Source organism: Bubalus kerabau, chromosome 10, assembly GCF_029407905.1.
Source record: "Bubalus kerabau isolate K-KA32 ecotype Philippines breed swamp buffalo chromosome 10, PCC_UOA_SB_1v2, whole genome shotgun sequence".
In the NCBI taxonomy this organism is placed as follows: Eukaryota; Metazoa; Chordata; class Mammalia; order Artiodactyla; family Bovidae; genus Bubalus; species Bubalus kerabau.
In genome coordinates this window covers 65,367,816-65,575,441 of record NC_073633.1, presented here as the reverse complement: position 1 = coordinate 65,575,441, position 207,626 = coordinate 65,367,816, and the positions used below count along the sequence as shown (strand labels likewise).

Below are 207,626 nucleotides of genomic sequence, written 5' to 3'. Positions count from 1 at the left end.
TTGCCTATCTGAAATTCAAATTTAATAGGGCCTCCTGTAATATTAGTTGCTAAATCTGACAACCTTACCATGTCTAAATGTTAGTGGGAGTGTTCCTTTAGTTGCTAGGGTTAATGAGTGGTAAACATCATTACTGATTTCCCCAGACTCTGAATTTTTCAAGTTCAAATCAGGTCACTATCTCTCAGTTTCTTCCCTTGCTGCTTGCTAACATCACTGAAGATTTTATTTACATGATGATAGTGTATAGACAAAATAGTAGCATACACCACAACAAAAAATAAACAAGCAAAAAACCCAAAAGTGTAGACTATATTACCCTGGAAGATTCCATTCTCATATATCCTGCATTCTTATATATTTTATACTGATGGTCCAAAGTATCTTTTATCCATGAGTGAACAAATACAGAAGTTTTTCCTGTGGTCATGTGTGGATGTGAGAGTTGGACTGTGAAGAAGGCTGAGTGCCGAAGAATTGATGCTTTTGAAGTGTGGTGTTGGAGAAGACTCTTGAGAGTCCCTTGGAGTGCAAGGAGATCCAACCAGTCCATTCTGAAGGAGATTAGCCCTGGGATTTCTTTGGAAGGAATGATGCTAAAGCTGAAACTCCAGTTCTTTGGCCACCTCATGTGAAGAGTTGACTCATTGGAAAAGACTGTGATGCTGGGAGGGATTGGGGGCAGGAGGAGAAGGGGACGACAGAGGATGAGATGGCTGGATGGCATCACTGACTCGATGGATGTGAGTCTGAGTGAACTCCGGGAGTTGCTGATGGACAGGGAGGCCTGGCGTGCTGCAATTCATGGGGTCGCAAAGAGTCAGACACAACTGAGCGACTGATCTGATCTGATCTGAATACCTTTATGTTAGTGATTCAGTTAGCTATTTCATTTTCCAACTCAGTACATTATAATGAATAAATATTTGAAGGATTTAACAAATATTAGTTGGTTCTGGACATAATTTGCTAAGTCATTTTTGTTATTTATCTAAATAGAGTACATTTCCACATATTGCCACTATTAGGCATCTTTACTTAAAACAAAAATGAATTTCAAATGCCTGATGAAGAAATAGTGGTCTAATCCACAAAATCATCAAAATAAATGAGTTAGCATGAGGGATTAAAAACAATTCAGTGACTCAGACTTTGTGACTAACTCTGCATCCAAACAGGTAACCAAAAAATGACCTCTCGTGCAGCTTTTTGAAAATGATTCAGTGATATTCTTGTTTCTCATAAGAAATAAAGGTTTAGCAATGTGCAGTTCAGTTCAGTTGCTCAGTTAGGTCCAATTCTTTGTGACCCCATGGGCTGTGGCATGCCAGGCTTCCCTGTCCATCACCAACTCGTGGAGCTTGCTCAAACTCATGTCCATCGACTCAGTGATGCCATTCAACCATCTCATCCTCTGTTATTCCCTTCTCCTCCTGCCTTCAGTAATTCTAAGCATCAGGGTCTTTTCCAATGAGTCAGTTCTTCGCATCAGGTGGCCAACGTATTGGAGTTTCAGCTTAAGCATCAGTACCAGAGAATCCTTATCAGACGCTATGTTGATAGCTGAAATTGGCACTAACTGTGAAAGTGCTGCACTCAATATGACAGCAAATTTGGAAAACTCAGCAGGGGCCACAGGACTCAAAAAAGTCAGTTTTCATTCCAATCCCAAAGAAAGGCAATGCCAAAGAATGCTCAAACTACCGCAGAATTGCACTCATCTCACACGCTAGTAAAGTAATGCTCAAAATTCTCCAAGCCAGGCTTCAGCAATATGTGAACCGTGAACTTCCAGATGTTCAAGCTGGATTTAGAAAAGGCAGAAGAACCAGAGATTAAATTGCCAACATCCACTGGATCATTGAGAAAGCAAGAGAGTTCCAGAAAAACATCTACTTCTGCTTTATCGACTATGCCAAAGCCTTTGACTGTGTAGATCACAATAAACTGTGGAAAATTCTGAAAGAGATGGGAATACCAGACCACCTGATCTGCCTCTTGAGAAATCTGTATGCAGGTCAGGAAGCAAGAATTAGAACTGGACATGGAACAACAGACTGGTTCCAAATAGGAAAAGGAGTACATCAAGGCTGTATATTGTCACCCTGTTTATTTAACTTATATGCAGAGTACATCATGAGAAACGCTGGGCTGGATGAAACACAAGCTGGAATCAAGATTGCCAGAAGAAATATCAATAACCTCAGATACGCAGATGACATCACCCTTATGACAAAGTGAAGAAGAACTAAAGAGCCTCTTGATGAACATGAAAGAGGAGAGTGAAAAAGTTGGCTTAAATCTCAACATCAGAAAACTAAGATCATGGCATCAGGTACCATCACTGCATGGCAAGTAGATGGGGACACATTGGAAACAGTGGCTGACTTTATTTTTGGGGGCTCCAAAATCACTGTAGATGGTGACTGCAGCCATGAAATTAAAAGACGCTTACTCCTTGGAAGGAAAGTTATGACCAACCTAGATAGCATATTAAAAAGCGGAGACATTACTTTGTCAACAAAGGTCCATCTAGTCAAGGCTATGGTTTTTCCAGTAGTCATGTATGGATGTGAGAATTGGACTATAAGGAAAGCTGAGTGGTGAAGAATGGATGCTATTGAACTGTGGTGTTGGAGAAGACTTTTGAGAGTCCCTTGGACTGCAAGGAGATCCAACCAGTCCACCCTAAAGGAGATCAGTCCTGGGTGTTCATTGGAAGGAGTGATGTTGAAGATGCAACTCCAATACTTTGGCCACCTGATGTGAAGCACTGGCTAATGAAAAGACCCTGATGGAAAAGACCCTGATGGAGAAGGAGGAGAAGGAGACGACAGAAGATGAGATTGTTGGATGGCATCACCAACTCAGTGTACATGAGTTTGGGTAAATTCTGGAATTGGTGATGGACAGGGAGCCCTGGCATGCTGTGGTTTATGGGGTCGCAAAGAGTCAGACACGACTGAGTGACTGTACTGGATGGAGCTGATGAAACAGAAACAGACTCACAAATTTATAGAACAGATTTGTGGTTGCCAAAGGAAAGTTGGGAGAGGGAAGAATTGGGGGTTTGGGACTAGTAGATGCAAACTATTATATGTCTGATGTATAAACAACAGAGTCCTACTATATAGCTCAGGGAACTATATTCAATATCCTGTGGTAAACCAAAATGGAAACAAATATAAAGAAGAATGTATACACACACACATACACAGATATATCTTTTGTATATATTTTTGTATATATTTTTTATTGTATAAGTTTTATATATATATAACTAAATCAATTTGCTGTACAGGAGAAACTGACAAAACATTGTAAATCAATTATACTTCAATTTTAAAAATATAGAAGGGAAAAAAAATAAGAAAAAAACCCCCAAAACTGCATGCTCTGGACATGATAGAATTGATGTGATTAGGTGTCAATTTCACAAACTGCCTTTAGAGAACCTTAGCACAATTAGACAAAATTAATGTTTGTGAACACCTGCCGGGGTCCAGCCCCGTGGATCCAGGGAATTCGAAGCGGGGACGGCGTCGGCGAGGATCAGGAAACAATTGCTTAATTAAACGTTAATTAAGGATATAAAGAGTGGTTAAATAAGGATAGCTCAGTGACGAAATTCAGTGGAGAAAAGAGGCTGAAATAAGGATAGCTCAGTGACGAAATTCAGTGGAGAAAAGAGGCTGAATAATTCAGCCAGAAGGTGAGAGAAAGAACGACACGGGGAGACCAAGTTTCGGTGAACAGGGCTGGGACTTTATTTTCCAAAGTAGTTTTTATACCTTAAGTTATGCATAGAGGATAATGGGGAAAGGGGTAGAGTCATGCAGCAAGCCAGGCTTTCTTTCTGCAAACTTATCATATGCAAAAGTTTAGGTGATTTGCATCATCTTCTGGCCCAGAGGCCTGTTAACATTTTAAGAAACTTATTTTTCTCTATAGGTGATTATTCTAAAGTCAGGCACCACCCTCCAAAAGCATTAGATAAAGTTTCATTCCTACAGAGCAAAGGAGTGGTGGGCTATAACAAGAAAAAGAATTAACTCAAGGGTCCCGGGTTACAAACATCAAAGCTACTACTTACACCAATTATATTAATCAATACACTGCCAGGGACACAGCAGGTAAGGGGTATGGAGACTTAGCAGCAAACATTGGCCCAACAAGTGAAAAACCCTTCACCAATACAATTTCTAATCAATCTTTTAACTGCTCAAAGGAATCTGTATTTAGACAGTTTAGAACATCTCATGCCTCTCACAGTTGGGAGGCTCTGAGCAATCACATGTGGCCGGAAAAACCTATTCAGGCAGGCTAGAGGACTTCCAAAGGAGTTTGTAGGTTGAAACACTATCACACCCAGGAACTTTATTAACTGGAGCTGTAAGTTAACTCTTTTTTCAGAGAGAGGTAATAGGGGACAGCCCCCTGTAAAGTCAGAGGTGTAGGTGAGAGCACAAAGCAGAAAGTAGGCAGACTCTGGTTTTGGGGGTAGATGCTTGAGAATTTCCAGGGGGACTCTTGAGGCTTGATCCGGCCGTTGCGTATGCCAAGTCTCCTTCCTCATGACCTTTGCCATGGGCGGAGCTCGCTCCCGGCAAACAACAATTATCTTTGTGTATCATCAGGAGTAAGTGGTGTGTTTACTCACACACTGGACTACCTAAAATGAAGTTGTTCAATGAACTTGTGAGTTGCCTCCAATGGTGAAGTGGCTGTGATGTGTGGTAAAGTAATGACCTTGGATCCATTATTTATAGATAGTGTGTCTTTGTACAGACATAATCTAGTGTCAGGGATTCCTAGGTAACTGAAATCTTAGACAGTCATTTGAGGATTTCTCCAAGGATGGTTCTGTTCACCAAATGAAACATATCTGAAAATCTGTTTTCTACCCTAAGTCATTCATAGTCACTCAACAGTAATCAGTGATGATTCTTCGTCTTTTTCCTCAGTCTTGGTACTTCTTGCCCTCTTTGCACCTTTTGGCACTCTTGAAAGCCACCTTAATCCTTAAAATATTTTCCTCCTGGCTTCTACAATACTCAGCTATCCTGATTTTTTTCCGACCATGCCTCTTCTGATTTTTATTTCTTTAGTCTAAAAATGTAAACAAGAAAATGGTGCCCACTCTCACCACTACTATTCAACATAGTTTTGGAAGTTTTGGCCACAGCAATCAGAGCAGAAAAAGAAATAAAAGGAATCCAGATTGGTACAGAAGAAGTAAAACTCTCACTGTTTGCAGATGACTTGATCCTCTACATAGGAAACCCTAAAGACTCCACCAGAAAATTACTAGAGCTAATCAATGAAAATAGTAAAGTTGCAGGATATAAAATTAACACACAGAAATCCCTTGCATTCCTATATACTAAGAATGAGAAAACAGAAAGAGAAATTAAGGAAACAATTCCATTCACCATTGCAATGAAAAGAATAAAATATTTAGGAATAAAGCTACCTAAAGAAACTAAAGACCTATATATAGATAACTATAAAACACTGATGAAGGGTATCAAAGAGGACACAAATAGATGGAGAATATACCATGTCCATGGATTGGAAGAATCAATATTGTGAAGATGAGTATACTACCCAAAGCAATCTATAGATTCAGTGCAATCTCTATCAAGCTACCAACAGTATTTTTCACAGTACTAGAACAAATAATTTCATTATTTGTATGGAAATACTGAAAACCTTGAATAGCCAAAGCAATCTTGAGAAAGAAGAATGGAACTGGAGGAATCAACCTGCTTGACTTCAGGCTCTACTACAAAGCTGCAGTCATCAAGACAGTATGGTACTGGCACAAAGACAGAAATATAGATCAGTGGAACAAAATAGAAAGCCCAGAGACAAATCCATGCACCTATGGACACCTTATTTTTGACAAGGAGGCAAGAATATACAATGGAGAAAAGACAATCTCTTTAACAAGTGGTGCTGGAAAAACTGGTCAACCACTTGTAAAAGAATGAAACCAGAACACTTTCTAACACCATACACAAAAATAAACTCAAAGTGGATTAAAGATCTAAATGTAAGACCAGAAACTATGAAACTCCTGGAGGAGAACATAGGCAAAACACTCTCTGACATAAATCACAGCAGGATCCTCTGTGACCCACCTCCCAGAGTAATGGAAATAAAAGCAAAAATAAACAAATGGGACCTAATTAAACTTTAAAGCTTTTGCACAACATAGGAAACTATCAGCAAGGTGAAAAGACAGCCTTCAGAATGGGAGAAAATAATAGCAAACAACGCAACTGACAAAGAATTAATCTCAAAAATATACAAGCAACTCCTGCAGCTCAATTCCAGAAAAATAAATAAATGACCCAATCAAAAAATGGGCCAGACGTTTCCCCAAAGAAGACATACAGATGGCTAATAAACACATGAAAAGATGCTCAACATCACTCATTATCAGAGAAATGCAAATCAAAACCACAATGAGGCACCATCTCATGCCAGTCAGAATGGCCGCTGTTCAAAAGTCTACAAACAATAAATGCTGGAGAGGGTGTGGAGAAAAGGGAACCCTCTTACACTGTTGGTGGGAATGCAAACTAGTACAGCCACAATGGAGAACAGTGGAGATTTCTTAAGAAACTGGAAATAGAACTGCCATATGACCCAGCAATCCCACTGCTGGGCATACACACCAAGGAAACCAGAATTGAAAGAGACATGTGTACCCCAAAGTTCATCACAGCACTGTTTATAATAGCCAGGACATGGAAGCAACCTAGATGTCTATCAGCAGACAAATGGATAAGAAAGCTGTGGTACATATACATAATGGAATATTACTCAGCCATTAAAAAGAATACATTTGAATCAGTTCTAATGAGGTGGATGAAACTGGAACCTATTATACCGAGTGAAGTAAGCCAGAAAGAAAAACACCAATACAGTATACTAATGCATATATATGGAATTTAGAAAGATGGTAACGATAACCCTACATGCAAGACAACAAAAGAGACACAGATGTATAGAACAGTCTTTTGGACTCTGTAAGAGAAGGCGAGGGTGGGATGATTTGAGAGAATAGTGTTGAAACATGTATATTATCATATGTGAAGCAGATCACCAGTCCAGGTTTGATACATGAGATAGGGTGCTCAGGGCTGGTGCACTGGGATGACCCAGAGGGATGGGATGGGGAGGGAGGTGGGAGGAGGGCTTAGGATGGGGAACACATGTACACCCATGGATGATTCATGTAGAAAAATATGTAGGTGCTTTACCTACTTTGATTCTTGGAATTCTGTTTTTCCTTCTCCTTCTCTTCTTTTTGCTCCCCTTGAGTGGATAAATGATTCCATAGCAATATTTTAAGCCCTGCCTCTATCTCAAGATTCAGTTATGAATTTCTCTCTGTCTGCTGCCTATTTCCACAAAGATGCCACAATCATTACTTGAAACTTAATATCCTATGTCCAAAGTCAATAACTGTAATATCAGTCCTAAGAATGGATTATCCATTCTCTGCTTATGATACACTCATGTTTCAGGTGTACAGATGTTTGATTAATGAGCAAGTCACTTGGAAGGCAGACAGTAATAGAGTCTGCACTTTTGCATAATTTTTATTTATTATTCAAAATTTCTATCATCAGTACTGTCAATTTTCTCCAAAAGAATATTCAACCTAAGAAATAACTGCAAAAATGATTCCTAAGAAAATATACCTGTATTTTTTCCTTCAAGGGGAAAATGGTAAATCAGGAAAAATAACGTGTAAAATTCTGTGCTCTTAATTTGACAATAGTATGTTTATATACTTATTTTTTTTTTGCAAGTAATTTTCACTGTCAGGATTTCTGAGTTTACCATGTCCTATTCTTAAGTATTAGCATTTTGGTTTCCAAGATCTTTAATCAATTTTATAAATCATAGTTTTCTTAATGTAAGGATCTTAAGGATTCAGGTTTACAAAAATTTTAAATAATACATTTCCTTGGCTCTACACTCACTAAAAATAATCAGACTCTCTCATTAGTTTTGTCCCTGGTTACTTAACAATATCTTCCAAAGCTACTGAAAGGAGAGAAATGCTTCTGCTGCTGGTAGAATGTGAGTGGTCAGTTCTATTGTTCTTTAGGCCCATGAATGTCATATGTGTAAATAAAACACAATTGGCTGAACCTTCACATTCCATCAGTTACACCTCACCCATGAAATGATTCAGATTGTGTTTATTCAACTGCAACTATTTTCCGCACTCAGTGTAGAAAATCAGTCTGGCCAGTTGTTGGGCTGCAATTAGATAGAAAGGTCATGGAAGTCTACAGAAAGCAGCTAGGAAGAAGCAAGTTCTTCCTGGAATCCTGAAGACTTGTGTCTTTAGCTAGTTCCGCAGAGTAAAGCAAGGAATTTAGCAAATTAATGGTTTCAGCATTACCAATATAAAAGTCTTAAAATGGTAAGCAAAGATGCCAGGTAATTGTTGAAGGTGATTATAGGCCTGATCCAGAAAAAACTATTTTTCCTCCTTTAACAAAATTTTTTTTACTCCTGTTTTCCCCCTAATAATAAAAACAAAGGGGTCCAAAACATGCCAAAGAGTGATGAATGCAAGCAGATGATGCCATTTATAGATCATTTAATGTTTGTGTGGTCGTTCTGCCTTAATAATATTCAGATGCTCAACCACTTTCGTTTTTTCTCCAGATTTTAAAAATACAGGAGAGATGTGAGAAGCCATTAGGAAATATATCTAATGTCAGAATTTAAGACAGCTACATTTGCTTTGTTCTCTCTCCCTCTTTTATTTGGTCTTAGGACTTTTTTGAAATTTGCATAAAACAAATATTTTACAGTTGGGAAAAAATTTTACTAGTTTTTCTGTGCAAATTGCCAGAAACCCTTGGCTAGGCAAATTGCTCAACCAAATGCAGCAGTATAGAGTGGTGCAGAATGTGACTTACCATGAGAAAAGGTCATCTACATTGTCTATGGTTTTGAATACTGCCTGAAATGGAGATTCGGTTTGTTTGTTTTTGCAATTCTGGATTCATATTTTATTTTTAGTCTTGGAAAGCATTCAGGGTGGGGAATTTTCTTACTTTCACTTGATAACACTCATGGCCATTTTACTAAAAAACATTCCTACTGGACCATCTGAAGCAAATCCATCAATCAGTTCAGTTCAGCTCAGTCACTCAGTCTGACTCTTTGCAGTCCCATGGACTGCAGCACGCCAGGCCTCCCTGTCCATCACCAACTCCCAGAATTTACCCAAACTCATGTACATTGAGTCAGTGATGCCATCCAACAATCTCATCCTGTTGTCCCCTTCTCCTCCTGCCTCCAATCTTGCCCAGCATCAGGGTCTTTTCAATGAGTCAGCTCTTCGCATCAGGTGGCCAAAGTATTGGAGTTTCAGCTTCAACATCACTCCTTCCAATGAACACCCAGGACTGATCTCCTTTAGGGTGGACTAGTTGGATCTCCTTGCAGTCCAAGGGACTCTCAGGAGTCGTCTCCAACACCACAGTTCAAAAGCATCCATTCTTCGCCACTCAGCTTTCTTTATAGTCCAACTCTCACATCCATACATGACTACTGGAAAAACCATAGCCTTGACTAGATGGACCTTTGTTGGCAAAGTAATGTCTCTGCTTTTGAATATGCTGTCTAGGTTGGTCATAACTTTCCTTCCAAGGAGTAAGCGTCTTTTAATTTCATGGCTGCAATCAACATCTACAGTGATTTTGGAGCCCCCCAAAATAAAATCAGCCACTGTTTCCAATGTGTCCCCATCTATTTGCCATGAAGTGATGGGATCGGATGCCATGATCTTAGTTTTTTTAATGTTGAGATTTAAGCCAACTTTTTCACTCTCCTCTTCATGTTTATCAAGAGGCCCTTTAGTTCTTCTTTACTTTCTGTCATAAGGGTGGTGTCATCTGCATATCTGAGGTTATTGATATTTCTCCTGGCAATCTTGATTACAGCTTGTGTTTAATCCAACCCAGCGTTTCTCATGAATGTACTCTGCATATAAGTTAAATAAGCAAGGTGACAGTATACAGCTGAAGTACTCCTTTTCCTATTTAGAACCAGTGTGTTGTTACATGTCTAGTTCTAACTGTTGCTTCCTGACCTGCATACAGATTTCTCAAGAGGCAGGTCAGGTGGTCTGGTATTCCCATCTCTTTCAAAATTTTCCACAGTTTATTGTGATCCACACAGTCAAGGCTTTCACTTAGTCAATAAAGCAGAAGTAGATGTTTTTCTGGAACTCTCTTGCTTTCTCAATGATCCAGCAGATGTTGGCAATTTGATCTCTGGTTCCTCTGCCTTTTCTAAAACCAGCTTGAACATCTGGAAGTTCACAGTTCACATATTCCTGAAGCCTGGCTAGGAGAAAATTTTGAGCATTACTTTACTAGCGTGTGAGATGAGTGCAATTCTGCAGTAGTTTGAGCATTCTTTGACATTGCCTTTCTTTGGGATTGGAATGAAAACTTTTCCAGTCCTGCGGCTACTGCTGAGTTTTCCAAATTTGCTGGCATATTGAGTGCAGCACTTTTACAGTGTGATCTTTTAGGATTTGAAATAGCTCAACTGGAATTCCATCACCTCCACTAGCTTTGTTCATAGTGATGCTTTCTAAGGCCCACTTGACTTCACATTCCACAATGTATGGCTAGAGGTGAGTGATCACACCATCATGATTATCTTGGTCGTGAAGATCTTTTTTGTATAGTTCTGTGTATTCTTGCCACCTCTTCTTAATATCTTCTGCTTCTGTTAGGTCCATACCATTTCTGTCCTTTATTGAGCCCGTCTTTGCATGAAGTGTTCCCTTGGTATCTCTAATTTTCTTGAAGAGATCTCTAGTCTTTCCCATTCTATTGTTTTCTTCTATTTCTTTAGGTAGGTCCGTTTGTATCGTATTTTAGATTCCACATATAAGTGATATCATGTGGTATTTGTCTTTCTGTTTCTGACTTCATTTAGTATGATAATCTCTATGTACATCCATGTTGCTGCAAATGGCATTATTTCATTCTCTTTTACAGCACAGTAGTATTCCATTATATATATGTACCACATCTTTACCATTCATCTTTCAATAGACATTCAAGTTTTTTCCATGTCTTGGCAGTTATAAATTGTGCAGCTACAAAACATAGGGTTGCATGTATCTTTTTGAACTGTAGTTTTGTCTTGATATATAACCAGGAGTGGGATTGCTGGATTGCATGGTAACTCTATTTTTAGTTTTTTGAGGAACCTCCATACTGGTGTGCATAGAGGCTGTTCCAACTTACATTCATACCAACAGTGTAAGAGAGTTCCCTTTTGTCTCCACACCCTCTCCAGCATTTGTTATTTGTAGACCTTTCAATAATGGCCATTCTGACCAGTGCAAGGTACCTCATTGTAGCTTTTGTTTTCATTTCTCTTATAATTAGTGATGTTGAGCATCTTTTCATGTCCCTGTTGGCCATCTGTATGTCTTCTTTGGAGAAATGTCTATTTAGTTCTTCTCCCCATTTTTTGATAGAATTGTTTTTCTGTTGTTGAGTTGTATGAGCTGTTTGTATATTTTGGAAATTATGCCCTACTTTGTTGCATCATTTTCAAATTATTTTCTCCCAGTCAGGGTTGTCTTTTTGCATTTTTATTGTTTCCCTTGCTGTACAGAAGCTTGTAAGTTTGATTGGGTCCCATTTTTTATTTTTGTTTGTATTTCTATTGCCTTGAGAGATTGGCCTAAGAAAATATTGATATAATTTATGCCAGAGAATGTTTTGCCTATGCTTTCTGTTAGGAGCTTTATGATGTCACTTTTTTTTTTATTAATATTTAAGTCTTTAAGCCATTTTGAGTTTATTTTTGTGTATGGTGTTGGAGGTGTGTTCTATCTTCATTGATTAGCACACAGCTGTCCAACTTTCCTAACACCAATTGTGGAAGAGACTGTCTTTTTTCCTTTGTGTCTTCTTGCCTCCTTTATTGACAATTAATTGACTGTAAGTGTGTGAGTTTATGTCTGGGGTCTCTATTCTGTTCCGTTGATCATCTGTCTGTTTTTTGTGCCAGTATCACACTGCTTTGATTACTGTGGCCTTGTAGTATTGTCTGAAGTCTGGGTTGGTTATGCTTCCTTCTTTTGTTCTTTTTCCTATGGATAGCTTTGGCAATTATGGATCTTTTATGGTTCCATATAAATTTTAGGATTATTTGTTCTAGTTCTGTGAAAAGTGTCATGGGTAATTTGACACTATTAGTCTTTCAGTTGTGTCTGACTCTTTGCGAACCCATGGACTGTAGCCTGTTAGGCTCCTCTCTATTCATGAGATTCTCTAAGCAAGAATACTGGAGTGGGTTACCATTCCCTTCTCCAGGAGATCTTCCTGGCCCAGGGATTGAGCCTAGGTCTCCTACATTGCAGGCAGATTCTTTACCATCTGAGCCACCAGGGAAGCTGGATTGAATTAAATCTGCAGGGCCATAAGTTTTTAAAGTTTATTATAGATAATAGGAACTTAAAATGACAGAAGTGTTACATCTAATCCACAAAACAATCATGGCATGACTATGTCCCAGGCCTTTATATGGCTTTCTATTCCTGGTTAGAAGCATCCTTGGTAAACACTTATTGAGTATCTACTATGTGATGGCAACCCTGAGAATTAATTTATCCCACTTTTAAAATTAAGCCACAAAACAGCCTAAAAGATATTGCCCAAGATCACCTGATAGAGAGTGATGAATGAAATAGAAACTTGTATAAGGTATAGAGCTGAATGTAGGAATGTACAACTATCTTAAGTAATAGAACAGGGAAGACCTCTTAAGGTTGGGGATATTTGATCTAGGTTTTGAGGGACAATGAAAGGCATTTATAGTCAGTAGAAGAGGGAGAAGGCATTGTTGTACAAAGGCATAGACTTATCCTACCCTCTAGATGGACCCTTGGCATTTAGTTTGAAGGACTTAGGGTAGCATATAGGGAAGGGGTGTCACTTGTCTGAGGGCTTTCCTGTTTGGAACCAGGTGGAAGAAAACCAGACCAGAAAATATTAAGGAGAGTCTGAGTAAAAGTAAATCATAATGGGAAAATATGGGTAAAACATGATGACAATCAAGGAGTCTGGATAAGAGGCAAACTTGGATAGTTCCCTGAGCTAAAGAAATAGCTGTCAGGGGTCCTTATAGAGGTTTTGGATGCTACCTAAATAGTAGCTCTTGAGGGAACTGACCCATTTTGGACAGGGATCAGGGTATGAATAACCTAGCAACCTTACTGAACTGCAGACATTGTTACTGGAGAATAAAAAAAAAAATAAGAACATGGTTTGATGGAGTCAAGCCATGAAGGACTTCAGGTGCTATACCAAAGAGCTTGGGCTTTCTTATGTAAGAATTTAGGAGCCAGTGAAGCAGGGGTGGGAGAGAGAGTTAAGAAGGGGGATGATAAGATTGCGATTTAGAAATTTCACTTCAGTGGCTATACAGAGGGAGACTAGAAACTGGAAATAGTTGAGACTAGTTTGGAGGCAGTTAGAATTGTCCAGAGGAGAGATGTTGTTAGCCTAAAATAAGGCAGTAGTTGTGGCAATGGTGATGGAAAAGAGAGAATGCTCTTGAGAGATATTTGGAAGATCATAATCAAAGTGAGGATAGGTACAAAGTGTAAGAGACTCTTGATAGGTATGAAGAGCCAGGGAAAATGAAAAACTGAAAAGTCCTATTGGATTTCTGGTTTGGGTAGTGATGATGCCACTAACTGAAGTAGAAACTCTAATAAGAAGCACACATCTTGCAGAGAAAACGCTGGGCATCTATGACATCCTGGTGATTCTGGTTTGTGTGCAGTTTGATATATCTGTAATGAGTCCTGAGGAAAAGATGAAATTGAATTTATAGACTATTTTTTCAATTTTACAGAATTTATTCTAGTCACTTTTATATATAGGATCTTTTAGATCTTTTAGATATATCTATATCTAAAAGATCTAAAAGATCCTATATTTATATATGTATAGAATCTAAAAGAAAAATTTACTTCACTCTTTCCAAGGATAATAATATAGTATTTTAATACTAACCTATGTGTTGGTATTGGAAGGACTATTTTGAGTAGCTTGGCATACCTGTCATTCTGTTATGGGTACAGCCTGTACTTGGAGAGAGATACCCCTAATATAATCTACATACTTAGCCAAAAACTTAGGAGTGTTTGTCTGCAGTGGTTTTCTGACTTCCTGAGTTGTGAACTTCTGGGAGAAATTAAGGGAGAACTCACTGCGCTCCAGGACAATGGGCAGACTATTGAACGAGCCCTTACATCATGAAAATTTAATTAGAGAAAACTGTATGCACCTTGAAGAGCTAGGAGTCACAGAATGAATTCAGACACACTCCCAGAGGACTCAGCACATGAAAGAACATTTACTCACATATAAAACAACTTGTCTTTCCCTGTCCCATCTTCTAGTTGCATGACAGGATAATATGTCAAGACTCACCTATTTGTTGAAAAATGTTTTATTTCCCTCCTCTCCTGAGGCAAGAATATTAAGGAATGGAATTCAACAACTGCCAAACATTTGAAATTTGCTTCAAAAATTTGTTTTATCTTGTACCCATTTTTAAACCTTGGCAAGTGGGAAAAAATAAAACTAACAATAAGCAACAGACAAAAACCCTGGCACAATAGTGTATCATAGACCTGACTTGCTTCTTTTAAATATTTCAGGATTATTTCAACTGACAGCAATGGAAGTTGAGTCTGAAAGTTTGGGCATAATTTTGGCTGAGGTTAGTTCTCTTAGGCAGATATTATTTTCATTGCCTTTTCTTAAGTGAATTAAAGTAAAATCTTTTAAATGTTTATTTATTTGAAATTTTTGTCACAGTGATCCTAACTTGGTGACCTTTGGGTTGTAACTGTTGCTCAAAATGTGCCCAATAAAATCCAAAATGTCTTTACCTTTGCAATGGGATTTGAGGGGAGGAAAAAAAGAACTACATATGCCTGAACTTCCATGAAAAAATATGTATAAATATACAGCTCTCAGTTGTTTACCCCATGTTAGGGGTCTGATTTAGGGGCAGCAGGAGTACGGTACCCATGTCCCACCAGTTTCCTTGGTATGCCACTGTTTTCAGCCTCCACAGAAACCATCAAGTCCCCAAGAAGCTTTCAGACCGCCGTTGACATAGACACTTATCCCAGTTACTAGGGCTCTAGAAATGATTGGCTTCAGTCAACAGTTATTCATTGTGACTTAGGCCTGAACAAAGTATTGAGCAGAAGGATCTCAGACTCAACATATCAAAAGCTGAACATATAGCTCTATACTTGTCCAGAAGAAATCTGTTCCTCCTTGTGTTTTTCCAGTCTCTGTAAATGGTGTCACCGCCTACCTAGTTATCCAAGCCATGGAATGAACTCCTACTCTGAGTTATAAAAAGTAACATGGTATATCGGTTAAGGGGAAAGATGCTGGAACCAAACTGCCTGAATTTAAATCCTGGATTTATCATTTATTAGCTGTGTGACTTTGAACAAAATTCTTAGCCTTTCAGTGCCTTGGTCTCCTCAGTCAAAAAAAGGGGGATGGTAATAACAGTACGTACTTCATAGGGATGCTATATGAGTTATAAATATTAAGAGGGTGAGTTAATAGTTATAACATACTTGGACCAGGGCTTAATAAACAAATACTATGCAAATATTTGTTACATAAATTTAAATACATGTTATCCTCACTACCTTACCAATCACCTGGACTTTTTTAAAATTTATTTTTAATTGGGGGAAAATTCTTGCCGTGAGAATCCCAGGGATGGGGGAGCCTGGCGGGCTGCCGTCTATGGGGTTGCACAGAGTCGGACACGACTGAAGTGACTTAGCAGCAGCAGGGGGAAAATTGCTTTACAATGTTATGTTGGTTTCTGCCATACAACGACACAAATTAGCCATAATTATACATATATCACCTCCCTCTTGGCTCTTTATATACAGGCTTATAACTGGTTCTTCTGTCTTCATTCTTGTTCCTCACAATTTGTCCTTCATACTGTGACATGAAACCTTTCAGAGTTTCCTTCAGTGAGCTACATATAGGATAAAGTTCAATTCAGCCTCATCTCCTCCTACTTTTCTTCATGGTACCTCATGACCTGACATAATTTCATGTAAAGTTTTTTCCTTTTTCCTGGATGGTGCTTCAGCTGTTTTCTACCTACTCAAGTTCTGTCATTTTCATTGAACAAGGTTCAAACAGTCTTCGACATAATAGACCAATTCCCCTCATCTAATCCAACAGTCCAGTTCAGTTCAGTCGCTCAGTCCTGTCCAACTCTGCGACCCCATGGACTGCAGCACACCAGCCTTCCCTATCCTTCACCATCTCCCAGAGTTTGCTCAAACTCATGTCCATTAAGTCGGTGATGCCGTCCAACCACCTCATCCTTTGTCATCCTCTTCTCTTCCTGCCTTCAATCTTTCCCAGAATCAGGGTCTTTTCCAATGAGTCAGTTCTTCACATCAGATGGCCAAAGTATCGGAGTTTCAGCTTCAACATCAGTTCTTCCAATGAATATTCAGGACTGATTTCCTTTAGGATTGACTGGTTTGATCCCCTTCCAGTCAGAGACTCTCAAGAGTCTTCTCCAACACCACAGTTCAAAAGCATCCATTCTTTGCCACTCAGCTTTCTTTATAGTCCAACTCTCACATCCATACATGACTACTGGAAAAACCATAGGTTTGGCTAGATGGGCCTTTCTTGGCAAAGTAATGTCTAAATATGCTGTCTAGGTTGGTCATAGCTTTTCTTCCAAGGAACAAAGAGTCTTTTAATTTCATGGCTGCAGTCACCATCTTCAGTGATTTTGGAGCCCAAGAAAATTAAATCTGTCACTGTTTCCTTTGTTTCCCCATCTATTTGCTATGAAGTGATGGGACTGGTGATCCCATTCTGTGCCATAATCTTAGTTTTTTATGATGCTGAGTTTTAAGCCAGCGTTTTCACTCTCCTGTTTCACTTTCATCAAGAGGCTCTTTAGTTCTTCTTCACTTTCTACCTTAAGGGTGGTGTCATCTGCCTATCTGAGGTTATTGATATTTCTCCCAGCAATCTTGATTCTAGCTTGTGCTTCATCCAGTCCAGCATTTTGCATGATGTACTCTGCATGTAAGTTAAATAAACAGGGTGACAATATACAGCTAGATATTCCCTTCTCTGTGCTCTCATGGCACTTGGTACACTGTGTGTCAAATATCCAACTGTGCTGCAAATATCCAACTGTATTTCTCTTTTCTGCCAGGTTAGAGCTTCTCTAGTAACAAGTTCAGAGTTTGTCTCACATTTGGGGCCAAGACATGGTAGATAAAGCACTCAGAATTACCTCCGTCTCTCCAAGGAGTCTAATGTTGTACATTTTTGAGACAGAATGACAGAGAAGTATGTATAATACATGATGAAACCATGCAGGAATTTTTTCATACTTAAGGTTAAAGTCTAAACTATGAATTTAGGTGAGCTGTTTAAGTACAGATTTGACTAATGATCAACTAAAAACAAAATGAAACTGGCAATATTATTTTATTACAAAACTGACAAATATTTTCTTTTTCAGTGATTAATATTGTCACTTTCTGACTAGCAAGTAATGACCTTAATAGCTATTTTTATGAAATATGTTAACTGTTACTTGCTAAAGATTATTCAGCTCTTAAACTGTACCTGGAATGTACTAAGTATGTAACATGAATCTACATGTAGAATCATGTAGATATTTCTATAAAATATAATAATTTGAACAGTATTAGTTATAAAGAGTGAATCTAAGGCTAAAGCTATGTGACGAAATGCTCACATATATTATGAGGGAGCAGTGAAAATATTCATAGAAATAATTTATATTTCTATTAATTAGAAAAAAAGGATGCCACATATTTTAAAGACTGCCTCTGTTCTTCCTTGACTGAAGCCAGTCATCAGGGAGTCAGAATGGCCTGTCTCTCTTCCACAAAGGAAAGGTTTAGAGTAGATAATACATAAATAACTTACCAAACCTTCCCTCTGGCCACATAACATCAGTAAGAGAAAAACTACACCTGTAACACTAGGGTATATGTATTATATGATGATGTATATTTAGAAATATGAGATTCATTAAGTATGTATAAGCTAAAATGTTAATGTTTTTCTAAACAACTCCTCTTCCCCTGTTGCAATGCTAGCCTATTGTTATTTAATAATCAATTGCAACTTCATGGTTTTTCTAAATTACTTGTTCTTTGGACAAAATCTCCCTGCCTTCCTTGCAAAGGCCCTTAGATTAAACTAGTGAAAAGTGAAAAGGTTAGTCACTTAGTAGTGTCCAATTCCTTGTGATCCCATAGACTGTAGCCTGCCAGGCTCCTCTGTCCATGGAATTCTCCAAGCAAGAATACTGGAGTGGGTAATCATTTCCTTCTCCAGGGGATCTTTGTGACCCATGGATTAAATCCCAGTCTCCTGCATTGCAGGCAGATTCTTTACCATCTGAGCCACCAGGGAAGCCTAGATTAAACTAGACTTTTCAGGAAAAAACGATTTTCTTTGGAATGTGCTCATTTGGGGCTTCCCAGGGGGCACCAGTGGTTGAGAACCCTCCTGCCAATGCAGGAGATGTAAGATATGTGGGTTCGATCTCCAGTATCCATTCGAATACTGGAATGGCAACCCACTCCAGTATTCTTCCCTGAAAAATTCCATGAGCAGAAGAGCCTGGCAGGCTTCAGTCTTTTGGAGTCTTTGGGTCTGCAAAGAGTTGGACACACTGAGTGTGCACACACATGCAAAGGACTAGAAAATTTCTGTGTTGTTTTGCAGCTGAAAACATATGATTTCCAATATAGCTACTTTGATTTTTTTTCTCAGTGTTCTGCTACTTAATCTGTGCACTGGCATCTAAATTCATATACTTTCCAGTCATTCTGAGCAGTTAAGAAATTGTTATCCAAAACTTCTCTTTTCTTGCATGTAAATATTATTGAAGCATATCTATTTGTCTCCCAGTCCAGCTGGAATGTTTTTATTTCTTTGGAACTTACTTCAGCTCCAACACTTGCCCATTTCTCTGGAATGAATGAACTATTGCAGAGATGCCAACTTACCCTTTCTCTTACCACACTTCCTCAGAATTAGTATTTCCTTTTGTATGTCTTGACTATTTTCCTAGATTATCTGAGTGTTACCAGTTGTACCCAAGTAGACTATTTCTTACCTGTGTACCAATTACAAAGTGAAAATAAAGCGTTGACTGCCCAGTCTCTACCAGATGAATTTCCTAATTTTTATCAATTTATTTATTCACACTTTTTCTTGAATATCAAAACCCAATGAATGAAAAAGTAATATCTGTATATTTGTTAAAAATTGGATATTTGATTCAGTCAAACCTAAGTAGTTATGCATTCACATGGCATCTGAAAAGACGAGCACAACCATCATCTCACTCTCAGTTTCCGTGTTATTGTTTCTCTAATGATCCAATCAAATCCCTTAATCACACTCATCCTTTGGCTTAAGGTGAAGCTACTCTTTGCCTGGAGAAATAGTTTTTAATCAATTCAAGATGCAGCTGGAATAAATGCTACTGGCTTGAGTAGCCATTGTTCTTGGCAAATCTCTCCAAGCAATAAACAATGAACACCACACCCTCATGAGAAAGGGAGTGACGGATGAGGATAGTCATTGTCCTCATTTTATATTGCTAAATATTATTATGGTCTATTTATATCCTGTGGGGACTGACATGTAGGATACTTGATACAAAGCAATGCAGAACAATAAGTGATTGTGAGTCACTAAAGACAAGTATTCTAAGTTTAACAAGCTCTGAATTCAGTCATGAAACTAATGCTCATTGCAGAATCCATTAAAAAAAATAGAAAACTTTATCAATAAGCCAATAGGAGGAAAAATTTAGTCAAGGATTGAGCATATAGATCCATGTAGTGTTTATTTGGAAAAAGAACAAAGTGTGTGCAAGCTTCGAAACATTCATCGCTTATACAAAACCACTTACACATAGCAATGAGTGCCTCAATTGTGTTTTCATTTGAACATTAAATAGGATTTCAATAAATGATGCCTTTTATAGTTACTCATTTTTAAAATATTTTTAAAACAGAATTTCATGTTTCTTATATTAAAATTGATATTTGTGCTTTAGTGATGTGGAAAATCTAATTCCAAAACCTCAAACACTACAGGGATTTGAACTTTGGATCTTATGCCTTAAATTCAGAGAATTTTCTTGTAGCATTGAGTATCCTCCTTATTAATCAATTCAGACTTAAGTATATGAGTTGAACATCTTTCAAGCTCTTCCTGTGGATAGTCAATGTTTTACTGTTGTAAGGCATAGAGACTGAGAAGATAGTGAGCTATGATTTTCAGGATTAGTCAGGTCTAGATTACACTCATCCTCTGAAGAAGTGACCATTGTATACATAGAATATGGCCTTCATCCACTGGCCTCAACCAATGCAAGAAAATCTTATGAGAGGTATCATATTCATGGAGGCAATTCAGCATAATGGTTAAAAACACAGGCTCTCGATTCAGAGACCCCAGGGTAGGAGTCTTAGCTCCACTGCTTACAAACTGTGTGACTTCTGAAAATTTACTTAATCTCAGTTTGCACACAGTTATAGAAGTGGTACCTATCTGACAGAGTTACCAGGAGGATTAAGTAGGGTGATGCACATAAAGTGCTTGACACAGGGCCTGAAACTTACTCAATATATTATATATAGTCAACCCTCACTATTTGTGGAGTTAGTCTTGTGAACTTACCTACTTGCAGACATTATTTTTAACCACAAAATCAATACCCAGGGCACTTGCACAGTCATTCACAGACATGTTCATGGCAGAGAAAAATTTGTCACCCAATGGGTATGTTCCCTGATGAGGTAGAGTAAAGCAACACTCTGCCTTCTTACTTCACCTCTCATACCATGAACAAGTCTATTTAAGATGATTTTTTTCCCACACTGTTGTGCTTTTTCTTGGCAATTTCTCTATTAAAATGGCTTGTCTAAGGGATCAGAGAGAGGGTGGGGAATTTTAATTAGTGCCCTTCCTTCTAGATCTCAAACTCAAACTGCTACTTATTGATGGAATATTCCCTTTTATTTTCAGGGCCCTTATCCAGGGTGTTTTTTGTTTTATTCTGTTTGTTCTCAGTTACAACCTTTGGGCACTCTATGGGAAGCCTCTGGGAACCACATGTAAGCCAGAGTTATGAATGGGTTCAGTTTCTTGTGTCCATACATGCTTTTGAGTCTACACTTCTTTATTTGATGATAAGACAAATCTGAATTAAGACTGATTTTATTTTACTACATGACAGAATTGCTTACATTCCAAATGCTCCTGGTTTATCACATACAGTTAAAAGCCTGGAACTTATCATGTTAGCACTGTTATACATTTTCCCTTTGTCTAGAATGCTTTCCTCTCTTTTTGGGAAATTGCACAGCCTTCCAGTTTTAAACTCAACTTAAGTGTCATCATTTTAGAGAGACCTTCCCTAACCACCTTATCCAAAGTAAATGCCCCAATATTGTCTATCATGGCAACCTGCAATTTTCTTCATGTTTATCACTGTAATTGTTTTTTATCTGACACGTGCTTATTATGTGGCTTCTATCCCAGCATCTAAGTTTCATACAGGAAAAAACTTGAGCTCTTTTGCTTATTGTTTCTCCTTATTGTCTAGGCTTTTGATTAGTGCAATAACCAGTGAATGAATGGATCTTATTGCATTTTGTCAGTTTGAATCTTTATATATTTATTTTCTACAAAATAGTTCATTATTTGAGATGAACTGCATTCCATTTTTAAGCTATCATTCTCAGCATCATCCAGCAAAAGATAGGAGAGAGAAAATTATGCACTTTTAAAACCTGGTGCACTATGCTCATGTCCATGATATTTAATGCAGCATCTCAGATCCTAACCCAATGTCCCAAATTCATACCACACATAAAACTTCAACTAAGCTGTCATTTGTTAGCAGGCCAAGTAGTACTTGAGTTTTTGCATTGGGAAATCTAAATGCTAGACAAGTATAACTTTGAGATTTTTATCTAGGATCTAAGGTAATAATCTGTGACACAGCATTAAAAAAAACACTGCTCCAAGAAGCAGAAAACAGGTCATAATCTCTGTTCTGCTACAAAACTTGCTGCATAACTTTGGACAATGTTTTAAATCCCCATTGGCTTCCCATGTGTAAAAAATATGGATTTGGACCAGTAGACACTCCAGTTCCTTCTAACTCTCTATGGCTATAAAAGCTGAATAGAATCCATCTCCTCTTTCTTCACAGAGCCAAGACCTGCCAGGTGAGGTCTCTGACTGGAAGCACTACAAGAGACTCCTGCCAGGGTCTGCCATGTTCATGGAGCAGGACACCATTTGGAGAAGACACCTTGAAGTAAGTATCCAGTGAGGAAACAGAGAGAAAGACCAAGTTTTTGAATCTGCATAGCTTGTGCTTTCTATTTGATAGGTAGAATGCATGGGAAGCCAAATGGTAATGAGGACTGCTTAGTGTGCATGGAATTATCCCTATGGAGCAGGGGAAGAAAAGGAGTTTCTTGATAAATTGAAGGATAGTTGAATGAGAAAGTATGCTTGCTGAAAGAATTTGAGACACCCTTCCCAGCATTACCAGAATGTTGTTAACCATAATTTTAAGACTGTGATTGGCAAAAATTGCTCTCTGTGGTGATCACTGTTGAAGTTTTCTTCTGTAACTCTCTCTTCCCCTCACCCTAAGCTTACTTGAAGTATGATTGACAGATAAACATTGTATGTGCTTAGGTAGTTCAATATGATGTTTTGATATATGTATACATTGTGACATGATTACCACAATCAAGCAAATTAACATATCTATCATCTCACATAGTTACCCCTCTTTATTTTTGTGGTGAGAATACTACTGTCTTAGCAAAGTTCAAGTGTACAATATGATACATTACATTAGTATTATTTATAGTCACCATGCTGTACATTAGGTCACTAGAACTTATTCATCTTATAACTGAAAGTGCTTACCCTTTGACCAGCATCTCCTTGTTTCCTCTACCCTCCAAGCTCCTAGTGACTAGCATACTACTTTCTGTTACTATGAGTTGACTTCTTTTTTCAGAGTTCACATTTAAGTGAAATCATGCAGTATTTGTCTTTATTTGTCTTACTTATATATCACTGGGCATAATGGCCTCTGTGTTCATCCGTGTTGTGGCAAATAGCAGGATTTCCTTTCCCCATTGAATCTTCTTGGTTCCTTTGTCAAATATTAGTTGACCATTTACATGGTCCCACTGGCTATCTATTTTACATATGGCAATGCATATATTTCCATGCTACTCTCTCAATTCGTCCCACCCTCTCCTTCCACAACTGCGTCCACAGTTGAGAACTGTGTTCTGAATATTTGTGTCTCCTACAATGGAGGGATTTTAGTTCAGGAAGTTAGTTACTCAAGTGATGTCATAGCTTAAAAGCAAAACAAGGAGTAATGGTGAAGCATGGGTACTAAGTTGTGCTAAGTCACTTCAGTCGTGTCTGACTCATTGCAACCTCATGGACTGTAGCCCGCTGCACTTCTCTGTCCATGGGATTCTCCAGGCAAGAATACTGGAATGGGTTGCCATGCCCTCCTCCAGGGGAGCTTCCCAAACCAGAGACCGAACCCAAGTCTCTTATGTCTACTGCATTGACAGGAGGGTTCTTTACCACTAGCATCACCTGGGAAGCCCAATGGTGAGGCATCCCCCTCAAATTAGCAGTAGCAGGAGACTACTCTCACCAGTAGGCTAGAACTGTGCTGTCCAGCTTGGTATCCAACCACACTTTGTTTTTGAGCACTTGAAATGTGGCTGATCTGAACTATGGTATGTTCTTAATGTAAAATACATACGAGATTGTGAAGAATGAATCTGAGAAAAAGAATAAAAAATATCTCATAAATAGATTTTTTTATTGACTATACAGAGAAGTGATATGTTGAATATATTGAGTTATATATTGTATCTAAATTAATCTTACTCTTTAATTTTGACTTTTAAAATGTGGCTATTAAAAAATAAAAACTTACATATAATATTCTTACATTATATATCTGTTTGATCCTGCTGGGCTAGAGAGACAAATGTACAGGGTGGTTTTACCAAAGCTCAGAGTTCAGAACCTCAGTGGGCTAACCCATTGAGAACTAGAGGCAGGAAGGAAACAGCTGTTGCTTGAAATGCCAACTGGAGCCATATAGAAGGGGAAGAGAACCATGGCTTTACCCTGTCACTCCAATCTCCTATCAGTGCTGCTGAACCCACAAGGAAGTCACCTGGGAAGCGCCATCTCCCAGGGGACCATCTTCTTGTATTAGCGTTGAGAGGAGCAAGGGCAAGGAATGCATCTGAGGGCAGATTTATTTAGATTTCAGCCTAGTTCCAATGTGTCCTTTTTGTTCATTCATTTATTCAACAAATACTGAGTACTACTTACTACAGAGACCATTTAGAACTGTTGTCCTGAGTTCCTGATCCTTGCTGTTCAGATTGTTTGCTTGATTTGGTTCCCATTCTCTCACTGCCTAGATTGTAGTCTGGATACTTAAAGCTTCCCTGGCCTTTGATCAGATGAGTTTTCCTCTGTTACCTTCTTGGTGTTTCTTTGACAATAAGTATTTGAACTTATCTTTTTATGTTCTCTTAATTCTTGGTGCCTTGTCTTGGATTGTCATTCTATTCTTTATTCATGCAGTTCTTTATTCTTTCTTGTTTATACTGCTTATACAATCCCTGGTACCAAACAATCAGCTACTTCCCACAGGGTATGAGGACTGTAGCCAGTCTCAAACCATAAACCTGTTTCTCCTTTCTTATTTTGTGCTTCCTGCTTCCTCTCTGTAATACACCACCCCAAATGAAGCCAGTGCTGAAAAATCTAATCTCAGCACCCATGGCATGAAAAGATACCTTAAAGGAAATATGAAGATTCAGAGATGGCATGAAAAGATACCTTAAAAAAATATGAAGGTCCAGAGTCTAAGGGTGAATCTTTCTGGCCCAAAATGAATTGTCACAAAGTGTTTACCTTGGAAAGGCTTACAGTTTAGGTCTGGGAATCATCAGTTTCAGAGAAAAATACCTATTTTTATCATCAATGACCATTTATCTGGGTAAAATGGTTATTGAATGTTAGGTACTTTACTAAACAACAGAATATTAGATAAAAAGGTAAGGTACTCCTGCTACTGCTGCTTCTGCTAAGTCACTTCAGTCGTGTCCGACTCTGTGCGACCCCATAGATGGCAGCCCACCAGGCTACCCCATCCCTGGGATTCTCCAGGCAAGAACACTGGAGTGGGTTGCCATTTCCTTCTCCAATAAAATACTCCTAGAGGGTAGATATAAGAAAAGATAAGTAATCCAAGAAAACATGATAAGAAGTGGCACAAATAATGAATGTCCTGGGAGTTTAGGTGACACTTTATGTCACAGAGTGTTTCAGAAAAGAAAGGAACCTGAACTGGGCTTTGTACAAGGCAAGAATTTGATAAACAAATGGAAGGGAAAAGTTTTCCACAAAGAGAAAATTGTATACATAGTAAGAATATACAGAAGCAGGAATAAATCCACTCTCTATTAAAGTGTAGATTATTATAGGCAGGAGTCTTTCAAGTCTTTCAAGAACAGTCTTTATCTAAGTGAGACCCTGGAGCAGTATCAACTTGAGTGTAGGAGCTTATAGTGTTTATTAAGATTACAGTATGGCTGGAAAGTACAGCTTGTTAGCAGCTGGAATGGGGTTTTTTAATGGTTATTACACTCAACACTACAACATGACTTTGTTGTCGTTCAGTTACTAAATCATGTCCAACTCGTTGTGATCCCATGGACTATAGCATGCCAGGCTTCCCGGTCCTTCACTATCTCCTGGAGTTTGCTCAAACTCATGTCAATTGAGTCAATGATGTCATCCAACCATCTCACCTTCTGCTGCCCTCTTCCCCTTTTGCCTTCAATATTTCCCAGCATCAGGGTCTTTTCCAGTAAGTTGGCTCTTCATATCAGGTGACCAAAGTATTGGAGCTTCAGCTTCAGCATCAATCCTTCTAATGAATATTCAGGGTTGATTTCCTTTAGGATTGACTGGTCTGAGTCCCTTGCAGTCCAAGGGACTCTCCAGAGTCTTTTCCAGCACCACTGTTGGAAAGCATCAATTTGGCACTCAGCCACTTTTATGGTCCAACTCTCACATCCATACATGACATGACTACTGGAAGAACCATGGCTTTGACTATACAGACCTTTGTCAACAAAGTGATATCTCTGCTTTTTAATACACTATCTAGATTTGTCATAGCTTTCCTTCCGTGAAGCAAGCATCTTTTAATTTCATAGCTGCAGTCACTGTCCACAGTGATTTTGGTGCCCAAGAAAATTGTCCTTTCTTCCACTTTTCCCCCTTCTATTTGGCATGAAGTGATGGGACCAAATACCATGACCTTAGTTTTTTGATTGTTGAGTTTTAAGCCAGCTTTTTCACTCTCTTCTTTCACCCTCATCAAGAGGCTCTTTAGTTCCTCTTCACCTTCTGCCATTAGAGTGGTATCATCTGCATATCTGAGGTTATTGATATTTCTCTCAGCAATCTTGATTCCAGCTTGTGATTCATCTAGGCTTGCATTTTGCATAATGTACTCTGCATATAAATTAAGTAAGCACAGTGACAATATACAGCCTTGACATACTCCTTTCCCAATTTTGAACCAGTCCATTGTTCCATGTCCAGTTCTAACTGTTGTTTCTTGACCTGCATACAGGCTTCTAAGGAGGCAGGTAAGGTGGTCTGGTACTCCCATGTTTTAAAGAATTTTCCACAATTTGTTGTAATCAACACAGTCAAAGGCTTTAGCATAGTCAATGAAGCAGAAGTAGATGTTTTTCTGGAATTCCCTTGCTTTCTCTATGATCCAGCAAAAGTTGGCAATTTGATCTCTGGTTCCTCTGCCTTTTCTAAACCTAGCTGGTACATCTGGAAGTTCTCATTTCCATATTGTTGAAGCCTAGCTTGAAGGATTTTGAACATACCTTTGCTACCATGTGAAATGAGCACAATTATAGGGTAGTTTGGAGAAGGAAATGGCAACCCACTCCAGTGTTCTTGCCTGGAGAATCCCAGGGACGGGTGAGCCTGGTGGGCTTCTGTCAATGGAGTCGCACAGAGTTGGACACGACTGTAGTGACTTAGCAACAGCAGGACATTCTTTGGCATTGCTCTTCTTTGGGTTGGAATGAAAACAGACCTTTTCCAGTCCTGTGGCCACTGCTGAGTTTTCCAAATTTGCTGACATGTTGAGTGCAGCACTTTAACAACATCATCTTTTAACATTTTAAATAGCTCAGCTGGAATTCCATCACCTCTACTAGCTCTCATTTTATACCATAAGCTTCATAATGCCTGACATATTCACTGCTTAGTCCCAAGGAATGGCCCATTCCAGATATGCTCAGTGATTCCATGTTGCATGAATGAATACCAATAAATGGTGTAATAATGTATGAGTCCCTGAACTGAGGAGACCCACAGCAAATGTTCATTCAGTATTGCTATTCCAGCATAGAGCTTAGGGAATTAAGAATAAAATTATGCACTGTACTCCGATTATTAGCAGAAATCCCTTCAGTGACTTTGGGCAGTTTGTCCTCTGGGTCACAGTTTATAGGATTCAGAAATCCCAGTGGAGAATTTAGTCAACCTGGCATGTTATTAGGAAATGATAACATTTATAATATAATTGTCATCACCCACACCTTTGTAATAGTTTTCTTTATGGTAATACCTATTTAAGGCTGATTCCATTAGGTTCATCTGGATTGAATTAAAAGTTACATTAGATTTCATACCAGAGCTAATATTCCAGAGACCAGATCCTGCAGGCCAAGCCTAGTTCATTAAGTTCTGAAATATCAAGGCAGATAAATTATTATCACAGAAACAAGGGAACCATATCACAGAAACCAGGGAACCATAAAGATCATTGAAAGTTTCAGGTGAACAGCATTATCTAAGGAAGGATTTTAAAGAGGTCCTAGTTTATTCACTTAGACCCTGGGGAGTGTTGCTGGGTGTCAAATGTGGGGTGTATGTTAATCCAACACTCTACCATATGGAGGCCAAATGGCTGTTTGGAGTGGGCGTTGTCTCTAGAATCAGCCAGAGTTGGATTCAAAGCCTAAATTCTACACATATTACTCTATAAATTTAAACAAATGATGGGAGTAAAGATAGTGCTTACACCACAGTTGCAAGAATTCAATAAAATACTTCAAGTAAAGCCCTGGTCTATCACAGAGAAAGTGCTCAGTAAATATGAGTTGTCTGTATAAGAACACTAGAAGTGTACCTAGTACACAGTAGTCTTTAGTTTTTCAAGGAGAAACCCACCCCCCCTGCCCAACATACACACACAAAACAAACACACAAAGCTGGGAGTTCATTCAGACCAATTACATACATGTCTTGTTCCCTACTGTTGTTGTTGTTCGGTCTCTAAGTTGTGTCTAACTCTTTGCAACCCCGCGGACTACAGCACGTCAGGCTTCCTTGTCCTTCACTATCTCCCAGAGTTTGCTCAAACTCATGTCCATTGAGTCAGTGATGCTATCTAACCATCTCATCCTGTCACCCTCTTCTCTTGACCTCAATCTTTCCCAGCATCAGGGTCTTTTCCAATGAGTTGGCTCTTAGCATCAGGTGGCCAAAGGATTGGAGCTTCAGCTTCAACATCAGTTATTCCAATGAATATTCAGGGTTGATTTCCTTTAGGATTGACTAGTGTGATCTCCTTGCAGTCCAAGGGACTCTGAAGAGTCTTCTTCAGCACTGCAGTTTGAAAGCATCAATTCTCTAGGGCCCAGCCTTCTTTATGGTCCAACTCTCACATCTGTACATGACTACTGGAAAAACCATAGCTTTGACTCTGCAGACCTTTGTCGGCAAAGTGATGTCTTTGCTTTTAAATACACTGTCTAGGTTTCTTGTTTCCTATGCCTTACCCCAAAACATAATCCTTTCAACCCATTATTCACTTTGATCTTGAATTTATTTGCCTATGAATTTTTGTGTGTGTGTATCTCAGATCCCCAGATGAGTGCTTCTTGCTCTGACTCCAGCACAGCCCTGGTACTAGTTTTAGACTTCACTGGCAAGGTTTTGGCTTATGGGTCTTGCTCTCCTTAGCAGCTGACCTAAGTTTGCCTCCAGGTTCTACCTCTATCCTCCTAATGGCTCATGGTGACCTTCATATTACTGCAGAGCTAAAATATATTTTCCAGAGAGGAAACAAAGTAAATAGGCTTAAAGTGGCCTGTTGGTTGAGGATAAGAGAACAGAGTTGGAGAGAGAGTTTCCAGGGTGGAAAGGTACACAGAACATACTTCCCCTACTTTACCATTTTGTCTGGGGATTGTGACAGTTAAGATTGACCCTGGTGTCACTAAGTAGGGTTGATCAAGGAGCCACTTAATCAGAAAAGCTCTTTACCCTTAAAAATACCCTCCATTTTTCCACTTTGGGAAATGGAAAGAAAAAACTATTCCTGTGATTTCTCAAATCCCTGAAGTTTAGTTTGGGTGCAAATTTTCAAAGTGGTCTCTGCTGGAGTATTGCTTTTATAAGCTGAGAAACAGGCATTTGGCTTTAGGGAAGCCAGGAATTTGGAGGTGATCCATGATGGGCCCAGTGTCAGCTCCCAGACTTGTGATGTCCTATGGCATTTACAACTCACTGCTTTCCATTGAAACCATTGCCGCAGAAGAGGATAAGGAAAGACTGAGCCCTCCTCATCAGGGAATTGCCCTCAGCCATTGGGATACCTGCTCTGTTGTGGGAAACCCTGCAGTTTGAGCACTGGTATAGTTCAATATGGCAAGCACTGGAGGAAAGTGATGCTAATACTGATTGACTATTCCACCTCCAGTATATCATGAAAAAAATACAAGTCTGCAAATTTCTCCACCTTCCCACTAACCCCTTTCAGAGCCATTAAAAGCACTTGGGGGCCTTAAGAGCTGGTTGTCTGGCAGCTCTAGGCCCCGTCCACAGAAAGAAAGATCTTTTCCACAAACCAGTCTTCTTCCCCAGTGCTTTTGCCCAGTCCTTCTTATTCCTGCCAGGATCCTGCCTGCTCAGTTATAATATTCCAGGAGATTTTCTCTACCCAGTAACACAGTTCAGGGAGTCCCTTCTAACACAAAATGTAGTATGTCTGATGGTCTTAACATGCCTCAGGCAAAAATTAACCATGATCAGTGAGGTAGAAAATGAAATGTTACTATTTTATATTAGTGTGGTCAGGGAGGATCTCTTTGATAAGGTGAAAATTGAGCAGATAATTGATAAAAATAACCAATGAGATTTGGAAATAGTAGAGAAAGATTATTCTAGGCAGAGGGAACAGCCAGTGCAAAAGCCCTGAGGTGGCAGAGTGCTTGGCATGTGTTCAAGGGAAAGCAAGAAAGTCGGTATAGCTGGTGCACAACAAATGAGAAGACTGATGGAAGAGCTCGTGGGGAGCCAGACCACTTAAGGTCTTAGAGGCCTTACCCTGGAAAAGGCAGGAAACCACGGGAGAGTTTTGGGCAGAAGGACATGATCTGACTTTTTTTTTTTTTTTTAATTGTTGGTAAATGGTTGAGTTTTAAAATGATCACTGCCTGTTGTGTTAAGAATAGACTGTAGGAGGGCTTCCCTGGTAGCTCAGTGGTAAAGAATATGTCTGCTAATGCAGGAGGCACAGGTTCAATCCCTGGTCTGGGAAGATCTACATGCTGTGGAGCAACTAAGCCTGAGTGCCACAATTGTCAAGCCTGTGCTCTAGAGCCAGGGAACCACAACTATTGTGCCCAGACACTGCAACTACTGAAGCCTGCTGGCCCTAGAGCCCGTGCTCTTCAACAATAGAAGCCACCGAAATGAGAAGCCTGGGCAATGCAATGAAAAGTAGCCCCTTCTCGCTGCAACTAGAGAAAAGCCTGCCCAGCAACAAAGACCCAGCACAGCCATAAATAAATAAACAAATAAAATTAATAAAAAAAGAATAGATTATAGGAAAACAGGAATTAAAAAACCAAGAAAATTATTGCAGTAATCCAGGTTTGAGATTGGAGAAGGCAATGGCATCCCACTCCAGTACTCTTGCCTGGAAAATCCCATGGATGGAGGAGCCTGGAAGGCTGCAGTCCATGGGATCGCTGAGGGTCGGACACGACTGAGCAACTTCACTTTCACTTTTCACTTTCATGCATTGGAGAAGAAAATGGCAACCCACTCCAGCATTCTTGCCTGGAGAATCCCAGGGACAGGGGAGCCTGGTGGGCTGCCGTCTATGGGGTCGCACAGAGTAGGACACGACTGAAGTGACTTAGCCGCAGGTTTGAGATAATAGCTTAACCAAGATCATAGCAGTGGATGTGGATAAGAAAATTGGAACAGAATGATACTGAGAATTGGTAGTATTCTGGATATATTTTTAAGTGGAGACAATAAGATTGATGGTAGAATATGAGGCTCACAGAAAAATTAAAGAAAAGTACCACAGATGGTGACTGCAGCCATGAAATTAAAAGACGCTTACTCCTTGGAGGAAAAGTTATGACCAACCTAGACAGCATATTCAAAAGCAGAGACATTACTTTGCCAACAAAGGTCCATCTAGTCAAGGCTATGGTTTTTCCAGTGGTCATGTATGGATGTGAGAGTTGGACTGTGAAGAAGGCTGAGTGCTGAAGAATTGATGCTTTTGAACTGTGGTGTTGGAGAAGACTCTTGAGAGTCCCTTGGACTGCAAGGAGATCCAACCAGTCCATTCTGAAGACGATCAGCCCTGGGATTTCTTTGGAAGGAATGATGCTAAAGCTGAAACTCCAGTACTTTGGCCACCTCATGCGAAGAGTTGACTCATTGGAAAAGACTCTGATGCTGGGAGGAATTGGGGGCAGGAGGAGAAGGGGACGACAGAGGAAGAGATGGCTGGATGGCATCACTGACTCGATGGACGTGAGTCTGAGTGAACTCCGGGAGTTGGTGATGGACAGGGAGGCCTGGCATACTGCGATTCATGGGGTTGCAAAGAGTCGGACACGACTGAGTGACTGAACTGAACTGAACCACAATTTTTGCCCAAGCAACTGAATTTATGAATTGCTATTGGTAGAGATAAGGTTAACTGCAGGAGAATTAAAGTTGAGGGGAAAAGCAAGAGTTCTGTTTTGAGCACATTGAATTTAAATTTGTATTAAATATGTGTGGAGATTTTGAGTAGATAGAAAGGACTTCATGTTAGAATTCCAGGCTGAACTATAACTATGAGCATCAGTGGTATATAAATGGAATTTAAAGCCATGAAATTACATGAACTTGTAGATAAATAAAGACATCCAAAGATTGAGGCCTGGGGCAGGACAATGTTTAGAAATCAAGTAGATGTGGAAGAATCACCCAAAGTGACTGAGAAGAAGCAGCCAGTGATGTATGAAGAGAACTAAAAGAGAGTGATGTGACAAAGCTAAAAAAATATTCAAGAAGGAGAAAGTGGTCAACTTACTGAATGCTGCTGTTGGGTCAAGAAAGATGAGAACTGAGAAATGACCAAAGTGGAAAGTTGAAAACTGGAAGTTGTCCTACAACTGAACATTTATGTGTTTTCTCTTAAAGAAAAAAATTGGAAGATCCTAACAGAAACATGTGAGACACAAACATTTATTAATTTCCACTATAAATTTGGTGACCAAATTTCCTAAACACTAAAATTGATACAGTTGGTATAATACTGGAGTAAAATATTTGAAAATTAGATTGTTCTCTAAAACTCAAGCCATGTAGACCAAGAAATAGACCAAGAAAGAGCCCTCTGCAGAGAGACTGACTCACTTGGATGTCCCTAGAGAAAAGAATGGCTACCCACTCCAGTTTCTTGCCTGGAGGATCCCATGACAGAGGAGCCTGGTAGGCTATAGTCCATGGGGTCACAAAGAGTTGGACACGATTGAGTGACTAACACTTTAACTTTCCACCCCACTGAGAATCAGTGACTCATTCATTCACTTATTTATTTTACAAAGCACATATCTATACCTCTTTATTTCTCTATTTTCCCCCCTACCTGCCTATCTATCTAACCATCCTCTAACTACAAACCTGCTGCTGCTGCTAAGTCACTTCAGTCGTGTCCGACTCTGTGTGGCCCCAGAGACGGCAGCCCACCAGGCTCCCCCGTCCCTGGGATTCTCCAGGCAAGAACACTGGAGTGGGTTGCCATTTCCTTCTCCAAACTACAAACCTACCTATCTATAAAAGCAATGCTGCTTTAATAGAAGATAGCTTTAACACATAGAGATTTTGCTAACAAAATCAGAAGAATTTATAGCATTTTTACTCTTTAATATCTCTAAAGGCTATATAGTAACACACTTTTTTTTTTCCTGTAAGAACAAGAACTACTTTGAGAAACAACCAAAACCTATCATTAGTGATTTACGTTTCTTTGTGTACTAATATATGGATTCTTAATAGGGAAGGTCAAGGGTGAGGCATTTCAGAATGCAAGTATTACATTGCAACACTTCTCAGAATGACCAATCAGGATAATGAGGATGTGTAAAGTAGAATTTGAAGTGCCTAGAGAATATTTTGGAGAAGGAAATGGCAACCACTCCAGTATTCTTGCCTGGAGAATCCCATGGACAGAGGAGCCTGGTGGGCTGCTGTCCATAGGGTCGCACAGAGTCGGACATGACTGAAGCAACTTAGCATGCATGCATGAATTGGAGAAGGAAATGGCAACCCACTCCAGTATTCTTGCTTGCAGAATCCCAGAGTCAGAGGAGCCAGGTGGGCTGCCGTCTATGGGGTTGCACAGAGTCGGACGCGACTGAAGTGACTTAGCAGCAGCAGAGAATATTTAGGGGGAAAAATGTCAGGTAGAAGAAATAAATGGCTATATGGGTTTGTAGAACAAGCGAGAAGTCTGTTCTGGGTAAATAAGAGTGTGAGCCATCATAAGAGGGAAAATTTTGGTTATGATAGAGACATAGAGATTGTAGAGAAAGAAAGAAGAACTGAACGATTATTCTGTTAAATTTTCAGGGGGCCTCCCTCTCTTTCATAACTATGCTTAATCAACATGACAACATTGTTTTTCTTGTACATGCCCTTTTTCATTATATAATTGTAGAACTAAACTGTGAGAGAAAACAGTAAAAGCAATTCATCATCAGTCTTTACATCTCATCAAAGGAATATGCTGAGACATCTCTTGTACTCCCCGATGCCTTCTGCCCCCATCCTACTATTTTTGGATTACAGCTGTTCCAGTATCCTGTAAAAGCCTGGGCTATTTTCTTGGGGAAATTTCTGGCTAGGGATATTCAGAATAGAGTAATGCTTCTCATAAAAACAACAGAGCATGAAGTCCTAAGATGGAGTGTGTCTAGACAGTATTTAATTTGTTGTTTTCTTTCCTCTGAATCATAATATGCTTTATTTCCATATGTAAGCATTGTAAGACATGAAATGGCTCTGAAAAACACTACTACTCCTCTTTTATGAGGTTTATTACTTCTTGTTTCGAACAATGATGACATTACTTGGACTTTCTGTGGTAAAGCTGTTTGTTTTAAAAGGCAGATTTGATTCTGTAGACATTTTATTTATTTATTTATTTCTGCTATAAATTTTTTTTTAATTTTATTTTATTTTTAAACTTTACAATATTGTATTGGTTTTTGCCAACTATCGAAATGAATCTGCCACAGGTATACATGTGTTCCCCATCCTGAACCCTCCTCCCTCCTCCCTCCCCATACCATCCCTCTGGGTCATCCCAGTGCACCAGCCCCAAGCATCCAGTATCGTCCATCGAACCTGGACTGGCGGCTCGTTTCATATATGATATTATACATGTTTCAATGACATTCTCCCAAATCATCCCACCCTCTCCCTCTCCCACAGAGTCCAAAAGACTATTCTATACATCAGTGTCTCTTTTGCTGTCTCGTACACAGGGTTATTGTTACCATCTTTCTAAATTCCATATATATGCGTTAGTGTACTGTATTGGTGTTTTTCTTTCTGGCTTACTTCACTCTGTATAATAGGCTCCAGTTTCATCCACCTCATTAGAACTGATTCAAATGTATTCTTTTTAATGGCTGAGTAATACTCCATTGTATATATGTACCATAGCTTTCTTATCCATTCATCTGCTGATGGACATCTAGGTTGCTTCCATGTCCTGGCTATTATAAACAGTGCTGCGATGAACATTGGGGTACACGTGTCTCTGTAGACATTTTAAATTCAGCATGTTACATCTTCTGCTAGCATCTAATTCAGGTTTCTAAATATAGAACCATCTTTCCCTGCTCTCATTACCTCTTTTGTGATCAGGACAAGTGCCTTTGTGAGTGTGTGTAGAACACCTATGGGCCTCCCTGGTGGTTTAGATGGTAAAGAATCTGCCTGCAATGCAAGAGACCCAGATTTGATCCCTGAGTCAGGAAGATCCCCTGGAGAAAGGAATGGCTACCCACTCTAGTATTCCTTTTTTAAAATATGATTTTAATGTCTAAAGTATTTTTTGGGTACATACATTTTTAAAATTTATTCATTTTTAAGGATGACTGCTTTACAGTATTGTGTTGATTTCTGCCAAACATCAACATGAATCAGCCACAGGTATACATATATCCCCTCCCTCTTGAACCTCCCTTCCACCTCTCTCCTCATCCCACCCCTCTAAGTTGTTACAGAGCAGTCTAGTATTCTTGCCTGGAGAATTCCATGGACAGAGGAACCTGTCTGCCTACAGCCCATGGGGTGGGAAAGAGTCAGACACAACTGAGCAACCAACACTGTAGGACACCTATAGCCCAGCATCTTGTAAATCAGATACGTTTTCAGAATGAAACTGCCTGACCTAGAAAAATATTGAAAATTCGTGTCTTAGTTTTGATTTATTAGAAAATTAAAAATGTATATTTTAATACATTGAGTTGTTTAATGTGAAAGTCAACATCATTGAACAGAACTGCAGATACACACTGCCATTCAATTTTTTCTTGGTACTTCATTTCAAAATGTCTTCCTTTTATTCTTCCCCAAGAAACATATTTAAAGCTTTCTTTGTAATCAAAGCAAGGATTGTTTTTGACCAAAATGCAGATCATAAAAACAATATGAGTAATATATATAGAAGTATATTAAGAAAATGTGTGTGCTTTTATTTGTGCTGAGCTAGAAAATGCTCCAACAGTTAGAAAATCAAATCATGAATCTGAGCACCAGAAGTTCCTTTGGCATGAAGACATTCACGCAAAACAAAAGTTGGCAAAATGGTGGAAGTTGGGCAGAGAGGATAAATGGCATTTTGCAGTTGCCTTTTTAAGGCAGCCATTTTATTGTGTGGACTTTTTCACACAAACAAACCATGTGAAAATTTCAACTCCTCATATCCAGAAATATGGGGCATAATTATCCCTGTCCCATCCCTTGGCAAAGAAACTAGTAAGACACAAGATAAGTGTAAGGTAGGGTAAAGATAAGGAGACACCTAGACATCATTTGGCAGACACACTACACATAATTGAGAGACATGTATTTACTAGACTTGCTCATTTCAAAAAAGGCCATCTGTCATTCTTCATTAAAGCAACTGTCCATTCTAACAATTTACATGAATGAATGGTTCAAATGTCAAATTCTGATTTCTGTTTTAAAGCTATAGTAGCCATACTAATTTATTTTACATAATTTATTCATTTTTTGGAGCATTTCCTTTTTTTAATGGGAGTATAATTGATTTACAATGTCTTAATTTCAGGTTATAGAGCAAAGTGATTCAGTTACACATACATTTTTTTCATATAGTAATTTTTAAAAAATCAATATGTGTAGCTTCTCCTTAATGACAGCTGTTTTTTTAAAATTTAAAACTAAGGATAGACATGTATACTTTCTGTGGGTGGGCTTCCTGAAATATATAGTATTTGGGAAAAGGAGGATATTGGTGCAGTACTTTGATCTATTTATATCTCACTTTCCATGGGCTTCCCCAGTGACTCAGCAGTAAAGAATCCACCTGCAATGTGGAAGACGTGGGTTCAGGCCTTGGGTCGGGAAGATCTACTGGAGGAGAAAAATGGCAACCCACTCCAGCATTCTTGCCTGGAAAATCTCACAGATAGAGGAACCTGGTGGATTATAGTCCATGGGATCACAAAGAGTCAGACGTGACTGAGCGACTGAACAACAACATACTTCACTCTCTACAGGGAATCCTTCAGTACACAATAAAACATATATATTAATATCCTTAAAATGAAAGTCTCATAAGATTTCCTGGGGTTATTGTATTGCAAATATTTCTTGGCAATTAAGAAAAAGAGGGGAGAGGAACAAGATGACAGGAGTAGATGGACATGGAGTATATCTCTCTCCACAGATACATCAGGAATACACCTTCAAACACAGAAGTACATGCAGAACACCAGCTGAGAGTGGACAGGAGTACCTGACCAGTGGAAAAGAATATATAGACCCACACAAAACTCGGTAGGACAAAGGAACTAGGAGGAAAAACAGAAGTGTTAGTAGGACTCGACTTGCCCTTGGCTGGCAGCTGGGGGAACTGAAGCAGGGGTCCAATCCCCACATTGGGGCAATTTGTCTGAGTCAAAGGAGAAACATTTAAGGCTGAGAGTGAAACAGCTGATTTGTGGCAGCCTAAATGGAATGAGAATCAGACAGTCCTTGCTGCAGCCATACATACCCCAGACAGGGACGTAGATCCCCTGGAAGGTGCAGCGGTTGGGAGCTGGAGTTTAGGGATTTGTGGAGCAATCCCAGGGCAAGGGCTGCAGTTGACTGTGGAGAGATGGATTGAGGGGATGTAAGGGAGGAGATTGTGGTGGAAATGCATGTGGAGGAAAGCTGGGCAGCCATGGAAGCAAAGCGATACTACTGAGTCATGCATAGGGGGTGGAACCATCGCCATAACCTCTCTCCCCCTACACACCAGCATTGGCAATTGAACAGTAGAGAGGCTGGCCCATCAAACACCTGACACATTGAACTACAGAGTAGGACCCCACCCAGGGTGCTCCTTTAAGTGCCTGACGCACCAATCTACAGAGTAGGACCCCACCCAGAGTGCCCCTTTAAGTGCCTGACACACCAATCCACAGAGTAGAACTCCAGCCAGGGTGGGCCCCTCTATGTTCCAGTAACAGAGAAGGAACCCAGGCAAGGGAAACCCCTAAGTGCCTGAACAGGCAGAGCTACAGAGAAAGACTGGCCAAAGAGACCTTCTGATGGCCAGCTACAAGAGGCTCAAAAAAAGACTCTGATAGGGCCATAACTCCTGCAGCAGAGGCAGTGTGTGTCCCTGCACACTTGGCGCTGTCAGGGTCCCTGCAAGCCGAGCAACTGTGCCACCTTCATGCTCAACTCTCACTGGGGCAGAGCTGCCATAGGCAAAAAAAATCTTGTGTCTATGCATGCGGGGTCACTTCAGTAGTGTCCAACTCTTTGTGACCCTGTAGACTGTGGCCTGCCAGGCTTCTCTGTCAGGGAGGGGGTTCTCCAGGTAAGAATACTGGAGCATATTGGCCAATGCTGGTTTTCATACCCTTCTAGAGTTCTATATTTCCTTCTGCCCTAGCCGCCAACTCCCTGAGTACCTGGTGCTGCCAGAATCTCTGCGACCCAAGCAGCTGCACCACCTATGGACCTGGCCCTAACAGGGGCAAACTCAAGTCCTCCAGGGAAGCCTCAGGAGCAAACCCCAGTGGACGACCCACATGCAGAGGTGGATATAAAACCACAATTGAAACCCAGGGGCAGTGTGACTAAGGAAAAAGACGCAAAACCTTCCCACTAGCTGTACAAGCTGCAGATTAAATTCACATGATCAGCTAGGCAGACTCATGTCTATGGAATATATAAAAGGTCATTGAGAGCTCCCACAAAAGAAAACACACTGGTTCTGATAGCTGTGGATATTAGAGGCGAAAACACAGAGGAGTAGGACCAGATTAGAATCTGAGCTGCCCCTGCAGCAGGTCCAGAGGTCAGCACAGTGTTGGAGGGCATCCTCGGGAGGTGACGTGGACTGTGACTCCCAGCAAGGGAAAGGACTCTGACAGCAGTGACTCAGGAAAAACATTATTCTTATGTTTTGACTTGTCTGTAGATGTTTTTGGATTTTTTTCTTTTTTTTCCTCCCCCCCGCCCTCTGCCGCCAGTTGTAGTTGATTTTATTGGCACTATGAAATCTAATTAAGCTTTTGAGCTTTTTTTTCCCTTTTTTCCTCACTTTTTTTTATTTTTTATTTTATTTTATTTCATTTTTTATTGTTGTTATAAACCCCTGCCTCTACATCGGGCTTTTGCAGTTCTGGGGAGTTTTTCTTTTTTTCCTCTTTATTTTTTAAATTTCATTTTTAATATTTTAAACCTATTATTATTTTTCTACACTTATTCCTTTATTTGCTTTTCCCACTGTTCTTTTCCCCTTGCAGTTAATCTTTAATGTATATAAATCTTAATCTACCTCTTTTTAACTTTGCATATCTATTCTTTCTTTCCTTTCCTCTCAACATATTTGTTAGTTTTATTTTCATTGCTTTATTCCCTACTTGGCACCTTGCTTTAATTTTGTTTTTCATCTTGTGCTTTAGCTAGTTTTGTTCTGGTAGATATAATTTTTGGTTTCCTTTGATTGCTGAGTCAATCTATTGTACTTTATTTTTGTTGGACTGTTTTGATTTTGCTTATGGGTGTATGTTTATATGTGTATATTCAGTTACACTTTCTATTGTTGTTATAGACCTCTGCATCTACATTGGGCTTTTGCAGTTCTGTGGAGATTTTCTTTTTTTTCCTTTTTTCTTTCTTCTTCCATTATTTTTTCTTTTCTCTTTTTTATAATTTTAACTTTTAATTTGTTAAACCTATTATATTTTTTTACATTTATTCCTTTGTTTACTTTTCCTACTGTTCTTTTCCCCTTGCAGTTAATCTTTAATGTATATAAATCTTCTTCATCTACCTCTATTTAACTTTGTATATCTATTCTTTCTTTCTTTTCTTTCCTTCCTTTCCTCTCAACATATTTGTTAGTTATGTTTTCATTGCATTATTCCCCATGTGGCACCTTGCTTTAGTTTTGTTTTCCACTTTGTGCTTTAGTTAGTTTTGTTCTTAACTGGTAAATATAATTTTGATTTCCTTTGTTTGCTGGATTAACCTATTGTACTTTATTTTTGTTGGACTGTTTTGACTTTGCTCATGTATGTATATGTATATGTGTATATTCCATTATTTTAATTATTTGACTGATTTTGTAACTGCCATTTTTTGGGGGCTCATCTTTGGTTTCTCATTTTGGATATTTGTTTTAATCTCACTTAATGCCATAACAAACCACTTATGGAATCATCATTCCCAACTGGAGATCAAGCCCTGAGCCTTTGGAGTGGGAGCACTGACTCCAAGACCCTACACTACCAGAGAACTAATCCTAGGGAGTATCAAATAGTGAGAACTCACACCAAGGAAACCACTTGAGTACAAGACCCGGCATCACCAAACCACCAGTAGCACCCTGTGAAGCATGCCTCATCTAAACAACAAACAAAATAAAACTACAAACCCAATCATCAGCAGACAGGATTACCACCTCACTCAGCCTTGCCCATCAGAGAAAAACAAACAAACAAAAACTCAGCATTAATCTCACCCTATACAAAGCTTACACAAACCACTGGACCTTAGGAGGGCAGAAACCAAAAGGAAGAAAGAATTCAACCCTGAAGCCTGGGAAAAGGAGACCTCAAACACAATAAGTTAAAAAAAAAAAAGAATGAAAAGGCAGAGAAATACTACACAAATGAAGGAACAAACTAGAAACACAAAAGTCCAAATAAATGAAGAGGAAATAGACAAACTACCTGAAAAAGAAATCAGAATAATTATAGTAAAGATGATAAAAAAAAAAAACCTTGAAGACAAAATGGAGAAAATGCAAGAATCGATTAACAAAGGCCTGGAATAATTAAAGAATAAACATACAGAGATAAACAATACAATTACTGAAATTAAAAATACTCTAGAAGGAATTAATAGCAGAATATCTGAAGCAGAGGAATGAATCAGTAAACTGGAAGATAAAATGGTGGAAACAATTTCTGAAGAGCAGAATAAAGTAAAAAGAATGAAAAGAACTGAGGATAGTCTCAGAGACCTCTGGGACAATATCAAACAGGCCAACATTCGAATTATAGGGGTCCCAGAAGAAGAAGAGAGAAAGAAAGGGTATGAGAAAATTTTTGAAGAGATTATAGTTGAAAATTTCCCTAACATAGAAAAGGAAATAGTCAATCAGTTCCAAGAGGAGGCACAAAGAGTCCCATACAGGATAAATCCAAGGAGAAGCACACCAAGACACATACTAATCAAACTAACAAAGACTAAACACAAAGAAAGAATGTTAAAAGCAGCAAGGGAGAAGCAACAAGTAACATATAAGGGAAACCCCAAAGGCTTAACAGCTGATCTTCCAGCAGAAACTCTGAAGGCCAGAAGGGAATAACAGGATTTAAAGTACTGAAAGGGAAAAATCTACAGCCAAGATTACTATACCTGGCAAGGATTTCATTCAAAATTGATGGAGAAATAAAAAGCTTTTCAGAAAAGCAAATGTTAAGAGAATTCAGTACCACCAAACCAGCTTTACAACAAACGTTAAAGGGACTTATATAGTCAAGGAATACAAGAGAAGAAAAACATCTACAAAAATCAACCCCAAACAATTAAGAAAATGGTAATAGGAACATATATATCAACAATTACTTTAAATGTAAATGGATTAAATGTTCCAACCAAAAGACTCAGACTGGCTGAATGGATACAAAACCAAGACCCATATATATGCTGTTTACAAGAAACCCACTTCAGACCTCAAGACACATATAGACTGAAAATGAGAGGATGGAAAAATATATTCTATGCAAATGGGAATAAAAGAAATCTGGAGTAGCAATCCTCATATCAGACAGAATATATCTTAAAATAAAGAAGATTACAAGAGATAAGGAAGGACACTACATAATGATCAAGGGATCAATCCAAGAGGAAGACATAACAATTGTAAATATCTAGGCACCCAACATAAGAGCACCTCAATACACAAGACAAACAATAGCAGACATAAAAGGAGAAATTGCCAGTAACACGATAATAGTAGGAGACTTTAGCACACCACTCACACCAATGGACAGATCATCAAAACAGAAAATTAATAAGGAAACACAAGTCTTAAATGATACATTAGATGAGATGGATTTCATTGATATCTTCAGGACATTCCACCCAAATGCAGAAGAATAAACCTTCCTCTCAAGTGCACATGGGACATTCTCCAGGATAGACCACATCTTGGGTCACAAATCAAACCTCAGTAAATTTAAGAAAATTGAAATCATATCAAGCATCTTCTCTGACCACAACACTATGAGACTAAATATCAATTACAAGAAAAAAGTGTAAGAAACACAAACACATGGAGATTAAACAACAGGTTTCTAAATAACCAACAGGTTACTGAAGAAATCAAAAGGGAAATAAAAAATTTCTATAAACAAATGACAATTAAAACACAACTCAAAACCTGTGGGATACAGCAAAAGCAATTCTAAGAGGGAAGTTTAGAGCAATACAATCCTACCTCAAGAAACAAGAAAATTATCAAATAGACAACCTAACTTTACACCTAAAACTACTGGAAAAAGAAGGACAAAACACCTCCAAAATTAGTAGAAGGAAAGAAATCATAAAGATCCAAGCAGCAACAAATGAAAAAGAAATTAAAGAAACAATAGTAAAGATGAATAAAACTAGTAAAAATTAATAAAATAATAGTAAAGATTAATAAAACTATTTATTTTTTATTAATAAAACTAATAAAAGCTGGTTCTTTGAGAAGATAAACAAAATTGACAAGCCTTTAGCTAGACTCATCAAGAACAAAAGAGAGAAGAAACAAATCAACAAAATTAGAAATGAAAAAGGAGAGGTTACAACAGACAATGCAGAAATACAAGGATTATAAGAGACTATTATGATCAACTGTATGACAATAAAATGGATAACCTGGAAGAAATGGACAGATTCTTAGATAATTTAAATCTCCCAAGACTGAACCAGGAAGAAATAGAAATTATGAACAACCCAATTACAAGCACTGGAATTGAAACCATGATCAAAAAATCTCCCAAATAACAAAAGCCCAGGACCAGATGGCTTCACAGGACAATTCTGTCAAACATTTAGAGAAAAGCTAATGCCTATCCTTCTAAACTCTTTCAAAAAACTGCAGAGGATGGAACACTTCCAAACTCATTTTACGAGGCCACAATTACCCTGATACCAAAACCAGACAAAGACAACACACAAAAAGAAAACTACAGGCCAATATCACTGATGAACATAGATGCAAAAATCCTCAACAAAATTTTAGCGAACAGAATTCAGCAACACATCAAAAATCTCATACACCATGATCAGGTTGGGTTTATTCCAGGAATGCAAGGATTCTTCAATATATGCAAATCAATCAATGTGATACACTATATTAACAAATTGAAAGATAAAAACCATATGATCATCTGAATAGATGCAGAAAAAAAACCTTTGGCAAAATTCAGCACCAAATTATGATTAAAACTCTTCAAAAAATGGGCATAGAAGGAACCTTCCTCAGTATAGTAAAGGCCATATATGATAAGCCTACAACAAGCATTATTCTCAATGGTGAAAAACTGAAAGCATTCCCCCTGAGATCAGGAACAAGACAAGGAGGTCCACTTTCACCACTGTTATTCAACATAGTTCTAGAAGTCCTAGCTACAGCAATCAGAGAAGAAAAAGAAATAAAAGGAATCCAGATCAGAAAAGAAGTAAAGCTCTTACTGTTTGCAGATAACATGATACTGTACACGCTGCTAAGTCACTACAGTCGTGTCCGACTCTGTGTGACCCCATAGATGGAAGCCCACCAAGCTTCCCCGTACCTGGGATTCTGCAGGCAAGAACACTGGAGTGGGTTGTCATTTCCTTCTCCAATGCATGAAAGTGAAAAGTGAAAGGGAAGTCGCTCAGTCATGTCCAACTCTTAGCGACCCCATGGACTGCAGCCCACCAGGCTCCTCCATCCATGGGATTTTCCAGGCAAGAGTACTGGAGTGGGGTGCCATTGCCTTCTCTGTACTGTACATAGAAAACCTTAAAGATAGTATCAGAAAATTACCAGAGCTAATTTAGCAAAGTCGCAGGATACAAAATCAATACACAGAAATCACTTGCATTTCTATATAATAACAATGAAAAATCAGAAAGAGAAAATAAGGAATCAATCCCATTCACTATTGCAACAAAAAGAATTAAATATCTAGGAATAAACTTACCTAAGGTGACAAAAGAACTGTACACAGAAAATTATAAGACACTGATGAAAGAAATCAAAGATGACATGAACAGATAGAAAGATATTCCATGTTTCTGGGTAGGAAGAATCAATATTGTGAAAATGACTATACTACCAAATGCAATCTACAGATTCAATGTGATCCTTATCAAACTACCAATGGCATTTTTCACAGAACTAGAACAAAAAAGTTCACAATTCACATGGAAACACAAAAGACCCCAAATAGCCAAAGCAGTCTTGGCTGAAAGAAGAATCCAGCTGGAGGAATCAACCTTCCTGACTTCAGATTATACTACAGAGCTACAGTCATCAAGACAGTATAGTACTGGCACAAAAACAGAAATATAGACCAATGGAAAAAGATAGAAAGCCCAGAAATAAACCTAGATACCTATGGTTACCCTATTTTTGACAAAGGAGGCAAGAATATACAATGCGGCAAAGACAGCCTCTTCGATAAGTGGGTCTGGGGAAATGGGACACCTATGTGTAAAAGAATGAAATTAGAACACTTCCTAATGCCATACACAAAGATAAACTCAAAATGGATTAAAGACCTAAATGTAAAACCAGAAACTATAAAACTCTTAGAGGAAAACATAGGCAGAACACTTGATGACATAAATCAAAGCAAGATTCTCTATGACCCACCTCCTAGAGTAACGGAAATATAAACACAAGTAAACAAGTGGGACCTGATTAAACTTAAAAGCTTTTTTCACAGCAAAGGAAACTATAAGCAAGGTGAAAAGATAGCCCTCAGAATGGGAGGAAATAATAGCAAATGAAACAACTGACAAATGATTAATTTGCAAAATATACAAGTAACTCATACAACTCAATGCCAGAGAAACAAACAACCCAATCAAAAAGTGGGAAGAAGACCTAAACAGACATTTCTCCAAAAATATACAGATGACTAACAAACACATTAAAAGATGCTCAACATTGCTCATTATTAGAGAAATGCAAATCAAAACCACAAATCAAAACTCACATTGGTCAGAATGGCCATCATCAAAAAGTCTACAAACAATAAATGCTGGAGAGGGTGTGGAGAAAAGGGAATGCTCTTGCACTGTTGGTGGGAATGTAAATTGACACAGCCACTATGGAAGATGTTACGGAGATTCCTTAAAACATTAGGAATAAAACCACCATATGACCCAGCAATCCCACTCCTAGGCATGTACCCTGAAGAAACCAAAATTGTTGAAGACACATGTATCCCATTGTTCATTGCAGCACTATTTACAATATCTAGAACATGGAAGCAAGCTAGATGCCCATCGACAGATGAATGGATAAAGAAGTTGTGGTATATATACACAATGGAATATTACTCAGCCATAAAAAGGAATGCCTTTGAGTTAGTTCTGAGGTGGATGAACCTAGAACTTATTATACAGAGTGAAGTGAGTCAGAAAGAGAAAGATAAATATTGTATTCTAAAGCACATATATGGAATCTAGAAAAATGGTTCTGAAGAATTTATTTACAGAGCAGCAATGGAGAGACAGACATACAGCATAGCCTTATGGACATGGGGAGAGGGGAAGAGAGGGTGAGATGTATGGAAAGAGTAACATGGAAACTTACATTACCACATGTAAAATAGATATCCAATGAGAATTTGCTGTATGTCTCAGGAAACTCAAACATGGGCTCTGTATCAGTCTAGAGGGGTGGGATGGGAGAGGGATGGGAGAGAGATGGGAGGGAGTTCAAAAGGGAGGGGATATATGTATACCTATGGCTAATTGATGTTGAGGTTTATCAGAAAACAACAGAATTCTGTAAAGCAATTATCCTTCAATAAAAAAATTAATTGAAAAGAAAAGAAAAAGAGGGGAGAAGGTTGTGCATTAAATGCCATTTGAATACACTTTGACTTAGTGGTGGCAAATGTTTGCCTCCAGTAAATGTGTCAAAATGCCTGTGTAGTCAAAAGAGCCTTGGGAAAGTGACACCGTGAAATTTTCCTGCTTCAAATGCCAACTTAGGAATCAAAATTAATTTGGACCAATAGAACATAGATAACTTTGTTCTCTTCATTATGAGAATAGAGGTTGAAAAGTGTTTTTATTTAATTGCTTTAAAGAATGCATGATTGTGTCTTTTGGAAACTACATATCAATCTCTTTTTTTCTACTGCAGCAAAATATCATATTTTAGAATACTTGAGAAATAGTGAAATATGGTTAACTTGCTATTTTATTTTTCTGATGTTTAAGAAATTTTTTTCTGTACATGGTTGTTTTAACCTTACTTTAGGAGAAGTGGGTACAGGGAAACATTATAAATGTGTTAGTTCTTTCTCCTGGCTTAATTGAATATTTAGTAATTCAATAAATATTTATTCATCCTCTTTTTGCAAGTGACATGGGATGAAACACTTTATGTTTTTGCCCTCAAAGTTCATTGTTGACTAGGATGAGATGGGGATATGAATGTAATTATATAGTATATTAGTAAAAATTGGCTGACTGTTAAAAAATGTTAAATTTCAAGGTTTAACACAGTAAAGGTTTATTTCTTGGTTATGTTGCTGTATACTGGGGGTGCACAAAGTGGATGGTGCAAGGTCTGCACTCTGTGCAGTCATTCATATTTTTCCCATTTAGTGGCTCTGTCATCTTCTGGTCCTCAGAGAGCTCCATTGAATTTTCTACATCTGTCTAGCAGGTCAGGGAAAAAAGAACATGGGGTATTCCAAGCGAGGTTTCATGGATCAGGCTTGGAGGCGTCTTCTTTCCATATTATTTTGGTCCGAACTCAGTCATATAGCTACACCAAACTTGAGAGCTTTGATCCAGTTCATAATATTTTAAAGATATTTAAAGTGTGTTTGTGTGTGTGTGTATTTCCATATATATGTGTGTGTGTTTCCATATATGTCTCTCTGATTTTCTGGGCTTCCTGTATTGGTACACACCATCTGTATTACAAGTCTGATACTTGGTGAAGACTCCTTACAGTGTTTTCTTTTTGCAAAATAATCCCAGCAATTATTGACCATTTTCTTTTCCATCAAAATTTTTGAATCACCTTATAAAAGCTCCATGAAAGGGCTTATTGCATGAAATGTTTTGATTGAAATTGCATTTGACTATAATTTTATTAGAATTGAATTTGTATCTAATTCACCCCAGACTTTATTACATGGTAGTTGTTCAGTAAACATTTTATTGACTAAATAAAAGAAAGATGACAATTCTAAGCTTCAGGACAATGAGCCCATTATAAATATTCTGTGCTCAGAATTGCCAACCAATTTTAAAATTGAGCAAAATAAAATTTAAAATTTTACTGTTGCAGATCATCCACCATATAATGTAGTCCAAAGATATTATTTTTTCAGGGCACTGAACTTAGTGATTCAGATATTTAACTATGACAACACATTTAAGTGTCTAGTACATTAGTCTTGTTATACATGGTAACAGCAGATGGTATGTTTGAATAAGTCCCTTTTGCTACACCACCCTTCTACTTTATTAACAAAGATCATTTTAAAGTAGCATGATCTTTAAAAAAATAGCTCGCCCAGGGAAACAAAAAGTAAACATCGATGTATTATTTGTTACTTTAAAAATATTATGTAATACTTTTAAAGTTTATTAGTACTATTTATTTTTTAAATATAAATTTATTTATTTTAACTGGAGGTTAATTACTTACAATATTGTATTGGTTTTGCCATACATCAACATGAATCTGCCAATTACTACTATTTAAAATCCTTTAATTTGAGTGCTAATAGTCCCTAATCCGGAGAAGGCAATGGCACCCCACTCCACTACTCTTGCCTGGAAAATCCCATGGACGGTGGAGCCTGGTAGGCTGCAGTCCATGGGGTTGCTAGGAGTCGAAAACGACTGAGCGACTTCACTTTCACTTTTCACTTTCATGCATTGGAGAAGGCAATGGCAACCCACTCCAGTGTTCTTGCCGGGAGAGTCCTAGGGACGGGGGAGCCTGGTGGGCTGCTGTCTATGGGGTCGCACAGAGTTGGACACGACTGAAGCGACTTAGCAGCAGCAGCAGCAGTCCCTAATCAAGCTACAGCTACATTCCTATATGACTTTTTGACTGCTTGCTGAAGTTTAACAGCAGCATAACAGCAGCATTTTTACTCTTACTAAAATATGAGATTATCTTTTAAATACCAGAATATTAATATAGATCTATGGTGGTGAGCTTTTCCTAAGAGGTAAATGGACTACCAGTATGAACTAATGAGTAAACATTAGTATTATACGAAAAAAAGTTTGACACAAAGGATTTTCCAAGGAAAGGAAACACATATCAACTGGTATCTTTACCTACATAAGCATATCCTAATTGAATGATGTAATCCCAGGGCTGGAAGTTGCCTTGATAAGATTCATTACTGTTTCCTTCCTCTCTCCCTATCCCCTTTCCCCATAATGTCTCTGTTTCTAATCAGGAAGAACAAAGTTCATGGCTGAAAGGCAGTTTGGAAATCCAGATGGGCAGCAGGAAACCACAAGTCTGATTTTCTGTTTATAGGACTAGATAGAGAAGTCGACATGGTCTATTAAATTGACGAGGTCATTAATGGTTCATTCTTTCCCTGAACCCATAGAGGTGAAGGATAAAAAGATTCAGCATAGACCTAATGTGCTACAGTCACACTGCAAGTGGTGAGACACATGTACGTCCCAAGCTCATGCCAGGAAATACTAAATACCACATTTCAAGGTATCTGTGAGAAAAAGTCCCAACTCCCAGCTTCTAATTTTATTTTACAGTCATCCACTATCAGACTGTTCTATAGGACTGAAAATGACCCAGAGCTCATGCTCAAAAGCACATGTAGGGCTTGTAGACTGTAAAGCAGGCAATTTGGAGTTCTAGCAAATTGGCAGAACATAGTTCTGAAGTAAAAACCATTCATAAAACTGTTTTGAGCACTAGAAACAAACATTAGAATTATTTACCAGGTAGAATTTTGAATTCTTACCAGTCTGGCTGAAGTTCAGAAATAACAGAAATGTGTCATAACTAGAGAGCAGGTCCTTTCCTGGTGTCCTGATAACCCAGAAATTATTATATAATAATTGCACACCCTCTACTACAGCAGGGCTTAGGATGGAGGGAAAAGCTTGGACCCTGGAGTCAGAGAGTTTGGGTTGGATCCCAGTTCTTTTGTTTTACCAGCCATGTCTTGGGCCCAGGCCTTTGAAATCTCAGTTCTTCTCTCTGTAATATGGAAATAAAAGTACTGATCAGATTACTGTGCTGCTGCTGCTGCTAAGTCGCTTCAGTCGTGTCCAACTCTGTGCGACCCCATAGACAGCAGCCCACCAGGCTCCTCCGTCCCTGGGAGTCTCCAGGCAAGAACACTGGAGTGGGTTGCCATTTCCTTCTCCAATGCATGAAAGGGAAAAGTGAAAGTGAAGCCACTCAGTCATGTCCAACTCTTAGCAACCCCATGGACTGCAGCCTACCAGGCTCCTCCATCCATGGGACTTTCCCAGGCAAGAATACTGGAGTGGGTTGCCATTTCCTTCTCCAATGCATGAATGTGAAAAATCAAAGTGAAGTTTCTCAGTCATGTCCGACTCTTAGTGACCTCATGGACTGCAGCCCACCAGGCTCCTCCGTCCATGGGATTTTCCAGGCAAGAGTACTGGAGTGGGGTGCCATTGAGGAACTATCAAAAAATGCAGGCCTGGGATGGGAGAGTGAGGTACACTGAAGTACCTGGTCAAGAAATGTGAGTCCTCAGGATTAGAGAGAGGGTGGTAAAGCATAGTGGGGGTGGAGTGGGGTAGGGGAGTGACTGTGCACAAAAATGACACTTGGACTTGGAGTCATCCTTGATTCCTCTGTCTCACACCTGTAGTCAAATCACCAGCAAATATCAGTATCGAGTCAATTCTTACCAGGTACGCTGGTGTAAACCATTTTATTCTCATGTCCCAGTTACCATGGTAGCTCCCTGACTGTGCTCTGCCTACTCTTCCCTCCTACTGTTTGTTCTCTGAGTTCTCCTTGCAAAACACAATGTCAGACCATATCATTCCTTGCAAAGAACTCTCTGCTGTTGTTTAGTCGCTCAGTCATGTCCACCTCTTTTGCGACCCCATGGACTGTGGCCCACCAGGCTCCTCTGTCCATGGGATTTTCCAGGCAAGAATACTGGGGTAGGTAGCCATTCCCTTCTCCAGCCTAGGAACTGAACCTGTATTTCCTGCATTGGCAAGTGGATGCTTCACCGCTGAGCCCCCAAAGAAGCCCGGGTATAATCTTAGGCAGCTCCTTAACTCATTCTTTCCTCCTAGCAACCCATCTGACTTTTGTGAGAATTGACAAAAAGTGTCAGGCATTGCACGTAGTAGGTAGATATAAACGCTCATTAAACTAAAATGAAAGATAGCTGTTTTAAGTGGAAGGGGGTTCACAAAGTCGAAGCTCTTCTGCCTTCTGCCAAGTTTGATCTCATATGCTCTGAGTGCTGGTGTGATAGGAGGAAGGAAGATGATAATGAAAAGGCAAAATAAATGTCCCCAAGCTATTGTTGCCCATTTGTCCTTCTGAAAACTAAGAAGACACAGTGGAGCAATTCTGAGCAGCCCGGTTTTAGGATCAGATGTCTGTTTTGGGAAACCTGCTCTGATAGAGGAGTGAAAAAGAAAACCAACTAGGGAGTTGCTGCCGAGTTCTGGGTGAAAGATCATGTTCACTTGAGTCAAGGAGGTGAGAAGGGCTGGAGAGGTAGGCGAGGGTTTCTGTAGATTTTTAGGAAACAGAATCTATAGGATTTTATGGTCATTTACATATGAGGGGTAAGATAAATAAAGAGCCTAAGAGGAACTCTAAAATAGTCACTAGTAAGAGCTAGGAGTAAGAGCAGCAAGGTGGTTCCTCTGAGAAGAGGACACCGTTATTGTCACTGTCTCCCCCCACATGGTTGTTGCTTCTCAGTCCAGAAAGGGGCTTATCAGAGAAGTGAAAGCAGGTAAGGTGAACGGGAATACTGCTGAGGCTGGGTCTCAAAGGGGCAACCGTGAATGCTAAAATGAGCAACAGCATCACCTGGGAACTTGATAGAACTTGTTCCACTCAAACTTCCTGAGTTATAGTCTAGGCATGGGGCTCAGCAATCTGTGTTTCAACAGACCCTCCTGGTGCATGTTAAAATTTGAACACTGCTCTAAACAAGTCATTTTGATCCTGAAAATACGTCCATTCATCAAACCTCTGGGCAGTCAGACAAAATGGATGTATAACCAGGGGCCTCTGAAATGGGCCAGGATTCAGGCTGAAGAACAGTTAGCTAGACATTGGCAATGAGGCAAACGTTTACCTTCCTCTTCCATCTAAAGATACCACGTGAAACCTTCCAAATTCTCAAGAGAAAGGTGTCTCTGATGTATATTGTTTGCCTTTGCTGCTGCTGCTGCTAACTCGTGTCAGTCGTGTCCGACTCTGTGTGAACCCATAGACGGCAGCCCACCAGGCTCCTCCGTCCCTGGGATTCTCCAGGCAAGAACACTGGAGTGGGTTGCCATTTCCTTCTCCAGTGCATGAAAATGAAAAGTGAAAGTGAAGTTACTCAGTCGCATCCGACTCTTCTCGACCCCAGGGACTGTAGCCTACCAGGCACCTCCGTCCATGGGATATTCCAAGCAAGAGTACTGGAGTGGGTTGCCATTGCCTTCTCCTGTTTGCCTTTAGTCTTACTCAAAATAAAACATTTTCAAAAGGAAAGTAAACGTGAAGGAAAGGTGAAAATGCAGGAGCCACACATACCACTTAGCATTGCTCTTGGGAATGCCAGGCCCTGCTTCCTCACCTGGCATTTTCAGTTACCTCCCACACAGCTTGCTCCAAGGCCTGCACCCAGAATCCCCTGCAGTTTCAGAATCTATAGAGCAGGAGTGTGGATCAAATGGAGTGGCCATAAGGACACTACTCTTCTGTAGTGGACTCAGTCAACCAGGAAAGGGTTCTAGTGAGACCTGGTGAGATATTTAGAGTTCTTCAATCACTGCAGCAAGAGGATGGTCAGACCAGGAGTGAGGCACATGGGTGAAGTCAGTTCTGCATGACAAATCCCTAGAAGGGACCTCTGTGGGTGTTTCAGTGTGTACTTCCATCTCTGAGCCTCAGCTGGCTCATATTCAAAATGAAAGGTGCTGTGTGCCAAGTCACTTCATTCATGTCTAACTCTTTGCAACCCCAAGGATTGTAGCCTGCCAGGTTCCTCTGTCCGTGGGATTCTCCAGGCAAGGATACTGGAGTGGGTTACCATGCCCTCCTCCTGGGGATCTTCCTGACCCAGGGACCAAACCTGCATCTCTTATCTCCTGCATTGGCAGGTGAGTTCTTTACCATTGGTGCTACATGAGAGTGAAAGGTGGTGGTGGTTTAGTCACTAAGTCATGTCCAACTCTTGCAACCCCATGGACTGTAGCCCACCAGGCTTCTCTGTCCACGGGATTTCCTAGGCAAGAATACTGGAGTGGGTTGTCATTTCCTCCTCCGGGGGATCTTTCCAACCCAGCGATCGAACCCATGTCTCCTTCATTGGCAGACAGATTCCTTACTGCTGAGCCACCTGGGAAGCCTCTAAATGAAAGAGTGGGACTAAATGGCACACCCAGTATTTTAATTTTTACTTGTCCTTTCATACCCCAGAAGTCTTGATCCTAGAGATGATATCAATTTAGTTTTTGTAGCACGAGAGAGTAATATTCACGAAACTCTCTATTATTTCCTATTTGAGGGAAGGGATGTCAGGATTTTTAGGATTGAAGAGACCTTAGAGCAAGATAAATCCTGTCAAACTCATATACTCCCAGAGGATTCTGTGAACACTTTAATCCTTGTATATCTAGTGTTTAATCCTTGTACAGTGTTTTTGAGGGCGATGTCAAATTTCCATTGACAAATAGATTTGAATTATGCAGAAGAAGGAAATTTCTCCAGCATTATAAATGGTTCTGGAGCAAGATTTTTAAAATCTTTCAAGAGTCTTCAAGACACAGATAAAGGCTATGATTCTGAAAGAGCACCTCATTCTTTAATATCTTCATCTTCAAATTAAAGCACTGAATAAGTTAGGGTTTGTTTTTTTCCCCAAAGTTTTTCTTTTTATATGGTCACAGCTCAGAGTGTCCACAGTTGTAGTTTTCTTCCACACAAAATTAGTTCCTTTACTTTTACTATTTCCTTTGTCTTTCCTTTTATCATTTGAAAAAAAAAATTTTTTTTGAGCAAGACTCAAAGGCAAGTAGAATGAGCCATCTTCTTTCTCTAGAATATTTGGAAGGCTTTACTTGGCAACTTCAAGTGGAGGAGAAAGGTGAGTCTTTTCTTCATTTTGTTCTTGAATGTTCAGCCAACAATATTTTGACTTGAGTCCTGTCCCATTTCAGAGGATTATACATCTGTTTTGTCCAGCTTCCCAGAGGTTTTGTGAATGAGTGCATTTTCAAAACCAAACATAATAACAAAAGAAGAAAATTCACATAGAATGTCTTTAAAAAAGACTCTAAATTGTTTTCTTGATTTCCAATAACCATGGTACCTTTTAATCATGACTTCAGTTAAAGGTATTAATTCCTGTACTGAATGAAATACATCTCTTTCTTATTTATTCTGTTACACAAATGCTTACATAATTTTGCCTTAAACATAATGTTTTTTCTGAAAATTTATAGTAGCTGAAAGCAATTTCCAGAAAGTCAAATGATTCCTCACAACATCTCTATGCAGTATATTTGGAGAGAGGTTGGAGTAATTGTTTTTCAAACAACAGATAAATGCAAAGAAGGATGGGGTGATTAAAACTACTTAGTGAATCACTTTATATAAATTCAGAAAAATTCCATAATATTCCTATTAATAATCAAGTTCTTCATATATTTGGAAATGTTTCTTGTGTTTTGTCTTATACTCATGTCCTTTAAAAAAAAAAACAGCAATTTTATTGTCTCACAGTTATAGAGGCTTGAAATCTGAGACCGAGGTGTCGGCAGGGTTGGTTCCTCCTGAGAGTTGTGAGGAAGACTCTGTTCTAGGCCTCTCCCCTAGCTTCTAGGGTTTTTCTGGCAATCTTTGGTGTTTCTTAACTTGTAGACGGAGAAGGCAATGGCACCCCAATCCAGTGCTCTTGCCTGGAAAATCCTATGGACGGAGGAGCCGGACATGACTGAAATGACTTAGTGGCAGCTTAGCAGCAACTTGTAGAAGCATCACTGTGATCTCTGCCTTGATGTTCACATGGTGTTCTCCCTGTATGCATGTCTGCTTCCAGAATTTCCCTTTTTTATAAGGATATCAGTAATATTGCAGAGAAGGCAATGGCACCCCACTCTAGTACTGTTGCCTGGAAAATCCCATGGACAGAGGAGCCTGGTAGGCTGCAGTCCATGGGGTTGCTAAGAGTTGGACATGACTGAGCGACTTCACTTTCACTTTTCACTTTCATGCATTGGAGAAGGACATGGCAACCCACTCCAGTGTTCTTGCCTGGAGAATCCCAGGGACAGGGAGCCTGGTGGGCTGCCGTCTATGGGTTCGCACAGAGTCGGACATGACTGAAGTGACTTAGCAGCAGCAGCAGCAGTCATATTGGATTAGGACCCATCCTAAGGACCTCATTTTAACTTTATTACCTCTGTAAACAGCCTGTCTCCAAATAAGATCACATCCAAGGTACCAGGGATAGGACTTCAACACTGAATTTGAAAGGGGGTGGGGGATACAATTCAGTTCAAATACTATGTAATAAAATAATAGCAAAAATGTGTTCATTTATTATTAATAGATTCCTTTGAAAGTATTTATTGATGATTCACTGCTTACAGAGCAATATGTTTATGTGCCTTTTAAGGGGATCATTTTACTCCAGTACTTTTCTGATTCTTCCTAGCATACATCCCAAACTTACCCCATCCTATACTATCAGGAGGGAACTTCTACTCCTCTCACCCAAAAGCACAGAAGAGAGAAGAGCTAAGGGAAGTAAAAAAGTTAACAGAAGTCCAAAAAAAGTACTCCAGAATTATTTTTTTTACCTTCAGCTGTAATAAAGCAAAATGAAAAATTTCCTGAAACTGAGTCCCATTTTCTCCTGCCTCCACTTAAGCAGTGACATTTACACAAGACCCACTGTGGAATTTCTCTTTATATAATTCCTGATTCAGAAAAATTTTGGAATTAAAGACTGTATAACTTCAGAAGATCAAGGACTTGTTATAATTGAGATATCTATTGTTAAAACAGTACAAAACTCTCCTATTTAAAATAAGAGGATAAAAGATTGCTTAAGCTAGAAAGGACTCTGGAAATTCTGCTTCAGGGAACAGGTAGATTCCATCCTATGTCATTTTAACATAGTTTTTTGTTGTTGTTCTTGTTCAGGTGCTAAGTCGTGTCTGACTCTTTGAGACCCCATGGACTGCAGCACACCAGGCTCCCCTGCCCTCCACTATCTTTTGGAGTTTGCTCAGATTCATGTCCATTGAGTCAGTGATCCTATTTAACCATCTCATCCTCTGCCACCCTCTTCTTTTGCCTTCATTTTTTCCCAGCTTCAGTCTTTTTTAATGAGTTGGCTCTTGGCATCAGGTGGCCATATTGTTATTATTGCTTAAATATGCTAAGGTCAACAGATCATATGAGTGCCATTGAAAAGACACTTTGTAATATTCACAAGATTCCAATAGAAAGGGGCATGAAATGCCATGGGGGTCAAGTTAGGACTTCAGCATATGAGTTGGAAGTGCCAAAGGTGGGCACGAATGAGAAAGAGAGGGGAGAACTGGGAACAGGATATGTGGGAAGGAACAGACAAGGCAGGGTGAGCAGGTTTAGGATCCACTACTTTGAATAACTTCAGCAGAGCTGGAGCATAGGCACTATTCCTAGTTGTCTGGTACCTGGCTCTGAAGTGATGTCGGCAGGTGGAGAGTAGTGAGAGGAGAGCTTGATATAGGAAGTGGTTGTGATGTGGGCTTTAGACTGATTGCTTTGCACGTGAAAACCTTACTCCTGTGCAAGTTGTTTCGCATTTCTAGGAACTGACTGACTTTGGAAGAGGCAATCCCTTTATGGGCAGCAATGCCCCAAATATCAACATCAGAAGACATTGTTAACAGACATGTGTCATTTATAGTTGCTCAATGAGGACTTTCTAGATGGGACGTTGATAAGGATCCTGAGATCATCTATGGGCTCAGTAAAAAGGAGTGATGTTTAATTCTCATGTTTGATTCAACATGTGCACTGATACGCCATTTCTGTATTCCAAGGTTGGGCAGAATATTGTGAGGGTTATAACAGGTAGTTTCCCTTGTTTGATCTGGATGTGGTGTGCTATAAACCCACATCCCCCAAGGCTTATTGTTTCTACCTCTTGAACTCCCAAATGAAATAAGGACTTCCAACAGAATTGTCAAATACAAGTGATTCCCACGGGAGAGCACAAACTACTTAGACACATGGCTGAACTTAACTGCCCTCTCAATGCAACTGATACACAATGAAATGGCTCACAGAAAAATGGCAGACCTGAAGCAAAGGAAACCTATGAAGCAGACATAATTTATTTATTTATTTTTTTTTTTTTCAACTGATCTGATCTATCTTTATTTTTTTTTTTTTAATTTTATTTTTAAACTTTACATAACTGTATTAGTTTTGCCAAATATCAAAATGAATCCGCCACAGGTATACATGTGTTCCCCATCCTGAACCCTCCTCCCTCCTCCCTCCCCATTCCATCCCTCTGGGTCGTCCCAGTGCACCAGCCCCAAGCATCCAGTATCGTGCATCGAACCTGGACTGGCAACTCATTTCATACATGATATTTTACATGTTTCAATGCCATTCTCCCAAATCTTCCCACCCTCTCCCTCTCCCACAGAGTCCATAAGACTGTTCTATACATCAGTGTCTCTTTTGCTGTCTCGTACACAGGGTTATTGTTACCATCTTTCTAAATTCCATATATATGCGTTAGTATACTGTATTGGTGTTTTTCTTTCTGGCTTACTTCACTCTGTATAATAGGCTCCAGTTTCATCCATCTCATTAGAACTGATTCAAATGTATTCTTTTTAATGGCTGAATAATACTCCATTGTGTATATGTACCACAGCTTTCTTATCCATTCATCTGCTGATGGACATCTAGGTTGCTTCCATGTCCTGGCTATTATAAACAGTGCTGCGATGAACATTGGGGTACTCGTGTCTCTTTCCCTTCTGGTTTTCTCAGTGTGTATGCCCAGCAGTGGGATTGCTGGATCATAAGGCATGTCTATTTCCAGTTTTTTAAGGAATCTCCACACTGTTCTCCATAGTGGCTGTACAAGTTTGCATTCCCACCAACAGTGCAAGAGGGTTCCCTTTTCTCCACACCCTCTCCAGCATGTATTACTTGTAGACTTTTGGATCGCAGCCATTCTGACTGGTGTGAAATGGTACCTCATAGTGGTTTTGATTTGCATTTCTCTGATAATGAGTGATGTTGAGCATCTTTTCATGTGTTTGTTAGCCATCTGTATGTCTTCTTTGGAGAAATGTCTATTTAGTTCTTTGGCCCATTTTTTGATTGGGTCATTGATTTTTCTGGAGTTGAGCTGTAGGAGTTGCTTGTATATTCTCGAGATTAGTTGTTTGTCAGTTGCTTCATTTGCTATTATCTTCTCCCATTCTGAAGGCTGTCTTTTCACCTTGCTAATAGTTTCCTTTGATGTGCAGAAGCTTTTAAGGTTAATTAGGTCCCATTTGTTTATTTTTGCTTTTATTTCCAATATTCTGGGAGGTGGGTCATAGAGGATCCTGCTGTGATGTATGTCAGAGAGTGTTTTGCCTATGTTCTCCTCTAGGAGTTTTATAGTTTCTGGTCTTACGTTTAGATCTTTAATCCATTTTGAGTTTATTTTTGTGTATGGTGTTAGAAAGTGTTCTAGTTTCATTCTTTTACAAGTGGTTGACCAGAGTTCCCAGCACCACTTGTTAAAGAGATTGTCTTTAATCCATTGTATATTCTTGCCTCCTTTGTCAAAGATTAGGTGTCCATATGTGCGTGGATTTATCTCTGGGCTTTCTATTTTGTTCCATTGATCTATATTTCTGTCTTTGTGCCAGTACCATACTGTCTTGATAACTGTGGTTTTGTAGTAGAGCCTGAAGTCAGGTAGGTTGATTCCTCCAGTTCCATTCTTCTTTCTCAAGATCGCTTTGGCTATTCGAGGTTTTTTGTTTTTCCATACAAATTGTGAAATTATTTGTTCTAGCTCTGTGAAGAATGCTGTTGGTAGCTTGATAGGGATTGCATTGAATCTATAGATTGCTTTGGGTAGTATACTCATTTTCACTATATTGATTCTTCCAATCCATGAACATGGTATATTTCTCCATCTGTTAGTGTCCTCTTTGATTTCTTTCACCAGTGTTTTATAGTTTTCTATATATAGGTCTTTAGATTCTTTAGGTAGATATATTCCTAAGTATTTTATTCTTTCTGTTGCAATGGTGAATGGAATTGTTTCCTTAATTTCTCTTTCTGTTTTCTCATTATTAGTGTATAGGAATGCAAGGGATTTCTGTGTGTTGATTTTATATCCTGCAACTTTACTATAGTCATTGATTAGTTCTAGTAATTTTCTGGTGGAGTCTTTAGGGTTTTCTATGTAGAGGATCATGTCATCTGCAAACAGTGAGAGCTTGACTTCTTCTTTTCCAATTTTGATTCCTTTTATTTCTTTTTCTGCTCTGATTGCTGTGGCCAAAACTTCCAAAACTATGTTGAATAGTAATGGTGAAAGTGGGCACCCTTGTCTTGTTCCTGACTTTAGAGGAAATGCTTTCAATTTTTCACCATTGAGGATAATGTTTGCTGTGGGTTTGTCATATATAGCTTTGATTATGTTGAGGTATGTTCCTTCTATTCCTGCTTTCTGGAGAGTTTTTATCATAAATGGATGTTGAATTTTGTCAAAGGCTTTCTCTGCATCTATTGAGATAATCATATGGTTTTTATTTTTCAATTTGTTAATGTGGTGTATTACATTGATTGATTTGCGGATATTGAAGAATCCTTGCATCCCTGGGATAAAGCCCACTTGGTCATGGTGTATGATCTTTTTAATGTGTTGTTGGATTCTGATTGCTAGAATTTTGTTAAGGATTTTTGCATCTATGTTCATCAGTGATATTGGCCTGTAGTTTTCTTTTTTTGTGGGATCTTTGTCAGGTTTTGGTATTAGGGTGATGGTGGCCTCATAGAATGAGTTTGGAAGTTTACCATCCTCTGCAATTTTCTGGAAGAGTTTGAGCAGGATAGGTGTTAGCTCTTCTCTAAATTTTTGGTAGAATTCAGCTGTGAAGCCGTCTGGACCTGGGCTTTTGTTTGCTGGAAGATTTTTTATTACAGTTTCAATTTCCGTGCTTGTGATGGGTCTGTTAAGATTGTCTATTTCTTCCTGATCGAGTTTTGGAAAGTTGTACTTTTCTAAGAATTTGTCCATTTCTTCCTCGTTGTCCATTTTATTGGCATATAGTTGTTGATAGTAGTCTCTTATGATCCTTTGTATTTCTGTGTTGTCTGTTGTGATCTCTCCATTTTCATTTCTAATTTTATTGATTTGATTTTTCTCCCTTTGTTTCTTGATGAGACTGGCTAATGGTTTGTCAATTTTATTTATCCTTTCAAAGAACCAGCTTTTGGTTTTGTTGATTTTTGCTATGGTCTCTTTTGTTTCTTTTGCATTTATTTCTGCTCTAATTTTTAAGATTTCTTTCCTTCTACTAACCCTGGGGTTTTTCATTTCTTCCTTTTCTAGTTGCTTTAGGTGTAGAGTTAGGTGATTTATTTGACTTTTTTCTTGTTTCTTGAGGTGTGCCTGTATTTCTATGAACTTTCCCCTTAGGACTGCTTTTACCGTGTCCCACAGGTTTTGGGTTGTTGTGTTTTCATTTTCATTCGTTTCTATGCAAATTTTGATTTCTTTTTTGATTTCTTCTGTGATTTGTTGGTTATTCAGCAGCGTGTTGTTCAGCCTCCATATGTTGGATTTTTTAATAGTTTTTCTCCTGTAATTGAGATCTAATCTTACTGCATTGTGGTCAGAAAAGATGCTTGGAATGATTTCTATGTTTTTGAATTTACCAAGGCTAGCTTTATGGCCCAGGATGTGATCTATCCTGGAGAAGGTTCCATGTGCGCTTGAGAAGAAGGTGAAATTCATTGTTTTGGGATGAAATGTCCTATAGATATCAATTAGGTCTAACTGGTCTATTGTATCATTTAAAGTTTGTGTTTCCTTGTTGATTTTCTGTTTAGTTGATCTATCCATAGGTGTGAGTGGGGTATTAAAGTCTCCCACTATTATTGTGTTATTGTTAATTTCTTCTTTCATACTTGTTAGCATTTGTCTTACATACTGCGGTGCTCCCGTGTTGGGTGCATATATATTTATAATTGTTATATCTTCTTCTTGGATTGATCCTTTGATCATTATGTAGTGACCATCTTTGTCTCTTTTCACAGTCTTTGTTTTAAAGTCTATTTTATCTGATATGAGTATTGCTACTCCTGCTTTCTTTTGGTCCCTATTTGCATGGAAAATCTTTTTCCAGCCCTTCACTTTCAGTCTGTATGTGTCCCCTGTTTTGAGGTGGGTCTCTTGTAGACAACATATGCAGGGGTCTTGTTTTTGTATCCATTCAGCCAGTCTTTGTCTTTTGGTTGGGGCATTCAACCCATTTACGTTTAAGGTAATTACTGATAAGTATGACCCCGTTGCCATTTACTTTATTGTTTTGGGTTCGAATTTATACACCATTTTTGTGTTTCCTGTCTAGAGAATATCCTTTAGTATTTGTTGGAGAGCTGGTTTGGTGGTGCAGAATTCTCTCAGCTTTTGCTTGTCTGAAAAGCTTTTGATTTCTCCTTCATACTTGAATGAGATCCTTGCTGGGTACAATAATCTGGGCTGTAGGTTATTTTCTTTCATCATTTTAAGTATGTCTTGCCATTCCCTCCTGGCTTGAAGAGTTTCTATTGAAAGATCAGCTGTTATCCTTATGGGAATTCCCTTGTGTGTTATTTGTTGTTTTTCCCTTGCTGCTTTTAATATTTGTTCTTTGTGTTTGATCTTTGTTAATTTGATTACTATGTGTCTTGGGGTGTTTCGCCTTGGGTTTATCCTGTTTGGGACTCTCTGGGTTTCTTGGACTTGGGTGATTATTTCCTTCCCCATTTTAGGGAAGTTTTCAACTATTATCTCCTCAAGTATTTTCTCATGGTCTTTCTTTCTGTCTTCTTCTTCTGGGACCCCTATGATTCGAATGTTGTAGCGTTTAATATTGTCCTGGAGGTCTCTGAGATTGTCCTCATTTCTTTTAATTCGTTTTTCTTTTATCCTCTCTGATTCATTTATTTCTACCATTCTATCTTCTAATTCACTAATCCTATCTTCTGCCTCTGTTATTCTACTATTTGTTGCCTCCAGAGTGTTTTTAATTTCACTTATTGCATTATTCATTATATATTGACTCTTTTTTATTTCTTCTAAGTCCTTGTTAAACCTTTCTTGCATCTTCTCAATCCTTGCCTCCAGGCTATTTATCTGTGATTCCATTTTAATTTCAAGATTTTGGATCAATTTCACTATCATTATTCGGAATTCTTTATCAGGTAGATTCCCTATCTCTTCCTCTTTGGTTTGGTTTGGTGGGCATTTATCCTGTTCCTTTATCTGCTGGGTATTCCTCTGTCTCTTCATCTTGTTTAAATTGCTGAGTTTGGGGTGTCCTTTCTGTATTCTGGCAGTTTGTGGAGTTCTCTTTATTGTGGCGTTTCCTCGCTGTGTGTGGGTTTGTACAGGTGGCTTGTCAAGGTTTCCTGGTTAGGGAAGCTTGTGTCGATGTTCTGGTGGATGGAGCTGTATTTCTTCTCTCTGGAGTGTAATGAAATGTCCAGTAATGAGTTATGAGATGTCTATGGTTTTGGGGTGACTTTGGGCAGCCTGTATCTTGAAGCTCAGGGCTGTGTTCCTTTGTTGCTGGAGAATTTGCTTATTATGTCTTTCCCTGGAACTTGTTGGCCCTTGTGTGGTGCTTGGTTTCAGTGTCGGTATGGAGGCGTTTGATGAGCTCCTGTCAATTAATGTTCCTTGGAGTCAGGAGTTCCCTGGAGTCAGGGTTTGGACTTAAGCCTCCTACTTCCAGTTATCGGTCTTAATTTTACAGTAGTTTCAAAACTTCTCCTTCTATACAGCACCACTGATAAAACATCTACGTTAAAGATGAAAAGTTTCTCTACTGTGAGGGTCACTCAGAGAGGTTCACAGCGTTACATGGAGAAGAGAAGAGGGAGGAGGGAGTTATAGGTGACCCAAATGAGATGAGGTGGAATCAATAGTGGAGAGAGTGGGCTAGCCAGTAGTCACTTCCTTATGTGCACTCCACAACTGGACCGCTCAGAGATGTTCACGGAGTTATACAGGGAAGAGAAGAAGGAGGCAGGAGACAGAGGTGGCCAGAAGGATAAAAGGGGGAAATGAAAAGGAGGGAGACAGATCCAGCCAGTAATCAGTTCCTTAAGTGTTCTCCACCGTCTGGAACACACAGAAATTCACAGAGTTGGGTAGAGTAGAGAGGGGTTAGGGAGGAGATACAGGTGACCTGGTGGAGAAAATGGAGAGTCCAAAGGGAGAGAGAGCAGTCAAGCCAGTAATCTCGTACACTAGTGAAAAATGGGTCCTGAAGATTGGGTTCTTAAAGGTACAAAATTGGTAACAAATACATAAAAACAAAAATTAGAAATCTAGAGTAGAGTTTGGAATTTCAAAAATGCGATGTTAATGAAAAGAAGAAGGAAAAGAAAGAGAGAAAAAACGAACAAAGAAAAACAAACAAGGTCGTGAAAATTATAAAGAAACTACAGGTACAAAATTGATAACTAATACCAAAAAGCAAAAATTAAAAATCTAGAGTAGAGTTTGGAGTTTCAAAAATACAACGTTAAAAAAAAAAAAAAGAAGAAGAAGAAGAAAAATAAAGAGAGAAAACAAACAAACCAACAAAAACAATGTCACAAAAATTATAAAGAAAATACAGGTACAAAATTGATATCAAATACCAAAAAGCATAAATTAAAAATCTTGAGTAGAGTTTGGAATTGCAGATATACGATGTTATATAAAAGAAGAAGAGAAAGAAACAGAGGGGAAAAAAAAAGTCACAGAAATAATGAAAAAAACTATAGGTACAAAATTGATAACATATATCAAAAGGCTAAAATTAAAAATCTAGAGTAGAGTTTGGAATTTCAAAAATACAATGTTAAAGAAAATAAGAAAAAGAAAAAAGAAAAAAAAAAAACACGGTCAAAAAATTATAAAATATATATATGAAGTTTGCTGAAGAAGAAAAAAAAATAGGGTCTTTTTTTCTTTTTTTTTTTTTTTTGCAAAGTAATAGTTATAAAAGTGAAAATTAAAGGACAATAGAGGACTTAAAAAAAATTTTTTTTAATTAAAAAAAGAAAAAAAAGAAAGAAAGATTGATCGTAAAAATAGTAAAAATATATCTAGGTCTTTCTCTGGTTTTGTTGTGAGTATTGTGGGTTCAGTTCATTTTTGGCAGTTCCTTAGTCCGACTTATATTTCTCAAGATCTATAGGCCCCTTCCTATGTAATCCGTAGTAACCACATGGTTTTAATCTATGGCCTGTAGCTTCCAAGGCGTTTCCCTCTGTTATAGCTTCTTCTGTTTGCTGGTCTCTTCAGTGTCTGGTTCCCGCCCTGACACAAAGGGGATGGTTGAGGACACTATTTTTTTTTTTTTTTTTAGGCTCACTTGTTCAGCCGCGCTGTGGGGAGGGAGGGAGGGATGCTGCAAACAGATATCACTGGCGTGCGCTCGCAGTGCCTCAGCCACACTGGGTCTGCCCCCGCTCACGGCGCGTGTAGCCTCCCTGCCCACACTGCTTGGGCTCTAGGTTGTTCCGCCGGGAACAATCAGAGGCCGGCCCTGGGCTGAGCTCCCAGGTCCAAGCCGCTCAGGTTCAGGCACTCGGGTAGTCCTCAGAGGCGCAGACTCGGTTGGGCCTGCATTTTGTGTTCTTCCCAGATCTGAGCAGCTCAGGTGATGTGTTTGGCGGGCGCCAATGCTGCGACTTATCGCCTCCCCGCCACTCGGTTATCTGGGTGTAAAACCGGCGCACCTTCTCAGGCAGATGTTGACCATCCAGACCCCCAAGAAGTTTTAGTTAGCAAAGAAGCCTGCTTACAGTTTTATAGATAGGGTCTCTCTGGGGCTGCGATTGCCCCCTTCCGGCTCTGGCTGCCTGTCACTGGAGGGGGAAGGTCTGCAGCCGGCTATCTCTGTTCAGTCCTTTGTTCTGTGCGCGGGCCTGGCGGTGTCTTAGGTTAGGGCTGGCTTTTCGCGTGGTAGATATCCCACAGTCTGGTTTGCTAGCCCAAATTATTTCGCTCAGATAGCGCTCAGGACATTCGGCCCGATTCTTACTCTAAGGGACACAGCCCGCGCCGCACTTCCCTGCCCAGCCCCCACTTGCTAATGCCGTGTGCAGGCGTCTGCGCTGCTTCTCCGCTGGGGGAGTTCCCGTAGGGCTCGCAATCCGCGATTTTTAATTGTTTATTTTTTTTTTCCCCTCCCTTTTATGTTGCCCTCTGTGCTTCCAAAGCTCGGCACAGATTCGGCAGTGAGAGGGTTTCCTGGTGTTTGGAAACTTCTCTCTTTTTAAGACTCCCTTCCCGGGACGGAACTCCGTCCCTCCCTCTTTTGTCTCTTTTTTTGTCTTTTATATTTTTTCCTACCTCCTTTCGAAGAGTTGGGCTGCTTTTCTGGGTGCCTGATGTCCTCTGCCGGCATTCAGAAGTTGTTTTGTGGAATTTACTCGACGTTTAAATGCTCTTTTGATGAATTTGTGGGGGAGAAAGTGTTCTCCCCGTCCTACTCCTCCGCCATCTTGGCTCCTCTCCCATAATTTATTTTTAAAATAGTAAAAGTGAAAAGGTGAAAAGTGTGAAAGTGTTAGTCATTCAGTCATGTCTACTTTGTGACCCCATGGACTGTAGCCTACCAGGCTCACTTTGTCCATGGAATTCTCCAGGCAAGAATACTGGAGTGGGTTGCCGTTCCCTTCTCTGGGGGATCATTCTGACTCAGGGATTGAACCGGAGTCTCCCTCACTGCAGGCACATTATTTACCATCTGAGCCACCAGAGAAGCCCTGGTATAGTAAAACTTTCCTTTTAAAAACTCTTTCCACCCTCTTCACATCTACTTTTTGGAGCAAGTGCTTTGTGTACTTGCATTTTCACAACTAGATGCTCAGGGTTTCTAAATTTATCACTTTTCTCTGACCCTCCCTTGTTGGGTCTCACCACCTACCTCACCTTTCATTCACAGATTCAAAAAACCTATCTAAATTATGAGCTAAAAACACTAGGGTGGGAATGGCAGTGTCCATAGGCTACAGATGTTACACTGCCTGGAAGGGAACCTAATCCATTACATCCATCTACAATTAGCTAGACAACACCTTGGGTCCAAAAGAAGATACAATTTAAAGAACTGTCAAAGGAATAGGAATAGCAGACTGCAGAACTATAGGTAACGTCATGGCTGCCTGGGGTAGATTCCAGGAAGAAAGTTGTAATAGCTTCCTCAGAAGAAAATTTTGCAAAGGAGGAATGAGAAAGTGTTAGAGCAAATGTTGCCTGTTCTGCTTAAGAACAGTCCTGACTTTATGACATCTTTTCCCTGAGAAAACATGCATAGGCAAAAATAGTCAACAGCATACACCCAAGAGAATTGAACAGATAATAAAACTTTGCAAGTTCCAAAATGCTGTAATATTTAGCATCAGTAGTTAAGAATGCTCTGGATAAGTTATTGGCCTGACTGGAGAAAGAGAGTCTTGTTTTCTTGCAAATATTTTGAGGGGGTGGAAATAATGGTTCTTCTGATTTCCTTATTTTTATAGGATACTTGATTCTGTTTGAGGCTAGCTTATGAATTTGAGCTTCTTCTAATTTATAAGTGACCTTTGGATGAGTCTGTAGTTGTTCCTGGAATTTATACCACAGGGATTCCCTTTCTGTACTCTTTAGTTAATTACTCAACATATCACACATAAATGCAATGGGAAGGCACACAAACATTTAAATTACTTTCCAAAGGAAGCTTACGTTGGAAAATATTTGAACTACATCCATCTTGTGGGTTTCTTTTGTCTAATTATAGCATTTTTTCATAACTTAGCCTTCCTGATAAATTATTACTCAAAAGCATTTAAGCTTATTGTTTCTTCTTCAGAATACTGGTGGCAACCCAGTACCCATTCAAATACTGCCTCTGACTTAAGTTTCAGTAAGCCCACAGGGAAGCCTGGCCTGCAGCAGTCCATGGGGTCGCAAAAGTCAGGTGCAACTTAGCGACTGAACAACAACAACAAGCCCACCACAGTACTTAAATGCTTCATGTGAAAGGTCATCTAAGATCCCAGGTCCTGAGAGGGGAAAATTTTCTACTCTGCTAACGTTTTGGTTTCTATTCTGGATCTTCTACTATAAGATCTAGCATGGCAATTCTGTGTCCTTTCTTTTCATGGAGTATTTTGGAGATAAAAAAAATGAGGAGAAGCTGCTTCTCGAAACTATGGATGATTGTCCCCTTGGTGACCTGAATGACAAATTGTGGGTAGCGCAAGGCAATGGGAAAGTGATCTGCCTTCCAGGATGTCAGCAGATGGTCTCCTGGACTCATCATCTGTATTGCATCAAAAACACATGGAAGTTGTTTTCCACAGAGGCAGAGTTCTGCCCCAAACTTGGCACCAGGTCAGTTCCATACTGGGTAGTTACTGGAGACTTTTTTCCTTCAGTACCACTGTCATTATGCCACTTCCTTGCTCAAAAATATTCATTGGTTTGGTAGTGCTATTGTCTGGATATTGTGCCACCCCGCTCAATTCCTATGTTGAATCCTAACCTACACGGTGATGGTATTAGGAGATGGGGCCTTTAAGAGGTAATTAAGTCTCCAAGGAAGCTCCCTCATGGGTGGGATTAGCGCCCTTATAAAGAGGCCAGAGGACGCTCCCTTACCCCTTTACACTGCGTAAGAACATGAGAACATGGTCGAGAGGGCACGGGCTCTGAAACAGAATGTGGGCCCTCACCAGAACCGAACCATGCTGGCACCCTCGTCTTGGAATTCCCAGTCTTCAGAACTGTAAGAAATTAATTTCTGTTGCTTATAATTCACCCAATCTATGGTATTTTGTTATACCAAGTAAGACTGTTAGGCAGAATAATAGTCCCTAAAATATGTCCAAAAAAATACAATCTGTCCATATTCTAATCCCCAGAACCTTTCAATATATTACCTTACTTGGCAAAAGAGTCTTTGTAGATGTGATTAAAGTAAAATATCTTGAGATGGGAAGATTAATGTGAATTACCCAGGTGGACCCAATATGAGTCCTTAAAAGCAGAGAATCATTTTCAGCTGTGATGAGAGAGCAAGCGTGAGAGTAAAAGCCAAAAGGAAAGAGAAGAGAGAAGGAATGTGCTGACAAGATGAAGGGTCAGAGAGATGAGGTGGAATACAGAGAGATTTGAAGCTTGAGAGATTCTTATAGTTCTCCCAACCCACCCTGTTATCCCCACCACACTTTTTCTCACGCTGTTGCTTCTCTGCTTCTCACATCTGAATCTTCACCATCTATTGTCTGCATCCCACTCTGGAACAAAGCCAATTCTAACCCATAATATTTTCTCTGCTTTTACATTCCTGCACAACTTACTTCTGTACCACATTGTACACCTAATACAGATACTCAAACTTGCTGGTCTAAGGCTGTCTCTACATTCTTAAGAATTATTAAGGATTCCAAAAATCCTTTGCTTATGTGAATTACATATTTATTGTATTAGGAATTAAAGAAAATTTTCAAGTAATTATTTATTATTTTATTCTTAAATAACAATAATGTCTCATTCCATGCTAACATAAATAGCATATTTTAGTAAAGATAGCTTATTTTCCAAAACAAGAAAATTTAACAAATGTGGCACTCAGTTTTGCAAATCTTTGATGTTTGGCTTAATAGAAGATAGCTGGATTCTCAATCTATGTTCCATCTCTTGCTATATACTTCTTTGGTTAAAGTATTTGAAGAAAAAATCTGGCTTCAAACAGAGTGCAGTCATAAAAGGAAATTATTTTTAAAGCATTTCCAGATAATTCTGGATATTCTTCTTTGATATTACACCAAAACTCGATAAGTGGTATTAGTTTCTTAAAGGTTAATTGCAATGTAGATTCTAAAACTATATCAGTGAGTCAGTTACTACTCTGTTACTTTAAAATCCATTGATTTCCCTTGCACTTTGAGTGGAATTTTTCCCCATGCATGATTTTGGAGCATGCATGATTGATTATTTGGAAAATACTGGTTATTATAGAGTCAGGCAAACCTTATAAGCATTAACACAATTTTATGATGCAATATCAAAAATCATGTTTGTTAGAATCACCACTGATATAATCAGAAAAGTATTTATGTATTGAAAAGCTGTCAAGTTTATAGTGGTAGGTACAAGATTTTAAAAGTTCTAATATTGAAAGCTTGAATTTTATTGTCAACAAATACCGTCAGTTGTTTTCCTTGGTGTGACATGCCTCCTTCATTTTTAAAAAAATACTGCCAAATATCCAAGTCTGAAAATCCAAACAGACTGTTTGTCAGTCTTTGTTTCATGGAAAAATAGTGGCAATTCCCCACTTATAACTTAAACTGCAGTGAGGGAGGGCATTAACACCTAGTATCTTTGCCCTCAGGCTTCAAGCAAGACACAGATTTTCCTACAAATGACCATGAAATGTTTAAAGGATCTGCCCACATTCCTTCAGTTAGAGTAATCAAATCCATAGGCTTGTGCCAGCTGCAAGAGAAGCAGGCAATCTCTCGTTACTTGGTATAACAAGCTAGCAGGGAGACAGAGCTGAAGGCAAAGTCATAATGACCTTCCAGTTTTTCCTGTAGTCTCTCCTCCTAAGTGGGCTTCCACAGTGGTTCAGTGGTTAAGAATCTGCCTGCAATGCAGAAGACGCAGGAGACAGGGGTTTGATCCCTGGGTGGGGAAGATCCCCTGGAGGAGGATATAGCAATCCACTCCAGTATTCTTGCCTGGAGAATGCCATGGACAGAGGAGCCTGCCAGACTACAGTCCATAGGGTCACAAAGAGTCAGACACGACTGAAGTGACTGAGCATGCACACGCACTCCTCCGAAGTGGTACTGTTTAAAAGGTACAGGAGAGTATAGAGGGAAGGGGAAGTCTTCCCATAGGCCAAATATCTAAGGCTGAGGTGAGATGGGCCTTAAGAGCAATAGGAAAGTGAGCTCTGGAGAGCAGTTCCATTAGAACAAACTGAATTGAAGCTGTGGGCTTTCTAGCTTCATTTCCCATCTCTCCTCATTATGTTCTTTAACATAATAACCCCAAACAGCTATGTATGTGTCAGACAAGAATCAACATAAAACACAGATTAGGGAGGGGAGATAGAGAAGACAAACACAAGGAAAATAGAGAAGTAACTAAAGAAAAAGATAAATAATTCAAATCACTATAATTTTAAAGAAATTTAAAATTTAAAAAAATCTCAGATAACAAAAAGATGCTAACACAGTGAAGGATGATAAGCAAATTAATAGAGCAAGTTGGAAGAGAGAGGTAAAATATTACATTAGAGGAAAATCATAATGAAATAATAAAAGTAGAATAAGTACAATTTAAAATGAAGCTTAGAATATAAAACAGTCTATAGAAGCGTATACAGGAAAAATGCGGGGGCAGTAGATAGCTGTAACTTTCAGAGAAGACGGTAGACAGGTAGAATATACAAAATACCCCATCTTCCTAAAGAACACATACACACATACTCATGCAATCAACAAAAAGATTCAGAAAACTGCAGAAAAGAACTTTCCTAAAATAAAAATGTGAATTTGCAGGTAGAAAGAAAAGATCATGCTAGTGCCAAGAAAGAATAATACAAAAACCGCTGTGACACATCTTGATGAAGTTACTGAACTTTAAGGGTAAAGAAATAATATAGGCATCCAAGTGGAAGTTTAACATTAAAGGGGAAAATGGCGTTTTCCTCAAACTTGTCCAGAGCAGCTGTTTTGTTTTGTTTTGTTTTTTTCCCCAATATAGTTTTATTTTGTGGGGCACGGCTGTGGTGGGTCTTTCGGAGAAGGCAATGGCACCCCACTCCAGTACTCTTGCCTGGAAAATCCCATGGATGGAGGAGCCTGGTAGGCTGCAGTCCGTGAGGTCGCGAAGAGTCGGCATGACTGAGCAAATTCACTTTCCCTTTTCACTTTCATGCATTGGAGAAGGAAATGGCAACCCACTCCAGTGTTCTTGCCTGGAGAATCCCCGGGACGGGGGAGCCTGGTGGGCTGCTGTCTATGGGGTCTCACAGAGTTGGACACGACTGAAGCGACTTAGCAGCAGCAGCAGCTGGGTCTTTGTTGCTACGAGGACTCTTCTCTCGTTGTGGCAAGCAGGGGCAACTCTCTAGTTGTGGTGCTCGGGCTTCTCACTGCAATGGCTTCTCTGGTTGCGGAGCATGGACTCCAGGGCACGAGCTTCAGTCATTGTGGCACCTGGGCTCTAGAGCACTTTCCAACAATTAAATAAGTGAAATAAAAAAAAAAAAAAATTTGTGGCACAAGGACTTAGTTGCTCTGCAGCATGTGGGATCGTCCCAGATTAGGAATCAAACCTATGTCTCCAACATTGGCAGGCAGATTCTATACCACTGAGCCACTTGGAAAGCCCCACAGCAACTCTTGATACCAGAAAAATGGAACTGTTTTGACAAAATCTAAGAGAAGTATGAATTGTATGCCTAGATAAGTTGCTTTTCAAATATAAAACCAGGAGACATTCTCAAGCATACAAAAAACCCACAGACTACAGTACCCATAATTTGTTCATAAAAAAGGAAAAAACTTGAAAATGAAACCAGGGCAACTTAGATATGAATCAAAATTTAAAACTTGGGCATAAAGAAACTGTGGTTTAAAACCCAGCTGTGGTATTATACATAATAAATAGATTTAAATTTAGAATTAAGACTAAACAGTTATGAAAATATAGTTACATGAAAAAAATAGAACTGTCACAGAGCTTTAAAATGTAAAAATAATACAACTGACAAAAATCAGAAGCTAGAGAAGAGGAACATTAGAATAAACTGAAGTGTGTTTACTTTCTTATCTCTCAGGGCAAGGACTTAACAGATGAAGTTCAGTGTACTTCCTTCACAGAAAAAACAGTGCATCTGATTGTTTTCTGTAGATTCCATCAACAAATGATTGCTGAATAGTGCTTCAGAGACAGTAGGAAAACCAGTCGCCACATCTCAAAACTAAGAACAAAAATAGAAGTCTTGAAGAATAGAGACATAATTGGTCTTCATCACAGGAGAAGGATCTCTTTTGAGGCAAATATATAGCAAATAGGATTTTAATATTTTCTTCATCTAAGAACGGATAGGTGTAGGTTAAGGAAATGTTCATATCTCCTGTGGTTACTGGGTTATACAAAAGCTGTCGGCAAAATCCCCTCCCCGCCACACCCCCCCCCACCCCCGCCAAATTTTCTTCCTGATTTTGTTTATGGTTTTACAAAAACTAACCATATTGACTAGGCTAACTTTACCACTGGTGGTCATTTTTTCCTATTTAGCTGTGTTATAATTGGAGACATGAGGATGATTCATATGACCACACTTTTATGACAGCTAAAGCTGAAGATTGTACATGAGTACATGTGGTATAACTTGGCTAGAAAAATGTATAAATATAAAATTACAATGGAAGATGTAATTTCCAGTGAGTAAACAATTCTAAATAACACATACAAGGCTAAGAATGCCATACTCTGCCATATAGATAACCCAGGGGAAGAACAAATAGAAGATGGACTTGTGCTTTAGGTTAGATTTCATTTCAGAGATGTAACAGAGCTGGAAGAACCTGGCACTGGTGTCAAACCAGATCCTAAAGCCTGGCTCAGCCTCTTTCGTATTGAATATCTTTGGATTAATTAAAGTACTTCAAATCTAAAGCAATTGTCTTAAAATCTACTAAAGCAATTGTTTTCTTATTTTTATAAAATAATAGCCATAACACCACCACCTACCACAGGGTCATTGTGAAAAACGGTGAAATAACATATGTGTTGAATTTAGTTGGATATATTCTCAGTAAATGGCAGCTAGATGTGGCCAACTTAAGAAAAAAAGGTGACATGAAATGCTTACCTCTAGAAAGCGGTTGTAGAAATGTTTTTAAGTAGTTGGAGAAGACAGTCTTCTGCCTTTCATTTCACATTGCCAGATACTGTCAGCCCAACAGGCATCTTGAATTTTAACCCTAAATCCTCCATTAGTGTTCTGTATGGCCTTGGAGCCTTAGTTTCTTTGGCTCGATGACAAGTAGATCACTACCTGACAATATATTGTTAGAGCCAAAGAGATATGTAAGGAAGTGTGTGTGCATGTGTGCTCAGGTGTGTCCGATTCTTTGCGACTTCATGGACTGTAGCCTGCCAGGCTCCTCTGTCCATGAGATTTCCTGGGCAAGAATACTGGAGTGGGTTGCCATTTCCTCTTCCAGGGATCTTCCCAATCCAGGGATCGAACTCAGGTTTCCTGAGTCACCGCACTGGCAAGCAGATTCTTTAGGAAGCCCTAGGAGATGTAAGAACTCTGAAAAATATGATGTTCCATATCAAGTGAGGAGATAGCTGGTGATGTCAACAATTATGCTTTAATAGCTACACTTTCTCTTCATTACACTTTGCTATTCTTTCTCTTCAACTAAGGAGCTAAGAAACCATGTGCTCTTGGAGGGGGATATTTTTATGTCTTTGTGTTCCTTTCCCAGGGATGCCCATGAATGGAATATTCTTCTTCCTTACTGCACAAAATCCCTATTTATCCTTCAAGACTCAGCTTAAATGTCACTGTTCTCTGAAACCTGCCTTAACTGTCCCCATTACCTGTGTTCTCACAGTATACTGTCACTTTTGCAGTGTTTATTACATTGTCCGGTGTTTTTTTTTTTTTTTCCTTTTTTAAAAAATTGGGATATAGCTACTTTACAGTGTTGTGTTTCTGCTGTATGATGAGGTGAATAAGTTACATGTATACATATATCCCCTCCCTCTTGGACATCCCTTCTAACCGCCTCCCCAACCCCCCACCGCCACATCCCATCCACTTAGGTCACCACAGAGCACCGAGCTGAGCTCTCTATACTATACAGTAGATGCCCACTAGCTAACTCTACCACCAGTATGTAGCAACTAGAACATGAGTTCCTTGTAGTAGAGACACTTTCCATCACCATCACCTGACACAGTGAGTGGTTTAGAGGAGGCACTCAACAAATATTCTGGGGGGAAGGACAAAAGCTGGAAGTAGAGAGGAAACGAACAGTTCTGTCCAGTTCAGTCGCTCAGTCGTGTCTGACTCTTCACGACCCAATGAATCACAGCACGCCAGGCCTCCCTGTCCATCAGCAACTCCCAGAGTTCACTCAAAGTCATGTCCATCAAGTCGGTGATGCCATCCAGCCATCTCATCCTCTCTCGTCCCCTTCTCCTCCTGCCCCCAATCCCTCCCAGCATCAGAGTCTTTTCCAATGAGTCAACTCTTCGCATCAGGTGGCCAAAGTACTGGAGTTTCAGCTTTAGCATCATTCCTTCCAAAGAAATCCCAGGGCTGATCTCCTTCAGAATGGACTGGTTGGATCTCCTTGCAGTCCAAGGGACTCTCAAGAGTCTTCTCCAACACCACAGTTCAAAAGCATCAATTCTTTGGCGCTCAGCCTTCTTCACAGTCCAACTCTCACATCCATACATGACCACAGGAAAAACCATAGCCTTGACTAGACAGACCTTTGTTGGCAAAGTAATATCTCTGCTTTTGAATATGCTATCTAGGTTGGTCATAACTTTCCTTCCAAGGAGTAAGCATCTTTTAATTTCATGGCTGCAATCACCATCTGCAGTGATTGTGGAGCACCCAAAAATAAAGTCTGACACTGTTTCCACTGTTTCCCCATCTATTTCCCATGAAGTGATGGAACCAGATGCCATGATCTTTGTTTTCTGAATGTTGAGCTTTAAGCCAACTTTTTCACTCTCCACTTTCACTTTCATCAAGAGGCTTTTTAGTTCCTTTTCGCTTTCTGCCATAAGGGTGGTGTCATCTGCATATCTGAGGTTATTGATATTTCTCCCTGCAACCTTGATTCCAGCTTGTGCTTCTTCCAGCCCAGCGTTTCTCATGATGTACTCTGCATATAAGTTAAATAAGCAGGGTGACAAAAGCCTTGATGTACTCCTTTCCCTATTTGGAACCAGTCTGTTGTTCCATGTCCAGTTCTAACTGTTGCTTCCTGACCTGCATATAGGTTTCTCAAGAGGCAGGTCAGGTGGTCTGGTATTCCCATCTCTTTCAGAATTTTCCACAGTTTATTGTGATCCACATAGTCAAAGGCTTTGTCATAACCAATAAAGCAGAAATAGATGCTTTTCTGAAACTCTGTTGCTTTTTTGATGATCCAAAAAACGTTGGCAATTTGATCTCTGGTTCTTCTGCCTTTTCTAAAACCAGCTGGAACATCTGGAAGTTAAAGGTTCATGTATTGCTGAAGTCTGGCTTGGAGAATTTTGAGCATTACTTTACCAGCGTGTGAGATGAGGGCAGTTGTGCGGTAGTTTGAGCATTCTTTGGCATTGCCTTTCTTTGGGATTGGAATGAAAACTGACCTTTTCCAGTCCTGTGGCCCTTGCTGAGTTTTCCAAATTTGCTGGCATAGTGAGTGCAGCACTTTAATAGCATCATCTTTTAGGATTTGCAATAGCTCAACTGCAATTCCATCACCTCCACTAACTTTGTTCGTAGTGATGCTTTCTAAGGCCCACTTGACTTCACATTCCAGGATGTCTGGCTCTAGGTGAGTGATTACAACATCATGATTATCTGGGTCATGAAGCTCTTTTTGTACAGTTCTTCTGTGTATTCTTGCCACCTCTTCTTAATATCTTCTGCTTCTGTTAAGTCCATACCATTTCTGTCCTTTTTCAAGCCTATCTTTGCATGAAATGTTCCTTTGGTATCTCTGATTTTCTTGAAGAGATCTCTAGTCTTCCTCATTCCGTTGTTTTCCTCTATTTCTTTGCATTGATCGCTGAGGAAGGCTTTCTTATCTCTCCTTGCTATTCTTTGGAACTCTGCATTCAAATGGGTATATCTTTCCTTTTCTCCTTTGCTTTTTGCTTCTCTTCTTTTCACAGCTATTTGTAAGGCCTCCTCAGACAGCCATTTTGTGTTTTTTGCATTTCTTTTCCATGGGGATGGTCTTGATCCCTGTCTCCTGTACAGTGTCACGAACCTCTGTCCATAGTTTATCAGGCACTCTATCAGATCTAGTTCCTTTAATCTATTTCTAACTCCACTGTATAATCATAAGGGATTTGATTTAGGTCATACCTGAATGGTCTAGTGGTTTTCCCCACTTTCTTCAATTTAAGTCTGAATTTGGCAATAAGGAGTTCATGATCTGAGCCACAGTCAGCTCCTGGTCTTGTTTTTGCTGACTGTATAGAACTTGTCCATCTTTGGCTGCAAAGAATAGAATCAATCTGATTTCGGTGTTGACCATCTGGTGATGTCCATGTGTAGAGTCTGCTCTTGTGTTGTTGGAAGAGGGTGTTTGCTATGGCCAGTCCGTTCTCTTGGCAAAACTCTATTAGCCTTTGCCCTGCTTCATTCTGTACTCCAAGGCCAAATTTGCCTGTTACTCCAGGTATTTCTTGACTTCCTACTTTTGCATTCCAGTCCTCTATAATGAAAAGAACATCTTTTTTGAGTATTAGTTCTAAAAGGTCTTGTAGGTCTTCATAGAACTGTTCAACTTCAGCTCCTTCAGCATTACTGGTCGGGGCATAGGCTTGGATTACTGTGATATTGAATGGTTTGCCTTGGAAACGAATAGAGATCATTCTGTCGTTTTTGAGGTTGCATGCAAGTACTGCATTTCGGACTCTCTTGTTGACCATGATGGCTACTCCATTTCTTCTAAGGGATTCCTGCCCACGGTAGTAGATATAAGGGTCATCTGAGTTAAATTCACCCATTCCGTTCTATTTTAGTTTGCTGATCCTAGAATGTCAATGTTCACTCTTGCCATCTCCTGTTTGACTCCTTCCAATTTGCCTTGATTCATGGACATAACATTTCCAGATTCCTATGCAATATTGCTGTTTACAGCATCGGACCTTGCTTCTATCACCAGTCACATCCACAACTGGGTATTGTTTTTGCTTTGGCTCCATCCCTTCATTCTTTCTGGAGTTATTTCTCCACTGATCTCCAGTAGCATATTGGACACTTAGCGACCTGGAGAGTCCTCTTTCAGTATCCTATCATTTTGCCTTTTCATACTGTTCATGGGATTCTCAAGGCAAGAAGACTGAAGTGGTGTGCCATTCCCTTCTCCAGGGGACCACATTCTGACCGACCTCTCCACCATGACCTGTCCATCTTGGGTGGCCCCACATGGCATGGCTTGGTTTCATTGAGTTAGACAAGGCTGTGGTCTGTGTGATCAGATTGTCTAGTTTTCTCTGATTATGGTTTCAGTGTGTCTGCCCTCTGATGCCCTCTTGCAACACCTACCATCTTACTTGGGTTTCTCTTACCTTGGTCGTGGGGTATCTCTTCACGGCTGCTCCAGCAAAGTGCAGCCAGTGCTCCTTACCTTGGACAAGGTTGCCCCTCCTGACCTTGAAAGTGGAGTAGCTCCTCTTGGCCCACCTGCACCCATGCAGCTGCCACACCTCGGTCATGGGGTAGCTCGTCTCGGCCGCCGCCCCTAACCTCGGTCGTGGGGTAGCTCCTCTTGGCTGCCGCCCCTGACCTTGGACGTGGGATAGCTCCTCTTGGCCGCTCCTGCACTGTCGCAGCCTGGCAATCTCGGTCAACGCCTGGTTAAATGATCTTGTCCTGAAGATCCCGGAACCCCCAAGATGATAGCTTACGATGAATGGATTCAGATTGGTGATCTTCGAAGAAGATTTAGCTTTGGGACCAGGGTTGATCACTCAAGAGTTTTTGTGTAGCAGAGTTTTATTAAAATGAAAAAGGACAGAGAAAGCTTCTGACATAGACATCAGAAGGGGTACGGAGAGTGCCTCTCTGTCCTTAGCAAGGGAGTTATATATTTTTTCATTAGTTATTACAATAAATCAAAAGAATGTCTGAAGGTTGTAAAGATCTTACTAGACCCACTAATGAACAGTTACTGAATATCTAATAAGTGTCAGGCATGTACCAAACCCTTCATATACATTCTCTCATTTAATTATTATAGCACTAGCACCTTTTTATGTATCTATTCACTTAACAAATATTTCTTGAGCCCTATACTGTGCCAGGCACTGTTCTAGATGCTGGGAATATAGCTACATTTACAATCCAAGAGAGGGGAGACAGACATGTATAAATATGTCAAGTAGCGAACTATGAAGAAAAATAAAACTGGATAAGAAAATAGAGTACGGGAGTTAGGTAATGTTTTAGATTAAGGACCAAGGGAGCACTTTGTAATGAGATGACTTTTGAGCAAAGATGTGAATCAAGTAAGATGATGGACTATAGATATATCAGAATGTCCCAAAAGAGGGCCAGTAGTGCAAAGGCCCCAGACAGGAACACGTGGCATGTGTTTGAGGGCCAATGTGGAGGCCAGTGTGTCTGGAGAGGAGAGATCAAGGAGCTGAATGACTTAAGAGGTCAGAGAGAGATATCATATACCCTCATGGAAAGGCCATCAGAAAACTTTGTGATGTTATTTTCAGTGAGAGAGGACGGCATGGAAAGATTTTGACCAAAGAAGCAAGTTCTTTGAATGCTGTGGAGAATATAGACTTTGATGGAGCAAAGTGGTTGGAAGGAACCACTTACTCTTTCACTGCAATAGCTGAGGAGAATGTTGATGGAAAAGGAGACTAGAATGATAGCAGTGGAGACCAGGTACTGAATATAGTTTGCTGCTGCTGCTGCTAAGTCGCTTCAGTCGTGTCCGACTCTGTGCGACCCCATAGACGGATGCCCACCAGGCTCCCCTGTCCCTGGGACTCTCCAGGCAAGAACACTGGAGTGGGTTGCCATTTTCTTCTCCAATGCATGAAAGTGAAAAGTGAAGGGAAGTTGCTCAGTCGTGTCCGACTCGTAGCGACCCCATGGACTGCAGCCCACCAGGCTCCTCTGTCCATGGGATTTTCCAGGCAAGAATACTGGAGTGGGGTGCCATTGCCTTCTCCGGAATATAGTTTAAAGTAGAGCAAATAGATTTGCTGATGGATTGTAAGTGTGGCATGACATAAAGAGGCTTTAAGCCTGAGAAACTGAACAAACGAAAAGACTGTATACTGAAATTGGGAGGTTGTGGAAAGAATAAGTTTAGGGAACAAAATGAGTCTGTTGTATTAAATTTAGGATATCTATTATATATCCAAATGGAGTTGCTGAGTAGGCAATTTGACTTCAAAAACTAGGAATAAAACTACCATATGTATGTATTAGTCACTAAGTCATATCCAACTTTTTGTGACCCCATGGACTGTAGCCCATCAGGCTTCTCTGTCCATGGGATTCTCCAGTCAAGAGCACTGGAGTGGGTTACCATTCCCTTCTCCAGGAGTCAAAACCACCATATGACCCAACAGTTCTACTACTGGGCATATACTGTGAGGAAACCAAAATTGAAAAAGATACATGTACCCCGGTGTTTGTTGCAGCACTATTTACAATAGCTAGAAAGTGGAAGCAACCTAGATATCCATCAACAGATGAATGGATAAAGAAGTTATGGTACATATACACAATGGAATATTACTCAGCCATAAAAAGGAATGCATTTGACTCAGTTCTAATGAGGTGGATGAACCTAGAGCCTATTATACAGAGAGAAGTAAGTCAGAAAGAGAAAGACAAATATTGTATATTAACACATACATATGGAATCTAGAAAGAGGGTACTGATGGACCTATCTGCAGGGCAGCAACAGAGACACAGACATAGAGAACAGACTTGTGAACACAGAGGGGAAGGAGAGGGGAGGACAAATTGAGAGAGTAGCATTAAAACATACATTACCATGTGTAAAATTAGACAGCCAGTGGAAATTTGCTATATGATGCAAGGAGCTCGAATCTGGTGCTCTGTGACAGCCTAGAGGGGTGGTGTAGGGTGGAAGGTGGGAGGGATGTTCAAGAGGGAGGGGACATATGTATACCTATGGCTGATTTGTGTTGGTATATGGTAGAAACCAACACAATATTGTAAAGCAATTATCTTTCAATTAAAAACAAATACATTTTTTAAAAAGTTTAAAATTAATGGGAAAAGTTGTGGCTGGAGATACAGCCTTTTGAAGGTCATCAGCATAAAAATAATATTTAAAGTCATAGGAGTGGATGAGATTACCTGAAAAATCAGAATGCTGTGCTAAGTCACTTTAGTTATATCCAACTCTCTGTGACCCCATGGACTATAGCCCACCAGGCTTCTCTGTCCATGGGATTTTCTAGGCAGGAATACTGGAGTGGGTTGTCAGTTCCTCCTCCAGGGGATCATCCCAACCCAGGGATTGAACCAGTGTCTCTTAGTTCTCTTGTATTGTCAGGCAGGTTCTTTACCACTGGCACTACCTGGGAAGCCCCCAAAATCAGAATAAATAGATGAAAATTGAGGTCTGAAGACTAAGTCCTAGGTACTCCAATGATTACAAGTCGGGAAAGAGAAAAGACTTCAGCAAAAAAGGCTAGGAAAGGATGGTCACAGAGGCAAGAAAGGAAGGGGGAGTGGTAGCCCAGAAGCTAAGGAGAGGAAGTGATTCAAGAAGACAGAAATGATCAAAAGGATCAAATACTGCTCATAGGTTCAACTCTGAGGTCTCAGAATTGATTTGGTAGGTTTATTATTGCCATTGGATCTGGTTATTTTAGTAGGTGTCTTTATCCCTCTTTGACGTAATCAAACTGAAGTTCGAAGAGATTAAGCAACTTGCCCAAGTTTAAACAGTTGTGCTCTACACGAGGCACCTAGTCAAGGGTGAAACTGGAGACTGAATCCAGCTTGTATTCTGCTTGCTAAACCAAATATTCTGAAGCAGGGAAGGGTCTGACTTGGGAAAGGGGTGTTTCTTCGCACAAAGGCAGGAGAGACTTGTGTGGTAGGAGGGAGAGTGATAAGAACTTGGACAAGTCAAAAGAAAAGATAAAAAATTTTAAGTAAATCTGAGCATTGCTTGTGTATGAAGATCACCTGTAGGTATTTAAAAATGTATGGATGGCTGGGCATCACTCCAGACCTATTGTATCAGAATCTCCAAAAATGATCACCTATGTACCCTAGCATTTATAGATGGATTGCACATCCCAACATCAAAAGACCTTAAAATCTAAGATCTTACCACAGCTACATAGTATCCAGAAGACTGTGTCTCTTTAAATTTGAGTGGAACTTTCCAACACGTGCAACAGCACAAAGCAGTGAAGAGTCTGGAATGGATTTTTCTCACTCTGCTCTGAAAATCCCTACTTCTGTCCCCTCCAATATACGTGCAGCCTTAACACTGGTGGCCCCATATGCCATTCCCCTTGTGATAAGCAAAGAAGCCCCTTTCCTATGAGTCGTCTTTTTCCTTTTCCCCTCTCCCAAGGCCCTTCTTATTAGATATTTTGCTAACCCTCCCTTCACAAGATTAACCTCTTATAAAAGTGGCTCCCATATGTTATGCTAAAAGAGTACATCCTAGGGGCTTCCCTGGTGGCTCATTGGTAAAGAAAACCTGCCAGTGCAGGAGATCTGGGTTTGATCCCTGATCTGGGAAGATCCCACATACCGTGGAGCAACTAAGCTCGTGTGCCACAACCATCGGTCCTGTGCTCTAGAGCCCGGGAACTGCAGCTACTGAGCCCACACGTCCTAGAGCCCGTGCTCAGCAGAGAGAAGCCACTGCAATGAGAAGCCCGTGCACCACAACTAGTGAAAACCCACACGGCAACGAAGACCCAGTGCAGCCAAAAAAAGTAAAACAAACAAAAAAAATTAATTAAAAAAAAAAAAACTTAGATACATCCTAGCTAAAAAATGTGCCAGGTTTCAGAAGGGTTGTGTGATGGTGGGGGCTGGAGGAGAATGCGAAGACAAACTTGAACCATCATAGCCAGAATTTTCAAAGTTCCAAAAGTGAACATGTTGATAATCACTGATAAAACCTAGTTTCCCATTCCACTTTCTCTTCCCTGTGGATAAGGAACTTGAAGCCCATGAAAATTAAGTGACTTAGGAAGGTCATATAGCAAGTATAGTGGCAAGTCAAGAGTTAGAAGTCAGGAGATCCAGTGCTTAGTCTGGAACAGCGGAGGAATGGATGGTCTAGTGGGAATTTAGTATCACATTACCATGTAATTACCTAGGACACTGAAAACAATCCTAATATCTGACCCTGTCACAGAGATTCTAATATAGTAGCACGGGATTAGGCCCAAGAATCACAAAACCGTTTCTGATGCTCAGCAAGTTTCTGGGAACTAAGACAAAGTCATTAGCCATAGAAAATCTTAGGAGCTTAGAAGCCTCCAGTTGGCTCTTTTTAGGAAAGGAAAAAAAAAAAAAATCACTATAGGCCAAAGTGACATAAACGCAAATACAGATTAATAGGTATTGTGAAGGAACTCTGAGCAGAGTATAGGTAACAGAAGCAAATACCAGATTTGACCCAACCTTTTCCAGCTCAGTCTTACCTTGAAGCTTGGCTGAAGACTTTCTGGATTCTATGGGCCATCTCTATTTAGGAAACATCAAGTGAAACTGCAGGGCATAAAGGAGACGACTCCAGAGGATAGGGGAAGGACATGCAACCTTTGGCTTCTTGAGTCTCTGGCTTGTGTCTAGCTCACGTCATTAGCATGAGTTAAATTTCCTATTGTCATGGTGAGCTGAGCCTTGGACACTCTCTAGTTCTTGGGAGAGCAGTATCTCAACTAACAATAAGGGCCATGAAAGCTTAGCTGAAAGGGCAAATCAAAAGGCAGCAGTACTAGACTTTCTGCTCCTGATTTGGAAGAGAAGTATCCCTGGAAGCAGTGAATATTGAAGACCCCTTAACACAGGTTCTCTGCTTTGCTTATCACTTTCCATAGATTATGCAGCTGCTTTTTCAATTATGTTCAAAAGGCAAGCGGGGATTTAACGTGGCCAGTAATATAGATATACCGGTTCTCATGATCCCAAGGAACACTCCATTTGCTTTTCATTTAAATCAATTACTGGGCATTCCAACTTTTTAAATAGTACTCAAATCAAGGTTATTTGCATAACCTTTTTCTGTGGGGGGAACTGAGGCTTGAGACACACAAACCAGTGAGGCCCTGAGCATGGCTTTGCAGTGCAGTCAGGGGGCAGCAAGCAAGCAAAGCAAGAAAGAGAAGCCAATGCTTGAGGATACCACCCCAGTAATGGCACAGCCACTGGGCCAAAGCATTATTAGGCAACCCGCCTGGAGAAGGAAATGGCTAACCACTCCAGTATTATTGCCTGGAGAATTTCAAGGACAGAGGAGCCTGGTGGGCTACAGTTGCAAAGAGTCAGACACGACTGAGCGACTATCACATCATGACAAATATGATTGATTGGGGTCTGCCTTGTCCATTTGGAAGGTGAGAGTCATTCCTGCAGAAAGGGTATGTGTTATCCTACCACCTCCCTCCTCTCTGAAAACAACCAGCTTTTTGTCTGTATCTGAGGGTCTAATTCTGTTTTGTTTATTTTTGTTTTTTAGATCAATGAATAAGTGGTATCATATGGTATTTGTCTTTTTCTAACATTTCTCTTGGCATAAAACCTTTTAGGTCCATCCATGTTGTCACAAATGGCAAGATTTCATTCTCTTTTCTAACTAATATACCATTGTACATGTATATATATATACCACATCTTCTTTATCCTTTCATCAGTTGATAGACATTTAGGTTGCTCCCATATATTGGCTACTGTAAACAGTGCTGCAGTGAAAATTGTGGTGTACAATGTCATGAACCTCCATCCGTAGTTCTTCAGGCACTCTATCAGATCTAATCCCTTGAATCTATTTGTCACTTCCACTGTAAAATCATAAGGGATTTGTCTTAGGTCACACCTGAATGGCCTAGATGTTTTCCCTACTTTCTTCAATTTAAGTCTGAATTTTGCAATAAGGAGTTCGTGATCTGAGCCACAGTCAGCTCCTGGTCTTGTTTTTGATGACTGTATAGAACTTCTCCATCTTTGGCTGCAAAGAATAGAATCAATCTGATTTTGATATTGACCACCTGGTGATATCCATGTGTAAAGTCATCTTTTGTGTTGTTGGAAGAGGGTGTTTGCTATGTCCAGTGCATTCTCTTGGCAAACTTAGCCAGTCTTTGGCCTGCTTCATTTTGTACTCCAAGGCCAAACTTGGCTGTTACTCCAGGTATCTCTTGACCTCCTACTTTTGCATTCCAGTCCCCTGTGATGTAAAGGACATCTTTTTTTGGTGTTAGTTCTAGAAGTTCTTGTAGGTCTTCACAGAACAATTCAGCTTCAGCTTGTTTGGCATTAGTGGTTGGGGCATAGACTTGGATTATTGTGATATTGAATGGTTTACCTTGTAAACAAACAGAGATCATTCTGTCCTTTTGAGACCTCATCCAAGTACTGCATTTCGGACTCTTTTGTTGACTATGATGGCTACTCCATTTCATCTAAGGGATTCTTGCCCACAGTAGTAGATGTAATGGTCATCTGAATTAAATTCACCCATTCCAGTCCATTTTAGTTCACTGGTTCCTAAAATGTCAATGTTCACTCTTCCCATCTCTTGTTTGACCACTTCCAATTTTCTTGATTCATGGACCTAACATTCCAGGTTCCTATGCATTACTTTTTACAGCATTGGACTTTACTTTCTTCACCAGACATATCCACAACTGGGCATTGTTTCCACTTTTGCTCAGCCTCTTAATTCCTTATGTAGCCATTTCTCTACTCTTCTCCAGTAGCATATTGGGCATCTACCCACCTGGGGAGTTCATCTTTCAGTGTCATATCTTTTTGCCTTTTCATATTGTTCATGGGATTCTCAAGGCAAGAATGCTGAAGTGGTTTTCCATTCCCTTCTCCAGTGGCCCACGTGTTGTCAGAACTCTCCACTATGACCTGTCCATCTTGGGTGGCCCTAGTAGCTTGAATTCAGTAGCTTGAATTTTCACTTTGCTGATGATTTTCTTCACAGTGCGAAAGTTTTAACTAGCCCCTATTTATTTGTTTTTCTCTTGCCTGAGGAGACAGATATAGGTAAGTACTTTGCCTATGCTTCCTTCTAGGAGTTTTATGGTTTCAGATTTTACAATTAAATCTTTAATACACTTTGAGTTTAATTTTGTATATGGTATAAGAAAGTGGTTTAGTTTTATTCTTTTGCATGTAGCTGCCCAGTTTTCCCAACACAATTATTGAAGAAACTTTTTCCCCATTGTATACTCTTGCTTCCTTTGTCATAAATTAATTGACCATAGAAACATAGGTTTATGTAAGCATTCTCTGTTCTGTTTCATTGATCCATGTGTCTGGGGGCCAACACCATACTGTTTTGGTTACTGTAGCTTTGTAGTAGTTTGAAATCAGGGCCCATGATGCCTCCAGCTGTGTTCTACTTTCTCAAGATTGCTTTGGCTATTCAAGGTGAATTTTGGCTTCTCACAAATTTTAGAATTATTTTAGTTCTGTGAGGAATGCCATGAGTAATTTGGATGATAGGGATTGCATTACATATGTGGATTGCATTGGGTAATATGGGAATTATAATAATGTTAAAGAATATTAATTCTTCCAATCCATGAGTGCAATTTATCTTCCATTTCCTTTATAAATGTCCTATATGTTTCAGAATCTTTCACCTCTTTGGTTAAATTTGTTTATGATATTTTATTCTTTTTGGTGTGATTGTAAATGAGAATTTCTCTTTCTGATGGTTCACTCTTAGTGCTTAGAAATGCAGTGGATTTCTGTATGTTAATTTTGTGTCCTACAACTTTATTGAGTTTATTGTTTTGAATACTTTTCCATAATGTATTTAGAGTTTTTTGGATATAGTATACTGTCATCTGCAGAGAAGGACTGCTTTACCATCAGTTTTTCCTTTCCAATTTGGATGTCTACTATTTCCTTTTCTTAATTGTTCTGGGCAGGACTTTCAGTATTATGTTGAATAAAAGTGGCTTTGGTGGGTATTTTTGTCTTATTCCTGACCTTAGAGAAAATTCTCTCAGCTTTTCACCATTGAGTATTTTGTTAGCTGTGGGCTTGTCATGTATATTCTTTATTATGTTGAGGTATGTTCCCTCTGTATCTACTTTGTTGAGAGTTTTTATCAAACATAGATGTTAAATTTTGTCAAATGGTTTATCTGCATCTCTTCATATGATCCTGTCATATGATCTCTTCAGGAGACTGTGCATTGAAATGTATATGTATTCTGCAGCTTTTGAATGGAATATTGTGTGTGTGTGTGTGTGTGTGTCAATTAAGTCAATTTGATCTAATATGTCATTTAAGACCAGTGTTTTCTTATTAATTTTCTTTCTGGATGGTCTACTCATTGATGTAAGTGGGGTTTTAAAGTCCTCTAATAGTATTATGTTACTGTTCATTTCTCCCTTTGTCTGTTTAATATTTGCTTTATGTATTTAGGTGTTTCTGTGTTGGGTGCATAAATATATCATCCTCAGATTGACACATCAGCCATTATGTAATGCCATTTGTTGTCTTTTCAGTGTTCTTTTAAAGTCTATTTTATGTGAAATATGAGTATTTCTATGACAGCTTTATTTTTCTGTTTGCTTGGTATACCTATCTCCATCCTTTCAGTCTGTGTGTGTATTTAGATCTGAAGTGAGGCTCTGGTAGGCAGCATGCAAATGGGTATTGTTTTTGATACATTCAGCCACCCTATGTCTTTTGGTTAGAGCATGTAGTCCATTTATGTTTTGTTTAGGGTGATTATTGATAGGTATGTACTTATTACTGTTAACTATTTTCTCATTGTTTTTGTAGCTCTTCTTTGTTCCATTCTTTTTCTCTTGATCTCTTCTCTTATGGTTTGATGATTTTTTTTTGCATTATGTTTGAGTTCCTTTCACTTTATTTTTGTGTGTGTATCTATTGTAGATTTGCAGTTTATGGTTGCTGTGAGCTTCATATATATCAGTTTATTTTAAGCTGGATAGTTACTTATGTTTGAATGCATTCTGAAAGCTCTACATAGTACTCTCTGATACATTTGTTTTGATGTACAACTTTATGTGTTCCTATTTTGTGTATCCCTTAACTACGTATTGTAATTGTAGTTGATTTTACTTCTTTTGTCTTCTAACCCTCACAATATCTTTTTAAGCGGCTGATTCCCTGCCTTTACTAAATATTTATTTTTTATCAATGAGAATTTTTTCTTTCATATATTTCTCTATTTTTAATTATAGTCTTTCCTTTTCCACTTAAAGACGACCCTTGAACACTTCTTGTAAGGCCAGTTTAGTAGTAATGAACCCTTTTTGTTTTTCATTGTCTGGGACACTACCTTTCCTTCAGTTTTGAATGATAACCTTGCTGGGTTGAATACCTAGGTAGTAGGTATTTTTTCCTTTCATGACTTTAAATATATCCTGTCACTCCCTTCTGGTCTGCAAAGTTTCTGGTGAAAAACACCTGAGAGTGTAATGGGAATTTTCTTTTAAATGACTAGTTGTTTTTCTCTTCATGTCTCTAAAATTCTCTGTCTTGAAGTTTTTTCAGTTTAATTGTGGTTTGTCTTAGTTTGGAGCTCTTTGGGTTCATCTTGTTTTGGACTCTCTGTTTCTTGGACCTGGCTATCTGTTTCCTTCCTCAGGTTAAAGAAGTTTTCAGTCATCATTTCTTCAAATAAGTTTTCTTCCCCTTTCTTCTCCTCTGCGACCCTTGTAATGTGCATGCTAGTATGCTTGATGATGTCCCAGAGGTTCTTTAAACTCTCCTCATAAATTCTTTTTTGTTTTTGCTGTTCCAATTGGGTGATTTTCACTCTTCTGTCTTCCAGATTCCTGACCCATTTTTCTGTATCATCATACCTAATATCAGTTCTCTCTAGAGTATTTCTGGGCTTCCCTAGTGGCCCAGATGGTAAAGAATCTGCCTGCAATGCAGGAGACCTGGGTTCAATTGCTGGGTTGGGAAGATCGCCTGGAGGAGGGAATGGCAACTCATTCCAGTATTCTTGCCTGGAGAAGCCCCATGGACAGAGGAGCTTGGCCAGCTGCAGTCCATGGGGTCGAAAAGAGTTGGACGCCACTAAGCATAGCACATTCTTCAGCTCTGATCAATTCTTTCTTATATTCTCTACTTCTTTGTTGACATTCTCACTGTGTTTCTCTGAGTTCAGTGAGCATTTTTATGACTCACTTTAAACTTCTAATCAGTTACATTAGGGTGTTTTTCTGGGATTTTATCTTTGCTTTCATTCATCTCCTCAGTTTGTTTGACTTTGTTATCAATTAGATGAAACAGCTACCTCTTGCATTCTTGAAGGTGTGGCCTTGTGTGGAAGCATCCTCTGTGTAGACTGTGTGTGTCAGGCAACTTTGGCAGGCTTGTTGGAGCTTCAGTGGGTATAAGCCACAGGGTCCAGTCCTTCCCCACCCATTTATCAGATGCTCTAGGGTTAGTGAGTGGGTTTCTTTCATGTATAATCGAGGTGACCTTGAACGACTGTTTTTCCTATGTGCCTCAGGGCAGGTGAGTAAGTGACTGGGTTCCTTCAGACATATCCCACCCTATTGCATGTTGCTGCATCAGGAGTGGGGTGGGGTCCCTTCAATACTGTGTCTCTCTGTTTCTCCTGCCCATCTCTATGTGGTCCCTGTAAATGAAAGAGGGCTGGAACTCTCTCCAGGGTTGGAAGCACCAGAAAGCACCATAATTTGGATTCCCCTTCCACCTTTAAAGCACAGGTGAAACACATTCTCGGCACTTTAGCCCTGCCAAAGCCACCCCTTTGATTTGTACAAATTAAGCTGCACAAAAGATTTTCATTCAGCCCTCAGTTCTTCAGGAGGAATTGCTCTATATGTAGGTGTTGATTCCTTGTGTCAATAGAAGGAGATGAGTTCAGGGTCTTCCTTTGCTGTCATTTTTGCACTGGAACTCTGAATAGGTCTTAAAGAAGGATGATTTTGCTGATAGTATCTGCAACCTCCCCCACCCCACCATTGTTATCCCTAAACTTTCTATCCTCTTTCAAAATACAGTTACTCCTGGAAGATTTAGTGCATTAAGCTTGTTTGGGATTCAACTGCAATTTACTATAATTTAGTTGGTTTATACTTACGTAAGTACGGTCAAGAATGCAGGGTAAGTGTATGAGGTGCTAGGGAAGGCAATACGGGGGTCTTTCATGGCTGTGATGATGGTCTGGGTAGTGTGGAAAATCAGAGACAGCACTAGAGGCCTATTTTGGGGTGGTAAGAAGGTATTATGGGAGAAAGCTAAGGAAAGTGAGAGAATGAGCCTTATACCAGTATTTCTCAAATGTTCATACATCTACTTTAGAGTCACTTGGGGAAGCTTTATAAAGATATATAAATGCTGGGGCTCCATCCAAAGATGCTGTGGCTCAGTGAGCCTGGCCTGGGGCCCAACTAAGTTTAATAACCAGTACTGTTAGGCACTTTTTATCTACCTCATAATTTTTCACAAGGTCAACCATCTTACTGGCTTTTCTTTACAAACACTTTTCACTCAGAAGGATAGCCTGGTCTACCTCATTGATCTTCTAAGCTGAGAACAAAATAGAGCAAAAAAGCCACTTTCTTCTAGTGGCTCAGTTTCCAGCGGCTGAGACCCTGACTTTTCTTGATGCCTATAGTCCTTTAAGCCTTGTGATTCTGTTGTCTCTGAAAATACCCAAGCAAATATCCAAGGAAAGACAAATTTCAGTCTGATGCCTTCTGGTAAGGGATGTTTATGAAAGCCAATGAATGATAGGGTTTCCTTTGTTGTTGTTCAGTCACCCAGTCATGTCCTCCTCTTTGCAACCCCATGGACTGAAGCATGCCAGGTCTCCCTATCCCTCACCATCTCCCAAAGTTTTTCCAAGTTCATTTCCCTTGCATCAGTGATGCCATCCAGCCATCTCATCCTCTGATGCCCTATTCTCCTTCTGCCCTGAATCTTTCCCAGCATCTGCGTTGACTTTTCCAGTGAGCTGGCTGTTCGAATCAGGTGACCAAAATACTGCCGCTTCAGTTTCAGCATCAGTCCTTCCAAATAATATTCAGGATTGATTTCCCTTAGGATTGACTGGTTTGATCTCCTTGCTGTCCAAGGGACTTTCAGGAGTCTTCTCCAACACCACGGTCTGGAGGCGTCTATTCTTTGGGGCTCTGCCACCTTTATGGTCCAGCTCTCACTACTGTACCTGACAACTGGGAAGACCATAGCCTTGACTGTATAGACCTTTGTTGGCAGAGTAATGTTTCTGCTTTTCAACACACTGTCTAGGTTTGTCATAGCTTTCCTTCCAAGAAGCAATTGTCTTCTGATTTCATGGCTGCAGTCAACATCCGTAGTGACTGTAGAGCCCCAAAAGATGAAACCTGTCACTACTTCCACCTTTTCCCCTTCTATATACCATGAAGTAATGCAGCCAGATGCCATGATCTTAGTTTTTTTAATATTTAATTTTAAGGTGGCTCTTTCACTCTCCTCCTTCACCTTCATCAAGAGGCTCTTTATTTCCTCTTTGCTTCCTGCCATTAGAGTGGTATCATCTGCATATCTGAGGTTGTTGATGTTTCTTCCACCTATCTTGATTCCAGTTTGTAACTCATCCAGCCAAAATTTCTCATGATGTGCTCAGCGTATAGGTTAAATAAAAAGAGTGACAGCAGACAGCCTTGTTGTACTCCTTTCTCAAACCTGAACCAATCAGTTGTTCCATACAGGGTTCTAACTGCTGCTTGTTGACCTGCATACAGGTTTTTCGGAGACAGTAAAATGGTCTGGTATTCCCATCTCTTTAAGAGCTTTCCACAGTTTGTTGTGATCCACACAGTCAAAGGCTTTAGCATAGTGATTGAAACAGAGATAGATATTTTTCTGGAATTCCCTTGCTTTCTCTATGATCCAGTGAATGTTGGAAATTTGACCTCTGGTTCCTCTTCCTTTTCTAAACTCAGCTTGGACATCTGGAAGTTCTTGGTTTGCACAATACTGAAGCCTGCTGCTGCTAAGTCACTTCAGTCATGTCCGACTCTGTGTGACCCCATGGACTGCAGCCCACCAGGCTCCCCCGTCCCTGGGATTCTCCAGGCAAGAACACTGGAGTGGGTTGCCATTTCCTTCTCCAATGCATGAAAGTGAAAAGTGAAAGTGAAGTCGCTCAGTCATGTCCGACTCCTAGCGACCCCATGGACTGCAGCCCACCAGGCTCCTCCATCCATGGGGTTTTCCAGGCAAAAGTACTGGAGTGGGGTGCCATTGCCTTCTCTGATACTGAAGCCTAGCATGCAGTATTTTTAGTGTGACCTTACTAGCATGGGAGATGAGTACAGTTATCTGATGATATGAACATTCTTTAGTACTAACCCTCTTAGGAACTGGGATGAGGATTGACCTTTTCCAGTCCTGTGACCACTGCTGGGTCTTCCAGGTTTGCTAAGATGTTGAGTGCAACACTTTGATAGCATCATCCTTTAGGGTTTTGAATACTTTACTGGAATTCCATCACATCCACTAGCTTTATTGGCAGCAGTGCTTCCCAAGGCCCACTTAACTTCACATTCCAGAATGTCTGACTCTGGCTGACAGACCACACCATCGTAGTTATCTGGTTCATTAAGATCTTTTTAATATAGTTCTTCCATGTATTCTTTCCATCTCTTCTTGATCTCATCTGAGTCTATCAGGTGTCTACCATTTCTGTCCTTTATTGTGCCAATCTTTGGGTGAAATAATCCCTTGATATTTCCAATTTCCTGAAGGGATCTCTAGTCTTTCCGGTCTGTTGTTTTCCTCTAGTTTTATGCACTGTTCATTGAAGAAGGTCTTCTTGTCTCTCCATGCTATTCTTTGAAACTCTGCGTTTAGTTTGATGCACCTTTCCCTTTCTCCCTTGCTTTTCACTTCTCTTCTTTCTTCAGCTATTTGTAAAGCTTCCTCAGACAACCCCTTTGCATTCCTGCTTTTCTTTTTCTTGGGATGTTTTGTTCACTGCCTCCTGTTCAGTATTACGTACCTCCATCCGTAGTCCTTCAGGCACACTGTTTACTAGATCTAATGCCTGGAATTTGTTCGTCACCTCCACTGCATATTCATAAGGAATTTAGGTCATACCTGGCTTACCTAGTGGTGTCCCCCACTTTCTTTAGTTAAAGCCTGAATGTTGCTGTGAGAAGCTGATAATCTGAGCCACATTCAGCTCCAGGTCTTGTTTTTTCTGACTCTGTACAGCTTCTCCACCTTTGGCTACAAAGAGTAAAATCAATTTGATTTTGATATTGACCATTTGGTGATGTCCATGTGTAAAGTTATCTCTTGTGTTGTTGAAAAGGGAGTTTGCTTTTTCAACAACATAAGGAGGTTGCTTATGCCTTTTTAATTGTAGGATGTAGCTGATATCCTCGGGAGTGGGCCAGATCAACCAAGAAACCCAGCTTGAGTGTGTCTTTGTGACAACATAACCGTGTTGAATGCTTATAAAATATAGGAATGTGAGACAGAGCAACGGGGAAGATTGGTTAAGAGATGCCTCTTGTTTTTCCCCAGATACTTTGATGATACTTAATATTTTTACTGGGTTGAATCTGCTCAGTGTCTGAAGGAATTCAAATCTAAAACCATTTCCACATGTAGTTTGTATCAGACTATAATTGGTCCAATATTTGAACCAGTTTGGGTTTTCATTTAATAAGATCCTTATTCCAGATCCAAATGACTATTGAATCATTTCCAAGCTTGAATTGATTCAAACTGTGACTCTTTCTGAATGATGACGTGTTGGGTGGTTGTTTCATGGAGACCTGTGAAGCTATGTGGGAGGGCTGGGATGGGATCTTTATATATCCACCACTTGGTGGCTGATGAGTTCTGTAGTGGGACAATCCAGTGCTTCCAAGCCAGAGAACACAGAGCTATCACTGTCCACTGGGTGGGGCCTGCTCTTGCTTGTGACTCATAGTAAAATATTCTTAGGCTGGTTTGTCTCCAGACTCTCCCTCACTTTTTTCATCTATAGGAAGAGGGCAAATTCAGGTCTGGGGTTGTGTTTAAACGAAAGATAATCATGAGGAAGCTGGAATCCATATTCAAAAGTGCATACTCATTCGCTTCAGTTGTGTCCAACTCTTTGTGACCCTATGAACTGTAGCCTGCCAGGCTCCTCAGTCCATGGGATTCTCCAGGCAAGAATACTGGAGTGGGTTGCCATGCCCTCCTCCAGGGGATCTTCCCAACCCAGGGATTGAACCCACATCTCTTACATCTCCTGCACTGCCAGGTGAGTTCTTTACCACTAGGGCCACCTGGGAAGCCCATATATTCAGAAGGGTTCAGTACAGATAGAGGAGTACAGGTGATAGAGTGCTGCTCAAAGAACTCAACCAATGACTTTAACTCTATGTAAAATAGGCTGTTATCTATAGAAATAATCAATTCTCAATGACAATAGAAAAACTTTGTGGTGTATAGGATTATTTGGAATCCCAAGACTACAGGAAACTTAGAAGTATTCAAAATATTTATATATAACTTTTGTCTGACTATTACTTCCATATCAGAAGATAAAGGCCACATTCTCATGACTAGGATGTGAGTGATTCAATGGCTCAATAGCACATTAAAACTGTAGGAAGGTTAGCTGACAACTTTAGTTTCTATAAGCAATATCAATGTGAGTTGTGTGAATTCCTTAATCTAAAAGAACCAAATAGATATCATGTATTGCTTCATACATCTGTGCCCTTGTCAGGGTAATTGAAAACAGAGTTTTGGTGCATGTTTGGTAGGTTCTGATTAAAACTATAGGATCATGATCAAATAACCTTGTTTCTCTTCAAAACCATGGCCCTAGGCAGAGGTCAAAAGTGAACCAACAATGCTGTCTTAAAGTACTTCACCAACATATTTAATTCTCCTGTTCAGCCCATTTACAATTTTTTTCAAAAAGTATGTAGATTTAATGATCTGTGTAGCAGAAGTTTCCTCTGATGAGTATCTTATTTTGTTTAAACTTCTATAGACTCTTCTTGGCACTTGGCACTATTTGAAAATTCTTGGGGTACTGGTCAAGCTAAATTACAAACTCATAATATTTTCCCTTAGTTAATAAACTCTCTGAGCCAGGGAAGAATCTATCATAATTTATTTATGTCCTTTAAATGATAGGCCTCAAATCTGGTAGATTTTATTGCTGGTCTCTAAATATGTTATAGAAATCATCATTGATTCTTCATTTCCTTAAATATACTAGTCCAAATCTCAAATCACAGGGAGATCCGTAGGTCTGACTTGATAAGGCATAGAGTCAAAAGACAAGAGACTAATTCTGATATCTTTTCATCATGTTTTAATTCATTCTGAGAGTATTAAAGAAGGGCTTTGGTGGGAGAGTTTCCATGTTCCATGTTGGAATTGGTAGCATCCAAACTAAACAGGTTTCAATATTTGTGGTAGCACCTGGGGCTTTAAATTCCTTTTTATCACTGGAGTTGTGAGAGAGACTTGACATTTACTTAATTTGGCTGGCAATACTCAAAAAATAAGAACCACAGTGGATAAAATGCATGGATTTTAAAAAGTCACTCTTCTGCCCACCACCCATGGCAACAAGTTTGTTTATTTGGAAGAAGACTAAAACCTGAATTCCTACCAATAGTATGAACTGTAACAAATCTTAAAGTTGTTCTTGTGTGAGAATGCTGGAGAACACACATAGATAGGATGCTTGTCTTAGCTATTCCTTTCTCTCCTACTGAATTATTTTCTGAAGAATGAGGTTGATCCAAATTTTTCATACCTCAGTATCAACAACTGGAAAATATGGCTTACTGGGTATGATTATATAGTGTTTGAAGAAAAGGGAATTGTTCATTTATGAATAGCATGAGAAATCTGCACTAAAAATTAATCTTGCTTTACACTTGAGTAGAGTTTGGACTGCATACAAATTTAAGATATGAACACCATGATTTGCTGTGTAGATTTTTTTTGGTCCAGGTCTCCTTGTCTAATCTCTTTGGCTAGAATAAAAGTAAATCCTTAGAGGAGCCAAGCTGGGAACTCATTTTCTTCTCTTAAAGAATCAATGCTTGCAATAAGTTAATATCTACAGGGAATTTCCAAAATAATCAAGAATATACAACTGAAGTGATTGTGGTGTGGCTTTTAGAGTAAAAGCAAGACTACTTTCTTCAGAAAGGTAGTAATAATGTTTTTAGATACCAGACATTCAGTAATGAATGTTTGAGTTAAGTCTAATAAAAGCATATCCATGTAGACACCCATCCTTTCTACCCAAATTTGGAGTGGGGTTCAGAGCTCAAAACAATGTTTCTTATCTAGCTATTTCAATATTAAATCATATAAAGAATAAATTAAGAGACTGAGGTAAGAATTAAGTACTTGATAAAGAAATTGGTTGATAATCTGTATGAACTTTTTTTTTATTGGAGTTTAGTTGCTTTACAATGTTGTTAGTCTCTGCTGTATAGCAAAGTGAATCAGCTATATGTATGCGGTTGCTGCTAAGTCACTTCAGTCATGTCTGACTCTGTGTGACCCCATAGACGGCAGCCCACCAGGCTCTCCCGTCCCTGGGATTCTCCAGGCAAGAACACTGGAGTGGGTTGCCATTTCCTTTTCCAAAGCATGAAAGTGAAAACTGAAAGTGAAGTCACTCAGTCGTGTCTGACTCTGAGCGACCTCATGGACTGGAGCCTACCAGGCTCCTCCGTCCATGGGATTTTCCAGGCAAGAGTACTGGAGTGGGGTGCCATTGCCTTCTCCAGCTATATGTATACATATATTCAATTCCTTCTTTTTCAACACAAAGCATTGAGTCGAGTTCCCTGTGCTCTACAGTAGGTTCTCATTAGTTATCTATTTTATACTTAGTAGTGTATATATGTCAATTGCAATTCACTTCCACTCCCTGTCCCACCTTGGTGTCCATATGTTTCTTCTCTACATATGTGTCCCTATTTCTGCTTTGCAAATAGGTTCATCTGTACCATTTTTCTAGATTCCAAATATGTGTATCAATACATGATATTTGTTTCTGACTTATTTCACCCTGTATGACAGTCTCTAAGTCCATCCACGTCTCTGCAAATGGCAAAGTTTCATTCCTATTTATGGCTAAATAATACTCCATTTTATATATGTGCCACATCTCCTTTATCCATTCCTCTGTTGATGGACATTTAGTTTGCTTCCGTGTCCTGGCTATTGTAAATAGTGCCACAGTGAACATTGGGATGCATGTATTTTTTAAATTAATTGTTTTATTTTAATTGGAGGCTAATTACTTTACAACATCGTAGTGAGCTGCTATCAAAAAGTCTACAAACAATAAATACTGGAGAGGGTGCAGAGAAAAGGGAACCCTCTTACACTGTTGGTAGGAAGGCAAACTAGTACAGCCACTATGGAGAACAGTGTGGAGATTCCTTAAAAAACTGGAAATAGAACTGCCATACGACCCCGAAATCCCACTGCTGGGCATACACACCGAGGAAACCAGAATTGAAAGAGACACGTGTACCCCAATGTTCATCGCAGCACTGTTTACAATAGTTAGGACATGGAAGCAACCTAGATGTCCATCAGCAGACAAATGGATAAGAAAGCTGTGGTACATGTATCTTTTTAAATACATGGTTTTCTTTAAATTAATTTCTCTTGGTATATGCCCAGGAAGGGATGGTTGGATAATATAGTAGCTCTATTTTTAGTTTCTTAAGAAATCTCCACACTGTTCTCCATAGTGGATGTATCAATTTACATTTCCACCAACCAACAATTCAAGAGTGTTCCCTTTTCTCCATAACCTCTCCAGCGTTTATTGTTTGTAGATTTTTTCAGTGATGGCCATTCTGACTGGTGTGAGGTGATATGCCATTGTAGTTTTGATTTGCATTTCTCTAATAATCAGTGATGTTGAACATCTTTTCCTGTGCCTCTTGGCCATCTGTATGTCTTCTTTGGAGAAATGTCTACTTGGGTCTTTTGCCCGTTATTTAATTGGGTTGTTTGATATTGAACTGCATGAGATGTTTTGGAGATTAATCCCTCAGTCAGTTGCAAATATTCGTTTGCAAATATTTTCTCCCATTCTGAGGGTTGTCTTTTCATCTTGTTTGTTTTGCTTTGTTGTGAAAAATCTTTTAAGTTTAATTAGGTTCCATTTGTTTATTTTTGTTTTTATTTTTGTTATTCTAGGAGGTGAGTCAAAACAGGTCTTGCTGCAATTTATGTCAAAGAGTGTTCTCCCTGTGTTTTCCTCTAAGAATTTTGTAGTGTGCGACCTTACATTTAGATATTTAATCCATTTTGAGTTTATTTGTATATGATGTTAAAGGATGTTCTAATTTCATTATTTTACATGTTCAGTTCAGTTCAGTTCAGTCACTCAGTCGTGTCCGACTCTTTGTGACCCCATGAATTGCAGCACGCCAGGCCTCCCTGTCCATCACCAACTCCCGGAGTTCATTCAAACTCATGTCCATCGAGTCGGTGATGCCATCCAGCCATCTCATCTCTGTTGTCCCCTTTTCCTCCTGCCCCCAATCCCTCCCAGCATCAGAGTCTTTTCCAATGAGTCAACTCTTCGCATCAGGTGGCCAAAGTACTGGAGTTTCAGCTTTAGCATCATTCCTTCCAAAGAACACCCAGGACTGATCTTTAGAATGGACTGGTTGGATCTCCTTGCAGTCCAAGGAACTCTCAAGAGTCTTCTCCAACACCACAGTTCAAAAGCATCAATTCTTCGGCGCTCAGCTTTCTCCACAGTCCAATTTTACATGTAGCTGTCCAGTTTTCCTAGCACCACTTATTGAAGAGACCATCTTTTCTTCATTGTATATTCTTGCCTCCTTTGTCGTTGATTAGGTGACCATAAGTGTGTGAGTTTATCTCGGGGCTTTCTTCCCAGTTCCATTGATCTATATTTCTGTTTTTGTGCCAGTACCATGCTGTCTTGATTACAATAGCTTTTTAGTATAGTCTGAAGTTAGGGACCCTTATTCCTCCAGCTCCATTTTTCTTCTCAATATTGCTTTGTCTATTTGAAGTCTATTGTATTTCACTACAAACTGTAAAATGTTTTATTCTAACTCTGTGAAAAATGCCATTGGTAATTTGATAGACATTGGATTGAATCTGTAGATTGCTTTGGGTAGTATAGTCATTTTCACAATATTAATCTTCCAATCCAAGAACATGGTATATCTATCCATCTGTTTATGTCATCTTTGATTTCTTTCATCAGTATCTTTCATAGTTTTCTGCATACAGGTCTTTTGCCTCTTTAGGTAGGTTTATTCCTAGGTATTTTATTCAATCTATGTGAACTCTTAATGTAACTATGAAATTATATAAATAAGAGTACATTAGGCTCCTGATTGCATAGGTAAATTAAATGCAACAGGCTGTTCACTTGATGATTTCATAGCTATTGAAAAGCAATTAGTCAATTAAAAGAAACCCAAAAGAAATAATTTATTTAATTAGATTGAATACTTTTTTCATTATACATAGAAGTTAAGAGAAATTTGGAAAGGAGAAAGAGAATAAAAAATATCATCTTAGTTAACACAATAAACAAGAACAAAAAGAATTTTTCAAGGATCCCCAAATAGGGAATTTTAATTATTTTAAATGTATTCAAGTGTTAAAGTAATTAAACAAAGAGCTTATTAGACTAAGGTGGTTCTAATATCTTGGCAGCCTAAGTAAACAAACTGAAACCTAAGTGATAACCAATTACTGTAAGTGCCTCAAGGTTAAGAAATTGAAACTTAAGGACAATCAATCACACTGACTAGGCTTTCCCAAATAAGGCAATAGATTAAGCAGTAGCCAAGCAGATAACTTCTTTGCTTTGCTTCTGTGTCTGCTCTATAAGACTTTCTCTTAAAGTCACTCTTTAGTGACTAAACTCTTTAGCCACTGAAGAGTTCCTACTCATTTTTGGTTTGGCATTTAGCCATTTCAAATCAGTGTTTACTCAAATAAACTCCAAAACTTTAATGTACTTCAGTTTATCTTTTAACATAAGGAAAATTTCTCCATTGATGGGAACTGATTTCCAGAATTAGAATACATTTATATGAGCAAATATAGTCTGATAAACAAATATTTGCTTTAAAAATAACATGTTTAAAAGGTACTCACTCATTCAGTGTGTTGGATCCTAGTGACCAGAAAGATTTAGTATAAAAAGACTAGTCATGTAATTCTTCATGTGTTAGGCCAAAAGACTTAAGCGCTTAGGAGATATTACATTTTGCTAAGGGGGTGTCATTTCAGGGTCACTTGTGGCAAAGGATCACTAAGAAGTGGGGTACAAGGTTTAGCATCATCTCCAAGACAAAAATGCAAGGGTAGCAGTAAGACGGGATCAGAAAAATGGAAAGGCTGATGGCCAAGGAAGATCAGCAAGACCAAAACAAGATGATGATTCAACTTCAAAATTCATTAAGATATTTGGGAAAACATAACAAATACAAAAAATACAGTAATAAGGCAAGGGCTTCACAGAGTCTGAATTCAAGACAAAATAGCTGCTCAAATAAGGCAAAAACAAAAGAACTGAAAATATATAATACTAAATACAAGATCAGAAACCATGGTTGAAAGTCATTTCCTATTCCAGGGAATCTTCATGACCCAGGAATCTAATCTGTGTCTCTAGCATCTCCTGCATTGGCAGGTGGATTTTTTACAACTGCACCACCTGGGAAGTCCCTTAGAAATAAAACAGGAAATAATTACATCACAGGAAATGCAACAAGTGGCACCCTTCCATACTTAGCAAAAATGTGGACAACCAGTATGAAGCACTTCAATACTGAGAACAACTTCTATCCCCTCTCACTTCTTGGTAGAGCAGTCAGTTCCAAGGCTCAATTAATCTAGAGTCTGCAGGTTGTAGCAGATTAGTCAATTCAGAACATGAATATCTTGGCTGAATTGGGGAGTATGAAGACATGTTGGTGAGCATGCATATAGGGAATTCATTTATTAATTCACTTATTCGAAAACATTTTATATGGATATCAGTTAAAAAATGGTAGAGGAAGGGCTTCCAAAGAAACCTCTTCTCCTTAAAAGTGTAAAAAGACTGGCCAAAAGAAAAAAAAAAAAAAAAATCAAGATCAGTTTTTTTTAGAACTCTGAAAATTAATCAAAGGTTTACAGTAACCTGGGGAGCAATTATTCAAGAAAAATGGCCAAATCCTGATGATAAAAGCAAACTTTGTGGTGATCTAATGTTCCCTAGTCCACCCCAACCCTCTGCTGCTCCAATTCTGTGATAGCATTAAAATCCTACAGCCACCAATCACGGTGAAAACCAACAGTTTGGCAGCAACTGAAGAAGACAGAATGGGATTGGAACGCCTCCAGAGTTACCTTCCTGGAGAAGTTTTGACCTGTTCAGTGGTGCCATAGAAGATACCACTTCAAGGCTGTCTTTAATTGTCCTGACATAGAACTTGCTCACTGAAAACAACTTTTTCCAAGGGTGTCTGTCAAAAACAATCATAGGCAGCTATGGCTGCCTGAAGCAGTAGGTAACATTTAGAGGAGACAATAGACTATTTAGAAATTGCATTTCTGATAAAGTTCTAATATCCACACTATATAAGCAACTCATGTGCAATGTGTGTTTGTGTGCACTTGTTCATGGTGTCCAACTTTCTGTGACTCCATGGACTGTAGTCCACCAGTCTCCTCTGTCCATGCAATTTTTCAGGCAAGAATACTGGAACGGGTTACCATTTCCTACTTTAGGGGATCTTCCCAACCCAGGCATCAAATCTGTATCTCTTCTCTCTCTTGCATTGGCAGGTAGATTCTTTACCACTGTACCTCCTGGGAAGAGCTCTCAACACTAAAAAAACAACAAAATATGGGCAAACGATTTGAATCATAAGTTTTCCAAAGAAAACATGAATGGCCAATAAGCACATAACAAGATGCTCAATATTATTATTCATTCAGATCAGATCAAATAAGTCGCTCAGTCGTGTCTGACTCTTTGCGACCCCATGAATCGCAGCATGCCAGGCCTCCCTGTCCATCACCAACTCCTGGAGTTCACTCAGACTCATGTCCATCGAGTCAGTGATGCCATCCAGCCATCTCATCCTCTGTCGTCCCCTTCTCCTCTTGCCCCCAATCCCTCCCCCAGCATCAAAGTCTTTTCCAATGAGTCAACTCTTCGCATGAGGTGGTCAATGTATTATTCATTAGGTAAATTCAAATCAAAATCAAAATAAGACCCCCTTCATATCCATTAGCATTGCCATAATCAATAAGACAGACAGTAGCAAGTACTGAAGAAGATCTTAAGAAATTGGAATCCACAGCACACTATGGGTAGGAATGTAAAATGGTACAGCAACTTTGGAAAACAGTTTGGCAGTTTCTCAAAAAGTTAAACAGAGTTACCAGAAATTTCACTCCTTTGTATCTAAGAGAATTGAAACTATATATGCATATAAAAGGGGCTTCCCAGGTGGCTCAGTGGGTAAAGAATCTGCCTGCAATGCAGGAAACGTGGGTTTGATACCCCAATCCGGGTCAGGAGGATCCTCTGGAGGAGGGCATGGCAACCCACTCCAGTATTCCTGCCTGGAGAATCCCATGGACAGAAGAGCCTGGTGGGCTACAGTCCATAGTGTCACAAGGCATCAGACATGACTGAAGCAACTGAGCACACACACATGCACATGAATATAAAAACCTTTACATGAGTATCCATAATGACATTATTCATAATAGTCAAAAAGTGGAAACAATCCAAATGCCAATCAACTGATGACTATATAAACATATGCTCTGCTATGCTAAGTCACTTCAGTCGTGTCCGACTCTGTGTGACCCCAAGAGATGGCAGCACACCAGGCTCCCCTGTCCCTGGGGTTCTCCAGGCAAGAACACTGGAGTGGGTTGCCATTTCCTTCTCCAATGCATGAAAGTGAAAAGAGAAAGTGAAGTCGCTCAGTCGTGTCCAACTCCTAGCGACCCCCTGGACTGCAGCCCACCAGGCTCCTCCATCCATGGGATTTTCCAGGCAAGTGTACTGGAGTGGGGTGCCATTGCCTTCTCCGATATAAACATAGTATGCTATATTCATACCAAAGATTATTATTCACCAGTAAAAGCAATGAAATACTGGTTCATGCTACAGTATGGTAGAACCTTGAAAGTTTTATGACAAGTAAAAGAAGTCAGACAAAAAAGTCACATATTGTATGATTTCATTTATTTGAAATGTCCAGAAAAGGAAAACCCATAGAGATGCAAAACAGATCAGTGGTTGGCAGGAGCTGGAGGGAGGGTAAAATTTGGAGTGACTGCTGTTGGGTTGAGATCTCTTTTGGGGCTCATAAAATCTTATAAGATTATACAGTGAGTAATGACTATTACTTACTCAGTTGACTTGCTCAGTCGTGTCCAACCCTTTGTGACCCCATGGACTGTAGCCTAGCAGGCTCCTCTGTCCATGGAATTTTCCAGGCAAGAATACTGGAGTGGGTTGCCATTTCCTTCTCCAGGGGATCTTCCCCACCCAGGGATAGAACCCAGGTCTTCCACATTGCAGGCAGACTTTTTACCATCTGAGCCACCAGAGAAGTCAATGGCTATACAACTTTGAATTAAAAAACACTGAATTGTACACTCTAAAATGTAGGATGAGTTTAGCATTGGGTAGATTTTACCTTTAAGAAAAAACTGTACTGAGGATCTAGCAAGTATCAGTTCCTATGTTGAGCACTGAAGTTAGAAGAGTGAGGTATGCTCCAGGACCTTGTGAGAGTCTAGTGAAAAAGAAAGACATAAATACAGTTGACTCTGGCCTACTGTAAGTTGTATGTGAATTTTTGACTATGCACAGGGTTGGCACCCCTAACTCCAACACTGTCCAAGGGTCAACTATAATTTACTATAATGAAAACCTGAAAAGGGGGAAATCAGAAGAAGCATGTAATATTGTTGGGATATTAGGAAAAGCTTCACAAAGGAGGCAGCGTTTTTGAGCACTGAAGCAGCTCATCAGACAGGCAAAAGGGAGAATGAAATTCAAGGCATAGGAAAAAATTAGTCAAAGATCTAGAAACGTGGAAGAGCAGGCTCTGGCAGAAATTCAGTGCATAACACAGTGAGTTCCTACTTCTAAATTTAAGAGGCACTTTTAAAAAATGAGACCAGGCAATGAACAATCTAGCAATGTCTCACCAACTATGTCATATCCCCAAATAGAAATTCACATGACAAAAACTGTTTATACCAGTCAAGATTAGCTAAGTGTATATAAGACTTTTGTCAAAAATCACTTCTGGATGACTACCTAAATGACCAGTAAATAAATGATTCAGAGTAAATAAATGAATTTGTGGGCCTTTATATGGACTAAGAATTTGTGAAATTCAGTCCCTTGGATCTCATTAAATATAAAGCATGGGAGAGTGGCTTCAAGTTACTGTATACTTTAGATGACTTTTTATTAAAATAAGAGATAGGTTAACAATGAAAGAGAAGAATAAAAGAATATTTCAAGTATTTTTTCACATAATGAAGTAACTTTATTTATTCAGTTATTCTTTCTTTCAATGCTCATTTTGTGTTTATTTTGTGCCAGCTGGGTTAGTTGTTCTCTAGTTGTCTAAAGCTAGGTAAAAAAAAGTAAGGATGAGAAGGGTGAAGGTCATATACTTTCTTAAATGTATAAGGGTGGATACATAAGCAGCTTTAAAGGAACAATCACAAACCACAATCACAGAAAACTGATCAATTGGATTACATGGACCACAGCCTTGTCTAACTCAGTGAAACTATGAGCCATGCTGTGTAGGGCCACCCAAGACGGACCAGTCATGATGGAGAGTTCTGACAAAACATGGTCCATTGGAGAAGGGAATGGTAAACCACTTCAGTATTCTTGCCTTGAGATCCCCATGATTAGTGTAAAAAGGCAAAATGATAGGACACTGAAAGATGAACTCCCTAGGTCGGAAGGTGCCCTAAATGCTATGGTAGATCAGTGGAGAAATAACTCCAGCAAGAATGAAGAGAGGGAGCCAAAGCAAAAACAACACCCAGTTGTGGATGCAACTCATGGTGGAAGTAAAAACCAATGCTGTAAAGAGCAATATTGCACAGGAACCTGGAATGTTAGGTCCATGAATCAAGGTAAATTGAGTGATCAAACAGGAGATGGCAAGAGTGAACATCAACATTTTAGGAATCAGTGAACATTTAGGGCTGGAAGGGGTGAATTTAACTCAGGTGACCATTATATCTACTACAGTGGGCAAGAATCCCTTAGAAGAAATGGAGTAGCTGCCATAGTAAACAAGAGATCAAAATGCAGTACTTGGGTACAATCTCAAAAATAACAGAATGATCTCTGTTCATTTCTATGGCAAACCATACAATATCACAGTAATCCAAGTCTATGCCCAAAACAGTAATGCTGAAGATCCTGAAGTTGAATGGTTCTATGAAGACCTACAAGACCTTTTGGAACTAACAGCCAAAAAAGATGTCCTTTTCATTATAGGAGACTGGAATGCAAAAGTAGGAAGTCAAGAAACACCTGGAGTAACGGCAAATTTGGCCTTGGAGTACAGAATGAAGCAGGGCAAAGGCTAATAGTTTTGCCAAGAAAACACAATGGTAATAGCAAACACCCTCTTCCAACAACACAAGAGAAGACTCTATACATGAAAATCACCAGATGGTCAATACCGAAATCAGATTGGTTATATTCTCTACAGCCAAGGATGGAGAAGCTCTATACAGTCAGCAAAAACAAGACTGGGAGATGACTGTGGCTCAGATCATGAACTCGTTATTGCCAAATTCAGACTTAAATTGAAAAAAGTAGGGAAAACCACTATACCATTCAGGTATGACCTAAATCAAACCCTTTAGTATTATACAGTGGAAGTGAGAAATAGATTCAAGGGATTAGATCTCATAGACAGAATGCCTGATGAACTATGGACAGAAGATTGTGACATTGTACAGGAGGCAGGGATCAAGACCATCCCCAAGAAAAAGAAATGCAAAAAGGAAAAATGGCTGTCTGAGGAGGCCTTACAAATAGCTGTGAAAAGAAGGGAAGCAAAAAGCAAAGGGGAAAGGAAAGATATACCCATTTGAATGCAGAGTTCCAAAGAATAGCAAGGAGAGATAAGAAAGCCTTCCTCAATGATCACTGCAAAGAAATAGGTGAAAACAACAAAATGGGAAAGTCTAGAGATCTCTTCCAAGAAATTTAGAGATACCAAGGGAACATTTCATGTAAAGATGGGCACAATAAAGGACCTAAATTGTATGGACCTAACAGAAGCAGAAGATATTAAGAGGAGGTGGCAAGAATACACAGAAAAACTGTACAAAAAAGATCTTCATGACCCAGATAATCACGATGGTGTGACCACTCACCTAGAGCCAGAATGCAAAGTCAAGTGAGCCTTATGAACAAAGCTAGTAGAGGTGATGAAATTCCAGTTGAGCTATTTCAAATCCTAAAATATGATGCTATGAAAGTGCTGCACTTCATAGGCCAGTAATTTTGGAAAACTTAGCAGTGGCCACAGGACTGGGAAAGCTCAGTTTTCATTCCAATCCCAAAGAAAGGCAATGCCAAAGAATGCTCAAACTACCGCACAATTGCTCTCATCCCACATGCTAGTAAAGTAATGCTCAAAATTCTCCAAGCCAGGCTCCAACAGTACATGAACCTTGAACTTCCAGATGTTCAAGCTAGATTTAGAAAAGGCAGAGGAACCAGAGATCAAATTATCAACATCTGCTGGATCATCAAAAAAGCAACAAAGTTCTAGAAAAACATCTGCTTTATTGACTATACCAAAGGCTTTGACTGTGTGGATGACAACAAACTGTGGAAAATTCTGAAAGAGATGGGAATACCAGACCACCTGACCTGCCTCTTGAGAAATTGGTAAGCAGGTCAAGAAGCAACAGTTAGAACTGGACATGGAACAACAGACTGATTCCAAATCGGGAAAGGAGTACATCAAGGCTGTATTTTGTCACCCTGCTTATTTAACTTATATACAGAGTACATCATGAGAAATCCTGGACTGGAAGAAACACAAGCTAGAATCAAGATTGCTGGGAGAAAGATCAATAACTCAGATATGCAGATGACACCACCTTTAGGGCAGAAAGTGAAGAACTGAAGAGCCTCTTGATGAAAGTGAAAGAGGAGAGTGAAAAAGTTGGCTTAGAACTCAACATTCAGAAAACTAAGATCATGGCATCTGGTCCCATCAGTTCATGGCATGTAGATGGAGAAACACTGGAAACAGTGACAGACTTTATTTTTGGAGGCTCCAAAATCACTGCAGATGGTGATTGCAACCGTGAAGTTAAAAGACGCTTACTCCTTAGAAGAGTTATGGCCAACCTAGACAGGTTATTTAAAAGCAGAGACATTACTTTGCCAACAAAGGTCCATCTAGTCAAAGCTATGGTCTTTCCAGTGGTCATGTATGGATGTGAGAGTTGGACTATAAAGAAAGCTGAGTGGTGAAGAATGGATGCTTTTGAACTGTGGGGTTGGAGGACTCTTGAGAGTCCCTTGGACTGCAAGGAGATCCAGCCAGTCCATCCTAAAGGAAATCATCCTGAATATTCATAGGAAGGACTGATGCTGAAACTCCAATACTTTGGCCACCTGATGCAAAGAACTGACTCATTTGAAAAGCCCCTGATGCTGGGAAAGATTGAAGCTGGGACGAGAAAGGGACCACAGAGGATGAGATGGTTGGATGGCATCACCGACTCAATGGACATGAGTTTGAATAAACTCTGGGAGTTGGTGATGGACAGGGAGGCCTGGCGTGCTGCATTCCATGGGGTCACAAAGATTCAGATACAACTAAGCGACTGAATTGAAAGGAACAATAAGGCTGTGGTAGAAAGGATTAAGTACATATTCCTCAGATACAGTTAGGACAAAAACCATTCAAAGATAAAAGTTTAAATGGAGAGACTTACTTGTAAGGTTTGGATAAAGAATAATCCTAGGAATCATTTATGTTGCTGTTTAGTTCAAGCTCCGACTAGACATCAGGACCAGGGTTTTACAGAAATAACTGGACTTTCTAAACAAAATACCAAAGTTCTAAATTAGTACTTCCAGAGAGTATACACATTTACATCACTAACTATGGTAGTGTGTGCGTGCTCAGTCACTTATTCATGTCCATCTCTTTGCGACTCTGTGGACTGTAGCCCGCCAGGCTCCTCTGTCCATGGGATTTTAAAGGCAAAAATACTGGGGTGGGTTGTCATTTCCTCCTCCAGGTGATTATAACAATTATAACTTGCTTGGATAATCCCATGGGAAGAGTAGTCTGGTGGGCTACAGTCCATGTGGTCACAAAGAGTCAGTGAGATACGACTGAAGAGACGTAGGACAGACAGATGATACAAGTTGGACAGAATACCATTAGACAATAGATTGTAAAGAAAAGAGAGTGGCTAAGGCGGCCAGAATTTGAGGGGTCAAGATCTCGGAGAACAGATGCATGTATTAAGAGAGTCTCATGTTTTACACTACTCTTTCCCCTCAGGGCATTTCTGAATTCAAATCATGGGCCATGGAAACAGAACAAAGTGGTGACCTAGTGCTGTGGTAGTCTCACTGGGCCAGAGCAACAAAACATCCAGGACTTGAGTCAAGGTACTGGAGAAAAGGGAACCAAAGGAAGGTGAGTCTGACTTTCTGCGTTCAATTTTTGCTTTGGTGCATTTTTATGTCTTCTAACCTATATGTGTATGTTAGGAGACTGAAAATCAAAGCAGAAAGCTGTTGGCAAGAGGCTAAAATACTAAACAAATTTTAGTAGTTGGTGCTAAGGATATAAAAGTTGGAGTTCAGAACCTTCTGAGTAGAAAAGACCAACGAAATATCCCAAATTTCCCACTGACTTTTTTTTTCTTTTATTGAGAAATGCTTGATTTACAATATTATAAATGGTTCAGGTTTATGTAACAGTGATTCACAGTTTCAAAGGTTATACTCCACTGGTAATTATTATAAAATATTGGCTATATTCCCTGTGTTGTACAGTATATACAACTATATACAAGCTATATCCTTGTAGCTTATTTTGTACATAATGGTTTGTAACTCTAAATCCCCTACCCCTATCCTGCCCCTCCCCACCTCTCTTCCCATTGGTAACTACTGGTGTTTTTATCTTTGAGTTTCCTTTTTTCTTATATTCATTAGTTCGCTTTAGTTTTAAGATTCATATGTGATATCATATGCTATTTGTGTTTCTCTCACTAACATATTTCACTTAGCATAATGCCATCCAAATCCATCCATGTTTTTGCAAATGCCAAAATTTCAATTTTTAATGGCCAAGTAGCATCCTATTGTACATATATTCCATATATTCTTTATACGTTCACATGCTGATGGACACTTAGGTGGCTTCCATATTTTGTAAATTGTAAATCATGCTGCTATGAACATTGGAGTCCATTATCTTTTTGAATTGGTGGATTTTTTATTTTTTTATGTATACTCAGGAGTAAAATTGCTGGGTCATAAAATCCTACTGTATTTTAGCTTTTGAGACAATTTCATACTGCTTTCCACAGTGGTGGAACCAATTTACATTCCTACCAACCATGTACAAAAGTTTCCTTTTTCTATATCCTTTCCAACATTTGTTATTTGTAGACTTTGTAGGCCTATGATAGCCATTCTGACAAGTGTGAGGTGAAATCTCATTGAGGTTTTGATTTGTGTTTTTCTGATGATTAACAGTGTTGAGCATCTTTTCATGTTCCTGTTGACTATCTGTAGGTTTTCTTTGGAGAAATGTGTATTCAAGTATTCTGTGCAATTTTAAATTGGATTGTTTGATTTTTTGCTGTTAAGTTGTATAAGCTGTTATATGTATATATTCATATACATATAACATGTATATATACATGTTACTTTTGGTTTGTTCACTTTTATTGAAGTATAGTGATTTATAGTGTATTGCAGGTGTACAGGAAAGTGATATATGTGTGTGTGTGTATACCTATATATATATACACTTTTTCACATTCTTTTACCTTATAGATTATTACAAAATATTGAGTATAGCTCCCTGTGATACGCAGTAGCTAGGTCCTTGTTGGCTATGTATTTTATATATAGTAGTATTTATATGTTAGTCCCAAACTGCTAAATTTATCCCTCTCCACTTTTCCCCTTTGGTAACCATAAGTTTGTTTTCTGTGTCTATGGTTTTATTTCTGTTTTGTAAATGAGTTGATTTGTATATATTTTTTTGGATTCCATGTGTAGATGACACCATATAATAATTTGTTTTTTTTTCTGGCTTACATATCTTAGTATGATCTCTAGGTCCATCCAGTTCCTGAAAATGATGTAGTTTCATCCATTTTTATGGCTGAGTAGTATTCCATTGTGTGTGTGTGTACACATGCCACATCATCATTTTTTTTAAGCAAACTTTTTTATTGCAGTAAGTTGACATATAATATTACCTAAGTTTCACGTGTACAACGTGGTGGTGGTGGTGTTCTGTCGTGTTGGACTCTTTGCGACCCTATGAACTGGAGCCCTCCAGGCTCCTCTAGTCCATGGCGTTTCCCAGGCAAGAATACTGGAGTGGATTGCCATTTCCCACTCCAGGGGATCTTCCCAACTCAGTGATCAAACCTGAGTCTCCTGCGTCTCCTGTATTGGCAGGCAGATTCTTAAACCACTGCACCATTCATAATTTTTAAAGGTTACATTCCATTTATAGCTATTATAAAATATTGGTTGTATTTTCTATGTTCTGCAATACATCTTTGTAGTTTTTGTACTTTTTAAAATTTAATTGGAAGATAATTGCTTTACAATGTTGTGTTGGTTTCTGCCATATAAGAATGTGAATCAACTGTAAGTATACATATGTCCCCTCCCTCTTGAACCTCCCTCCCACCTCCTACCCCATCCCACCTCCCTAGGTTGTCACAGAGCACCAGGTCAATTTCCTTGTGTTGTACAGCAACTTCCCACTAGCTATCGTTTTACATATGATAATGCATAAGTTTCACTGCTGCTCTTTCAATTCATCCCACCCTCTCCTCCTGCTGTGTCCACAAGTCTGTTCTCCATGTCTACATCTCTGTTGTTGTTGTTCAATTGCTAAGTCGTGTCCAGCTCTTTGCAACCCCATGGACTGCAGCATGCCGGGCCTCCCGGTCCCTCACTTTCTCCCAGAGTTTGCCCAAGTTCATGTTCATTGAGTTGGTGATGCTATCCAACCATCTCATCCTCTGCCACTCTTTTCTCCTTTTGCCTTCAGTCTTCCCCACCATTGGGGTCCTTTCCAATGAGCTGGTTCTTCCCATCAAGTGGCCAAAGTATTGGAGCTTCAGCATGAGTCCTTCCAGTGAGTATTCAGGGTTGATTTCCTTTAGGATTGACTGATTTTCTCTCCTTGCTGTCCAAGGGACTCTCAAGAGTCTTCTCCAACACCACAGTTCAAACGCATCAATTCTTTGGTGTTCAGCCTTCTTTATGGTCCAAATCTCACATCTGTACACGAATACTGGAAAAATCATACCTTTGACTATATGCACCTTTGTTCACAAAGTAATGTCTCTGCTTTTGAATATGCTGTCTGGGTTTGTCATAGCTTTCCTTCCAAGAAGCAGGTGTCTTCTAATTTCATGGCTGCAGTCACCATTTTCAGTGATTTTGGAGCCCATGAAGAGGAAATCTGTCACTGCTTTAACTTTTTCCCCTTCTATTTGCCATGAAGTGATGGGACTGGATGCCATGATCTTGGTTTTTTTTTAATATTGAGTTTTAAGATAGCTTTTTTTTTACTCTCCTCTTTTACCTTTATCAAGAGGCTCTTTAGTTCCTCTTTGCTTTTTGCCATTAGAGTGGTATCATCTACATATCTGAGGTTATTGATATTTCTCCCTGCAATCTTGATTCCAGCTTGAAACTCATCCAGCCCAATATTTCACATGATGTACTCTGCATGGAAGTTAAATAGGGTGACAATATACAGCCTTGTTGTACTCCTTTCCCAGTTTTGAACCATCAGTTGTTCCATGTGATATTCTGAGTGTTGCTTATTGACCCACATACAAGTTTCTCAGGAGACAGATAAGATGGTACATCTCTATTCCTGCCCTGTTTATCATCAGTACTGTTTTTCTATGTTCCATACATATGTGTTAATATACAATATTTGTTTTTCTCTTTCTGACTTAATTCATTCTGTATAACAGGTATATCCACCTCAGTTCAACTGACTCAAATTCATTCCTTTTTATACCTAAGTAATAGCCCATTGTATATATTTACCACAACTTCTTTATCCATAAATCTGCCAATGGACATTTAGGTTGTTTCAATGTCCTGGCTACTGTAAATTGTGCTGCAGTGAACATTAGCATACATGTGTTTTTATGAATTATGGTTTTCTCAGGGTATATGCCCAGTAGTGGGATTGCTCTTATATATACCATATCATCTTTATCCATTCATCTTTCGATGGACACTTAGGTTGCTTCCATGCCTTGGCTATTGTAAATACTGCTGCAATGGCCATTTGGTTGCATGTACTTTTTTGAATCATTATTTTCTCCAGATATACGCCCAGAAGTGCAGGATGATATGGTATCTTTAGTTTCTTAAGGAACATCCATAATTTCCATATTGGCTGTACCAATTTATATTCCCACCAACCATGTCTGAAGAATCCTTTTCCTCCACACCCTCTCCAGCATTTATTATTTGTAGACTTTTTAAAGATTTATTTATTTTTAATTGGAAGATAATTGCTCTACAATGTTGTATTGGTTTCTGCTATACAATAACATGAATCAGCCATAGGTGTATATATGTCTCCTCCCTCTTGAACCTACCTCCCACTCTATCCCACCCCTATAGGCTGTCACAGAGCACCAGGTTGAGCTCCCTGCATCATACATCAAATTCCCACTGGCTATCTATTTTACATAGGATAATGTATATGTTTCAATGCTACTCTTTCAATTTGTTCCACCCTCTCTTTCCCCGCCATGTCCAAAAGTCTGTTCTCTATGTCTGTGTCTCTATTGCTGCCCTGCAAATAAGTTCATCAGTACCATTTTACTAGTCCATATATGTGTGTTAATATACGATATTTGTTTTTCTCTTTCTTACTCTGTATAAGTCTCTAGGTTCATCTACGTCATCAGAACTGACTCAGAAGCATTCCTTTTTATGGTTGAGTAATATTCCATCATAGATAGGTACCAAAGCTTCTTTATCCATTCATCTGTCGATGGACATTTAGGTGGTTTTCATGTCCTGGCTGTTGTAACTAGTGTTGCAATGAACATTGAACACATTCATGATACATGTGTCTTTTTGAATTATGGTTTTCTCATGCTATGTGCCCAGTAGTGGGATTTCTGGGTCATACGGAAGTTTTATTCCTAGTTTTTTTTTTTTTTTTTTTTTTTTCATGAAATCTCCATGCTGTTGTTCTCCATAATGACTGTGCAAGAGGGTTCCCATCAACTATGCAAGAGAGTTCTCTTTTCTCCACATCCTCCCCAGCATTTATTGTTTGTAGATTTTTTGATGATGGCCATTCTGACCAGAGTGAGGTGATATTTCATTGTAGTTTTGATTTGCATTTGTCTAATAATTAGCAATGTTGAGAATCTTTTCATGTGCCATTTGACCAACTGTATGTCTTCTGGAGAAATGTCTACTTAGGTCTTATACCCATTTTTTGATTGTTTTTTTTTTTTTTATATTGAACTGCATGAGCTGTTTGTAATTAAATATTTTAGAGATTAATTTGTCAGTCATATGGTTTCCAAATATTTTCTCCTTCTGTAGGTTGTCTTTTCTTTTCTTTATGGTTTCCTTTGCTGTGCAAAAGCTTTTGAGTTTAATTAGGTCTCATTTGTTTATTTCCATTACTCTAGGAGATGGATTCAAAGAGATAATGCAGCAATTTATGTCAAAAAGCATTCTGCCTATGTTTTCTCCTGAGTTTTATAGTGTCTGGTCTTACATTTTACATTTTTAATCCATTTTGAGTTTATTTCTATGTATGGTGTTAGAAAATGTTCTAACTGCATTATTTTACATTTAGTTGTCCAGTTTTCATATCACCACTTATTGAAGAGATTGTCTTTTCTCCACTGTATATTCATGCCTCCATTGTTATAGATTAATTGATTATAAGTACATGGATTTACTTATGGGATTTCTATCCTGTTCCATTGATTTATATTTGTTTCTGTGCCAGTACCATAATTTTTTGATTCCTTCAGCTTTGTAACATGATCTGAAGACTGGCAGCCTAATTACTCAAGCTCCATTTTTCTTTCTGAAGTTTTCTCTGGCTGTTTGTGTTGCCACTCAAATTTAAAATTTTGGTTCAAGTTCTGTGAAAAATGCCAATGGTAATTTGTTAGGGGTTACATAGAATCTGTAGATTGTCTTGGGTAGTATGGTCATTTTAGCAATATTAATTCTTGAAATCTATGAACACATTATATCTTTATATCTGTTTCTGCTCAATTTCTTTAATCAGTTTCTTATAACTTTCCAAGTAGAGATCTTTTTCTCAACTGAGATTTTCAAAAAAGGTATACTGTAAAACTAGTAGCAGATTAAAATAGGCCAACCTTGAGTAGATCAAGATGATCTGCCCATCAGAGACAGCCTCTTCAATAAATGGTGCTGGGAAAACTGGACAGCTACATATAAAAGAATGAAATCAGAACACTAACACCTAACACCAGAACACTAACACTAAATTCCTAACACCATATACAAAGATAAATTCAAAATGGGTTAAAGACCTAAATGTAAGACCAGAAACTATGAAACTCTTAGAGGAAAACAGGCAGAACACTCGATGACGTAAAGCAAGATCCTCTATGACCCACCTCCTCGAGTAATGGAAACAAAAGTAAACAAGTGAGACCTGATTAAACTTAAAAGCTTTTGCACAGCAAAGGAAACTATAAGCAAGGTGAAAAGACAATCCTCAGAATGGGAGAAAATAATAGCAAATGAAACAACTGACAAAGGATTAATTTCCAAAATATACAAGCAGCTCATACAACTCAATACCAGAAAACCAAACAACCCAATCAAAAAGTGGTAAAAAGACATTTCTCCAAAGAAGACATACAGATGGCTACAAACACATGAAATGATGCTCAGTATGGCTCATTATTAGAGAAATGCAAATCAAAACCACCACGAGTTATCACCTCATACCAGTCAGAATGGTCATCATCAAAAAGTCTACAAACAATAAATTCTGGAGAGGGTGTAGAAAAAAGGGAACACTCCTGCATTGTTGGTGGGAATGTAAATTGACACAGCCGGTATGGTAGATGGTATGGAGATTCCTTAAAAAACTAGGAATAAAACCACCATATGACCCAGCAATCCCATTCCAAGGCATATATCCTAAAAAAACCAAAATTGAAAAAGACACATGTATCCCATGGTTCAGTGCAGCACTATTTACAATAGCTAGAAAGTGGAAGCAAGCTAGATGTCCATTAACAGATGAATGGATAAAGAAGTTGTGGTACATATACACAATGGAATATTACTCAGCCATAAAAAGGAATGCCTTTGAGTTCTGATGAGGTTGATGAACTTAGATCCTCTTATACAGAGTGCAGTAAGTCAGAAAGAGAAAGATAAATATCATATTCTAACACATATATACAGAATCTAGAAAAATGGTACTGAAGAATTTACTTACAGGGCAGCAGTGGAGAAACAGACAATGAGAATAGACTTATGGACATGGGGAGAGGGGTGAAAGGGTGAGATGTGTGGAAAGAGTAACATGGAAACTTACATTACCATATGTAAAATAGATAACCAACAGGAATTTGCTGTATGTCTCAGGAAACTCAAACGGGGCTCTGTATCAACCTAGAGGGGTAGGATGGGGAGGCAGATGTGAGGGAGGTTCAAAAGGGAGGGTATATATGTATGCCTATGGCTCATTCATGTTGAGGTTTGACAGAAAACAACAAAATTCTGTAAAGCAATTATCTTTCGATTAAAAAAAAAATCTGCCCATATGTTATCAGCCTGCTAGAAGAAAATTAAATACTCCTTAAAAGATGATGACTAATCAGATGTCTTATAATATTTCAAACATTAGATTCAACATTCAGTTAAACTTTACTAGTTAGGAAAGTGAAAGTGTAAGTTGCTCAGTTGTGGCCAGCTCTTTGAGACCCTTTGGACTGTAGCCCAAGTTCCTCTTTCCATGTGATTCTCCAGGCAAGAATACTGGAGTCATGTCCAACACTATTACTCCATGGACTGTGACCTGCCAGGCTCCTCTGTCCTTGGGATTTCCCATCAAGCATACTGGAGTGGGTTGCAATTTCCTTCTTCAGGGTATCTTCCCAACCCAGGGATCAAACTCAGGTCTCCTGCATTAGGAGGCAGGTTCTTTACCACTGAGCCACCTGGAAAACCCATTACTAGGTGTATTAGAAAACAAAACAAAAATGTAACTTAAAAACAAATGCCTTATGATCCAGCAATCCCACTGCTGGGCATACACACTGAGAAAACCAGAAGGGAAAGAGACACGAGTACCCCAATGTTCATCGCAGCACTGTTTATAATAGCCAGGACATGGAAGCAACCTAGATGTCCATCAGCAGATGAATGGATAAGAAAGCTGTGGTACATATACACAATGGAGTATTATTCAGCCATTAAAAAGAATACATTTGAATCAGTTCTAATGAGGTGGATGAAACTGGAGCCTATTATACAGAGTGAAGTAAGCCAGAAAGAAAAACACCAATACAGTATACTAACGCATATATATGGAATTTAGAAAGATGGTAACAATAACCCTGTGTACGAGACAGCAAAAGAGACACTGATGTATAGAACAGTCTTATGGACTCTGTGGGAGAGGGAGAGGGTGGGAAGATTTGGGAGAATGGCATTGAAACATGTAAAATATCATGTATGAAACGAGTTGCCAGTCCAGGTTCGATGCACGATACTGGATGCTTGGGGCTGGTGCACTGGGACGACCCAGAGGGACGGAATGGGGAGGGAGGAGGGAAGAGGGTTCAGGATGGGGAACACATGTATACCTGTGGTGGATTCATTTTGATATTTGGCAAATCTAATACAGTTATGTAAAGTTTAAAAATAAAATAAAATTAAAAAAAAAAAAAAAAAGCAAAAAAAAAAAAAAAAAAAAAAAAACAAATGATAGAAATAAACCAACCAGTGATTTGCATATTAGAATTATCAAATATAAACACTAAAATAATTATGATTGGAATTTTTGACAAAACAAAAAGATGGAGAATTTCATTAAACTGGAATATGTGAAAAAAATTAAAGGGAAATTTTCAAACTAAAAATAATTAAGAATTTTAAAAATGGATTTAAAAACATATTAGACACACCAGAAAAGAGGATTAGTGAACTGAAAAAAAGGTCAGTAGAAAGTGTCCAAAATAAAGTCCAAAGAAGGAAAAAATATTTTAAAAATTTTTGAAGAGATAAGAGATATGTGGAATCGGATGTAAAGATTTAACATACATGTAATTGGAGGAGAGGCTGTGGAAGACGCAATACTTGAAAAGTTACTGAATGAGAATTTTCTAAAACTATCAAAAGATATCAAGTCATAAATTCAGGAAGGTCTGCAAATCTCAGGATATAGAAAGGAAATCAGGATGAAATGAAAACAGGATGAAATCAAAGAGAACCATGTCTAGGCACATCATAGTAAAATTGCAACAAAGGCAAAAGAGAAAAATCTCTTAAAAGGCAAGGAAAAAACACACTACCTTCAAAGAGGCAGCAAGACTGACAGCCGAACTCTTATAGAAGCAACAGAAACCATGAAACAATTGATTTACATCTTTGAAATAATGTAAGGAAATAAATGTGAATTTAGAATTCTGTACCTAATGAGCATATTCATCAAAAATGAAGGCAAAATAAATACTTTTTCAGACAAAAGCTTAGCATTCATCATCATTTGTCCTTCACTAAAATACTAAAGAATTTTTTACAGAAGGAAAATGATCCTTGAAAGAGGTTTAATAATGCAGAAAGGAATAATGAACAACAGAAAAAATAACTACAGTGTAAATATAAATACATATTAATTAAAACAATAATACTAATGTTTGTGGGTTTAAAAATATATATTGTATTGAAACACACAATACCAAAAGCACAAGGAGAGTTAAATGGTGTTAAGCTATTATAAACCCTTGAGGCATGCTGAGCAAAATAAATCAGACAGAGAAAGGCAAATACTAAATGATTTCACTTACATATGGAATCTAAAAAAATGTATTTACAGGGCAGCAGTGGAGAAACAGACATAGAGAATAGACTTATTGACATGGGGAGAGGGGGGAGAGGGTGAGATGTATGGAAAGAGTAACATGGAAACTTACATTACCATGTGTAAAATAGATAACCAATAGGAATTTGCTGTATGTCTCAGGAAACTGAGGCTTCCCTGGTGGCTCAGATGGTAAAGCGTCTGCCTACAATGCAGGAGACCTGGGTTCGATCCCTGAGTTGGGAAGACCCTCTGGAGAATGAAATGGCAACCCACTCCACTACTCTTGCCTGGAAAATCCCATGGATGGAGGAGCGTGGTAGTACAACCCATGGGGTCACAAAGAGTCGGACATGACTGAGTGACTTCACTTTCGCTTTCTGGAAACTGAAATGGGGCTCTGTATCAACCTAGAGGGGTAGGATGGGGAGGGAGTTTCAAAAGTGAGTGGATATATGTATGCCTATGGCTCATTCATGTTGAGGTTTGACAGAAAACAACAAAATTCTGTGAAACAATTATGCTTCAATTAAAAAATATATTTGAAAAATTTTTTTAAGTTTTGAGGGTTAAAAAAAAAAACTGAACTCATAAAACAGAACAGATTGATAGTTGCCAGAAGCAAAGAGTTCAGGGATGGGGGAAATTTGTGAAACTGGTCGAAAGGTACAAACTTCCCAGTTATAAGATAAACAATTCCAGTGACATAATATACAACATGATAAATATAGATATCAATACTGTACTGTATATTTGAACATTACTAAGGGAATAGACCTTAAAAATTCTCATCAATTGAGAAAAATTGTAATTATATGAAGCAAAGGGTATTATAATTAAACGTATAATAATTGAGATCCAAAATAAGAGTGTTGCCAACTAATAAGGAAAGAAATTGAATAATTATAAATACTTTACTATGTAGTATTACTAGACATAAAGTAAAATTTCTATACTCAACAATTCTAGAGATAAAGATTTCAAAATAGTGAATATATGTATATGGATAACTGATTCACTCTGCTGTACACCTGAAGCTAACACAACATTGTAAATCAGCTATGCTCCAATAAAATTTTTTTAAAGATTTCATTTTGACAAATTTAAAAGGAAGATTAATACTTCTAAATATTTCAGTATTAAATGTTAGAGATAATTACTATATTATATTAATAGCAATAGAGGGACATTTCATTTTAATAAAATAAAGGGAAGATATATAACCTAAATTTACATCCAACTAGTAAAATAGCCTTATTTTTAAGATTAACAGAATTAAATGGAGAAATAAATGATTCCACAGTCATGCATAGAATAACTACAGAATGTTCAGTATTTTCAAATACACATGGAAAATTTGCCAAAATGACTGTATGCTGAAAAATAAAATAGTTTCCAATAAACAATAAAGAATCGAAGTCATAAAGTTAATTTTCCTGACCACCATGGAAACAAACTAGTAATATACAGATTATTCCCAAAAGAACTAGAAAAAAAATTTTAAGAAGGACATTTAACAATATGTAGGCAAGAACTTGTTGAATAGCATTGAGAAAATGTACAAAACCTTGGCTCAGTCACCATTTTTCATTGGAAACTTTTCTGGATTTCTGTGTATGCTTTAATGAATGCATTTGTTAAGCTGGATTCTCCCGTCCTCTCAAGGACTGAGTTTTCTCCTGCACTGCAGAAAGAGAAAGCTCTTCTGACTTTCACTGCAAGTCTCCCTATTTCTTTGACTTCTTTGAAAACCTAGAAGGTTTTGTAAATTTTTAGTGTACATTTGCATGTAAAAGTAAAGAAAAAAATTCAACTGGACATTGGAAACATGTTTAATCCAGGCCGTGTTCAGTAGCAATTCAGCCCTGACCTTTTGGATAATCAGGCTGAACAAACAAACTGAAAGGAGTGGTGTGACAAATAAGATGTTCTATGAACAGATGAGCTGGTTAATGAACAAATTTAAAGTAACTATGACTGGGAAGCCTCTTTTCATGGCTCTTGCCCTTTCTGACTTAGTGAATGACAATACACAATTAGAATGCAGTGCTCTTGAATGAAAAGTCAATGAGTCAAAAACCAAATTTGATTGGATTTTGACCGACTGGACCAAAGGTGGATGGGTAGTCATCATCTTAGTGCTTCCACAGTGTCTCCATCCTTCCCTTTCTGGCCAATTCATCTTCTGTAGTAGATTGGTCATCAGGCTAAATAAAAATGTACACTTTTACTCCTATAAATTAATGGGAGTTACTCATTCACAAAGTTCAGAAAGCTTAGCATTCCTTCATGTGGACAGGGTTATCAACTCCATATGGTTGCATTCTCTTGTGCTTCATGGCTTTCTGTCTCTTCTCTTGTGTTTCCCCTGCCTAGAACCCCCTTCTTCACTTATCAGCCAAATGAGATCCAATAGGACTTCCTCTCTGAGACTCATGGTCCTTTCTGACAAAAATGAATGGCTATCTTGCCCGTGCTTTACTGTTGTTGTTTTTTTTTAAGCATGTCAGTTATAGCAGTTTTGTCCAGATGTGTTATTTATCTCTTTAAATATTTTCTTTCCCTTATATGATACCATGAACTCCACAAAATTAGGGTCCATGTTTCATTTTTTAATAGTAATATTGCGCTCTTACTATGAGCCAGGCTCATAGCATAAGCCTCACAGCAACCTTATTATAGTTATTTGTCATGCTCACTTTAAAGAAAAAGTCAGAGAGGTGAGGCAACTTGCCTGAAATCAACAACAATTTAAGTGACAGAGCAAAGAGTGAACCTCAGTTTGTCTGAATCGAGAGCCTGATTCTTATCCACATTCTTCATCTTACCAGTTTCACCTTTGAGAAAGTTCTCTGGTGCTTAATAAAGGTTTGACATTAAGGGCAAGATTCTTCCACAACTATGTAAGTGCCCCAAAGAACATGTTTGTAATAGTATGCAGGTAGAACTGATGAATGCAGAAACTATGTATCTAATAGAAATTTCTTTCTATATATGTTTAAGCCAATAAGTAAATGAGCAGATTCTCTGAATTCCAAGGATGCATTTTATTAAAGAAAGCAGAGGAACAAGTGTACTGAAACCTCAAAGGAGTGTTTGCTTACAGAGATGTTCGGGAAGAGTGACAATGCCAAGCACACAGCCACAAAGGAAGGGCCACAAAACTTCCCTCCTGAAACAGCAGACTATGAGTGAGAAGTCCGGTTGATTTAATACTGTTCTTCTCTACAAGAAAACACTTTGAGTAGGGACCAGCCTTAAGCTTCCGTAAGAAGTCACCACTTTTCTCTTCTCCAAAGTCACTTAATCAGGATAAAGTAGGTCCATGAATTCTTCAGAAATGCACAGAGAGGCGGTGCCTTAGCAGCTCAGAAACATACATCTCCCTTTAGTCTAATCATTACCTGATTGACTGCTGGGAGTTCGTGTTGTCACTGGAGACAGCAACTGGTACTCTGAGTCAATTCTCGATTCGGGCAATAGTCTCATTTGATGAGTTTTATATCTCCTTTGTGTCATTAGTTGTTTTGTTTTCTATTCTTGGAGGTCTTGCCAGTGACAGTATTGCACTGAGATACAGATATAGTGCCACTTTCCTGTGGAAAAGTGAAAGTCACTCAGTTGTGTCCAACTATTTGCAACCCCATGGACTATACAGTCCATGGAATTCTCCAGGCCAGAATACTGGAATGGGTAGCTTTTCCCTCCTCCAGGGAATGTTCCCAACCCAGGGATCAAAGCCAGGTCTCCTGCATTGCAGGCAGATTCTTTACCAGCTGAGCCACAAGGGAAGCCCATTTCCTGTAGAAGGAGGAACCAAAGCAAGTGTCAACAGCTCCTGTCAAGAAAGAGGTCAGAGTAATTGGCAGGGCTGTCTCAGATCAGTGACTTAATCCCCTCCTAGGAAGGGTGGGAATAATGAAAACAGATTTTTATGATGTTTAGATGACTATGGAGACTCACTTTAAGCCTGCACTGAGAGAGACAAATGTTGCTCTTAGAGCCTGGGAAATCATATGCAGAGGAAATTTGAGGACATTACTTTCCAGTTCTTCATTTTCCTCCTTGCCTTGCCATTTTTTTCTTCTTTCAGCCAAATATTGGGGCATTGGCTGCATTGCTCTTAAAATACACAATTCTTCTTCCTGCAATACAACCCCTGGTAAGAGAGCGAGAGAACTGATGCAGATACATACTGCTGGGTTAAAGGACAAAGAGTAGGAAAAGTAGGAGTCCTTCCCTTCACTTTTTTATTTTACTCTTTTTTCTGTGCACATTTTATCTCTGATTCAATAATCAAGTTCTCAGATACAGGCTTGGACCCCCACCCCCACCCCACCCCCATTAATTAATTAGTTTCCTGACCTCAGAGGCTGTGTTCTTCAGCTCATCAAGGACCGTGGTGTTCTCTTGCTATCTGATACTCACCATGTGTAAGCAATATTATAAAGACTCAGGGCTTTAGTCGAACCTGGGATAGTGATTATCGGGACATGTATTAACAATACAGTGGGAGGCTACTGGGTTGAGTGCTGCTTTAAGGCCAAGGAGGTGGCTGGGTCCCAGCAGCAGGTACATTTGACTTCATCCTGCCTTTAGTCTTACCCCAATCAGCATGTTATCTCAACTCTGAAGGCCCCCAGTGATGACTGCTCCTCAGTCTCCAATGGACAAGAATTGAAGAAAAATTACCTTGAGGATATCTTCCACTCTTTTACGAAGTTACCAGAGTTATTAAGTGCCCAGGGTCTGTCTGTCGGTCAGTTCTTTGGCTAAGGCTGCCTTCAAACTCTGATTCATCCTCTGCCTACCCATCCCCTGCCCCACCCTCATCACCCATCATATTTTGAAAGTTTAATCCCTCTCTCTGCTCACTGGCAGGCCTCATTCCTCTTAAGCATGGTTCTCATTTCCTTATTTTTATAAGCTGGTGACTATCCAGTTTTCTCCTAGGCTGCAATGTGCAACACAAAAACAAGTCATTTAAAATCTGCTTCATTGGGTTCAGGACCAATCTGGATACCAACTGGATAGGTCCAGGAGTTGATAACAGATACCCATCCCAAACTTGGCAGGTCTGGTGGGGGAAACTGAAGGAAAAGATGTAGTTGGAAAAGAAAAGAACCATCTGTTTGGCTATACCAGTGTCCAGGGAATTCTATATCAAATATGTTTCTTCTACTGGCTTCAAACATTGTCACAGTACACTGCTTAGCAAAGGGAAATAATATGTCTTTATATGCTAGGGGTGTGGGTGGTAAAAGATAGAGGAAGAGTATGGCCTCTGATGTTTGGAGTTCTCAGATTGAAAGTATGGACAGCTCCACCATTATTATCTCTATATCCTCAGCAACATCCCCAACCTCTGTAAGCCTCAGTTTGTCTATCAGTGAATTGAGAATCGTATTAGAATCTTCATTATAGGGTTGTTACAAAGATGAAATGAAATAAAGCATTGCAAAACATGTAAAGTACTTAGCCCATGGCAAAGTATAATGAAGACTTCTGTTAATGTGAGATAAAATTATCTTTTCATTAACAATCCTAAAGGAAATTCATTGGAAGGACTGATGTTGAAACTCCAAAGCTTTGGCCACCTGATGTAAAGAGCTGACTCACTGGAAAAGACCCTGATGCTGGGAAAGATTGAGGGCAGGAGGAGAAGGGGGCAACAGAGGATGAGATGGTTGGATGGCATCACCAAGTCAATGGACATGAATTTGAGCAAACTCTGAGAGATAGTGAAGGACAGGAAAGCTTGGTGTGCTGCAGTCCATGGGGTCGCAAAGTGTCAGACACAACTTAGCGACTGAACAACAACAGCTTTCATGAACAAAGTTCACCTGAGTCACTTATACCTGTTTATGTGTCCAGATACAGGAAGCAGTATGTCGGCTCTGACACTGGTAACTCTGGGACTCTGAGGTTCTTTGTTCCAACTGCAGCCTGCTAAGGGTTGTTAAGGAATGGGTCAATGGCTACAGAGAAGATCTCTGAACCTAAAACAACACAAAGTGTATTTGAGGATTGACTCTCTGCCTAACCTCAAGAGGACATTGTCACTGCTTATCTGAAATTTGAATCTCCCTAGAATGGGCCAGATACAGCTTTTAGTCTGAGGTTAGTGTAATGAAGGTGTAGGGTGCAGGTAATGGCCACAGAAGATGTTCTATGCCACTACCCCATCACACACACACACACACACACCCACCCACCCACACATACACACACACCCCTAAATTCAGTATAAACCCAAAGACTCTTAGAGGGCATGTCATAGAGATAAATTTATCAAACTCTGTGGATTTGAATCTGAAACTTCATCTCATCCAAGAGCCTTCTTAGCGGCTTAGGAAGCCTCTCTATGCCTCATTTTTCTCTGTATAAAATAGGAATTATAATGGTTCATTTGGAAAGTGGTTTCAATTATATAATGCATGTAACATGCTTAGTGTGCTGGGTACAGCCTTTAGTATTAGCCACTGCTTTTTGTTTTTATTTTTTAAAAAGATATCAGAAGCCAAATCTGGAGCCCCAAGGCAAACATTATTTTGATCAAAGACAAAACAATCATATTTCATTCAGGGGTTTGTTTCAAAATATCTGCCAGATATTAGCAAAAGTAAAAAGCCAAATATTCAAAAAGACTGAAAGAAAATAAACCAAAATATCCAGTAACTTTCTATTAGTGATGGGATTGTGGTAAAATGTTGTTTGTTCTCTTTATACTTTTCCTAAATTCCAAATTTTGTGCAGTGGACACATATTACTCTTATAGTCAACAAAAATCACTGGCTTTTATGAATACTCATATATGCAATTATGACAGTATGTGGACTTTAACCTCTCTCCTTAATGTCCTCATTTGACCTTATCTTTGCCAGAACCTCTAGTTAAATATGGCATCTAATGACGGAAGAATTGTTAAAAGTGTAAATGAATGTGTGCTGTATGTGCGATGTTATTGATATTCAATTTTTTTGGCTCTGTTCCATTTTTGAAAAGTTAAAATACCAAAATGTAAAAATACCCTACTCTCAAGAACAATCAAATATTAGTATTTAGTCCTTTTGGCTTTAGATACATTGTTTATCTAACTAAAGTATTTGGAATATTACAAATAAAATTCAGGTTCCCTTTGTTTTCCTCTCCAGGTTCCATCCCCTATCTATTCTCCACGGGTGGGCATTATTATGAATTTTGTGGGTACCATTTCAGTCTACATTTTTGTATTTTAATTGCATATATATGCTCTATAAATAGTAGACAATATTGTTTTATATGTTTTGTGGTGTTTATAAATTTTTCCATAGCTTATTTTAACTCAAATTATATTTTCTAGACCAGTGCTGCCCAATAAAAATATAATTGAACCACATATTAATTTAAAATTTTCTAATAACCACACCTAAAAACAAAAAGAAGCAAAATTAAATTCAGTACATATTTTATTTAACTAAATATGTCCAAAATATTATTCTTCTAATATTAGCCATATTTCAAGTGCTTATTAGCTTTATGTAGCTAGTAGCTACCATAATGGAGAGCAAAATTCTAGATCTATTTATACTGATACATATGCACTTAATTGTTGTGGAGCATCTCAGTTGATATATCCATTCACTTATTGATGCACAATTAGGTTTATTTTCCTATGGCAAATAATGTTTCCTTGATTTTTTTCTGTGTCTCCTGTTGTACACATACCAGAGTTTCTCTTAGTGAATATCATGATTGAAATAACCCATTCATAACAGTGAGCGTCTAATTGTAAGACTGTTTCCAAATTGCTGTCCATAGTGGTTATATCAGTTTAAAATCTTCACAACAGAGGCAAGAGTGCTGAGAATACTTGATCCAATATCTTCCCTGACAGACTCCCACCTCTAAATCTTATTAATTTGGCAAGTTGTTTAATCTCTCTCTCTTTATCTATGAAATGAGACTAGTAAAAATACTACCTCATTGTTAGTAGTAGTAGATAAATTAATACATAAAAAGAAAGAACTTAGAACCATGCCTGGAAAATGTTAATTCCTCAAAAAATGTAAGCTATTGTTGTCATTATTTCATTTGTTTTCTCATAACTGCTCTATGGAGTAAGCAGGATAGTCACTCTTATTACCAAGATAAGAAATTGGAAAAACCCAATCCAGGTCTGGGATTCATTAAATGATATTTAATGAGATTAAATAGCTACAAAGGACCCTGACACAACTAAGTGACTAAACAACAACAAAGATTTAGAATATTTTCCTCTTACATCCTGATGTTCAGTAAGAATTTCAGTTCTGTCTGCCACCATTATCACCAACATTGTTAACACTACCACATAATCAATACCATCATCTTACCTACTATCCCACTGAGATCAAACCTGCGTCAACTGGAATAGGTGATACTACATTGGATATTATTGACTGTGCTTCCATAAGGCCTGTGGTGGTTTAATCACTAAGTCGTGTCCGACTCTTGAGACCCCATGGACTATAACCTGCCAGGCTCTTCTGTCCATGGGACTCTCCAGGCAACAAAACTGGAGTAGGTTGCCATTTCATTCTCCAGAGGATCTTCCCAACCCAGAAATCGAACCTGGGTCTCCTGCATTGCAGGCAGATTCTTTACTGACTGAGCTACAAGGGAAGATCCATAATGGGTAATGCCTAGTGAGAGTAAATTAGAGCCTGGTATTAGTAGAGATGTCTCAAGTCTAGGCAAGAAGGACAGATACTAGGAAGGGAGAGGTTTTCTTTTTTTCTACCTTATAGTCTTCTAAAATTTCTTCTTTATTTTCACTCATTGTGTGTGAATTTTTTTGTGGGTTTGTTTTTTTGTTTTTGTTTTTTTGTACATCCAGGGGCTTTTCTGATTGGCAACTAGACCTTGAATTATACAGGGTTGGGTATCTGGATTATGTTATGTTCTTCTAAACAGTAAGTCTTATTTTAGAAGGCAGTTAGTTACTTTGGCTTGACTCAGACTCAGAACTCTGTCTTCCTTGTGGTAGATAGCAAATGACCTCCCACTCAATTTATTCAGCTCTCAGCTACTCTATATTTCAAGGCCTCTTTAGGTCTTCCCTGGCCATGTATAGTTTAGCGGTCATCCACAGTTTTTGGCAGATTTTGTATGTATATGTTCAAGGATTTCACCTTGTGCAGTTCCCTCCCTTCCAGGATAATTCCTCTAAGTTTCTGCTTTGCCAGCCCCAAACTGCATCTGATAGCTCAGATTAGTAAGACGGTGGCTTTCTGCTGCTGTATAGCTGTGTAGGCAGTAGCCTGAAAACCTTCAAATCACACTCATGGAAATTCTTCTTTCCTGTAGTTTTGATTTTGGTCACTCTCCAGTTCATATGTGTGTGTGTGTGTGTGTGTAGTCCAGATTTTGCAATTATCATCTAAGGAACAGTTCAATCCACCGAGAGTCTCCACTATTTCTGAAACTGCAACACCCTGTTAAGTATCTTTTAATTTAAAATGATTCTACCTTCCCCCATGCTATTTACCCACGGTAGAAATTGAATCTGAGTTGTAAGTACATTAAAGCATTTATAGTATTTTCTCTTCTTCTGAAAATGTTTTATTCTTTCCTTAATAAAAATTTTTAAATGGAAAGATTACTTCAGCAATGATGCTGCTTACTTCCTATTACTTGACAAAAGGAGCATGATGTTTTGTTGTTCTACTTTTAATGATATTAAGACTGATCACTGCACTTGGTTGGAGATTTTCAACCAGCCCAGGCAGAAATCAGTACCTCAAGGGGGAGTTGAAAGTAGAATGTCTCTCAGTGGGCTGAGTCATTGAAAATGCACAATTGTGGAGCAAAAGAAAAGAAAATAAATTTTGATTTGACATATTATTTTCTGGCTTTTTCTGAGAAACCTGTGAACTCAGGTCAAGTTAGAACAGAAATAAAATGATGTAATTACTAGGAAAGACCCCAGAGAGCCCTTATATAGAAGAATTGTCAGCAACATTATGGAATACTTAGAATCACTAGAGTTTCATAACAGGAACGGCCTTATTGGACCCCATATTCAGTGCCAAGAATTTCCTACAGGATATGGTTTTACTTTCCTGTGCTGCCTATTCTTTCCTTACTGGTAGGATGACATCAATAATCCCAAAGGTCCCATAGAGCTCTAATAGTCTGTGATTTATAATCACCATCCCTTCCCAACTGAGGCCATATCTTGAGTTAATAGCTGAACTAAACCAAAGCATGGATCTAGTCTTTTCTATCCAGTACTCTTTCCACAAAGGAAAAGCTAACATTTATTGAGCATGCTGAATATTGTACATGCCACATATAATTTAATCCTTACTTAGCCTATCATAAGGCAGGTAGTAACTCCCTTTTTAAAATTATGAAATTAAGGCACAGAAAGCTAAACACTTTAACAAATGCACCTCCAAAGCATATCTTTAAATTTTTAAAAAAATTTTACATTGGAGTATCATTGATTAACAACAGTGAATTAGTTTATGGTATACAGAAAGATATTCAGGTATACATATATGTGTGTATATATTTTTCAAATTCTTTCTCATTTAGATTATTACAGAATATTGAGCAGAGTTCTTTCTGCTATACAGTAAGTCCTCCTTGTTTATTTATCTTAAATATCTGTGTATGTGTCAATATCAAACTCTCAGTCTATCCCTCCCCCTACCTTTCCCTCCTAGTAATCATAAGTTCATTCTCTGTGAGTCTGTTCCTGTTTTGTAAGTAAATTCATTTGCATCATTAGTTCTAGACTCCACATATAAGCAATATGATCTGATATTTGTCTTTCTCTGACTTCTCTGATTATGGATGGAGGTTCATGACGTTGTATAGGACACAGGGATTAAGATCATCCTCAAGGAAAAAAAATGCAAAAAAGCAAAATGGATGTTTGAGGAGGCCTTACAAATAGCTGTGAAAAGAAGAGAGGCAAAAAGCAAAGGAAAAAAGGAAAGATATACACATTTGAATGCAGAATTCCAAAGAATATGAAGGAGAGATAAGAAAGCCTTTCTCAGTGATCAGTGCAAAGAAATAGAGGAAAACAATAGAATGGGATTGACTAGAGATCTCTTCAAAAAAAAATTAGAGATACCAAGAGAGCATTTCATGTAAAGATGGGCTCAATAAAAGACAGAAATGGTATGGACCTAACAGAAGCAGAAGATATTAAGAAGAGGTGGCAAGAATACACAGAAGAACTGTACAAAAAAGATCTTCACTACCCAGATAATCATAATGGTGTGATCACTCACCTAGAGCCAGACATCCTGGAATGGGAAGTCAAGAAGGCCTTAGGAAGCATCACTACGAACAAAGCTAGTGAAGGTGATGGAATTCCAGTTGAGCTATTTCAAATCCTGAAAGATGATGCTGTGAAAGTGCTGCATTCAATATGCCAGCAAATTTGGAAAACTCAGCAGTGGCCACAGGACTGGAAAAGGTCAGTTTTCATTCCAATACCAAAGAAAGGCAATGCCAAGAATGCTCAAACTACCACACAATTGCACTCATCTCACATGCTAGTAAAGTAATGCTCAAAATTCTCCAAGCCAGGCTTCAGCAATACGTGAACTGTGAACTTCCAGATGTTCAAGCTGGATTTAGAAAAGGCAGAGGAACCAGAGATCAAATTGCCACCATCTACTGGATCATAGAAAAAGCAAGAGAGTTACAGAAAAACATCTATTACTACTTTATTGACTATGCCAAAGCCTTGGACTGTGTGGACCACAACAAACTGTGGAAAATTCTGAAAGAGATGGGAATACCAGACCACCTTACCTGTCTCTTGAGAAACCTGTATGCAGGTCAGGAAGCAACAGTTAGAACTAGACATGGAACAACAGACTGGTTCCAAATGGGAAAAGGAGTATGTCAAGGCTGTTAATTGTCACCCTGCTTATTTAACTTATATGCAGAGTACATCATGAGAAACACTGGGATGGATGAAACAAGCTGGAATCAACATTGCCAGGAGAAATATCAATAATCTCAGATATGCAGATGACACCACCCTTATGGCAGAAAGTGAAGAGGAACTAAAGAGCCTCTTGATGAAAGTGAAAGTGGAGAGTGAATAAGTTGGCTTAAAGCTAAACATTCAGAAAACCAAGATCATGGCATCTGGTCCCATCACTTCATGGCAAATAGATGGAGAAACAGTGGAAACAGTGGCTGACTTTATTTTTGGGGGCTCCAAAATTACTGCAGATGGTGACTGCAGCCATGAAATTAAAAGACACTTATCCCTTGGGAGAAAAGTTTTGACCAACCTAGACAGCATATTAAAAAGCAGAGACATTACTTTGCCAACAAAGGTCCATCTAGTCAAAGCTATGGTTTTTCCAGTACTCGTGTATAGATGTGAGAGTTGGACTATAAAGAAAGCTGAGCACCTAAGGTTTGATGCTTTTGAACTGTAGTATTGGAGAAGACTCTTGAGAGTCCCTTGGACTGCAAGGAGATCCAACCAGTCCATCCTAAAGGAAATCAGTCCTGAATATTCATTGGAAGGACTGATGTTGAAGCTGAAACTCCAGTACTTTGGCCACCTGATGCTAAGAGCTGACTCATTTGATAAGACCCTGATGCTGGGAAAGATTGAAGGCAGGAGGAGAAGGGGACGACAGAGGATGAGATGGTTGGATGGGATCACTGATTCAATGCACATGAGTTTGGGTAAACTCCGGGAATTGGTGATGGACAGGGAGGCCCAGCGTGCTGCGGTCCATGGGGTCGCAAACAGTCAGACATGACTGAGTGACTGAACTGAACTGACTTATTTCATGTAGTATGATAATATCCAGATCCATCCATGTTGCTGCAAATGGCATTGTTTCATTCTTCTTAATGACCCAGTAATATTCCATTGCATATATGTACCTCTTCTTCTTTATCCATTGATCTTTTAAAGGATATTTAGATTGTTTTCATGTCTTCGCTGTTATAAACAGTGCTACAAAGCACACTGAAGTGCATGTATCCTTTCAAAACATGTTTTTCTCCAGGTATATGCCTAGGAGTGGGATTCCTTGATCATATTGTAGCCCTGTGTTTAGGTTTCTGAGGAACCTATTTTCCAAATGCTTGCACCAACTTACATTCCCACCAACAGTGTAGGGGAGTTCCTATGACTCCATACCCTCTCTAGCATTTATCTTTGTTGACTCTTTTTATGATGACTTTCCTTCATGGTGTGAAGTAATATCACATTATGGCTTTTATTTGCATTTCTGAGCATCGTTTAATGTACCTCTTGGCCATCTGTGTGTCTTCTTTGGAGAAATGTATATTTAGGTGCTGGTGGTGTTCAGTCACTCAGTCATGTCCAACGCTATGCAACCCCATGGACTACAGCACCCCAGGCTTTCCTGTGCTTTACTATCTTCCAGAGTTTGCTAAAATTCATGTCCATTGAGTCAGTGATATTGTCTAACCATATCCTCACCCTCTGCTCCTTTTGCCTGCTATCATTCCCAGTATTAGCATCAAAGTCTTTTCCAATGTGTTGGGTCTTATCAGGAAGCCAAAGTATTGGAGCTTCAGCATCAGTCCTTCAAATGAATATTCAGGGTTGATTTCATTTAGGGTTGACTGGTTTGATCTCCTTGCAGTCCAAGGGAATCTTAAGAGTCATCTTTAGTAGCACAGTTTGAAACCATCAATTCTTTGATGTTCAGCCTGCTTTGTTGCTCTTACCCTTCTCCATCAGAGGGCAGACAGACTGAAAACCACAATCACAGGAAACTAACCAATCTGATCACATGGACCACTGCCGCTGCTGCTGCTGCTAAGTCGCTTCAGTCATGTCCAACTCGGTGCGACCCAATAGACGGCAGCCCACCAGGCTCCCCCGTCCCTGGGATTCTCCAGGCAAGAACAGTGGAGTGGGTTGCCATTTCCTTCTCCAATGCATGAAAGGGAAAAGTGAAAGTGAAGTCACTCAGTCGTGTCCGACCCTCAGCGACCCCATGGACTGCAGCCTTCCAGGCTCCTCTGTCCGTGGGATTTTCCAGGCAAGAGTACTGGAGTGGGGTGCCATTGCCTTCTCCACACATGGACCACAGCCTTGTCTAACTCAATGAAACTAGGAGCCATTCCAGGCAGGGCCACCCAAGACAAATGGATTATGGTGGAGAGTTCTGACAAAACATGGGCCATTGGAGAAGGGAATGGCAAACCACTTCAGTATTCTTGCCTTGAGAACCAAATGAACAGTATGAAAAGGCAAAAATTAAGACACTGAAAGATGAACTCCCCAGGTTGGTAGGTGCCCAATATGCTACTGGAGATTAGTGGAAAAATAAGCCCAGAAAGAATGAAGAGACGGAACCAAAGCAAAAACCACACCCAGTTGTGGATGCAACTGGTGATGAAAGTAAAGCCCGATGCTGTAAAGAGAAATAGTGCATAGGAATCTGGAATGTTAGGTCCATGAATCAAGGCAAATTGGAAGTGGTCAAACAGGAGGCGGCAAGAGTAAACATCAATATTTTAGGAATCAACAAATTAAAATGGACTGGAATTGGTGTTTAACTCAGATGACCATTATATATGGAGTAGCCATCATAGTCAACAAGAGTCCAAAATGCAGTACTTGGATGCAATCTCAAAAATGACAGAATGATCTCTGTTTGTGTCTATGGCAAACCATTCAATATCACAGTAATCCAAGTCTATGCCCTGACCAGTAATGCTGAAGAAGCTGAAGTTGAATGGTTATGAAGACCTGCAAGACCTTTTAGAACTAACAACAAAAAAGATGTCCTTTTCATTATAGGGGACTGGAATGCAAAAATAGGAAGTCAAGAAATACCTGGAGTAACAGGCAAATTTGGCCTTGGAGTATGGAATGAAGCAGGGCAAAGGCTAATAGTTTTGCCAAGAGAACACACTGGTCATAGCAAACACCCTCTTCCAACAACACAAGAGAAGACTCTACACATGGACGTCACCAGATGGTCAATACTGAAATCAGATTGATAATATTCTTTGCAGCCAAAGATGGAGAAGTTCTATACAGTCAGCAAAAACAAGACTAGGAGCTGACTTTGGCTCAGATCATGAACTCCTTATTGTCAGATCCAGACTTAAATTGAAGAAAGTAGGGAAAACTGCTAGACCACTCAGGTATGACCTAAATCAAATCCCTTACAATTATACAGTGGAAGTGACAAATAGATTCAAGGGATTAGATCTGATAGACAGAGTGCCTGATGAACTATGGACAGAGGTTCATGACATTGTACAGGAGGCAGGGATCAAGACCATCCCCAAGAAAAAGAAATGTAAAAAGGCAAAATGGTTGTCTGAGGAGGCCTTACAAATAGTTATGAATAGAAGAGAAGCAAAAGGCAAAGGAGAAATGGAAAGATATAGGCATCTGAATGCAGAGTTCCAAAGAATAGCAAGGAGAGATAAGAAAGCCTTCCTCAGTGATCCATGCAAAGAAATAGAGGAAAACAATAAAATGGGAAAGTCTAGAGATCACTTCAAGAAGATTAGAATACCAAGAGAGCATTTCATGCAAAGATGAGCTCAATAAAAGACAGAAATGGTATGGACCTAACAGAAGCAGAAGATATTAAGAAGAGGTGGCAAGAATACACTGAAGAGCCATACAAAAAAAGATCTTCACGACCCAGATAATCACGATGGTGTGATCACTCACCTAGAGCCAGACATCCTGGAATGGGAAGTCAAGTAGGCCTTAGGAAGCATCACTAGGAACAAAGCTAGTGGAGGTGATAGAATTCCAGTTGAGCTATTTCATATCCTAAAAGATAATGCTGTGAAAGTGCTGCATTCAATATGCTAGCAATTTTTGAAAACTCAGCAGTGGCCGCAGGTCCGGAAAAGGTCAGCTTTCATTCCAATCACAAAGAAAGGCAATGCCAAAGAATGCTCAAGCTACTGCACAGTTGCACTCATCTCACACGCTAGTAAGTGAAGTCGCTCAGTCGTGTCCGACTCTTAGTGACCCCATGGACTGCAGCCTACCAGGCTCCTCCGTCCATGGGATTTTCCAGGCAAGAGTACTGGATTGGGGTGCCATTGCCTTCTCCATACATGCTAGTAAAGTAATGCTCAAAATTCTCCAAGCCAGGCTACAACAGTACATAAACTGTGAACTTCCAGATGTTCAAGCTGGATTTAGAAAAGGCAGAGGAACCAGAGATCAAATTGCCACCATCCACTGGATCATCGAAAAAGCAAGAGAGTTCCAGAAAAACTTCTATTACTGCTTTATTGACTATGCCAAAGCCTTTGACTGTGTGGACCACAACAAACTGTAGAAAATTCTGAAAGAGATGGGAATACCAGACCACCTTACCTGCCTCTTGAGAAATCTGTATGCAGGTCAGGAAGCAACAGTTAGAACTAGACATGGAACAACAGACTGGTTCCAAATGGGAAAAGGAGTACGTCAAGGCTGTTAATTGTCACCCTGCTTATTTAACTTATATGCAGAGTACATCATGAGAAACGCTGGGATGGATGAAGCACAAGCTGGAATCAACATTTCTGGGAGAAATATCAATAACCTCAGATATGCAGATGACACCACCCTTATGGCAGAAAGTGAAGATGAATTAAAAAGCCTCTCGATGAAAGTGAAAGAGGAGAGTGAAAAAGTTGGCTTAAAGCTCAACATTCAGAAAATGAAGATCATGGCATCTGGTCCCATCACTTCATGGCAAGTAGATGGGGAAACAATGACAGGCTTTATTTTTGGGGGCTCCAAAATTACTGCAGATGGTGACTGCAGCCCTGATATGAAAAGACGCTCTCTCCTTGGAAAAAAGTTATGACCAACCTTGAGAGCATATTAAAAAGCAGAGACATTACTTTGCCAACAAATGTCCATCTTGTCAAAGCTATGGTTTTTCCATAGTCATATATGGATGTGAGAGTTGGACTATAAAGAAAGCTGAGTGCCAAAGAATTGATGCTTTTGAACTGTGGTGTTGGAGAAGACTCTTGAGAGTCTCTTTGACTGGAAGGAGATCAAACCAGTCAATCCTAAAGGAAATCAGTCCTGAATATTCATTGGAAGAACTGATGTTGAAGCTGAAACTCTAATACTTTGCCCACCTGATGTGAAAAACTGATTCATTTGAAAAGACCCTGGTGCTGGGAAAGAATGAAAGCAGGAGGAGAAGGGGACGACAGAGGATGAGGTAGTTGAATGGCTTCACCAACTCAATGGACAAGAGTTTGAGTAAACTCTGGGAGTTGGTGATGGCCAGGCAGTTTTGGCGTGTTGCAGTCCTTGGAGTCACAACAAATGAAACACAAGTGAGCTACTGAACTGAATAGCCTGCTTTATGGTCCAACTCTCACATCTGTATATGACTGCTGGAAAAACCCATAGCTTGGACTATACAGACCTTTCTAGGTGATGTCTCTGCTTTTTAATACACTGTCTAGGTTTGTCATAGCTTCCCTTCCAAGGAGCAAGCACCTTTTAATTTCATGGCTGCAGTCACCATCAACAGTGATCTCGGAGTCCAAGAAAATGGAATCTGTCACTGTCTCCACTTTTCCCTCTTCTATTTGCCATTAACTAATGGGATTGGATGCCATGATGTTAGTTTTTTGAATGTTGAGTTTTGTTTGTTTCCAATCTTAAGATATTCCTTTAATGTATTTGAGATTAAATGCTACTTCATTAAAAATTTTATTAAATATAGAGACTCTCTCAATATAAGTCAGAATAAATTGAAGAACATAAGAATTACTTTTGAATCCCTTTAGGTCAAGTAAACAATCTATTTATAAAAACTTTGTAAGTATGTGGAAAAGTATTGGTCAGTCATGTCCGACTCTTTGTGACCCCATGGACTGTAGCCCACCATACTCCTCTGTCCATGGGGTTTCCCAGTCAAGAATACTGGAGTGGGTTTCCATTTCCTTCTCCAGTAGGCATGTGGAGTACAAGAGAAAACTTTGAATATTGCATTTACCAAAACAAAATAGTATAACTAAATTTAGTGACTGTATTTCAAATTTTTTAAATGTCAACCAAACTCATTTAAAAAGCAATTATATGCACCCATGGCTGATTCATGTTGACGGATGGCAAAAACCACCACAATATTGTAAGTAATTATCCTCCAATTAAATTAATTTTTTAAAAAGCAATCAGCTTAAATGTATAACCTTTATTGATTCTTCAAAATAAAACCATGGTGGTGTATTCTGCTTCTTAGGTAGAATAGTTTCTTTTAACAAAAAAAGTGCACATAGCGGTATAATGTCTGAAATATTAATTTTGGTAACTTACTTTATGTCACTGTTTCTGATATGTAAAATGAGCTTTCTTCTCAACTCCGTACTTGGAAAGTGTATGTCATGACTTAAAATTTTTATTTATTTGTTTGTTTTAATTGTAGGTTTGTCACTTTATAATATTACGATGGTTTTTGCCATACGTCAGTATGAATTGGCCATAGTAAAATATGGAGCGCTTCATGAATTTGTGTGTTGTCCTTGTGCAGGGGCCACGCTAATCTTTGTTTCATTCCAGTGTTAGTATGTGTGCTGCCAGAGTACTAAATGCTGTTTTAGGCCAGCTTCTTTGCTCTTCTCTTTTACCTTCATCAAGAGGCTCTTTAGTTCCTCTTCACTTTTTGCCATTAGAGTGGTATCATCTGCATATCAGAGGCTGTTGATATTTTTCCAGACAATCTTGATTCCAGCGTGTGATTCGTCCAGCCTGGCATTTTGCATGATGTACTCTGAATATAAGTTAAACAGGGTGACAATATATAGCCTAGTCTTGTGCATGTGCTGTACATGCTAAGTCGCCTCAGTCATGTCTGACTCTATGTGACCCTATAGACTGTAGGCTGCCAGGCTCCTCTGTCCATGGCATTCTCCAGGCAATACTGGAGTGGATTGCCATGGCCTCCTCCAAGGAATCGTCTTACTACTCCCCTAATTTGAACCAGTCAGTTGTTCCATATAAAATTCTAACTGTTGCTTCTTGACTGGTATACAAGTTTCTCAAGAGACAGATAAGGTGGTCTGGTATTCCCATCTCTTTCAGAATTTTCCACAGGGTGAAAATTTGTTTGTTGTGAGCCACACAGTCAGAGGCTTTAACATAGTCAATTAAGCAGAGGTAGATGTTTTTCTGGAATTTCCTTGCTCTCTCTATGGTTCAGAGTATGTTGGCAATTTGATCTCTGGTTCCTCTGCCTTTTCTAAATCCAGCTTGTACACTTGGAATTTCTTGGTTCATGTACTACTGAAGCCTGGCTTGAAGGATTTTGAGCATAATCTTACTAGTATGTGAAAGGAGCTCAACTGTACAATAGTTTGAACATTCTTTGACATTGCCCTTCTTTGGAATTGGAAAGAAAACTGCCTTTTTCCAGTTCTGTGGCTACTGCTGAGTTTTCCAAATTTGCTGACATACCGAGTGCGGCACTTTAACAGCATCATCTTTTAGGATTTGAAATAACTTAGCTGGAATTTCGTCACCTCCACTACCTTTGTTTGTAGTAATAATTTTAAGGCATAACTTGATTTCACACTTCAGGATGTCTGGCTCTAGATGAGTCACCACACCGACGTGGTTTTCCGGGTCATTAAGACCTTTTTTTGGTACAATTCTTCTGTGTATTCTTGCCACCTCTTATTAGTCTCTTTTGGTTCTGTTAGATCCTTATGGCTTCTGTCCTTTATCATGCCCATCCTTGCGTGAAATGTTCCCTTGGTATCAGCTATTTGTACATTTTATTTGTAATTGGAGATTAATTGCAAGTAGGCCACATCATTTTCAGTTTGGGGTTGCAAAAGAACCCCATTCTGTGGGTTGTCTTTACATTTTATTTAAGATTTCTCTTGTTGTACAAAAGCTTTTGAGCTTATTAGGTCCCATTTGTTTATTTTTGTTATCTTCATTACTCTAGAAGATAGACCACAAAAGATATTGCTACAATTTATGTCACACAGCCTTTTGCCTATGTTTTCCTTTAAGAGTTTTATGGTATCCATTCCTACATTTAGATGGTTAATCCATTTTGAGCTTATTTTTGTGTATGGTGCTAAGAATGTTCTAAAGTCGTTTTTTTTACTTATAGCTGTTCAGTTTTCCAAGCATTTATTGAAGAGACTGTCTTTTCTCTATTTATATTCATGCCTCATTTATCTTAGATTAATTGACTATAAGTGTATGGATTTATTTCTGGGCGTTCTTTCCTGTTCCATTGATCTATATTTCTATTTTGTGCCAGTATTGTTTTGATGGCTGTACCTTTGTAGTATTGTCTGAAGTCAAGGATCCTGATTCCTCCAGCTCCATTTTTGTTTCTCAATATTGCTTTGGCTATTTGGGGTCTTTTGTGTTTCCATACAAATTTTAACATTTTTTTGTTCCAGTTTTGTGAAAATTGCCACCGGTAATTGGTAGGGATTGTATTGAATCTGTAGATTGCCTTGGGTAGTATAGTCATTTTGACAATATTAACCCTTCCAATCCAAGAAGATAGTCTTTCCATCTTTCTGTGTCACCTTTCATTTCCTTTATTGGCATCTTAGAGCTTTTAGAGAACAGGTCTTTTGTGTCATTGGAAGTGAAAAATGAAAGTCGCTTAGTCGTGTCTGACTCTTTGTGACCCCATGGACTATACAGTCCATGGAATTCTCCAGGCCAGAATACTGGAGTGGGTAGCCGTTCCCTTCTCCAGGGGATCTTCCCAATCCAGGGATTGAACCCAGGCCTTCCTCACTGCAGGTGGATTCTTTACCAGCTGAGCCACCAGGGAGGCCTAAGAATGCTGAAGTGGGTAGCCTATCCCTTCTCCAGGGGATCTTCCCAACTGAGGAATCAAACTGGGGTCTCCAGCATTGCAGGCAGATTCTTTTCTAGCTGAGCTACTGGGGAAGCCCTTTGTGTCCTTAGGTAGGTTGATTCCTAAGTATTTTATTCATTTTGATGTGATAGTGAGTGGGATTGTTTCTTTAATTTCTCTTTCTGATCTTTCATTTTTAGCATATAAAAATGCAATGGATTTATGTGTATTAATTTTGTATCCTACAACTGTATTGAATTCATTGAGCTCTAGTACTTTTCTGGTAGCATCTTTAGGATTTTCTATGTATGGTATCATATCATTGGCAAACAGTGACAGTTTTACTACTTCTGTTCCAATTTGGATTCTTTTTCTTCTCTGATTGCTGTAGCTATGACTTGCAAACTGTGTTGAATAAGTTGTGAGCATGGACATCCTTGTCTTGCTCCTAATCCTAGAGGAAATGCTTTCAGCTTTTCACATTGAATATGATGTTAGCTGTAGGTTTTTCATATATGGGCTTTATTATGTTGAGATATGTTCCCTCCATGCCTACTTTCGGGAGAATTTTTGTCATAAACGGGTGCTGAGTTTTGTTAAAAACATTTTCTGTATCTATTGAAATGATCATATTCTTTTTATTCTTCAATTTATTGATGTGGTATATCACACTTACTGGGCCTTCCCTGGTGAGTCGCATGGTGAAGAAACTGCCTGCAATATGGGAGACCTGAGTTTGATCCCTGGGTCAGGAAGATCCCCTGGAGAAGGGAATGGCAACCCACTTCAGCATTCTTGCCTGGAGAATCCCATGGACAGAGGAGCTTGCTGGGCTACAATCCATGGGGAGTCACAGAGTCAGACACAACTGAGCAACTAACACTATCACACTGATTGATTTGCAGATTTTGAAAAATCCTTTCATCCCTGGGATAAATCCCACTTGCCTATGGGTTTTTGTTGTCACTCTTTAGTTGCTAAGTTGTGTTGACTCTTTGTGACCCCATGGACTGTAGCCCATCAGGTGAATTCTTCACCACTGAGCCACTAGGGAAGCCCCTGATCATGGGGTATGATCCTTTGAATGTATTGTTGGATTTGGTCTGCTAATATTTTGTTGAGGCTTTCTGTGTCTATGTTCATCAGTGATATTGGCTTATAATTTTCTTTTTTGTGATATCTTTGTCTGATTTTGGTATTGGGGTGATGGTGACTTCATATAATTAGTTTGGGAATGTTCTCCCTTTGCTATTTTTTGGAAATAGTTTGAGAAGGATAGGTGTTATACTTCTCTAAATGTTTGATATTAATAGAATTTGCCTGTGAAGCCATCTGGTCCTGGACTTTTGTTTGTTGGAAGATTTTCTAATTATAGTTCAATTTCAGTACTTGTAATTGGTCTGCTTATATTTTCTATTTCTTCCTGGTTCAGACTTGGAAGGGTGTATTTTTCTAGGAATGTGTTCATTTCTTCCAGGTTGTCCATTTTATTCACATACAGTTGCTTGTAGTAGTCTCTTATGATCCTTTGTATTTCTGCAATGTTAGTTGTAACTTTTTTCATTCCTAATTTTATTGATTTGAGTCCTCTCTTTTTTTTTCTTGATGAGTCTAGCTAAAGGTTTATCAGTTTTGTTCTTAAAGAACCAGCTTTTAGTTTTATTGATCTTTGCTGTTGTCCTCTTTGTTTCAGTTTCATTTATTTCTGCTTTGATCTGTCTTATTTCTTTCCTTCTACTAACTTAATGGGGGCGGTGGGGGCGGTTGTTGTTCTTTCTCTAGGTGTTTTAGGTGTCTGCTCCTTGTTAATGGATGCTATAAGAATGTCAATTAAGTTTCTGCTCTAATGTCTCATTTAAGGCCTATGTTTCCTTATTGATGTTCTGTCTGGATGATCTGTCTTTTGATGAAAGTGGGCTTTAAAGTCCCCCACTATTATTGTGTTCCTATTGATTTTTCTTCTTATGGCTATTAGTATTTGCATTATATATTGAGGTGTTCCTATGTTGCTGCTGCTGCTGCTAAGTCGCTTCAGTCATGTCTGACTCTGTGCGACCCAATAGACAGCAGCCCACCAGGCTCCCCTGTCCCTGGGATTCTCAAGGCAAGAACACTGGAGTGGGTTAGGTGCATATATATTTACAGTATTTATTTCTTCTTGGACTAATCTCATGATCATTATGTAGTGTCCTTATCTGTCTCTTGTAACAGTTTTTATTTTAAAGTCTATTTTGCCTGACATGAGTATTGCTATTCTAGCTTTCTTTTTATTTGCATTTGCATGGAATACATTTTTCCATCCCCTCACTTTCAGTCTGTATGTGTCCATGGATCTGAAGTGCGTCTCTTATAGACAGCATATATACAGGTTTTGTTGTTCTATCCATCCAGCCAGTCTTTGTCCTTTGGTTTTTGTCATGCCGATGTCACACCATTTGCCGCTCCAATGAATACTCCCCAGAACTATCGCAGCCAGTGTCTTTGTCCACAGTGAGCCACAGCCACTTCCTGCCTCTGCAGGAGGGGTATTTGACCCATTTATGTTTAAAGTAATTATTGATATGTATGTTCTTACTGCAATTTTTACAATTGTTGTGGATTTGTTTTTGTACGCCTTTTTTCTTCCCTTCCTCTTTTGTTCTGTTCTTTTGTGATCTGATGACTAATTTTAATTTTGTGGTTGATTCCTTTTCTTTTCTGTGCATGTATCTATTGTAGATTTTCAGATTGTGGTTATCATGAGGTTTTGATATAGAAGTCTATATAAACAAGATTGTTTTAAGTTCCTGGTCTTTTAATTTCAAATGCATTTCCAGTATACTATATTTGTGCTCTTCTCAAATTGCTGATTTTGATATATCTGTGTGCTGATAATTTCCTACCTTTAGTGTATGTTTTCCTTTACCATCAAGCTTTCCCATTTATAATTTTGTTGTTTCCAGTTGTAGGCTTTTTCCACCTAGAGAAGTTCCTTTAGTGTTTGTTGCAAAGCTGATCTGATGTGGTATTAAATTCTCTTAGCTTTTGCTTGACTGTAAAACTTTTGACCTCTCTATTGAATCTGAACGAGAGTTTTGCTGGGTAGAATATTCTTGGTTGTAGGTTCTTCCTTTTTATCACTTTAAATTTATCTTGACATTCTGTTCTGGCCTGCAGAGTTTCTGCTGAGAAATCAGTTGATAACCTTATAGGAGTTCCTTTGTAAATTATTTCTTGGTTTTCCTTTGTTTCTTTTAATATTTTTCTTTGTCCTTAATTTTTGTCAATTTGATTACTATGTGTCTTAGCATGTTCTGCCTTGGTTATATCATGCCTGGGTCTCTCTGTGCTTCTTAAACTTTGGTGACTCTTTCCTTCCCCATGTTAGGGAAATTTTTAGCTATTATCACTTAAAATATTGGTGCTTTTAATGTTGATCTCTTAGGCTGTCCTCATTTCTTTTCATTCTGTTTTCCTCTGTTTCATGGCAGTGATTTCCACCATTCTGTCTTCCAGCTCACTTATCCATTCTTCTGTCTCAGTTATTCTGGTGCTGATTCCTTCTAGTATATTTTTCATTTCAGTTATTGTATGTTCATCTCTGTTTGTTATTTAGCTCTTCAAGGTCTTTATTAAACATTTCTTGTAAATTTATTTTTGATCTGTGCCTCCATTATTTTTTGAGATCTTGGATCATCATTACTCTGAATTCTTTTCTGGGTAGATTTCCTATCTCTACTTCACTTAGCTGTTCTGGGATTTTATCTTGTTTTTCTTCAGAAACATGCACTGCGCTGTCTTATTTTGTCTAACTTCCTCTGGTTGCAGTTTCCTTTCCTCCAGGTGCAGTGTTGTAGTTCTTCTTGTTTCTGCTGTCTGCTCCTTGATGGATGAGGCTGTCTTAGAGGCTTGTGCAGGCTTCTTAGTGAGCAGGACTGGTTCTTGCCCACTGGTGAGTGGAGCTGGGTCTTGTCCCTCTGGTGGGCAGGGCTGTTCTCAGAAAGACTTTAAGCACTCTGTCTGCTGATAGGTGAGGCTGTGTTCCTGCCTTGTTGGTTATTTAGCCTCAAGTGTTCCAGCACTGGAGCCTATAGGCTGTTGTGTAGGACTAAGTCTGAAAGAAAGTGGTGGCCTCAAGGTGGGTTCACACCAATGAGTACTCCCCAGAACTATCACTGGCAGTGTCTTTATCCCCACAGTGAGCCACAGCCACTTCCCGCCTCTGCAGGAGACCCTCAACACTAGCAGGTAGGTCTGGCCTAATCTTTTATGAGACCATTGCTTTTTTCCCAAGGTACTGATATGAATGAGACCTTGTGTATTCCCTCCCAGAGTGGAGTTTCTGTTTCCCCGAGTTCTATGGAATTCTTGTGATCAAATCCTACTGCCCTTCAAAGCCAGATTCTTGGAGGCTCCTCCTTCCATTGCCAGACCTCCAGGCTGGGGAGAATTATCTGGGGCTCAGAGCTTTCCCTCTGTCTCATTGTGGCTTTCTCTTTGTCTTTAGGTGTCAGGTATCTTTTTTGGTAGGTTTTGGCTTTTTTTTTTTTTTTTTTGGTTGATTGTTGTTCAGTAGTTAGCTGTGATTTTGGTGTTTTCATAGTAAGAGGTAAGCTCATGTCCTTCTGCTCCATCATCTTGTCTCCCCAAGCATCTACTCTCTTTCTTCTTGGTTGGTCCTTTGTCAGCACTTGATAATAGGTCCTTGAGAACACACATTTCACATGCAAATATTCCCCCAAAATATGCACTCTGTATCCTTGGGTGCTGTGTCCTCCCAAAGCATATCTTGAGTGCTTTTATTTTTTCTACCAGTAGTATCACTATCATAACCCAAGCCTATGCCAACTCTCACCTAGATTCTTGTAATCTAACTGCTCTATTTTGTATTCAGTCTTGCCATCCCTCTCCAGTTTCTCCTCTCAGTAACCAAAGTGACCTCTTAAAAATGTAAACCAAATGATGTCACCTTTCTATTCAGACTCTCCAGTGGATTTTCATTGCACTTAGAATAAAATGTATTAATAGACTCCATACCTTGGCCTTTGAGGTCCTATGGAACCAGCCTTTATTTTTCTTTCTGATACTCTCTCTTTCCATGATGTCATAGATGATGCTTATAAAATCCCTGTCTTCATATTCCCTAAACATACTGGTTCTGCTGGGCTCCAACCCTTCACACTGCCCAGGTCTTCCTCTCCAGCATCTTCCCATCTCATTATTCAACTTTCAGCTGGAATATAACCTCAGCAGCATCCTTCCTGGCTGTGTAAGCTCAAGAACAAAGTGCCTACACAGTTATCACTATCTGAAATTTTTTTGCTATTGCTCAGTTGCTAGGTTGTGTCCAACTCCTTGCGACCCCATGTACTGTAGCCTGCCAGGCTGCTCTGTCCATGGATTCACCATATTATTATTTTTGTCTCAACCATATTATTTTTTTTGTCTTATTCACTAGAACATATACCCCATATGTTAGTCTTAAGTTTCTAAAGAAGCAAGCACCAAGGTGAGATTAGATATGCAAGGGCTTTAAGTAAGAAAAACGCCCAAGAGGGAAAATGGGAAGGGAACACAGATTTGAGAGAGTCACCAGAACCTGATTCAAGTGTGAACCTGATGGAAGGAGAGAGGGCAAGAAGGTAAGGTTGAAGTGAACTAGACTGTTGTACAGTCTAAGGAATGCTCAGTAAGGCCATTGATGAGCTCTCAAGTCATAGTTCATCATCTTAAGAATACCATGTCTCCCAAGAATGGACAGTCGCAGGCAGAGAGCAGTCCATTCAAACTGTGATCTGCAACAAAGGATGCAGTAGATTGCAGAGTACAGAATCTGTACTTTTCAGAGTATAGAGGTGCCTGGTCAATTATACTACCATATTTGGAGACCTGTAAGGCATGTTTTTATGCCTGCCACACTTTATAAGAGCAAAGACCGCATGTGCTATCCATTCTCAGAGCTTTCATGATAGCTGACACACAGAAGATATTTAAGACATACTTATGGGACAAATAAATGAATAAACGAAAGAATGAAGAATCTTGCCCAAGATCACATAGGTGGAAGAGTTGAATTTGGAAACTAGTTTCTCTAGTTACAGATAACTAAGTGCTTGTTGTTGTTGTTGTTCAGTGGGCCAGTCATGTCCAACTCTTTGTAACCCCATGGACTATAGTATGCCAGGCCTCCCTGTCCTTCACCATCTCCTAAAGTTTGCCCGAGTTCATGTCCAGTGCATCAATGATGCCATCCAGCCATCTCATCCTCTGACATCCTCTTCTCCTTCTGCCCTCGGTCTTTTCCAGCATCAGGGACTTTTCCAGTGAGTCAGCTGTTCACATCAGGTGACCAAAATACTGGAGCTTCACCTTCAGCATCAGTCCTTCCAATGAGTATTCAGGGTTGATTTCCCCTAAGACTGACCAGTTTGATCTCCTCGTCAAGTCTCTCCTTGACAAGGGGCTCTCAGGAGCCTTCTCTGGCAACACATTCAAAGGCTGTGCTACCAGTGTATACTGGTACACTTGTTATACTGTCTCTAAGACTGTTAACCAGAATAAAAGAAAATCAATTATGTACACTTGACCAGACCTTCATGAGATATTTACATCTCTTCTGAAACATTTTGTCCAAATGTTCTATCTATAAGATTTTTTTTTTGTTGGACCTGACAAAAAAACAGAAAAGATTATATCCATCATGCAAAAAAAGTGTTAAATTCCCTCCCTTATACCACGTGTGTTAGATATACCAAGTGGAATATTGTTTTCTTCAAGCGTAGTTACAAAGTGGAGGGGAGAAAAAAACAAAACAGAAGACAATGCTCTTCCAGAAAGATTAAGAGTGGGCATCAACCCTGTTACTCTCAGTAAATGTCATGTAGAGAAAAGCAATGCATTCATGTTACCACTGTGTGATATGATGATCAAAAAGTCTGGAATATTTCTATAAAGGAGTTGAATTTTATCACAAAGGACAAACATCTAACTTGACCATCTTACAAAAATGCTCAAAAACAGAAGAGACGTCTTAAAACAAGCTTCAATGCATGCAAGGCAAGAAAAATAATAGAAACCACATTAAATATTTTTAAATGTTATACTTTGAAGCTGATAGCTTGAGATCAAAGACAGTGGTAAATTGCTTATCTAAAGTATCTTCTACTCAGAAATCTGGATGGCAAAAATACACAACTTGGCTCTAGGCCTTAATCATTTTCCCTAAAACCAAAACAGAATAGTACTAGTTGTCCAGAGAGTCCAAAGCAGTAAGCAAGGGAAAGTACACTGGTGGTGTGTAAGAGAGCTTGGTTCAGTGGCTTGTATGATGCAAAAGAGCTGATTTTATAAAAATAAATCATGTTTCAAAACCCCGGAGCCTTCATTCTGTGTAGTGACTTGGAACCCAGAGAAAAAAATCTCTCTTTGATTAGCCTTGGATCTTTGTTTTGACCCAAGGATCAGAAGGGCCACAGTACTTGGAGACAGGTGAGAAGAAATGAAGTAGAGAGAGATGATTAGTCATAAAATAAGAGGTGGAATTTGTGATGGGCAGATAACTGATTTGCATAGGTAGAAATTAGGCAAGTGGGAGATGATTTAACATGGTATGAGAGGGAGAGAGGACGGCAGTCTGAATCTGATGGAGGGTTCTAGTGGAGACAAGGGTGTGAATGCTAATTTTGCACAATGCTGTTGTCTCTAATCTTGGTTTATATGCAAATTCATTGACTTCCACCTCAGAGTTACTAAATCAGGATCTCTAGGAATGGGGGCTGCAAACTTTTTTGATTTTAGGATCAACAAGTGATTCGCATGGTCATCCAAGTCTGGCTGACTGGTTCAATTTGAATTTAAGGTCTCCAGTTAGTAGGAAATTAATGTCAGCAAATTCCACTGCCAGTATAAATACAGGTAACTGAAACCAGTAAGAATATCCTTGAGCTTACTTTTTTCATTTACTTTAAGATGTGTTTCTGAAATTTGATTTCATGATGTTGCATTCCCATCTCCTTTAAGTGTTGTAAAGAGCAGTTTAGAGTCAGACTAGGGGTACCACTAAATATTTCAAAGGGATGATAAAACAGAAAAGAGATGACTATCAAGCCAAATAAATGAAACTGATTCACATTTTTAACAGTTTCATTGAAATATAATTGACATACAAGCAAATGCATATGTGAGTTTTGACATATGTCTACAGCTATAGTGGAGAAGGAAATGGCTACCCACTCCAATATTCTTGCTTGGAAGATCCAATGGACAGAGGAACCTGGCCGGCTACAGTCCCTGGAGTCATAAGAGTCAGACACAACAGTGACTAAACCACCACCACAACCACAGAACCATCTCCATAATCAAGATAATGAACGTATCTATGACCCCCCACATTTTTGTTAGGTCCCTTTGAAATCTCTTCCTTCCGACTTTCCCTATTCTTCTGTCTTGTCCACAGGCAACAACTGATCTGCTTTCTATCAATTTAGTTTTCATTTTCTAGAACTTTATGTACTTAGAATCACTGAATGATCTCTTTTGTCTGGCATCTCTTACTAAGTATAATTTTAGATTCATCTATATTCCTATTTTATCAATAGTTATTTTCTTTCTGTTTCCTAAGCAGTATGTTATTGTATGGACATTCTAGCTTGTTTATTCACCAGGTGATATGCACTGGGTTGTTTCTGGGTTGGGGCTAGATAGGTCTCTTCATGGACATGTACTTTCATTTTTCTAGGGTGAATATCTAGAACTACAACTAGATTATATGATAAGTATAACCATCACTTTTTAAGAAACTGTCAAACTATGTTCCAAAGTGATTATACCATTTTATATTCCTGCCAGCAATGTCTGAGTTCCAGTTCCTCCACAAGCCAAATATCCCTTGATCATAATAGATTATCATTTTTATATATAGCTGGATTTCATTTGCTAAAATTTTGTTTAGGATTACTACATCTGTGCTTAGGAGGAATATTGGTCTGTAGTTTTGTTTTCTCATTGTATTTGTCTGTTTTTCGTGTCAGGATAATGCTGGTCTCATAGGATGAATCAGGAAATGTTTTCTTCTATCCAATTTAATTTTCTGTAAGAGTTTGTGTAAATTTGGTATTATTTCTCCATTAAATGTTTAGTAGATTCATCCATAAAGATCATCTGTGCCTGGTATTTTCTTTGTCAGATGTTTTCTAAACTATGAATTAAATTTCTTTCATAAAACTAAAGCTACTCAGGTTATTTATTTCTTCCTGAGTAAATTTTGATAGTCTGTATCTTTTGAGGAATTTGTCAACAATGGCTTTAAAAGGCAGAAAACCGTGAAGCAGCACATTAGAAAATCTGAGATAAAATTATTTTCTATTCTTGGTCAAACAATTAAGCTTGGGCTTCCCTGGTGGCTCAGTGGTGAAGAATCCACCTGCTGGTTCAGGAGACATGGTTTTGATCCCTGATCTGGATAGTTCCCACATGCTGCAGAGCAACTAACCCTGTGCACCACAACTATTAAGCCTGTGCTCTGGAGCCTGGGCGAAGCCTGCATGCCTAGAGCCCACGCTCCGCAACTAGAGGTTAGCTCACTCTTTGTAACTACAGAATAGCCCTGGAGGCCCAGCAGAATAAAAAACAAATAATAAATAAAATTTTTACAAAACAAGCTTGAGGTAGGGTAAATATATTTCAGTCATGCAAGTTCTTACACTCCAGAAGCTACTGAGGGATATGCTCTACCATAAGAGGTTAAATCAAGAGAGGAAGACAAGATAACCCAGAAATGGGGTGTCCAACATAGGAAATGCTAGAAAACTAGTCGAAGTTAGAGCAAAAGGACTCCAGGATGAAATGAATAAACTACTCATGCTTTTGTCAGTCAGTTCATTTGCTCAGTCATGTCCGACTCTTTGCAACCCCGTGGACTGCAGCACGCCAGGCCTCCCTGCCCATCACCAACTCCCACAGGTTACTAAAACTCATGTCCATTGAGTCAGTGATGCCATCCAACCATCTCATCCTCTGTCGTTTTTTGACTCTGTCTTTTATCATGAAAAATAGAATTGAAAGAATTTTTTAGTATCTATTACTATATTGGGGAAAATTAATAAGTACATACATATGTAAAATAGCCAGTGGGAATTTGCTGTATGACTCAGGGGATGCAAAGCTGCTGCTCTGTGATAACCTAGAAGGGTAGGATGGGGAAGGAGGTGGGAGGAGGGTTCAAGAGGGAGGGGACATACATATACTTAAGGCCGATTCATGTTGATGCATGGCAGAAACCATCACAATATTTTAAAGTAGTTATCTTCTAATTAAAATTTTTAAATATTAAAAAATGTATATAGATAACTAGGCAAATAAAAGAGTAAAGCAGTAATGGAGAAAAACAAAATTTTATAAAAAGAAATTGTCATACTATATCTGCTAAATAATTAACAATATTTATATAGATATAATTCACTAGCACCACCTGTGAAGCCCAGAGCTATAATTGTTGTTCAGTTGCTAAGTCATGTGCAAATCTATGCAACCCCATGGACCGCAGAACATCACGGTTTCCAGTCCCTCACTGTCTCCCAGAGTTTGCTCAAACTCATGTCCATGGAGTCAATGATGCCATCCAACCATCTCATCCTCTTTTGTCCCCTTCTCCTCCTGCCCTCAATCATTCCCAGCATCAGGGTCTTTTCCAGTGAGTCAGCTCTTTGTATTAGATAGCCAAAGTATTGGAGCTTCAGCATCAGTCTGAATATCATATTCCAGTGAATATTCAGGGTTGATTTCCTTTAGGATTCACTGGTTTTATCTCCCTGCTGTCTAAGGAACTCTCAAGAGTCTTATCCAGCACCAGAGGTTGAAAGCATCAATTCTTCGGTGCTCAGCCTTCTTTATGGTCGAACTCTCATATCCATACATGACTACTGAAAAGACCATATTTTTGACTATATGGACCTTTGTTGGCAAAGTGATGTCTCTGCTTTTTACTACACTATCTGAATTTGTCATAGCTTTTATTCCAATGAGCAAGCATCTTTTAATTTCATGGCTCCAGTCACACTCTGCAATGATGTTGGAGCTGAAAAAAATAAAGTCTATCACTGTTTCCATTTTTTTCCCCCATCTATTTGCCATAATGTGATGTTACCAAATGCCATGATCTTAGTTTTTTTGAATGTTGAGTTTTAAACCAGCTTTTTCACTCTTTCACCTTCATCAAGAGGCTCTTTAGTTCCTCTGCTTTCTGCCATTGGGGTAGTATCACTTGCATATCTGAGGTTGTTAATATTTCTCCCAGCAATCTTGATTTCAGCTTGTGATTCATCCAGCCTTGTATTTCACACGATATATTCTGCATATAAGTTAAATAAAGGTCACAATATACAGCCTTGATGTACTCCTTTCCCAATTTTGAACTAGTTTGTTGTTCCATGTCTTGTTCTAACTCTTGTTTTTTGATCTGCATACAGGTTTCTCAGGAGGCAGGTAAGGAGGTCTGGTATTCCCATCTCTTTAAGAATTTTCCACACTTTGTTGTGATCCATACAGTCAAAGTCTTTAGCATAGTCAATGAAGCAGAAGTAGTTGTTTTTCTGGAATTCCCTTACTTTTTCTGTGATCCAATGGATATTGGCAATTTAATCTCTGGTGCCTCTGCCTTTTCTAAATCCAGCTTGTACATATGGAAGTTCTTGGTTCACATAATGTTGAAGCACAACTTGAAGGATATTGAGCATTACCTTACTAGCATATGAAATGAATGTAATAATCTGGTAGTTTAAACATTCTTTGGCATTAACCTTTCTTTGGAATTGGAATGAAAACTGACCTTTTCCAGTCCTGTGGCCATGGCTGAGTTTTCCAAATTTGCTGGCATATTGAGTGCAGCACTTTAACTATATCATCTTTTAGGATTTGAAATAGCTCGACTGGAATTCCATCACCTCCAGTAGCTTTGTTCGTAGTAATGCTTCCTAATACCCACTTGGCTTTGCATTCCAGTATGTCTGGCTCTAGGTGAGTGACCAGATCATCATGGTTATCCAGGTCATTAAGACCATTTTTGTATATAGTTCTTCTGTATATTCTTTCCACCTCTTCTTAATCTCTTCTGCTTCTGTTAGGTCCATATCATTTCTGTCCTTTACTGTGCCTATCTTTGCACAAAATGCCCACCTGGTATTTCCAATTTTCTTGAAAAGATACTTAATCTTTCCCATTCTATTGTTTTCCTCTTTTTTTTTGCATTGTTCACTTAAGGCTTTCTTATCTCTCTTTTCTTTTCTCTGGAACTCTTCATTCAGTTGGGTATCTTTCCCTTTCTCCTTTGCCTTTTGCTTCTCATCTTTTCTCAGTTATTTGTAAGGCATTATTTTGCCTTCTTGCTTTTTTTTCCTTTGGGATGGTTTTGGTCACTGCCTCCTGTACAATGTTGCAAACCTCTGTTCATAATGTGTCTCTTATATCTAATTCCTTGAATCTATTTGTCACCTCCATTGTATAATCACAAGGGATGTGATTTAGATCATACCTGAATGGTCTAGTGATTTTCCCTACTTTCTTCCATTTAAGCCTGAAATTTACAATAAGAAGCTGATAATCTGGGCCACAGTCAGTTCCAGGTCTTGTTTTTGTTGACTGTATAGAGCTTCTCCATCTTTGGCTGCAAAGAATATTATCAATCTGATTTCGGTATTGACCATCTGGTGATGTTCATGTGTAGAATCATCTCTTGTGTTGTTGGAAGAGAGTGTTTGCTATGACCAGTGTGTTCTTTTGGCAAAGCTCTGTTAACCTTTGCCCTGCTTCATTTTAATGGCATTAAATTTCTAATGTAAATTATTAAATGGATTGATTCACATAAAGGAATATCAAGTAGAGAAGAAACAGAAAAATTCTCATCTGATATAACTTGAAGTCAACAGATAATTTCTGTAAAGAGTATACACACAGTATATAGAAAAATGAAGATACATTCCAGAATAGAAAACCAAAAAATAGTACTGGACATACATATGTGTATAGCTTGGGACTACATTTTTCCTTTATAATCCTTATAGTACTATTTAACCTTTTAAACCGGAGAAGGCAATGGCAACTCTCTCCAGTACTCTTGCCTGGAAAACCCCATGGACGGAGGAGCCTGGTGGGCTGCAGTCCGTGGGGTCACGAAGAGTCGGACACGACTGAGCAACTTCACTTTCACTTTTCACTTTCATGCATTGGAGAAGGAAATGGCAGCCCACTCCAGTGTTCTTGCCTAGAGAATTCCAGGGACAGTGGAGCCTGGTGAGCTGCCGTCTATGGGGTCGCACAGAGTTGGACATGACTGAAGAGACTTAGCAGCAGCAGCAGCAGCAGCAACCTTTTAAACTATATGCGTTATTTTGATAAAAATTAAAATTTTTTCCTAGACTAAAATTATCACTAAATTCCACTACTACTATGGTGACAGGAAACTTTCTAATTAAGTTTTTTTATTGTATAAATACTTGCGGATAATAATCCTCATAATGCTTATCGGACCAAGATCACAGTTCCTTAGCTTGTTACTTATGTCAGTTAGATATTGATGGGTAACAAACCATCCCAAAACTTAGTGGCTTAAAACGATTAACATTTCTCACAAGTCAATAGGTCAGTTGGATGCCTCGCCCCCTCATGTGTGTACAATTAGTGAAGGATCAAGTAGACAGCTCTGCTGACAGAGGCGGCATTATCTCTTGTATTTGGAGTTTGCTGGTTCTTGGATAGTCTAGGATAGCTTTGGCTGGGACAATTGGATTTCTTTCATATAATCTCTTATTCTTTAGCCTATTAGCTGGACTCAGTCTCATAGCAGCCAGCAGGGTTCCAAGAGAGTGGGAAGGATGCAAGGTCTCTTGAATTCCAGGCTCATGATTGTCACAAAATTACTTATGCCTCATTTCATGTCAGTACAATTGTAATGCAAGTTCAAATTGAAAGGATAAAAAATAGATTTTATCTTTTGATGAGAAGAGCTGCAAAGTCACATTGCAAAGGGTATGGGTCACAAAGAATTATGACTACTTTTGCACTCAAGTCTCCTTTAACCCTCAAACACACATTTTCCTTCCTACATGGGTTTCCCAACTCCATATACATTGTGTTAGTCCCTTCAAAATGTATAACAAGAGTACCACATATTTATTTCTCAATCGGAGAAGGCAATGGCACCCCACTCCAGTACTTTTGCCTAGAAAATCCCATGGACAGAGGAGCCTGGTAGGCTGCAGTCCATGGGGTCGCTAGAGTTGGACACAACTAAGCAACTTCACTTTCACTTTTCACTTTCATGCATTGGAGAAGGAAATGTCAACCCACTCCAGTGTTCTTGCCTGGAGAATCCCAGGGACAGGGAAGCCTGGTGGGCTGCCGTCTATGGGGTCACACAGAGTCGGACACGACTGAAGTGACTTAGCAGTAGCAGCAGTAGCAGCAAACTGGTACTTATTTCTCACAATTCTGGAGGCTGGTAAGTCCAAGATCAAGGCTCTAGCAGATCAATTATGAGGTGAGGACATGCCTTCTGGCTTGTAGACAAATCACCTTCTCATGGTTAATATATAGGTCAATAGACAAGCAGGCTGCCTTCTCTGATTTGGAATAGATTCCTGCCTATATACAATGACTGGGAAGAAAATTAGATAAGCCTCACACTGAGTAAGATCATGACTCTAGGGTGTGTAAATCAAGCAGTTTCAAGGAATATAAGACAAATAAAAGAGAACAATAAAGGAAGGTAGGAAGGAATGAGGGGAGGAAGGAAAAAAAGAACAGAAGGAAAGCTACTCCCTCTTTCACCCTCACTATGTATAAGGTCACTCAGTCTCCTTTTGGACCAAAATTATGAATGCTATTCTGGTCTCCCCTGCCAAGAGGGTCCTACCTATGTTTCTTATGTTGGAAAATTCTCTTCCCCTGCCTGGGCTCCGCTCTCTTTGGGCCATATCAAAAGGGGTCTGAACTGACGCACAGTGAAAGACTGCCTCCCCCTGCTGCATTAGGGCAGGGGTGTCCAGAGGCTTTCCTTCCTTCCTTCCTCATATTCCCTTCTTGCTGCATGAGGTTCTTGGCCCAAGGCAGTTTGGACAATCTCATAAAAACTAGAGATGAGACATCCAAAATTCCTTTTATTGATTATTATGAGGAGCTGAATTCCAATCTTCAGAGAAATTTGGCCTTCCTGCCCTCCACTGGCTTCCCTTCAGCACAGAGAGAACCTATTACTGTGTCTCCCAAGCTCCCCTGCCCATCTGCTTTTGTTGAAACAGTCTCTCTCCCATCTGTGTTTGATCTGCAATATTGCTCATTTTCTGGTAAAATATTTTAAAGCTTAGATATTTGTTTTTTTAGTGGCTCTTCTGTGAGTTCCATTCATTCTTCCTCTAAAGGTACCATCTTTTCTGTTACTTTTAACTCATGTGGAATTTATTGCTGGATTGTGCTGTCACCACCAAAGGTTCTAACGGTCTTTCTTTTCCAATTTAAATGCAGGCTGTCAGTTGCTGAATGGGTTTAAGAGTCTTATGACTAGTAACAAGACCATCCAAATCAATCCCACTCCATAAGAGTAGAATTCTCCACAGCTCTGGTCAGTCTGGAGAGTTGGCACCTTCTCAGAGCCCCCACACACACTTTTTTTTTTTTCATATTGCTCCAGTCTTTTAAAGGGGCATTGCCTGTTTAGTCTAATCCTATACTTTGAGATATTTGAAAACAGTTGTAAAAAATTTGATGAAGATTAAGATGTTTTCAAAGTTTAAAATGTTCTACATGTTTCATAAATGCTTTTTCATTCCTGAGTTGAAATATATTGACAGTTAAGAATCAATTGGTATAATTAGGAAAAAAAGGAAGAAGAGGGGAGGTGGGTAGAAGATGAATTGTGCTGGCTGTTTGTATTGCCTATGCTGAATACATGAATAAAACAAAACATGATTAGGAAACCAAGAGAGACAGTGAAAAGTAACTTTGGCTCCAAAGCTATTGACCCTTATCTCCCCTTTCAGATTCTGGGTAAGGAAACCACAGAAAACCACATAGGTGATCCATGTGCGCATCTCTACACATTCTTTTCTTAAAGAAGATCCAGGTGTTTAAAATCATATATACATATAGCCTTCTCTCTGAATATTTCACACCACCTAGTAAACTCCCTGTAACTCCCCTGCATTTTATTGGCCTCTTTGTATTATTTCCTTTGCACTTCTCTCACTAACCTTCAGGCTCTCAGTGAGGAATCTCTCAGAGTGGTGTGTCCATGTTCCCAGCTAGATGGGAAAAAAAAATTAAACTATGTCAACCATAGAAGAATTTTCTGTGAAGTAAATTAAGCTTCATCTCAAAATTCTTCATTTGTATGAACTTTGTCCAAGGTTCTAGACCTAATTCTGTATTCTTATTATTTTTCTTGAAAGTGCCCCTTTAAGTCATATAAGATTCAGGTCCCACAAAACCCAGATCTGTCCTGGACTCGACTTACCTCTGGATTTTCTCTTACCCATTAATTCATTTAAAATCAAAGTACAATTAAAGTGAAAGTGAAAGTCACTCAGTCATGTCTGACTCTTTGTGACACCATGGACTGTAGTCTGCCAGGTTCCTCATTCCATGGAATGCTCCTGGCTGGAATACTGGAGTGGGTAGCTGTTCCCTTCTAAAGAAGCATCAAATTTAGTTTTTTATTTGAGTCTCTCCATCAAACAAAAAATTCATCAAAACTTATTTAAAAGGCATCTTCTTTTTCTTCCTGAGTTCTTCCCACACTTATATATGCTGTTGTATTTTCTTATCAATCAAAAATAATCTAGCCCCAAACTAAAATCTTTTGGCTTATCCCTGTAACTTTACTGTCTTCCAAGTGGAGGGTTAAGTCAAGCTGGAGGACAGCGCTTAGTCTTTTCCAGTGACTCAGGACACTGCTAGTCTCCAAACAGAAGAATATAGGAAGGCACCTTTTAAGATGTGTGTCTTTGTAGCTCCTGAAGGGCTGGATACTGTCTGCAATGTATCAGTTCCTTAGGACTCAAGTTTCAAAGTCTTTGGGAACAAAAATATGGTCATGATCCTAGTGTCAGTGTTTCTGCCCAGTAGAGAAGGCCCTACATGCATAGTTTGGGGATAACTTTTGGCCAGTGTTTACTCACAAGATGAGTCTTCACATACCTGAATGAGTGATACCAGGGCAAGGAAACAAGGATAATTGGACAGGGAGTCTTGACCCCGCCCCCACCCCCACTACTAACTACCTGTGAAAGTGAAGTCGTGTCCGACTCTTGACTCTTTGCGACCCCGTGGACTGTAACCTACCAGGCTCCTCCATCCATGGGATTCTCCAGGCAAGAATACTGGAGTGGGTTGTCATTTTCTTCTCCAGGGGATCTTCCCAACCCAGGGATTGAACCCAGGTCTCCTGCCTTGCAGGCAGACCCTTTAACCTCTGAGTCACCAGGGAAGCCCCCTAACTACCTATATTGAGTCTGATAATCAGAGGAGTCAGAGCCTAGGCTTGAGCCTGAAGACCCTTGAATAAGTTGAGGAAAGTGAAAGAAGCAGATCCTCAGAGCTGTGTGTGGCTCCCTTCATCTGAGCAGCCCAAGTCTTCTCTTCACCTAGAAAAACTTGTAGAATGCAGCTCCCACCTAATCCTCTCCATCTTAGACCTTTTATTTGGCCTATGCTTTTCACTGCCCCTGCACCCCAGTTTTTGTTTTGTTTTTTTTTTAGAAACTTAGGATATAACCATGTAAAAATCAGGGTTAGGAGCACAGGCCAATCAGTCCTAGGATTGTTTATTATACCTGGCTTTGGTCACTCATTCTGGTCTTGGGTTAACCTCATTAAGCTTCAGTATATTTTATAGATAGAACAGGGTTAGAATTAATATGGTTGGTAGAAACTAAATGAGATGTCCGTCAAGTCCTTAGCAAATAACAGGCCTTCAGTAAATATTAGCTATTGTGGTTGCTGTGATTACTTTTTTGGAAGTCCCCTAAACAAAATGTATCTTCAGGTATTTGAAAGGGAAGAGTCAAGTTATATGGGCTTCCCTGGTAGCTCAGACTGTAAAGAATCCGCCTGCAATGCAGGAGACCTCGGTTCTGAGTTGGGAAGATCCCCAACTCAGAGGGCATGACAACCCATTCCAATATTCTTTCCTGGAGAATCCCCATGGACAGAGGAACCTGGCAGGCTACATACAGTTCAGGGTGTCACAAAGAGTCTGACACGACTGAGTGACTAAACACAGCACAGTCAAGTTATATACTGCCAAAGAGTATGGAAAGACATGCCCATTGACTGTACTTGCTATCCTTTTTCTAGACCACTAAGAAGCCCTGAGATGGGGGCAGGATGGGCTGGGAGGGCCAGAAACAGAAAGAGAAGAAAACGCGTAGAAGACAAGTGTGTTGAAAGAATAGGAATCCTCAAGGGTCAGAACGGTCTAGGGATAGAGTTTAGATTGCTGATGACCATTAGTGGAGCATCCTTAATCTATACTGAGCACCATCCTCCAATTCCACAGGAGTTTCTTCCTCCAGATGATTATGATGAATCTCAAAGTCTGGAAGGCAGCAGAGAAAACTGGAGTCCAAAGAACAGGTTCTTCCTATTGGCAGCAGAGTCCTGGGTTAACTAGTCAAGTCAGATAAAATATATCCACTTATTCAAACTAGCAGGTTTATGGCATTTTAAAAATAGAGATTAGTCTATTTCGTAAGAGGAAATTGTGAAGTGCTTATTTAATTCAATATAAGTACCACAAACTCTCATGGCTAGAAGGCAATTTAAAGACCATTCACTTCACTCCTGTAGTTTGTTAGATGATATAACTTGAGGTTCCGAAAGGTCAAATGACTTGCTCATGGGTACATTGCAACTTTGACCAGATAGCCAAAATAAAATTAGCGGGGACAGACAAACATTGGCTTGGCTTTTAACTTTTTATTAATTCAAACTTGATCAGTCAAAATTGGTTTAGAAATGTAGATACAGATTAAGAAATGCCCATGTGAGTGGAAAGAAAATAAAGACTTGGACTGTATTTATACTGCTTTTTCTTCTCTGAAAGATAATGTTTATAAAGACTTATTGATTCATAGACCATAAACTTTGAGAGAAGGTAGTCTTTTTTCCCTTCAGTCTTTTCTCTCTTTAAACATAGGAAAGTAACATGATAAAATACAGATTATTAGTGTCCTACTGTTCCCAGAACTGCCCTCCTCCTCTGTCCTTCAAAGAGCTGCCCATCTCTCCTCACCCCACTCCAATTAGGTTCTAAAGAGGAAGATCTCTTTCCTCCAGAAGAGTAATCAATCTAATTTTAAAAAATCCAAAAAACCAAAAACAAAAAAAAAAGGGAAAATGGCCATAGACAGAGGACGAAGTAGAGAAAAAGTCTAGGTGGTGTAGGATGGAGAGGATAAATTTTGTCAAAGAGTTTGAGAAATATGTTTTAAGCTATATGTTTTGATCTTCAATAGAATCCATTTCTAATTACCTCTTTCTCTTTAATTGGACTATACTTCTTCCAAAGGGCACTGGTATAAAACAACCTCTCCTAAAAACCTTTCCCCTAGAATTCCCCTTTTATAAGGGTTACAAGCAAGAGTTTACAGAGGCCAACTTGTACTTGCTCATGAGCACATTATGGGCATCTTTTCTCAGTTCCATTCAGTGGCCTCAGATTGGTAGCTTGAAATTGCCACGGTGGGAGTATTTACACCACAGAATTTGGCAAAGACTACAGATCAGGGCTTTTCTCCTCTTAAAGAGACAGTTTACCAGCACACCACAAGGGAGAAATATGGATAAAAGAATCCTCCCAATTCCCATGTTCTGATTTTGTTTTTTAATCATGATCGCTGTGTTTTCCCTTTGGACTCTCTTCCCTGAAAATAAATGCTTCTAAAAATATAGTATTGGGGACTGGAAGAAAAGCAATGGAAAACTAACTTCTCGGTTCTTTCAAGTTATAACTCCAGTGTCATTTGTTTGAGTTAACTTAATGTGTTAGAATGTGTCACTAGAGGAACAGAAAAGTAACTGTATCAATCCAGACACTTCAGTTTTCTTCTTTCAAAGAGAGAAAAAACAGCCTTTGTTCCAAGGTCACACTCCATACACTAGAACACTAGCAGCTGTTTCATGAGAGGCTAGAAGAATGTTTATAGTTTCATTCAAACCCATCCATCACCATTACAATAAATATGTACTATAACAATGGATAAATATCATCACTTTAGCATGTGAAAGATAGCATAGTTTTTCTTCCGTTAATATTTAAATTTGTTATTAATATTATAGCACTCTATTAGGAATCTTGGCATCTATAAAATATCTTTTACAAGATTCTTATTTTTTGTTTGTCATAAATACCTAGAAAAAAAATAATAAAATAACACTTCATCTCACTGGAAAAATATACAAGATAAAATTCTGCACCCAATTTCAGTGAACTACAGGTTAAAAACTTGCTTGTATGTAAGGTCCCTGTTCTCAAGGTATTTGCAGTCTCCTTGTGGAACTTTTTAAAGAACTTTTGTTTAGAAATTCCTTAAGAATTGTAACATATTCAGTGCATAATCTTAGTCATGGCATCTTCATCCTCTTGGGTTAGATTTAACTCATAGGAAGAAAAAATCCAGAGGTCATTTGTCACCAAACCATAAAGTGGGCAATGAAACTGGAAAAGTACCTTTTTTGGTAAAAAGAAGCAGAGAGAAGAATAATAGGACTGTTTTTCTTTCTGACTCATAAACTGGCTCTGTAGGTAACTCAAAACAAGGATTTCTGGAAGAGAACTGGGCAATGTAGCATCATCAGAATAAGTGGGTATCTTCCACTCATTCATATAACAAGTGTTTGTGGGGAAGTTGACAAAGGAGATGGCTCACCGGATGCATAAGTTTCTTAATTTCCACTAGTTTAGTTGAAAGAAATCACTCTCATTACTACATATCCTATTTTTTAAAATTAGCATCTATTTCTAAATATATATTTCTAAAAATTCTCATATAGCAGGCACTGTATTAAATGCTTTCCATGCATTTATCCAACCTCTGTGAGATAGATATCATTGTTACCTTCAATATATAAACGAAAAAACTGAAGTAGTTAGTTACATCAGCAGCAGCCTGGAATTTGTATCGTGAGCCTTTCTGATTCTCAGTCCTGTGCTCTTAACCACAGTTAAGAGATCTTCCTCCTGTCAATACAAGAAAATCACACGCTACTTCCATCACTACATGAAAAGCCTCTAGAATGAAGCAGGTGAGAATTGAAATAGGAGTTCAAAAGCAGCAGGCACCTGTGTGGGCTGTGATACAACAGAATTGTGCAAAACTTTGGCCCAACAGATTGTTGTTGTTTAGTCACTAAGTTGTGTCCGACTCTTGCGATCCCAAGGGCTATAGCCCTCCAGGCTCCTCTGTCCATGGGATTTCCCCAGCAAGAATACTGGAGTGGGTTGCTGTTTCCTTCTCCAGGGGATCTTCCTGATCCTGGGACTGAGCCCTAGTCTCCTGAATTGGCAAATGGATTCTTTCCCACTGAGCCACCAGGGAAGCCCAAACAGGGTTAGGAAAGAGGAAAGAGGACTGGTGGCAGGCAACAGCAAGAACAGGGCACAGGTTTGACGGTAAGAACACAAAGATACTTTTGTTTGGGCAGGACACAAAGGAACAGAACAGATCAGGTAGAATGACATCAAAGCAGACGGTTAAGTGACTGTAGGTGAGTGATTGCCCAGGAAAACAGGGTATCTGGGGAAAAGAAATAAACAAACAGAAACCAGGTTTGTTGCTACCTAAACTTAGAGGCAGAAATCAAGAATAGCATCTAGGGTAGAGGTTCTTACCTCAAATTTCCCAGAGAAATTTGAAACATATCTGAGGCCCATGACCAGATGGTCCCCCATATCAATGAATCTGGATTTCTGGGGACCAAGTCTCATTTTGTTTGTTTGTTTGGCTTATTTTGCTTTAAATTCCCCCAAAATGAAAGTCACTGGTCTAGTATCTTCAGTCAAACTAGATTAAAACAGATAAGGATGGAGTTCATGTGTTTGAAACACAAGTTGACCATTTGAGAACTAGGCCACAAAGAGGGAAACAGACTGAAAGGTAGTGAAGATACAAAAATGAACTGGTACCAAGAGACCAGATGGGGTAGGAGAGCCATGACACAAGTGTACCCTGTGTGTGAGTGAAAGGTTTGGGTTCAAACCAACTCTGTTCACACCAATCTGATGGAGAATCATACCAGATGCAGAGAGTAGAGTGACTTGATAAAAGGACTCTACCATTTGTTAGCTATGGGACCCAAGCAAGTTACTTGACCTCTGTGAGCCTCGGTGCTCTCACCTGTAATGGGAGGGCTAATCCTGTCTGTCTGTCAGAAATATATTACACACCCTCGCTATAGGAGAAAGATTTTGAGCTGACAGTCCTCTTGGAGATGTCAGCTCTAAAAACAGGTTGAAAACGGAATTGAAAGGTGCTCATTCCTGAAAACAAGGAGACGGCCATAGAAAAGTAGATTGCTGCCAGGTGGTAGGAAAGAGGGTCATTTTTTTTGCAGTAATGATAGGGGAAAAAGAAGCATGACATTTTTGGAAGGCAATGTGGAAAAATATATCACGAGCCAGAAAGATGTTTATACCATTTTATCCAGTAATCCCACTCTTGGAATTTATCCTAGAGAAATAAATCAACAGAAGAAAAAGAAGCTGCACTGTATAAAGGACTATAATGTTGAAGAATGGAAACAACCTAAATTGCCAAATATAGGTCAATGGCTAAGTAAACTGTTAAACGTCTACTCAATGGAATATTAAAGTTGAGATTCAGGAACTTTGTATCTTATTCATCTTTTAATTTTTAAAAGTTCACCATTAATTATACAAAGAATATTTTTTTTAATTTTATTTTATTTTTAAACTTTACATAATTGTATTAGTTTTGCCAAATATCAAAATGATATTTTAAGACATTCAAAAATACAGAAAAACTAGAGTCCCCTTGACCAAATGACCAATCTTAATTTCCTGTCTAAAGGTGGCCACTGTTAGCAGTTTGGTACAGATGCCCCCAGACATTTCTTTAGTATATTTACACACATACACATATATACTTTACATATGCATATACACATATCTCAGTTTTCAAGGTGGCTCAGTGGTAAAGAATCTGCCTACCAATGCAGGCAATGCAGGGTTGAGAGACCCCCTGAAGAAGGAAATGGAAACCCACTACAGTATTATTGCCTGGGAAATCCCAAGGACAGAGGAGCCTGGCAGGCTACAGTCCATGGGCTTGCAAAAGAGTCAGACATGACTTACCAACTAAACAACAACAGCAACAACAACATACACGTGTCTATAAAGCTATATATTTTGTTTAGAGTGTGTGTTAAGAAAATGCCAATTTGCTGTTCTTGTTTTCTACAACTTTTTTCTTTTTATTTATTTTTTAATTGAAGGATAATGCTTTGCAGAATTTTGTTGTTTTCTGTCAAACCTCAACATGAATCAGCCATAGGTATATACATATATTCCCTCCCTTTTGAACCTCCCTCCCATCTCCTTCCCCATCCCACCCCTCTAGGTTGATATAGAGCCCCTGGTTGGGCATTCTGAACCATACAGCAAATTCCCATTGGCTATCTATTTTACACATGGTAATGTAAGTTTCTAAGTTACTCTCTCCATATATCTCACCCTTGCCTCCCCTCTCCCCATGTCCATAAGTCTATTCTCTGTCTGTTTCTCCATTGCTGCCCTTATCTCCATTGCAGTTAAGTTCTTCAGGACCATTTTTCTAGATTCTGTATATATGCATTAGTATATGATATTTATCTTTCTCTTACTTCATTCTGTATAATAGGCTCCAGGTTCATCCACCTCATTAGAACTGACTCAAATGTGTTCCTTTTTATGGCTGAGTAATATTCCATCATGTGCATGTACCACAGCTTCTTTACCTATTCATCTGTTGATGGAGATCTAGGTTGCTTCCATGTTCTAGCTATTGTAAATAGTTCTTCAAAGAACAATGGGGCACATGTGTCTTTTTCAATTTTGGTTTCCTTAGGGTATATGCCCAGGACTGGGATTGCTGGGTCATATGGTGCTTTTATTCCTAGTTTTTAAAGGAATCTCCATACCTTCTATAACTTTTAAAAAATGTGTTTGTTGGCTTGTTTTCTTACCAACAGCCTTGGAAAGTTTCCATGTCAGTACTGATACAACACATTCTTTTTAAGAATGAATGTATCTCAGTTTATCTAACCATTTCCAGGATTGATGAGCAGTTTCGTGGTTTTCAATGATCAAGATTGCAAATGTTACAGTGAACATCCTTGTTTCTGTCTCCCGAAGCACATGTTCCTGAGGGCAGATTTGGATGAGTGAGACTGATAGTGGAATGGAGAGTGTCTGTACATTTCCCATGTTAATAGTTAAATGGATGCACTGGCTTCCTCTTGGCCAGCAAGAGAGGGCAGCTCCCATTATCCTATGCTCAAAACTAAAGTGGGTGTTATCAAACCTTCTGATATTGCCAGTATGCAAAGTGAACATTGACTTTAATTTGCACTTCCTGACTTCTTGTTAGGGTTAACCTCTCGTCTGGCCAATTCTATTTCTTTTTTAGCCTGTTACCTGTTTGTCACTTTTTGCCAGTTTTTCTAATTTATCATCATTTTGATACTCCTGTCACATATCGGGTCAGTTTTAAGATGAGTGCTAAAATACTGAGTCAAATTATACTAGTAAAAATAATAATTAAATCTACATGAAAACACATAAAGTATTTATGACATAGTATTAAATTAAAGGGATGGATATAAATTATGTGCAATACGAAATGATACCCATTTGAACATAGGCTGGAAGGGAACACTTAGTAACATCAAAGCTTTTGAAATAGCAGTTAACATTTTTGTTTGTTTTTGTTTTTCATTTTTTAAAAAAAATTTTAGGAGTTAACATTTTAAAAGGCACATGATAAATGCTAAGTGTTGATCAAAATGTTTTACATGTATTAATACCTTTGTTCCTCAGAACAATCCCTATTAAATTTCTTTGAACTTGCTAGAAATCATAATTTATATAAGTGGCAAAGCCAGGATTTGAAAAAACTGAGCAATCTGACTCCAGAGCCTACATTCTTAACTACTATATTGTACTAATATAACTTTTAAAATTTTTTGTCATTTTCACGTTATAATTTATAATAAAAAATACCAATAGAGAGATATTGCAGGGGGGACTTTTTAGTCATCAGTCTTCATGGAGTATATGCACCTTAGTAGTCATCATGGCCTTCTATTTTGCAAGTTGGTAAATTCTAGCCTAACAGTAATGAGTGTAGCCAGGTCCCAGGGAACTGAGCCATATAAACCAAACTCACAAGAGACTGACTAATTTATAAGTCAGAACTATGTCGGTTTTGTTCATTGATACTGAGAGCTTTCATTGCCAAGAGAAATGCAATACTCCCAGCAGTCCAAACATGCTCTTCCTGCTGGGAAAGTCTAAACTGGAAACCAAATTAAAAAGTTACTCAATGAGAGCCGAGTAAAAGCAATGGGAAATGGATGAGCTTGGCAAGCAGTGTCTTCACAAAATAGTTACAGTGACTTTCAGTCCGCAAACACAGGTGTACAAGAAAAGTGACTTTTTAATAATATAATTTTTATTCTTAATCTTCCTCCTACCAAGCTACTGGGAAACTGAACTTCATTTTCCTTGTTCCCCTCTCCTCCCAGTGATTTCTGGAACACTATGCAAAGCCATTCTATGAGGGTGGGGTAACATTATATGTCATATGGTCCTTGATCCTCTACCATCAAGCTACCTAAGTTGCCAGTGAGATATTCCCTGTCACTTCCAGCTGCTGTCTGCTGCTTGTGTGCTATTCACAGCAAACAGGAAGCTTTCAACTGCTGCCCAGACCCCACTCAGGCCCGAGGCTGGCTGCCATTCTATCAGCCATGTTGCCTGTGCAGCCATTCCTGGGATGGTGGGGTGTACATCCTCTCAATCAGGGACACACTGCCTTTGTACTTGCCTTCTCTCTCACTCGTTTCTCAGGCAACACCAGGAGAAATGCCTTTCTTGCTGCTGCTAAGTCGCTTCAGTCATGTCCGACTCTGTGTGACCCTGCAGAAGGCAGCCCACCAGGCTCCCCTGTCCCTGGGATTCTCCAGGCAAGAACACTGGAGTGGGTTGCCATTTCCTTCTCCAATGCATGAAAGTGAAAAGTGGAAATGAACTCACTCGGTCGTGTCCGACTCTTAGCGACCCCATGGACTGCAGTGCACCAGGCTCCTTGGTCCATGGGATTTTCCAGGCAAGAGTACTGGAGTGGGGTGCCATTGCCTTCTCCGGAATGCCTTTCTTAAGTGCGGTAAATCCTGCCTTCATGAATCTGGCCAATTTCTATGCTCATTCAGCATTCCTTTCCCTGTGACTTAGGCTTGTGTACCTATCCAAGACAGCTATGGGATTCTTTATTCTTTATGTACTGGTGGATAGCTCCCCTGACATGAGTTCAGAGACAACTGTTAGCTTGGGGTTGGGGTACAAAGCTAGACATCCTATCCAGATCTAGATAGGAAAGAAAGAAAAATGGAGGGAAGTTGGGAGAGAGCAATGGAGGGAGGGAGCAGAAGGAAGGAAGGAAGGAAAAGAGAGAACGTCTCCAGATACGCTTTCACATAACCTCATTTAGAGATGAGAACATCCAAGGCCTTCTCTATTCAGTGTTGGTACTTGGTTGGGTCTTCAGTAGCCACCTGACCTTTTTCTGATGTTCGTAACAACTGTACAAAACCTCTGTCTTACCACTGTTACTTCTGACAGACATACTGCATTTACTTTCCATCATGTTTTCCTCCTGTTGCTGTCCCTGCAGATGTCCTATAGACAGCCGGGACCATCTTCTCACAGAACAGTTGGCAATGCATAGTGAAATGTCATGTGTTCCTGGTGGCTCAACAGAAGGGGAGCTGGAATACAGCAATCCCGAGGCCTTGCCCTGAGGACAGGGCCTGCTTCATGGGTTTATACCCAGTGTCATCAAACATACTTGGTTGAATGTTCTGCTATCATTAAGTTCTTAATATTTTAACAAAAGGCCCTGCACTTTCATTTTATGCTGGGCCTCACATATTATACAGCTGATTCAATCAAAAGGTCATCATCTCTAGAGGGAACTTACGAGGTCTGCATTTAGACACCTGTCTCCAGGATTTCTGAGATAGGACGCTGTAGAGAGAAATCAGATTTTAACTGCATTAAGGATTTAATTAATGGCTAATTTTGGTAAATTTGGTTAAGAAGTATCGATTCAAGTAATTTTTTTCAGTTTCAAAATTCTTTGGCTTTTTGAGTGATTTTAGTAATTATAAAAGTCCTGTTTGTGAGCTTAATGTGCATATCCTCTTCATTTATGGCTATATCCATACTTTTATTCATGGATGTAGCCTCACATATACAAATTGATTAGAATAATAGAATGATTGCAAAGTATATGTTGGAATTAATTGAGACAACTGTTTTCAGAATGACTGGTGGTTTACTTGGATGGTGTCTTTCTATAGCTCAAAAGTCTGTGGAAGCCTAACTGGACCAATGCCATGAGCCACCTTAATAAGGTTATTAAATTTCTGTCCCAAGCTGATTTATGGATCAATAGGCACTCTTTACCATAAGCTTCCCATTAGCTGTGGCATCAGCCTGAGAAAGGAGCCTGACACCCAATCTTTAGGCTCCCTAAAATGTGGTTTAGAGAATCCGTTTTATCAGCCAGTCCCATTCCATTCCATCCTGTCATGGTTAATAAAATACCCCAGGAGTTGTAGATAAAATGATAACTTCATGTCACCAAAGAATTATAGTTTTTAAAAATATTTGTATCATTTCCTGTCAAGTGAATAATAACTCAGGCATGGAGACTGCAAATCAATGTATTTTCCTGCCTGCTTGGGAGAGAAGGCACCATTCAAACTAATCCCTGTATTTATAGGAATTGACAGACAATTCTGTCTTCAGAGGAGGGTCTGTGCAACCTTCCAGAAAACGTGGAATGTCTTTCATCACAGAAGGAAGAATGTTGTGATCTATTTCCTGAAATAGTTTATGGCTCTTGGAGATGATCTCTGGGTACCCAGCCCTTGGCTGACATACAGTGACCTCCCCAATAAGTAGCATCATGTACTGAATGTCTCTTGACACATTATGTATATCATGCATGTATATTGGCCACCAAACCAGGAAGGCCCTATCATCTCATTACCACTGCTCTTCTTCCCTTACAACTATTACTTAAATCTGTCAATAAGAAAATAAGAGTTTTTGTTTTTAACACTTACACAGTCTAGGGTAGAAATGTGTTATGTATTATGGTCTGATGAGTAGTGTCCAATGACAGACTCTGAATTTAGGGAGTTACAAAATAACGGAAAGAACAGTGAGAGTCTGGAACCATGGATTCAAGGATTATTACCCTCTGTCTGTCCCAGGTATGTGTGCTAAATTGCTTCAGTTGTGTCCAGCTCTTTGTGACCCTGTGGACTATAGCCTGCCAGGCTCCTCTGTCCATGGGATTCTCCAGACAAGAATACCGAGGACAGGTTACCTAATCTCTCTGAGCCTCATTTTTAAAATATTAAAATCAAGGCAAATATCCAAGGGTATAAATATACTAATACTCAAATTCATATGAACTGCTTCATGGGGTTGTTTTAAGGCTTAAAATAGATTTATCTGTGAAAACATTTGTAATGGGTAGTCTTGAAAAAAATTGGTGATCCAGAATTAAGACAACCTTGGAAGATTCTGTGTAGATTTTATTCATTCCTAAGACAGCGATACTCAATCTTGGCTGCTTTTACATTTCCCAGTGCTGAGGCTGCGTTCAGATCAATTAAATCAGAATCTCTTGAATCAGGATTAAGGCATCAGTATTCTTTAAAGCTCTCTAGGTGATTCTAGACAGATAAACTTGAGGATGACTCAAGGAAAAAGAAAACCACTTTCCTGGTTTGCTTCCTATAGGCTGCCCAAGCAGCTGAACAAATAATTTGGTTATAGGCTCCGTTAGGCACCTGGGATGCTTCTAGGCACATTGCAATTGCTCAAGAAATTTTTGTTGATAATCCACCCTTATGGCAGAAAGTGAAGAAGAACTAAAGAGCCTCTTGATGAAAGTGAAAGAGGAGAGTGAAAAAGTTGGCTTAAAGCTCAACATTCAGAAAACTAAGATCATGGCATCTGGTCCCATCACTTCATGGCAGATAGATGGGGACACAGTGGAAACAGTGGCTGACTTTATTTTTCTGGACTTCAAAATCACTGCAGATGGTGATTGCATCCATGAAATTAAAAGATGATTACTCCTTGGAAGGAAAGTTATGACCAACCTAGACAGCATATTGAAAAGCAGAGACATTACTTTGCCAACAAAGGTCCATCTAGTCAAAGCTATGTTTTTTCCAGTGGTCATGTATGGATGTGAGAGTTGGACTATAAAGAAAGCTGAGCACTGAAGAATTGATGCTTTTGAACTGTGGTGTCGGAGAAGACTCTTGAGAGTCTTCTGCAAGGAGGTCCAACCAGTCCATTCTGAACGAGGTCAGCCCTGGGATTTCTTTGGAAGGAGTGATGTTGAAGCTGAAACTCCAATACTTTGGCCAACTGATGCGAAGAGCTGACTCATTTAAAAAGACCCTGATACTGGGACAGATTAAGGGCAGGAGGAGAAGGGGACAACAGAGGATGAGATTTTGGATGGCATCACTGACTCAATGGACATGGGTTTTGGTGAACTCCAGGAGTTGGTGATGGATAGGGAGGCCTGGCGTGCTGCCATTCATGGGGTCGCAATGAGTCGGACATGACTGAGCAACTGAACTGAACTGAATCCCTCCAAATGACTATGAAGAGAGTTGAAAACTCTTCACATTAAGTCCATATTACAGCAACTTGTCCTTGTTTAGTGAGTTACTTGGGGTAATTTGGCAAAAGATGGTAGTGCCTGTCAAAAAAATTAAAATGACTTTGCATGATAAGTCAGGTGGCGTGTTGACCACAACCACATAGAAATGAGTATAAAAGGAGGCAGGAGAGAAAGATGAAGCTGTGCTGGGGGCCCCAGCCAGCACATATGCACACAGCTTTCCTTGCCAGCTTGTGATGTGCAGCAGATGCCTTTGTTGTCTGGCTGATGATGGAAGATGCCAGAAAAGTGTGAAAAGCCTTATGAATATGTCCTCTGAACATCACTGACAAGCAACTGGACTCCAGCTCTCCCATCTGTCTCCAGCAGAGTTGCCGTCAGCCTTCCAAGTCTGAGAGATTGGCTGTGTGATAAATCACTCAGTGGCCTGGGAAGGTCAAGAGTTTTCTCGTGGTAGAGAGGTGCCTATGATGGCTGTGGGAGAGGGACAGGTTCTAGTGAGCCAATAGTCCCACACAGAGAACTAGGTAAAGGCTTAGGAAGGGTAAAACCTAGAGGGACTGATATAGTTGCATTGGGCTAGGAATTTTTTATATGTGATCACATTTAATGCTCAGAGCCATTCTATGAGATGGGTATCTTATTGTCTCTGTTTTTACAGATTCACACAGATTCAGAACTTAAGGTTCTGAAAGCTTAAATGGATATCTACAGATTGCATGTCTAGGAAGTGACAGAATGGGGGTCTTAACAAAGTCAGTTATCTCTCAGTTTGTGTCTTCTCTATCATAAGGACCTAAGTCATCTAAAGGTGAGCAGTCAACTAAGTCATCACTCAAGCCAAGCGAATCTTTGGGGTTTCTACCCATTCATAAGCCTTTCTCTCATCCTTGAGCTGCTACCTATGTTATTTTCATCCCAGAAAGTCAATCAACTTCCTTTGTGTCTGTGTCTTGTTACAGAAAGCCTTGCTACTTAGAGCGTGGTCCAGGAACCAGTAGCATGGCCTGAGAGTGTAGTATTAATACAGGTCAAGCTCCACTGCGTTTTAACAAGCTCACCAAGGGATTCATTAAAATGTACAAACCCTACCCAGAAATCTTTATCTGAAAAGGAGTTTAGATCAGTGACTCTCAAATTTGTATGCATTAGAATTACTTGGTGGTTGGGGGTAAAATGAAGATTTCTAGGTCTTTTGCCCAAGGGTTCTAAATTGGGAGCTACTGGGTAGGACCTGGGGAATATGTGTGTTTTAACAAAGCAGCCCAGCTGATTCACTAAAAGTGATCTGGAAAGATGGCTGTGATCAACATTGGCTCAGGAAGGTCATCCCCTGCCTTCATTTACAGATGATGAGACTGAGGTCAAGGAAGGAGAGGTGAGGTCATTGGTGATAGAATCAAAATGAGAATGACTTCCTTGAAGCAGACTAACCACATCGAGTTCAGTACTGTAGGCCTTGGAGAAAATCACTGCCAAGCCTCTGCCCCTTTTCAGGGGGTTTATGATTATACTTCTTTTCCAGCGGTTTATAATTCTGACCCAGATGCAGTTGATCGACTCCTTGATAAGAGAGGAACATTCTGGACATGGTGTTGGAGGAAACAGTGGGAGTCACTGGATCTCACTGAAATCTTTGCTTTCATAGACCCAGTTTTTAAAATTTGTTTTGTTGTCAATGAGTAGGGATTGTTTTGGCAAGGAAGAGTTAAGAAACACAGAGACCCGAGTGAAATAGTAATATTCACACTTCCATCTGTATGTGCTTACAAATATGTTATCTCATTCAACCTTGGCAGAAACCCTGTGAGGTACCATTTTACAGCCATTGAACTGCAGAGTCAGGGATGGAACCTAGCCTTTTGGCTCCAGGGATCTCTCTGCTGTACAATTATCACCTTCTGGGGAGAGTTAGGAAATTCCACCTACAGACTGTAAGCAGTTGGTGGACCACAGTTTGTAAACCCAAGAGACACAATTAAAATCATGCTTAGGTTGTACTTTTATTACCATGACCATGGAAATTTAATAACATCCTTGGCATTTCATTGCATTCCTTAGGAAGAAAGGCAAGAAAAAAACATCTTGGGGTGCTTTTATTCAGAAACAATTCTTTTGGGTTTTGACATGACATAGTCGGGAAAGCATAATTTTTGTTAAATCATGCTTCCTCCATTTATTAATTATGATACTGGGCAAGTCTTTCTAATATCTACAAGCTTAGTTTTTCTTATATGTAAAATGCATCATTGTGAGAATCATGCAGATACTTTTATTATGTAGTTTGACACAATGCTTAACGTACATGTGAGGACACAATGGGACAACAGGAAGTGAAGCAGGAAGTGATTTCTCACCAGACACTGACTCTACTGGCACCTCGATCTCCAGAACGCTGAGAAAAAATACCCAGTTTGTGGTACTTTTGTTACAGCAACCCACAAGGAATGAGATACCTTCTTTAATATGAGACATTTCCACAGGCTTTCTTTGTCATTTTTTAGGAACGTAGTCCCTCTCCTTTTTTGTTTTTAGTAGAATGTTCCTCATTTTGATTTTTTTTTTTAATGTTTCCTTATGGTTAGACTCAGGTCATATATTCTCAGCCAGAACACCGCATAGGTGATGATGTATCCTCCTCAAGATATCTCATGGAGTCACAAGATGTCCATCTACAGTAGTCATGTTGATTTTGATTACTCTGACAAGTTGTTCAGGTTCTCCACTATGCCATTATTGTTTTCTCTCCCTCACAACTGACAGGCAATCTGTGGATACTTTTGTTGTTGTTGTTCAGTCCTGTCCAACTCTTTGCAATCCCATGGACTGCAGAATGCCAGGCTTCCCTGTCCTTCACTATCTCACAGCACTTGCTCAAACTCATGTCCACTGAGTTGATGATGCCATCCAACCACCTCATCCCCTGCCACCCCCTTCTCCTCCTGCCCTCAGTCTTTCCTAGCATCAGGGTCTTTTCCAATGAGTCAGCTATTCGCATCAGGTGACCAAAGTATTGGAGCTTCAGCTTTAGTCCTTTGAATGAATATTAAGGGTTGATTTCCTTTAGAATTCACTGGTTCAATCTCTTTGCTGCCCAAGGGACCCTCTAGACTCTTTTCCAGCACCAGAGGTTGAAAGCAGCAATTCTTCAGTGCTCAGCCTTCTTTATGGTCCAACTCCCACATCCATACATGACTACTGGATAAAACCATAGCTTTGATTATATGGACCTTTGTTGGCAAAGTGATGTCTCTGCTTTTTAATATGCTGACTAGATTTGTCATAGCTTTCCTTCCAAGGAGCAAGCATCTTTTAATTTCATGGCTGCAGTCACTGTTCACAGTAATTTTGGAGCCCAAGAAAATAAAGTATGTCACTGTTTCCATTCTTTCCTCATCTATTTGCCATGAAGTGATGGGACTGGATGCCATGATCTTATTTTTTGAATATTGAGGTTTAAGCTAGCTTTTCCACTCTTCTCTTTCACCTTCATCAAGAGGCTCTTTACTTCCTCTTTGCTTTCTGCCATAAGGGTGGTGTCATCTGCATATCTGAAGTTATTGATATTTCTCCTGGCAATCTTGACTCCAGCTTATGAGTTATCCAGCCCATTATTTCACATGATGTACTCTACATATAAGTTAAATAAGCAGGGTGACAATATGCAGCCTTGATACACTCCTTTCCCAATTTGGAACCAGTCTGTTGTTCCATGTCTGATTCTAACTGTTGCTTCTTGACGAGCATACAGGTCTCTCAGGAGGCAGGTAAGGTGGTCTGGTATTCCCATCTCTTGAATTTTCCACAGTTTCTTGTGATCCACAGAGTCAAAGGCTTTAGTATAGTCAATGAAGCAGAAGTAGTTGTTTTATTGGAATTCCCTTGCTTTTTCTATGATCCAGTGGGTGTTAGCAATTTGATCTCTGGTTCCTCTGCCTTTTCTAAATCCAGCTTGTATATCTGGAAGTTCTTGGTTCACATACTGTTGAAACCTAGCTTGAAGGATTTTGAGCATTACCTTGCTAGCATGTGAAATGAGTGCAATTGTGTGGTAGTCTGAACATTCTTTGGCATTGCCCTTCTTTATGATTAGAATGAAAATTGATTTTTTCCAGTCCTGTGGCCACTGCTAAGTTTTCCAAATTTGCTGGCATATTGAATGCAGCACTTTAACAGCATCATCTTTTAGAATTTGAAATAACTCAGCTGTGGATGGTTTAAGACTATGCAAATATTCTTCTCTTCATCAAATCTTTCCCACATACTTATTAGTTATTGATGTTTCTTGCCTGATGCACTCTTTACTATGATGATTCAAAATGTTAATTTTCCAGCTCCCATTCCCTCTCCACATTTATAAGTTGGCTCTCAGTATTTTTTGGTAAGCATGGGCCCTCCATGCTCTCTCATTTATTTATTCATGTATTACTTGTATGGATGCATGGCTTTTAATTTTTTTCAAAAGTTCATCATCAAACTTAAGTATATTGATGATCAAATTATTCCACGTTTGGCCAGTTAGAACCCTTTACAGTTACTACCTTGGTCCTTGTGACATGATCCCATTTTTTTTTTTTAATGCTTTCTTACTTTTAAGAATAGCAAGATGTTCCAGGCTCACATTTTACCTACACTGCCCCATCCCTGGAGTTAGCTATTTATCCAAAGAGCCTTAGTTCCTTTTAATAGATAATGGTATTAGAGACCAGGCTCTGGGTTTTAGGTATGATCATTGCTACTAAGTGGGTCTTTGGTTCTCAGCCATTTCAATAGGCAGAGCTAGGGAATAGTTACATGTAAATATACCTGTACATATACATATACCTACACAAACATGCATATAAACACAATACATAATGACAAATACTCGTATGTTTGCTTGTGCATATTACATGCATAGACATAATTATAAGAAAACATCGGTTCACACTGATTTCTCCAGTCTCAATCCATACCACTAAAGTTCTTTCTTGCATTCTCTCATTCTATATTTACATGTCCCTTCTTCCACAGTAGGAATTCTGACTTTCATCAACATTAACCCATTTGCTCAATCTATAAGGCATCTAAAATAATTTCAGAATTGCTTTGCTCATATTTCTATAATTGAAAAAAGTGCTAAAAAGAGTTCATAATTTGCAATTCTTCTCCACTCCTCATGCTCAGCTTTGGCCAAGATTGTGGGTATATGGTCAAAAAATTGCGTTACTAGCCACTATCCTCATATATGACACCCTAATACGTTAAAGCCCCAAGGATTACGGTAAGGAAATTTATTGGCTAAAGATCTAAATTAATTCAGGGTACCTAAAGAACCCATGGTTTTGGTGTGTATTATTATGAGAGACCCACAGGTCTGCTCTATGATGGGGACTGGTGTTCATGTCCTATGTTTCAATTCCTGTAAAAAATACAAATGGAATTGATTCGGGCTCAGAAACTAAGAGCCATGCTCCTCCAGATTGGTTTCTCTTTGATGTAGTCAATCCTCCACTATTTGCAGAGTGAACCATAAATTTGGTCTTACTACACTTCTTAAAACCTGCAGGCTACCAACTCATCACCAAAGTGAGAACGTAGCTTCCCATCTCCAAGCTCAGCTTCCAGAGTTGAATCCATGTCCTCTGGACAGAGCCAGTATATTAACTGGCAGACAACTGGAGAAAGCAGTTTTCCTATAACTATTCTGAATCCTCCTTTGATGTTGGGTTACAGTTCTCTCCTACATGCTGCAGTACACACAATTTCATCTGAATGAAATCCAGCTCTGATAACCCTGGGAAGCCACAACATGCCAGGAAAGAGATTTATACGTGTAGTTCTTTTCCACAGCAAGAAAATAATCGAGGTAGAAAAGATTGTCATTGAAACAGCAGTGCTTCCAAGAGCCTTCTGCTGTCTGTTGGAGGTGGTCCTATTCAGTCTTGACCCCTTTAGTTACAGTCTTCTGTTTGTAATCAGCTCATGATGAATAGAGAGTTAATAAAATAAATGTTAAGTCCTTAATGACAAAGTCCCCGATGTGATTTACATTTCTCTTGATTTTCAAAAGTGACTAGGAAAGGACCATAGAGATACTGTTGGAGTGTGGCAGAATCAAGTGAGGACTGGGAACAAGGGACTTTGTTCTAAATGCTTATCCCTGGTCTCAGAGCATGAATTTGATTAGTACACCTATCTCAAAATCCGGCCTTTCTTCTTCATATCTTTTTCCACCATTTGTTCCCTCTGTCTCAGAGGCACTTCCTAAGACAGATTCAAACAGAAAGTAATGTTTGGCCCACCACTTCTCCTTCCACTTGAATTTCTACAATGTATAAGAGTGTGAGCCATGCTCTCCTAGTTCACGTGATCTTTTATACCTGCAAATTACCTGGAACACAATTCATAACCCTCAAATATAAACGTAATGGTTCTTCTTTCCAGTTCTAGCTGGCAGTAGCAATTGTAGATTGTGGTAGGCAGTATTGGAAATGCCACTCCTCTTTCCAATGATCTTCACTTTCTGTGTAATTCCCTCAAGTATGATCTGGATCTGAGGACTTGCTTCTAACTCATCAGATCAGATTAGTCGCTCAGTCATGTCTGACTCTTTGCGACCCCATGAATCACAGCGTGCCAGGCCTTCATGTCCATCACCAACTCCCAGAGTTTACTCAGACTCACGTCCATTGAGCCAGTGATGCCATCCAGCCATCTCATCCTCTGTCATCCCCTTCTCCTCCTGCCCCCAATCCCTCCCAGCACGAGAGTCTTTTCCAATGAGTCAACTCTTCACATGAGGTGGCCAAAGTACTGGAGTTTCAGCTTTAGCATCATTCCTTCCAAAGAAATCCCAGGGCTGATCTCCTTCAGAATGGACTGGTTGGATCTCCTTGCAGTCCAAGGGATTCTCAAGAGTCTTCTCCCAAGACCATTCCCATAGAAAAGAAATGCAAAAAAGCAAAATGGCTGTCTGGGGAGGCCTTACAAATAGCTGTGAAAAGAAGAGAAGCAAAAAGCAAAGGAGAAAAGGAAAGATATAAGCATCTGAATGCAAAGTTCCAAAGAACAGCAAGAAGACATAAGAAAGCCTTCTTCAGCAATCAATGCAAAGAAATAGAGGAAAACAACAGAATGTGAAAGACTAGGGATCTCTTCAAGAAAATCAGAGATACCAAAGGAACATTTCATGCAAAGATGAACTCGATAAAAGACAGAAATGGTATGGACCTAACAGAAGCAGAAGATATTAAGAAGAGATGGCAAGAATACACAGAAGAACTGTACAAAAAAGGTCTTCATGACCCAGATAATCACGATGGTGTGATCACTGACCTAGAGCCAGACATCCTGGAATGTGAAGTCAAGTGGGCCTTAGAAAGCATCACTATGAACAAAGCTACTGGAGGTGATGGAATTCCAGTTGAGCTATTCCAAATCCTGAAAGATGATGCTGTGAAAGTGCTGCACTCAATATGCCAGCAGATTTGGAAAACTCAGCAGTGGCCACAGGACTGGAAAAGGTCAGTTTTCTAACTCATAGAATATGGCAAAAATGATAAATGTCCCTTCCAAGATTACATTACAAAAGCCTGTAATTTCTGTCTTCTTCCCACTCTCTCACTTGTACCCTCATTTACCCTCTCACCTGTTCACTCTGGTGAAGCCAGCTGCCATGCTGTGAACTACTCTTCAAAGAGATACACAGGCAAAGAATCAAAGGATACCTCTGACCATTAGACACTGGAGAACCAAGGGTCTCAGTCTAACAGATTTAGTTCACAAGGAACTAAATCTTGTCAGCTTGGAAGTAGATAGTCTCCAAATAAGCCTTCAGGTGAAACTAATCCCATCCTTGTGAGAGAACCAGAGTGCAGGACCCAACTAAGTCAGTCCCAGGGAAATTATTAATATGATAGTAAATATTGTTTAAGCCACTAAGTCTGGGTATAATTCATTACACAGCAATAGATAATGAACGCACAAATTCTTACTCAGCTGTGCCACAAAGTTAACCTTGCAACACATCAGTTCATCTCACTGGCTCCACCTGCATTCTTTCACCCTCATAAATGAAGCTTATGTCAATCTGTGTACTTCCTTTATTTTTTTTAATAAACATTTATTTGGCTGCATGGGTCTTAGCTATAGGACTCAAGATCTTCATCGTGTCATGGGGGATCTTTTACTGCAGTGCACAAACTCTCTAGTTGTGGCACTCAGGCTCAGTGGTTGTGGCCTACAGGCTTAATTGCCCCATGGCATATGGGATCTTATGGGTTCTTAGTTCCCTGACCAGGAATCGAACTGGCATCCCCTGCATTGCAGGGTGGACTGCTAACCAATGGACCACCAGGGAAGTCCTTACTTGCTTTATAATGCCATTCAATTTCCATATTTTCTTGGCCCATTCCATAGGCTACTCTGCCACCATTCAAAATTGTTTTTTCTGTTGCACCTTAATAGCTCATGGCATTTTCTTTTCTTATCATCGCTGAGCCTCATCACGTTCTTCCACAGCAGATATTCAGTAAATAATTGTGTATTGATTTAAATGTAAATATTCATTTCATATCATTTACTTAAAAGGGTTATTAATACCTATTCTTTGGTGGGTGTTGCGAATGAATTGGTAAGTAAAAATATACATAAGCCTCATGGAGATTACCATCTAGAGAGGGAGGCTGATATTTGCATTGGTAAATTACATAGCAAATGTGTTAGACATTAAGTTCCCTGAAGGAGAGGTAAAGGTGCTGTAAGAAAGTTAGAAATACTCGTTTTTATCTAGTTTAAGGGAAATCAGGGGAGATGCTCAGAAAAAGTGATAACTGAGTTAAGTTTTCAAAGGTGAGTGGGTATTAACTTAGCAAAAATGAGCAGGGGTTTAGGGATGGAGGGAGGAGGAAAGCAGTCTAGACAAAGGGAACAGAATGTGCAAAGCAGTCTTTGAAGTACTTGAAAAGAGTTAGTGAATCTTGATATTGAAAAATAAAGAATGTGATATGAGATGAGCGGAGAGGTAGATGAGGGTCAGACTTGATTCTATCTTATTCTAGGCCAACTTTGGAAAATGGTCATTTCAAGAATATCCAGAAAGTCTCTGAGCTACAACTACATTCTTTTGGTGGCATTACAACCCAGCAGATCTCAAATATGTTTTAGTCCTATTTTAGGGAGTTGTTTTTTGAAGCTTGCTTTGATGGCACCCTTGAGAGAAATCAAGACCATGAAAAAATGAAAAGACAATGGCCCATGACCATAAACAGTATGTGTTCTAGTTGGGGACTCATCATAGAAAAACAAGCCTCTGAATCACAGTGACACAGTGCACATAAAATAATAAAACAAGCCCCTAAAATGCCAGTAGAGAACTCAACATTAAATAACCCTAGAGAATAAAGGGGAGATTAATGATGAGTAAATCCCTCTTAGTCTTGGTTCGCTCAAAGCCCACTTTCAAGCCTCTCTGACTAGCTAGTGAGTATCAGTCCTTTCAAAGATGTCTATGGTACAGTCTGGATCATAAGAAGGGAGGAATTGATCTCCAAAAATAGAAACAAGACAAGGCTCTGTGAAACTGATTTAAGATGGCAAGTGAAGAACCAAAGATACTTGTAGGAAACTCTGCTGTTTAGTGATACTGGAATAGTTCTGCTCATTTTATTTGGAAATGATAGAGGATGGCAGACACATATGTGACTCATATGCCTGGCACAAGTTGATGGTCAGTAGACACCTGTTGAACAGTTTGGGGAGGGCTCATTCATCATCTAGGAGATCCTCACCCACTGTGAGGATAGAGATTTCCATAGGAGGAATTATATTGCTTATGGACTCAAGGTGTCTTGAAGCCCTGTTTAGGGATTCTGTCTCTCTTTTCCTCCCTGACTTTAAGATGCAGCCAACTTGTATGAATGGCCCCTGCAGACTTCCTGTAAGGACAGGTCATATGGGTAGAAGAGACAATGCATGAGCCTGTAAGCCCTACTCATTAACTCTGCTTGCTCTTATGTGTGTTGGGATCTACCTCTTGAACTCACTCCTGAGTACTTGGGCCACCCCAACAGTATTGAGTGGTCCTGCCTGTAGGATTATAGGCTCAAGTCCAATCATCCACAAAACAAAAACTTAAACAGCAAATTCCAAGTGTGCCTTACTCTTGAGTGGGGTGGGGGGAGTGGTGGCGGGAACCCACATGGAATTTTTAGGTATATGCAGATTTTCAGTAATCAAAAATGGCTACCATTGGGACTTCCCTGGCAGCCCAGTGGTTAAGATTTCTCCTGCTAATGCAGGGAGTGGGGATTTGATCCCTGGTTGGGGAGCTAAGATCCCACATGCCTTGTGGCCAAAAAAACAAAACATAAAACAGAAGCAATACTGTAACAAATTCAGTAGAGACTTTAAAATGGTCTATATCCAAAAAAAATTTTTTTTAATGGCTACTATTTTAAAGCCCCAATGTCATTTCTTCTGTAAAGCTTTGTGTGAGCTTTCTGCCCACTATGCCCCCATCAGATTTTGAACCTACTTCTACTGTTGTTCAATCACTAAGTCATGTCTGACTCGTTGCAACCCCATGGATGGCAGCAAGCCAGGCCTCCCTGTCCCTCACTATCTCCTGGAGTTCGCCCAAGTTCATGTCCAGTGAATTGGTGATGCTATCCAACCATCGCATCCTCTGCCACCCTCTTCTCCTTTTGCCTTCAATCCTTCCCAGCATCACGGTCTTTTCCAGTGAGTTGGCTCTTTGAATCAGGTGGCCAAAGTATTGGAGCTTCAGCTTCAGTCCTTCGAATGCATGCATATTAAGGGTTGATTTCCTTTAGAATTGACTGGTTTGATCTCCTTGCAGTCCAAGGGACTCTCCAAAGTCTTCTCCAGCAGCACAATTCAAAAGCATCGATTCTTCGGTATTTAGCCTTCTTTACAGTCCAACTCTCACATCTGTACCTGACTACTGGAAAGACCACAGCTTTGACTATTAGACATTTGTCAGCAAAGTGATGTCTTTCCTTTTTAATATACTGTCTATGTTTGTCATAGCCTTCTATTATAAGCTGAAAATATTATACAGTAGTAACAGGATTTCATGAAATCCTCTTTGAGGGTATTCCCTAGTACTGTGCCTGACACACAGTGGGTCCTCCAGTATTTATAGAATAAATGAATGCATGTTACAGTCATTTTTCTGTGGAAACAAAGCATGGGCTAACTTTAGAGAAAAAAACAGCAATTACGCTAAAGAACTGACTAGGGACTTCTTTCACCTCCCTGTTTGTCTCAGAAGAGGACATTTTTCTGTGAAGCAGGTACTTGGCCTCTTCTGTAGTTGCCACAGTGGCTTGGAGGACCCCTGGAAGCCAGAACCTTCTCCTCTCCCATGCCCCATCAGAGCACGCTGGTCTGAGCACAGGTCCTGGGGCTCTAGGCACACATTCTGCAAAAGTCTCTCTCTCTGTAGCACGAGACCCAAGAATGACTGAGCATGACTCAGTGAGAGCCCAGGGAAAGTGAGGGCTGCTGTGGTTTCTCCTCTTCCTGTGGAAAGATCAGTTGATCCTGAGCCTGGGCTTCCCATGGGTGTGGGCTGCTAGCCTGATGCCTCTGCTCTTTTCACTTGGCTCTTTCCTCAGGGCCAGGATGACACCTTAGGGGACTCACATCTGAATCATATCAGGAGGTCAACAGGGAGGAAATGAGAGGTGAGTGCAGATATCCTTTCCCCCAGCTGAATGGATAACAGACCTGGTAGTCATAATAACCAGCAGAACCTTGGGCATGTCCGGTATGCCAGCCACTGTGTGGAGGGCTGCAATGCACAGTAAATGTTCACTCTTCCTGTTATTGAGTGCTTACTCTGTACCAGCCACTATTCCAACAACTCCAGAAGTATTAACTATTTTAATCCTTAGCACAATCCCATGAGATAGGTTCTGTTATTACCATCACCATTTTACAGGTAAGAAAACCAAAGCAGGGAAAGAGTGATTAACTTGCTCAAGGTCACAGAGCTGGAATATGGTGGAGAGGACTTTGAACTCAGGCAGCCTGGCTTCAGAGCCCATTCAACTACTTAAATATTCAAGTGGTGGCTCAGATGGTCAAGAATCTGCCTGCAGCCCAATCTGCCTGGGTTTGATCCCTGGGTTGGGAAGATTCCCTGGAGGAGGGCATAGCAACCCACTCCAGTGTGCTTGCCTGGAGAATCCCCATGGACAGAGGAGCCTGGTGGGCTGCAGTCTACAGGGTCACACAGAGTTGGACATGACTGAGCAACTAAGCATAGCACAGCAATCCTTGCAAAAGTCCTTGCAGTGGTTACTATTCCTCCCATTTTGCAGATGAGGAAGCTGAAGTTCTAAGGTTCTTAAGTGACCAGGATGAGATATAGAAGCAATTAACTAGAAAGGACGTGAATTTATTCTGGCTCCAGAGCCTGAGCACATTCCCCAGCATCATGCAGAGCTGAAGCTCAAGTTGGTTCTCTAACAGGAAATATTTACAAATTACTAGAAGGGCAGCATGGTTAGGATCTGTTCTTGAGAGATGCCAGGGCTACTGATTTTGTCCCTTTAGGATCTGCTATCCTCAGAATGACTGCTGCTACCACCCACAACAGCCCAAATGTCCCTCCTCAAAACCCTCACAAATAGGTGAGCGGTTCTGGCTCCAGGCTCCAGCCAGCATGTCTCTCTGAAACTCATTTCAGCACCCAGGAAAGAACTCAAGGACCAGGACATAGACTCTATCTGTGCTTCAACTCTGGCTCTAAACTCATGCCAAATGAGATGCCAAATGAGGGGGTTGCCAAATGAGGACCCCTGCCCCCGACCACCGCCACCACATGTGTACTACTTTCCCTCTAAGTCCCAGTCTCCTTTGTTCTTTATTAAGGAGTGAAAATGGATAGCTGCCTTTTCAGGTGCCTAGTCCAAGTGCAAAATGATTCTAAGGACTGAAATCTGTGATTACTATTTGATAGGCTTGAGCAATGCCTGGTCCGTGGGAGGGTGTCCACAATGAAGATGAGAAGGAGCCACTTACTTACTTCTTGCCGGTGGGGGAACCATACTCTCCTTGATTCCCCTCCAGGCATGTGGTTCAAGTCATCTTGGCCAGTAGCAGCAACTGGGGCCCAAGCTGCACTGGGTCCACAGGAAACTTCACAAAGGTTTAGGCATGGAAAGCATTTGGAGCTGTGTTGGTCTCAGCTGTGGGGACAAGTGGGGTGCAGCCAGCAACCCCACTCTCAGCTGCCAGAGTGCAGGCAGAGGGCCTGCCTCCTTCCAGAAGGCATTTCCAATAAAGGGGATACATTTCTTTCATTAGAAAGAAAACAAATCCAGATTGACAATGTCACAGCATTTTTCAAGAGAAGAAGGAAACCATTTCCAAATGTCCTCAGTGAGCTCCTCTGGTGCACCTTTGGATGAGGCTGGCATGGGGAGGGAGATGTGAATTTACATAGAAAGTGAAAGGAGACCCCCACAATTCCACCATCAAAACCTCCCTCCTCCAGCTAAACGATGCTTGTTTGGCTACATCATAGGCTATTAGGGCTTGAGGAGACAAAAAGGGCACTCTCCCTGTTTTGCAGATGAGAACACAAAGCCCAGGGATTCCAAAGAACTCGACCAGCAGTTAGGACAGAGCTGCAGCCAGAACCTGTAACTCCTAATCCCAGTCCAGGGTGTTTTCTGGCATATCCCATTCCATACAACCATCGCAACTGAACACACTTCTACTCATGTGTAGCTGATGCTTGAAAGCAATGGTTCTCAAACTGGATACATGTTATAAATGCCTGGTGAGCTTTGAAAGAACACCAGTAACACCTAGGAGTCATACCCTGAGACTTGTATTTAGTGGGCCTGGCATGAGGCCCCAACACGGGTATTTCTAAAAGCTCTCCAGATGACATGTACAGGATTGAGAGCCCAAGATTGAGAGCCAGTACTTTAAGGAATATAAAGGTGAAAACAATGTGTTCCCTTTCTTCTAGAAATTCAGAGGGACTGGGGAATATATAAATAACATCCAAGCTCTCATGCAAGATGCTATAGATTGTCTAACAAGAATACAAATCTTGACTAACATTTTTCCCCAGAAGGTTAATCCAAGTAAATACTACTGTTTATTCCACCTAAGCAAAGCTTGCTCCCCTTTTCAGGCCAATCTCAAATCACCCCTCCTCCATGAAATGTTTTTAACAAGACTCAAAGACAGTTGGCATACCTCTTCTCTGAACTCCTACACTGCCTACAGACTGTAGGTAACTGACTCAGCACCAAGTTACATTTGATTTCTATTGTTATGCTGTAGTCATCATGAAATGGAAACTTCCATTTCTTCAGTGTGTACTAGGTGCCAGCAATTCTGCTTTTTGCTTTCTGTACATTGCCACAAATATTCCCAGGAGCTCCACAAAGAGGGCATCAATATAGCTGTTGCATAGATTGAGAAAGTGAGGCTCAGAAATGTTAAGTATCTTGCCCCAAACCAGCTAGCTAGTAAGGACATATGAATCTGCATGCCTTATTAAGTTCTTTCAAATGCATCATTTTATGTCAAATATAAACACTATTCCTTTATTATAACATGTACTACTAGTATGTTACTCTGCAAGCTGTAAACTTCTTTGTTCATTCTCTTCTTTAATCCTGACTATAGCTCTACCTCTTGAGAAACCTATATACAGGTCAGGAAGCAACAGTTAGAACTGGATATGGAACAGCAGGCTGGTTCCAAATAGGAAAAGGAGTACGTCAAGGCTGTATATTGTTACCCTGCTTATTTAATTTATATGCAGAGTACATCATGAGAAATTCTGGGCTGGAAGAAGCACAAGCTGGAATCAAGATTGCCGGGAGAAATATCAATAACCTCAGATATGCAGATGACACCACCCTTATGGCAGAAAGTGAAGAGGAACTCAAAAGCCTCTTGATGAAAGAGAGTGTAAAACTTGGCTTAAAGCTCAACATTCAGAAAACGAAGATCATGGCATCTGGTCCCATCATTTTATGGGAAATAGATGGGGAAACAGTGGAAACAGTGTCAGATTTTATTTTTCTGGGCTCCAAAATCACTGCAGATGGTGACTGCAGCCATTAAATTAAAAGGCGTTTACTCCTTGGAAGGAAAGTTATGACCAACCTAGATAGCACATTCAAAAGCAGAGACATTACTTTGCCAACAAAGGTCCATCTAGTCAAGGCTATGGTTTTTCCAGTGGTCATGTATGGATGTGAGAGTTGGACTGTGAAGAAAGCTGAGCGCTGAAGAATTGATGCTTTTGAACTGTGGTGTTGGAGAAGACTCTTGAGAGTCCCTTGGACTGCAAGGAGATCCAACCAGTCCATTCTAAAGGAGATCAGCCCTGGGTGTTCTTAGGAAGGAATGATGCTAAAGCTGAAACTCCAGTACTTTGGCCACCTCATGTGAAGAGTTGACTCATTGGAAAAGACTCTGATGCTGGGAGGGATTGAGGGCAGGAGGAGAAGGGGACGACAGAGGATGAGATGGCTGGATGGCATCGCTGACTCGATGGACATGAATTTGAGTGAACTCCGGGAGTTGGTGATGGACAGGGAGGCCTGGCGTGCTGCGATTCATGGGGTTGCAAAGAGTCGGACACGACTGAGCGACTGAACTGAACTGAACTGATAGCTCTGCAGTCAGCTTTATTTGGCAAGCAAGGGAATTAAGTCTGAAAAATTAGATAGAAGCTCAGGATCCCATGGCCTAGCCAGAAACCCAACTATTCTGATTGCGAGTGCAGAACTATTTCTACTCCTGTCATATACCATGAGTCAAGCTTTGTTCCTTGTTCACCTAAAGTCCTGTAAGGGTAAAGACTGTGTTTTTATGTTTCTCCTGTATTCCCCATATGTACCAGATATGCAGCCTGTGCCTTTATTAATTGATTTGCCAAGAAGTAGCAAGCATATCCTTATGAGGCATCCCGTCCCTAAGGACATGAATAACAGAACGCTTGTAGTACTCTGGGGACTGGAAAGAACTGCTGAAAAAAACCATGACTGGTTTTTTCTAGTGCTATGACTAAGTCATGTTCTTTAAAAAAAAAAAAAGCCTTCCAGTCACTGTTTATGAAGGTATGATTCTCAACTATCTGCATCAACAGAAACAAAAAACTAATGTGAATTAAGTGACCTGCTTAAGATCATGAAATGAACCAATGGAAGAGAGAAAATTTCCATCTGCCTCCCTCCAAAGTCTCTGATTTGAATCCAAGTCACCTACCTATGGCATAGCAGTGTTTTTTTACGTATTTAGTCAGAGCTGACCTCATTTCCCAAAGGACTCCGAGTGGTTTGCAATATGAATAGATACAAGTAAAGATAAAATATAAACAAATGAAGATAACCAAGGATGGAAAAAAGGGGAAAAAAAGGTCAAGGAAAATATTTTATTAGAGAAGAAACATTGCCTAAAGCCCAAAACACTGCAGTGCATTTAAAATTGATCTTCCATGTGTGGAGTTCAGTTGATGAGGTATTTTTAAGGTCTCAGTAATTCCTCTGGGGCTTTACTCCATGCCAGATATTGACCCAGAAGTATGATTAAAGCAATCAAACTGTAGAATTTATCCCCAGGATGTGGTCAACATACTGTATTTATGCATCTGTGGTTAAAAGGCAAATCTGTCCTTCGAGACTGATGTTGCCAAAAGACCACGTCAGTGCTTTGTGCAGAACAGAATTTTTATTTCAACAACTCTGAATCATGTCCATTCATTCGTTTAGCAAGTATTGTGACAATAAGTCATCTGCCAGGAACTGGGAAATGCACTAGAAATTCAAAGTCACATAAGACACGGACTCTTTCCCACAGGGCTTCTCAGTCAAGAGGAACAAACAAAATTTATAAGCCTCTCGGCTTATAAATTACCAACAAAACTGTAATAAGATTCTAGAGGTGTCTATAAGGGGTGCAAATGCAGGACTGGGGACAACCACTTCACTGAGATTATCTCTTGTTTCTTATCTTCTAACACAATCTAATTACAAGGACACTGGGGTTCTGGGTGGAAGGGGCCATCCTCAGTAAAGCGTTGACTTGCTGAACAGCCCAGTATTTCTGATCTGCATGGATAGGCAGGCAAAAGGCAGCAGTTTCAGCTTAAAAATGATGGTCAGCAGGAAGAAGCTGAAAGAATGTAAAGGAATGCTGTGGCAAATATTTTTATCTAGATTATTGAGGCTGGTTTCTTGGCATGGCATAAGTGTTTTATTCTTGGCAATTCTCCATATGATAAAAACATGTTTAAAATCAAATTCAACTTTCTAAATGTTTCTTGAATGCATCCATTCAAGCCACCTATGATCACATTTAAATAAAAAATCTAACATCTTGAGAGAGAGAAGAAATGATGATGTGTATGCAGTTATCAGAACAAAAAACTGGAACCTAGTGACAAAAGTGATCAAATATCTTAATTCTTTGGCTCTCTGGTGAGGACTCAAAAATTGGGAGCAACCTCTTCTGGCTGAAGAAAATGTTAATGGTTATAAAAAATTTAGTACGAATACAGAAGAATTGACAAAGCAATAGTTGCAAAAGCAACCTGCATATAGAACTTACTGTGGGGGGCGGTCCTAAGATGGTGGAGGAATAGGACAGGGAGACCACTTTCTCCCCCACAAATTCATCAAAAGGATGTTTAAACGCTGAGTAAATTTCACAAAACAACTTCTGAATGCTGGCAGAGGACATCAGGCACCCAGAAAAGCAGCCCATTTTCTTCTAAAGGAGATGTTTTATCAATGGTGCTGTATAGAAGGAAAAGTCTTGAGACTACTGTAAAAATAAGACTGAAAACCAGAAGCAGGAGGCTTACGTCCAAATCCTGAGAACACCAGAGAACTCCTGACTCCAGGGAACATTAATCAATAGGAGCTCATCAAACGCATCCAAACCTACACTGAAACCAAGCACCACCCAAGGGCCAACAAGTTCCAGAGCAAGACATACCACGCAAATTCTCCAACAACACAGGAACACAGCCCTGAGCTTCAATATACAGGCTGCCCAAAGTTACTCCAAAACCATTGACATCTCATAACTCATTACTGGACACTTCATTGCACTCCAGAGAGAAGAAATCCAGCTCCACCCACCAGAACACCGACACAAGCTTCCCAAACCAAGAAATCTTGACAAGCCACCCGTACAACCCCACCCACAGTGAGGAAACTCCACAATAAAGAGAACTCCACAAACTGCCAGAATACAGAAAGGCCACCCCAAACTCAGCAATATAAACAAGATGAAGAGACATAGGAATACCCAGCAGGTAAAGGAACAGGATAAATGCCCACCAAACCAAACAAAAGAGGAAGAGATAGAGAATCTACCTGATAAAGAATTCTGAATAATGATAGTGAAAATGATCCAAAATCTTGAAATCAAAGTGGAATCACAGGTAAATAGCCTGGAGACAAGGATTGAGAAGATGCAAGAAAGGTTTGACAAGGACCTAGAAGAAATAAAAAAGAGTCAATATATAATGAATAATGCAATGAATGAGATAAAAAACACTGTGGAGGCAACAAATAGTAGAATAACGGAGGCAGAAGATAGGATTAGTGAAGTAGAAGATAGAGTGGTAGAAATAAATGAATCAGAGAGGAAAAAAGAAAAACGAATTAAAAGAAATGAGGGCAATCTCAGAGACCTCCAGGACAATATTAAATGCCCCAACATTCGAATCATAGGAGTCCCAGAAGAAGAAGACAAAAAGAAAGACCATGAGAAAATACTTGATGAGGTAATAGTTTAAAATGTCCCTAAAATGGGGAAGGAAATAATCACCCAAGTCCAAGAAAACCAGAGAGTCCCAAACAGGATAAACCCAAAGCAAAACACCCCAAGACACATATTAATCAAATTAACAAAGATCAAACACAAAGAAAAAATATTAAAAGCAGCAAGGGAAAAACAACAAATAATACACAAGGGGATTCCCATAAGGATAACAGCTGATCTTTCAATAGAAACTCTTCAGGTCAGGAGGGAATGGCAAGACATACTTAAAGTGATGAAAGAAAATAACCTACAGCCCAGATTACTGTACCCAGCAAGGATCTCATTCAAATATGAAGGAGAAATCAAAAGCTTTACAGACAAGCAAAAGCTGAGAGAATTCTGCACCACCAAACCAGCTCTCCAACAAATGCTAAAGGATCTTCTCTAGACAGGAAATACAAAAAGGGTGTATAAACTCGAACCCAAAACAATAAAGTAAATGGCAACAGGATCATACTTATCAATAATTACCTTAAATGTAAATGGGTTGAATGCCCCAACCAAAAGACAAAGACTGGCAGAATGGATACAAAAACAAGACCCCTATATATGTTGTCTACAAGAGAGCCACCTCAAAACAAGGGACACATACAGACTGAAAGTGAAGGGCTGGAAAAAGATATTCCATGCAAATAGAGACCAAAAAAAAGCAGGAGTAGCAATACTCATATCACAAATAGACTTTAGATAAAATAGACTTTAAAACAAAGGCTGTAAAAAGAGACAAAGAAGGACATTACATAATGAACAAAGGATCAATCCAAGAAGAAGATATAACAATTATAAATACATATGCACCCAACATAGGAGCAGCGCAATATGTAAGACAAATGCTAACAAGTATGAAAGGGGAAATTAACAATAACACGATAATAGTGGGAGACTTTAATACCCCACTCACATCGATGGATAGATCAACTAAACAGAAAATTAACAAGGAAACACAAACTTTAAATGATACAATAGACCAGTTAGACCTAATTGATATCTATAGGACATTTCATCCCAAAACAATGAATTTCACCTTTTTCTCAAGTGCACACAGAACCTTTTCCAGGATAGAACACATCCTGGACCATAAATCTAGCCTTGCTAAATTCAAAAAAATTGAAATCATTCCAAGCATCTTTTCTGACCACAATGCAGTAAGATTAGATCTCAATTACAGGAGAAAAACTATTAAAAATTCCAACATATGGAGGCTGAACAACACGCTGCTGAATAACCAACAAATCACAGAAGAAAGCAAAAAAGAAAGCAAAATATGCATAGAAACAAATGAAAATGAATACACAACAACCCAAAACCTGTGGGACACTGTAAAAGCAGTCCTAAGGGGAAAGTTCTTAGCAATACAGGCATATCTCAAGAAACAAGAAAAAATCAAATAAATAACCTAACTCTACACCTAAAGCAACTAGAAAAGGAAGAAATGAAGAACCCCAGGGTTAGTAGAAGGAAAGAAATCTTAAAACTTAGAGCAGAAATAAATGCAAAAGAAACAAGAAAGACCATAGCAAAAATCAACAAAGCCAAAAGCTGGTTCTTTGAAAGAATAAATAAAATTGACAAACCATTAGCCAGGCTCATCAAGAAACAAAAGGAGAAAAATCAAATCAATAAAATTAGAAATGAAAATGGAGAGATCACAACAGACAACACAGAAATACAAAGGATTATAGGAGACTACTATCAGCAATTATATACCAATAAAATGGACAACTTGGAAGAAATGGACAAATTCTTAGAAAAGTACAACTTTCCCAAACTGAACCAGGAAGAAATAGAAAATCTTAACAGACCCATCACAAGCACAGAAATTGAAACTGTAATCAAAAATCTTCCAGCAAACAAAAGCCCAGGTCCAGACGGCTTCACAGCTGAATTCTACCAAAAATTTAGAGAAGAGCTAACACCTATCCTACTCAAAACTCTTCCAGAAAATTGCAGAGGAGGGTAAACTTCCAAACACATTCTATGAGGCCACCATCACCCTAATACACAAATCTGACAAAGACGCCACAAAATAAGAAAACTACAGGCCAATATCACTGATGAACATAGATGCAAAAATCCTTAACAAAATTCTAGCAATCAGAATCCAACAACACATTAAGAAGATCATACACCATGACCAAGTGGGCTTTATCCCAGGGATGCAAGGATTCTTCAATATCCACAAATCAATCAATATAATACACACATTAACAAATTGAAAAATAAAAGCCATATGATTATCTCAATAGATGCAGAGAAAGCCTTTGACAAAATTCAACATCCATTTATGATAAAAACCCTCCAGAAAGCAGGAATAAAAGGAACATACCTCAACATAATAAAAGCTATATATGACAAACCCACAGCAAACATTATCCTCAATGGTGAAAAATTGAAAGCATTTCCCCTAAAGTCAGGAACCAGACAAGGGTGCCCACTTTCACCACTACTATTCAACATAGTTTTGGAAGTTTTGGCCACAGCAATCAGAGCAGAAAAAGAAATAAAAGGAATCCAAATTGGAAAAGAAGAAAAACTCTCACTCTTTGCAGATGACATGATCTTCTACATAGAAAACCCTAAAGACTCCTCCAGAAAATTACTAGAGCTAATCAATGAATATAGTAAAGTTGCAGGATATAAAATCAACACACAGAAATCCCTTGCATTCCTATACACTAAGAATGAGAAAATAGAGAAATTAAGAAAACAATTCCATTCACCATTGCAATGAAAAGAATAAAATACTTAGGAATATATCTACCTAAAGAAACTAAAGACCTATATATAGAAAGCTATAAAACACTGGTGAAAGAAATCAAAGAGGGCACTAATAGAGAAATATAATGTGTTCATGGATCAGAAGAATCAATATAGTGAAAATGAGTATACTACCCAAAGCAATCTATAGATTCAATGCAATCCCTATCAAGCGACCAATGGTATTTTTCACAGAGCTAGAACAAATAATTTCACAATTTGTATGGAAATACAAAAAGCCCCGAATAGCCAAAGCCATCTTGAGAAAGAAGAATGGAACTGGAAGAATCAACCTGCCTGACTTGAGGCTCTAATACAAAGCCACAGTCATCAAGACAGTATGGTATTGGCACAAAGACAGAAATATAGATCAATGGAACAAAATAGAAAGCCCAGAGATAAATTCACGCACCTATGGACACCTTATTTTTGACAAAGGAGGCAAGAATATACAATGAAGAAAAGACAATCTCTTTAACAAGTGGTGCTGGGAAAACTGGGAAACCACTTGTAAAAGAATGAAACTAGAACACACTCTAACATCGTACAACAAAATAAACTCAAAATGGATTAAAATTCTAAACGTAAGACCAGAAACTATACAACTCCTAGAGGAGAACATAGGCAAAACACTCTCCGACATAAATCACAGCAGGATCCTCTATGACCCACCTCCCAGAATATTGGAAATAAAAGCAAAAATAATCAAATGGGACCTAATTAAAATTAAAAGCTTCTGCACAACAAAGGAAACTATAAGCAAGGTGAAAAAACAGCCTTCAGAATGGGAGAAAATAATAGCAAATGAAGCAACTGACAAAGAATTAATCTCAAAAGTATACAAGCAACTCCTGCAGCTCAACTCCAGAAAAATAAACAACTCAATAAAAAAATGGGCCAAAGAACTAAATAGACATTTCTCCAAAGAAGACATACAGATGACTAACAAACACATGAAAAGATGCTCAACATCACTCATTATCAGAGAAATGCAAATCAAAACCACTATGAGGTACCATTTCACGCCAGTCAGAATGGCTGCGATCCAAAAGTCTACAAGCAATACATGCTGGAGAAGGTGTGGAGAAAAGGGAACCCTCTTACACTGTTGGTGGGAATGCAAACTAGTACAGCCACTATGGAGAACAGTGTGGAGATTCCTTAAAAAACTGGAAATAGAACTGCCTTATGATCCAGCAATCCCACTGCTGGGCATACACACCGAGGAAACCAGAATTGAAAGAGACACGTGTACCCGCAATGTTCATTGCAGCACTGTTTATAATAGCCAGGACATGGAAGCAACCTAGATGTCCATCAGCAGATGAATGGATAAGAAAGCTGTGGTAACATATACACAATGGAGTATTAATCAGCCATTATTTTTTTTTTTTTTTTTGAAAATAAAGCCTTTTAATTATCACACTTGCTACTGGATTAGACACAGAGGATTCACAGTGAGGGTAATGATGAGCGCACTTGGCAAAAACAGGCTAAGAATACATTTGAATCAGTTCTAATGAGGTGGATGAAACTGGAGTCTATTATACAGAGTGAAGTAAGCCAGAAAGAAAACACCAATACAGTATACTAACACACATATATGGAATTCAGAAAGATGGTAATGATAATCCTGTATGTGAGACAGCAAAAGAGACACAGATGTATAGAACAGTCTTTTGGACTCTGTGGGAGAGGGAGAAGGTTGAATGATTTGGGAGAATGGCATTGAAACATGTATAATATCATATGTGAAACGAAACACCAGTCCAGGTTCGATGCAGGATACAGGATGCTTGGGGCTGGTGCACTGGGATGACCCAGAGGGATGGTCTGGGGTGGGGGGGTGGTTCAGGCTTGGCAACATATGTACACCCGTGGCAGATTCATGTTAATGTATGACAAAACCAATACAATATATAAAAAAAAATTGTACGTAGGAACAGATTGGTTTACTAATTTACCTTCTCTGGTGAAAACAATTCATGTTAGAAAAAAATTCACTAAAAGTTTGTACTTTTTCTGTAAAAAAAAAAAAAATTTAAAAGAAAGAAAGAAAAGGGAAATGTAAGCTGGGGGGAAAAAAAAAAAAGGGAAGAACTTACTGTGATTGATTCCAGTATATGTGTCTGGAGAACTCCCAAAGCAGAGCTTCATGGAAAATTGATACAAGCCTAGTGTTAGCTCAAGGCATATAAATTTTTCTGTAAAGCAAAAGCAGGTAAGGTAACTTTTAAAGAAAGTAATATAAAATTTATCCTTGCATTAACTCATAGGTTGGAAGTTGGAAAAAAAAAAAAAACTATCAGTTCGGTTCAGTCACTCAGTCGTGTCCGACTCTTTGCGACCCCATGAACCACAGCACACCAGGCCTCCCTGTCCATCACCAACTCTTGGAGTTCACCCAAACCCATGTCCATCGAGTCGATGATGTCATCCAGCCATCTCATCCTTTGTCGTCCCCTTCTCCTCCTGTCCCCAATCCCTCCCAGCATCAGAGTGTTTTCCAATGAGTCAACTCTTCGCATGAGGTGGCCAAAGTACTGGAGTTTCAGCTTTAGCATCATTCCTTCCAAAGAAATCCCAGAGCTGATCTCCTTCAGAATGGACTGGTTGGATCTCCTTGCAGTCCAAGGGACTCTCAAGAGTCTTCTCCAACACCACAGTTCGAAAGCATCAATGCTTCGGCACTCAGCCTTCTTCACAGTCCAACTCTCACATCCATACATGACCACAGGAAAAACCATAGCCTTGACTAGACGAACCTTTGTTGGCAAAGTAATGTCTCTGCTTTTTGATATGCTATCTAGGTTGGTCATAACTTTCCTTCCAAGGAGTAAGCATCTTTTAATTTCATGGCTGCAGTCACCATCTGCAGTGATTTTGGAGCCCAGAAAAATAAAGTCTGACACTGTTTCCACTGTTTCCCCATCTATTTCCCCTGAAGTGATGGGACCAGATGCCATGATCTTCGTTTTCTGAATGTTGAGCTTTAAGCCAACTTTTTCATTCTCCACTTTCACTTTCATCTGGTTACTAATTGTTAAAAAATAATTCAGCTGTTGTATCATAAGCATTCTCTCATATAATTCTCACAACCCTGCATGGAATGTCCAACGATCCTTATTTTCATGGCTTGGGACAGGTAGGTGTTGGCTAAACATCCCATGGGTGATGGGCTTTCTAAATGAAAACCACACCCTGCCTTCTCCCTCCCCTCCTTTCCCTAGGCAGCCAGACTATTCATAGTGTAGATAGTCTTTCACTTGTTTCCCCAAAGTCAGTCTTTCCCATGACTTTCTCCCCTACCTTTCCTCCTTTCTAATTCTCCATGATCCTCAAGCCCCTCCTTTTACCATAAAATATATTTTGTTTTGTCATTGGCTTTCACTGATTAACATTTTTTTCCGAATTCTATTCCATTATAAGTTACTATTAGATATTAGGTATAATCCCCTGTGCTATAGAGTAAGTCGTTTTTGCCTATCTATTTTATTATGGTAATTTAGGTCTGTTAATCCCATACCCCTAATTTTTCCCTCCCCCACTACCTCTCACCTCTGGTAACCAAGTTTGTTTACTATGTCTGAGAGTCTGTTTCTGTTTTATATGTGCATTCGTTTGTATAATTTTTTAGATTCCACATGTAAGTTATATCATACAACTTTTGTCTTTCTCTGTTTGACTTATTTCACTAAATATAACATTCCCTAGGTCTATCCATGTTGATGCAAATGGTAATATTCCATTTTTTCCGTGGCTGAGTAATATTCCCTATCTTCCTAAGTCAGTCATCTATTGATGGGTCCTTGGGTTGTTTCCATGTCTTGGCTCTTGTCAATAGTGCGTCTCTGAACATCTGGGAGCATGTATCTTTTCAAATTAGAGCTTTACTTTTTCCAGATACATGCTCAGGTGTGGGATTGCTGGATCCCATGATAGCTCTATTTTTAGTTTTTTAAGGAACCCACATATGGTTTTCCACAGTGCACCATTTTACATTTCCACCAATAGTGTGCAAGGGTTCCCAACATTTATGATTTCTATATCTTTTGATGATAGCCATTCTGATTGATGTGAAATACATCATAGTGGCTTTTATTTGCATTTCAATAATAATCAGCAGTGTTGCACATCTTTTCATGTGCCTGTTGGCTATCTGTATGCCTCCTTTGGGAAAATGTCTAAGTCTTCTCCCACTTCTTGATTGGGTTCTTTGTTTTTTCAATATTGACTTATATGAGCTGTTTCTGTATGTCAGATATTAACCCCTTCTTGGTAGCATCAGTTGAAAATATTTTTCCCATTCTGTAGGCTGTCTTGTTGTTGATGATTTCCTTCACTATGCAAAAAATTGTAAGCTTTATTAGGTTCCATTTGTGTATTTCTTTTGCTTTGGAAGAGTGATCTTAGAAATTATTACTACAATTTATGTGAAAGACTGTTTTGCCTATGTTCCTATCTAGGAGTTTTATGGTGTCAAAGCTTACATTTAGATCTTTAAGCCATTTTGAGCTTATTTTTATGTATGGCATAAGGGAATGTTTTAATTTCATTGATGTACACATAGCTGCCCAACTTTCCAAATACCATTTGTTAAAGAGACTGTCTTTTCTCCATTGCATATTCTTGGCTCCTTTGTCACAAATAAATTGACTAGAGGTGTGTAGGTTTATTTCTGTACTCTAGATCAATGGCACAGAATGGAGAGTGCAGAAATAAACCTACCTGCATATGTATATATGTATATCTTTTTTGTGCCATGCTGTTTTGTAGTATACTGTAAAGCCTGCAAGGGTCATACCTCCAGTAGGCTCTTTTCTCTAGTTTGCTTTGGAAATTCTATGTATCTGTGGCTCCATAGAAATTTTAGGATTATAGTTCTAGTTCTATGAAAAATCTCATGGTTACTTGATTGTTGTTGTTTAGTCACTAGGTCATGTCCACCTCTTTGCCACCCCATGGGCTACAGCATGCCAGGCTTCCCTGTCCTTCACTACCTCCCGGAGTTTGCTCAAATTCATGTCCATTGAGTTGGCGATGCAATCCATCCATCTCATCTCTGTCACCCTCTTCTCCTCCTGCTCTCAATATTTCTGAGCATCAGGGTCTTTTCCAATGAGTTGGCTATTCGCATCAGGTGGCCAAAGTATTGGAGCTTCAGCATCAGTCCTTCCAATGAATATTCAGGGTTGATTTCCTTTAGGATTCATTGGTTTGATCTCCTTGCAGTCCAAGGGACTTCTCCAGTACCACAGTTTAACAGCATTCAGCCTTCTTTATGGTCCAACTCTCACATCCGTACATGACTACTGGAAAAACCACAACTTTGACTAGGCAGACTATTCTCAGCAAAATGATGTCTCTGCTTTTTAATACACTGTCTAGGTTTGTCATAGCTTTTCTTCCAAGTAGCAAGTATCTTTTAATTTCATGGCTGCAGTCACCATATCCAGTGACTTCAGAGCCCAAGAAAATAAAATCTGCCACGGTTTCCATTTTTCCCCTTGTATTTGCCATGAAGATGGGACCAGATTCCATGATGTTGGTTTTTGACTGTTGAGATTTAAGCTAGCTTTTTCACTCTCCTCTTTCATCTTCATCAAGAGGCTCTTTAGTTCCTCTTCCCTTTCTGCCATTAGGGTAGTATTATTTGCATATCTGAGATTGTTGATATTTCTCCAAGCAATCTTGATTCTAGTTTCATCCAGCCAGGCATTTTGTATGATATACTCTGTATAGAAGTTGAATAAGCAGGTGACAATATACAGCCTTGATGTACCCCTTTCCCAGTTTTGAACCAGTGCATCGTTCTATGCCTGGTTCTAACTGTTGCTTCTTGACCTGCATACAGGTTTCTCAGGAGACAGCTAAGGTGGTCTGGTATTTCCATCTCTTTAAAAATTTTCCAGTTTGTTGTGATCCACACAAAGGCTTTAGCATAGTCAATGAAGCAGAAGTATATATATATATATATATATATATATTTTTTTTTTTTTTTTTTTTTTTTTTTTTTTCTGGAACTCTCTTGCTTTTTCTATGATCCAGTGGATGTTGGCAAATTGATGTCTGGTTCCTCTGCCTTTTCTAAATCCAGCTTGTACATATGGAAGTTCTTGGTTCATGTACAGTTGAAGCCTAGACTGAAGGATTATGAGCATTACCTTGCTAGCATGTGAAATGAGTGCAATTTTTGCAGTAGTTTGAACATTCTTTAGCATTGCTCTTCTTTGGGATTGGAATGAAAACTGACCTTTTCCAGTCCTGTGGCCATTGCTAATTTTTTCAAATTTGCTGGCATATTGAGTGCAGGACATTCTCAGCATCATTTTTTAGGATTTGAAATCACTCCACTGGAATTCTATTACCTCTACTAGCTTTGTTTGTAGTTATGCTTCCTAAGGCCCACTTGATTTCCAGGATGTCTGGCTCTATATGAGTGACAACATCATTGTGGTTATCCAGATAATTACAACCTGTTTTGTTATTTTGATAGGGTTTGTACTAAATCTATAGATTGCTTTGAATAATATCACTAAAATTAAAAATATTAATTTTTCCAATCTAAGAACTGGGATATATTTCAATCCTCTTTAATTTCCTTTACTAATGTTTTATAGTTTTCAATATAAATGTCTTTCACCTCCTTCAGTTCAGTTCAATCGCTCAGTCGTGTCTGACTCTTTGCGACCCCATGAGTCACAGCACGCCAGGCCTCCCTGTCCATCACCAACTCCCGGAGTTCACTCAGACTCATGTCCATCGAGTCAGTGATGCCATCCAGCCATCTCATCCTCTGTCGTCCCCTTCTCCTCCTGCCCCCAATCCCTCCCAGCATCAGAGTCTTTTCCAATGAGTCAACTCTTTGCATGAGGTGGCCAAAGTACTGGAGTTTCAGCTTTAGCATCATTCCTTCCAAAGAAATCCCAGGGCTGATCTCCTTTAGAATGGTCTGGTTGGATCTCCTTGCAGTCCAAGGGACTCTCAAGAGTCTTCTCCAACACCACAGTTCAAAAGCATCAATGCTTCGGCGCTCAGCCTTCTTCACAGTCCAACTCTCACATCCATACATGACCACAGGAAAAACCATAGCCTTGACTAGACGAACCTTTGTTGGCAAAGTAATGTCTCTGCTTTTGAATATGCTATCTAGGTTGGTCATAACTTTCCTTCCAAGGAGTAAGCATCTTTTAATTTAATGGCTGCAGTCACCATCTGCAGTGATTTTGGAGCCCAGAAAAATAAAGTCTGACACTGTTTCCACTGTTTCCCCATCTATTTCCCATGAAGTGATGGGACCGGATGCCATGATCTTCGTTTTCTGAATGTTTAGCTTTAAGCCAACTTTTTCACTCTCTACTTTCACTTTCATCAAGAGGCTATTTAGTTCCTCTTGACTTTCTGCCTTAAGGGTGGTGTCATCTGCATTTCTGAGGTTATTGATATTTCTCCCAGCAATCTTGATTCCAGCTTGTGCTTCTTCCAGCCCAGCGTTTCTCATGATGTACTCTGCATATAAGTTAAATAAGCAGGGTGACAGTAAATAGCCTTGACGTACTCCTTTCCCTATTTGGAACCAGTTTGTTGTTCCATGTCCAGTTCTAACTGTTGCTTCCTGACCTGCATGCAGATTAGCTGAGTTCATTTCTAGGTAGTTTTTTGATATAATTTTAAATTAGATTTTTGTAAACTTTTGCTTTCTGATATCTCACAATGCGTATAAAAATCCAAGATATTTCTGTTTGTTAATTGTATACTACATTGCTTAATTCATTCATTAGTTCCAATAGTCCTAGGGTGGAGACTTTAGGGTTCTTTACATAGAGTACCATGTCATCTGAAGATAGTGACAATTTTACCTCTTCCCTTCCAATTTAGATATTTTTAATTTCTTTTTCTCATCTGATTGCTATAGCTAGTATTTCCCATATTGTATTGAATAGAAGTGTTAAGAGTAGGCATCCATGTTTTGCTTCTGAATTTAGTAGGAAGGCTTTCAGCTTTTCACCATTGAGTATTTTGCTCACTATGCATGCTCATGCTCAGTCGCTCAGTCGTATCCAACTCTTTGCAACCCCATAAACTGTAGCCTGCCAGGCTCCTCTGTCCATGGGATTATCCTGGCAAGAATACTGGCATGGGTTGATATTTCCTCCTCCAGGAGATCTTCCTGACCTGGGGATTGAACCTGTGTCTCCTAGGGCTCTTGCATTGGCAGGTGGATTCCTTACCACTGAGCCCCCTGGGAAGCCCAGGGGCTGTGGGTTGTCATAAATAGCCTTTGTTATGTTGAGATATGTTCCCTCTATATCTACTTTGAGATTTTATCATGAATGATTCTTGAATTTTATCAGAGCTTTTTCTGAATCTATTGACATGATCATGTTTTTGTCTTTGCTTTTGTTAATGTGGAGTATCACATTGCTTGATTTGCATATGTTGAAACATTCTTGCAACCCTGGAATGAACTCAGCTTGATCATGGTGTATATTCTTTTTATGTTTTTGTTTGTTTGTTTTTTGGATTTGGTTTGCTAGTATGTTGTTGAGGATTTTTGCATCTGTTAATATATTCCTCAAAGATATTAGCTTGTACTTCTCTTTTATGGTAGTGTCTTGGTCTGGTTTTCTAATGGTGGCCTTGTAGAATAATTTTGGAATGTTCCCTCTTCAAGTTTTTGGGAATAATTTGAAAAGAATAGGTACAAGTTCTTATTTATATAATTGGTAGAATTCACCAGTGTATCCCTCCAGTCATGGACATTTGTTTGCAGATTTTTTTAGATTACAGATTCTGTTTTACTTCTAGTGATTGGTCTGTTCAGATTATCTGTTTCTTCTTAAATCACTCCTGACAGACTGAAGGTTGCTAGAAATTTGTCCATTTCGTCTAGACTGTCCAATTTAGCATGTAAGAGTTCGTGGTATTCTCTTGTGATTTTTCGTATTTCTGTGCTGTCAGTTGTTATTTCTCCTTTGTCATTTTAATTTTAATTATTTGGATCCTATGTATTTTCTTCTTCAGAAACCTTACTAGAAGTTTGTTAATTTTGTCTTTAGAAAAAAACAGCTCTTGGTTTTTATTGATCTTTTCTATTGGTTTTTACCTCTATTTTTAAAAAATTTACTCTCTAATCTTTTTTAGTTTCCTCTACTGACTTTGGACTTTGTTCTTTTCCTAGTTCTTTTAGATGGTAGGTTATGTTGTTTTACTTCAGACTAGTTTCTTGAGGGAAATCTGTTTCACTATGAATTATTTAGAACTTCTTTGGTTGCATCCTATAAATTTTGTAAAGTTGTGTTTTCATTTTCTTTTGTCTCAGGGTATTTCCTGATTTCTTTGATTTCATCAGTGTCCATTGGGTTTTTCACAGCATGTTGTTTAATCTCCACATATTTGTTCTTTTCTTCTTTTTCTTTCTGTGGTTGATTTTTAGTTTTGTATTTTTGTGATCAGAAGAGATGCTTGAAATAATTTCTATTCTCTTAAATTTTGAGGTTTGCTTTGTGTCCCAGTATGGGGTCTATCCTGGAGTACATTCCATGCAGGCTTGAAAAGAATGCGTATTCTGCTTTCTTTTGGATGTGTTGTCCCTGTTGTTATTCAGTTGCCAAGGCATGTCTGACTCTTTGTGACCCCATGGACTGCAGGATGCCAGGCCTCCCTGTCCCACACCATCTCCCAGAATGTGCCCAAGTTCATATCCATTGAATCAGGGATGCCCTCCAACCATCTCATCATCTCTCACCCTCTTCTCCTTCTGCCTTCAATTTTTCCCAGCATCAGAGTCTTTTCCAGAGAGTTGGCTTTTCACATCAGGTGGCCAAAGTATTGGGGCTTCAGCTGTAGTATCAGTCATTCATCAGAATCAATTAGTATTCAGGGTTGATTTTGTTTAGGGTTGACTGGTTTGATCTCCTTGATGTCCAAGGAAATCTCAAGAATCTTCTCCAGCACAACAATTAGACAGCATCAGTTTTTAGCGCCTTTACTTTCTTTATGGTCCAACTCTCACATCAGTACATGACAACTGGAAAGACCATGGCTTTGACTATGTGGACCTTTGTAGATAGAGTGATGTCTTTGCTTTTTAATACACTGTCTAGGCTTGTCATTGCGTTCCTTCCAAGAAGCAACTGTCGTCTAATTTACTGGCTGTAGTAAAATCTGCAGTGATTTTAGAGCCCAAGAAGAGGAAATCTGTCACAGCTTCCACCATTTCCCCTTCTATTTGCCATGACGTGATGGGACTGGATGCCAAGATGTTAGTCTTTTTAATGTTGAGTTTTAATCTGGCTTTTTCACTCTCTTCTTTCACCCTCATCAAGAGACTCTTTAGTTCCTCTTCACTTTCTGCCATTAGAGTGGAATTATCTGCATGTCTGAGGTTGTTGACCTTTCTTCTGGCAATCTTGATTCCAGCTTGTAACTCATCCACCCCAGCATTTTGCATGATGTACTCTGCATGTAATTTAAATAAACAGGTGACAATATACAGACTTCTCATTCTCCTTTCCCAATTTGGAACCAGTTAGTTGTGTCATGTAATGTTTTAACTGTTGCCTCTTGAACTGCATACAGGTTTCTCAGGAGAAAAGTAAGGTGTTCTGGTATTCCCATCTCTTTAAGAGTTTCCCACAGTTTGTTATGCTCCACACAGTCAAAGGCTATAGTGTAATCAATGAAGCAGAGGTAGATGTTTCTTTGGAATTCCCTTGCTTTCTCTATGATACAGAGAATGTTGGCAGTTTGATTTCTGATTCCTCTACCTTTTCTAAACCCAGCTTGTACATCTGGAATTTCTCAATTCAAGTATTGCTGAAACCTCACTTTAAGGATTATGAGCATAATCTTAAGTGCAATTGTCTAGTAGTTTGAAAGTTCTTTAGCACTGCCCTTCTTGGGAGTTGGTATAACGATTGACCTTTTCCAGTCCTGTAGCCACTGCTGGGTTTTCCAAATTTCCTGACATATTGAGTGCAGCACTTTAATAGGATTAACTTTTAGGATTTTAAATAGCTCTGCTGGAATTCCATCACCTTCACTAGCTTTATTTGCAGGAGTGCTTCCTAAGGTCCACTTGACTTCATACTGAAGGGTGTCTGGCTCTAGGTGAGTGGCCATACCACTGTGGTTATCTGGGTCATTAAGATCTTTTTTGTACAGTTCTTATGTATATCCTTGCCATCACTTCTTGATTTCTTCTGCTTCTATTAGGTCTTTATGGTTTATATCCTTTATTGTGCCCATCTTTGCATGAAATATTCCTTTGATAGCTCCAATTTTCTTGAAGAGATTTTTACTCTTTCCCCTTCTGTTGTTTTTCTCTATTATTATTATTATTTTGCATTGTTCATTGAATAAAGCCTTCTCATCTCTCATTATTCTCTGGAACTCTGCATTCAGTTGGGGGTACCTTTCCCTTTCTCCTTTTCTTTTCACTTCTCTCCTTTCCTCAGATATTTGTAAAGCCTCCTCAGACAACCATTTTGCCTTTCTGCATTTCTTTTTCTTTGGGATGATTTTGGTCAGTGCTTCCTGTACAGTGTTATGAACTTCTGTCCATAGTTCTTCAGGCATTCTGTTTACCAGATCTAACCCATTATATTTATTTGTTACCGCCACTGTATAATCATAGGGGATTTGATTTAGGTCATAACTGAGTGGCCTAATGGTTTTCCCTGCTTTATTTAGTTTAAGCCTGAATTTTGCTTTAAGGAGCTGATGATCTGAGCCACATTCAGCTCCAGGTCTTGTTTTTGCTGACTGGATAGTCCTTCCCCATCTTTGGCTACAAAGAATGTAATCAGTCTGATTTTGGTATTAACCATCTGGTGATATCCATATGTAAAGTCACCTCTTGTGTTGTTGAAAAAGGGTGTTTGCTATGACCAGTGCATTCTTTTGGCAGAATTTTGTTAGCCTTTGCCCTGGTTCATTTTGTACTCCAAGGCCAAACTTGCCTGTTATTCCAGGTATCTCTCGGCTTTTTACTTTTGCATTCCAGTCCCCTGTGATGAATAGGACATATTTTTTTTGGTCTTCATCCTAGAAGGTCAGGTAGGTCTTCATAGAACTGCTCAACTTCAGCTTTTTCAGCATCAGTGGTTTGGGCATAGACTTCGATTACTGTCATGTTGAATGGTTTGCCTTGAAAACAAACTGAGATCATTCTGCAGTTTTTGAGGTTGCATCCAAGTACTGCATTTCAGGCTCTTTTGCTGATTATGAGAGCTTCTCCATTTCTTCTACAGAATTCTTGCCCACAGTAGTAGATATAATGATCATCTGAATTAAATTTGCCCATTCCCAATCATTTAGTTCACTGATTCCTAAGATGTTGATGTTTATTCTTGCCATCTCCTGCTTGACCACATCTAATTTATCTTGATTCATGGACCTATCATTCCAGGTTCTTAAGCAACACTGTTTTTTTACAGCATTGGATTTTACTTTCATCACCAGACACATCCACAACTGAGCATTGTTCCACTTAGGCCCAGCCACTTCATTCTTTCTGGAGCTATTAGTAATTGTCCTTCACTTTTCCCCAGTAGCATATTAGACACCTTTTGACCTGGAGGGGGGGGTGCTCATCTTTGGGTGTCACATCTCTTTGCCTTTTTAAACAGTTCATGGGGTTCTCATGGCAAGAATACTTGACTGTCTTGCCATTCCCTTCTTCAGTGGACCATGCATTGTCAGAACTCTCCACTCTGACCTGTCTGTCTTGGGTGGCACTACACGGCATGGCTCATAACATCATTGAGCTACGCAAGCCTCTTCATCATGAGAAGGCAGTGTTCCATGAAGGCACTTTTGGATGTAGTTTCCTGTAGATAGTAATTAAACCCAACTCATCTGTAGTGTCATTTATGGCCTTTGTTGCCTTGCTGAATTTCTGTTTGGATGATCTATTGATGTCAGTGAGGTGTTAAAAATCTCCTATTATTACTGTATTATTGTCTATTTCTCTCATGTCTCTTAGTATTTTATCTATATATGGAGATACTCATGTATTGTGTGCATGCTGTGCTATGCTTAGTCGGTCAGTCATGTCCAACTCTTTGCAACACCATGGACTGTAGCCCACCAGGCTCCTTTGTCCATGGGAGTTCTCCAGGCAAGAATACATGTTAAAAATTATAATATCTTCTTGTACTCATCCCTTTATAATTATATAATGCCTTTCTTTTTCTTTAGTTAAAGCCTTTGTTTTAAGGTCTATTTTGTCTGATATGGGTATTGCTACCTCAGCTTTCCTGTTGCTTCCATTTGCATGAAATATTTTTATTCCATCCCATCATTGTCATTCTGGGTGTGGTTTTTACCATGAAATGAGTCACTTACTGGCAGCTTATTGCAGATATTTGGTGTTTTTTTCTTAATCCAATCAGCCACTCTGTCTTTTGATCAAAACATTTATTCTGTTGCTATGAGAAGTGGTTATTGATTGGTATGTATTTTAGGGCCATTTTGTTCCATGATTCCCCGTGGCTTTTGTAGTTCTCTTTGTTCTTCTTTTTTTCTGTTGTGATTCGATGATTTTCTTTTGCAATATGCTTGAGTTCCTTTCTTTTGATTTTTATGATTCTATTGTGTTTTTGATTTAGGTTACCATAGGGTCATGTCAGCAATACGTGAACCATGAAGTTCCAGATGTTCAAGCTGGTTTTAGAAAAGGCAGAGGAACTAGAGATCAAATTGCCAACATCCACTGGATATCGAAAAAGCAAGAGAGTTCCAGGAAAACATCTATTTATGCTTTATTGACTATGCCAAAGCCTTTGATTGTGTGGATCACAATAAACTGTGGAAAATTCTGAAAGAGATGGGAATACCAGACCACCTGACCTGCCTCTTGAGAAACCTATATGCAGGTCAGGAAGCAACAGTTGGAACTGGACATGGAACAACAGACTGGTTCCAAATAGGAAAAGGAGTTCATCAAGGCTGTATATTGTCACCCTGTTTATTTAACTTATATGCAGAGTACATCATGAGAAACGCTGGGCTGGAAGAAGCACAAGCTGGAATCAAGATTGCTGGGAGAAATATCAATAACCTCAGATATGCAGATGACACCACCCTTATGGCAGAAAGTGAAGAGGAACTAAAAAGCCTCTTGATGAAAGTGAAAGTAGAGAGTGTAAAACTTAGCTTTTAAAGCTAAACATTCAGAAAACGAAGATCATGGCATCCGGTCCCATCACTTCATGGGAAATAGATGGGGAAACAGTGGAAACGGTGTCAGACTTTATTTTGGGGGGCTCCAAAATCACTGCAGATGGTGACTGCAGCCATGAAATTAAAAGACGCTTACTCCTTGGAAGGAAAGTTATGACCAACCTAGATAGCATATTCAAAAGCAGAGACATTACTTTGCCAACAAAGGTCCGTCTAGTCAAGGCTATGCTTTTTCCAGTGGTCATGTATGGATGTGAGAGTTGGACTGTGAAGAAAGCTGAGCGCCGAAGAATTGATGCTTTTGAACTGTGGTGTTGGAGAAGACTCTTGAGAGTCCCTTGGACTGCAAGGAGATCCAACCAGTCCATTCTGAAGGAGATCAGCCCTGGGATTTCTTTGGAGGGAATGATGCTAAAGCTGAAACTCCAGTACTTTGGCCACCTCATGCAAAGAGTTGACTCACTGGAAAAGACTCTGATGCTGGGAGGGATTGGGGGCAGGAGGAGAAGGGGATGAAAGAGGATGAGATGGCTGGATGGCATCACCAACTCGAACGTGAGTTTGAGTGAACTCCGGGAGTTGGTGATGGACAGGGATGCCTGGCGTGCTGCGATTCATGGGGTCACAAATAGTCGGACACGACTGAGCAACTGAACTGAACTGAGGGTCATGTATGTTGGTCCATAACTATACCAACTTGCTTTAAACTCTCAGTCATTCAAGTTCAAACACGTTCTTGAAGATTATTAAGTGCTCTCTACATTTTGTGTTTGATGTCCTATTTTATATATTCATGCTTATACTTTTACTGCTTATTGTAGTTATAATTACTTTTAAATTTTTTATATTTTTTAATGTATGTACTGATTATTTATATAATCTTCATTCCTTACTTTATATCTGCCTTTCCTATAGTGGCTTTTCCTTTCTTATAGATTCTTTCTTCTTTGCTATTTAGAGAAGACCCTTAAATATTTATTTTTAGGGTATGTTTAGTATTGCTGAATCCTTTTATCTTTTGCTTGTCTGAGAAATATTTTATCTCTTTATTCTAAATTATAATATTTCAGAGTAGAGTATCCTATGTTGCAGGGTTTTCCCCTTCAGGGCTTGGGATACATCATGCCACTCCCTTCTGGCCTGCAAAGTTTCTGCAGAGAAATTAGTTGATAACCTTATGAGGGTTCCTTATAAGTGACTCCTTGTTTGTTTCCTGCTGCCTTTAGAATCCTCTTTTATGTCTAACTTTTGCCATATTAATTTTGACATGTCTTGGCATGGGACTGCTTGGGTTTGTCTTGTTTGAGACCCTCTGTGCTTCCTGTACCAGGATACATGTTTCCTTTTTAGGTTTGGGAAGTTTGGGGCCATAATTTTTAATATAATTTTTATTTGGAGTATAGTTGATTTACAGTGTTGTATTGGTTTCAAGTGTACAGCAAACTGGTTCAGTTATATCCATTCTTTTTCAGATTCTTTTCCCATATAGGCTATTACAGAATTTTGAGTAGAGTTTCCTGTGACATAGAGTAAGTCCTTGTTTATTATCTATTTTATATATAGTAGTGTATATATGTTAATCCCAAATTACTAATTTATCCCCCGCAACCTTTCCCCTTTGGTAATCATAAGTTTGTTTTTGAAGTCTGAGAGTCTATTTCTGTTTTGTAAATAAGTTCATTTGTATAATTTTTTAAATTCCACACAGAAGTGATATCATATGATATTTATCTTTCTCTGACTTACTTCACTCAGTATGACAATCTCTGGGTCCATCGACTTGCTACAAATGGCATTATTTCATTCTTTTTTATGGCTGAGTAATATTCAATTATACTTATGTACCACATCTTCCTTATCCATTCCTCTGCCAATAGATATTTAGGTTGCTTCCAGGTCTTGGCTGTGGCAAATAGTGCTGCAATGAACATCGGGGTGCATGCATTTTTTCAAATTATAATTTTCTCCAGATATATGACCTTGAGTGGAATTCCTGGATCTTATGTTAGTTCCATTATTAGTTTTTTAAGAAACTGCCATACTGTTATCCATAGTGGTTGTACCAATTTACATTCCCACCAACAGTTTTGAAGGGTTCCCTTTTCTTCACACCCTCTCCAGAATTTATTGTTTGTAGATTTTTGGTGACAGTCATTCTGACTCGTGTGTATACTTCATTATAGTTTTGATTTCCTTTTCTCTAATAAGTAGCAATGTTGAGCATTTTTCTAATATCACTGATGAATACAGAACCCAAAATCCTGAACAAAATACTAGCAGACCAAATCTAACAATATATTAAAGGATCATACACCATGATCAAGGTGATTTATCCCTGAGATGAAAGGACTTTTCAATATCTGCAAATCAATTTGTGTGACTCACCACAGTAACAGACTGAGGAATAAAAACCATATGAATATCTCAGTAGATGCAGAAAATCTTTTGATAAAATTCAATACCCATTTATGAAAAATATTCTCCAGAGAGTCAGCATAAAGGGAACCTACCTCAACATGATAAAGACTATATATGACAAAGAAAACATCATACTCAATGGTGAAAAGCTTAAAGTGTTTTCTGTCAGATCAGGAACAAGACAAGAATGTCCACTCTTGCCACCTTTATTCAACATAGTTTTGAAAATCCTAGCTATTCCAATCAATGAAGAAAAAGAAATAAACAGAATCCAAATTGGAAAAGAGGTAAAACTGTCATTGTTTGCAGATGACATGATACTATATACAGAAAATCCTAAAGATGCTGTGAGAAAATCACTAGAGCTCATGAGTGAATTTAGTAAAGATACAGGTACAAAATTAATACACAGAAATCTCTTGCACTTCTATACACAAACGACAGAAGACTAGAAACAGAAACTAAGGAAACAATCCATTTACCATCTCATCAAAAAGAATAAAATATATAGGAACAAACTTACCTGTGGAGGCAAAAGACCTGTACTCTGAAAACTATAAGACACTAATGAAAGAAATTGAAGATGATACAAACAGAAAGATATATCATGTTCTTGGATTGGAAGAATCAATATTGTCAAAGTGACTTTACTACCCAAGATTCAATATCATCCCTATCAAATTTCCAATGGCCTTTTTCACATACCTAGAATGTTTTTTAATGTGTATGGAAACACAAATGACCCCAAATAGCCACAGCAATCCTGAGAAAGAAAAATGGAGCTGGAGGAATCAAACTCCCTGACTTCAAACCACACTACAAAGCTACTGTAATCAAAACAGTATGGTATTGGTACCAAAACATAAATATAGATCAATGGGACAGGATAGAAAGCCTACTAATAAACTCATGCACCTATGGTCAATTAATCTATGACAAAGGAGGCAAGAATGCACAACGGAGAAAAGACAGTCTTATTAATAAGGGGTGCTGGGAAAACTGGACAGCCATATATAAAGAATGGAATTAGAACATTCTCTAATATATTATACAAAAATAAACTCAAAATGAATTAAAGAGCCAAACATAAGACCAGATACTGTAAAACTCTTAGTTGAAAACAGAGGCAGAACATTCTTTGACATAAATTCCAGCAATCTTTTTGGATCCACCTCCTAGAATATTGAAAATAAAAACAA

The 207,626-nt window shown here is 39.2% G+C and overlaps 1 long non-coding RNA gene and 1 pseudogene across 2 annotated transcripts; one reads left to right on the top strand and one right to left on the bottom strand.

Annotated features, from left to right (window-relative positions):
* Positions 1–67,721: 67,721 nt before the first annotated feature.
* LOC129621496 (uncharacterized) lies at positions 67,722–204,100 on the top strand. 2 transcript variants are annotated; one of them, XR_008699397.1, is made up of 4 exons: positions 67,722–67,874; positions 107,691–107,828; positions 110,442–110,528; positions 122,088–122,966. It is a non-coding gene; the product is annotated as an uncharacterized LOC129621496 (long non-coding RNA). The 2 variants fall into 2 exon arrangements; XR_008699396.1 differs by lacking the exons at positions 110,442–110,528; positions 122,088–122,966 and adding an exon at positions 203,436–204,100.
* Positions 135,944–136,043, bottom strand: LOC129622152 (uncharacterized; annotated as a pseudogene).
* Positions 204,101–207,626: the final 3,526 nt, after the last annotated feature.